General features: G+C 45.6%; 6 protein-coding genes and 1 non-coding gene across 10 annotated transcripts; 2 read left to right on the top strand and 5 right to left on the bottom strand.

Moving 5' to 3' along the window:
• Positions 1 to 18488: 18488 nt before the first annotated feature.
• Positions 18489 to 42244, bottom strand: Snap29 (synaptosome associated protein 29). Its single transcript, XM_021185446.3, has 5 exons — positions 41870 to 42244; positions 26634 to 26830; positions 24432 to 24517; positions 19964 to 20068; positions 18489 to 18754 (listed from the first exon to the last, which is right to left on the bottom strand). The coding sequence occupies exons 1-5, from the start codon at positions 42104 to 42106 to the stop codon at positions 18597 to 18599; spliced, it is 783 nt and encodes a 260-aa protein (XP_021041105.1). The 5' UTR covers positions 42107 to 42244; the 3' UTR covers positions 18489 to 18596.
• Positions 42245 to 42354: 110 nt separating this feature from the next.
• Positions 42355 to 168470, top strand: Pi4ka (phosphatidylinositol 4-kinase alpha). The gene is made up of 55 exons (XM_085832403.1): positions 42355 to 42577; positions 59444 to 59560; positions 62343 to 62436; positions 66804 to 66892; positions 70298 to 70370; positions 71604 to 71863; positions 75422 to 75488; positions 80733 to 80881; positions 84389 to 84454; positions 87693 to 87789; positions 89182 to 89373; positions 89887 to 89987; positions 90603 to 90732; positions 92503 to 92635; positions 93708 to 93803; positions 94403 to 94586; positions 95796 to 95899; positions 97747 to 97915; positions 100301 to 100351; positions 125059 to 125167; positions 125586 to 125722; positions 125872 to 126005; positions 126886 to 126968; positions 131644 to 131714; positions 131793 to 131917; positions 132954 to 133035; positions 133277 to 133360; positions 134700 to 134789; positions 137404 to 137523; positions 139834 to 139926; positions 141175 to 141331; positions 141581 to 141708; positions 145880 to 146038; positions 146181 to 146332; positions 148227 to 148334; positions 149760 to 149887; positions 151634 to 151753; positions 152015 to 152094; positions 152209 to 152402; positions 153852 to 153942; positions 155271 to 155438; positions 156507 to 156560; positions 158223 to 158343; positions 161830 to 161959; positions 163347 to 163417; positions 163966 to 164038; positions 164117 to 164187; positions 165221 to 165330; positions 165705 to 165809; positions 165890 to 166015; positions 166226 to 166346; positions 166641 to 166800; positions 167728 to 167817; positions 168055 to 168138; positions 168221 to 168470. Exons 1-55 carry the CDS (start codon positions 42425 to 42427, stop codon positions 168270 to 168272), a joined length of 6306 nt encoding a protein of 2101 aa, XP_085688529.1. The 5' UTR covers positions 42355 to 42424; the 3' UTR covers positions 168273 to 168470.
• Positions 105954 to 119328, bottom strand: Serpind1 (serpin family D member 1). The gene is made up of 5 exons (XM_021184694.3): positions 119192 to 119328; positions 113448 to 114292; positions 109559 to 109832; positions 107055 to 107199; positions 105954 to 106669 (listed from the first exon to the last, which is right to left on the bottom strand). Exons 2-5 carry the CDS (start codon positions 114271 to 114273, stop codon positions 106478 to 106480), a joined length of 1437 nt encoding a protein of 478 aa, XP_021040353.1. The 5' UTR covers positions 114274 to 114292; positions 119192 to 119328; the 3' UTR covers positions 105954 to 106477.
• On the top strand, positions 107569 to 107675 carry LOC115029682 (U6 spliceosomal RNA). Its single transcript, XR_003835231.1, has one exon. It is a non-coding gene; the product is annotated as a U6 spliceosomal RNA (small nuclear RNA).
• Positions 166780 to 173086, bottom strand: Tmem191c (transmembrane protein 191C). Of its 4 annotated transcripts, XM_021185387.3 has the most exons (10): positions 172394 to 173086; positions 172100 to 172223; positions 171970 to 172020; positions 171818 to 171895; positions 171595 to 171651; positions 171451 to 171510; positions 171260 to 171324; positions 171111 to 171183; positions 170952 to 170992; positions 170633 to 170871 (listed from the first exon to the last, which is right to left on the bottom strand). In XM_021185387.3, the coding sequence occupies exons 1-10, from the start codon at positions 172546 to 172548 to the stop codon at positions 170667 to 170669; spliced, it is 909 nt and encodes a 302-aa protein (XP_021041046.1). In that variant the 5' UTR covers positions 172549 to 173086; the 3' UTR covers positions 170633 to 170666. The 4 variants fall into 4 exon arrangements, 3 of the variants coding, with proteins under 3 accessions (XP_021041046.1, XP_085688530.1, XP_085688531.1); XM_085832404.1 differs by having other exon boundaries at positions 171970 to 172223; XM_085832405.1 differs by having other exon boundaries at positions 171129 to 171183; positions 171970 to 172223.
• A 14246-nt stretch (positions 173087 to 187332) lies between these two features.
• Positions 187333 to 214738, bottom strand: Hic2 (HIC ZBTB transcriptional repressor 2). Its single transcript, XM_021185508.3, has 3 exons — positions 214606 to 214738; positions 193404 to 193501; positions 187333 to 191114 (listed from the first exon to the last, which is right to left on the bottom strand). The coding sequence occupies exons 2-3, from the start codon at positions 193427 to 193429 to the stop codon at positions 189281 to 189283; spliced, it is 1860 nt and encodes a 619-aa protein (XP_021041167.1). The 5' UTR covers positions 193430 to 193501; positions 214606 to 214738; the 3' UTR covers positions 187333 to 189280.
• Positions 214739 to 233609: 18871 nt separating this feature from the next.
• On the bottom strand, positions 233610 to 239563 carry LOC110311280 (RIMS-binding protein 3). Its single transcript, XM_021184545.2, has one exon. It carries the CDS (start codon positions 238847 to 238849, stop codon positions 234029 to 234031), a length of 4821 nt encoding a protein of 1606 aa, XP_021040204.1. The 5' UTR covers positions 238850 to 239563; the 3' UTR covers positions 233610 to 234028.
• Positions 239564 to 244481: the final 4918 nt, after the last annotated feature.

Genomic DNA, 244481 nt, shown 5'->3' with positions numbered 1-244481 from the left:
TGAAAACCTGTTTCTGTGAACAAAGCGTAGAGTGGTGGCTGAGTGTCCGGCCAAGAAGGCGTGGCCGTCAGATGATTGCGAGCCAGAAGGCCCTGGTAAATCAGTTGGCTCAGGAAGGGCATGACCTAGGGAGTGAGGTGACCATCAAATAGGTTACTGAATAACCTATCAAATAACGCCTGCCCTAGGTGATCCTCCTTGGTACACGTGGAATGTTGGTGAAGATCAGTTTGACTAATGCTTTACGAGGAGGACAGTGTGTTGGTGAGGATGACCTGGACACTACAGGCTCTAAAGTGTAACAAGTGAAATGCAACACCTGTGTCTGGCCTGAAGCCTGTTGCTCTGCAACAGTTCTTTCCTGCCATTCCACGTTGCTCAGTTTCAGCTCTGCCTCCCCTGACATATTTCTCCCTCCAACCCGACTAGTACCTATTTATTTAATTGTTTTTTTCGAGACAGGGTTTCTCTGTGTAGCCCTGGCTGTCCTGGAACTCACTTTGTAGACCAGGCTGGCCTCGAACTCAGAAATCCGCCTGCCTCTGCCTCCCAGGTGCTGGGATTAAAGGCATGCGCCACCACTGCCCGGCCTATTTATTTATTTATCTATCTAGCTATCAAGATAGGAATTCTCTGTGTAGCCCTGGCTGTCCTGGAACTAACTCTGTAAACCAGGCTTACTTCAAATTCACATCTACCTGGCTCTGCCTTCCCCGTGCTTGAATTAAAGGCATGAGCCACCGTGCTTGAATTAAAGGCATGAGCCACCACCAACAGGCTAGGATGAAATTTTAATACAACAGAATACTATCTTATTTACCTATATTTTGCCTGCCTTAAATCTAGTCTTGAATGATCAGAAATGTGTTAAATGAATGACTGTTGTGAAAAATCACCACAAAAACAGATGCTGGATTATTGGTTATAGCATTCCCAATTAGATAAACAGGAAGGCATGTCCCAAGCCAGTGGTGGTGACACATACCAGTAATCCCAACACTGGGAGATGGAGGCAGGAGGATCATGAGTTCAAGGCAGCTGAGCTCTATGAAACCCAACTAAAATGGGGAGGAAGTTAGGGGAGGGAGAGATCTCAAAAGTGAGGGGTACAGGAGAAATCCTACTTAGATCTCTATCACTAAAGTCTTGTTCTGGCCGTTTGCATTTCCCATGTTTAGCAATTCTTAGATTGTAGGGTAATAGTCGGTGATTCCATCCCAGTGGTAAGTAAGCAAAGGGGAAAATGTCAAGGTCTAGTGCCTTTTTGTAACCTGGCATAACCAGAGATGCTTCATGGGGGCTAGGAAGATGTCTCAGGAAGTAAGCTCTTGCCAGCCAAGCCTAAACACCTGAATTGGATCCCTGGGCCTGAAGATGGAAGGACAATCAACTTAAGGTGTCCTCTGAAATTCTGTGTAGGGTGGTAATATACATGCCTGCACTCACACATCACACACACACACAAATAAAAACATGCTTTCATGTTGCTCTAGTCGCAAGTGAAATTTGTATAGCTCAGATATTTAATTTGACTGAGTTCAACTCATGGTTGAAGTTCAAATCAGTGACTAGATGGGCTATTCAGTCATTCTGTGCCTCACCATAAGACCTCCAGAACTTATCTTCTAGCCAGCTGTGGTGGTGCATGTATAATCCCAGCTCTCTTGTGGCAGAGGCAGGATTCAATTAGTCCCAAGTTTGAGGCCATCCTGGTTTATATATTAACACACAGGCCAGTGGTGGTACATAAAAATACCCTGCCACAAAAAGAAGAAAAAATAACACAGGCTTATGATCTTAGCTCTCTCAGAGGTTGAGCAGGAGGATGAAGAGTTCGAAGCCAGCATAGGCAACATCATGTTTTTGAGATAGGCTTCTCTTTGGTCTAGGGCCCACCAGGTAGATTAGGCTGGCTAAGCAGTGAATGGCAGAGTTGTAACTGCCTCTGCATTCTAACATTGAGATCACAAACACACCAACACACCTGGCTTTTTTCCTGAGAATTCTGAAGATGGGCTTGATCCTGTGCAGAAAACCAGCTGTGAGTTCATGAGGGCCACTACCACGTCATGGCTAGAACAGGATATTTCATGTCACTCTCTCCCTATTTATTTTTTTAAAGATTTATTTATTTATTATATGTAAGCACACTGTAGCTGTCTTCAGATACCCCAGAAGAGGCATCAGATCTCATTACAGATGGTTGTGAGCCACCATGTGGTTGCTGGGATTTGAACTTGCGACCTTCAGAAGAGCAGTCGGCACTCTTAACTGCTGAGCCATCTCTCCAGCCCCTCTATTTATTTTTTAAAAATTTATATTTTAAGCCGGGCAGTGGTGGCGCATGCCTTTAATCCCAGCACTCAGGAGGCAGAGGCAGGTGGATTTCTGAGTTTGAGGCCAGCCTGGTCTACAAAGTGAGTTCCAGGACAACCAGTGCTACAACAGAGAAACCCTGTCTCAAAAAACAAAAACCAAAAACAAACAAACAAAAAAAGATTTATATTTTAGGAAAAAAATAACATTGGAATCTTGAAACAAAGATTTGTATTTTGGCTTGGCACAATGCTGCCTATCTTTAATCCCAGAGCTCAGGAGGTAGAGGTAGTGGGATCATTTTGAGTCTGAGGCCAGCCTAGGCTACATGGAGTGTTATAGGCTAGACAGGGCTGTATAGTAAGACCTTGTCTAAAATAACAACAGCAAATGTGTATTTTAAAGTGTGTGTGTGCATGAGAGAGAGAGAGAGAGAGAGAGAGAAAGAGAGAGAGAGAGAGAGAGAGGAACCCAGGTTCTCTGCAAGAGCAGCAAGCACTCTCATTGAGCCATCTCTCCAGCCCCTAGCTCTTCTGTTCTTTCTGCTCCCTCCATGTTTCCTGAGGTGTATGGGTTGGATGGTCATAGTCTCTCTCCCTCTCTCTCTCTCTCCCTCTCCCTCTCTCTCTCGGTTTTTTGAGATCATAGTCTCTTATTATCTGACTCTGCCCAGTTATGAATCTGTACATCAACAGTTGTCCACTACAAAAAAAAAAAAAAAAAAAAGCTTTTCTGACCAAGCTTAATAGCCACATAAATCTGTGGGTAGTAATTATATAAATATGTACATGTGTCTATAAGTGTATACCACATGTGTGTGGGTGCCAAGGCAGACGAAAACATTGGCCCCTCCCCTGGAGCTGGAGTTCCATGCGGTCGTGAGCTGCCCAATAAGGAGAATGGTGACGAGTGCACTCTTTTTTTTTTTTTTTTAAAGATTTATTTATTGATTATATGTAAGTACACTGTAGCTGTCTTCAGACACTCCAGAAGAGGGCGCCAGATCTCGCTACGGATGGTTGTGAGCCACCATGTGGTTGCTGGGATTTGAACTCCGGACCTTAGGAAGAGCAGTCGGGTGCCCTTACCCACTGAGCCATCTCACCAGCCCACGAGTGCACTCTTAATGAGTTTTTCTTTAGCTCCTTCATAACTTTAGAATGTTATTGCTATCTTACTCTTCCTCCCCCTCCTCCTGCCTCTTCTCCTCCTCCCCTTTTCTCCCATCCTTCTACTAGGACAAAGATGAAATTATAAAAAAGTACCAGTGGGGATTTCGAGGTATGCATGACAGACACATTAAAAGACCAAATCTGTAGACAGTGTGTGGACTTGGTAGAATTGTCTCTGGTCTCTTGTAGCACATTATTTGAGGTGGACAGACATTAGTTCACATCTGCACAGGAAAAGTCACAAAACATAATTACGATTAACTCCCTGAGCCATCCAGGTCCTCCCACTCAGTTTCTAGCATCATGCCTCCCTGAGAAACGGTGATGACTGAGGTCAGCTCTAACCCTTACCACAGTCAGACCAGTCTGTACCTGATGGCAGCGACTCAGGGTCTCTGAAGGATTCCTCCTCAGGGACTCAAGATCCAGCACGATCAGCAGCCATGGGGAAGCCAGTGCACTTGTGGCTGAAGCTATAAACACCCTTTCCAAAGCAGTAAGAGGGTTTGTCACTTCCCAGGACATGCTGTCAGGGAAAAGCCTGCTCGGCAGATGGAATAGCTGCTCTCTGGAGCCGGTTCTGTGTGATTTCCCCTGTTCTAACTTCATTTTGACTTTATTCAGAGTAACGGAGAAGAGAGAAAGAGGGTTCCACCATCCCAATCCTCACTCCCAGTCAGGACAATGCCTTATTTAATTATTTAGTTATTTAGGTAGCAATGTTATGGATCAAACTCATTATTATTTGTGCTTGGCCCATGCTCCAGCACTGAGCTACATCCCCAGTGCTGCAGGTTTGTTTGTTTGTTTGTTTGTTTGTTTGTTTGTTTTGGAACCAGGGTTTCCTATGAAGCCCTAGCCTTCAACATTGTGATTCTTCTACCTTAGCCTCGGAGTGCTGGGATTCTCAGGAGTACAGTACCACACCTAATCCTACGCACCCCGCTTCCTCCCTTTTAATGTATTATTGGGGCTAAAGAATTGCTTTGATAAAGGACACACATAGTGGCTATAGAGTAACTAGAGCTTCATGGGATTCTGTCATTCCTGATCTCCCAGGGTATGGCGCATACACATGGTGTAAACACACATGCAGAGGCAAAGCACTCCTACACATAAAATAAGTAAATCTTTTTAAAATGTGCTATTACTAGGGTGTGGAGACCACACTCAACATGGTGCATGTGTGGAGGTCAGGGATCTGCTTTGTAAAATCAGTTCTGGCCTCCTACTTTCATGTGGGTTCAGGGATTGAGCTCAGGTCTTCAGGCTTCACAGCAGGTGCCTTTACCAAGCCACCTGGATGGTCACAGTCCCTTTTTAAGAGCAAAAGGAGTATTTTCTTCAAAAACCTTTCTGGGAGATCTTTCCTCACGTGCTCCATGGAGACCAGATGAAATTGTGTTTTGTCATCAAGAAAGAAAAATTACTGTGTTAGACTATCAAGCCAGTGTGGACTAAGATTTCCCTCAGTCAGCTTCAGGAAAAGCAACCTTTTCTATGATCCTGAAAATCACGTATATGCATAAACTCTCATAACTGTACGGAGCATTTTAGGGAGTTAGGTGCAAAGGCGGCCAAGCTCTGCCTGCCTCCTAGTGTCAGTCTGGGAAAGGGAGAAGCACCGAGGAGCCTTCTGGGGTGGCTGCTATGACCAACGACTTGTTTTAATGCTAGGAATTTAATCTAGCACCGTGTACATGCTGCACGTGACTTAGCACTGAGATACAGCCCCACCTCAACCTGCTTAGTTGTTGTTCTTCAGATGTGGTCTCACTACGTAGCTGTGCTGACTAGTTTTATATCAACTTGACACAGTTGGAGTCATTTGAAGGGAAGGTACCTCAAGAGACAGAATGCCTTCATAAGATCAGGCTGTAGGTAAACCTATAGGGCATTTTCTTAATTACTGATAGATGGGGAAGGGCCCAGCCCTTGTGGGTAGAGCCTTTCCTAGATGGGTGGTCCTGGGGTCTATAAGAAAGCAGGCTGGGGAAGCCATGAAGAACAAGTCAGTAAGCAGCACACCTCCATGGCTTCTTCATGAGCCCCTGCCTCCAGGTTCCTGCCCTGCTTGTGTTCCTGTCCTGACTTCCTTCAGTGATGGGCTAATAAAGTGGAAGTGGAAGCCAAATAAACACTTTCTTCCACAACTTACTTTGGTCATGGTTCTTTATCCTAGCAATTGAAACCCCGAGACTGTAGCCCAAGGTGGCCTCAAACTTGCAATCCTGCCTCAACTTCCTCATTGCTGGGATGTTAAGCTTATGCCACTACAGCTAGCCTCATTTTCTGATTTTGTTTTTTGTTTGTTTGTTTGTTTGTTTGTTTGTTTTGTTGTTTTGTTTTTTGAGAAAGGGTTTCCCTGTTGTAGCCCTGGCTATCCTGGAACTCACTCTGTAGACCAGGCTGGCCTTGAACTCAGAAATCCACCTGCCTCTGCCTCCCAAGTGCTGAGATTAAAGGTGTGTGCCACCATTGCCTGGCTAATTTTCTGATTTTAACTTGGCTCCCCAAACCAGAAAATAAGCTTTAACACTATTATGAGAATTTTATTTCTTGCTGTCTTGTACTTCTTCTCTCTCTCTCTCTTTTTCTTTTCCTTCAATGAAAGTTCCTGGATACTTTGTGCCAGGCATGGTGTTCTGAAATCCTGTCTTCAGAGGTTTGACATTGTCTGACAATTGCAGTGGAGTAATCATGGCCATCTCCATGTAAACTCCCTCGTGATGTTGGTTAGCGTTCATTGGGAACTAACTCCTCCTAGGCTTATGGAGCTGATTGTTCAATGTTGTCCAGAGACATTGTGTCATGTGATGCTGAGGTTGGTTGGCATTCTTTTTTTTTTTTTAAGATTTATTTATTTATTTATTTATTTATTTATTTATTTATTTATTTATTTAATGTGAGTACACTGTCACTCCCTTCAGATACACCAGAAGAGGGCATCAAATCCCATTACAGATGGCTGTGAGCCACCATGTGGTTGCTGGGATTTGAACTCAGAACCTCTGGAAGAGCAGTCAGTGCTCTTAACCACTGAGCCATCTCTCCATCACAGTATGCTTTTATTTTATTTTAGAAATATTTATATTCTTTTACATGCATGGATGCTCTGGCTGCCTGTTTGTCAGAGAAGGGTATCAGGGCATCGGATACCCAGGAGGTGGAGTTACAGGTATTTATGGACTGCTGTGTGGGTGCTGGAAATTGAAGCTGGGTCTTTGGAAGAATATCCAGGGCTATTAACCATTGATCTGTTTTACCAGCTTGTTAAATTATTTTATCAGTGGTAGTAAGAACCCCAAAATGGGAACCCCAAGATCCTGGTAGCATTTCTTTCCTGCCTTTAATTCTTTAATTGACAGGGGATGACAACTACCTGGTCCAGCACCCCTGAAGGTATCATCTTGCTGTGTCAGCAGTAACACGCCCCTACAATGGGTGCTGAGATATGTGTAACCACAGATGAGTGCTCTAACTAGAGGGAAGATCTGGGTGGGGAGCAATGGGACAAATCCCAGTCAAACTGTTGTCTTCTCTGTAGAATGGGATGGTATGCCTGCTCAATGAGTGAGGTCTGGTGCCTGAGTATAGAAATGTCCTAAAAAAAAAAGTTAAAGGTTGAAAATAAAACTTTCAGTCTGAGAGAGTAACACATGGTCACATGGTCAGAGTGTGAGCAGGTTACCATGGAGGTTGCATGGACACTACTAGGTATAGTTTTATGCTGAGGTGGTTTCTTAGAAGATGGCTTGTGTGAGGATGCCAGGATAAATGGGAAAGACAGTGCAAATTAGATCTATGCTAGAGAGCCATTCCTGGGATAAAAACCAGTCTAACCAATCCAGCCAACCAACGGAATCAACCAACCACCAACCACCAACCAACCAACCAACCCAACAAACCAACAAACCAACCACCAACCAACCAAACAACCCAACAAACCAACAAATCAACCAACCCAACCAACCCCCACCAACAACAAAGCTTGTAACTTATGGAATAAGTTGGATAGTAAACAGGGAAAAATGAGATAAAAGTGATTTAAGGGCGGGGTGTGTGTGTTCCTAAGGTGATGGAGAGAGATGGTTTAATGGCTAAGATCACTGGCTGCTCTTCCAGAGGATCTGGGTTTGATTCTTAGCACCCACAGGACAACCCATACCCATCTGTAACTCCAGCTCCAGGAGTTCTGACACCCCCTTCTGGCCTCCATAGTCATCAGGCTTGCAAGTGGCAGGCAGACATTCATGCAAGCAAAACCCATACATTTAAAATAAAAAACAAAATAATAACAGAATAAAATAATTTGATTTTAAGGGTAATCAAACAACAATAAGAAAAGAAAACAGTTGAGGTTTTTGTCTTTTACTGTCTATTGCAATGCAGCCCCCAAGACTTGGGGTCTGCTCCTAGGCCATGGGACCCTGCCCCCAAGTTAATTCTGATTGGCGAATAAAGATGCTAACAATCAATAGCTGGGCAGCAGAGACATAGGTGGTTGAGGTTTCACAGGGTTTGGAGGGAGAGCACCGTGAGAAAGGGAAGAGAGGGAAGAAGCCACCATGGAAGAGAAGAACGTGCAGGAGAGGAGAAAGGAGAGCCACCATGAACCATAAAAATGTGGCCATGTGGCCTGGCCAATTGGAGCTAGGAACAGCCCCAGATGAAACATAGTCACAACTCTGGGTTATTGATAAGAAAGTAGATTCTAATAGGATGGAGGGTAGACAGTTGCCCTGTTATTTGGCTGCCTAAGATATTTAAAGATATAAGAGCTGTGTGTGTCATTCATCTGAAAACATAAATGGTCTAAGGTGGGGAAGAAGCCCTAGGCTTGGATTTTTAAATATTTATTACTATAGAAAACCCTAAAAAAATAAGAAAAGATAAAAACATTCCAGTTATGTTTCCAGGCCAGATGTGACTCTTCATCTAAGAGGTTTAAAAAAAGATGCCAATTTATCACGACCCTTAGGACTGTGATGCAGCGTTTGTGGCTTTGAGTCCCATGATAAAACATTGGTGTTTGTGACATAAGAGGCATCTGCAGACCTGAAAGACAAAGACCTGCATGTAGATGTACAAACAGGTAAAACAAAAACACATTCGAAAAAGACAAACGGAGGGCCTCTCTGTGTCACTAGAAGGCAAATGTAAGTAGATTTGCATCAGCCAGAGTTCCCAGGGGGAAAAGTAGACTGGTAAATTTGATTCTGGTGAATCTCTGAAAGGCCCTTAAGGCATGCCTGGCAGTTCACCACGGGTGTAAGAAAACCCAAAGCAGAGAGGGTTAGGGGTTCTGCTCTCAGAGGAAACCAACCTGCTGGCATTAGCCTGCAGAACTGTGATGGGCATTCCTGGACATTCCTGTACTGTAAGCCACCTTATCTGCAGGGCTGTAATGAAGGCCAGCTTCAGGTGCAGTACATATGCCCACTGTACCTCCTCATTCCTTTCTGAGGAAGAGGTGCTGGGGATTGAACCCAGGGCCTTGAGTTTACTGGGCAACCCTAACACTAAGCTATAGAATTTTTTTCTTCCCCCAGACAGGGTTTCTCTATGTAGTCCTGGCTGGCCTGGGACTGGCTATGTTAAGACCAGGCTGCCTTAAACTTACAGAGATCTGCCTGCCTCTGCCTCCCCAGTGCTGGGATTAAAGGTGAGCAATACCACATCTAGCTATCTTTTCTTCTTCTTTGAGACAGGGTTTCATGTAGCCCAACCTGGCCTCAAACTCATGCCCAAGTTCTGGTATTCCAAGCCTGCTCTGCCACCAGGCCTGGCTCCTTTGTGGTTTTATTTTAAGACAGGGTTTCACACCAAGTAAAATAGTCTGGCCTCAAACTCATTCTAGCCCAAGCCGGACTTAAGATTGTGGAATTGTGGTCCTCCAGAGTAGCTGCAACATAAAGACTCTCTCTCTCTCTCTCTCTCTCTCTCTCTCTCTCTCTCTCTCTCTCTCTCTCTCTCTCTCTCTCTCTTTCCCTCTCTCTCGGTCTTGTGCCAGTGGTGGTGATGCTCACCTTTAATTCTGGCACTTGGGAGGCAGAGGCCAGCCTGGTCTGCAGAGTGAGTTCCAAGCCAGCCAGGTCTACACAAAGAAACCCTGTCTCAAAAAACAAAAACAAAAAGCTATAGTCTTGCTATCTAGTTTGAGATCCTCCTGCTTGGTATCCTGACTGCTAAGATTCTGAAATAGCAGGTAGGTGGTCCCAAGCTCAGTGGATGTCTCTATCTATGTGACTTTCCTTTCTCCACAGGCTCTACCTCCTGTCAGGTTGAGGAGTCTGATCAATTAGTTTCTTGCTTCGTCTTTACTCTGCATCCCTTAGGATTGGTAAGCACGCCTGTGCTTCTGGCCTTGGTGCCATTTCCTGCTGTAAGGATGTTTAGCCCCATTCCCTGGAGCTCTTGCCTCTTCTTTGTTTTGTTTTGTCTGGGGTTTTACTTGCTGTATTTGCCAGGTTGTTGGCATTCCTCACACTTCATCTGTTGAACTGGGTTTTCATGGACATTGTTTATTTATTTATAGACAATGTCTTGTTAGATGGAACTGAGTCTGGCTTTCAGTCATGACCATCCCCCTGCTCCAGTTTCCTAAGTGTTGACATTATAGGCATGCACCATCACACTTGGCTTCTTAGGTTTGGTTTTCTCTAGCCTCTAGTGTTCATGTTTAAGCCTTTACAATTTTTTTTTTTCTGAGGCCGAGTTTCACATAGCCCAGGCTAGCTTCTGGTCCCTCTATTTCTACTTCCAGAGCACAAATGACTCCATATTTTACCATACTTGGTTTATGCAGTATTGGGGACTGAACACCTGACTTTCAGCATGCAAGGTATGTCCTTAGTCCCCCAGTCCCCTCCAGACAGACAGGCTCTAAATTCACAATGTTCCTGCCTCAACCATATATGGCTTTAAATTGGTTTTCCTCTCCCCAGCAGTATCTTTCACCTATGATTTTTTAATTTTATTTTATTTAGGGGGCAGGGGTTTTGAGATGAGGAGTCCTGGTTTGTGTGTCAATTTGACACAATCTAGAGTTATCAGTTGAGGAAATGCCTCCAGAGATCCAGCTGTAAGGTATTCTCTCACTTAGTGATCAATGCGGGAGGGCCCAGCCCATTGTGAACATTGCCATCCGTGCCCTGCGTTCTATAAGAAAGCAAGCTGAGCAAGCCATGCGAAAGGAGTCGATAAGCAGCAGCTCCCCTGCCCAGCCTCTGCACCAGCTCCTGCCTTACGGAGCCCGCCCTGCTTGAGTTCTTGTCCTGACTTCCTTCAATAATGAACAGCAGTGTGGTATAAACCAAAGAAATCCTTTTCTCCCCAACTAGCTTTTTGGTCATGGGGTTTCTCTGTGTGGCCCTGGCTATCCTGGAACTCACTCTGTAGACCAGGCTTACCTACGAGATTTTAATGAATCAATGAATGAAAGACAAGGCTTCTCTTGTCTTTAGCCCAGGATAGCCTGGAACTCAATATGTAATTCAAGCTGGCCGCCAACTTTTGGCAATCCCTCTGCCTCACCCAAGTGCTGGGTTTATGGATGTGAGCCACCATGCCCGACTTATCACCCCCATCGCTCATCACCTTGTACTTGGTGTCAGATTCTGACAACCCTGAGCTCGCCACATTTCTCTACCTCAGACCTGCATAGTTAGTTCACTTACTAGTCTTCTTACTGGTCCCTTGGTGGCCTTTTCTCTGAGGACCAGGTCTCAGGAGGTAGGGATGGGGTCTGTTTTGTGCACAGCATTGGTTAACAATTAGCAGTCCACCTGAATGGGTCAAATGTTTTAAGCTCAGCATCCCAGGATCTAGTTCCTTCCTCCAGCACCAAGATGGACCACACTTCTATACCCTTTAAAGAAGCAGTGTATCCACTACAAATGCTCTTGTCTAGAAACCCAAAACATCTTCAGTCCTTGCCTCTCTGTCAGCCAAATCACTGACAAGTAGATTCCAGTAAAGGAAGGTCTGGAACCTTCCTATGCTTCTCTTTGTTCCATCACCTGTCTAGTTTGGGGATCCCCTTCAGTTCTTCACTTTTATTATTTTCACTCATTTGACAGTTTTGTACATGTATAATAAGCTTTGGTATATCTGGCCATTATTACTTCTCCTTCCCCTGCCTACTACCCCTGAAATCCCTTAAATCCTTTCCTCCCCCAAAGCCTTCTCTTCCTGTCTTTGTTTGCATGTGACCACTGACTTAAACTAGGGTTGTTTGCATGAACATGGATGGGAGGCTGTGTACTGGAGCAAAAGCAACTGTCCTAGTTTGGTGTCCATTGCGGTAATAAAATACTGACCAAAGCCACTTTAGGGGCTCAAAGAATTTATTTGGCTTACATTTCCATGTCACAGGCCATCATCAAGGGAAGCTAAGGCAGGAACCTGGAGGCAGGAACCAAAATCATAGAGGAATGCAGCTGATTGGATTGCTTTTCGTAGCTTGTTCAGCTCACTTTCTTATCTCACCAAGGACTACCTTCCTAGGAAGGGCACTGCCCACAGTGGGCTGGGCTCTCCACCATTAATGTGGCTTTTGAGACCGGGTCTCATTATTTAGATCTGGCTGTACTGGAATGTTCTCTGTGGATTAGTCTGGTCTCATACAGAGATCTGCCATCCTCGGCCTCCCTAAGATTGGGATTAAAGGCATGCCCCACTATGACTGGCCAACAATTGTTTTCTTGATTTTATTTTTAGATTGTTTATGGTGAATAATGATATAACCAAATTTTATGTGTTGAATTTGTATCCTGAAGCTTTTCAAAGTATAGTAATTTGTTGTAGTACTTGTGTGTATATGTAGCACTTCTTAGGATTTTTTTTCATATATTATATATCATTTGTGAACATGAGCTAATTTTAGTCTTTTGTTCCATTTGGATGCCTTCTTTCATTTCTTAACTTACCTAAGTAATCCATCCGAAACTTCAGGTATTACATCCAATAAAACTTGTGAAAGCAGGTATCCTGGCTTATTTCAAGAAAATGCCCTACAGACATGTCCAGAGGTCAGCCAACCTGTGCAGGCAATACTTTTGGGCTTTCTTCTTCCCGGCTGCCTCTAGCTTGTGTCAAGTTGACAACCCAGGTCATCGACTTTTCAGTAGCTTCAGCACTGGAGAGAGCAACATCCCTTCCCTAGACATCAGCGGTCCTCAGGGAGGGATGAAGTCTCATGAGCTAGCTCTGTGGTGTTGGCAGACTTATTGTGTGCAGGTCTTGTGAGGATGACCACAGCTGCAGCAAGTGCAAGGCGTGCCACATCCAGAAGACAGCTTTCTGCAACACACTTCCCCATCCTCTTCTGGCTCTTCCACTCCTTCTAATTCCTCTTCCTCAGTGTTCTCTGAGCCTTGAAAAGGATACTCTAGATGACATCCTCCCCTGCCCCGCCCCAAACTTTGGGACAGGGTGTGATGGCTCTTCTTGGTTGTCAACCTGAATACATCTGGGATTAACTGAAACCCAAATGAGTGGACATACCTGTGAGGAGATCTTTATGTATTTCCTTTCCTTTCCCTCCCTCCTTTCCTTTTCTCCCTTCTCTTCTCCTCCTCTTCTTAATTTCTTCTTTCTTTTTTTCTTCCTCCCCTTTTCTATAAGAGACAGTATTTCTCTGTGTAGCCCTGGCTGTCCTGGAACTCCCTCTACAGGCCAGGTTAGCCTTGAACTCACTTTGCATTTGTTCTTACGTTGTGATCTGTCTTTATGGTCCCTTCAAAACACAAATATGATGATGCCATTTTCTTACTTAGACTCCATCAGCACGCCATCATCTTTGAAGGTCAGTGTTGTAACTCCCCACTATGGCTCTTAAAGCCTGTTTTACTTCAGACTGGCCCAAGGAGAGCAGTGTGGCTCTAGGACATGGACAAGCTAGTCTTCTGGCAAACAGATAGGTATCCTGGCCTGGCCTGAGGGTGCCAGGTAATTCCTATACCAGTCAAGCAAAGATGGAGACAGAACAGTGGAAGTGATGTCTGTCCCATCCTCTTCCTTGGCAGGAGCCCCAAAAGGGAACTGCGTGCAGACCACACTGGCCTTTCCCTCTCCACGGGCCTACCTCTTAAGTCTAAACAGGAATGACCCACTGGCACCATTTTCTATCTCCCATGAAATGAAAGATTCTGATTTTTTTTTAAGTGGATGGAAAATAAACAATAGTTTGTAAAATAACATTCAGTTTTATGTTTATAAATTCTGTCTGACTGGAACACAGGCACTCTCATTTGTGTATTGGGGATGGTTTTGTGCTACTATGAGAAACGGACAGTGCTACAGAGACTGGAGCACTATGGGCGTGGCACACTTTTTTTTTTTTTTTAAGATTTATTTATTATGTGTACAGTATTTTGCCTGCATGTATGCCTGCATACCAGAAGAGGGCACCAAATCTCAAGCCACCATGTGATTGCTGGGAATTGAATTCAGGATCTCTGGAAGAGCAGCAAGATGATCTTAATTGCTGCTCAGGCAGCTTGGAAGCCCAGCTTGGAACACTTTAGATTTTGTCATTTCAAGAAGTTTTCTGCCGGGCGTGGTGGCGCACGCCTTTAATCCCAGCACTCGGGAGGCAGAGGCAGGCGGATTTCTGAGTTCGAGGCCAGCCTGGTCTACAAAGTGAGTGCCAGGACAGCCAGGACTACACAGAGAAACCCTGTCTCGAAAAACCAAAAAAAAAAAAAAAAAAAAGAAGTTTTCTATCCCAAAGTCATAAGGCTCAGGCTGGTGAGAGGGCTCACTGTGTAAGGGCACCTGCCTCCAAGCCTAACCTCTGGGACCCAAATGATGGAGAAACCAACTCCTGAACATTGTCCCGACACCTCCACATGTATTATGATTATGCCTGGGCACAAGAACAACATACACACACACACACACACAGAGACACACCTTTTTAAAGAGAGGACCTGATGATGGTGTGGCCTTTTAAACTTAGGCTTCAGCCTTCAGAACTATGAGCCATGAGCTCTCTGTTACCTCCTCTGCATGTTTAGTGTAGTGAAACTTGTAACGCTAGACATTTCATCTTGAGCCACTGCACTAGAGGAGAGGTGGTAGCATTTACTGAGATGGATAGCTAGGAAATGAAAAGCAAATTCAGGTTAAAAAAAATCTATGTGTATGTTTTGCCTGGATGTATATCTGTCTACCCTGTGTATGTCTGGATGGTGCCTGTGGAGGCAAGAAGAGAGCTAGATCTCCTCAAACTGGAATGACAGATGGTTGTAAACTACCACATGGATGCTGGGAATTGAACCTGGGTCCTCTGGAAGAGCAGCCAGTTCTCTTAATGACTATACCAACCTCCAAATTCAGAAACACACACACACACTGAAGATAAGGCTCATTCGAGCAAAGCAGAAAACTGCAGAGGGGTGAGACAATGGCTACAAGTTGGACAAGCTTTCTGATGACTGGGTTTCTGACTCACTTTTATCTTTTCAGTAGTAGTGGTGTCGGGGATTGAACCCATGGCCCTCTATGTGCCAAACACATGCCTTACCACCTGGCTATCTTCAACTTAGAGGGCTCCTAAATGTGGCCTCAAGGACCAAACATATTAACTAAGGAGGGTTCCCTCCACTCATGATTTGATAGTGACATGTAGATAGGTTCTGATTAAAAATTAACCTCCTGACCTATGAATGATACTCATCTTCTGAACTGAGGGCTGGGGGATGGAAGCTAAGCTGACAGCACAAAGACTCTTTCACCTCCTGCCAAATGAGTGCCTTTAATGATGGCTTTACTTTTCTCTCTGCCTTTTTTTTTTTTTTTACCATGGTCTCATGAAGCCCAGTTTGGCTTTCAATTTGCTGGTAGTAGCTGATGGTGATCTTGAACTTTTGATCTTCCTGGCTCTACTCCCCATGTGCTCCAATTACAGGGATGTGCTATCATGCTCACTGGTAGCTTACCACTTTGTATATAAAGGCTCATTCACTGGACTTGAAGATGCTTAACATCAGTAAACTTCAAAACTTCTACAGAACAACCAGCAAAACGGCCCAGCAGGTAAAAGCCTTTGCCTCTAAGCCTGATGATCCAAGTTTGATCCTGGAACTTAAAGGGTGGAAGAAAAGTTGTCCTCGACTCCATGTCCCCTGGAGCTCATACACAGACATACACATAAATGTAAAACAAAACAAAAAGTAAAACTCTTTAAAAATGTCCTGCATTGGGCTGGGGAAGCTAGATAGCTCATTTGACTTGCCAAATGACAAGCATGGGGACCTGAACTCAATCCCCAGATCTTATGACCCGTGTAAGAAAACTTACCAAAAGCACACATACCCTCAATGTGTGCTTGAAATCCCAACACAAGGGAGGGAGAAAGGCTGGCTTGGGGTTTGCTGGTGAGTTCCTGGCCAGTGAGAAAAAGTGGGCAGGGCCTTAGGAACAACATCTGAGGTTCACCTTCTCCCTCCCTCCCTCCTGCCCCCCTTCCCTCTCATCCCCTCTTCTATCACACACACACACACACACACACACACACACACACACCCCTCTGAAGAAAAGGGCTTAGTCAAGCAAAGTAGAATTTTTTTTTTTACTGAAGTGATACATTATACACTTAAAATTGCACATTTATAAGAAGAGAAAGGGAAATTAAGACTCTCTGCTCTCGTTTTACTTGTTACATGAATGAACGTCAGGCCTCTCCTACAGAATGAGGAAAACCAACTGAAGAGGTCACTCTAATGCTGCTAAGTTACCCGTCAGGAACGGTTAGTCTTCTCCAGAGGACAATGCACTTGTTTTGGTAGCACACATACGCGTAGCTGACCTAAAGCTACAAATGCCACCTTTCTGAAGGTAGGGTGCTTCAGTCTGTCTTGCAGACCTCACATGACAAGGATATGTTCACTGGCCTGTGAGACAGAAAGTCCATTCCACTTCTGCCCGCCACCTCCCCAACACTAACTCTTCCTAGGCCACAGTGCAGGAGTGAGTCTTTCTTCCCTCCCTCCCTGCCCACCTTTCCCCCCCGACACACACACACAACCACTGATTTTCTCGAGACAAGATCTCACCCTGAACCTGGAACTCATGGCTACCCTTCTGCCTTGGCCTAAGTGCTGTGATTACTGTGTCAGCCAGCAGATCTGGCTCTGGAGTTTCCCTAAGTCCTTTGTGTCTGTGTCTTCCAAACAACCCTGCTTTGTAAGGCAGCACCTGCTTCAGCCAGTCTCCAGCAGGCCAAGGGATACCTTCAGTGGACCACAGAGTCTGAAGAACAGACTGGATGAGTACCTCTAATGGTTACAGGAAGACTGTTTCATGCTCATGGAGTAAAAAAAGATTAGGCTTCATTAATTTAGCAAAACAAAGAAAGGTACATAAAATGTCCCTTTGCCTCAAGTTAGCTGATTCACACTAGGATGCCCATGGAAGGCATTCTCATGTGTAAATTTCTTGGGATTGAGGTATATTGATCAATTTCTAAAAGGCTATGCCTGATAGTGATAAAGAGAAACAGTTATTATAACACTTGGAAGGTTTTATAGAAAAAACAAAACAAAACCAATTAGTGGAAATACATATGGATCGGTCTCTCTACATTGTTTGAGACAGATCTTAGTATATCGTCCTGGCTGGCCTGGAACTCACAGAGGTCCACTTCAGTCAGATTTCAGATTTGGGCCCTTTCTCCCCGTGGCTGCTGTATTTTCAGAAAGGCTGGATAATTTTTGACAAGAGTGTGTACACATTGCTACATGAACAGTAATAATCCTGTTACCCCATTTTCTGATCCTCTCCCCAATGGTGGAGACCAACCCCAGGCTCCAAGAGAGAAGAGTAGATAATTGACCACTGAGATGAACCCACACTCCACTGCTTGCTTTGCTTTAAGGTGCTACAGACTCCAGATGCTAAAGGAAGGATCCCCAAATGGCACAAGAGCCAAGTTTTAAGGCAAGAAGGCACCAGCATTATAGATTTTGACATATCTACTAGTGAGTCTCTTTTACCTTCTTCAAAATATGTGAGTTTGATTTTAAGATAGTCAGGTGTTCTGTGGCTTCAGTGACTTTATTGGCAGTACAAGGAAAAATTCTTGCAGGAATCAATTTTAATTAATGCTTCTAAATATTTTCTTTTGGAAACTGAAGGGAGTGGACACTAGCTAGCTAAGATAGTCTCTGGGCCTTTTGGTCGAATTATCTGACAGACAGAAGGTTAGCATCATTTGTGGAGTCTAAGTCCTCAAACTAGGTGGAACACTTGGTAGCTATGGAGAATGTTTGGGAATCTGGGATGGATGAGGAGACTCTAGGCACCGAATAAACAAGGCCTTTGGTTCTATTCCCAGAGGCAGAGGGCTCAGTAATACTCCATGCACACAAACCAACCTACCAGTTGGCTTTGAGCCAGTGGAGAAAGTCCCCATCAGAGATGGAAAGAATGAGGTGAGAACAGGTGAGAAGAGGGGTGCGTCCATTCTCACACGCTCCCAGGTGTCATGCCTAACAGTTCTGCTCTGAGTCCTTCTGCTAAAGTGCAGGACAAGAACAGAAGATGGGGATGGGGACAATGAAGGCAACACATTTCCGTTCTGTATGAACATGGATCCTTTTCAGGGGAGAGAGCTGCCATGTGCTCAGTGTGTGTGCAGGCATATCCACAAGACTTGTCATATAAAGATGTGGAAGGACCTGTTCTTCTGTCACAAACCCTGGGTCCTTTCACATCTGAATTCACAGTAAGGCCTCGGAGTGAGAAACATAAGAAATGGGTAAATGAAAGGCAGTAGTTCTGACACTCTGCCCGTGGCTTTGCAGACACACATGAAATCAGAAATGCAGTACTTTTTCTCCTTCCAGCATAGTGATCAAAGGCTCTAGGTGTTCACAATTACTCTGCTTAGACTAAAACTCAACAGAACAGCTCAAGAATTTTAGAACTACTGGTCTTACCAAATGTGGAACACACATTTTTCCCCCATTGAAACTAATATTTCAAAGACCCACATTTGAAAACACGTTATATTATACACTGTGTAATAAGTGACATCCATGAGTTTAAGAGAGCCTTTCGAATCTTCTCATCAGGATGGAGCAGAGTTCCTCCTCCGCGTCTCTAGAGTTGCCGCACTTTTTTTTCTGTGCTTTTTATATTGACATCCAACTTGTCCACTTTGGTTGTTAGTCGGTCAAGGATGTCGTCCTGTTCCTCAATTTCTGTCTGCATTCCCAAGGCTATGTCCTTCAGGCGGCCTAATCCCATGGACAGCTCATCTGTGAGAAGGAAATGACAGGCTGTCACAGTGCCTCTCAACTACAGAGTCCTGCCTAAGAAGCTGTGTGCCATAGCTTGTAGCATATGTTTCTTAGAGTACACAGAAGTGAAAAGATAGATATTTACTACACAGTGATATGTGGTTAATTTGGTAGAGACCACTGTGTATCTCCTCCCTCTAGACAGCCACTGTTAAAGGTTTGCTTTTTTTTTTTTTTTTTTTTTTTTAAAGATTTATTTATTATATGTAAGTACACTGTAGCTGTCTTCAGACACTCCAGAAGAGGGCGCCAGATCTCATTACGGATGGTTGTGAGCCACCATGTGGTTGCTGGGATTAGAACTCTGGACCTTCAGAAGAGCAGTCGGGTGCTCTTACCCACTGAGCCATCTCACCAGCCCAAGGGTTTGCTTTTTAAGTATAGTCTTGATCTATAGCTCTGGCTGTAGCTAAGCAGTCCAGGCTGGCCTGGAAGCCACAGAGCCCTCCCTGCTTCTTCTGCTTGAGAAGATTACCGGGGTCACTGTTACATTGGCATTTCCCCCCTGCATGCTGGAGAATCAAGCACAGAGCCTTGTACATGCTAGGGAAGCACACTGACACGTAGTCAGGTCCTTAGTCTCTCTACACTTTTCATTTCAAGACAGGAGCTCACAGATTTTCTAGGCTGGCCTTGAACTTGCAATCTTGTCTTAGCCATCCAGGTAGCTGGGACTAAGCTTGGCACACTATGTTTCTTGACGTCGTTCAAACCTGCGACCTTGTGTTTTCTGGAAAGTAAAATAAAGAGTCACCCATGCCTCATGAAACTTCTTGGGCTTGAGGACAATAAGGACAGGAAAAGAAGGCTGAGATAAAGTAGCTGGTTAGTTCTGGGACATGCCTCAGTGGGTCTGAGCACTTGCCGAGCAAGCACGAGGACCTGAGTTCAGGTCCTTAGCACCCATGCAAAAGCTGTGTGGTTTATCCTGGATGCACTTAAGCCCCAGAGACGCCTCGGTCTGGTCTGAATTCACATGAGCAGTGGATATGGCTTGGCTGGACTGATGTAGGAATGGAGAAGTGGACAGATTCCTGAGGTGTGAGGCAGTGAGAGGGACATGGCTGTGGGGTGTGACTTGCATCTACACAATGAAGTGTCAGTGCTGGGTGTTCTTGCTGTGCTCAGCACAAACTGCCTGGAGGCTGTAGCAGCTCCCATACTTACCTAGGTTGCTGTCAATCTTCTGGTGATAAGTTCGAAGGGTCGAGTTCTTTGGGTAAACCTCAGTATTCACAGTAGAAGAAGGTTCTTTGGGGACCGAGTCTAGTTCTGAAAAAATACCAGAGGGACAGTTGTTGCTGGTCCATGAAATTGGTACATTCTTTCTTTTTGGAAGTCCTAGGGATGTGTCCCCAGGAACACCAGGAAAGGATTAACAGGGTGGGAGGAAGGAGGTGAAAGGCTCTGAGGCCGTGCAGAGGAACAGAGTGGGAACGGGACAGGTTTACAGGCTGGAGATGACAGGTCTGAGCTGGTCCCTCAACATTAACAGATCAAAGACCCTCAATTTACAAGTCACTTGGTTAGATATGTAAAAAGATATATATATATATAATATATATACATATACATATAAAACAGAGGAACTGTCAACGGAAAACTGCAGGCTCACATGCAGGCTCTAGGGACAGGCTGTTTTGTTATTGTAGGTTTTTTTTTTTGATCCTGAGGATTGAAACCAGGTCTTGTGCATGCGAGGCAAGCACTCTTTTGTCGAGGTATCCCACAAATTCTTACCTTGTGTGTGTGTGTGTGTGGTGTGTGTGTGTGTGTGTGTATGTGAGAGAGGGGGAGGCCTTTTTATGCTGTACCAGCTGACCTCAAACTCTCTGTTCAAGCTATTTCTGAAATAACTGGGACTATATGGGCATGCTACTACACCTGGCCGAGCTAGCAGAGATAGATTGAAAAATTACCAGGTGTGGTGGTGCATGCCTGTAATCCTAGCACATGGAGCAAGATGAATTAGAGACCAGTCTGGGGTAAATGAGACTCAATCTCAAATGAAACAAAATAAAATAAAACCATATAAAACCATACAAAACACACAAAAAAGCAAAGATCAAAATTGTTGTCTGGTGTGGTGATTTGTAGCTGAAATCCCAGCACTTGGAAGGCTAAGGCAGCAGGATCATGAATTCAAAGCCAGCCAGGGCTATATAGTAAGACTGTCTCAAAGAAACCAGAGGAAATGGAGTTATATTACAAAATTAAGGATTGTTTTTGTTCTGTTTAAAATTTATTTTTATGTTGTCATTTTACTTTAACAAGCAGAAAGAAAATGCTAGGCAATGTATGTTTGCCTAAGAAATGTTCCTTGAAATTTCATTTCTAAACATATCCTAAAATATTCTCCCTCTTCTTTAGAGACAGGATCATATGTAGCTCAGGCTGGTCTTGAACTTGGTAAGTAGCTGAGGGTGGCCATGAACTACTGACCATCTGTCTCTATCTCCCAAGTTGTGTGCTACCATCTCTCTCTCTCCCCTCCCTCCCTCCCCCTCTTCCTCTCCCCCTCCCCCAGACAGTTTCCCATGGTGTTCCAATCTGGACTTGAACTCATGGCCATTCCCTTGTTTCAGTCTCCTACGTGATAGGATTAAGTGTATTCCTATTCACTAGTTTCTCTCTTTGGGGGAAATATCTCTTAGTAGGTTTAACATGCAGTTGTCCCCGACTATCTGTGTGCGATTTGTACCAAGATCCTCCTGAGATACCGAAAGCTGGGGATGCCCAAATTCCTTGTGTAATAATACAGTCTCAATGTATCTCTCATATATGAAATCATTTCTGTATCACACAATATTTAAGCAAAGTAAGTGCTTTGTAAATGACTGCTTTATTGTTAAGGAACTAATGAGAAGAATCAAAATCTTGCACAGTTCAGTGTGGCATTTGCCCTCCTGCCTTGTCTACAGTGCTTGTATGCCACCATACTGGGCTATGATTTTTGTTTGTTTGTTTTCTGAATATCTTACACCATCAGTTTGTTGAATTAAAAGATATGGGACTTGTGATACAGAGGATCTGACTGCATTTCCTCTAGCACTAACTACTGAAGCCAATCTCTCTATAGAACGTCTGTTTCCTTTTACCCTTTTAGCATGTGCCACACAATGAATAGCCACTTTTAATGCCCTCAAGTTGTGTCTTTGGATGGAGGATCTTTTTGTATTTCTTCAAGGCATGACAATGAAATGGCTTTCCTTAGGCCTTGTACATTTCAGTTTTCTCTTTCTTCCTTGGTTTGAGCCTTTCCAGAATAAACTGTGTTTACGTCAATCTGTCTTGACTTCTGACTCTTCCTTCATCAGGTCTCTCTGTCTCTCTCTCTCTGAGACAAGGTCTCCCCATGTTTTCCCAGCTAAGCCTGGGACTCACTGTGCAGCCCAGGTTGGACTCGAAGTTTCACCAGTCCTCCTATTTCTGTCTCCTGAGGGCCAGGATTGTAGGTGTGTCTACCATGCATAGCCATCGGGTCTCTCTTATTTGTTCATGTGTGGTGTCTATGCATGTATGTGTGCAAGTGAACATGCACAGTCATACAGAATTCAGAGAACACTGAAAGTTGCCTCCATAGGTTCAAGTTTGAACACTTGGTTCCCAGTTGCTTCTATGCTCATGTATACCAACGTGCCTGGTAGTATGGCTCGTTTTAATGGCAACTTGCCACAAATTAGAACCACCTGAGTCCCCAAAGAACTATCCAAATTGCCTTGACTGATGTGGGAAGATTCCTCCATGCAGCACCTTCTGGTATCCCAGAAAAAATGGATTTGCCCTGTTACCAGGCTGCTGATTCCCTCACTGACAGCAGAACCAGCATTTCCAAGCTTTCGTTTTCAACTAGGGAGCAGGCTTTGCAGAACCTCCAGGCTTCTGTCAGTAGACTGGGATGACTGAAGCCCAGCCTGTAGACTCAGTGAGCACTGGGGGTTGACTCCTGGTAAGAGATGTCTGTTGCAGGACTCCTCTCACTGCTGAGGCCTTCAGTCTCAAGGCCTGAGTAAGTACAGGGTCCTCAGCTCTCAGGTGGGATTCTGCTGCTGTTACCATTGTAAGCTGTTTCGTTAAATTCTGATACACTTCCTCTAGAGAACTCTGAGTTCCCTAGCATTTGTTTGTTTGTTGATTTGGTTTTCCAACTGTGAAAGATCTACATATTGAAAATGGACCCAACCTGGTACCTCAGAATAAGTTATATACACAAGCATATTCTTTTGCCTTTAACTTATTCATGAGCCCTGGGTACAGGTAAACACCTCTAAGGGACTTAAAACAAGTACTTAAAACAAGCACTGTTCCTATAATTGTTTTTTTTGGGGGGGGGGCTCTTCTTGTTTTGTTTGTTGAGGCAGAGTCTCATATATCCCAGGCCGCCTGCAAGCTCAACATGCAACCGAGGCTAGCCTTAAACAATGATTGTCCTGTGGGTTAAAATGGGTGGCCTGAGTCTGGCCCAGGGCTCGGGCTGCCTGGTGAGGCAGGATGCAGGAGACTGTGTGCACCCCACACCCCCACAGGGCTGTGAGAAGCCGCAGGACCCTGTTCCAGGGATGGGGAAGCACAGTCTGAGGTTCCCTTTCCAACTGCTGGGGTTTGGCTCGTGGGTCCCCGGGCCACACAGAAGCCAGGGACAGCAGGTTCTAGCATTTGGATACCACAGACACGGCTCAATGTTGGAAGAGCTGAGAATGGAGTAGGGGCCATGGGGCTGGCTCTGACCCAGAGCCAAAAGGGAAAGGGGGCAGGAGGAGAGCTCCGGCTGGTTGCTGCGGGGAGGAAAGTGTCCTAGGTTTGCTTGGGCAGGCTGCTTGGCTTGGTGGAGAACACAGAGCTGCCTCCTGCAGGAGATTAGACACAGCTCTTTAGAGGAAGACCTGTTCCACTTTTCCCTGGCGGATGGGTTCTGTCTGTTGCCATGGTGGAGAGTTGTGATGAGGGAAAGCACACCCCACCTTCCCAGGGCGGGCCTGAGGTTAAATACCTTTGCAGGAAGGAGTGTCTGGGAAGGGGAGCTTAATTGGCTAAGCCCTTCAGACCTTTAGGTGCCTCATTAAAATGGAGATCTGTCTGTAGTCGTGTCCTCTACCTGTGGGAGGGCTTGGGGAGTTGCCCTGCGTGACCGATGACCACAGAATTAAGGAGAGCTGAGGCCTTGTGTCAGGAGCCTAGTGTCTGTCCCTTGCAGGAACACCTGCTGGGTCTCCGGGGTTTAAACCTAGCTCAACCAGAAAATGCCTTTCATGGTCCCATATTGTCCTGCTTCTATTTCCCTAGTGCTGGGATTATAGTTGTAGTCTACCATGCCCAGCTTTGGGTTTTTTTTTATTACTAGAATTTCTCAGAGCTACAGCAGTAGAGGGTTCATGTTCAATGCGATACAGGTTCCCACTTCCTCATTCAGATTCCATGGGGTACTGAGGTAGAAGGAACCCCACTGAAACACATGCCTATGGTTCCCCAAGAACACCCGGTCCCTGATGTCATTGCTCAGCATGTGGGTTGTGAGATATCGCAGCCTCTGCCCATCATTGTAGAGAGGTGACTGTCCCCATACTGGTACTTCAGGTTAAACCCAGAGACCCATCCCCACAAGGATCCAGTCATGATTTTATACATCCTCACTTACCTGCATCCTGTAGCCTTCTGAGGTTTGGGTGGCTGGCTTGGTACTTGTTTTCCTGGTCTTTACTTGTATTTATGGCTTCTTTCAATCTGAAAATTAAAAAAAAAAAAAAATTGGAGGAGACACCCCAAAGACAGTGTTATCTCTGTGCCAGTGTGTGCACAGCAGTGTTACCCATCTTTCCACGATCCCTTTGTGTTGCATAGCCAATGCTTTCTTTCCTTTGCTGCCCTCTCTGGAACATCCTGGGAATAGTGTAGGCCACACAGTGGGCTGAGGAAGACCTTACAAAGGACAAGGAATCCTTAGAGCCAGGTGGATAGAAAGTGTAATGAAATGACCAAGTGGGTACCTTTGAGGAAGGGTCAGTAAATTACTCAAAACTGACCTACTATCTATTCCCCCCCCCCACCCTGCCCCACTTTTTTTTAAAGTGGTCCAATCTGGCCTCAGCCTCAACATGTAGCTGCTTAATATGACCTTAAATTCCTGATCTTTCTGCCTCTACCTCCCAAGTGCTGGGGTTACAGGTTTGTATCTCATCTGGCTCTACATTTTAACCAGGTAATAGCAGCGACCTGGGACACACAGAGAAGCCCTATCTCTCCCTCAGGTGCTATATCAAGAACAGCTTTGGGAAGGAAGAAACAAGCTTGCCAAAGACCTAGAGCTGGCTTCCTAAATGACCTGAGGCTGCTCATATTAAAACAGCTGTATGTGGAGGTCCAAGACCATATCCCAGAATTTGGATCAGAAGTTCAAGATTACCTTCAGCTAAATGGTGAGTTTAAGACCAGTCTTGGTTACTTCTAACTGTTTCTCAAAAATTAAACAAAACAAGAGCCCAGGAGAGAAGGCTTGGCAGGTAAATACTTGCCACTAAATGGAACAACCTGAGCTCCAACTCTATCCTCACATGGAGAAAGAAGAGAATGAATTCTTGTAAGTGTCCTGCACATGGCTGTGGCTTGCATTTACCTCCCCCCCATAAAAACCAAACAATCTAACACAAAAATGCCTGAGGTATGAATAGTGCTCTTGTGTTTTAACAAATATCCAATTATACCTTTTTTTTAAATTATGTTATGCTTGGCTACACATATGTATGTGTACCATGTGTGTGCTTGGTGCTCAGAGGTCAGAAGAAGAGACTGAGTGCCCTGGTCTTCTGTAAGAGCAACAGTGCCCTGAGCTGCTGGGCCATCTCCCCAGTCCTGCCTTATAATTGAACACGGGGTGCTGAAGCCTGCCAGGTTCCTTTGTATGATTTTATTGTATTTCTGCTCAAAAATTTTGAGGTAAACAATCTATAATTTTAAAGTACAAATTAATGGACAGATTAGGTTAGATATAGAGAAGATGTAAATGAGATTTTTACATACTCATATATGTATGTGTGTAACATGTATGTATGATTAATTTTTGTATGCTGGTGGGAATAGAATCTAGGTCTTCACATTTAGGCAAGCCTTCTACTAATATACCACACTCCTAGCCTACATGTGTATATGTTTGTATGTATGTAAGATACACTGGATTACATTTAATTTGTGTGTGTAAATATGTGTGGCGATCAGAGGAAAAGGTGTCGGGAGTTTATTCTGGGTTTCCAACCAGGTCACCAGGCTTGGTGGCAGGCACATTTACCTGGGGAGCCATATCACCAGTGCAGCCATATAGATTTCTTTGTTTTGTTGAGTTTTGTGAGATGGGTCTCACGGCTGGTGTTAAGATCTAGGTCTTCTTGCCTTAGCTTCCTAAGTTGCTCTGATCACAAGTATGTACTGTCACATCTGGCTTATTTATCAGTATGCTTTTTTTCCTAAAATGAGGCTTTGCTTAATTGCCTGACTTTGGCTTGAACTTGCTATCTACCTGCCTTAGTCTCTTCAAGCTGAGATTACACACAGGCCCCACTATGTCTGGCTTTTGGAATGACTTGATAAAGAAACAGTCTGTAAAAAGAACCACATTTTTAGTGATTAAACTTTCTAAGAGTGGAGTATTTTTCATGAATTAGATGAACAGTTGGATATAAGGGGAGTGATTTCTCTTTAGCAAGTTGAGGGTGAGTAGGTCCCTTCCCATGAGTAACCCACAAGGTTCCAGGATACCTTAACAGCACTGACAAGGTCTGAAAGCCTTGGCTCCTTCACAGAGCCTATCTCTACTGTTCTATGTATCCAATGCAGATGCTGCACTCACCTGCTGTTGGGCTGGGAGACGATGCTGCCATTCTGCTCAGGTGCAGGCTCTACTGGTTTGGATTTGAAGTAGTTGATAAATCCTCCAAACACACTCTTAATGCTGTTGATATGTTTCTGGCTCATCTTCAAATCCTGATCCATCTTGTCTACCATCTTCTCTGTGTGTTCTAGGACTCCTCGCTGCCGGACCAGCTCCTGCAGAAGGCAAGAGGCAGTAGCATCACGCCATGTCCACTATTTCCAAAAATCATAGTATATTTAAGTCTGGAGCTGGGAAGGTAGCTCCATTGGTAGAGTGCTTATCTGGTTTGCACAAAGTCCTGGTTGGATCCTTAGCACTCCATCAACCAGGCCTGGGCACACAAACCTGTAACCCCACAACTCGAGAGGCAGAGGCAAGAGGATTAATTTAATGTCATATAGTGACTTTGAGGCAGGCCTGGACCAGGTGAGACTCAGTCTCAAAAAATTGTCTAGATGGGAATGGTAGCCCATGCTTTGAGTCCCAGCACTTGGGGACTTTGGGGGAAGAGTCAGGTGGGTTGGTGTAACTTCTAGGCCAGGCTAGTGCTTTATCTGGTTTCCCACAGGGCTGCTGCTGCTTCCATCCTTTTCTAGAATATTAGATTATTACAAAGTAATGGGCTTCCTTGTAACATTTCCTCCCAACAGCTCCCCTAAACTTCTACGCCGTCAGGACTACACAGAGAGACCTTGCCTCAAAAACAAAAAAAAGTTTAAAATCATGTATTTATTATTCTGGTTGAGGGCTGGTGGTTACATGTGGAGACCAGAGGACGACTTAAGGGAGGTGACGTCACTTCTTTTACCATGTAGGTGCTGAGGATCAAACATAAGTTTTTAGGGTTGACAGTACAAATTGATCCAGCCCGCTGGCCCCTTTATGCCAGTTCACATGGACGTTTGGTTTGCTTCCCTGCTCTCCTCTGTCCCTGCTTTATCATTGCAGACCCTGGCCCTGTATTCCTCCTTCCACTTATGTATCACATGGTCCTGGATCCTCCGCACCTATCTTAAAGTACCCCTCCCATCTTAGGGGCCTTTTTCAAGCTTCACAGACTCTACCCATGTTTAACAGTTAGAAAGTAGGATTCAAGTCTAGCATGGTGGTGCTCACCTTCAGCCCCAGCACTCAGGAGGCAGAGGCAAGCAGATCTTTATGAGTTTGAGGCCAGCCTGAGTCTGGTATACATAATGAGTTCTAGGACATCTTGGTCTACTTATAAAACCCTGTCTCAAAAGCAAAAACAAACAAAAAACAAAACAAAAATTCTACTAAAATTACTGAGCAAGAGCACAAGAGAGCGTGAGAGGAAACCATGATTTGCTTGAGAGAACATGTGAGATGCTTTCTGAGCCTAGAATACAGTACTTAATGTAATATTTTCTAGTTTCATATATTTTCCTACAAATTTCATAATTTCTATATGTTTAATAAAATGCCACTATGTATATGTACCACATTTTCATGATTCATTTATCCATTAACATTTTTTAAAGATTTATTTTATGTATATGAGTGTTCTGCCTTCGTGGATATATGTGTGCTGCTTATGTGCCTGCTGCCTATGGAGATCGAAGAAGGGCACTGGATCCCCTGGAACTGGAGTTATGATGGCTATGAACCACCATGTAGGCTGGGAACTGAACCTGGGTCCTTCACAAGAGCAAGAAGTGTTCTTAACTACTAAGCCATCTCTCCAGCTTCTACTCACCTATCTATAGACATCTAGGTCAATTCCATGCCTTTGGTATTGTGGAAAGAACAGGAACAAACATGGAATCCTTTGAGTATACACCCAGGAACACATAGCTAGATCACTATTTCTAGATTTTGTGAGGATTTCCACAGTGTTCTCATAATGGCTACACCAGTTATATTCTCACTGCAGTGAATAGTGTTTCTTTCTCTTACCATCTTTGCCAGCCTTTATTGTATTTTGTCTTCTTTTCCTCCCTCTTTCCTTTCTCTCTCCCTCCCTTCCTTCCTTCCCTCCCTCCTTCCCTCCCTTCTTCCTTTCTTTTTCTCTCTTTTTGTTTTTTGAGACAGGGTTTCTCTGTGTAGGCCAGGCTGGCCTTGAATTTAAACTCAAGAGATCTACCTGCCTTTGCCACCCAAGTGCTGGGATTAAAGGCATTAAATGTGCGGTGGTTTGAATAGCAATGTGTCACACAGACTCGTGTATTTGAATGCTTGGTCCATAAAGGGAGTAGCACTATTAGGAGGTATGACCTTGTTGGAATAGGTATGGCTTTGTTAGAATAAGTATCTCACTGTGGGGGTGAACTTTGAGGTCTCCTATGCTCAAGCTACACCCAGTGTGGCACACAGTCTCCTGCAGCCTGCAGATCAAGATGTAGGACTCTCAGTTCCTTACAATGGTGTCTGGTCACAAGAATAAAACCCTGACTAAGATAGCATGTGTCATCATAGTCCAGTTTTGTTTTTTGTGAGTTTTTTTGTTTTGTTTTATTCTTTCGAGACAAGATCTCACTGTGTAGCCTTGGCTATCCTAGAAACAGGCTATGTAGACCAGACTGGTCTCAGATTCAGAGATCCACCTGCTTCTGCCTCTTGGTGTAGGGATTAAAGGTACCATGCCTAAGATGTTAGAACTTTAAAAAATATTTATTATCCACCTGCATTTCTTCCTTTGAGAACCATCTGGGCAGTTTCTTAACCCTCTTATTGATTAGCAGTGTGGTGGTTTGAATATGCTTGGCCCAGGGAGTGGTAGTCACTTCCCCAGCTGAGCCATCTCCCTAGCCTCCTGCTTGTGAGGTAGTCACTTACCACTAAGCTTTTTTCATGCCCAGCCTTACATTTCCTACTAAGAAAAGTCTCTTGCTCCTAGATGTATTCAGGAATGTTTTCCTCAAGCAGTTCCAGCATATTAATATGAAATCAAGGTCTCTGACCCAGTTTGGATCATGGGCAGAGTGAGAGATGGGAATCTAATTTCAGTCTTGGGCAGATGTTTATTCAGCGTGGCCAGCATCACTTATTGTATAAGCTATTATCTAATGTATGCTTTTAATACCTTTGTTTAAAAATACCAAAAAAAACAAAAAACAAAACAGATATCTAGTCCTCTTTCCCTGACTGCACAATGCCTGGGGGGTTTGTCAGAGCTCTGGCAGCCTTCCTCACAAAGCCCAGGAAGCTGAAAGTCCTGAATGGGCCAGGACAGTCAAACTGGTCAAACATAACAAGCTTGCCCCCTGTGATGGTTTGTATATGCTTGGTCCAAGGAGTGGCACTATTAGCAGGTAGCCCTGTTGGAGTAGGTGTGTTATCCTTTTAAGACTTCTATCCTAGCCGCCTAGAAGCCGTCTTCTCCTAGCTGCCTTTGGAACAGGAGGTGGAACTATCAGCTTCTTCAGTCCAAGTCTGCCTGGACAATGCCATGATCCCACCTTGATAATAATGGACTGAACATCTGAACCTGTAAGCTAGCCCCAATTAAATGTCCTTTATAAGAGTTGCCTTGGTTGTAGTGTCTGTTCACAGCAGGAAAACACTAAGACACCCACTATGATAGGAACTGGTTCTACACATGAGCTGCTTCCACAGCATGGCTCCTGTATCTCCATGGTGGTGCCAGGGTGTGGCCAGTGCATTTCCCTGCGGAGTTATCTCCCCAGCCCACTTTCTTTTTCAACGAATAGAAGAAAGTTTATTTGGGTTTATGGTTCCAGAGTAATAAGAGTCCATCATGATGGGGAGACATAGCAGTAAGAGACAAGATATGATGGCAGGAACAGGGAGCTGAGGGTTCATATTGTGGACCACAAGCAGGAAATAGAAAGCTGACACCTAAATTTTATTTATTTATTTATTTATTTATTTATTTATTTGTTTGTTTGTTTGTTTTTTCCAGACAGGGTTTCTCTGTATAGCCCTGGCTGTCCTGGAACTCACTTTGTAGACCAGGCTGGCCTCGAACTCAGAAATCTGCCTGCCTCTGACTCCCGAGTGCTGGGATTAAAGGCATGTGCCACCATGCCTGGTGTAAGTTTTATTTTTTTGTTTTTGTTTCTTTGAGTTCCTCTGGGTAGCCCTGGCCATCATGAAATTCTCAGATTGATCACAAACTCACAATGATACAGTTCTAAGAAGAGGGGAAAATTGGTTTCTCAGCAAGAGGAGTGAGTCATGTGGTAGCTCTAGTGTGGTAACCTTAAACAAAGAAACTCAAGGGAGCCTCAGCTCATGGATACTAGATTCCCCGATTGTCAAAAGGGAGGAAGGCAGAGAAAGGCTGCTGCCTCCAACAAGCAATGGGCTCCACGGGAATTCTGGGTTCAATATTCCTGACATGACAGATTAGAAGCAGAGGATAGGGTGTCTAGCCTATCTCAGACAGTAGGAATTTATATGCCTTGAGAATTATATAAAGAGAGAGCCTGGAAATAGGCTCATACATTTGTTTAGTTTGCTTTTTTTGCCTTGAATTGTTTTAATTATCAAAATGGGTGTGATTTTGCTTTTTGTGGTTATATTATTATTCCTCTGGGAGAGAGGTCAAGCTAAAGGTTTTTCCAGTTACTGGCTCAAGGGCATACTATTCTGGGAGGAAGGCTCTGCATTTGTGTTGACAGGGAAGGAGACTAGGCTCTAGATCCTTTCCAGAGTGATATGGGTCAGATATGACAGAGGGAGACCCCTGCAGAACTAGACAAATTCACGAGAATCAAACAGGACAGGTGAAGATTCATTGTGCCATCCTTCACATGGCATGAAGACTTACTATAATTGGTTATTAATAAAATTAACTCATAAAAAAGACAGCTTTCTTTCACACGCTCAAACAAGGAGCAGAATTTCATCCTTATCTAGTCTGTGCATCCTACACAATCCATGCAGATAGCTTGATGGTCCTTAAATCTATTTTGAGATTTGTTATTACAGAGCATACAGCTTTGGTGAGATTCATCCTCAGAGGTGCTAAGCTGACCTGCTTTTGGACTCCCTGTGTCATGGATTCCAGGTCATTTTGACTCATTCGACCTTTCGGATGGGTCCAGTCAGAATTTCAGTCAAGCCCTGAGCCTTCTAGGCATACAGAGACTATCCAGTCCATACAGAGACTAACAGTTGCTGGGGTTGGCTTTCTTAATGCCTAACCAAATCTAACTTTCCTATCCTTCCCTCCACTTTAAAGAACTTTTGTCATCCCTGTTCAGCCAGAAGTTATGGTAGTTATGGTGAGTCATCAGCCCAATTCCGTGGTTTTGGGGGTCTGGTAATGGTTATTTTACAAATTATAGAAAAGTTGTCATTTAAGGGATAATTTGGGAATGGCTATAATTTTGAATAGGGAGAAAATAGGTAAAATTGATTGTGTAGATATATTTTAATTGGTAGATATATATATATATGTGTGTGTGTGTATATACACATACATACACACACACACATATATATGTATGTATGTGTATGTATACATATATATACATATTTATATATATATATTTATATATATAAATGTATGTGAACACATTGACTTTCTCTTCAGACAGACCAGAAGAGGTCATCGGATCCCATTAGGGATGGTTGTGAGCCACCATGTGGTTGCTGGGAACTGAACTCAGGACCTCTGGAAAAGCAATCAGTGATCTTAACTGCTGAGCCATCTCTCCAGCAAGGTAGACATCTTTATAATTGATACAAAGTTAAAGTTATAATTTCTTACCTTGGTACAAAATTTATTTTGATTCAGATTTAAGGTTTTCATTGGTATGAACTTCTTATATTAATACAAAATTTGGGATTAATATTGTTACTCTTAGACTTGTGTTTATAAAACTCATTTAAGAATACAAAGCTTAGGGGCTGGAGGGATGGGTCAGTGGTTAGGAGCACTGACTGCTCTTCCAGAGGTCCTGAGTTCAATTCCCAGCAACCACATGGTGGTTCACAACCATCTGTAATGACATCCAATGCCCTCTCCTGGTGTCTCTGAAGAGAGTAACAGTGTACTCACACAAAATAAATAAATCTAAAAAAAAAAAAGAAAAAAAGAATACAAAGCTTAGACCCAATTCTTCTATAACTGCTATTACACACTGTTTTTAGATGATTGAATAATTCAAGTTAAAGACCAGATAACAAACTCATGGTTAAGTTAGATTCTGATTTAATTAAAAGGGTGTTTTCCAGATATTTCAATGAGAAATGGGTGAGAGTAGTTAAGGTTTAACAGTTTAGATTACTTTATATATTATAAAGAGTCTTCAAAAACATCAGAAAGCCACAGAATATGACACTTAATGTTATTTAATCATTTGACAGTGAAACACGTCTGCTCCTGACAGCACCCCCTCCTTGGTTCAGAGAAGATATTGAACATCTTTACCTCCAGGTGAGGTTGCTTATAGTGGCAAGGTAGTCAACTGGGCCAAAATTGCCCATTTCATCTGCAGACAAAACTGTCCAAGAAAAGAACACTTTTTACAAAATAGTTGACCACTGGCTTTGCCAAGACAGAGTCAGCAGTCCTTCAAATAATTCTGCTTTGTAAGTCTGTCAGATGATCCTTAGCCAGAAGGCCAAAGACAGATGCTCCTAGATTTTGAGGCATGAGGGGCTGTCCAGGTAGTCAGCTGTCTCTATAGTTGTTTGAGAAGCTGTGTTTGCTGTTTCCTATATACCCAGGTAATGTTTTAGTCGTTCTCAGATTTCTGATGGGGCTAAAGACTAGTTTTAGTCTCATAATCAAACTCAAGTTGTTTAACACTGAGAGAGAGAGAGAGAGTTGACATTGAGAGAGAGTTTAACATTGAGAAAGTAGATGACGTGGTTTTCAGGTGACAGGCTTTATAAAATCTAAACATAGTCTAGGGATAAAAATCATAACTCTTTTTTTTTTGTTTTGTTTTTTTTTTTTGAGACAGGGTTTCTCTGTATAGTCCTGGCTGTCCTGGAACTCACTTTGTAGACCAGGCTGGCCTCGAACTCAGAAATCCGCCTGCCTCTGCTTCCCGAGTGCTGGGATTAAAGGCGTGCGCCACCATGCCCGGCAAAATCATAACTCTTTTAGTTAGGAATGAAGATAGAATACTTTACCTAATTGACAAACATGATGGACTGGATGTCATTTATATCATACTATGTAATTTACATACATGATTGTCATGGGAGAAAAAGAGGCAGCTCTCTGTGCTTGTGCACTTGGCTGGTCAGCACACAGGGCCCTTAGTTTAATCCCTGGTACTGGAGAGAGGTAGGGAGGAAGGTAGGTTTGAGTAGGATGTGCGTGTGATGTTAGGAGGACTGAAAACTTTGTCCTGTCTGTGCCTTAAAAACAATAAATGAAGAAATAGAAGTATATCAGAGATGTTCATGAGATGGAAATATGCCATTTTATTTAAAGGACATGAGCATTCAGGGTGTTTGTAGGAGTCCTGGAACCAACTTAGAGTAACTACAGAAAACTACTGAAGTTCAAGTTAAATGTAGAGGTACCAAGTTAATGTAAGGAGGAGCTTTCTTTAGTCTGTTTAGAGGCTGTGGGACATGCAAACAAAATGTGCTGCTTTTTCTATCAAAGGGTTAAATAAGACAAATTTCCATTTGAAACATTGTAACCACTAGTCAGCTCTTCTTGAAGTCAATATGTACATGCTCAAGGTTGCAACCTGTTCTCAGAAGTCCTACTTTGTTTATTAGGTATGCTATTTTGAGTTAGCCAGCTGCCTAAGAGTGTGAGACAAAACTGAGCACTCAGACTGGGGCACAGAATCCCTTTGCTTTAGGAATCAAAGACTTGCAGGACCACTCTGAGGTGGACCTGCCTGCTTGACTTGGCATGGCTACGCACCCTTCTGTAGAAGTAAATCCTCTTGCCTTGATGAAATACCTTGGATTGTGCAGTCATTTTCTTGGGACCCCAGACACATTTTTAACACGGGGTTAACATTTCTAACCCAATGTGTTACCTGGGTTTCAGTTTAGTGAGTGAAATTCAGAAATACAGTACATAGAGATATAACACATAGGCAAAATACTGATTTGAATTTATCTTTAAACTCTATTTACTATATTTCCAGCCCCAGGCATTTTTTTTTTTTTTTTTGAGATAGTTCTCACTACATAGCTCTGGCTGGTTTAGAACTTGCTATTTAGCCTATACTTGCTTCGAACTCATAGAGATCCACCTGCCTCTGCTGAGACTGAAGGTATGAACCACCATTCCTGGCTTAGAAATTTTTAAGTTTAAAAAAATTTTTTTTGGACTGTGTGATGGTTTGTATATTCTTGGACTAGGGAGTGGCACCATCTGGAGGTGTGGCCTGGTTGGAATAGGTGTGACCTTGTTGGAATAGGTGTGTCAATGTGGGTGTGGGCTTAAGACTCTCACCCCAGTTGCCTGGAAGTCAGTCTTCCACTAGCAGCCTTTGGATGAAGATGTAGAACTCTCAGCTCTGCCTGCGCCATGACAGCCTGGATGCTGCCATGCTCCCACCTTGATGATAATGAACTGAACCTCTGAACCTGAAAGCCAGCCCCAATTAGATGTTGTTTTTTATAAGACTTGCCTTGGTCATGGTGTCTGTTCACAAGAGTAAAACCCTAACTAAGACAGAAGTTGGTACCAGGGACTGGGATATTGCTGTGAAAGGCCTGACCATGCTTTTATTTGAAAGAATGTGGATTTTGGGACTTTGGATTTGGAAAGCAGTGGAATGCTTTAAATGGGGCTTAATGGGTCATCCTAGTAGGAATATGGAAGACTTTGTTGCTGGGAGTAATTTGAACTGTGTTGACCTGGCCCAAGAGATTTCAAAGGAGAAGAATTTCAGAATGTGGCATAAAGCCTGTTTTTGTGGTATTTTGGTGAAGAATGTGGCTACCTTTTGCCCTTGCCTGAAAAGTCTGCCTGAGGCTAAGATGAAGAGACTCAGATTAATTGCACTGACAAAGGAAATTTTAAAAAAGCTCAACAAAGACTTTGTTCTCTGGTTAAGTCTTATGAAGAGAAGTTTGAACAAGCATAGCAAGCTTAGAAAGGAAAAATATAAAATATATGGTTCGAGTATTAAAGGGATACCAGGAAGTGAAATGGAGCAAAATCCTGTGTTCTAAGAGATAACAGATTAAGGGAGTGGGAACTTGGGGCAAGATCCTACCCAGCTAAATTTAGATCCAGGCATGGTGGTACACACTTTTAATCCCAGGAGACAGGCATGCTGATCTCTGCGTTCAAGGCCAATCTACAGAGCAAGACCCAGGATAGCAAAGCTCAGGCAGTGAAGGATTTGGAAAACAGAAAGCCAGTGACAATGTAATAGTACAAGTGAGTCATGTTCTAATTCTTGCCAGCAGCAGAACTCCTCAGCAGCTTCAGCCATGTGGCTCTGGCTCTAGAGTTAAGAATGGAAGGAACTATTGGGACAATTGATGCTGGTTAGCTGGAGCTAAGAAATTAGCAGTGATTATGAAGAAACCAGCATCACTGAGGTGAAATCTTCTTGGAAGTGTTTTCTGGAAGCACAAAGAAGCTGTGTTACAGAGATAGCCAAGGTTGTACCCTCGTGCTGCAGCTGGACTTGGTAATGTGTAAGAATCACCCAGGTGGTACTGGTTTTGAAGGCATGAAGGTGTCATGAAGAACAGCTGAGGCTTGGCACTGTGAGAGGTCATGGAAGGCCAGGAGAAGGTATAGCTCCAGCTGTAGTTGATGGCTCAGGACTGAAGAGGTCATGCAAAGGATTTGAGGCTTGGAACCATGAAGAGAGCCTATAAGAGGCTATTGGTGAAGCCTAGTTGGAGTGGAACACCCCAGTGTATTGGAGATGTCAGTACCATGGGATGATCACCAAGAACAGCAGCAGCAGTGGAGTGGATCAACCTGAGCTTAGAGTGCTACAGAGGGCAGAGCTGGAGAAGTGATGCCAGCCCTTAGGAGTAGCCCAAAAGATCAAGAGGAATCCCAGACACTGATACAAGAAGCTGTAACATTGAAATTGCCTTGGAGACTCAAAGATGTTAAAGATGCCAGAGCCATGGGATACATGCTGAGAAAAGCTGCTAACAGGAGAAAGCAGTTTGTTGCAGTCAACAAAGATGAAAAAGGAGTGGAGATCTGAAGACCACTTTGACATCAGCCATGGAGATGCAGAGTTTGGAATTTGCCCAGCTGGTTTCCTGCCTGCCTTGCTTTGGGGATTACAGTTAATTAGTTGGATGAATCTCAGAAGAGACCTTGAACTTTGGACTTTTAACATTGTTGAGACTGCTATAGACTATGAGGACTTTGAAAGTTGGACTAAATACATTTGCATTATGCTATGTTTAAGTATGGCCCCCACAGACTCATGTTTTTTAACAAGTCTATGAGGGCCAGGGAGTGGAATATGATGGTTTGTATATTCTTGGACAGGGAGTGGCACCATCTGGAGGTGTGGCCTGGTTGGAATAGGTGTTTCAATGTGGGTGTGGGCTTAAGACTCTCACCCTAGTTGCCTGGAAGTCAGTCTTCTACTAGCAACCTTTGGATGAAGAAGTAGAACTCTCAGCTCTGCCTGCGTCATGACAGCCTGGATGCTGCCATGCTCCTACATTGATGATAATGGACTGAACCTCTGAACCTGAAAGCCAGCCCCAATTAGATGTTTTTTTATAAGACTTGCCTTGGTCATGGTGTCTGTTCACAGCAGTAAAACCCTAACTAAGACTGACTGTGTCAAACAAATTTGCAAGAGCTAGTTTTCAGAAGAAAAAGGATAAAGAAAAATTTATCTTCAGAGTCTCCAAGCATATCATCTTCACAGGCTGCTGTGGAACAAGCCAGAGTGATCCTTTTTGGATAAATGATTTCTATAGCATACATGTACTGTTTCTATCTTTCTCCCTGCTCCTTTTTTTTCTTTTTCTTTATTATCAGTGTTACTTTGCAATACTGCAGCTCAAACTCAGGGCTTATGTATGACAGCAGAGTGCTCTACAGCCGAGCTACATCCACAGCTCTGGATGCTTGCACAGGACAACAGATGAGCCTGGGGGTTAAAGTGGAATTCTGGAAGTTTCTATAAGCTAGAATCTGTTCATGGAGAACATGAGACCAGCAAAGCAAAGAGCTTCTTTGGCTAAAATCCTCCCCTAAAAAGGACAGGAAATGACTGTGCTTCTGACCTCGGGACAGCCAAGGAGGAAAGGGGGTGTGGCAGGGCACATGACAGAGGAGAACTGATAGTGCTTCTCTGTGAAGACAGACTGGCCAAGACTCTGTACCCCAGCCATTTTGAAGGCAGACCTCAAATGCTCCGGGCTTGGAGGTGTGCTCCCATAGCTCAGAAATGGGCTGTGTTGACCTTTTCATCTGCATTTGTGAGAATGAGGCCCAGGGTGTGTGTGAGTGGTGTGAACTCCTGGATGAGGAATGTGGCTCGGCTGGTAAGGGTGCTTGCCTGATGTTGGCTTACATGTTGGGATTTCAATCCTAGCTCTCTGTAAATGGGGGTGGGGGCAGTGGGACGTGCCTGTAACCTCTTGGAAGGAGAAGGCAGTTCAGGGTCATCTTCAGGTACAGAGAGTTGGAGGTCATTCTGAGCTACATGAGACCCTGTCTCAAATACAAAGGACAAGAAAACACAAAATGCCCTCCATATGAAGACTGGATGGACCAAGTGACTATTTATGAGATGATTACAGGTGATCTCCCCAACTTGTTAAGCCCCAAGTGTTTTCTAAATCTAAACAGGAAAAAGGAGAGAGAGGACATGCTTAGGAACCACAGAGAAAGTTCCTCAACTCCTCTTTTCTGGGAAATACTCAGAGCAAGGGGAAGAGGAAGTCAGGGAAACAATGGCCATGCAAGGGCTCAGACTGCCTGAAGTGAGGTGACACTCACATAGACAGGTTATGTTCTGGGGACACTGTGAGGATTCAGGGAATTAAAAGGGTTCTTGCTGCCTGAGCCTGGAACAGTTGCTGGGACTTTCTCCAAGACACTCAGGAGAACTTCCTCTCTGCCAAGCATTCTTCTAGTGCTAGGGGACTAACCAAGCCCAAACTCCTCCCTGAGGGCTCATACAGTCCAGGCAGGGTAAGAGCAAGTCTAATCCGCTTTTCTAATTTGCTAACAACACTGTGGTGCTGAGTTAGGCAGACCCGTTCTTGCTTTGTTGAGCTTAGTTTCATGGTAAAAACAATAAAAAGGTTACACACAGTGAACCCCCAACAAGGGTTTTTGGCCTGGTTTAAGGAGTATATATATAACAGGGAGTCCCAAGGGTGGGTGGGGTAAATGCCTCAGTTGAAGAAAGCAGCTAGTCTAGGCAGCTGGAGTAACTGAAGGGAAGTGGAACTGTGTGTCAAGCACAGAAGGGTGTGGGTAGGACCCATGAGACCCAGCAGGAAACACCCAGCAAATGATATGGAGCCCCACAGATCACAATACAATCTACAACTAAGGCATCCTGGAACATCAGGTAGGCCTCATAATGAGTTTGAAATTAAACTTAGCTATGAACTGGTAAGTACATGGATGTCAATCTGGGGTCAGCACACTAAATTCAGAACTCGGAAATTAATTATCCTAGACTGGGGATTAAGCAGGTGGGGTAGCACAGACATGTAATCCAGTACTCCAGAGCTGAACTCAGGAGGATCAGCAAGATGGAGGTGAGCCTGGGCAAATACTATTGCACAAAGGAAAAGAGAGGAAAAAATAAGAAAGGAAGAAAGAAAGAAAGAGAGAAACAGAGAGAGAAAGAAACTTCTCATTATTTCTCTCAAGGTAATACACATTCACACTAACAGATTCTAGCTTGGATAGCCAAGTAAACATGGAGCTTGCTGGGTTCTGTGTGAGCCAGAGATTGCCCTGATGTGGAGTGGATTCAGAAACAGAAATTGGATGCATTAGAGTCACCATGAACAACTCTGGAGGAGCAGGCCTGGTTGGGAAGCCCTCACTGGGAATGCTGCTCCCACCAGCTTTCTAGAAAACAAGAGTACATCTACGGCAATGGATTTAGTTACTCGAACTGGGGAAAACCTGAGGAGTTTGCCTTGCCACTCCTCCAGGTTATGAGGGATGCCGTCTGTCTCTCTGACCTCTCTGAACTGAATGCTCAGTGTGGCTTCAGTGGCAGACACTGGAAAGATGTAAGGATGAGTAGGCCTCTGAGGAGCGTGTGCTAGCCAAGGCAGCTGAGCACGTTATGTGTCAGTATTACCAAGCATCAGTTCCTTTCCATTGTGTTGGTGCAAAGTCAATTGAAACCCTAGTCTACTGTGCGTTGCTGGGCTCTGCTGAACTGAGAAACCAGGCTCCAGAGAAGATCACTGTAGTATGTTAGACTGCTCCAGGAGCGGCAGAGTATCCTAGGAAGGGGAGTGGCTTTGGCCAGGTGGTGATGTTCATGTAGGAAGCAAATATTCTGATATTCATTATTAGGAGGCTGGCTGCATAAACAGAAGTCATCTATCTAATGGAATATAATATGACCATTAGCCTATTCCCTGCCCCCGCCCCCAAACCACCCCTCATTGTATTTAACAATGAAAGAACCTTCAATACTACTAAATAATATACAGGCCAATATGTAAAGAACACCTCACTTGAAAGTTAAAAAGAATAAAAGTGCTTGGTGTGGTGGCTTGAACCTTGGCACTCCCAGGCTGAGTTTAAGGTTAGCCTAGTCTACATAAAGTTGGAGGACAGTCAGGATTACATATTGATACGATTGAGAAAAAAAAAAAAAAAGGTTCTCTTTTGGGGCTAGAGAGATGGCTCAGCAGGTCAGAGTGCTTTCTGTTCTTCAAGAGGACCTACCTGCTCACAGCCTGGCATTGGCATCTGGTGAATGTCTATGATCTCAGCCCTCTGGAGGCTGAAGAAAGAGGATCTTGAGTTCAAGGCCAATCTGGATTACTCTGGGCTACATTGTGATAACTTATCACTTATCTCAATACAAAGTGACCTGTTTACCAAGACCTGTAGGACTCCAATTGATCTGGAGTGGAACATTAAGAATCCAGTACACAGAAGCACAACTTTCTAGGGGCAGAACATACATTAGCCGTCAGGGAGACCACAGCAGGAAAGGGTAGGAGAAGGTAAAGCAGCAAACAGCGGCAACAGAAACAACAGAGATCTGTCCAAGTCCCAGAGGAGAACACTTGCCAAAGATCAGGGATGAAGACTGGTAGAGGAAGACAATATTTTGTTTCAACTATTACATTTCAAAACTGTAAAATACTTAAGATTATTCTTGGCTGATATATCAGTAATTTCTTCTTCTGCCAAAACAACTATTTTACTAGTAGACTTCGGGGCAACCTGGTGTCTTGGAATAATCTTTATTTTATGCTGGAGAAGATGGTACATGCCTGTAATCCCAGGATCAGAAAGATTGAGACCAAGAATTCTAAGTTCCAGACCAGCCTGGGCTTCATTGGTAGGCTGTCCACCAAGCCAAACTCCTCAAAAAGAAAAGGTCTTAAAGAAGTTTCGGAAGACCATTTCTGTTCCCAGCACCCATCTGTCAACTCCAGCTCCAAGGGATTCCCTGGTGCCCTCTTCCGGCTTCAGGGGACACCCTCAAACTGTGCATACACAAATACAGGTAAATTAAAGGCAAAGTTCCTAGTTGCTGAAATTTTCTATGGATGGAAAGAGCTGTCGCAATAACACATGGTCTACAAAGGTAAGAGTCTAGACTCAATTCAGGATCTGGTTTCCTGAGCAGGAGTCCAGGCAAGGGGACTTAAATATTCCCATTAGAAAGGTGAAAAGTGGTCAAGGATGTGAGAAGAAGAACACAGGCTCCCTTTGCTTCAGTACTTCAGGCACCACCTGGCACTTGAAGCATACACAGTTCACACTTTAACTGGGCCACTAGAGAGGAACAGCTTGAGGCTTCTGCCCAACAAGTTATATATAAATGAAACAGACACTACTTCCCAAATACAGGCCGCACTTTGGCATTTTCACTCTCACACAGAACATTATTTGGAGTTTACTTTTTAACTAGACATGAGGGCAGGGCAGCGAGAGAGGAATTAACCACGCAGAATAATAGATAAGGAAGCTTCCGGAGGTAAACATCAGGTGATCCTGATACATAATTCTTTACACTATGTCCATGAACTTACAGTAGGCAATTAGAAAAATACCAAAAGATCGTAAACAAAATATTTCTTCATCCCGTTTTTATAACGCATTGATTGGCCGGTTTAGCTCAGTTCTGCCCCAGGCTCACCTCGGAAGAGGCGACTCCGATCTTCTCCGATTCATACATGAGAGACAAGGACCTGCTGGTACTGGCAGCGGTAGCCTCGGCCCTGCGCAACACCTCCTGTCTCAGGTACTGCTGCCTGTCAATGGGCGCGTCAGGGCCGTCAGGCAGGTCGCGGACGTCCTTCCACGGCGCGGGCCGGGTGTCTTCGTCTTCCACGTCATCGTCGAAAGGATTATAGCTTTTAGGATAGCCAGACATGGTGCGGGCGACAGCCTGAACCTAGGAAGCAGGAGGGGCCGCTGAGCGAGGAGTCGGTAGCCCAGCGCCGGCGGGCGGATTCACTGTGGACGCCGCGAGCACTACTTCCGCCAGCACTGCGCTAGAGCCCCGCCTCCAGAGCTAACCCCGCGGCGGAGCGGCAGAGGGGGACCAGGCCCCACCCAGTGCGGGGGAGGGGGAGGAGTCAGGCGATCACGTGGCCGGGAAGTCGGCCGCCTCTGCGCCTGCGCCGTAAGGCCGGGTGGTGGTGAGCCCAGAGCTGTGAACCCAGCCGCCTGCGCCCGGGCGTGCGCTGTGATGGCGGCTGCTGGGGCCCGGGGAGGCGGCGGCGGTGGCGGCGGCGGCTCGGGGTCCAGCTCTGGCTCCAGCACCTCTCGAGGTTTTTATTTCAACACAGTACTTTCACTGGCCCGCTCCCTGGCTGTGCAGAGACCTGCATCCTTGGAGAAGGTAACCCTGCGTACTGACAGGAGGAGGGGCCTGAGGTGGCTAAGCGGCGGGACGCTGCTAGGGTCTGAGAAGGCTACTTGCGACTAGAGAGGGGCTCATGAATAGAGGTGGCAGCGACGTAGGGAGGTCGGTGGGAGAGGGTTCTGGTGAAGAGAGGAGTCGGGAAGTCGACAGGACGCTGGGAGGTCTGGTACCGGTGGAAGTGGGAGGGCAGTGAGCTGTGGGCGGGCGGACTACCGCTGTGACATCTCAGGCGCGGGGGTTGTGGCAGCATCGTGACTGCCTGTGAGGCGTGGTAGGATGAGCCAAGGACCAAGAGTCCAATCCGGGCTTTTGGTCCCGATTTTTTTGTTTTCATTCAATGACCTTGGAGAGGTGTCTTTCTCGTGAAATGGGACGCCCTCCTCCCCTACACACTTTTTGCCCTTCTCACTGGATTATGGAGAAGGACAGCTATGCAAATCGTATTATTATTATTTAAGAGATGGTACCGTTAGACTGGATCAAAAGATGATGAGTTTCGAGAAGATGCAGTGGCAGGAATGTGCAGTGGACTGTTAGTAGACAGAGAACTAAATTCAGGATTGCTTCAGGAGAGAAAGACACGCCAGTCCTTATTTTGGAAGATAAAAGATGCTTGGAGCTGCGATAGGAGGTGAACTGGGTGGGTGGTGAAGGGTAGAACCCCAGGATTAAGGAGGCTAACCGCTTTCTTTTAGGAAAAAAAAAACCCAAAACCAAACAACAACAAAAGGATGTTGTGATAGGAAGAAGACAGATTTTAGTCAGAGCTGAGTTTGGTCCTTTGCAATTTTTGTGTGCAGTCTTGAGGAAGAAATTTCCATGCTCACAACCTATTTGCTTATCTATAAAACCTGTGAAGCTTTGATGATTTTACATATTAAGGCCAGGCACAACGTGGATGAACAATAATAGTCAGCTGCCTTTCGCCCAGGAATGTTTAAATAGACTCAGCACAGTATGTTAGCACTGAAGGGAGGGGGCTGTCTGTCCATTCAACTTTCTGAAAGATGGAAAGAACCTGGGTGACGTGTGCACCTGCTCGCGCTGATGGGTAAAAGTGGAAAGGCAGAGTGACCTGGTCTTTGACCTTGTAAGTTTTCAAACTTGATTGTATCGCCTACCTGCAAGGTGAACAGGTTCTGGAAGATCTAATGCCAACCTGACTTCTGGCTAAAGAATGAATACAGACTGGACATGGTAGCATGCACCTGTAGTCCATGCTACCCAGGAACAGCCCAGTATCCACAGAGGTGCTGAGGAGTTGCTGCTCTCTCAGGGAATTCGTATCTCAGTACTCATGTCTGGCAGCTTAGGACTGCTTGAATGTTTGAAGTTAACTCCAGTTTTAGGGCATCAGAAAGTCCTCTTCTGGTGTCCATGGGCACTTGCATGCATGAGCACATACAAGAACAAATAAATAATAACAACATTTTAAAAAGATTTATTTATTTATTATATAATTATGCTGTAGCTGTTTGCAGACACACCAGAAAAGGGCATCAGATCTCATTATGGATGGTTGTGAGCCACCTTGTGGTTGCTGGGATTTGAACTCAGCACCTTTGGAAGAGCAGTCAGTATTCTTAAGCGCTGAGTCATCTCTCCATCCCCCAACATTTTAAAATAAAAAATAAAAGATGGTTTAGGAATTGTGGTACAACTTAGGCAACATATCAAGATCCTGGCTCAAGCAGGGGAAAGGCAGCAGTGTGTGTATGTGTGTAAGAATATGAGTTTGAATGGTAAGACCATCTAAATTTACATTCCCTTATTACTTGTATTTTTAAACTTCTTTTTTGTTTTATGTGTATGAGTGTTTTGCCTGCATATGTGTTCTGTACACCATATGTGTCAGTGCTTGCAGAGGTCAGAAGAAGACATTGGATCCCTTGGAATTGGAATCATGTGAACTACCACATCGATGCAGGGAATCAAATCTGAGTCCTCTGGAAGAGCTGCCAGTGCTCCTAACAGCTGAGCTATCTGTCCAACCCCTCATCTTTGTTTGTTTGTTTGTTATACCCTATAATGGGCATGTGGAGGTCACAGGACAAACTTGCAGGTAACAGTTCTCTCCTCCCACCATGTGGGTCCCAGAGATTGGACTCAGGTTGTCAGGCTTGACTGCATGTGCCTTTATGAACTGAGCAAACACCCTTTCTTCCCCCCATCCTTTTGGTGGAGACAGGATCTCACAATATAGCTTTTCTAGAATTCCTGAGTAGACTAAGCTAGCCTTTAACTCACAGAGCTCCACCTGCTTGCTTCCCAAGTGCTGGGGTTGAAGATGAGTGCCATTACACAAGTACAACTAGATAGGTCAGTTCCACGTGTTGATTCTCTCTTGCAAAAAACAAAAACCAAACCACAGAACAGGTCTTGGTGGGGGTGTTGGGAAGATCAATAAAAAGATCTGAATAAAAACCATCCTAGGATGAGCTTGAGAAATATTTCAGCAGTTAAGAGCTTTTGCTGCTCTCCTAGAGGATCCAGGTTCAAGTCTCAGTACCCACATGGTAGCTCACAACTGTCTGTGACCCCAGTTCCAGGGATCTGATGCCCTCTTCTGTTCTTCATGGGTACTGCATGCACATGATATACAGATCCACACATAAGCAAAACACTAATGCACATAAAATAAAAATAATACACCTTAAAACAACAACAACAATTTATTACATTTATTTAGAGAAGTGGGAATTAGCGGGGCAGAACTCATGGAAACTGTTTTGCCACCCACCATGTGGGTTCTGAACTCAGGTCTTCAGGCTTGGTGACAAGTGTCTCGGTACAATGGCCACTGGTTATCTTGTCAATCTGAACTGGATGATTCTTCAAGTTATTTTATATTATATGTATGAGTGTTTGGGCTGCATATATGCTCGTGCACCACTTGCATGGTGTGCCCATGAAGGCCAGAAGAAGGCATTAGAATCTCTGGGGCTAGTGTTATAGGTGTTTATGAGTCACCGTGTGTGGGGAATCAAACCATGTCTTCTGGAAGACCAGCCTATGCCTCTAACATCTAAGCCATCCCTCCAGCTCCTGAAGTGGACAATTCTTAAGATTGTCCTGCATCTCTAGCAGTAATAGCTTTCTTTTTCATTCAGCAACTGAGAACTGCACTTTGAACTCAACTTGTTTCTTTTTGTTCCTTAGTCATAAAAACATGGCAAGGTGAGTAAGACGATAGACACAGATGTACACGCTAGATAAATGTAAAGAAAACAATTAAAAGAACATTATAGGAACCCTGGATGTAGGTCAGTAGTAGAGTGCTTGGAGGAGCACTTGCTTATCATTAACAAGGCACTCGATTTTATTCCCACTAACCAAATCAATGCAACACAAAACCTTGCTATTCTTTAATTGTAACTGTGTTAGTTTTGTTGTTTGTCATAATTGCTTGGGTTGTCAAGATCACAGTATCATGAAAAGTTAATTGATACTTCCCTGCATTCCCTAAAAACACTTGTTTTGGAAAGTACTTAGAAATCACTTTGTGCAAAAGAGTTAAGAGAACAGATCCAAGGCCACTGTCTTTGCAGGGGTTGCTTGTGAGTTTGGCCCATGGCTGGTATCTGAGAATTTTGGCATTTGAACTGTTACTTCTATTAACTGTTTGATAAGCACGATTTGTGCCTAGAGTCTCCTGTGTATGGTGTGTGATTTATGTAAAACACCTTCTTTTCTTCTGGAGATCTGTTTGATGGTTGCTAGGTACACGATGACTGTGTGACTAACCAAAAAATCAGCACTACACAGAGATACCTTGTCTGCAAAAACCAAAACCAATAAATAAACAAATAAATAAAAACAAAAAAACCCCACAAAACCATTACATGTGTGGGAATTTTGCCTGCCTGCATGTCTGTGCACCACATTTATGCCTGGTGCATATGGAGGCCACAAGAGGCTTCAGATCCTCTGGAGCTGGAGGTGCAGATGGTTGTAAGCTGCAATGTATTGGCTGGGACTTGAACCCATATCCTCTGGAAGAGCAGCCAGTACTTTTAGCCACTGATTCATGTCTCCAGCTTCAGTGAAGCATGGGTTTCTTTTCATGGTCTCTTGTTAAATTTAGAAAGTTGGATTGCCAGTTTCCTGGGCAGCCTCTTTAGCTGGGTGGGCTTGCAGTACAGCTACAGCTTGCCTTAGAACAGAGAGACTATAGAGACTGCAGCCTGTGAAATAGTTCAGTTACTTAATCTTCATGTTGATTTTTTATCAGCAAGAGCAGGATGCGTAGGTTAAATAAGAGGAAATACTAGTTTACCCAGCATTTGCTTTTGCTCCTTTGGTGGGACAGATATTAGCATGGAAACAGTGTTAGATTTCTGACCTTATTGTGAACAGCTGACTGTTGTATTGTCACTTGTGACAGTGTGGTAAGGTGTTGCTGAGGACTACAGACTTCTGAATGGTATGGACAGTGGAAATAGCCTCCACTGCGGCAGCAGCTGTAGGATACAGACCCATTGCCTGTGTTGGTGTTAGTAACACACTATGTTGGTATGACTCAGGAGGAAGCGCCTCAAAAGTACTCAGTGATGGTCTAGGTGTATCTGGGCAGACAGCACCCATTGTATTTTAGAGTGTACTGAGCTGTACAGTGAGGACTTGGTCTTAGTTGAGCTATTGGGCTAGAGGGGTAGTATGCCACACAATTCTAAGTCTGTGGCATAGAGGCCATGAAATAACCTGAAGGAGGTATTAGGCAGTATAGGTTAATTACAGTATCAGGCATAGCTTGATTACTTGCCATTCTCTACATAATGAAATGAGCCTGGCTCCTTGCACGGAACTTAAATTGAACTTAAGCTAACGAGGGTCGCCTCTGGGCATACCAGCTACTGTAAATTTTTTTTTTTTTTTTTTAGTAACAAGGAACAAATGTGTTTAACCTCACAGGATGGAGAAAAACAAGGGAAGTCTGTGCATTTTCCTACTAGGACCTGTGTCTTTTCTCCTTGCTTCCAATTTTTCAGTATAACAAATAAATTTAGCTGTGAATACAACAGTATGTTTGTGGAACCCCTGAGACAACTTTGTAAAGTAGGCTTCTGTAGGTGGCTGTTTGACATTTATTGTGACTTCCTGGAATCATCTTGGATCATTTGCTTTGCTTTTTGTGTGTGTGTTGTTTTGTTTTTCTCACTATATAATCCTGGCAGGCATGTAGATGAGACATGTAGTCCTTGCTATGTAGATTAGGCTTGAACTTGGGCAGTTTGCCCTCCTGCTTCTGCTGTGCCTGGCCCTTGTCTGAAGTCTTGAGGTTGTATTAGGATAGGAATTGCTGTGTTTAGTTCTAGCAGATTCACCTGCTTACTTCATCCATCTTCTTTAAAATAGTTGATAAGAAGCCCTTAGCCATTCCAGGAGGGCAAATCTTAGAGGATCTTGGAGGGCTTTTTTAGGACAGCAAAAATGGAGACATGTGAAGATCAGTGCTGAGAAACTGACCTTCTCCCTCTCCTCCTCCCCCCTCCCCCTCCCCCTCTCCCTCCTCCTCTCCCTTCTTTCTTTAACTTCTACACTTATGGGTGTTTTGCCTGTGTGTATGTGTACTATGTGCATGCCAGGTGCCCTCAGAAGAGAGCATCGGTTCTCCTTGGAACTGGAGTTGCAGATGATTGTGAGCTGGCCAGCACCTAGAAGTTCTCTGCAAGAGCAACCAGTACTCATTACCAAGCAGCTATCTCTCCAGCCCCTGCTTTTCTACTTCTCTCTCTTTTCTTTCAGAGAGGTGTTTGGGGACTTAGTACAGGTCATGTTAACCTGCAAAGGCTCAGCGCTTGAGACTAGACCTGCCACCTGAGCTTAGCTCTTGTTAATGCAGGCAACTCTGACATGACTGGCACCTGAGACACCTTAATAACACACTTTCCCCACATCTGTCCCTCTGTATGCCACAGCTATGTTAATTTCCTCTACCCTAATCCCAAGCTATGAGACCACCCTGAGACTGCTCATTATATTTTTTCTCTAATTACTCATTCAGAAAGCATTTATTGATCTACTACTGTCTACTGGTATGTGGAAGCCCAAGAAAATAAGAAACAGTTCTAATTTGGTGATTTGTCTAACTAGCAGCAAGTCAAACTTACTGTTAGTCCCTATCTACTGAGGAATCCTGAGCCTGTCATTCAGACTACTACCATATTTGGGAACTAACCGTAAGACTCTTAGACATATGTGCTAGGATATGTCCCAAGTGATAGGATAGCAGGCATGTATACAGACAGGCCTGGCTTATACACTTATACACTGATGGAACCCAGGGCTTCATTTTTCCTAGGCAAGCAAGCACTCTACCAACTGAGCTACAGCCTCAGCTCAGAACTCTAAAATATTTTAAGAATATTTTGATTCCTGTGTGAGCTTTGACTTCTTCCTTATAAGACTTGGGTCTCAAAAATCTTTACCCCCTGGAATTGGAAACCATCATTAAGAATACTTTCTGGGGCTGGTGAGATGGCTCAGTGGGTAAGAGCACCCGACTGCTCTTCCGAAGGTCCAGAGTTCAAATCCCAGCAACCACATGGTGGCTCACAACCATCCGTAACGAGATCTGGCTCCCTCTTCTGGAGTGTCTGAAGACAGCTACAGTGTACTTACATATAATAAATAAATCTTTAAAAAAAAAAAAAAAAAGAATACTTTCTGTGAAGTTCTGTGGGACTAAGTTCTCCTCAGGCCTCTTGCTCTCTAGGAGAAAGATGAGAGGAGGGATAGATAGGAAACAGGCTTTTCTGGTTGGAGATGTGGCTCAGTGGTTAAGAGCACCGACTACTCTTCCAAAGGTCTTGAGTTCAAATCCTCACAACCACATGGTGGCTCACAACCATCTGTATGTAATGGGATCTGATGCCCTCTTCTAGTGTGTCTGATGACAACTACAGTGTAATCATAGACATAAAACAAATAAATCTTTAAAAAAAAGAAAGACAGACTTTTCAGTGCTGGAATCCTCATGGAGGTTAGTTCCTGGCTCTTGTACTTTTATGTCAGTCAGCCCAGGAACTTGCTCTAGTTTCCTGGTCTCACCTCTCTTTAGAACGTGGCTGAGTTGCCCCTACCAAATCTCTTCCTGGCTCAGCCTGGCAGTGCTGCCACTGCTTCCAGGAAGTACAGTGGCCTACTGGTCCATGTCATACCAGTGGGACCTTCTCATTCTGTGTCACTGACAGCCCTGGACAAGCTGTGAAGTTGGCAGCTTTCCTTGCCAGAGTCCTTTTCCTAGGACCTAAAATGACTTCTGTTTCTTCAGTTAGAATGCCAGTCTTTAGGATCTTAGCTATTGATCTGCTACTTAGTGACACTGATATATTAGGGACAGATAGAACTTTCCCTGGTCCGTAACTGGAGGAATTTATTTATATCTTTATTTTTGTGGTGCTCACACAGCTAGGCAAGGGCCTCTAAAGGGCTAAGTGCACTCCTGTGCTCCCACACCCAGGTTTGAAGCTGATTTTCAAACTTTGTTAGTGAAGCTCTAAAATAGCTTTTACTCTACTACTATAGTCTCTACCTAATGTTTGGAGAACTTCGTACCCTGGGTAACAGGCTCAGTTCTTGTGAACGCTGAGAACTGTTCAGCTCACAGTTCCTTATTCTTTGTCTAACTTCATCTATTTTGCACTCACAAAGACTACAGCAGATTTCTGGGGCTTTATTTCTATTGTGCTCTGTTTTCAGGATTCCTAGCAGTGATAGCCTTCCTGACTGTTTGTTTCTGTCTTTGCATTCAGTGAGACTCCCAGTATCTGCTTGAGATGCCCTTCCTAGTTTGTAGTCAAGGGTGTACCGGCATAGATCTAGGGCAGTGATAGGGCTCGTATTGTTTTCTCCTGTTAGATATTGCAGTCTTGTGCTACTTGCCTAATATATGAAACAGTGGTTTCCTATATTGATCCGTTTTCTTAGGACGAGAGATCCAGGTCTCGTATCTCTTCATAGCTACAGGTAAAAGCTCAAGGATCAGAAGAAATTTGATTTTATATAGTTAAGGTATGAGTAAGAATCTGTGAGTATCTGTCTGTAGGCGTACTTATCCATTTGTCTGCCTTTTACAGAAGAAAGCAATGAAGAAGGGTGCTGTAGGTTTAACATTTATTAAGTTATTACATTTCACGTTTACTGCGGAAGTCAGCTTGCCTGGAGTTGATTCTGTCTCTGTGGGTCCCAGGGATTGAACTCAGGTTGTCAGGCTTGGCAGCAACTGTTCTTTACATAGTGAACAACCTTACTTGCCCATCAGGCCACTTAGGTGAGGGAAGGAGCTGAAGTAAAACTGAGTATTTCCTGTTGTGCAGCTCCCTGATTAGCAGTATTGTCTGTGGGAATGGGTGTGCTGGGAATCATATGTACACGTCTGTGCCAGCCCTCCTATCAGATACTTGAATGGGACTCAAGAAATTGGGGGGTTCTAGTTAGGGTTTTTATTGCTGTGATGAAACATTGTGACCAAAAAGTAAGTTGGGGAGGAGCTTATTTGTCTTACACTTCCATGGCACAGTTCACCATCAAAGGAGTTCAGGACAGGAACTCAAAACAGGGCAGGAACCTAGAGGCAGGAGCTGAGGCAGAGGTTATGGAGGGTTGCTGCTTCCTGGCTTGCTTCCTCTGGCTTGCTCAGCCTGTTTCTTGTAGACCCCAGAATCACTACCACAGGGATGGCACCACCACAATGGACTGAGCCCTTCCCATCAATACTAAGAAAATGCTTTATAGCAGATCATATGGAGGCATCTTCTCAATTGAGGTTCCCTCTTTTCAAATAACCCGAGTTTGTATGTCAAGTTGATTGAGATCAGCCAGCACAGGGAAGGAAAGCACTTAAATTATGATTTCTAGCTTTTGACTATTATTAAAGTACATATAATACTGCCTGTGTGAAATGTAGAAAAGGCATGTTAAATTGCAGAAGAAAATTCATCTACCTGTAGATGACCATAAGAACATTAACAATTTTATTACATCCATTTATTTATATATCGTGTATATTTGTGGCCCTACGTGTATGTTTTCATGGCATATATGTAGAGGACAAAGGACAATGCTCTAGGGTCAGTTCTTTCCTTCTACCATGCGTGTCCTGAGGACTTGGATGCACATTGCCAGATTTAGCAGCAAGTGCCTTTACCCACTGAGCCATCTTATCAGCCTCAAGAGAATATTTTTAATGAAATTTCTGTCCTGGACTATGAATATCATGTCACAGTTACTTTGCCTGTCATGATGGTTTAAGACACTTAGAAAATGTTAGTTCTCGGTACACCTGAGAAAGACAGTTAAAAAACAAACAGGTTTAGCCAGGGTAGTGGTGCAAACCTCTAATCCCAGTCGGCAGATCTCTGTGAGTTAAAGGCCAGCCTGGTCTACATAGTAAGTTACAGGACAGCTACGAATGCACAGAGCAGTGGTTCTCAACCTTCCTAAGGCTTTAATACAGTTCCTCATGCTGTGGTGACCTCCAACCATAAAACTTTGTTGCTACTTCATAACTATAATTTTGCTACTGTTATGAATTATAATGCAAATATTCATATTTTTTGATGGCCTTAGGTTACCTGTGGTGAAAGGGTTATTGGACACCACTCTGGGGTTTGAACCTATAGGTTAGAACCACTGGCATAGAGAGGCCCTGTCTTTAAAAAAAAAAAAAAAAAAAGGTTTAGCAACGAAACTCATACCAGTGCTTCTTTAAGCTTAGCTTTTAGTTCCCAGAGAATTGTATCTGTGCAAGGACTCTCCCAGAGGTTTCAAGTAACAAAGTTGTGCTGGAGGCAGTGCTGCTATTGTAGCTTTCTTTTGACCTCCATAGTTTACCAAGGCTTGTTAGGGTTGATTTTCTGTTCAGTGTCCTGTGGAGGGCTGCTGACTTTCTCCTTGCTTAGGTGTTTCTGTAAAGGATCAGGTCAAAGCATTGCCACAAGTGCTTATTTAGTTTTGATTATGTGTAGGGGAGGGATCTGGATATGCATATGAATACAGTGTAAAGGTGCCTCAGGGTGTCAGATACCCTGGAATTGGGTATATATATATATATGTGCTGGGAATTAAAGCTGGGCTATCTGGAAAGCAGCATGTGTCCTTAACTGCTAAGCTATCTAATAGTTTGGGGCTATCACTAGCCTTTATTTTTATCTCTTCCTTTATTTTTAGAAACATTTTACTTAAAGATTTAATTATTTTATGTATATGAGTGTTTTGCCTACATGTACACAGTTGTGCTATGTGTGTAGTTACAGATTGTTATGGGTGATAAATGTGTGGACTTAGATATGGTTATGGGTGGTGTGTGGACTCACAGATGGTTATGGTGATGTGTTGTGTGGACTCACAGATGGTTATGGGTGGTGTGTGGACTCACAGATGGTTATGGTGATGTGTGGACTCACAGATGGTTATGGTTATGGTGATGTGTGGACTCACAGATGGTTATGGTGATGTGTTGTGTGGACTCACAGATGGTTATGGGTGGTGTGTGGACTCACAGATGGTTGTGGTGATGTGTTGTGGGGACTCACAGATGGTTATGGTTATGGTGATGTGTGGACTCACAGATGGTTATGGTGATGTGTGGACTCACAGATGGTTGTGGTGATGTGGTGTGTGGACTCACAGATGGTTATGGTGATGTGGTGTGTGGAATCACAGATGGTTATGGTGGTGTGGTGTGTGGACTCACAGATGGTTATGGTGATGTGATGTGTGGACTCACAGATGGTTATGGTGGTGTGGTGTGTGGACTCACAGATGGTTATGGTGGTGTGTTGTGTGGACTCACAGATGGTTATGGTGATGTGTGGACTCACAGATGGTTATGGTGGTGTGTTGTGTGGACTCACAGATGGTTATGGTGATGTGATGTGTGGACTCACAGATGGTTATGGTGGTGTGGTGTGTGGAATCACAGATGGTTATGGTGATGTGTGGACTCACAGATGGTTATGGTGATGTGATGTGTGGACTCACAGATGGTTGTGGTGATGTGTTGTGTGGACTCACGGATGGTTATGGTTATGGTGATGTGTGGACTCACAGATGGTTATGGTGATGGTGGTGTGTGGACTCACAGATGGTTATGGTGATGTGTTGTGTGGACTCACAGATGGTTATGGTGGTGTGTTGTGTGGACTCACGGATGGTTGTGGTGATGTGTTGTGTGGACTCACAGATGGTTATGGGTGATGTGTTGTGTGGACTCACGGATGGTTATGGTGATGTGGTGTGTGGACTCACAGATGGTTATGGTGGTGTGGTGTGTGGACTCACAGATGGTTATGGTGGTGTGGTGTGTGGACTCACAGATGGTTATGGTGATGTGTGGACTCACAGATGGTTGTGGTGATGTGTGGACTCACAGATGGTTGTGGTGATGTGTTGTGTGGACTCACAGATGGTTGTGGTGATGTGTGGACTCACAGATGGTTGTGGTGATGTGTTGTGTGGACTCACAGATGGTTGTGGTGATGTGTTGTGTGGACTCACAGATGGTTATGGTGTTGTGTGGACTCACAGATGGTTATGGTGATGTGTGGACTCACAGATGGTTATGGTGATGTGTGGACTCACAGATGGTTATGGTGATGTGTTGTGTGGACTCACGGATGGTTGTGGTGGTGTGTTGTGTGGACTCACAGATGGTTATGGTTACCAGGAACTGAACGCAGGTCCTCTGCAAGAGCAACAAGTGCTGTTAACTACTGAGCCATCCCTCTAGTCTCTCTCTCTTTATTTTAAAGACAGGGTCTTAGGTAATACAGACTAGCCTTAGACTTTCCATCCCCTAAGCCTCAGCCTCCTTCCTGCTGCGATTATAGTTAGGTGCTTGGATTGCAACCTCTCCCTACTTTGTTATTGTTTTTTCCAACAGGTTCTGCAAACAATTAAAAGTTTGTTCTTTGACATTTTCATACATGAATATAATACAGCTTGCCTGTTTTTGCATTCAGTAATTTCAGAAACTTGTCATCATACCAAGAGATGGCTCAGCAAGTGAAGTCACTTGTTGCCTTATGCCCTGAGTTTTATCCCTGGAGCCCACATAAAGTTGGAAGAAGGAGAACTCATCTCCACAGAGTTGTCCTCTGGGCATTGTCCACATGTATACTGCACATGTATCTTTGTAGTCACAGCATAAACACACTAATAATAAATACAAAAGCAAGTGGTGAAATTGGGAGAGAGGTTAGTGGGTGAATACATGCTGAGTGTGTGCACTTGTGTACTTGTGTGTGCGTGCATGTGTGCCTGTGCGCCTCTCTTCCCCCTCCTTCTGCAGTGTCCCTGAGATATAAGTGGATACTGTAAATGTCTTATTAGGTCCTAGCTCTCTGAGGTTTTTTTTTTTTCCTCAGCATCTTGCGCAGTCATGAATCTTTGTATTTACCTCTGACTGAGGAAAAGGTCTCCTTGAGGCCGAGTGTAGCTTTTGTCTGTGGGAATAACCTAGATATTTAGGGGAGCTTGATGCTCTGTCAGGTCGGCTATCCTATTAGCTCTCCCTGCTCCCAATGTATGGGAGTCATGGTTACCACAAACTCAAAACAGCTCTGTGTAATGGTTCTTGGTCTACAGAAGTCAGTTACGGAGTGACTGGGCTCATGAAGCCCTGCATATTGGGTACTACTGATTTATTGACAACCAGCACACTCTGGGAGAAGGTGAAACACACTATCTAGTCGTATACCCACTGGTGAGCCCACCTGGCTCTGATGATTAGTTTCAAACTTTTCGACTCTAGACACTACACAAAACCAAAGGCTAGTAAAAAAGGAGAAAGAGATGGAGGGGAAGGGGAGAGTAGAGGGACCACAATGTATGGTGTATATGTATGCAAGTGTAAAAGAATAAAATTTACTAGTAAAAAAATTACTTTATTTAAAAAAGGAGAAAATTAAAGACAACAATGAGATGGTTCAGCAGGGAAAGGTGCTTGCACCAAGCCTCATGACCTGAATTGGATCCTGGCCATCGTCCTAGGGAGGGCACATATAGCAAAGGAGAGAACTGACTCTTATGTACTGTCCTCTGACTTTCACATATACAACTTGGCACAAGAGTACCTGTATGCACACATACACTAAATGTAACAAAAAAGTTTAGTTATTTTATGTGTATGGATGTCTTGCCTGTGTGTATACCAGTGCACCACATACATACTTGGTGCTCACAGAAGCCAGGAAAGGACCCCCTTGGAATAGAGTTGCAGAGAACTAACTGTAAGCTGCCACAGGCAGCCGAGACTGGAACCCAGGTCTCCTGGAAGAACAGCAAGTGCTCTTAACGTCTGAGCCATCTCTCTAGCCCCACGTGATTTTGATTTTTTTTAGAGAGAGGGAAAAGGTTAGGGAGAGGGAGAAAGAGAGAGGGGCAAGGCTGGGGAGTCTCCTTGTGGGTTACATGTGGGCTATACTCAGTGGTTTACAATTGCTGTGTAAGCACAAGGAACCCAAGTGAATGCTTAGAACTCACGTAAAGCCGTTCTTGTGATCCCAGCGCTTCCCGGGTCAGATGGGAAGTGGGGACAAGAATCAGGTTCACATGCTTGCCTATCAAGCATGCTACTGAGTGAGTTATCTCTCTAGCACCCCTGCCCCTTATTATTAGAGACCAGGTCTCACAGTGTCGCCTCTGCTTACCTTGAATTTAGAGGAGTCCTATCTTGGTCTTTTAAGTTGGGATCACAAGCTTGGCCACATGCCCAGATTTCTGTCGGTTTCATGTTACTTCCTTGTTTTTACGTTATCTAGATTCTATTTATTGAAATATTATAAAGTATTTTCTGCTTTCTTAGCTTTCTCTACCTTTTTTAAGGAGCAGGTCCCATTCTGAGTTTCAGTTTCCAGATGGAGGGTAACACCAAGGAAACAAAGGAACAAGCAAATAAAATTCTTTTGAGGAGAAAAAGTTATTATCCTTGCTAAGAAGTATAGCCTTTTGGGTGTTTGTTCCATACTTTACAACCAATTTCATGTGTTGCTGTTGTTCTTACAGTTTACCGTAATCCTAATGTGGAATAACATTTACATTGTTTACTATCATGTAGATTGATACTCAACACGTCTCACTGGAGACAACAAAGGTGTGTACTTTTCTGGAGACTTCTGAGTTCAAGGCCAGCCTGGTCTACAGAGTGAGTTCCAGGACAGCCAGGGCTACACAGAGAAACCCTGTCTCAAAAAACCAACCAACCAATCAACCAAACAAACAAACAAAAAAACCCAAAACGAAAACAAAACTCATTTCCAGGTCTTTATGGCTTCTGGCAGGGGCCATCTAAAACTTAATTCTTTGGTTCATGGTCCGTTCATCTGCAAAAGCAGCCATAGTGGGCAGGTTTTCACATCACACCTCACTCTGACCTTTCTGCCTCTCCTTTTTAAGGTCCTCGGTGATTATCATGGGTCTGCTCACCGTAATCCAGAAGAATTCCTTCTCCATTTCAGTCTGCAGTTTCTCTTGTGCCATGTAAAGTGAACACTCACAGGTTCAGGGATTCAATATAGAATCACTGAGCCATTTTTACAGATCTCTGAGTTGCTTATTTATTCCTTTTGGTGTCTTCCCCTTACATTCTAAAATTGTAGGCCCAACGTTCAGTGCCATTTCTGAATACTCACACCTTTGAGGGGAAATATAATTAAAAGTAGGGTCAGCCGGGTGTGGTGGCGCACGCCTTTAATCCCAGCCCTTGGGAGGTAGAGGCAGGTGGATTTCTGAGTTCGAGGCCAGCCTGGTCTACAAAGTAAGTTCCAGGACAGCCTGGGCTATACAGAGAAACCCTGTCTCAAAAAAACAAAAAAAACAAAAAAAAAAAAAAACCAAAAAAAAAAAAAAAAGAGTAGGGTCTTTCAAATCAAGAATACCTGTAAAGGTAGTGGAGACAGAAAATTCCCTTTCCCCCTCATGACAGGGATTGAACCTAAGACGATGCATGCTAGGCAAGTGCTTAACCACTGAACTACAACCACAGCCCTTTCCTCCTTTTTAATTGAATATGCATTAGACCAGAATGTGAGCTGTATCACAGGTACTGTGCTAAGAGATTGCAAAGACAAAGAAATCTCACACTTTATGTGCTCATGTAGGTGTAACCTGTGGTATGTATATGTTCCTTAAGTAAGAGGACTTGCCTGGTAATGTGTGTGTGTGTGTGTGTGTGTGTGTGTGTGTGTGTAACTGTCCTTGTTACCTAGTTGGCTTTTTCTGGAGCAATCAACAGAATCTTCCTATCTTTATGATACAGAAACTGTAATGCTGAGAGATGGCTCCCTGAGAAAGACGGTCCTAGATCGAAGACCTGTCCAGTCCTCTAAACATTTGTGTACATTTCAAAGAGAAGAGGAATTACATAGAGCTACACATTTAATTCATTCACTCATTAATTTGGAGGCAGGGTCTCTCTATGTAGCTCTGACTGTCCTGAAGCTCACTTTGTAGACCAGGCTGGCCTCTAACCCATAGAGTTCCTCCAGCCTCTGCCTCTGGAGTGCTGGGATTAAGGGTTGGCCACACACAACAAGTTGCAGATTTTCTAAAGTAAATGCTAAAGATGGAGAGAAGCACCTTTGCTTTTTTCTCTTCCCCTTCCCTTGCCCCTTCCCCCTTCTTTGCCCTCCCCCTTCCCCCTTCTTCCCCCTTCCGCCTTCCCCCTTCTTCCCCCTTCCTTCCTTTCCTTTTTCTTGTAGTAGTCTCCTTTGTTGCCAGGCTGGCCTCAGAAGTCCTGCCTTCACTTCCCATGTGCTGAAAGTACTGGTACGCACTCATCAGTGCCCAGCTTACTCCCTTATTTTCAACAGGAAGAATTAAATCTCTTCTGTTTTGTACATTATTTAACTGAGATCTCTGATAATGTCTCATTTCTCTAGGATAAGAGCTAAGTCTCTTTTTAACCATGTGTATGGGTGTGTATACATGAATGCCAGAGCCCACACAGACCAGAGGTGTGGGTCCCCTGGATCTGGAGTTACAGGCAGTTGTGGATCACCTCATATAGGTGCTGGGGAAAGCACATAGGTCTTGCAAGACCAGTATGTGCTCTTAACTGATGAGCCATTTTCCCCATCTCTCAGGGATCTAGCATTTATATACCCTCTGAAAAGTCCCCAGAGTTCCAAATGTCACACAACTGCAAAAACTATCTGCAGCTGGCAAAATCACACCTCTGCTAGAGCATGAGGCAAGTCATAGTCAGCTGTTGCAGTCAGTCTGCAGCAGCCCCATATCCCCACACCTGAGATCAAAACAAAAACCCATGATATTTCTTTGTTTTTCAAAGAAACTAAAACTCCAAAATTGTCACCATATTATTCTGTGTTCTTTTAAGAGAAATGATTTGCTGGTTCCATGGACTTCTGCAGGGTGTGTTTCTTCTGAATGTGGCTTTCTGTTTTGGGAAGCCATGTTTGACTGTTTGTTAGTCTAATTGTATGTGCCTGGGTGTATGTATGTGTACCATGAGCATGCAGGAATCTGAGGAGGTCAGAAGAGGCATCAAATCCACTGGAACTTCATGGAGTTACTGTTAGTTCTGAGCCACCATGGCATGCTGGGAAACCTAACTCAGGTCCTCTGCGAGAGCAGTGAGTGCTCTTTACCATTGAGCTGTTTCTCCAACCCTTTGTTTTGTTTTGTGAAAGACTTATTTTTATTATTTTTAAGTGTCTATATGTTTGAGTATGTGCAGGTGCCTGCAAAAGCCAAAGGAGTTGGATTCCCCTGGCATCCGAGTTAGAGGCAATCTCAGGTTCTCTTGAAGAGCAGCATGTGCTCCTAAGTGCTGCTCCATCTCTTCAGTCTCTTGTGTTTGTCTTAAATCTTATTTTCTAGGTTCAAAAGCTGCTTTGCATGTGCCCAGTAGATTTTCATGGAATCTTCCAACTAGATGAAAGACGGAGAGATGCAGTGATTGCATTGGGCATTTTTCTCATTGAATCTGATCTTCAGGTAAGCCTTTACTAAGTTTATAATTCCTATAGTATAAAAGGGGGAGTAACGAGAATCCACATTTGTATTGCATATATTTACCTAGTACTTAACAGTACTAGAAGTGTGCGTCCCAACCTAACCAAAGTGCTGAGGGGATGTGCAAGATGGGGTAAATGGAACAGTGGCATTGATCTGAGGAAACCGGATTGTTTGTTTAGAGGAAGGATCTCTTATACAGCCTGGTGGTCCAGGTATTAACTGTGTAGCCCAGGCTGCCTTAAACTCATAGGGATCTGCCTGCTTCTGCCTCTCAGGTCCTGAGGTTAAAGGTTCATGTCACTGTGCCCAGCCAACTTACTGATTCTTTAAAATAAGTAGTAAAGTTTTTTAACTATCTTAAAATTTAGGGGTAATAATAAGATAAATTATTTTGTGACCTAATTAGTATTTTATAAAGTAACTTGCTTTTTATAGCAGGTAAAATGTTCATTAGGTGTAGTTCATCAGTCATATAAGACCATCTTTATCAAAACTTAATAGAAATAAAATTTGAGTGCATATTAATAGTATTTTAATAGGAATTAAACCCCAGCCTTGTTACTACAATGGAAAATGATGCACTGTTTCTTCTTCTTCTTCTTCTTCTTTATAATTGTCAACACTAGTTGAAGTAAATTCTTTTTTCTTTTAATTTTTAAAAAATTATTTATTTTATGTATGTTAGTACATTGTAGCTGTCTTCAGACACACCAGAAGAGGGCATCAGATCCCATTACAGATGGTTGTGATCATGTGGTTGCTGGGAATTGAACTCAGGACTTCTGGAAGTCAGTTAGTGCTCTTAACCACTGAGCCATCTCTCCAGCACCTTTAAGCAAATTCTTGATCATTGGATATCAGTCCTAATTCATTTATATGTTGTTTATCATTTGTAGTAGTAATTTTGAATTCTAAGTTTAATTGTTCGATTAGGAAAAGAATGTTATATATTTGAATATTCATCTAAAACCATTAGTCTGCATATCCTAGAAATTATACTCCAATAAGCATTTTTTTTTGTTTTTGTTTGTTTGTTTATTTTTGTTTTTTCTTTCTTTCTTTCTTTCTTTTTTTTTTTTTTTCGAGACAGGGTTTCTCTGTATAGCTCTGGCTGTCCTGGAACTCACTTTGTAGACCAGGCTGGCCTCGAACTCAGAAATCTGCCTGCCTCTGCCTCCCAAGTGCTGGGATTAAAGGCTTGAACCACCACGCCCGGCTCCAATAAGCATTTTTATTATTTTGTTGTATGAAATAGTCTTATTGTATATTTCTGGCTTTGTTTGTTAGTAAAGACTGCCCAAAACTAGTTGTGTAGACCAGGCTGAACTCAGTAAGGTTCTCCTGCCACTGTTTCTCCACTGCTGGGATTTCAGGCATGTCCACACACCCAGTTTTACATTTTGACCTTTTATATGTAACCTTTTCCACAGTGTTTGTCCCTGCACTCTGGGCCTTGCACATGCCAGACAGGCCTGTACCACTCAGTTGTATGCTCAGCCATTCTAGTTTTGATTTGCCCATAAATATCTTTGATACATGCATTGCTTGACAGAGTTACTTGTAAATCCCAAACATGTACTTGACTTTTTAAAGATAGCAAGGAAGAAAAAAAGTACAAACTATGTTTCTTACAATTTGGGTTCTACGTAAGGAGAGACCAGGGGTCTGGGGTTAAACGGCACATGACAGTTTAGCTGTGCTGCCTACCCCACCTGTGCAGTCATGAGTACAGATGGACCCAGAGAAGGCAGAGGACCATGTGTCTTATCTTGTTCACTCTAGTTTGCATTGCTTGACTCTGTCCAGGATACACAGGCCACCTTTGTGTCTCTTCTGAGCTAACATAGCAACAGTTGTGCCCCAAGCAGTAGAGGTGTTTACTCCCTGTGTGCTACTAAAGCCACTGCATTATGTAGGCAAGAGCTGTGGTTCCTCTGCAGGGGCAGTGCAGTGCAGCCCTTTGGAATTGTGTGCCTGTGATCCTAGATAGATGTTCTAACCACTACCTTTTATCATTTTCAGATTTTTTTCCTTTTTGCTTGTAAATCTGCATTTAGACCAAGTTTAGAATAATCACTGTCTCTAGTTTATTGGGCACCAAAAGGAGATGCTTGAAAACTGGGTGGTAGTTCACACCTGTAATCCTGCTCTTGGGCGGCAGAGTAAATCTCATTCTCTTAGTTGAAGCTCAGCCTGGTCTATCTATACGGCATTCCGCATAGTGACACCCTGTCTCAGAAAATATAAATGAATGAATGAATGAATGAATGAAAAGATTTAGGAGGAAAGCCGTTTCTTTCATTGGGTGCTATTAACCATTAAAGTCTGATGCTCAGCTTTCAAGGACTAAGAGGAAACACAAAGCACACAATTTAACAGCAGTAGAGGAAGAGGACATGGGGTGAGAAGAGAGGAAATGTCAAGTCCAGAAGCTTGTGGCTGTAAGTGACCCTTTGGTCCCAAGAATCTGTCTTAGGATCCACAGGTGTTTTGGGGAGATCTGTACTCCTGTCATTGACAGCAGACTTAAGTACTTGTTGCAAGTACCTTCTAGAGAGGCCCTCACTTGGGCCTGTCCCTCAGAGAAGCCCACTAGGCTGCACATTCCACACCACAGGGAGGAGACTGTGTGATGCATGTGAATGGCTGGGTGCTTTACATTATTCCTGGAGAGTCTGAGATTATTAGATATGGCTCGCTTAATCTATGTGAGACAACTGCTTAGTCACTTATAAATATAATTTTTTTGTTTGTTTTTTAGCACAAAGATTGTGTTGTTCCTTATCTTCTTCGACTTCTCAGGGGTCTTCCAAAAGTGTATTGGGTAGAAGAAAGCACAGCTCGGAAAGGCAGAGGTAATTTTGTGTGATATTTATCTTGAATGAAGAAAAAAAAATGGAAAAGAAGCTGACTAACTTGGAAATTAGACAGCTGGTCTCAGAAAATGTGGAACAACTTAATTGCCAACAGCAACATGGCTGACCTTACTCACTGCTGTCTAGAACCCATGGGCAAAGGGAAAAGGGCAAATGGACAGCCTGCAGCTTTCCATTGAGTCTCCTGGGAATGAGCAAATTCTTTTCAGACCTTCAGAAACTTTAATTCTTCTGTGTCTCTGGATGCATTGGACCATCTGCATCTGTCTATCCCCAAACCAACCATTTTGCCCCAGAGCTAATAGATTCACTTCTAGAGAAAGGTCAGTTCTCCATGTTCCAATCTTGCTGTTCCAAAGGGTGAGATAGACTTGGGGACACAGCCGTAACTGTTCACTAGAAATAGTTTTATCATTTTTGTTGCTGTTAACCTTCAGCTAAACTCCTACTTTAAAAGATTATGTGTGGCCCGGCATGGCTCACACCTTTAATCCCAGCACTTGGGAGAGGCACAGGCAGGTGGGGCTTTGTGAGGTTAGGTCAGCCTCATCTATAAAGCAGTTCCAAGACAGCCGGCGCTACACAGAGAAACCATCTTCAAAAGCAAAAACAAAAAACAAAACATTATATGAATTGATTTTGTGTGCCACAGTGTACATGTGGAGATCAGAGGTCTACTTTAAGGAATCGATTCTTTCCTTCTACCATGGGTACCAGGGGTTAACTCAGGTTGTTTGGTGGAAACTGCTTTACCTACTGACTATCACCCTGGCCTCCAGTTAAACTTTGGCACATTTTGAGACAGAATGAATTCAAGCTGGGTGTCCAGGACAGTCAGGGTTACACAGAGAAACTCTGGTCTCACAAGAAAAAACCTAAACAAGCAAACCTAAACAAACCAAAAAACACAAACAAAAGAGGAAAAGAAAAGAAATGGAATAAATTCATATGCATTTTTAAAACATTTTTATTCATCCATTCATCCACCCACCTGGGATTTTTTTGAGACAGGGTTTCTCTGTGTGGTCCTGGCTGTCTTGGAACTAGTTCTGTAGACCAGTCTGGCCTCAAACTCGGAGTTCTGCCTGCCTCTGCCTCCCATGTGCTGGAATTAAAGGCATGTACCAACACAGTGCATGGGCACATTTTTTTAACCTGGTATTTTATTTTGGATTTTTGGGGCTAGAAGTGTCAAAGAGAAAGTCACAGCCTTGTCCCACATTCTCTCTGCTGCCCTCCTTCACAGACTCTTCCTTCTTCCTTGTCCTCCCTCCCTCTTCCTTCCTCCTCCCTTCTTTTCTTCCTTCCTTCTGATTGTCTTTTACCTACAACACTGATGTTTGTGTCCTGATACCTTGAAGCTCCCAATAAGCTTGGATCACCTCTAGCATTTTAGGATTCCCATAAAACTGAAGTTCTTTGGAATTTAGTTCTGTGGTGCTTTATATAAAACCTTTGGGTGTATCCTGACAGGTTGGTAATGACATTATTTTTTTTTTTTCTGCAGTAGGGATGCTGCCATAACTTGTTAAAGGGCTCACTCAGCTAAAGACATTTTACTGTCATCATAAACATATCCCTGATTGTACCCGTACACCTCTTGACCTGCATATTTTTAGCCCTTTAAGTCACCCACCATGCCTAAAACTGAATCCTCAAATTATGTGTGTTTCTACAGTTCAAAGGACCATATTAAATAGAAGTTTTTATCTATAACTGTTACCTAGTTTGAGAAGTGCAGTCTCAGAATCTATTGATATTCCCTCCCTTTTTCATTTTAATTTTTAATTTTGTATGGTGGGATATGTCTGTGTGGTATGTGCATGAGAGTGCAGTGCCCTCAGAGTTCCAAGAGCTCCTGGAGCTGGAAATATGATGTTATGAGCATGGTCATTGCTTGGACTCAAACTTGGGTCCTCTGCAAAAGCAGGATGCAGTCTTAATTGCTGAGTCATCTCTCTAGGCCCAGTTTCTTTTGAGGCCTAACAACCATCATATATATGTACTTTAGGAACAATAAATAAAACTTTCAAAGATCACTTTTATATATACAGATTTACATTAAACTGAAAAATTCAATGTTTGAAATATTGTTAGAAATATGTAAATTTATAGGCTTTGTGTGTGAACTGAACCCTGAGCCTCATACATGCTAATTATATGCTTCACCACTGGGTGTGTGTGCATGTATGGGAGTTTGGGGAGGGTAATGTGGAGTGGGGAAGATATTGGGGGGGGGTATAGGGAGTGGGAGGGTGTCTGTGTATGTCCATGTGTGTCTGTGTATTGATAAGATGGCTCTACCATCTTGGAACTGAACAAGAAGACTTGGCTAGCTATCTGGCTAGCAAACCGCAGGGATCCTTCTGTTTGTTGTCTCTGCTTCAATGGCACTGGAATCATGTGTGCTGCCATGCTTTCTTTTCATGTAGTTACTAAGGATCAAGCTCAGGTCATTATGCTTGGTAAAGTCTTACTGACCCGTGTTCCAAGCTGCTACCTTCCTCTTTTATTTTTTTGGTACTATATCTCATGCTGCTAAAATCTAGAGCAGTTCCCAAAGTGTATAATCTAAATTGTAGTAAACCCTTAAATGATTCTGATGCACACAGGTTTCATAGATACCTGGGAGGCATTTTAAAATTCTAGTAGAATTCTAATAATCTTCCATATACTGTATACTGCCATAATCTGAGAATATACCCATGAAAAAGTGGGTATTTGTATGTCTTTGACTCAGTTTAAGACTGATCATATTATTCATGATAGCACATGATAACCGTGATTGAAACCATGGTGGGAGTTCTAACATTTGAAGGTATACCTGAAAGGCTGCATGTACATAGTGTTTGGTGTTTTAGCTAAGGTACTCCTTCCAGCCTGTTTGCCTTGAAGAATTTCCCTGCTGTTAGGCTTAGTTTGAGAAGGACTTAAAATTTTATGGGCATGCTGAGGGTATGTGGTTCCGTAGTCAAGTGTGTAGTTCCAGCTCTGAGACTTTGGGTCAATCTCTAACACAATATGAATGTGTGCTCGTGTATGCTTTATTCTGCTAAAGGTGATATGAGTATGTATTTGATGGTTAATATTCATGAGCCATTGTTTACACTCTATTTAGATTTATCTCTTGGGTTGCAGATATAGCTCATTTGTTAGAATGTTTGCCATCAACATTCTTGAGGTCCTGGATTTAAATCCAGCACCACATGAACTAGGCATCAAACCAATAATCTATTACCAAATAATCTATTACCAATAATCTCATTATCAAATTTGTAATCCCAGCAAATACTTAGGAGGTAGAGGCAGGAAGACTACAAGTTCAAGGTTGGGTTAGGGAGGTGGCCACACAAGCCTGATGCCCAGAGTTCAGACCATAGAACCAATGTAAAAGCTGGATTTGGTCAGTCAGGCCACAGAAATCTTAGCATTCCTACAGCAAGGTAGGAGGTGGGAACAGGAGAATCCTGTGAAAGCTTACAGGCCAGGTCAGCTGGAAAATGCAGCTCAACACAAAAGAAAAAGACTTTAAAACAAGGTGGAAAAGAACCACACCTGAGAGTATCTGCTAACCTCCAAAGCAATGCTCTGGCACATTCTTCCTCATACACATTCCACAGAACTCAAGAGTTCAAGGTCATATTCAGTTACTATGAGTTCAGTCCCTGGGACTCGCATGAAAGAAGGAAAGACCTGACCGTTTTGATCGAAGAGAAGTTGTTCTCTGACTTCTACACACATGCCGTGTCACTCATTTATGTGTTATATGGTGTGTACACACACACACACACACACACGAAGTGCAGTTTAAAAAGCTGAAAATTAATGCAAGAGTCCATGATAAATGGATAGAACTGAATCTCAGCAAACTAAGCCCTTGCCCTCTTTTAAATTTTTTTTTTTTTTTTTTAAGATTTATTTATTTATGTAAGTACACTGTAGCTGTCTTCAGACACCCCAGAAGAGGGCGCCAGATCTCGTTACGGATGGTTGTTAGCCACCATGTGGTTGCTGGGATTTGAACTCTGGACCTTTGGAAGAGCAGTCGGGTGCTCTTACCCACTGAGCTATCTCACCAGCCCCTTAACTTTTTTTTGGGGGGGAGGGTGTTTTCTTTTTTGGTGGGTGGGGTCCAGCCAGCCCTCAAATTCCCTATGTGGTGAGAATAACTCTGAACTCCTGACTTGCCTGTCTGTGCTGCCTAAGTGTTGGGATTACAAGCTTGAGCTACCACATGTGCTTTCTTAGCTCGTGTAAGCTGATCCTTAGACAGACTGTGTTAGAAAAGGAGCGTGCAGAATCAGACGGCAGTGTATCTCATCTCATCCATACCTCATGTCTTCCAGGTAACCTCCCAGTTGCAGAGAGCTTCAGCTTCTGCCTGGTGACCTTGCTGTCTGATGTGGCTTGCAGGGACCCCTCACTTAGGGATGAGGTAAGCATCTGGTACTGGTGCGTGGATGTTAATTGGAAGAACCCCAGAATGATGAAAAGGCTGTGAAGTGTGATTGGAGTGTGTTGGTTTTATATAGTATATGTGCATGTATATGTGTTGTTACACACAATGTATACAAATGCAGAAGCCAGAAGAGGACATTGGGTGTTTTCCTCTTGAGTTTTCACTCTTGAGCATAAAAGTCCCGTATGTATGTAAGTATGTATGTATGTATGTACATATTTGTGTATTCATGTATTTATTAATTCTGGGGACTTTTTTTTTTTTTTTTGGTTTTTCGAGACAGGGTTTCTCTGTGTAGCCCTGGCTGTCCTGGCACTCACTTTGTAGACCAGGCTGGCCTCGAACTCAGAAATCCGCCTGCCTCTGCCTCCCGAGTGCTGGGATTAAAGGCGTGCGCCACCACGCCCGGCTTTAATTCTGGGGACTTAACTCAAGGCCTGTACTTCTTTAGCAAGCACTTTACCACCCAGCCAAATCTCCACACCTTTCCACTTTTTTGAAGCAGGGTTTCTCACTGAACCTGAAACTCACTATTTGAGCTAGTCTAGCAGCCATCAAGTGCCAGTGATCACCTGTCTGCACATCCTAAGCTGCTATTACAGGCAGTGCACACACAGCATCCCCAGCATTTATGTGGGTGCCAGCTCTCAGCTCCTATCTTACTGCTTTCACAGAATGCACTTTTACCCACTCTGCCATCTCCCCAACCCCTTTGCTTGATGCTATTAATAGCAGTATTTCTCACCTGGGATACTTTTAGGCATTTTTCAGGATCTGAGAGCCTTACCTCATTCAACATGCCATGTGTGAGACCAGCCTGGTCTACAGAGCTCATTCCAGCACAGCCAAGGCCACACAAAAATGCACTATCTTAAAAAACAAAAAAGGGGGGTTGGGAACAATGGTGGCTGATTCCCAGTGTCAGCCTCAGGTCTCCTCATGGACGTGCGCACACGTGTCACGAGTGTGCCCAGGCACGGGTGTTCACTTTCCTCCTCTAGGTTCCTCATGGAAGCTGCTCATACAAGATACTGTTGTCATTTCTTCTTGTGTGTATGGATATGATGTGCATTCACGTGTGGGCATTCTTGTCGCTGAGGAGGCAGGGATAGCAGGCTCCCTGGAGATTACCTGTGATTTGAATTGGAATGGCCCCATAGTCTCATATTTGAATGCTTAGTCATCAAAAGTTGCACTATTTAAGGATTAAGAAATGTAGCCTTGTTAGAAGAAGTGTGTCACTAGAAGTGAGATTTAAGGTTTCAAAAAGTCTGGCTTAGTCCTTCTCTCTCTGCCTGTGAATGTAGCTCTCAACTACTTCTCTAGAACCATGTCTGCCATGCCTGCTGCCTTGATATTCATGAACTGAGTCTCTGAAACTGTAAGCCAGCCCCAATTTAATGTTTTCTCTTATAAGAGTTGCTGTGACCATGGTGTCTCTTCCCAGCAATAGTGAAGAGACATTATATGCCTGTTATATTAAGTACGATCATCTTGTCTTTAGTAATTCATTGCCCTCTCACCATTTTGAATCTTACAAAATGTAAGTGGAGGCATGTCTTCTGGGATTTTCCATTGTGGAGGATTAGGATTTACATAGTGAACCTACTGTAGCATTGCAATTTCCCTGGGCTTTCAATTCCCTTCATCAACACTAAGCCAAGGGATATCAGGCACCTCCAACTCCTTTTCAGTAGGCCATCTTGATAAATGCTTCAGCTAACCATTCAAACAAACTTTTGACTATGTTTTTTTAAAGCTGTGATCCTTCCGTATTAAACCTAGACTCTCCACTCAGAGAGCCCATATTAATAAACTCAGTCTGATCCAGTTTTATGTTCCTTCCTCCATTATCCCATACTCTGAAAATGCATTGTCATACATATTCCTTATTAGAGAAGGGAGAGATAGAGAATAGAGCATGGCAAGAGAGAATTAGAGAGTGAGAGAGTACTGTGTTCATCCAGGGCTGTCTGTGAGAGAGTAGAGAAAGCATCATGAGAATAGCAGGTTCTCAGAGAATGAGTACCTGGGGCAGGTGGTGTGCTGTGTGGCGGGGCAGGGGGCGGGACCCTTGAGCTGTAGGGAACTTAGGCCAGAAGAGGAGGTGCATGGACTTTGAAATGAACAACAGGTACTTGTGATATTGAGGGAGCCTGGAGGCTAGCGTGGGCTTTGATTTGCTGATAGGTAACCATAGGTCCCTCTGCCACAGGTAAGGTGAAATGACTCCTTTTGGCAGATGGAAACCAGTTTCATAAGTTTCTATAGAATGCTGACTTTTACTTTTATATAACCTCCAGAGACCCTCCTATGGTTCAATTATGCTCATTTCTGGATATTTGGACTGCCTGCTGGACTACCTGAGATTTACCATCTCCTAGACTTCTGCTTGAATGAATCAGCAGCTGCATTGAGCTCTGTAGTAGTGTTTATAGCCCATGTATCTTCTCATCAACCACATTTTCTCTCTCCCTTCTAGGAGCCTGCTAAGCCTTTAGTCTAGTTATAGATCTAGAGGTGGGCCCTGAGGGACATCAGCATTGTCTTGTCTGGTATCTCCTTCACTGATGGTTTAGCAGATAATGAAGGATTAATTTCCTCAGTTAAAGTCAGAAAAGGCAATAGTTCAGGGGATGAAGTGGGGGAACATCTTCTGCTGAGGGAGGAGAGACTACCTCCTCAGGTGAGAGAGACCTTTGAGAATCTGAGAGGTCAAAGCTCTCATTGAGAATCTGAAGTGTTGCTGGGCTGTGGTGGCGCACACCTTTAATCCCAGCACTTGGGAGGCAGAGGCAGGCAGATTTTTGAGTTCTAGGCCAGCCTGGTCTACAGAGTGAGTTCCAGGACAGCCAGGGCTACACAGAGAAACAAAACAAAACAAAACAAAACAAAACAAAACAAAACAAAAAAACCCAAAAAACCTGAAGTGTTTATAAAAATAAATAATGGCCCATACAAAGAAGTCTAGACTCTGATGAATGTTGGGTTATTCTGCATGAGTTCTGCATTCCTGGAATATTCTTATGTGTGTTCTGAGCCCCACACTTCCAAGTAAGATGTAGAAAATTATTCTGTTGTACAGTGGTAAGTAGACAACATAGATTTATTAAGATTATGATCCTACCGAGTAAAACTGAAAAGAGCTAAGTCCTTTCGTGAGGACCTCTCACCTGTTAGAGAAAGTGAAGGAAGAGCTGCCAAGCTAGCAGATACGAGCCCAGGAAGGCAGCACGGTCATAATCAGAAGGCCTTTGTTCCTGATGTCAGCAATAGAACAGCTATTGTGGGGGGAATGTCTAAAGCTCCTTCAAATTTTGACTGAACTTTGTAGTACCCAGTTTTGGTAACAGGTTTGTTTTGTGTCCTTGATTGTTACAGATTTTAGAGGCAATTTTGCAGGTTTTACATGCCCTTTTGGGAATGTGCCAGGCCTTGGAGATTCAAGAAAAAGGTATGATTATAAATCTTCAAGACTATGTTATTTTCAATTTTTAAGGTTTTATTTTTTTAATTATTATTTGTGTCTGTATATACCATGTGAGTGTGTGTATGTGTGTTGTGCATGTGTGCACACATATGCACATGGGTGTAAGAATAGCTAACTTTCAGGAGTCAATTCTCTCCTACCATGGGATCCAGGAATCCAACTCAGTTCATTGGATTGAATCATCTGGTTGGCCTTCAAGTCTTGTTTGTTTGTTTGTTTCTCCTTTTACTTTTCTGTATCTATTGTTTTGTTTTGTACTTTCTATATACCTGATGGGTAGAAACTTTTCTGTTGGGTTATGTTTGTTGTGTGCTGGTATACTGAGAGGCCACATGGGGTTAGTTTAAGCACAGTTCTGCTTAAAATGTCAGGTATCTTTGACCAGTGAGTCTCAGTTTTGTCACGTACGAGGGTAGCTTAGCTGACTTTTGTAGGTCAATTTCCTATTGTGTAAATAGGGCAATGAATATAATCTGTGGTGGTCACAGTACTGAAACAGATCCCAACTATTTTACCGGTTGGGATGTTCCATGCTTCCAGACCTCTCAAGGAAAGCAAGTGTGATAGAGACACAATATGACATTATAGGTTGTGGTGGTTTGAATATACTTGGCCTAGGGAGGGACACTATTAGGAAGTGTGGCCTTGTTAGAGTAGCTGTGACCTTGTTACAGTAGGTATGTCACTGTGGGGGTGGGCTGTAAGACCCTCATCCTAGCTACCTAAGGCAGTCTTCTGTTTGCCTTCGGTACAAGATGTAGAACCCTCAGCTCCTCCTACTCCATGCCTGCTTGGATGCTGTCATGTTCCCTGCCTTGATGATACTGGACTGAACCTCTGAACCTGTAGGCCAGTCCCAATTAAATGTTCTGTATAAGAGTTGCCTTGGTCATGGTGTCTGCTCACAGCAGTAAAACCCTAAGACACTAGTATTATTATCAAGGGATATTATCAAGGGATAACTAATGACATTTTAATATGGCATTACTAGTGACTTAGGGTTTTACTGCTGTGACACCAGTAATGCCATATTAAAGATGTCATTAGTTATCTCTTGAGTTAACTCTATAACTGGGGCTTCTTCTTAGCCTTCATAGTCATCACAAGTAGGTTATAAAATGTTAGCCACTGGTACAAGTTGGTACAATATAGCTGTCATTAGTGACTCCCACCTTGTATCTCTTCTTGGTCTTCTAGAGTACCTTTGCAAGTATGCAATCCCGTGCCTGATTGGGATCTCGAGATCCTTTGGACGGTACAGCAATTCAGAAGAGTCTCTGCTCTCACAGCTCTTCCCCAAAGTCTCTCCTCACTCCCTGAGAGTCCCAGAAGAGCTAGACGGTGTCCGAAGGCGCTCCTTTAATGACTTTCGCTCCATCCTGCCCAGCAACCTGCTGACTGTCTGTCAGGAGGGCACACTGAAGAGGAAGACCAGCAGTGTGTCCAGCATCTCTCAGGTGAGGTGCCTTCCCAGGGGTGAACTCAGGGAGGAGAACTTCAGTAAGCACCCATGCAAGAAAGTAACAAGTATGTATAATTTGAGCTTCTCATTAGGATTTTCTTATTATAATGAAAAGATTTGTCCTTTTTTTCTGTATTTGAGAAAGGGTCTCATCTGTAGCCCAGACTAGAACTCACTGTGTGACCTAGATGGCCTAGGCCTTGTGGTCCCCTTTCCTCACCCTCTGAGTGCTAGGATTGCAGATGTGAGCCACCACACTTGCTTAAGATTGATCCCATTTAAGTAAGCCTTTTTTGTTTTTTAAAAAAGATTTATTTATTTATTATATGTAAGTACACTGTAGCTGTCTTCAGACACCCCAGAGGAGGGCATCAGATCTCATTATGAATGGTTGTGAGCCGCCATGTGGTTGCTGGGATTTGAACTCAGGACCTTTGGAAGAGCAGTCAGTGCTCTTAACCACGGAGCCATCTCTCCAGCCCTTATTAATTTTTTAAATTGGGATAGAGGCTCCCTCTACAGTCTAGGATAGCCTCAACTGGCACAGACCCTCCTGCCTCACCCTCCTCCGAGCTTGGATTCCATGTGTGTATTAGCACACCTGGCTTTTTAATTTTTTTTTTTTAAGATTTATTTATTATTATATGTAAGTACACTGTAGCTGTCTTCAGACATTCCAGAAGAGGGCGTCAGATCTCATTACAGATGGTTGTGAGCCACCATGTCGTTGTTGGGATTTGAACTCAGGACCTTTGGAAGAGCAGTCAGTGCTCTTACTGACTGAGTCATCTCACCAGTCCCCCTGGCTTTTTAAAATTATTTATCATAGTACCAGAGATCAAGTCCCTAGGGTTGTGTGAAATACATGTGTGAAACAAGTTGATTTTCTAGAGGATCTTGGTGCATGCATGCTGGCCTCAAATGCACATTCTGCCTCTGCCTCCTAAGTTCTGAGAACATGGGAGAATGCTGCCATGCGAGGCTTCTAAGATTTGTTAATGATTTCATAGTTGTAGAATGTTTTGTTGCCCAACTTTGTTCCTGATGGTTTGTTTTTAATTTCCATTGGGGGCAAGTGTGGGGGTTGTTTGTTTGTTTGTTTGTTTGTTTTTGAGACATGTAGCCCAGGCTGGCCTCAGAGTTGCTGTGACAATGAACTTGATCCTCCTGCTTCTGTCACTCTAGTGCTAGGATTCCTTCCACATGTGCCACTTTATGCAACACTAGGGATATGCATCAGTTGGGGCTCTCCAGAGGAACAGAACTGACAGAATGGTTCTGTGTACATATTATAGAAAGGGGATTTATTGGAGTGGCTTTTGAGCTGTGGTTTTTCCAGCTAGTCCAACAGTGGCTGTTTATAAACAGAAAGTCCAAGAATCTAGTAGTTTTTCAGTGTTGCAGTTTGGCTTTCATGTATCTGTGTCTTCAGAATCCTGAAGAAGTCGGCTCTAATGCCAGTGAAGGAATGGACTCACCAGCAAGAGTGAAAGCAAGAAAGCAATGCAAAGAGCAGGTTTCTTCTATGCCCATTATATAGGTTACCAGAAGGTGTAGCCCAGATAAAAGGTGGATCCTCCCACCTTAAAGATGGGTCTTCCCATTTCAAATGATTTAATTAAGGGGGGAAAAATCCCTCATGGGTGTACCCAGCACCTTGGATTGTACTTGATTCTAGATAGTCCAGTTGACAACTTAGACCAGCCACCAGAGGACTGAGCCCAGGGCTTCCTATATAGGAAACTGGCACTTTACCAACTCAGCTGCATCCCCCAGACTTCATTCTGAGATAGCTGGTGCCAGTAAGCATGTGATTCAAGGCTCCCAGCACCCACACTACAGCTCACAACCATCCTTAACTTCGTTCCAGAGGTTTCAACCTCTTCTGGGCTCCTGAGACACTAGTCATATGTGTAGTACACTGACAGACATACATGCAGATAAAAGTAGCCATAAATATAAAGAAATTAAATGAAAATGTAGTATGTAATTGGGATCTGGGATGATAGCTGATCTGTGAGTTCTTGTTTTATAAGCATGAGGATATGAGTTCAGTCCCCAGAACTCAAGAAAAATACTGAGTGTTTGTGGTGTACACATGTAATTCTAGCACAGGGGAATCCTGTGCTGGCTGGGTAACCAGTCTAGCTTAATTGATAAGCTCCAGGCCCATGAAAGTCCTTGTCTCAAAGGAAGTGGATGGCCTTGCAGCAGATAATACCTGAGGTTGAGCCAGGTGTGGTGGTGCACGCCTTTAATCCTAGCACTCAGGAGGCAGAGGCAGGCGGATTTCTGAGTTCCAGGACAGCCTGGTCTACAGAGTTCCAGGACAGCCAGGGCTACACAGAGAAACCCTGTCTTGAAAAAACAAACAAACAAAAACAAAAACAAAAAACCCTGAGGTTGTCCTCTAGCCTCCACATATACCCATACACACAAATGTACTTGTATGAAGCATCCACATACATATATGTACATACATACCAGCAAAATATATAATCAAAGGTTAAGTGTGTTTATATTTCTTGCATATGACCTGGGTTCAGCTGCTAGTACCTACGTCAGATGACTCACTCCAATCCCAAGGAATACAATTGTCTCTTATGGCTTCCAAGAGCTCCTCTCTACACATAGTGCAACTAAACTCAGGCAGGTACACATCTACACATAGAAACAATGAGTAAATTTTTTAAAAAATTGTTTCTTTGGAAAATAAAGCACTGTATCACTGACTGAACTGGGCTTGGTAACATCTGCCTGCATTCCCAATACTCATCAAGCTACAACAGGAGAGACAGGCTTAAAGCTAGATGATGGCAAGATGCTATTTCATTTTTGAAGAAAGTATATATTGGGGCTGGGCTGAAGAGATAGCTCAGCAGTTAAGAGCACTGGCTGCCCTTGAAGAGGACCTGGGTTCAACTCGCGCTCCACGTGGCAGCTCACAGCTGTTTATCACTCCAGTTTCAGGGAGTTTGACACCCTCACACAGATACATGTTCAAGCAAAGCACCAGCACACATGAAACATAAATAAGTAAAGAAAGTGATATATACTTTGAGGAGTGAGGTGTATATATGTAAGACTCTGGGGCTCTGTAGCTAGTACTAATCTCCTCAGAGACCTCACATGCACACATGTGTGCATGTATACATGTGTGTATGACTCATGGAAAGAGGATAATACAAAGTATTAAAAAAATTAGCTCTAGCTGCGTGTGGGGCTTCACACCTGTAATCCCAACACTCCGGAAACAGAGGACAGCCTGGCTTGTATAGCAGATTCCAATCTGGCCATTGCTAGGTCGTAAGGCTTTGTCCCTCCAAAAAGGTGGGAGGAAGATTCATCTTAGCAAACAAATACAAAATACATAGTTAGACTGGTGATAGAATATATAGCAAAAAAAAAAAAATGCTGTAACAGACTTCAGCAAGGAAAGGAGGCTTGACATTGGATTTCAAGTATGCACATTAGGTTGGCAGAGAATCCTATACTGAAATGAGTGATTGAGTTCCCAGTAGCCCTTTTTGATCTGTACCTTGTGATTTTTCAGGTTAGCCCAGAACGTGGCATACCCCCTCCCAGCTCCCCTGGAGGATCTGCATTTCACTATTTTGAAGGTAGGTTTTACCTCTGTACCAGTATTGATCTGTTATCAGATAACAGGTTCACAGTGATTTCTTGTGATGTTGAGGATGCTGGGACTGACCCTCTGTTATCATGCATTTAGAGTGGTGAGCTTTTACTCCAGTTTCCATTTAATTTCTGCCCATTCACCCCTATGTGTGTGTGTGTGTGTGTGTGTGTGAGTGTGTGTGTGTGAGAGAGAAAGAAGAGAGAGAGAGAGAGAAGAGAGAGAGCATGCACACTTGTGTGTATACATATGGAGAAGAAAGGTCAGAGTTGGGGAGTTGGTTCTCTTTTTGGATCATGGAATCCAGTGATCACACTTCATTGTCAGGCTTGGATCTTTACCCACTAAGCCCTCTTGCCAAAAGTGATGTAAACTTCTGAAAGAGCATATTTCAAGGCTATTCTAAGGGAAAGAAATTTTGAAAAGGAAGAGAATAGTTATCTACTATTATGGACACTTTATGTACAGTATCTCTTGGATGTGAGAGTATTATATAACCAGTTTATGTGCGTTTAAGAACTAACGACTATAAATGAAGAAAATACCTAATAAAAAAAAAAAGAACTAATGATTAGATTTATCCAGCTCAAAGTCTCACTTAACCCAAAAAAAAAACCCCTGTATTTTCTAAACCCTAAGTCTGTTTCTCACATGCCTAGCTGTAAACATCCCTGATCTGGCAAGAGGGGCTCCTCTTGGTGACTGCTGTCCTTTAAACATATCTATTAGGTAGTTGAATGGGAAGACAAATAATGCTGTCTCTACAAGCCTGTGTTTCTCTCAGCAGATCTGCCACTTTCTCTGTGCTAACAAACTCAGGAGCAGAGGGCTGGTGTGCATAGTACCAGAAGCGTGCCTCCCTGTAAGGAGTGCAATCGCATACACTGCTTCCTGAATGTTTGCTCACATACCCCATTTCACTCTGAAGTTTTGTAAAGTCTCTCCCATTTCTGGCATCCTTCCTACAGCACCAGATACATTTTAAATTTATTTTGTGGTCCTGGGTTTGAGCCAGTGCCTGTGAGTGCTAAGCAAGTGCTCTATCACTGAGCTATATCCCCACATTTTAATTAATCTGCTTGGCATGGTGGCATGTATCTATAATGCCAGCCCTCGGGAAGCAGAGGCAGAACAGCTCTAACTCAAGTCTAGCCTGCACTGCAAAGAATGCCTTCTCTCAAAGAAGCAACAGATAATTATTCTTTAAAAGCACGGCTTGCAGTGCTATCCCTCAATGTTAATTCCAATTATTTTTTTAACCTAAGACAGGATCTTGTAGGTAGAGCAGAGTGGTCTTGAACTTGTAGTTATGTTCCTGTTTTTACCTCCCAAGTTCTGGGATTACCAGCATGTATCACCATACCCAGCTCTGTAAATCTATAAGTTCCAATTCTTAGGTTCCCTGGTTCTCTCTGTTCTGGATTTTGCCTCCTCCTGTGACCATTGTACACCAGCTCATTCATAGAGCTCTTTTCTTTCATGTCATGGTGTCTGCCTGAAAAGTGTCTGCTGCCAGGTCACAGCCTCTTTACCTACTCTCTTCGCTCCTTTAAACCTCTGTTCTCCCGTTGTTTCCTCCTCTTGTTAGTGCTCTAGCACCACAATTCCAGGTTCCATTTCAACTGCCCCACCCCCCTTCTGTTGCTGGCTGGTATTCCCTCCTTAGACCCACAGTGTGCTGCCAGTGTTATAGCACTAGATTTTGTCTGACCTGCACCCTGCTTCTGTGTTCTCTACCGAAAAGTCAAACAGGTTCCTAGGTTCTTGATAGACGGATACTGTCTTCCAGGATTTATTTTATTCACTTATTTTTGTGGTATTGGGGATTGAACCTGCATGTTCCAATAGCTTTGTTTGTTATGAAATGTAGTCTTACAGTGTAGCCCATGCTGGCTGGGAACTTGCACTCTTTCTGGCTCACCCTTTCAATTAGCTGGAATGATAGATATAAGTCACAACATTGGGCTATCTGTCATTGTTTAATATGACAATATTAGACCTGCTTATTTTCTAATCATAGTTTTCAGATAAAATGTCTTAATAATAACGTTTTAGGGGCAGGAACAATGGTTCAGTGGTTAAGAGCACACACTGCTCTTTCCAAGGACCTGAGTTTGATTTCTAGCATGCACATTAGATTATCAGAAATGCCTATAACTCCAGTTCCAGTGGGATCTGATACCTGGGACCACTATGGGCACTTGCATTCATGCACATATTTGAAATAATAAAAAATTTTAAAAATGACTTTTTGATCCATCATTTGCTTTGGGGTCTTGTGTGAATTTTTCAGAGAGGTGTAAAGTTAGCATCTGCCTTAGTCACTGTTCCTTTGCTGTGAAGAGAGACTATGACCAGGCAGTTTGTAAAAGAGAGGTAGGAGCTGGGGAGGGAGCTCAGTGATCAGAGCACTTGTTGCTCTTGCAGAGATCCTGGGTTCAATTTCCAGAACCCACATAGTAGCTCACAGCCATTTGTAATCTCGGTTTCAGGGGATCCAGAAGGCACACCTGTGGTGCACATATGTGCATGCTTGCAAAACATCCATACACATGAAACACACATCCAAACACATGAATATATACATCTATATACATAAAAAAAAACTTAAAGGAAGGAAAGGAAAGGAAGGAAGGAAAAAAGAAAAAGAAAGCACTTAATTGAGGGCTCACTTACAGTTTCGGAGATTGAGTTCATGACCATTAGGAAGATGGCAGTAAGCAGGCGGGCATTATGGTAGAACAGTAGCTGAAAGCTTACATCCTGATCTGAAAAGGTAGAAGAAGGCACAGAGAGACACAGAGAGACAGAGAGTCTGGGCCTGGTGTGGCCTTTTGAAATCTCAAAGCCAACTCACAGTGATGCATGCTTCCTAGTCATTCCCAAATAGTTCTACCAACTGGGAACCAAGCAATCAAATCTGTGAGCCTATGGGGCCATTATCATTCAAGCCAGCACAGGCCCCAAGCTGGAGCAGGACTGAAAGCCCAAAGAAGGACTCATTCAATGTTATCTTGATAAGTAGAATAAGTTTGTTATAGGTTACTTCTGAACAGTGGCAATTAAAGACAGCTGCATTTTCCTCTCCTCCTAAGTTCCTATCTTTAAATATCTGTAACTTCACAGCCAAACTGATGCAAGCCTGAGTTTAGAACACTACCTAGTGTTGAAATAATAGAAACGATTCAAAATAAGACATGAATTAGAGCCAGATCCGAGAAAAGTTATGTTTTTAGGTTACCCCATCCTTACTATATCAGTGATTCTGCTGGTCCTGGCAAATGCTTGTTACTATGGGAGGGATGCTTTGTTTTGCTGTTGTCTGGCACATAGAACAACTAAATAGTTCCTAAGGCTAGGACCTAGGGGATTATCTTGCTATGTTTATTAATACACTGGTAATAGGTGCTCACTTTATTTTGAAAATTTCCTCTTTTATTTTTCTTTGTTGACTTCTTTTTAAATTTTTCTTTATTTTAGGGTTTCATTCTGTAACTCAGGGTGGTGTAGACAGGCATCCCTCCTACCTCTGCCTTCAAGTGTTGTGAATATACATATATACACATGTGTGTGTGTTTGTGTGTGTGTTTGTGTGTGGTATGTGTGTGTGTGTGTGTGTATACATAATATATAATTTTATTTTTTAGATAAGGTCTTGCTGTGTTGCCCAGGCTGTCCTGGAGACTGCTGTGTGGTACAGGCTGACCTCAAACTCTGAATCCTTCTGCCTTAGCCTCTCCAGTTTTGGGATTTAAAGGTGTGTTCCACCACTCAACTTGTGGCTTCCATCTTCAGCACGTTGTAAGTGACAGCTGAGTGGTGTTATGTATGTTCTTAATGCTGTGCACCCATCCACATCAGGACTTTTATAAAACTGAAAGGCTCCATTTCCTCCTACCTAGTTCTTGGCGACCCATTTTTCTGTCTTTGATACGAGCTCTCTAAGAGTTCTGTAGAAGTCAGCTCATGCAGGACTTGCCTTTTTGCGGATGGTTTGCATGATTATTCCAATTTTGCAACTTACAATTACATTTTTATACTAATTTTGTTAGCAAAACATCTTTGGGAACCCTGTGGACCTTAAACTTTCTTATTTCTCAGCTTTGAAAAGGTATAATTCTACCCTCTTTTATCCCATCCAGATTAAGTTTTATTGTCTGGATTTTAAAAAAATAGTATCATATCTGAGTTTTTGATTTGAGGCACCTTGCCCCTCCAGGATTGGTGGTCTGGCCTTTATTTCTCAATTCCAAAACAGGGCAAGAAGATGGTAGGATGGTTCAGTGGATAAGAGCACACGCTGTTCTGTAGAGGTCATGAATTCAGTTCTCATCATCCTACTGGTGGTGACTTACAGCCACCTGTAACTAGCTCTAAGGGATCAAATGCTCTCTTCTGCCTCCTTAGGCACCTATGCCCATGCCCAATGCATGGGGACATGTACATGCAGATCTATAAAAATACAAGTACGAGGAAAGCTCTTGACATCCCGTTTCATCCTGATGTGACCCAGCAGCCTCCAGTGCCCTACTTTCACCACTCTGAAGGACTACACCCTCCTGTAGTCCTGTACACCCTACAGGAGCCGCCTGTCTTAGTCAGGGTTTCTATTCCTGCACAAACATCATGACCAAGAAGCAAGTTGGGGAGGAAAGGGTTTATTCGGCTTACACTTCCATACTGCTGTTCATCACCAAAGGAAGTCAGGACTGAAACTCAAGCAGGTCAGGAAGCAGGAGCTGATGCAGAGGCCATGGAGGGATGTTCTTTACTGGCTTGCTTCCCCTGGCTTGCTCAGCCTGCTCTCTTACAGAACCAAGACTACCAGCCCAGAGATGGTCCCACCCACAAGGGGCCTTTCCCCCTTGATCACTAATTGAGAAAATACCTTACAGTTGGATCTCATGGAGGCATTTCCTCAACTGAAGCTCCTTTCTCTGTGATAGCTCCGGCTGTGTCAAGTTGACACAAAACTAGCCAGTACACCGCCGTAAGCCCTTCCTCCCTCACAACCAAAGAGTGCTATGGGAGCACTCCTGTAATCACACTCCTGTAATCTCCCAATGCTTGAATGGACGAAGCAAGAGAATTGCTGTGAGTTCAGAGAATCCTAGGATAAAAAGGAATATTAGTATCAACAAAAACAAAATATATACACCTATGCTGGTTCTCAGTAATTACTTGAGTCAGCCATGTCTTTCAATGTCTTATTTTGTTTTTCTCCTGACAGCTTCTTGCCTACCTGATGGGACTGCCTTGGAGCCTGAGTACTACTTCTCTACCATCAGCTCCAGTTTTTCTGTCTCTCCCCTGTTCAATGGCATTACCTACAAGGAGTTCTGTATTCCACTGGAAATGCTCCGGGAACTCTTAAACTTGGTGAGCAACCTCTGTTGGTTAAATAAATCAAAGGAAAACCAATCAACGGAAGACTTTTGCTTCTGTTGTTGCTTGTTTGTTTTTTGTGAGCTGTGTAGCCCTGGCTGACCTTGAATTTACAATCCTCCTGTGTGTGTACCTCCCAAGGGCTAAGGTGGCCATGTATCACTATGCCTGGTTGACATTATTGCATGGGAATTGAATCTAGAACCTAACATTGAGCTATATTTTTAACCTTAAAAAACAAAACATAACAAAAACTAGGCAGCCCGTGGATGGGTGGCAGTGTCGGCCCAGTCTTCCATGCAGATGTGGTCACTTGGCAGAGGTTGAGTGAGGAGGAGTCCCTTGGTCAAAATTTGCACAGCCTCAGGACTGGTGCTCTGTTAAGTCTCTTTAAAAACACACAGGACCTTAGAATGAGAAAAATGATGGTTAAAGTGCAGTCATAGAATCAATCAATTCTAAATTGAAATTTCACATTAGTCACCACTTAACCTACTATTAGTCTTTCCATTGGTCTTAGAAAAATTTAAGTTTAGTGTACAAAACATATTATTACATTAATAGACAACTTGCAAACAGTTTTGATGACAGATACAAGAAAAATATGTGTACTTTTCCAACAGTCCCAAGCTTATTAATAAAGATCTGTTCACAACCATCTCATCCGAATAATAAAAGAATTCTTTTTTTTTTTTAAGATTTATTTATTTATTATATGTAAGTACACTGTAGCTGTCTTCAGACACTCCAGAAGAGGGCGCCAGATCTCATTACGGATGGTTGTGAGCCACCATGTGGTTGCTGGGATTTGAACTTTGGACCTTCGGAAGAGCAGTCGGGTGCTCTTACCCACTGAGCCATCTCACCAGCCCCCAAGAATTCTTTTTTTGTTTGTTTGTTTTTGTTTTTTTGAGACAGGTTTTTTTCTGTGTAGCCCTGGCTGTCCTGGAACTCACTTTGTAGACCAGGCTGGCCTCGAACTCAGAAATCCACCTGCCTCTGCCTCCCAAGTGCTGGGATTAAAGTCGTGCACTACCACCACCCGGCTAATTGGCCCGGCTCTGTTGCCCAGGCCAAACTCAAATTTCTGAGCTGAAGAGATCCTTACATCTTATTTTTCTGTACCCTTTTTATGCCTAGAAATATCAAAATTGTATATTACTATAACAAAAAAAATAAAATGATGATGTATTCATTTAACCTAAAAACAAAAACCAAACCAAACAAACAAAAACATACTTTTACTATTGAAGCAGAGTCATAGACATTTTACCCAGGCAGGCTTTGAACTTCAGATCTTCCTGTTTCAGCCTCCCAAGTAACTAGGATTACAGATTTGTGCCCCCAGGCCCAGCAGAAGCGTCTAATTCTTTTCTTTCCTTTTTTAACAAGAAAGGCTTGGAATATATGTTGAATATCTCTTATCCAGAATACTTGGTATGAGAAATATTTAGGATTTGGGGTCATTTGCAGATTTTTAAATTTTGCATATGCATGATTTCATCTTAGAATGAAACCTAAGTTTCATGAAATTCTTTTGTTCTTCATATCCGTGCTCCTTCTACACATAGAAGGTTATTTTAGAGTTTTCTTTTCTTTTCTTTGAAATAGACTTGCTCTGTTGCCCAGGCCAAACTCAAATTTCTGAGCTCAAGAGATCCTTACATCATGGCTTTTGGAATATCTGGGACCACATGCCTTGCTTATGCAATGCCTTGAATGATTTTGTCAGATGTGGAATTTACCACTCGGGGCAACATATTGATATAAAAATAGTTTGGATTTAGGAACATTTAGGATTTCAGATTTTTGGCATGGGTTACTCAGTCTGTACCATTATTTACAGGTAAGTAGATTTAATGAACTGGCAAGTTACTGAAGGAAGCAGAGTAAAATTCCTTCCCTAAGGGAACTGTCAAGCAGTGTCTGCCCCTCCTCCCCAGGTCCTAAGGACACACTGAAGCAGAATTTTGACAAAGTCCACGCTAGGAACCAATGACTTTACTGGGTGTCCCTACAGAGCCTAGGTGAGGGGTTAGGGGATACAAACAGGGTTGTGAACATCCCGCCTCCCAACCCACCACATCTGGAAGGCCTTAGCCAAGACCAGTGAGGGCTCCCCGCTCCCAGGCTTTCCCAGTCTCTATATTCTCTAGCCCTTTGCCTAGACCATGTACAGCATTGCTATGTGGGAAGAGCAGCAAGGACTCTAGAGAATCAGTGCCCTACTCCAAGCCTATGGGAGTAGTTGGGAACCATTGGCAGATTCATCTCGGATGGGCTTTTGTGGGGAAGGCACAGCTGTACTTCATTCAGCACGATGTCTTGGAACGTGTTTACTCAACACATTCTGTAGTGTTTTTCATTTAATCCTTAACTGAGTATATAGGAGAGGTGTCCTACATTTCCATTAAGAAGAGACACAAGTTGAGTACATCAAGAATATGCAGATCCAGAGCAGGGTCAGGCTCAGTCCAAGCACTTAGACATCATTAAACAGTGCTTTTCCTTGCTGTGTTAATATAAAACCCAAGCTTTTCTAACTTGAGTTTCTTTGGGTAGCCTCTGAGGTGACACTTTCAGTGCCATTGTTTGCATGGGTCTTTAGCAGGAAGATTGCAGTGAGGTTGAGGCCAACTGGGGATACAGAGTGAGACCCTGTCTCAAAAGCAAAAAGTAAAATGAGGTTGGATGTGATGGTGCATACCATTGATCTCAGCAGGTAGAGGCAGGAGAATTTCTGTAAGTTTGAGACTAGTCAGAGATACATAGTAAGACCCTGTTTCAGAAAGAGAGAAGCACACAAACACAGAGAGAGAGACAGACAGAAACAAACAGCCAAGGCTACACAAAGAAACCCTGTCTTCAAAAATCAAAAAAAGGGAAAAAAATAAAAGAATCTAACATTGGCAACTTTGAGGGGGTTGGTCAGTCACTTCCTTTATTTTTATTGTCATTCATTAAGAAAAGTCCCAAATGGTGTATGATATCTTGTGCAGATGTGTGGCCATTGTTCAATTGGTATGTCATTGAGATGCTTCCTGTCATTTATCACTACATATTTATTGGGTTCTTTCTCTTTATTTTTGTTTTAAATTTATATTTATTGTGTGTGTGTGAATAGTTTAGCTACATATATGTATGTGCTCCTTGTGTGTGACTGGTACCCATGAAAGTCAGAAGATGACATTAGCTCCCTCAAACTAGAGTTATAGACAGTTGGGAGTCAGCATGTGGTGCTGTGAACAAAACCTGGATCCTCCTCTGCAGACAAGAGCTACAACTGCTCTGAACCTGAACCACTAAACCGTCTTTCCAGCCCCTGGCTTTTTTCTTGGCACCCAGCATCTTGGGCATGCTAAGCATGTTCCTTACTGTTGAGCCACAGCTCAGCTTTATTATGGGTTTGATCTGTCAGCATCTTTGTCCCTGGGCAGAAGAAGCTAGCATTTTAGTCGTCTTTGTGCAAGTTGCTTCATGAGGTTTTTGTTTCTCTAACAGGTGAAGAAGATTGTTGAGGAGCCTGTTCTCAAATCCTTAGATGCCATTGTAGCCAGCGTGATGGAGGTACACACCTTCTGAGGACATTACCCTGGAAGTAGCCCGACTGACATCTGCAAAGAGAAAGCACGAGTTGGTCACGTGAGGGTTAGAGTGGAGGGTAGTTTGTAGTGAGTGCTTAGTTTATTTTAACCTTAGTTCCAGCACACCCGCTACTTGACTCCCTATGCCTGACTCTTTGAATTACATCACCACACAGTGCCTCTGACTGCTGGTCCGTGTTTCCACTCCACAACTGAGAAACATGAAACATGAAACATGAAACATGAAAGCTGACTGACGTGCAGGGTCACACCGCCAGGAAGCTTGGAGTCAGGCTGGGGCTGGGTTTTATCACTTACAGGGACGTGCAAACCCTGACTTTTTAAGTGCATGAGGTACATATCTGAGGGACTTTTAAAAAATGTTCTTGGAGCTAAGGCCTACAGATGTAATTATAAAACCACCTCTGAGTTCTGGGAAGTTTCAAAGTCTCAGTGGACATGAGTCAGAGTGGAATGATGGTGCTCAGTCTGTCTCTGACGCTGTGTGTGTGTGCGCACATATGCTCGAGCACTTTTGCTCTAGTCCCAGGTTCCTCACTTAACCGGGCATGTCCCTTCTCTTGTGATTGTGACATAACAGACTGGGAACCCCACTTCAGGCTAAGCATGAAGTAGAAGGCGAGCCCCATGGTCTTCAGTAACTTTGAACTGTTCCTCTTCTCTGCACTTGCCATCAGCAGACTTTGATGTTAGTGTTTGTGAGGGACACAGTTGTGTCCCTGATGTTGTGTTCCTGAGGGACACAGTTCCCATAATTCCAAGTTACAGTCTGGTGCTTTTCTACTGATCTTCAGACTTCAGTGTGAGCTGCCATGTGGATTCTGGGAATTAAGCCTGGTCCTCTAGAGTAGCAATCAGTATCAACCACCGAGTCATCTCTCCAACCCCAGTTCTTTTATCAGTATACAGTCAGACATGGCTGAGGGCATGCCAGGAAGCTGAGGCGTGAAAACCAGGCAGGCTAACGACTAGCACAGTGATTCTCAACCTTCCTGATGCTGCCACCCTTTGAAACAGTTCCTCAGGTTGTGGTGACCCCCAAACATAAATTATTTTCATTGCTACCTCATAACTGTAATTTTGCTACTGTTACGAATCGTAAAGTAAATATCTGCTCTGAAGGATACCTGACTTGTGACCTTCAAAGGGATCATGACCCACAAATTGAGAACCACTGATCTAGAGACTTATTTGGTTTACATACGAACTGTATGGGTCCTAATGAAGAACTGTGGCTTTCTGGAGATCGCCTTTAGGGCTTATCTTTTTTCAATGTGTGAATGTTTTAACTGCATGTATGTTCGAGTACCGCATTTACATGCCTGGTGCCCATGGAAGCCAGGAGAAGGCATTGGATCCCCTGGAACTGGAATTACAGACAGTTGTGATTTGCCATGAAGGTGCTAGGAATTGAACCCAGATCTTGTAAAAAAGCAATAAGCAATGTTAACTGTAGACCATCTCTTTAGCCCAATAGGGCTTGCTCTAATAGAGGAACATTGGTACTATGGCATCCTAGCACCCTGTCTCCCCGTAAGTGACATGTAGTACCAGTCTGTTCTCAGGGCAGGCTTATAAAGTAAAACACACACACACAACAAGCTCATATACAGGTCCAAGAAGTGTTGCCCAGTGGTCAGGTCTAACTTAAGCCATTTTAGACATAACAGTTCATATTATCCTACACAAAGCTTTGTAGAATTTCTTTCTTTTTTTTTTTTTTTAAAGATTTATTTTATTATATATAAGTACACTGTAGCTGTGTCTTCAGACACTCCAGAAGAGGGTGCCAGATCTCGTTGTGGATGGTTGTGAGCCACCATATGGTTGCTGGGATTTGAACTCTGGACCTTCGGAAGAGCAGTCGGGTGCTCTTACCCACTGAGCCATCTCACCAGCCCCTAGAATTTCTTAAGATTAACAAACCTCATGTAGAGCATACAGAACATAACACGTTATGTGATCTGTATGACAGTACTCTGAGATGAGTTATTTTTCTGTGTCAATGACTGGCAAGCATATTACAGCAACAGTATGGAATAGCTGGCAGGCATGGAACTAAATGGCTCCAGCTATGCTGGGTTGGGGGCGGGGAGGGGCAGAACTCAACATTGAGGACTGTATCGTAACTCATTAGGCTTTGTCTTGAGGGCTCTTCCTTTACCAGTACTACAATTAGATTGGTAAAGAATGATTCAAAATTAATTTTTTTTTAAAGATTTATTTATTTATTATATGTAAGTACACTGTAGCTGTCTTCAGACACTCCAGAAGAGGGCGCCAGATCTCGTTACAGATGGTTGTGAGCCACCATGTGGTTGCTGGGATTTGAACTCCTGACCTTCGGAAGAGCAGTCGGGTGCTCTTACCCACTGAGCCATCTCACCAGCCCCCTCAAAATTAATTTTAATTATAAAATGTAGGCTAAATCTGGGAGTACCCTGGCTGTAGTATCTTTCTACATAGATTGTGGGTAGTGGTAGGTTCCCTCTGGTCTGGTGACTCCATGCTTTTCTGTCTGTCTGTCTGTCTGTCTGTCTGTCTCTCTCTCTCTCTCTCTCTGATTTATTTATTTATTTTATGTCTGTGAGTACACTAGCTATACAGATGTTTGTGAGCCTTCATGTGGTTGTTGGGAATTGAATTTAGGACCTCTGCTCGCTCCGGTCAACTCCGCTCACTCAGTCCCTGCTTGCTCCAGCCCAAAGATTTATTTATTATTATACATAAGTGCACTGTAGCTGACTTCAGACCAGAAGAGGGTGTTGGATCTCATTTCGGGTGGTTGTGAGCCACCATGTGGTTGCTGGGATTTGAACTTAGAACCTTTGAAAGAACAGTCAGTGCTCTTACCCGTTGAGCCATCTCTTCAGACTGCTCATGCTTGTCTTTCATTTCCTTCATTTCCCATGTCAGGCCAAAGACAGTGAATAGTTAGTTGGTGGGTTTTTGTTGATGTTTTTATGGTTCTGTGTAGCTCCTGCCTACAGACACCAGGGTAGTGCATGGGCCTGTATACTTCTGCCTTTTACTGAAGGGGATGAAGAGAGTAATTAAAATGTATGTGTATGAGTCATAGTAAGTAGGTGCTCAGTTCAGATCGAAAAGATTCAATACAGCTGCTATTGGCCTCTATGTGCAGGACCAAGGGCAGATCAAAGAGTTTCTGGTCTGTGGCCATGTGCCTCTTTCCCCTGCAGGCCAATCCCAGTGCTGATCTGTACTATACAACCTTCAGTGATCCCCTCTACCTGACCATGTTCAAGATGCTTCGAGATACTCTGTACTACATGAAAGGTAAGGGTTGGTGGATATGGGTGTGAGCAGAGGATGGGTCCCTGGCCATTCTTACAGGCTGGTACTTGATGTGTGTTGATGCCAATTTAAAAATCATGTGTGAAAGCCAGCTGTGGCTGACGTGGCTTATGAACCTAGCTCCCTGGAATGATGGGCTGAGCCCAGGAGTTTGAGGCCAGCCTGGGCTACATAGCAAGAGCCCTTCATCTCAAAAAATAAAAGACCACATGTGAGCAACACGATCACATGACTGAATTTAGAAGGGATAAGGAAATTGTTTTAAAAGTCTGTCCCTGATGTTAATACTGGCAGTGTTGGCTGAGAGTCGGTTTATTTCCTAATGTCTTACTACACACCTTGTACCATTGTCCTGTACATGTAGTTTCATATAATTGAATTTAGATATTCTAGGAAAAAAAGTATTTGCTTTGTGGCTTTAACTCAGAGTCAATATATCTTAATAATTTTTCATGTACACTCAAAAATTATCATTTCCCCCCAATTTCTCATATGATTTTCCCGTGCTGTTTCTTTGTAGAATTAAATGTTCCTCTTAAATATGTTTTGATGACTACATAGTATTCCAAGATATAGATACACTATAATTTAGTTAACTAGTTCTAATCTAAAGAAGTAAGAGTGCCGCTGAGAAACAGTCTTTAGGGACCTCATCAGCAGAGGTTTGGCTTTACTGAGGAGTCACTCAGCGATAGCCGGCCCAGCTGATGTCCTACGTCCTCAACATCGGCTAGTCGTTAGTAGTCTGAATGATGCTTATCACAGGGGCTCAAAAGTGTTCAAGCCTAAGGATGGACATTTGGAAAGTCTCTAATCTTTGAATACTCCAAAGACCCTTGGAAATAGCTTCTATTTGCAACTAGCCAACTGTTCTTCTGTTGTCTTATAACTGGTCACTATTAGACAAATATATCATTAAGCATTTCCTGTTGTCAACTGAGTGATCCCATTTGATGATACCTACCCTTCCAAGTATTTCATATGTTTGCAGTTCAGTTTTCAACTGCTTAAAAGACAGTGCTGTAGGCCTAGGGTATAGCTCAGTGGTAGAGCACTGGCTATAAGTGTGGGCACCTGGATTGCTCTCTAGCACCACCAAAACCAAAGCATAACAACCCAAAAGCCTCGGTCTGACTTACCAGAAGAACGCTTTTCCTCTGACCAACGAAGTGTGTGCTTTTGGGGAACTATGACATAGCCTGTTCATGCTTGGCCCCCCAGGCATTCTTAGACCCACAGCTTCAGAGCCAGCTTCAGAGGTCTTTGTTTTTGTTGAGAGGGAACATCCTTCGCATGGACACCTGCTGCCTGTGTTGTACAGCTATTTCCATCTGTGACTGTCCCCCACTCCATCCCAAACTTTCTTTCCCACAGATCTGCCCACTTCCTTTGTGAAAGAGATCCATGATTTTGTGTTGGAGCAGTTCAACATGAGCCAAGGGGAGCTCCAAAAGATTCTGCATGACGCAGATAGGATCCACAGTGAGATGAGCCCACTCAAACTGCGCTGCCAAGCGAACGCTGCCTGCGTGGACCTCATGGTGTGGGCTGTGAAGGATGAGCAGGGTGAGTCCAAACTACCTCCCTGCATCCTGTGTCCTAGGCCTACCCAAGGATCTTTCTATGTCTTCCCAAAGTAACTTCTAGAACTCTTGGCCCAGGCATTTGCTGTTCTTTCCTGCAATGTGAGACAGTGGACCTTCCTTCCAAAGGGAAAGCCCAAGGGCGTGGAGCCTGTGCATTCTTTCTGCTATCTTTTGATGGTGCTTTAGAATTTGCTCTGGAGAGGTGGAAGTTCATAACTGTAGGGTGAGAGACTGGTCCGGTGGGTGAGAGAGTCTGGGAAACATTTTTGCAGAGCTGAACACTGAGACAAAATGAGTCCCAGGCAGCAGAGAAGATACAGTAGGAACACATTATAGAGGTGCCTGCTTCGGAACTCCCGGTGCTGCCTGTCACTGTTAAAACCTGAAACAGGCATTTCTGTGGTACTCAACTAAGTCCTTTGATTAGTCAATAAAAGCATATTTTCTGAAAGTTGGGCTTTGGTGATCATTTGTATCTGCTTCTGATCTTAAGGTGCAGAAAACCTTTGCATCAAGCTGTCTGAAAAGCTGCAGTCCAAGACGTCCAGCAAGGTCATCATTGCCCATTTGCCCTTGCTGATCTGCTGCCTACAGGTCAGTCTCGATGATACTTGAGACACTCACTTCCCAATCACAGGGTGCCCTTTACCTGACTGTTTCTCAGGCTGTAATTGATTCTCCAGTATCAAACAAGAGACAAGTTCTCCTTTAAAAAGTCTGAGTAGAGCTTACTGTGAACTAAGCATAAGCTACTCCATATAGGGCAAGTGGTATCCAAGAGCTATGTGCCTTAAAGAGGACCTAGGGTCCTCCTTGATATGAGACAGCCTTGCATCCAATCAAGGCCAGCAGGTGAGTTGTTGACACACACCACAGGGCCTCACAGAAAGATGCCCTTGTTATAGTGCTTAGTTCTGTGTGGCTAAGGCTCACTCCCTGTCATAGATCCATTGACTCCACACATGCCATTGCTTAACAGCCTACTTTGTGTGTATATGTCTATGTGTGGTAATATATACACACACATATACATACACACATACATATGTATGTATGTATGTATGTATTGCCTTGATTGGTGAAGAATCAGCACCATGATTTCTTGGGACATTTTAGTGAGACTTGGACATCAGAAGGGTTAAGCATCCCAGGGCCTTGTAGGCAGTCCTTTCCAGACAGTATGATGACTTGATGTTGTGTTTCACACAGGGTCTGGGCCGCCTGTGTGAAAGGTTCCCGGTGGTGGTCCACTCAGTGACGCCATCTTTGAGAGACTTTCTGGTAATTCCATCCCCAGTGCTGGTGAAGCTCTATAAGTACCACAGTCAGTACCACACAGGTAACAGCTCTCATCTTCTGCATTCAGGGCGTCTGTGTCCTTGAGAAAGGGTTGGTAACTGTTTGAGTTCTATGCCTGCACTGGTCTGCGCCCATTCCTCCTCGTCTACGTCTTTTCCTTCTGTCTTTATCTACAGATCCCCCACTCCTGAGGTTTCAGGCCTTCCTCTGCCTCCCACTGAAGGCCCCTTGTAATCTTGTGTTTTGTTTTTGTTTTGTTGGTTTGGTTTGGTTTTGGAATTTTCTCTTGAGAAAGTAACTGGCAGCTTACATGCCTCAGACTGAGCTAGGAGTTTCAGATGCACTGCCACATAAGAGGACACAGGCTGCCCGCAGAGCTTCTCATATAATAGTAATTAGCTTCCTGGGCATGAGGCACTAATGTAGTTAATGTTGTGCATAGGTACATTGACATCTTTCCCCTTCAGATGAGGAAATACAAATTCAGCTATCAGAAAACTTCCCCTGGTCCTTACAGTAAAGACATACAGACTCAGAAAACAAAAACCCTCTTGATTTATAATTGTGATATTTCCTAGCTTAGAGAACCATTTTTTGAATCAGTCATTATAACTTAGTTAATGAATAGTGTAGATATTTAAGGTTGGACTTCATATCTCCCAGGCTTCTGTCAAATGTACCACTACCTAAAACCACACACACTTTTGCCTGATCTGTGCACACTGCATAGTGTAGCTCCCACAAAAGGGCTGTGCCTTGCTGCGTGTCAGAGCTGCATTCATGTGCACATTTGTCAGATATTATTGTTGTTGTTGTTTGACACAGGGTCTCTCTACATAACTCTGGCTGTCCTGGGACTTGGTATGTAGACCAAGCTGGCCTCAAATTTACAGAGATCTACTTGCCTCTGCCTCTCGAGTCCTGGGATTAAAGATGAGCCCTGGATTTGTTCTGTTTTAAAATGGTTCATTAAGAAATTGCTGAGTTACCAGTTAATACTTTATAACCCAAATGTCCCTAAATAAACCTGTTCCTTCACCCTTCCTGTTGGTCTGGGGCTCTTGATTCTAAAATGGTCAGTTAGCCTGAAATGGTGGTGCATGTCTTTAAGGAGGCAAGCCTGGTCCTACATAGTAAGCTCCAAGTAGACAAGGGAGGGAGGGAGGGAGGGAAAGGAAGGGAAGGGAAGGGAAGGGAAGGGAAGGGAAGGGAAGGGAAGGGAAGGGAAGGGAAGGGAAGGGAAGGGAAGGGAAGGGAAGGGAGGAAGGAGAGAAAGAAAGAAAAGAAAAAGTGTGGGTAAGATATATGGTCAGATAGTTTTGAGTCCTTGCTTCTGCAAGCTGAAGCTGACTAGCTTGTTATCTTAGTTGTACACAAAGAAGGCAAAGAAAGTGAATGCTGGGGGGCTGGAGAGATGGCTCAGCGGTTAAGAGCACACCACTGCTCTTCCGAAGGTCCGAAGTTCAAATCCCAGCAACCACATGGTGGCTCACAACCATCCATAATGAGATCTGATTCCCTATTCTGGGGTGTCTGAAGACAGCTACAGTGTACTTACATATAATAAAAATAAATAAATCTTTAAAAAAAAAAAGAAGGCCGGGCGTGGTGGCGCACGCCTTTAATCCCAGCACTCGGGAGGCAGAGGCAGGCGGATTTCTGAGTTCGAGGCCAGCCTGGTCTACAAAGTGAGCTCCAGGACAGCCAGAGCTATAAAGAGAAACCCTGTCTCGAAAAACCAAAAAAAAAAAAAAAAAAAAAAAAGAAAGTGAATGCTGAATCAGACACAAGTTTGAACTTTTACTTTTAGTTGCTGGCAGTGATATAAAAATTAGTGTCACCAATGAGCATTCCGAGTCAACTCTGAATGTCTTGCCGGGCAAGAAGAACCAGCCATCCATGTATGAGCAGCTCCGAGACATCGCCATTGACAACATCTGCAGGTGGGCTTAGTTGAAGAAAGCCTCTGGGGGCGTCTGGGGGTGGGGCGGGGGCACGGGCTTGATATAAAAGGAGTGGATTTATCCTCTATTTAAAGCTTGTTTCTATTTATTGTATATTTATAAAAAGAGGAGTTTTTTTTTTTAAATAAAGCTTTCTTTTTCTTGGCTAGAAAAAAAATTAGTAATATATTAAAAAGGATAGCTGGGCATGGTGGCGCACACCTTTAATCCCAGCACTTGGGAGGCAGAGGCAGGTGAATTTCTGAGTTTGAGGCCAGCCTGGTCTACAGAGTAAGTTCCAGGGCAGCCAGGGCTACACAGAGAAACCCTGTCTCAAAAAAAAAAAAAAAAAAGATTGATCCATAACCCACCTTCCAAAGTAACTTGTAATTATATTTTTTCTGTATAATATTTGATGTAAGTTAGAGGGTTTTGCTGTTGTTTTAAATAAAATTAAGTTTCTGTGCTGTGGAGGCTTGCTTCATGCTCTTGTTCTGATTTGTATCAAATTCTGGCTTCTCATTCTCAAAAAAGCAAATTGAGACAATAGCTCAACATGCCTTAAGAGCCAAATAAATGTGGCATGCAAGACACACCTGAGAAAGATTTTGTGGTTTTTAGGGGCTTTTACATTTCCCAATTCTCTCTATAACCCAAGCATTTCTCCTTGGTAGGGAGTAGGGTGTGCTTTGCATTTGTAAGGCCCTGGAGTTAATGGGAAAGACGTGGTATATAGTGTCCCTCAGCTGCTGGGACTCTTCTGTCCTTGCAGTCATTTGCTAGAGGAAGTGTGAAATTGGAACTAGCTAGGATACATATTATCCTGGAAGAAGCTGTTCCTTCCAAACAGGCAAAGTGATTTAAGTTACTGTTTCCAGAAGAAATATTATCAAGTGGGCAAATCTGCTGTAAACTTCCAAATGCATTCTTTGGAATGCCTTCATGCAGATTTGTGGAGTAAGAACTTCAGAACTGCTATTTAAAATGTAGAGCTCAGCAGGGAGCAAAGCAAGCCGAAGTCAAAGGGTAACCATCTTCACACTTGGTGTCCTGTGGGTCCTCTGCTGCACAGGTGCCTGAAGGCCGGCCTCACCGTGGACCCTGTCATCGTGGAGGCCTTCCTGGCCAGCCTCTCCAACCGGCTCTACATTTCCCAGGAGAGTGACAAGTAGGTGTCTGTATTTGGGAATTAGACTCTTGTGCATTGCTTGCCACTGTGTGTGTGTACGCCTCTTCCCTGTTCACAGTGTAGCCATGCATTGGGTCTGCTGAGGGTTTGGGGTCAGTCTTGGATGGCAGTGCTGAAGTCTTGGTCTCTGTCTCTGAATGTGGCTCCATCAGAGGAGTGCTTCTTCCTGGAAGAAGAGTGAGAGATCCACTCTTTGCATTTTGTTTTACCACTGCTGGCCTCAGAGCTTTTATTTTATTTTATTTTATTTTATTTTATTTCATTTCATTTTCACTTTTGGGGTTTTTTGGTTTTGTTTGATTTTTTTTGCTTATTGTTTATGCTGAGACAGGGTTTCTCTGAGTAGCACAAGCTGTCCTGGAACAAACTCTATAGACCAGGCTGGCCTTGAACTCAGATCCACCTGCCTCTGCCTCCTGCCTCTGTGTCCTGAGTGCTGGAATTAAAGGCCTGTGCTATCACCTTGGACTCTCTCAGCTTTTTTTATATTTTTGGTTGTGAGCCTAGCCTTTAATGGCTGAGCCATCTCTTTGGCCCTCAGAGATTTTCTTAAACATCTCTTTTCTTCCCTCCTATAGGGATGCTCACTTGATTCCTGACCATACCATCCGTGCCTTGGGACACATTGCAGTAGCTCTGAGGGACACCCCAAAGGTCATGGAGCCAATTCTGCAGATCCTGCAGCAGAAATTTTGCCAGCCCCCCTCACCCCTTGATGTGCTCATCATCGACCAGCTGGGCTGCCTGGTTATCACTGGAAATGTAAGGAAGAGCCCCGCAGTAAAGCCGGAGCTGGAAACCTTTGATTATAAGGAGTATAAAATTGCACTATTCACATACCTTGAAAATGACCTAAATTCTCATAATGATTTCAACCCTGTATGGTGAGAATAATGTAATCAGTGGTTTTATGGGTCTTAGGAAAAGAAATGCCCACTAATTTCTTATCAGTATAGCTACCATAAAATAAGGGCTAAATGAGAACTACTTCTTTTTTACTTTTGATTTGGGGTTTTCTTAGAGCTATAGGCATGGATCCTTAGCCAAAGTGTGACACATGCCTGTTGTCCCAGCATCTGAGAAGTAGAGGCCAAAGGATTAGAAGTTCAAACCCATTCTTTGCTATATATAAGACTCTATCTAAAAAAACAAACCCATAGGGCTGCAAATGTTGCTTAGAGGTTAGAAGCACATACTGCCCTTGTATAAGGCCCAAGGTCAGTTCTAAGCTCCCACATCAGGTGAGCCAGGACCTCCTATGGCTTCAGCTCTGGGAGGTCTGATGCTGTCTTTCTCGCTTCTGAGGGAACGTGTACTCACATGTACATACTCCCGTGCAGACACCCACATAACCATGTAATTCAGAATAGAATCTTAAAGCCAGACTTGGTGGTGTGCACCTTTAATCCCAGCACTTGGTAGGCAGAGGCAGGCAGATCTCTGAGTTTGAGGCCAGCCAGGGCTACACAGAGAAACTCTGTCTCAAAAAAAAAAAAAAAAAAAAAAAGTCTTAAAACAATAAAATAAAGAGGCCAGGCATGATGTGCACACCTTTAATCCAGCACTTGGGAACCAGAAGCAGAAGGATGTCTGTGAGTCCAAAGCCAGTCTGCTCTATATGGTGAGTTCTAGGTCAGCCAGGGCTTCATCACAAGACCCTGTATATAAATTAGTCAATCAATAAAGTAAACATGGCTGACAAAGATAGTTTAATAGGTAAAGAGACTTGCTGACAAGCCTGATGACTTGAGTTGGGCCCCCAAACCTGAGTGATGGAAAGCAGTTCCCACAAGTGTTCCTCTGACTGCCAGGACACTTAAACACACACACCTGCGTGTGTGTCCTGCATGTGTGCCCTTCACAGTTTCTTTGGTAATCAGATTCCAGAGCTTTCTCTCTGGGTGATGACAAGAAAGCCCTTTTTTGTCTAGGAGTGGCCTCTTGGTGACAGTATCTCTTTTTCTCTTCCAGCAATACATTTATCAGGAAGTGTGGAATCTCTTCCAGCAAATCAGTGTAAAGGCCAGCTCAGTTGTGTATTCGGCCACCAAAGACTATAAAGACCATGGCTACCGGTAATTCTTCTGTGCCTCATTGCTTTAGATCTTGACAGCATGTAACGCTGAGGGAATTTTGTCTGTGTTTCTCTTCTTACAGAAGCACCATATGCTATAAATCAATGTACATATAAGGTGACATGGGAAAATTCACACGTGGCAGCAGTTCATTCCTAAACTCTGCTCTCCTCCCCTCCATGCCATACAGACCCATAATGCACATTTAGGTGACCTGCTTCTTATACTTAAGCAACATGCCAACTACACCTGAAATATGTCCCTTTATGTTGTTTTAAACAGCTATGTGGTACCACATTGCATAGCTGTGTCAAGACTGTCACCAGTCCCTAGTTTGGTTATTTGGTAGTTTTCTAGTTTCCATACTATAAGGTGTTGCCTTGAGAAACCAGAGTAATAGCTGTTTAAAAACAATATAAGTCTGCTTTTCTTATGTTAGATTTTCAGAAGCAGGATTTATTTGGTGGTTGGGGATTCAGTGCAAAGCAATTGTAACAAGTACAGGGCCCTAGGTTTAGTTCTTAGCACTTAAAAAAAAAGCATGGGTGTGAACAGAGTTGGGGAAGGCAGTCAACGTTTGGGGGGCCTGAGAGAATAGACATATCTTTGAGCATTCTGTATTTATATAAAGCCTGACCAGTTGTCCTTGACAGACTGAGAGATACATCCTGACTTTACCTGGAATGCCTTGAGGAAGAGCCATGTCTCTTCATGTTTGAGGGATCTCACATGTTAGGTCAGCAGAAGAGGGAGAAAGAGGGAAGAAATGAGATTGGTGGAGAAAGAAATGGCCCTTTATTGGCACTGCTGTTCTTGGTCATCAGGCTCCTCTGTTTTTGATTATTAAATACCAGTTTCCTCTAAGATCATCCACATGTTAGTTCAGTGGGAAGCAGTGCAGCTGCCTGGCCTCTGTAAATGCTGAGCCTACCTGTGCCTCAGAGCACATCTGCCAAAGAGCACATCTCCAGTTGTATGAGGGAATAGGAAGGCACACTGGATCTGTGGCAGCCTGATCACCTTGAATGTGCCTAACTCAGTTGGTCTCCATTAAGCTAAGCAGGCATGGGCCTGCTTACTGCTTTGGTAGGGGAATGTATATATGAAATTTCTTGACCAGTGTGAGCTCCTGGCATTGTTGTACAGGTGCCTCTTAAATCTGAAGTTTCCACATCTGTAGATTTAACCACTGATGGGTCGTAAATGCTGAAACAAAAACATGCATCTATAGTGTTCATGGACAGACCTCAACATTCTCAAAACAATAAAATATTTTTTCAAGGCTGAGAGAGGTGATACATACTATGATATCAGCACTTAGGAAGTTGAGACAAGAGAATTGTGAGAGTTAGAGGCCAGCCTGAGCCCCATAGTAGGTTCCAAACTACCCTGTGCTACACAGTGAAAACCTACCTTTAAAAAACAAACAAACAAACAAACAAACAAAAAATAAGCCATGTGGCGATGGCAAGGTGGACCTCTGAATTCCAGGACAGCCAGGACTACACAGAGAAACCTGTCTTGAAGAGACATCAGTCCAGGGTTGCAGGGAGCACTCGGGAGAAGCTGATCACCAGGTGAAATAGTGCTTGAGTTCCATGTGATTTGAGGGAGAAAAACAGCTCAAGCAGAACATTCTGGAACAGTAATTCCACATTCAGATATTCAGTAGGCTTTTAGCATTCAGAGGACAGTCCTTCGTCAAGAGGCCATAGTCATGTGTTCGCTGTCAGTGTCTGTGGAAGTTCCTCGTGCATGGTGAGGCAGGCCAGTGTTTCTCCCTGCAGCTCTTTCCCGGGCATTGCTGAGGGTCGGGCAGTGAGTGTGACTTTGTTTCTTTTCTTTAGGCACTGCTCCCTAGCAGTGATCAATGCCCTGGCCAACATTGCAGCCAACATTCAGGAGGAGCATCTTGTGGACGAGCTGTTGATGAACCTGCTGGAACTGTTTGTGCAGCTGGGGCTGGAGGGGAAAAGAGCCAGTGAGAGGGCCAGTGAAAAGGGGCCTGCCCTGAAGGTAGGAAGGGAGGTGCATTTCGAGGAACTACCTTGGTTGAAATATGGTGCTTTCTTTGTTAAATTATTTAAGTTTTAAATGTATTCTGTTTTTGGTTCTTGGACTCAAACCAAGATTTCACATATGTAGCACACTGACTCACAACCTCCACCTTTAATCCCAGCACTTGGTAGGCAGAGACAGGCAGATGGTATAAGAAAAAGGGAAGGGGTTTCACCAAGGATGCTGGTTAGGGAAGAAGATGGCTTCCTCACAACATTGAATCTGGCTTGTATCAGCCTAGGCGACATCAAAACAGCGGGCATAGGTTTCTCCATGGACAGCTCTCCCTGGGTTGCTCATCAGGAAGCAGGTGTTAGATGCCCGTCATTGGAACATAAGGGATGCCAGCTTTTTTTTTTTTTCTTTTTTTTTTTTTAATTAATTTATTTATTTATTACATGTAAGTACACTGTAGCTGTCTTCAGACATACCAGAAGAGGGAGTCAGATCTTGTTACGGATGGTTGTGAGCCACCATGTGGTTGCTGGGATTTGAACTAAGGACCTTTGGAAGAGCAGTCGGGTGCTCTTACCTGCTGAGCCATCTCACCAGCCCGGGATGCCAGCTTTTATCTGAAATCACACGGTCATACAAAGGCAGATCCACAGGTACAAACAGAATGCTACCTTTTAAATGCTCAAGTTGATTATTTGGGGTTGTTTTAAAGACAGGGGATCCCCCTTACCACATCATTTCTCCATTAATACTGAGCCCTCTCCCACATTTCCAGTTTTATGCTTACATTATTTTCCCTCTTGCCTTTTCCAGTTGCTCTCCACCACTGTGCTCAGTTATGTCACAGGTCAGACTCAGCCCACTTAACATAAGGAACCAGGCTTTGCAGGCTCCAGACCGTTGCTGTTACAACAGCTCAGTTCTTCTGTAGTAGCTGACAGCAGCTGTAGCCAGTGTGCAAAAGACAGTTAATGGTTAGGATTTGGCCCATGGGCTTAAGTGTCCCTCCTGGCTGTTGTTCCAGGTGAGGAATTAAGCAAATAAGAGAACATCTCTCTTTATGAGAGGCATTGTGGGAGTATAGAACAGGGCAGCTCGGGGCTGGTGAGATGGCTCAGTGGGTAAGAGCACCCGACTGCTCTTCCGAAGGTCCAGAGTTCAAATCCCAGCAACCACATGGTGGCTCACAACCATCCGTAACGAGATCTGGCGCCCTCTTCTGGAGTGTCTGAAGACAGCAACAGTGAACTTACATATAATAAATAAATAAATCTTTAAAAAAAAAAAAAGAACAGGGCAGCTTAGCAAGGAGCACTTTGAAATCAGGCTAGTCAGGAATGCCTTACAGAGGAATGTCTGAGTTGACATCTCCATGGAGTCCTTCCTGTGAAGGTCTTGAACAAGGAGTAGCTGATGTAAAAACCAGAAAAAACAAAAAACCTGCTTAAGACTTTGTCCATAATTCCTCCTTGTTCTTCTGGACCCTACCAATGGTTATCTGCTGATCAGTTTATCAAGCCTCCCAGGATAGTGACTTTCTCAGTTCTCAGGAGAGACTGTCCCCTACAGTCAGCAGAGGCTTAAGTGTCATGGTGATGGGGGTAAAGTGCTGGTGGTAAAGGGGGTTCTAAACACCTGAGGCCGTGGTGTCAGTGTATCCGGAACCTTCTCTCTCACGAGAGGTAGGCACCAGTACCCAGTTGAGCTACTGGGACCTGTGGCCACTCCTATCTGCTTCCTCTTGCCACACATTTTTATAGAATTGCAAGATTCCTGGAATTTAATGTTTATTCAGAGGCAAGAAGAGCACTACCAGGATTCCCTTCTCTCTTAAATACAAAGGTGGGATCCTGTTCTTTGTAATTACTGTTGATCAGCCAAGTATTCACTGAGGGAGGGACTTCTGGAGTGAGGGGAAGCATAGAAGATGCTAACTCATAACCACTCATGAGTCCAAAATGTGATGGCACATTTCTTTAATCCTAGCTCTCAGGAGATAGAGTGGATTTCTATGAGTGCAAAGCTAGCCTGCTCTATATAGCAAGTTCTAGGACAGCTAGGGCCACACAGTAAGACCCTGTTTCCAAAAAAAAAAAAAAGTTAAACTAAGGCTAAACCAAGGTAGAGAGAGGTTTCCTTGACATAGCTATGCGGAGTCAACAGTACACATGCCGTCGGGATTTCCTCAGCTCCCACGGGTGTTTGTTGAAGTTTAGCTGCATTTGGGGGCCCCACTAGAAAACATAACAAGTTATTAAAATTAAATAAGATGAGCGTCTTTATTCTCCTGTGTATAAGTCTCGTTATTTTTCTGTATAATTCTGTTGCAGTTTTTATTTGTTAATAAGAGAAATGTTTTGCCAGTGATATATTTGGTTTTTCCCCTAGGCTTCCAGCAGTGCAGGAAATTTGGGTGTGCTCATTCCTGTAATAGCTGTGGTGAGTATTTATCTGTCAGAGAACTTAAGTCTCAGCTACTCATGTTTGCACAGAATCCTTATAAAAATGCTTTTCTAAAATCCCAGTAATTCAGCCAGCCAAAATGATGCTCACCTTTAATCCAGTACTCAAGAGGCAGAGGCAGGTTGATCTGTGAGTTTGAGGCCAGCCTGGTCTACAAAGTGAGTTCCAGGACAGCTAGATCTGTGTAGTGAGATCCTGTCTCAAACAAACAAACAAACAAACAACAAAAATAAATAAGAGAATGGGATCCCAGGACTGTATAGATACAGTTGTTTCAGTTACAGTGACTTTCAGAGACAGCCATAGTGATACTGTTTCTTCATGCCTTGCCCAGCCTTCCTCAGTAGTTCCTCAGCAGACTTCAGTTCCCTTCTTGCATGGTGCCTAGGCCTGGCCCAGCTCTCATCCTCTGTTGTCATCCCCAGTATTAGAGTCTTTGACGGGTACCTTGCCTGGCCTCGTTTGGTGGCTTTCTCCTGCAGACAGTGGGGCTGCAGCCCTGTCTGTGGTCCAGTGGATGCAAGGTCTGCTTCCTGATGCAGCCCACTATGCTAGAGAGCCCATGTTCCTGATGCAGCCCACTATGCTAGAGAGCCCATGTTCCTGATGCAGCACACCATGCTAGAGAGCCCATGTTCCAGATGCAGCACACTATGCTAGAGAGCCCATGTTCTTGATGCAGCCCACTATGCTAGAGAGCCCATGTTCCTGATGCAGCACACTATGCTGGAGAGCCCATGTTCCTGATGCAGCACACTGTGCTAGAGAGCCCATGTTCCGGATGCAGCACACTATGCTAGAGAGCCCATGTTCCTGATGCAGCACACCATGCTAGAGAGCCCATGTTCCTGATGCAGCACACTATGCTAGAGAGCCCATGTTCCGGATGCAGCACACCATGCTAGAGAGCCCATGTTCCTGATGCAGCACACTATGCTAGAGAGCCCATGTTCCGGATGCAGCACACCATGCTAGAGAGCCCATGTTCCTGATGCAGCACACTATGCTAGAGAGCCCATGTTCCGGATGCAGCACACCATGCTAGAGAGCCCATGTTCCGGATGCAGCACACCATGCTAGAGAGCCCATGTTCCTGATGCAGCACACTATGCTAGAGAGCCCATGTTCCGGATGCAGCACACTATGCTAGAGAGCCCATGTTCGTCCTGTCCTGTTTTATGCTGTGTCTACTGCTCTGTAAAACATTTTTTTAAAATAATAGACATAGGTCTCACTGTGTAGCTTTGGTTTCCCTAAACTCAATATATAGACCAGGCTGGTCTCTAACTCACAGAGATTCACCTGCCCATGTCTCTTGAGTGCAGGGATTAAAGGTGTGTGTCACTACACTTAGTCTTTTAAAATAACTTCTGTGAAGCTTTCCCCCCATTCTTAGTCATTCCCAGCATCAGTCCTGAGGACCCTGTGTTCTCATATTTCTATCCCTCCCATTCTCTGCTCACCCCTTGCCTAACAGTTCAGGCCTTGAAAGTGTTCTCAGCAGAGTTGACCTGCCTGCGGGGCTGGGTGTCGTAAGGACAGAAGGTTAGACAGACAAGTGGAGGGTGTGTGTGTGTGTGTGTGTGTGTGTGTGTGTGTGAGAGAGAGAGAGAGAGAGAGAGAGAGAGAGACAGAGATGACAGAAAGAGGGGCAGGAAGGAGACTGACTGACCAGCTCAGTTTTGTTGTATAGCCAGGGTTAGTAGTCTAGAACAGTCTCTGTCTCTCTCTCTGTCTCTTTCTCTTTTAACTGCCAAGCTATCTCTTTCTCCATTTAGTTGTTTGTTTTTTTTTTCCCCACTTCGAGACAGGGTTACCATTTAGTTTTTTTTTTTTTTAATTAACTTTTTAAGGTATGGTAGTACACACCTTTAATCCCAGTATTTAGGAAGAAGAGACAGGCATATTTCTGTTAGTTCAAAGCCAGTTTGGTTGACATAGAGAGTTCCAGGCCATCCAGAGCTACAGAGTAAGATTCTGTCTCAAAATAAAATATAAAATAATAAAATTAATTTTAATTAATTAGTTAATTAATTTACATCCTGACCACAGTTTCCCCTCCCTTCCTTCCCAGGCCCTCCCCCCCCCCCACTCCTCCTCCCTTTCTCTTCAGAAAATGGAAGGCCTCCGTCGGATATCAGCCAGCAGTGGCTTGTTATGGTGCAATAATTGAGGCTAGTTGAGGCAGCTCAGTAGTGGGAAAAGTCCCAAAGGCAGGCAACAGAGTCAGCCCTACCCTGCTGTCAGAAGTCTCACATGAAAACCAAGCTACACAACAGTCACATATGTGCAGAGCGCCTAAGTCAGTCCCCTGCATGCTCTGGTTGGCAGCTTAGTCTCTGTGAGTCCTATGGACCCAGGTTAGTTGATTCTGTAGGTTTTCTTATGGTTTCCTACAATCCTTCCTCCCCCTCTTCCACAGGATTCCCCAAGTCTAGCCTAATGTTTGGCTGTGGGCCTCTGCATCAGTTTCTATCAGTTGCTAGGTGAAGCCTCTCTAATGATTGTTATCCTAGGCTCATGTCAGCAAATACAGCAGAATATCGTTAACAGTCAGGGGGGCGGGCTCCCTCTTGTTTGGTCTCAAGTTGGCTGGTCATTAGTTGGCCACTTCCTCAAGTCCTGCTCCATCTTTACCCCTACTCATCGTGTAGGCAGGACAATTGTAGGCTGAAGGTTTTGTGACTAGATTAGTATCCCAATTACTCCATTGGAAGTCTTGCCTAGTACAGGACATGACTGGTTTAGGCTTCACATAAAATTAATTTTTTAGATTAGCATACAAAGCAATGATTTTGGGAGCCGGGTGTGGTGGTGCATGCCTTTAATCTCAGCACTCGGGAGGCAGAGGCAAACTGATTTCTGAGTTCGAGGCCAGCCTGGTCTACAAAGTGAGTTCCAGGACAGCCAGGGCTAGACAGAGAAACCCTGTCTCGAAAAACCAACAAAACAAAACAACAACAAAGTAATGATTTTGATGGTGGCACCTTCATATGTATGTGTCATGCTCTGTTCTCATATGTCCCCTCAATGGCCTCCCTGCCTGTGAACTTTCAGGTGTGTCTGTTTGTGCTCACTTAGAGTGTATAAGTTCATTCAAGAAATATGCCAGAGATGTTTTGCTCTGTGAGACTGGCAGTGATAGTGAAGTTGCTTGGGAACACTCAGGCTTTAGGGTTCTAAAGGCCAAGGGTGAACTTGTAGCTATTTGTCCCTGTACAGGGTCACTATAGGCAATACTGTGATGAATGACATCTCAGAACAAACACTCCCCAAAATCAAAATCTTTGTTCTTTGTATGAATAGAGTGAATATTATTATTAGTTAAGAAAAAGATTTTAATGTAGATTTAAGCGTAGTACTGGGAGAAGAGGGACACACATAGCCAGGAAGCCAGGCACACACTTAATGGCAAAGGAACAGTTCTGCACACTCAGGGGTGGGTGGGGGATTCCCAGGATTATTGTATTTTTTAACAAAAGTTAATGATTATATTACAGGGGAGGAAACAAATATTTGACCTAGTTGCTCAACAGAGAGCCAAAGGATCATGGGCCTCTGCATTTGCTTTTTAGTGACCTCTTGTACCTTCTGAGAAAAACTGATTTCCAAAGGTGTGGGGGAGGAGGGTTGTTTTGGTTTGTTTTTAATATTTAGAATTTTGTACTTTTTATTGTTGTTTGTTTTGCTTCATTTTTCAAAGACAAAGATATTCTCTGTTTTGGACTGTTAATGATTCAAAAGGGCGGGTAGATTTGGGGCAGAAAGCTTGGTTCTTGTTCTTAATGCATCTCAGTAACCTGAAGCTAAAATGAGCTGCTGTGAAGCTGGGCCATGCACTCTGTGAGACTTCTTCCTGCTCAGGTAGCTGATCCTTATCTTCTAACTTTGTAGCTTATTTCTTCCTTGCTTTTGTTGCTAGATAGCCTAAGCATATTAAAGGTGTCTGACACTTAGACCTCGTCCACTCAGTTGTTAGGCTCATCCATAGCAGCTTATTGACCTGGGCCACTTCCCAGAAGTATTCTTATGTCCCACTCAGCACAGGTTTATCTCTGTCCCTGGTGGGTTTGTGGCCTTAGACAGGTTATAACCTTTTCTAGGTCATAGACATTTCTGTAAGCTTTAAACTTCTTTTCCATAGAAATACATCTGTGTTCACAATGTGTTCCATGAAAAACTATCCAGGACTTCTAAGTTAGGAACACATTGGTAGATATTTCTTAGATTAAAATAAATAAATACCTATCTCTTGCTGAACTGAGCCCCTGATCTAGAGCTTTTTCGGGCATTAAATCATCATAGCAACTCTGCAAGACTGCTATTGCTTTATCTCCATCATACAAATGAGGACAGCAAGATACAGAACCTACTCAACACGTCATGGCTACAAGGCATCCGGCTTGAGCCTAGGCAGCTCAGCTCAGAGCCTGTACTGTGAACTAATCCTCTACTGCTTTGAGAAATGGTAGGATAATGTCTTTAAGAGGGCATCGCAGGTATGCCAAGTAGATGTGAGTGAGTAGAAAGCATGGGGACCAGAGAGTCCTGTCCTGTGCAGGAGCCTAGAGAACCTGATCTGGCTGCAGCCTAGGCTAGCTGCAGCTGAGGTACAGAGTAGAAAAAGGGACACACAGCAAAGGGCTGAATATCTGGAATGATTTCACTATATAGTCCAGGCTCAACCAGTCCTCCTAACCTCAACCTCCAGAATAACTGAGATCACAGGGATATAACACATGCCCGTACAACTTTTTAGGGCACAGTTTTGAAATAACTACATTTAGGAATGTAAGAAACAAGAGAAATTACCAACACGATAAAATATATAGAGCAAACACCAGAAAAGAACACTGTTAAAACAATTTGAAGGGAGGAAAAAAATGGGGAAAAAGGTGATAGGTCGTCATCAGTATCAGGCTTCACCAGGAAGCTGGAAAGATGTAACAGGGAAGTCCTGCCTTGGTCCTGTACTGTCTTTTCCTAGCAGAGTGCTGGTGTAAGCAAAGTCAGCCAAGAGCACAGGCCCTGGAGCAGGACTGCCTGCCATTGGATCCAGGTCTTGCCCAATTACTGACTTTCTGACGATAGTGTGGTGACGATAGTGTGTACTTCCAAAACCAGTGGCAGCATACATACAGTGCTGTCTATATCTGCATTGCACTGGCAAGTAGCACACTCCTTTCAGATGTTCCCATTGCTAGTATTGCTTCATGTGGTCAGAGTCCTCTGTAACTAAGACTCCCTACAAGACCCTCAAGTATGAGGGCCAGCCAGTCTACCTAGCTTGGTAGGTTCAAGGCCAGCTTGATTTACCTAGCAAGTTCCAAAGCTACATAGTGAAACCCTTTCTTTAAAAGTGGGGTGGGGCTGGAGATATGGCTCAGGGGTTAAGAGCTCTTCCAGGGGGTCTGAGTTCAATTCCCAGCGCCCACATCAGGCAGCTTGCAATGGCCTGTAATTCAGCTCCAAGGGGATCTGACACTCTTGGCCTATAGAAGCACCTATACACACACATAAGTTAAAAATAATAAAAATATGTATATAAAAAATAAAAAAGAGAGAATTATAACAGATACATGGTAAATATGGTTGTTTATTTATCTCTAGGATAGAATATGTAGTCCTATGTACACACAGCAGAAGAGGAGATATTTACATGAATTTAAAAGTCTGAACATCTCAGACATGTTGGGATTGCTTTCCCACTGGGCAGGAACGGTGCTACTTGGACATCCTCCCTGGAAGGGGTGCAAGTTCCTCAGTACCTTTTGTCTGGAGGGGCCTGGCTGAGCAGAGGCCGTTGACGAATAAAGGCTGAGGAGGCTACCTGAGGAAAAAGTGTCAGCTCCACTCTGCCCATTCTCTTAGGGACAGAGGTGTGGGGGCTGAGGCAGTCTGTGTGTCTAGGACCTCTAGGGAATAGCTTGTACAACCATTAGTTGCATTAACATCTGTGCACTTAATGGCACTGTTTGCTGTTCAGATTATTATCATAAACCACAGAGATTATCATAGCAAAATAGCTCTGTCCTCTTTGTTAGAATGAAAACAGGAATACAGAGTGTCCCCAAACTACATCAGGTGCCCAGACCACTGCCATTAAGACTTGGCAGGGTTGGTCACTTTTCCCATGAAGAGCAGACAGCTGGTTCGGTGCTCATACACTAGGAACAGGAAGGGACGGTCAACAGTGAATCGGACTTGGGTAGACAGCGGCATGAACCCCACTGTAGTTACAGCTGCAGCTTGGGTACCCTCTTCATTCACTGTGATGGTACTTTGGTGCTTGAACTGTTTAAAATTAGAAAGGAAAAGCGTCAGGTTGGATAGGTTGTCACAGAGAGGAGGGGGTGGAGTGAGATTGAGTATCTGATAAAGACTCATTATCAGAGAACAGCTCCAGAGACCTTCCATGAGACAAATCATGCCTAGTCAAACGATCTGTAACTGATCTCTGAGCTTAGAGTGTGTTACATACACATTCTTACCTTTGCACATTAGAACTACATTAACCTTTGGCCATGGCCATAGTCTGAGAGGCCATGGGAGCTAAAATAGCCACCCAGCCCCCTGTATCCTTAAAGTCTGGATCACAGGCCCCAGCAGAAGGTTGGGGAAAGAGATAGCACCAGTGCAAGGCAAAGTGTTGGGGCTAGCACAGGAGAGAGAGACATACCAGGTCAATGGCGATCCTCTGGTCTGAGATGCCTGACATATTGCCATTCTTGTTGAAGAGCTTTGTGATTCCCATGGACTTAAGAACCTCCACCAGGTTGTAATTCTTCTCAAGCTTAAACTTTGGCAGAAGTACCTCTCGAGTTCTAGTTGGAGAAGAAGGGAGCCAATTTTATGGATACAAATGACAAAATAATTACAGTTTTCCTACTAATTTTGCATTTACTATAAAATTGACATGCATTTTTTTTGTGTTTAAGACTTATATACTGAAAAAAAAAAAGACTTATATACTGGTACTGTCCATTGAGGGTTTTGTAAAGAAAACACCCACTGTGAGTCCAGTTACAGTTAGCCCTTAGATCAGTGAGTTTCATCAGCCATGGTTCTCAGCACCAGGGAAAACTGCATCTGACTGAGCATGTGCAGAGTTCTCACTCTCCTCACTCTGTAAACAGGAAATGGAACAACTGTTGATCAGGTGTTCATATAGTATTATTATAAGAAGTGAGGCAGTGCTCACTTTGGGAGCACATATACTAAAATTGGAACGATACAGAGAAGATTAGCATGGCCCCTGTGCATGGATGACACACAAATTTGTGAAGTGTTCCATATTTAAAAAAAAAAGTGAGGCAGAGATGATTTACAGTCTTTGAGGAAAATATGCATGGGGGTGTATGTAAATGTTAGGCGATCTTATATGTAAGGAGTATGACGGTCTTGGATCTGACTGGAGGGAAAGAAGGGGCCAAGGGAGAGAAAGAGGAAAGATGCTAGACAGAACCAACCAGAAAGGGTAAACTATGGACCTGCCTAGAAGCAGGTCAGGCTCCTATTGCTGGGAGTCCACAGAGATGAAGAGGGTGAGGGAAATGGAAAGAATATGCTGGACTAGGAATAGAAGTCAGAGTTGGCGTGGCCTTACTGACTCCAGAGAGGACGTCACTGGTGAGAAGATAAGACCAGTTTATGAGTTCAGAAGGTAGGGAGTGACAGGAAGCTTTGAGTCATATTAGGAATAGCCTCAGTCTGCTATACTATACTTTGTGGCTCTGAGCCCCAGTTCAATCAACCCCAGGGTGAGGTCAATCGCAGTACCTATCAGGACTCAGGGTGAGAAATAAACAGAGCAGGCAAGCAAGGAGACGGGCAGTCCAGGGGGACGTTTGAGACAGGAATCTACAGGGTGGAATAGCATAATATGTAGAGAAATTTACCTTCCTCCAAGAGTCTGCTTTTAAGGTTTTATATGTTAGGGGGGTTATTTTATCTTAATTTTTATTATACTTATTCATTTATTTACATATTTTATGCATGTATATTGCCCAAGGTATATGGTGTGTGCATAGAGGATAGCTTTCAGGTGTCTGTTCTTTCCTTCCATCCTGTGGGTCTTGGGGATTGAACTCAGGTAGTCAGCTTGGCAGTAAGCACCTTTACCTGCTGATCCATCTCGTTGGCCTGTGTTTTGTTTTTGTGAAACAGGGTCTTACTCTTCCTAGGTTGACCCTGCCCTCATGACCTCCCACCCCAGCTTCTCCAGTGCTGGGGTCACAGGTGTGTACTGCTGTACCCAGCAGTATGTTCAGTTTTGTTGTACTTTTTTTTTATTTCTTGTCAATAGATTTCACTTCTCATTTTGAGTCTAACCAGTAAGTATCTAGTAAAACAGAAATGTATCCCTTTTCTCTATTCTTTCTGCAGTGGTCCAATAATAACTCCGGCAGATATTTAGTATCAACAGGTTCAACACTAAGTAATAAATAATAATCAAGGGAAATCATGAGTGACAAGTCTTGTTGGGATTTCCAGGCAGGGAAGGAGACAACTAATCTTTTCTGGAAGCCTCTTAGATTCCAGGCACTGAGAGTAAGGGCCTGACAGTGGAGGCAGTCAACACACCTGCTCTGTTTATTTCTCACCCTGAGTCCTGATAGGTAATGTGATGGACCTCACCCTGGAGTTGACTAAACTGGGGCTCAGAGCCACAAAGTATAGTATAGCAGACTGAGGCTATTCCTAAGATGACCCAAAGCTACCTGACCCTACCTCCTGAAACAGCTCTGTGGAGATGTCTTTCTCATCAGTGCACTCATTGAACAAGAAATTTAGACTGAAATAAACAGGCATAGCTTATGTTGCATTTCTTGGTTTTTTGTTTGTTTTTTGCTTCCCCTTTTTTTAAAAAACGAGCAAACAACAAATTGGTAGGGTGGCCCACACATGTTACCCTGGCCCTTGGAAGGCTGATGAGGGAGGAGGATCACGGCAGGTTTGAGGCCATCTGACTACATAATGAGCTCTAGGCCATCTGGGCTACAGAGTGAGATCCTGACTCAAAGGAAAGGAAAGGAAGGGCGGGGAAGGGAGAGGAGAGGACAGAGGAGAGGGGAGGGAGAAGAAAGGAGAGGAAAAGAAAAGAAAGGCAGAGATTGGTCATGGCTTTAGAACTCCTAGGTACCCCAGCCCTTAGAAAGCAAAGGAACAGATGACCTGAAGTACCTGTTTGTCATGCTTTTTTGCCATCTCTCCACTACCTGGGGTGTAAGCTGTGCTTCAAGAGTCTTCATCCCCGATAGCTTCCGTGGAACTACAATAAGCATGCTGATGCCCCCTACATACTCCAGCTGGAGAATGTCACAGTCTAGCTCCTGGTCATTTGCCGCAAGGAAATTCCCTTTAGTTTGCATCATGGAGACTTTGACTACTTCTCTCTCATTCAGCCGGAAGTTGTGGTTGTGCGTCATTTCTACTGGGAATTTATTCACCCAAGTTCCTGTAAAGTCAGAAGGAGCAGACAGGTGGAAGAATGTCCTTTTAGAATATAGTCTTAGCTCTCGAACATTTGCCATAGAGGGCTCTCTAGGACCAACCCCAAAATCTTAACAAGAGAAATTCAAAAGACTACAAGGTCTTTTTTTGTTTTTGTTTTTGTTTTGTTTTTGTTTTTGTTTTTTTTGTTTGTTTGTTTTTCGAGACAGGGTTTCTCTGTGTAGCCCTGGCTGTCCTGGCACTCACTTTGTAGACCAGGCTGGCCTCGAACTCAGACATCCGCCTGCCTCTGCCTCCCGAGTGCTGGGATTAAAGGCCGGTAGACTACAAGGTCTTATGGATTAGATTCTGACACTATCATTTGTCCCTGTCTAGTTATTTGTAAAGCGAGTAGCCCTTTAGGGTCTCACACTGTGATTTTCTAGCATTTGGCAGGACGCTTATCTGACATAGTAGTATCCTCAGGATCTTCCATGTTGGCTGGGTATAGAGATATCATTTAGGAATAAATCTTAGCTCTAAAATACTCATCATTAATAAAGTTGGTAACCAACAGGCCATGTGTCAGGCACCTTTCTTGTGTCATCTCATTTTTCAGCTCCTAGAAACTATAAAATAGATAATTTTAATTTTTATCCATAGGTGGCAAAGACACAGGAAAGTTAAAGTTAACTTGTTCAAAGTTTTGTCTGATATGTAGAGCAGCTGAGATGGAAAAAATGGAGATCTTTAGAGGAAGTCAGACACCAGACAGCTCTGGCCTGCTCATTGCTATAGTATGAGAACTATCTGTGCTTATAGGGACTTTAACAGCATTCCTAGGCCCTCCCAGCTATATGCCAGCTCAAGTTGCAATAGTCGCAGGTGCCAGCAGATGTGTACCTCAGAACCACTGGAAATCATTGCTCTTCCAGCAGTGATATGAAGCTGCTCTAACAAAGAAATTACAACACAGAGTTAAATTAGGAACAGAGATTTGGGAATTAGAAACCAAAATCGTACTTACAGAATTTTCTAACTTTTAAAATGCATCCTTCTCAGCTAGGTTTGGTGGTGCACACCTTTAATCCCAGCACTCTGGGGGCAGAGGCAAGCAGATCTCTGAGAGTTTGAGGCCAGCCTGGTCTAACGAGTGAGTTCTAGGACAGCCAGGGCTACACAGTCAGACCTTGTCACAAACAAACAAACAAAAAGATGTACCCTTCTGATTCCCAACACTGAGTCAAGTGAGTTATCTAACACAGTGAGGAAAGGTACTCTTTTACCTCAGTGTATCGTGATTATCACAAGATGATAGGATCATGTCTGCTTTGTTCTATATTACACCTACTCCAGTGCTGACAGAAAGAGTCTCTGTTTACAATTTCAAGTGTGACTAATTAATGTAGAGGCTGTGGCAGTTAGCAAACTGTTAGACTGAAGGCTATGGTGGTGCCCCCACCAGCCTGTTCTGAAGCCATTCCCAAGCATAGGATAATTACTTATGAAAGTAAAAGCTACTAGCAATAGCATACATAGTTCCTATCATACTATACTATATTATATTCACTCTGTCAAGGTCATTGTGCTCCTATTGCTTGCAACAATATGGCCAAATGCGGATCACCACCGTCTCTCAGTTCTCTCTACACCCCCATTGGAGTAGGTCTTATGCTTTCTATAAGAGTTGTCAAATAAGTTTCCCAGCATCACACAAGAAGAGGGAAGCCAGATCTTCAACTCTTGTTTGCTCAGTTCCAAAAACTGGTACTTAGAACCAGTAATGTTTTTTTGAGACAGGGTTTCTCTCTGTAACTCTGGCTGTTCTGGAATTCACTCTGTAGACCAGGTTGGACCACAGAGTCAGAGATCCGCCCACTTCTGAGTGCTGGGATTAAAGCCATGTACCAGAAAATTATATTTTCATCATAAATATCAAATATGTTTATCTATGGTCACAGGCTTGTGAGAGATTTAGCTGTTAGCCTCATTGAAACTTTAGTGCTGTGTCCAGCTCTGGAAGGACGTCTGGAGGTCAGATCTCAGCACTCAAGCCCAGTGAAGTCTTGGTCTCTCTAGTACTACTTAGCAGCCCAGCTTGATGGGATGCCAGTTTTGCAGAGCTGGGAGTTATATGTAGTACATTGACAAATCAGGAGAGGTTCTAACCTCACCTCTGCAAGAAGCAGCCATGAGGAAGTCCTTATTCTTCTCATCACTTCACAACACTGAGGCAGACAACAAGCTGTATTGGCTTCCCAGCAGCCCTTCCCTGGCTGGTTTCCTGAACTCAGTCAGTGATGACAAATGTGCCGTCGAGTCTGCTGTTAGCTCTGATGCTGAGCCATTCCAGTGCTGCCCTATGGCTTAAATAAGATGGAAGTCTACTTTGATCAGATTCCAATCAGAGGTCTAGACTTTGCCTGGATAGTCCCAGCATTGTAGGAGGCTATATCAAGAGCATCTTGAGTTGTGGGTCAGCCTGGGTTACATAGCAAGACCTTTTTTAAAAAATAAGTTTTGAGGGTTGGAGAGATGGCTCAGTGGTTAAGAGCATTGGCTGCTCCTCCAAAGGTCCTGAGTTCAATTCCCAGCAACCACATGGTGGCTCACAGCCATCTGTAATGGGATCCAGTGCTTTCTTGTGTGTCTGAAGACAGTGACAGTGTACTCACATACATGAAATAAATATTTAAAAAGAAAAAAATAAGTTTTGAATTGGGTCTCAGTGGATAGATAGGTATACACATGCACGTACTCATATATATTGGGTGGGAGATAATAATTTCTTTAAAAGTGCTCTTATACCTGGCCTGTAAGAGTTAATGAAGAAGTAATTATTTAGGAGCAGAGAGATGACTTAGCAGGTAAAGATGCCTGCTGCCATTTCTGCCAGTTTGGGTTCCGTCACAGAGAGACCTACATTATAGAAAGAGAGAACTGACTGCCTCAATGGAAAAGATAGTAATAAAAGGAACAGAATTAACGGTATATTTCCTACCTCCCATGAATGTGTAAGTACCCTGAGAAAGCTGGCTGTGGTGGCTCATGCCTTTCCTATGAGCAAGCCAGCCTGGTCTACATAGCAGGCTTTAGGCTAAACAAGGCTACACACACACACACACACACATACACACACACACAAACACACACGCCCTGGGAAGAAGTTGTATTTCTAACACTTACTGTCCCTGAACAGTTTCAGACCTATTTCTTTAGCTTTTGACCCATATTCTTACTCACCAATAATTGGGTAGGGAAATGAAGAAACCCTAACCCATACTAGCCAAATCTAAAAGGGGAGCTTGTATTATCTCTTCTAATTAATAAATCACTAAGGATAGCTTACTGAGAGCCAGCCTGAGCAGTCTTTACCCTTGGGGCATGTTACCTCTATGCTTTTGTGAATTCATCTGTAAAACACGGATTCTGATAACTCTAATACATGATGCCCACCAGATGGAGATCAAGTGAGTGTAAAATAATAGGGCTTAGTAGCTACCACCTCATCATGTTTTTCCCTGTCCCTGAATTAACCTAGTGTCTTATTTTCCTTCATAAATTACCACCTCAGTACAGTTCTAAGTGTTGTCTTCTTGTACTGTGAGTTTCCTTTGAGAATCATAAAGCTGCTTCCTACCTTTGAAGTAGATGCAGTTCAGAATCAGCATCTGAGTAGCAGGATCTATATTCTCCAGAGCTTCTTTTATAAGGCCCTTGGTGAGTTTCAGAATGTGGTTGTTTGCCTTTGATATGAAGGCAGGATCTGGGAAGTTAGCCTCCTGGGCCTCAGCAAAGTAAAACTCTCTCATAGCAGCTTTGAAGTCCTCCCGTATGGGAAACTGCTTCTGAATATAAAGGCCATTAACTGACCGAAGTGTGTACCCAAAATTCCTCCTGAATAGACGATGGGTCAGCTTTCGAAAGAGATTGTGAATGGTGGTAACCTCGTACTTGCTGCTAGCATTGACAAAGTCTCTGAAGTGTAGAACTGAGTGTACTTCTTCATGGGTCTCTCCCCTCAGACCTAAGGAGATCATCCCCATGGCAGTAGAAATGCCAACAGGTGCTATGAAGAGGTTATCAGAAGTGGTAGCCTGGTCCTTCAGGACTCGGTAAAGGTTGAAGGCAAACTTTGCATTGAGGATATTAAGACGCTGGATCCGGCTCTTGCCTTGGAAAAGCTGCAGGATGTTGCCAGCACTTGATTCTGAGTCTGTCGGGGAAACGGCATCAATGATATAAATGTAGTCGTCATCTTCACCAAGCAGCTTCTCCAGGTCCAGGTAGTCCTCATACTCTTCCCCCTCTGGAATCCAGTCATTGGTGACTGTGTTTTCTTTGTGGAAGTTAGCAGGGAGGAAGGACGTGGTCAGGTTTTCATTAGTTAGCTGCTCAGCAAGGCCTTTGCTCCCAATACACATAAATGTGATGAGAGAAAGAAGAGTGCAGAGCGGATGTTTCATTTCTGCAGAGCTAAAGCTGCTGTAAAAAACAGACAACAGGGAATGGCAGGGAGCCTGGCTGACACCACCCCACTGGAATGTGCAGACAGCAGATTCTCTTAACACAGCAAGAAGCCTTCACAGCACCAATGCTCACACCAGCTATCTGATAAAAAATAAATAGACAACTAGTGTTTTGTAAGTTTCATACATCTCCTGGAATCTATGAGCCCCTGGAGCAGTGGTTCTCAACCTTCCTAATGCTGCAACCCCTTAATACAGTTCCTCATGCTGTGGTGACCCAACCATAAGATTAGTTCATTGCAGCCAGGCAGGGGTTGTGCTCCTTTAATCCCAGCATTCGGGAGGCAGAGGCAGGTGGATCTCTGTGAATTCAAGGCCAGCCTAGCCTACAAAGCGAGTTCTAGGGCAGCCAGGGCTACACAAAGAAACCCTGGGCGAGAGGGGGACACAATTCCAACCCCCCCCCATATATATATATTTTGTTGCTACCTTATAACTATAAATTTGCTGTTATAAATTGTAAATATCTGATATTCAGGTTATCTGGGTGACCCACAGGTTGAGAACCACTGCCCTAGATGAAAATTTATTCTTTTAAAAAAAGTTTTAGATTTTTTGTATTTATTTATTTATGGAGGTGGACAGACTTGCCATGCTGTGTGTGTGGAAGTCACAGGACAACTGGTAGAACTCACTGTCCTACCATGTGAGTCCCAGGCACCTGTACCTGCTGAGCCATCTCAGCAGCGCAATTTTTTTATTATTTATTTACGTCTCTGTGTGTGTGTGTGTGTGTGTGTGTGTGTGTAGTGTGTGCACACACATGTAAACATGCATGCCACAGTCAGATGGTTGGGTGAAGTTGCTTATTCCACCTTTATATGAATTGTGGAGATGAAACTCAGGTTTGCACAAGAAGCACCTTCCCTGGTGAGCCAGTTCACTGATCTGACACTGCCTCCGTTACTGATGTAAAGGAGGGGCCTAGGCGATTCCTAGAGCCTCTTTTTCATTCATTCACCAACATCATCACCTGTCTCTAGAAAGCAGGCCTAGTACTGGAGGCACTGAGGTTTGCCTGCTGAAGTACACAGACTCATGGGACAGGCAGGGAGAACTTTCCAGGATCAAGAGCTTTCTAAACAGTGCTGCCATGATTTGGGGGCAGGGAAAGGGAGAGGTGTCCAGAGAGTTACAGAGGTTTCCTAAGAGCTGGGCTAGAGTGAATGCCTGAGGCAGGAGGAGTTTCCAGTAGATGGACTGAGCCTTACCAAACTCCTGCTCACCTGTGAGAGGAGGTGTTATGAACGAACATGAGCCAGCCTTCTAGAAACATATTGTAAAGACTGCTGTACTCTGTGCAGTCGTTTGGATTAATTTGTTTAGGATTTGGAACTTGATAAGACTTCCTTAGGACTCACAGAGAAAGGAGTATGGCTGGGGTCCTGTGTCTCTCCTGCAGTCCCAGGGGCTATTAGGGACTGTAGAGAGAACTTTGCTGTCAGGAGAAAGAAAACCTTTTCTACTTCCTGTTTTCAATCTCACTGTGCAATCAGGGTCTGCAGGAGAGTGATGTCAGAGGCTGTAGACGAGCAAGGTATTTTATGTAGACCCTGTTCTTGTCTTTATCTGCTCATCCCTTGCCTTGTTTCTGAGGAGACCTTGATAACTTATTAAATCCAGATTTTCTGCCCAGTGGCTTTGATTTGCTCTTCCAGTCTCTCAATTTCTAAAGAGGTAGATGACCTCTCTTGTTGCTTCCCTGTCTCAGCAGCTAGGTATATCTTCTAGGAAAAAAAAGAAGTCTATTTTGTGCCTGTGACCATTTCTTGATTTAGAATATCTGTTGCCAGTCTATATTCAGTAAGGGTTGCTGGCTCCTGATAAAGTATTCAGACGTGCTAGGCCTGTAGACAGTTTAGGGACTAGCTTTGCAGATGCTCTATTTGAAAATCTACTGCCATTTTAATCTATCATGAGATGTGGCCTTCCTTTGCAACTACTAAGAGATGGCAGTGGTTTGATCCAGGAATATAGATAAATATTAACTAGACTCACCCAGATGTCGGGATTGAGGGACGGTAGATGATGAGTAGTAGGTTGGTTAAGTCCCCAGATCCCTAGTCTCATGCTGCTTGCCTTAGAGTGCCAGGACACTCAAACTGCTCACACTTGGGGAACAGCTTTACCAGCCTTTGTCCTTAGGAACTGTCCCTATAATGTGGTTAAAATTAGCATTCCCAGCTTTGTTTTTTGTTTGTTTATTTTTTGTTTGTTTTGTTTTTTTTAAAAGATTTTATTTTTTTTATTTAATGTATGTGAGTACACCATAGCTGTACAGATGGTTGTGAGCCTTCATGTGGTTGTTGGGAATTGAATTTTTACGATCTCTGCTAGCTCTGGTCAACTCCGCTCGCTCAGACCCAAAGATTTATTTATTATTATACACTGTAGCTGTCTTCAGATGCACCAGAAGAGGGCATCAGATCTCATTACGGGTGGTTGTGATCCACCATGTGGTTGCTGTGATTTGAACTTGGGACCTTCAGAAGAGCAGTCAGTGCTCTTACCCGTTGAGCCATCTCGCCAGCCCTTGTTCTGATTTTTTTGAGACAAGGTTTCTGAACAGCCAAGGGTGTCCTGGAACTGGCTCTTTAGACCAGGCTGGTCTCAAACTTGTAGAGATCAGCCTTCCTCTACCTCCCAAGTGCTGGGATTAAAGGTGTGTACCACCACCTCCTGGCCACAGCATTGTTTTAATCATAACTGAGGGACTTTTTAAAAAGACACTGTGCATCTCAGGCTAGCTGAAAATCTTGTGTACCAAGGCTGACCTTAAGTTTCTGACCCTTTTGCTTATACCTCCTTATTTGTAGACCGATATCACCATACCTATACTGTACAGTGCTGCAATGAGACAGGGCTGTCAGTGCTAGGAGGACGCTCTCCCAGCTGAGGTACATCTACAGCTGGCTGGGGGACTGCTGAAGTGCTTATTTTAGAAAAAGAGTCACATGCTTTCTGACTGTGAATCAGCCCGATCCTCCTCAGCACTTTGCTGAGACTCGTGGCTACATAATCTACACATGTGGAACAATTTCTGGAAACAGTATCTAATGTAAATAGAACTAGTTTCAAGATAAAATCAGGCATGGATATCATTGACATTAAGTGGGCTAGAGAGGGGGCTCAGCAGTTAGTACTTCCTGATTTTCAGAGGAACGAGAGTTCAGGTCCTAGCCCTCCAGGTGGGTGGCTCAGCCATCTGTAACTCCAGCTCCAAGGAGTTTTGTACCCTTCTGGCAGTCTGTACAGTGTGGTGCATACTTGAACAGACAAGTGCATATGCACAAATAAAAAGAAAATACATCTTTATGAAAAGAAAAAGGAAGAACAGAAGCAACTTAATGGAAGCCTTTTTATGATTACAGTTAAAAGTATCCTTAGCTAAAACAGTAGTTACAATAATGTTAAAGAACAAAAGAAAAGCCAGCTTGAATTAATGTAGGCTCAAAGAGACTAGTCTGAGCCCAAATAGTAAAGATGTTCTTCATCTAATCCTGGAACTCCAAACACAGTCTGGTTTGGTTGGGTTGGGTTGGGTTGGATTGGGTTGGGTTGGTTCGGTTCTGAAGGGTAAGCATCATATACCCTGTTCCTGAAGGTATGTCCAAAAGGCATAAGCCATAGTTTTCATTATTCTCTTCTTAGAGAAAGGAAAAATGTAGTTATTTTATGCATTGAAAATTAGAGATCTGACAGATAAATCTTTCTATTTTGCTCATCAGTTTCATTAAAAAAAAATTAAGGCATTTAAAAATACCTGTAAGTTGTATATGCGTTCAAGTTGCTGTCTTTGAATTGAAATGCTATAATTTTAAGATATTCATCCAAATGTTGTTTTCATGGGAGCATCATATAGTGTATTCTTGAGAGTTGCATGGATTGGAGTTGGCCTTTTTGTATATGTGTCATAAAGAACACCATTTCCTGCTGTGATCTCTCCAGATCCCAACAGAACAAGCAGGAAGGGAAACCTTTTTATGTTAAAATAACTTCAAACTTACAAAAGAATTGAAAGTATAGAGTAGCAGAGCAGCCACTGTGTTCCCTTTAGTGTTGTGTGCGTGTGTGGTGTGGTGTGGTATGTGTGCGTGTGTGGTGTGGTGTGATGTGTGTGTGTGTGTGTGGTATGGTATGTGGTGTGGTATGATGTGATGTGTGTGTGTGTGTGGTATGTGGTGTGTGTGTATGTGATGTGGTATGGTGTGGTATATGTGTGGTGTGTGTGTGTGTGGTATGATGTGGTGTGTGTGTGTGTGTGTGGTATGGTATGTGGTGTGTGTGTATGTGATGTGGTATGATGTGGTATGGTGTGGTGTGGGTGCATGTATTGTGTGTGTGTGTGTGTGTGTATGATGTGATGTGGTGCATGTGGGGGGGTACATGTATATGTATCAACATGTACACATTTTCTGGGCATTTTGAGGTTAGATCTCTTACATTCCTCTAACCTTTAAATAGTAATGCTTAGGTGGAAACTTCCTCTAGAACAAGAATATTCTCATTCTTAATCACTAGACAATTATCTAATTTGAAAAGAAATTGATTTTGTGCCCTGGGGTGATAGATACCCAGGGGCTGCAAGTGCTGGAATTTCAACCTTGTGCTGCCATCCCAGTTTCCAGTATAAAGTATCAAAGGTATAATAATCTTGTCTCTTAAAATTCAATTCCATTTTTGTCAGTTGTACCAATATTAATATTAAACTAAATATTAAACTAAATTTTAAAGAATATTAAACTAAATTTTTTAAATAATATATTCTTTTCTCAATAAAGGAACCAATTGTTTAGCTCTAAGCATTAAAAATAAAAATTTATAATTGGCAAAAAATGTTAGAAACCAAACTTACCTCTGTACCTCTGAGCAGTGGTGTGGCAGAGATGAAGCCAGAGAAGGTCAGCAGCAGGTTCCAATGTGAACTTTGGTGCTGGGCCGTTGTGTGTTTTCCAAAGCAAATATGTCCTAACTCAAACACCACGCAAGTAGCTTTGTCAGCAGAGCCCTTTCAGCTCACTTTGATCACTTCTTAGGACAAGCTACTTCCAAACCACAGTTCTGTGTGGCTGAGGTGTTGAGTGTTCCTATCTGTATCAGCATGTCTGCACCATCTTGTTCAGGACATCTTGCTGAAGTTATGCATACCTGAGGCACTGTTCAGTGTCCTGGGAGCCATGTCTTCCCCTGCTGGGTCTCCGTCTGTGTGAAGGCTGACTGCTACACTATAGGTGGAGTTACCTTAAGTTCACGGAAAGCTTTTTCCTCATTGAAAGGGGAAGGGGAAAGTTAAGGTTGGTGATTTAGGAAATGCATAAATTGGTGTAAACCTTTTGAGTTGTTTGTTTGTTTGTTCGTTTTCAAGACGGGTTTCTCAGTGTAGCCCTGGCTGTCACTATGTAGACCAGACTGGCTTTGAACTCACAAGAGATCTGCCTGTCTCTGCCTCCTGAGGGTTGAAATTGAAGGCATGTACCACTATGTCTTGCCCTCAAAAACTTTTAAAATGTTGTTTTTACTGTCATTCCTCAGCATATAGTTACCAAATTAATATATCTTTGGATTATATTGTACTAAATGGTGTCTGTGTGAGAGTGTATATATGTGTCTTTGTGCGTGTGTGTGTCTGAAAGAGAATGTGTGTGTGAGAGAGAGTGTGAGAGTGTGTGAGAGAGTGTGTGTGTGTTTGTATGAGAGAGTATGTGTGCATATATGTGTGTATAAGTGAGAGAGAGGGAGGAAGAGAATGTGTGTGTGTGTGTGTGTGTGTGTGTGTGTGTGTGTGTGTGTGTGTGTGTGTGTTAACTCCACATACATTTCTACCAGGAGCAGCATCGAGTTGCTCAGAGAGACTCTCCAGTCTATTAGGGACTGCTTTGCAGCTTCAGCACTAGCAGGCTCTGAGCCCTTGGTACTTAAATGCTGTTTCTCTTTGGTGCATCTTCCTTGCAGAGCAGTATGTGGGTGTCACTTGGATGTCACATTTCTGTCTTAGGAAACCATATTGAGCACCTTGACTGAAACTATAGTTAGCATTCTCTCCTGTAAAGAAAAAGTGCTGGATGTAGTATGTTAGGTACTTTTGCTGTGGTATGTTACAGGAGAAAGGGTTAATAGGACTTAAGTTTGCAAAGGGTTAGAGTCTGTGATGGTAGAGTGAAGGCATGACCACAGGAACTTCAAGAGCTCACATGAACTACAAGCTGGAGGCAAGGGCACACTAGGAGTGAGCCAAGTCTTTTGAAATGTCAAACCCTACCCAAAATACACACCTCCTAATCCTTCCCAAACAGTTCCACAGCTAGGGACCAAGTTTTCACACATATGAGCCTCTATGAGCCTCTTATTCAGACACCACAGATGACTCAAACTACTGCTCTGGCAGAGTACTCAGGCTCAATTCCCAGTACCATATCAAGTGACTCATGACTGCTTGAAATTCCAACTTGAGGGGCTCTGCTGCCTCTGGCCTTCAAGAGCACCTGCACTCAAATGCAGAAATGCTCACAGATGCACATAATTTTGAAAATAGAATTTAAAAAATAATTTTTAAAATATGCTTGTTATGTAAGGGAGCTGTAAAACTGAACTCAGAGTAGTGACCAACACACAGTAAATGCCCAGAAATGTTACCCATTCGCAGTTACTGAACCTGTGTGTACATGTTCACAGAGAAAACCAGGCAGGAGGCACAGCTCCATTCTGTGCTACTTTCTATTGCTGTGATAAACACCATGGCCAAAACAATAGAAAGAAGAATTTATCTGAATTTACAGTACAGGAGGGATAAGATCTACTCATGGCAGGAAGCAACAGCTGTGGCTGGAGTTATTGAGAGTTCACATCTTGAACTACAAACAGAAAACAGACCAAACTCAAAATGGCAGTTTTTTAAACTCTCAAAGCCTGCCTCCAGTATCATCACTCCTCCAGCAAGACCACTCCACCTCACCAAACACTGCCATCACCGAGGGTAGGGAGGCACAGAAAAGGACACCCGTCCCACTCAAAAGTATGTAACTGACTTCTTGGCTAGAATTGGGTTGAATTGAAATTTGTTTTTGTTTTTGTTTTTTATTGGGTATTTTCTTTATTTACATTTCAAATGTTATCCCCTTTCCTGGTTCCCCCCGCTACCCACCCCTCCCCCGAAACCCCCTATTCCATCACGTTATTTTTGTTTTTGTTTTGTTTTCAATATTTTTGTTATTGTTTTCCTCTTTGTTTTATAAATGCTTGGCAAGAATCCTGACTGGCGCTCTCTCTCTCTCTCTCTCTCTCTCTCTCTCTCTCTCTCTCTCTCACACACACACACACACACACACACACACACACACACACACACACACACAGGATCTCATGTGACACAGTGTAGCCAAGATCCTTCTGCTTCCACTAAACTCTAGGGTTACAGGCATGGGACACTACTCCCCAGTACAGTATCAGGGATTGACCCCTAATCCCAGGGCCTCACAGGTGATACACAAGTACCAGCCCAGCTGAGCTACAGTTCCAGCCTTATTCATTTAAACCAGAAATCAGAGGTATTGCCTACAGCTCTAGTTTCTGGCCCTATAACCGATTATTGAAAAGAAAGGGGGAAAAAACATTAAAAACCAAAACTTAGGTTTCAACACTTCTCGCACCTTGACATTTAAATCTGTTTACCACATAAAGGTGGGTTATGTATGTTCTAAACCCCAGCATAAACCGAATGGCGTCTCAGATAAACTCTGGTTCTGACGCCCTCTTCTAGCTCGTCTGAAGACAGCTACAGTGTACTTATGTATAGTAATAAATCTCTGGGTGGACCAGTGCGAGCAGAGTGCTTCAATTCAATTCCCAACAACCACATGAAGGTTCACATGCTCTTCTCCGCTCTTATCGGGGTTGTTGTTGCTGTATCAATGTATGTATCACAGCTTACTTTGAGGTTACGGAGTACTTGCAGAGTTGAACTAAGAACTATTCATTGCAAATCACTTAACACAGAAGTTACTGTTTCCCTGTGTCTGTTTAATTAAATATATATGCCTAGATGAGAAGACATGGCAATAACCAACCCTGTGCACTGGACTTGCATTCCTATTGTGGCATCTGTGCTCAAGCTCTGGGAGACCACAGTCTGTACAGCAAACATCTGATCAGTCAGATTTCTCTGTATTCTTCAAAAATGGCCTTTAGAGCCAGATGTAGTGCTTAATAATCCCAGCACTCAAGAGGCAATGCCCACAGTTCTCAAGGCTGCCTGTTCTATTTAGTGAGACCCTGTGTGGGTGTTTGCCGCCTGTGTGTTGTGTGTGTGTGTATGTGTATACACCTATGCATGCAATACTCATGGAGGCCAGAAGAGGACCTCAGATTCCTCCCAAAACTAGAGTTAATAAATGCTAGCTGCCATATGGTGCTGGAAATCAAACCCAGCTCCTTTGGAAGGAAGAGAGCAGTAACTGCTCTTAAGTTCAGAGCTACTTCTCCTGCCCCTAAGCTTTTGTTTAGAAAGTGGGAAGGGAGTATCTTAGTGAGTAGTCACTATCTCCTCAAGCCTGAGGATCCAAGTTCAGCCTCTGGAATTGAATCACACAGCTGTAATCCCAGCCAGCCCTCCTGTAGAGACTGATATGAGAAACACAGATAGTAGAAGCACCTGGAAGGGATCCATCCAGCCTTTGCATTTTTCTGTCATGACTCCAGATTCCTTGCTCAGTCACTTCCACTTAGCCTAGGACTCTGATTTCTTTTTTCTTTTTTTTTTAAGATTTATTTATTTTATATATATTAGTATACTGTAGCTGTACAGATGGTTGTGAACCTTCATGTGGTTGTTGGGAATTGAATTTAAGCCCTCTGCTCGCTCTGGTCCACCCAAAGATTTATTATTATACATAAGTACACTGTAGCTGTCTTCAGATGCGCCAGAAGAAGGCATCAGATCTCATTGCCGGTGGTTGTGAACCACCATGTGATTACTGGGATTTGAACTCAGGACCTTCAGAAGAGCAGTCAGTGCTCTTACCAGCTGAGCCATCTCACCAGCCCCCTCTGATTTCTTTTTAAGCATAAGCAGGACTGCTGTCCTACTGTCCATAAGTAGCTCTTGCCTGTCCTTAGGAGCCCTTCCAGCTCCTTCCATCCCATGAGACTGTTACCCTGCACTAAGCTGCCACAGCTGCCTTGTCTTAGAATGTATCAGAGAACTGCTTGCTTCTTCCTTTCCTGAAGCCACCCCCATTTACCCTTTCTAGGCACTAGAGTAGTTTTAGCTGCGGTAATAACTGATGGACAGGAGGAGTAAGAGAATAGGCGTAGCCTATGACTTACTCTCCACCCCAGTCCTTAGGAGGGAGCCAGGAGGTCCCAGGGTGAAGAGAAGGATCCCAAACCACAGAAAGTTTAGTAACTATCTCTCACCTGTCAAAACAGTGTTGGGGTTCTCTGCCACTTGAAGATTTGATTTGTTTCGTTTTGTCTATTTGTTTATTTGTTTGGAGACAAGGTCTCACTATGTCCTGGCTGGTTCAGAACTCACTGTATAGACCAGGCTGGCCTTGAACTCACAGAGAGAGAGATTTACCTACCACCAGACCCTCTTAGCAACATTCACCTTGATGTCTCCTATCTGGAACCCTATTTGGGCCTCTACCTGCCTCTTAGAACCTCATCTTAGGTTCACCTATCACCATCCTCAGTCACACAGCTACTCAAGCTTGTCACCCTTGGCCACTCTCCAAACTGCAAGCACTTTGTCATTTGTCCTTGGTGGCTAGTGTCCTATGGAACACTGAGCTTTCTGCCCTGTCACTCCATCTACTATTGCACTCCCCAACTCCTTAGAACATCCGAAGTCCATCCTAAGCCAACCCTCTCAGTACCCTGGCAGCTCTAAAGGAGAGGCCAGAGCTTCTGTCTTGGGCCACTTAGCTCCAGACCAGTACCTGTGGGAGCTATGTCCTCAGGAGTTCTATGAAGACCAATGTGCTCAGTGGAGTGGTTTGTACAAGTATAACCATTTATGTAACTGCCATGCAATGGTGTGCTTTTCAAGCAGGCAGACTGTTCTCTCAAGCAAGGATTTAGGGATTTTGACTTCTCATTCCTGCACTCAAACTAGTTTGCTTTTACTACATGTTGAGATTCTGCCCAAGATTACTGTTTTAAAAAGTCATGTACTGAAAAAGATTTGAAAGGTGCTTCTTCACTCTGTCCATAATATTGCTCAGTCTGCCAGGTGGTGGTGGTGGCACACACCTTTAATCCCAGCACTCAGGAAGCAGACACAGTCAAATCTCTGTGAGTTTGAGGCCAGCTGGTCTATGGTACTGTCTCTGAAGGCCCTCCCAGTCCCAGCCTTGTGACTTGAGGTTTCTTATAGCAATTAGTGCTGTCCTCTGTCCTCTGCCTGGCTAGGCTTCTGGAGACGCATAACAGCATTTCCAGGACTCTGCCCCCATTGTAAATGTTTTCCTCCCAGTTAGACAGAAGGTCCTTTGAAGTCCAACCATGGTGCCTGGTCCACATTACTCAATCTGTATAGCCAGTAAGAGAATGAGGCTGATGGTGGGCAGAATGATGGAGAAGTGCCAGCCAATGCTCCCTGTGCCTATTTGCACCCATTCTGACTGGCCAGGTCTGGGATGGGGCTCTTGGAGAATGTGTGCTTGATTTTACACTTAGTATAGTGGAGTTTTACTAGCAAATAACCTTTCTCCCTTCCCACATCAGCTCACCCGACGATTGCCACCCATCAAAGAAGCTAAACCTAGGCTACAGAAGCTTTTCCGGGATTTCTGGCTCTACTCTGTGCTAATGGGATTTGCTGTGGAAGGCTCAGGTAAGGAGTGGTGTCTCCCCGAGGAATGCTGAGTGTACAAGAAACAGCTAAGGTCAGACTCAACAACGCCAGAGTCTGGGTACATTTGTTCTGAGCCCAAATGTAGCTACAGGAACTTATAAACATTACATTCCCAATGGGGATGCTACATCTTATACAAAAATTAGACAGCAGATTTGTTTCTGCGTCTCATTATGGGGGACACTTGTCTTAGGAAACCCAGGACTCTAGAAATTGCCAGTCAATACGTAAGATTTCTTGAACTAGGTACTCTATGTTCTCATATAGTCATCCTCTCTCCTCTCTCCTCTCTCTCTCATCCCATCTACCCTGTGCTGAGTAAATGGCCTCACTCATTGGTCAGGTGGCCTACTGACCTGTATACTCAGCTCTTATCTTTCACCCCTCTCTCTTACAGGACTCTGGCCGGAAGAGTGGTATGAGGGAGTCTGTGAAATAGCTACCAAGTCACCTCTGCTTACCTTTCCCAGCAAAGAGCCTCTGCGATCAGTCCTCCAGTACAATTCAGCTATGAAAAATGATACGGTCACCCCTGTACGGGTTCTCTTCTCACTCTTGTTAATCTGTCCAGAAAAAAAATTAGAACAGATCCTTTTCATGGCCTTATATGTTGCTAACCATTAGGCTTCCTTGCTACTGGAAAGGCACCATCATGAACCTCTTGAGTATTTCTTTCCCTCCAGGCTGAACTGAGTGAGCTCCGAAGTACCATCATCAACTTGCTAGATCCTCCTCCTGAGGTGTCTGCCCTCATCAACAAGCTGGACTTTGCCATGTCTACCTATCTCTTGTCTGTGTATCGGCTGGAGTACATGAGGTACACGAGCCTTCACCTCCACACACATTGAAGCGAATGTTGATAGATGTGGGACTTTTTCAACTCCTCCCAAGAACTACAAGCATTTAGAAAGCAAACAACTGTTGGTGGCAGGGGGAGGGGAAGGGGTCCTTTAATCCCAGCAGTTGGTAGGCAGAGGCAGGTGGACAGCCAGAACTACGTACCCATGTACATACGTGTGTGTGTGTGTGATGTGTCACACTGGAGAAGCCAAGACAGAAGGATTGGTATAAGTTTGAGACCAGCCTAAGCTACATGAAACCATGACTCACAAAAATGAAGAAGGAGCTGGACAGATGGCACAGTGATTCTGAGGACTTGCCATGATTTCCAGCACCCGCATAAGGCAGTTTACAGTCCCCTCTAACTCTGGCCTCAGCAGGCACCCACTCACACAGCATACAGACATATACACATGCAATCAAAACCCCAAGAATGGCCCAGAATATGCCAAAGGTAAAGAAATCCCGAATGCAGGTCTCAAGGTGGGCATGGTAGCATATGACTTTAATCCCAGAACTCAGGAGGCAGAGGCAAGTGGACCTCTGTGAGTTCTAGGCCAGCCTGGTCTACACAGTGAGTTCCAGAGCTATACAGAGAAAGGCTGTCTCAGAAAACCAAAGAAAGAAAAAAGAAAAAGCCTTGGTTCATTTAACCTCTCTGTGGGTTGAAGGAGATAGGACTTTATTACTAAATGGTAATACATCAGCCTGTAGAAACTCCAAATGAGTGTGTGCTCCTATAAACAGCAGAGATGGTATCCTGTAAGCCAAACCAGTTCAGAACAGTGGCGGGTCTCTGATGGGAAAGGGAGAGTTACATGTTTGTAAAGTGTGTTCAATGCTGCTCTCTTTGTTAGGGTACTGCGTTCTACAGATCCCGATCGCTTCCAGGTAATGTTCTGCTACTTTGAGGATAAAGCTATTCAAAAAGACAAATCTGGTAAGCTCATTATTACAGTACTTTCATGATAAATTGAGCTTGAGTAGGAAAAAGAAAAGAATATTTCCTATTTTCTGTCACATAGAGAAAATAGTTTTATGATGTTACATACTCCATTGAAAGTATCTTCATAAAATATATAACCTTAAAAATAAGGCAAGGTAGTACATCAAGATGGCTCAGCAGAGAAAAGTACTTGTGCCTGTCAGCCTAAGTTTGATCCCTGGGACCTCTGTGGTAGAAGGAGAGAACTGACTCTATAAATTGTCTTCTGACACTTGCCGGGCGTGGTGGCGCACGCCTTTAATCCCAGCCCTCGGGAGGCAAAGGCAGGCAGATTTCTGAGTTCAAGGCCAGCCTGGTCTACAAAGTGAGTTCCAGAGAAACCCTGTCTCGAAACACCCCCCCCCCAAAATTGTCTTCTGACACTTAAAATCCACCTGCACTGTGAAATACAAGTGCACATGTGCACGCAGAATAAATAATAAATGTAAAATACTTTTTTCCTTTTAAAAATGATTTATTTTTATTTTATAACCTATTTTGCCTGCATGTCTGTCTGTTTGAGGGTGTTGGATCCCCTGGAACTGAAGTTACAGACAGTTGTGAGCTGCCATATGGGTGCTGGGAGTGGAACCTAGGTCCTCTAGAAGAGCAGGCAGCGCTGTTAAGTGCTATTAACCACTGAGCCATCGCTCCAGCCCTCTAAAGACCTTTGTTTTGTTGTTGTTTTGTTTTCTTTTGTTTTTTGAGACAAGGTTTCCCTGTGTAGCCCTGGCTGTCCTGGAACTCACTCTGGAGACCAGGCTGGCCTTGAACTCAGAAATCTGCTCTGCCTTCCCAAGTACTGGGATTAAAGGCATGCGCTACGATTGCCCGGCTCCTTTTTTTAATTTTTTTTTTAAATAATCCAGGGTAGCCTGGGTTATTGTTGAGTGGGTAGGGTGCTTCCCTGTGGGCCTAAGACCCTGTGTTCAGTTCCTGGTGTACTAGTATTCGCTGTTACCCAAGCCCTTGGTTGTGGAGGCAGGAGGATCAGAAGTTCAGGGTCATCTCAACTACATACGGTGTTCAAAGACAGAGCAGGATACTCGAGATGATGTCAAATGGCTGGGTAGGTATCCAGGCTCCTTGGGAGGCTGAAGCAGGATAATTGCAAATTCAGGGCAAACCTGATTAACTTAGAGATTCAAAAAAGCAGAAAGAGGGCTGGAAAGATTTCTCAGTAGGTAAGGGTGTTTGCTGTGAAGACCCAGCAAGAATTCCCAACACTCTTGTAAAAGCTGAAAATGGCTGTGTGCCAGCTGGATCCAAGCTTTCCCTGGCCAGCCGTCCTAACAAAAACGGCAACGTCCTAACCCAAACATCCTAACCAAACAGCAACATCCTAACAAAGAGGCAAGCTTTGGCTTTAGCAGAGAACCTTCTGAAAACTTAGATAAATAGTGATAGGAAAAAATACCCAGTGTCCTTCTCTGGTGTCTCCATGTGCATCCCACACAGGTATACAGACAAGCATACAGAACTCATACACAAAGGGAGGTTATGGGGATGTAATTCAATGATAGAGGGCATGTATGGGACCCTAGATGCAATTCTCAGAACCAGAAAAAGAAATTTAATTTAATTTTAAAAACACATTCTTCTGATTTTGTCAGTCTGCAAAGACCCAAAACAGTTCACTTTCTGTGTACAAGCAGCAGGCTAGTATCCAGACACTGGTCTCTCCTGCTAAAAAGAACCAAGGCTCCTTAGATAGTCACTTATGGATCTGAAGCATCTTTCTGTTGCTTGTTGAATGTAAATAGTGTTTTTTTGTAACTTTGCTTAATTGAAATGAGTTGACATTATAAATGGTATGAATCATAATGATGTTCTAAAAAGAGTCAAGTTTAGTATAAAATGTAGAACAAAAATAGGGAGACTTAGCCGGGCATGGATGCACACGCCTTTAATCCCAGCACTTGGGAGGCAGAGGCAGGCGGATTTCTGAGTTCGAGGCCAGCCTGGTCTACAAAGTGAGTTCCAGGACAGCCAGGGCTATACAGAGAAACCCTGTCTTGAAAAACCAAAAAAAAAAAAAAAATAGGGAGACTTCATTTCAAGTTGTCCCTTTTATAAAATGGCATAGAGTTTGCATAGAAGCTACACACATCTGCAGGTATGTTGTAAGTCATTTTGTATTACTTATATTACCCAGTACAATGTAAATATTATGTAAATAGCTCATATGATTTTCCATTTATTTTTACTTTGTGTGTTGTATGACTGTATGCATGTATATATGTGCATTGTATACACTTACTTAGTTTAGGTTTTCTTTTCCTTTTCCCCCACCTTTGGTCTTTCTTTTCTTTTCTTTCTTTCTTTTCTTTCTAAGATTTATTTATGGTATATATGTGAGTACACTCTGTAGCTGTCTTCAGACACACTAGAAGAGAACATTGGATCCCATTACAGATGGTTGTAAGCAACCATGTGGTTGCTGGGAATTGAACTTGGGACCTCTGGAAGAGCAGACCGTGCTCTTAACCACTGAGCCATCTCTCCAGCCCCCTTCCCCCTTTGGTTTTTCAAGACAGGGTTTCTCATGCCTGACAAATACAGAGGTGGATGCTCACAGCCATCCATTGGACTGAGTGCAGGGTCCTCAATGTAGGAGCCAGAGAAAGTACCCAAGGAGCTGAAGGGGTTTGCAGCCCCATAGGAGGGACAACAATATGAACTAACCAGTATCTCCAGAGCTCCCTGGGACTAAACCACCAACCAAAGAAAACACATGGTGGGACTCATGGCTCTAGCTGCATATGTAGCAGAGGATGCCTAGTTGGTCATCAATGGAAGGAGAGGCCCTAGGTCCTGTGAAGGTTCTATGCCCCAGTATAGGGGACTGCCAGGGCCAGGAATAGGGAGCCAGGTGGGTTGGTGAGCAGGGGGAGGGGAAATGGGGTGGGGGGGGCATTGGAGAGGAAACTAGGAAAGGGGATAATATTTGAAATGTAAATAAAGAAAATATCTACCCAGATATAGCTGTCTCTTATGAGACAATGCCGGGGCCTAGCAAACACAGAAGTGGATGCTCACAGTCAGCTATTGGATGGATCACAGGGCCCCCAATGGAGGAGCTAGAGAAAGTACCCAAGGAGCTAAAGGGAACTGCAACCCCATAGGTGGATCATTATTATGAACTAACCAGTACCCCAGAGCTCTTGTCTCTAGCTGCATTTGTATCAAAAGATGGCCTAGTAGGCCATCACTGGAAAGAGAGGCCCATTGGACTTGCCAACTTTATATGCCCCAGTACAGGGGAATGCCAGGGCCAAGGGGTGGGGGTGGGTGGGTGGGGGACTGGGGGGGGGGGAGTGTATTGGGGACTTTTTGGATAGCATTGGAAATGTAATTGAGGAAATTACGTAATTAAAAAAAAATAAACACACACACACAAAAAGAAAATATCTAATAATAAAAAAAATAAAGACAGGGTTTCTCTGTGTAGTCCTGGCTCTCCTGGAACTCACTCTGTAGATTAGATTGGCCTCAAACTCAGAGATTGCCCTGCCTTTGCCTTCCGAGTGCTGGAATTAAAAGCATGCACCATGAGTCTGGCTGGGTTTTTTGTTTTTTTTTTGGGGGGGTTTTTTCCTTTAAACAGGGTCATACAGCTCAGATTAGACTTGAATTTGTGGTCTGGCCTTCACCACCCAAGTAGTGATATTACAGTTGGGCTTTTGCCAGGACAGGCTCTGATATCGGAAAGGTTTTGAACGTCATGTCAACCCTTAAATGACTTTCAATTTGGGGACTAGAGAGATGGCTCAGCAATTAAGAGAACTGCTGATATTGAGTCCCAGCACCCATATCAGGCAAATTCCTGTAACACAGCTAGCTCCAAGGAGTCCAATGCCCCTTCTGGCCTTTATGAACGCTAGTACATACACATGCACATAAACACACAGAGACATACACACATAATTATTTTTTCAAAATAACTTATGGTAGATGCCATAGCCCCCAGATACAATGAGACAAGAGAAACAGGTATGCTAGCACACACCCATAAGTCTCAGGTCAGAGTACTACCACGAGTGCAAGTCTAGCCTGGTCTACACATGAGAAGCAAACCAGTCAAACCATGTCTTAAGAAACCCCATGGCGGGGAGGCAGGGGAGAGGGGAGAGAGAGAGAGAGAGAGAGAGAGAGAGAATATGAATGAATGAATGAATGAATGAATGAATGAATATGAATCGTATCACTTCCAGCATTCCAAGTCCCCTGAATCCTACACTAATGAATAGGTCTCAGATAGCTAAATTGAAATCCTTCTATCAATTAGCTGTTTCCTTAAAGTATCAAGTTTATGAGGTCCAAGAACAGACTGAGGGATCAACACAGTTATAAGAGACAAAGAGATATGAGGAAATTCTGTGCGGTGTCCAGGATTCGCTCCAGGAACAGAAAAGGGACATGAGTGGGAGAATCGGGTGATAGTGTGGCACCAGGTTTCCTCCTTCTGACAGCTGCAGACTGGTTATGGCAGGTGTACTCTGCAGCTCTGTGCATCTGAGCTTGTTGGTAACTTTTGTGACTGTGCCTGAGCCCTGGAACTGCCCTCTCTGAGTCTGAGCTTGTTGGTAACTTTGACTATCCTAATCCTTGGAACTCCCTCTCATTGCAGGGATGATGCAGTGTGTCATTGCTGTTGCTGACAAAGTGTTTGATGCTTTCCTGAACATGATGGCAGAAAAAGTAAGCCTGCCTGAGTGCCAGCGGGTGCCTGCTGGAGACACACAGGAGAGCCCTATGGTACCTGTCTTCTTGTTCTAGGCTAAGACCAAGGAGAATGAAGAGGAGCTGGAGCGGCATGCCCAGTTTCTGCTGGTGAACTTCAACCACATTCATAAGAGGATAAGGAGAGTAGCTGACAAATACCTATCTGGTCTGGTGGATAAGTAAGTTTGATTTCTCTCTAGTGCTTTATATGTATATAAATGTTGATAGCTTGGAACACGGAAAAACCACCATTACAACAACAGCCCAGAATATAACAAAGTCAGAACAAATATTCAGGGGTGATACAGCTCCCTGAAGAATGTCAGTGAGTTCGTTAAAGCCTATATTTTAGCCTAGAAACATACTCATTCTCAGCCATTGGTATTAACTAAAATAACCTCACTATCTCCTAACCCAGGATTTAGCTAGAAGTCCCCCCAGGAGAATAAGGATCCTTTGAGTTTCTCAGAATAAAAGCTTACCCTTGTATTTTCCCACTGATTGTGCTAAGAGACTAAGTAGGCTTAGACATAACCCCTTTCAGAAGGTAAGCTGGGTAGCCTCTGAAGTATAAAGGCCAAATTAGCACACAGCCTGCCTTCAGCTTCCTGAGGCAGCTGCAGAATCTGAGGATAGGTCAGGAGCCAGCCAGGATATCCACAAGGACCAAGCCATGCAAGTAAGGTGTACATCCAAGCCAGGCTACATATAAGATGATTGCTGCACAAGGCAGTGCCCTTCCAGCCCATGACCTGTTACTTCACCCCACTGCTTTACCTCAGTATTCTTGTTTTCTGTTGGTGTCCTAATGTGAGTAATACTGGGGAGCCACCATAAAACACTAGGACTGCTTTGGAAAGGAGGGCTGTGGCCTGTATTTGCCCTCAGAGGTAGGATGGGCAGGACCTGGGAACATTTCTTTTTTTTTTTTTTTTTTGAAAAAAATGTATCATTTTATTTGCACACTTAGAAAAGTTGTACACAGAAACTTATCGTTTGTAAAACAGAACTGTTAGAGTGGCATTTTTATTTTTAAATCATTAAGACTGGTCAAGAACATTTCTGACCAGCTCCATACACCTCACGGTGGAGAGAGCGGTGGATAGGTGCTGTGTCTCAATGGGCTCCTGCCTGTGCAGGGGAAGCCCTAGAGGTGGACAGTGTAGGTTCCTGAAGAGTTCATCTCCTCAGCCCTGAGAACCCTTCTTGCTGTAGGTTTCCACACTTGCTCTGGAGCGGGACTGTGCTGAAGACCATGTTGGACATCCTGCAGACCCTGTCACTATCACTAAGTGCTGTGAGTGTTCCAGTGTGTACCTAACACATTAGCCTCCCACTATGTGTTGTGCTAACTCCAATAATACCCCTGAGCCTCACTTATGTACAGGTGGTAAATGGAGTGGGTACCCAAATTATCCCCTGATGTCTCTCGCTAGGCTGTAGCAAGTTTGGGAGTCCATGAGGGGCATGTGACATGTTGACTATGTCACATGCTTGGCAGAAGCAGCCTTGAAGGCTAAGGGGTCTGTTGTTTCTAGGATATTCACAAGGACCAACCTTACTATGACATTCCTGATGCCCCCTATCGGATCACGGTTCCTGACACATACGAAGCCCGGGAGGTAAGTCCCACCTGGTCCCCTAGAATGAGGTCTTCCCTGGGGCAGTCAAGACAGGTGTTCAAAATACCTTAGGTCCCTGAGTCCCCAGGTTCTTGGCCGTGCCCACTTCAGGGGGAGCTCCTGAATTCCTGATCCTGTCTGTGTTCCAGGCCTGTGGCTTCCCGGAACTCAGTGTCCCTGACTCTGCAGCATGACTGCTTTAGCTGCCAAAGGCATTTCTAGCTATGAGTCAGCTATCAGCATGCATTGAGCAAGCATGAATTTTAGAGTTCAGTCCTAAAAGAAGCATGCCAACTTGTTCACTGTAGAATAGAATGACGGACTCTGGTTTTGCCATACCCTTCGAAAATGGTAACGTAGCCCCAGATAAGGAAGATGTCTTGATAGCTCCTCTCCCTTTTGAGTCTGAGAAGGAGCCCCTGCTACAGAGTACTGAACTGGCCCAGCATTCTTCCAGCCTGGGCAGGGCCCTGCCTTAACCTAGGCCTCTCCACCTGGACATAATGGTGTGGCACCTGTGCGGACTTTTTTCCCATCTAGAACATGCCTTCTCTTTCTCTTTCTCTTATTTATTTATTTATTTATTTATTTATTTATTTTAGTTTAGTTTATGTATGTGAGTACACTGTCCTGATGCTGTCTTCAGACACACCAGAAGAGGGCATCAGATTCCATTACAGATGTGAGCCACCATGTGGTTGCTGGGAATTGAACTCAGGACCTTTGGAAGACAGTGCTCTTTAACCACTGAGGCATATCTCTAGCCCTAGAACATGCCTTTTCATTTATTGACTGACTCAGGACATGTTGGACGGTAGTCTTAAGATAGACTGTTTATGTTGTTAGATCTACCACACAGCCTCTGCAAGAACCACAGACCATAGTGTACTCAGAATCCCTGTGCCCTGGAGTTTTGGTGTTAGTACATAGTCACTGATAAAGCTTCCATATCCATTACCTTAGACTAGGGGGCTTAAGGAAAGAAATTTCCTCACAATGATGGGCATAAAACGTCTGAGAACCAGGTGTTAGCAGGGGAGTCTTCTGAGATCACTCCTTGGAAAGCAGAATCCTTCTGTGTTCTCATGTGGTCTTCCCTCTGAGGGGTGTCCCTGATGTCTCCACATTTCTTCCTTGCATAAATATACCAGCTGTATTAGGCTCAGCTTTCCCTCAGTGGCCTTTAATTTAATCACCTCTTTCAAAGCCCTATCCAAGTACAGTCTCATCCTGAGTTTCTGAGGATCAGGGCTTCAACATAAGACTTTGAAGAAGACAGTTTAGCCTGTAACAGTCACTATAACCTAGATAGGCTGATTTCAGGTTGTCTAACTTCCAGAGCATCGTGAAAGACTTTGCTGCACGCTGTGGAATGATCCTACAGGAAGCTATGAAGTGGGCACCCACGGTCACTAAGTCCCACCTACAGGTACTTTCTGCAAACATCAAAAAGTAGTCAGAATATAACTTCACAGGTTATCTGTTGGACATACCATTTGGGGTGAGTGTGCTTCTCAGGTTAGTGGGCCTGGCTCTGACCACTATAAGGTGTTAAGGCTGTGGGAGGATTGTGGCTGCTTGCAAGGTGAGTTGGGACAACATGGGGGTCAGGGACAGTGGCACAGGCCACCCAGGCTTGGTGCATTATGTGCACCTTAGTGCAGGGCCTTGATGAAGGCCAGTGAGCAGACAATCAAAGACTTGAGTCTCAGTGAAGCTCTGTCTAGGCTACATACATACATACATACATACATCTGCATTTCTTCAGACTAAAGTTCTGACTTGCAAAGAGAACAAAAATGTCACAGAATATAGAAGGGAAAAGTTGTCTTTAAAGGAATTAGATTTAAAAAAAAAAGGTACCACTAGAAAGAACCTGATGTACCAGGGAGCAGAGCTGCTGAGTGAAGCCTGTGGGACCTCAGGAGAACATTTAAGGGCAAGCTAGTTTTGTTCATTTATTTTTGTTTTTGTATTTCAGGGTTTCTCTATCTACCCCAGTTATCCTGGAACTCACCATGTAGACCACCAGATTGGTCTTGAGTCATAGAGATCCACCTGCCTCTGCCTCCTGGGTGCTGGGTTTAAAGGCTAAGCAGCTGGCTCTGAGAGACTGAGAGTCAGTTTGAAATGCACTGAGCAAGAATCCCTGGCTTGTGCCTAGGATTTCCCTCTGCAAAGGGGTTGATCAGCAAGGACTGAGGAATGCTGAAAGAGGGATCACCTGGACCCAGATTCATACACAGAAGAGGACAAGCCACACCTGATGATAAAGGCCACACTTTGACACTGTGTAATTTTAATATTTATCCACTGAAAGTCTTCAGAATTTTTTTGCCAAATCATTAATATTTGAGAAATATCGGGTTTCATGTCACGTAGAGGAAAGGAGCCGTATATACTAATGAAAACAGGAGTCCTTTCATACCTAAAGGTTTCAGGAAACAAAAAGGAATCAGTAGATAGAGGTCATCCACTCCAGCAATTTTTTTAGACAAACAACCTTAAAAAGAAAATAGAAACTGAGTGGTGGTGCACGCCTTTGATCCAGAACTCAGGAGGCAGAGGCAGGTGGATCTCCGTGAGTTCAAGGCCAGCCTGATCTACAGAGCTAGTTCCAATCCAGGGTTACACAGAGAAACCCTGTCTTGAGAAGAAAAAAGGAAAGAAAAGGGAATATAAGGAGGCTTGAAAGGGTCATAATGTTTCTTCCATGTGTGCTTTCTCCTGTACTGCTCCTGTGGTGATGAGAATATGTCATTCCAAGAGTAAAAACATTCTTTTTCCTCTTGTTCTGCTCTGGTGTGTAAAAATAACTTTTATGTGCCTGATTTAAATGTCTCTGATGCTCATTGCCTCTGTCTGCTAACCTAGGCCTAGACTTGGAAGCTTCTAGCCTCTATATAATCTAGTCTAGGCCTACAATGTTTCAGCCTCTGAGACTTCCTCCAGAATAAGCACAACCCTTTCTAGTTCTTTCTGATCTCTATTTGGCGGCTTCAACTTAGTTGTTCTGGCTCAAACTCCTCTCCAAGCTGACTGATTCAATCTGGCTTCTCTCAGTTTCTCCTGAATTGCTCTGCTTGGCCTCATACTATGGCAATATGTTCTAATCTGGCTCCTTTTATCTTCACCTGTGTCTAGCTTGTTGTCTCTCTATAACTGTCCTCATAAAATTTTTAAGATTTATTTATTTATTTATTTATTTATTTATTTATTTATTTAATGTATGTGAATACACTGTAGCTGTCTTCAGACACACCAGAAGAGGGCATCAGAACCCCATTACAGATGGTTTTGAGACACCGTGTGGTTGCTGGGAATTGAACTCAGGACCTCTGGAAGAGCAGACAGTGCTCTTAACCACTGAGCCGTCTCTCCAGGCCTATTCTGTCAAATCTTTCTCTGATTCATTACTTTGTCTACCACTCAGACATCACTTTCAAACACGGGTGCTTCCTTCTAAAAGCTAGCTTTACTTTCATGATTTGGGATTAAAGGTGTATACTAAGGGCATGTCTGTATTCCAGCCAGAGGTGTGTGCTAAGGGCTGAGCCACACCACAACTAGAAGCAGGCTTTTTTAAGTTAATAACACAATCTTGGGATTCACAGTGTGATCAAGTATCCTGCATCACTGGTGCCTTCCTGCTAGCCAACAGATGTGCTCAGATACTTGTTCTGGTTCCCAGTGTCCATTTCACAGGTCCCTCAGTAGCAAAGTGCTGCCCTAGCAAAACAGAAATCTACATGTTCACAGCAGGCCTGAAGCGATACAGTTTGTTTTCCAGCATTTGGCAGAGAGAACACTTGCCATATTGCATATTTGCAGTCAGAATGGTCCTCGTATAGATCATGTCAACAGCCACTCAGAGATCAGGGCTCCTCCTTCTCATTTATAAATGAAAAGATCTTCTCCTTGATGGTCCCACAGTTGGCAAGTCAGAGGAGATCTTGCGCTATAGCCTGGTATCTGATCTGCTGCTTTATGCTTCTAGCGTTTTCCTTTATGTCAATGAAGTAGCTTGCTTGCTTTAATTTCAGGAATATCTGAACAAGCATCAGAACTGGGTGTCAGGACTGTCTCAGCACACAGGATTGGCCATGGCCACTGAGAGCATCCTTCATTTTGCCGGCTACAACAAGCAGAACACAACTCTTGGGGTATGTGTAAATATCCTAAGGAACAGTGAGCCCCTAGCCTGTGATAGGGGGAAGGACTCAGTCCATATGGAGATTTTCATGAACGGCCCCTCAGCTCCCATATCCCACACGTTTGTGAGGTACATAGGCGTTCTGTTGACAGATGGGGGTTGATGAGGGTCCAGAAGAAGTGCCCATACAAACAGGCATTTCTCTGTTGAGATTAAGTTTTGAAATGTGTAGATTTTTGAAGGTAAAATTTGATACATAGATGAAATATGACTTTCTAGTATCTATAGAGTAAAGAAACTGGTTTCTCAGACATACACAGCATTATATCATAGTCAAGTCTGTCTGGAATCAACCTTCCTAAAGCTGGGACCCTTTAATGCAGTTATAATGTTTTGGTGACTCCCAACCATAAAGTTATTTTGTTGCTGCTTCATAACTGTAACTTTGCTATTGTTATGGTTGTAATATAAATATCTGATATGCAAGATATCTGATATGGGGCTCCCAAAGAGGTCACAACCTACAGGTTAAGAACTGCTGGTCTAGAATACTCACTGGACTTCATGATTCTATTTCCTGCAGGTGCTCAAATACACACATGCCCCTCCCCAACTTTATCTGTTTTGTTTTGGGTATTTTGGAGTTTGGTTTTTGTTTGTTTGTTTGTTTTGGGGGTTTTGTTTTTTGTTTTGTTTTGTTTTGTTTTTTGTTTTTTTTCGAGACAGGGTTTCTCTGTAGTCCTGGCTCTCCTGGAACTCACTCTGTAGACCTGCTGGCCTTGAACTCAGAAATTCACCTGCCTCTGCCTCCCAAGTGCTGGGATTAAAGGCGTGCGCCACCATGCCCCGCCGCCTTTCTACTCTTAACAGTGCACAGTACATTGTCAGCACTTAGAGGACAGAGACACAGCTCTACACTGTCACCGTCCTCAGGCTGAAGAAGTCCCCTAGAATTTTAGAGTCCTCAGCTCAGACCTAGCCAGGATTTGAAGCTTTGCTGCTGAAAGGGATGTCTGGATTAACAGAACTGAAGCAGCTTTAGAAATTGTATCAAAGTTGGTTTGGTTTGGTTTGAGAGAGTGTCTTACTATGTGGCCCTTAGGTATTAATAGATGTGTTTAGGTACATGGGTTAAGAGAGGCTCTGGGAAGAAAGGAAGGCATGTCCACATGGAGGTACAGCTTGCACTAGGCATCAGCACTTGCATCCCCGAGGATTGCTGAGACTCTGACCCTTCCCTCTCACCGGATAAGGGAGGAGAGGGAGACAGCTGCAGAGACACCTTGGGCTTCCTCTTACCATATGATAACATGAAATGGAAGCTGCTGCATCTGCTAGTCTCTGCTGAGACCACTGCAGGAAACTGCAGGTTCGTGGCTGGGAAGGGAGAAGGGCCTCAGACTGTTAGCACACTGTGCTGTAATCTTCAAATGCTTCAAACAGATCTCAGAGTGCGGGGCTTCTTTGTTTCCCTTCTCTTGTTTCCAAGATTTTCTCTACCTTAGTGTCCTGTTTCAGGATCGGATCCCCAGCCTTGAGCTCTCCACCACTTGGAGACCATATGAGCAGAGCTTAAAGCCAAGTGCTCTTTTTTAGGTACTAGCCAGCTAGCTCGCAAGGGTCTGTTTTGCTGGAAGGATTTTCATCTTTGTCCTAGAAAGTTATAGGTTATAAGTAAGGAGAAGACACTTGGGTTGTTGTTGCTGTTTGTTTTAGTTTGGTTTTGGTTTTTGGTTTGTTTTAGAATATCCCATTATGAAGCCCTGGCTTGTCAGGCTGGCCTTAAACTCAAAGAGATCCATCTGTGTCTCAATCCCAAGTGCTAGGATTAAAGGTGTGGGCCACTACATCTAACTGACTAGATTCTTGGTAAATAGGAAAGGATGCTTTTTGTTCTATGTTTGATTGTTGGTTGTGCTTGAGATCCTGGCTAAGGTGCCTCTGTTCTATAGTCCCCAACTCCACATTCTTAAAAGAGATAGCTCTCCTACACAAATGTGGAGACCAGAGTTATTTATGTGTGGTGGCGCACACCTTTAATCTCAGCACTTGGGAGGCAGAGGCATCAGATCTCTGAGTTTGAGGCTAGCCTGGTCTACAGAACAAGTTCCAGGACTGCCAGGGCTATACAGAGAAACTCTGTCTCGGGGAAAAAAATAAAACTTTTCCGTGAGGCATGCTGATGTCTAGTGGTCATGTTAGCTCGGCGCCCTGAAGGTTGAATGGTCTGTATCAGAGCTTGATGTCTTACCAGGGCTTGGGTTAAACATAAGAAAAATATGTTTCAGCATCTAAAACAGCTCTCTGCACCTGTCTATAGGCAACTCAGCTAACTGAGCGCCCGGCCTGTGTGAAGAAAGATTACTCCAACTTCATGGCATCCTTGAATTTGCGCAACCGCTATGCCGGCGAGGTACTTCTCTTGCCTTTATGCAGAACTGTTCTGAGCATCTTGACTTCGTGCTATTTAGCTCTTTCATAGTGGAATGCGAAAGAGGGGTCTGGGTGATGTGGAGTTTACTCACTCAGTTGCCTTGAGGAGCCTGGGTGCTGGTGCTCAGTATCACACTCCAGGGCATTTGTGGCAGCTACTTAGCACCTCTGCAAGAAAGTGATATCATTGGGCACACTCAGGCATGCCACGGCATTTTGTTATGTGGTAGCAAACATGTGGAGTGTCACGCATTCTCCTGGACACTTGCAGGTAAAGAAACCCAGCTCCTGAGGCTAAACAACTTGTCTGAAGTAGGTCCAGGAACCGTGTCTGCTGGCTCCACACAGGGTTTTCACTCAGAGTTTATTCCAGGCCAACCAAATCACTCACCTGTCGTATTTCAGTTTTCTCTTCCACAAATTCAAATCTAGTTGACACTGAAGGTGGAGACTGAAATCTCATGAAATTTATCAGAGTGGTCTTCTGAGGGTAGGCTCGCCTCCCCTGAACACTGCTTCTTGCTCAGTCCAATGGCTGCTTTTCTGTGAGTCTTGTACTCAGCATAGGCTAACCTCATGCTGAGAACTGCAGAGAGAGCTTATTCTATGTCATTTTGAATGATGCTGTGGAAGGAGAAAGTCTGCCTTTGAGCCCTGGATTTATTTTTTGGAAAGAGTCATATCTCCTGTATAGCCAAGTATATGAATAAGAAAGTAACGCTTTCTGCAAAAAAATTATATATGAAAAGATTGTGAAGCAGTTTTGTTGTTTGAGTGATTAATTGACTCTGAAGGAAGTTTATTTATCTAGCTTATATTCATAAACCTTGTCCTGGCTTAACACTATGTACACTGATGAGACTATGTCTCCATCCTCAAGAATCATTGTTGGGCCAGGCATGGTGGCTCACGCCTTTAATCCCAGCACTCGGGAGGCAGAGGCAGGCGGATTTCTGAGTTCTAGGCCAGCCTGGTCTACAAAAGTGAGTTCCAGGACAGCCAGGGCTATACAGAGAAACCCTGTCTCGAAAAACCAAAAAAAAAAAAAAAAGAATCATTGTTGGTGAAAATGCCACTATATAGTTCCCGGAGCTATGCTCAATGACCGCACCACTAAGATGAGCTCTACTCTAGCCAGTCCTATTGTGAGCTGAGTGAGCTGGTAGCCAGGGTCTCACTCGGGGGCCGGACTCAGTGCACAGCTGCTAATAAGTGTACTTCTTCACAGGTACATGGAATGATTCGGTTCTCAGGTGCCACAGGCCAGATGTCTGACCTGAACAAAATGATGGTCCAAGATCTGATCACAGCTTTGGACCACAGTCATCCTCAGCACTATACACAAGCCATGTTCAAATTGACGGCAATGCTCATTAGCAGCAAAGGTAACAGGCACAAGGCCCATGGAATTCTGGGTTCATTTCTAAGTGAATATTTGCTTAGAAATCCTTGATAACCTGGAATTCTGTCAAAGAAGGAACAGGCGGTCTGCTAGTAGAAATCTCTGATGAGCTAGCTGTAAATAAAAGGCATTATTGGCCCTAGATAGGACTGGCTTTCATCACAGCCTAGAGAACCCATGTTCAGGCCCAGCCAGAGTCAGGAGCCCTTGACTAATTTGTGTTTGGTTCTAGATTGTGATCCACAGCTCCTTCATCATCTGTGTTGGGGTCCCCTCCGAATGTTCAATGAGCATGGCATGGAGACTGCACTAGCCTGCTGGGAGTGGCTGCTGGCTGGCAAGAATGGAGTGGAAGTGCCGGTAGGACATTGACCTCGCTTAGCTCTGTGTGTGGGTGGGATTGCACGTGGAAGAGAAGCTGCCTTGGCTGAGCTACCAGTGAGTACTGTGACCCTGGACACTGCCACTCTCGTAAACTCTGGTCTCCAGAAAGAACACTGTATGTAGCAAAAGGTATGATGATGTTGGAGTGGCTGGTACAGACTATATATGGAAGGCTCGGAATAAAGAGCAGTGTCTTGTGAGGCTGGAGGGATGTCTGTTATACACCTGCTGATGTCAGAGCTGACTGGGAGTAATTGCTTTCTAGACTTGCTAATTATGGAATCAGCCATTTTGTCCTGGGTCTGTGTTTCTAGAGTTACTTTTTCCTGGAGCCTCCAGGCAAGATTATACTTGTTGAGTATCACTTATCTGACACGATAAGCACAGAAGCTAATTCAGGTTTGGGATTTTTTCTTAGATTATGGAATATTTGCATGTAGAGACTGAAATACATTTTATGGGAAACAAATCTTATATGTAAGACACATATTCATATATGTATCATGTACATCTTATATACCATAGTCTAAAGGAAATTTTTATACAGTATTTTTATATGTTTATTTTTGTTGATTTATTTAATGTAGGTAGTTATTTTGTCTGCACATATGTCTGTGTACTTCATGTATGTCTTGTATGTAAGGAGGTCAGAAGAGGGCATCAAATCCCCAGGAATTGAAGTTAGAGATGGCTGGGAGCTAACATATGGGTGTGTGGAACAGAACCCAGGACCCCTCAAATAGCAACCATTGATACAAACCTGTGAACATCTCTCCAGCCCCACCCCCATGTATTATTTGTAATGTGCCTACTTGGTTTTGAGGTAAGGTCTCTTCCCTGCAGTGTCAAGCTTGCCCGGTAGAGCCACAGCCCTCACACAGAGCCTAACCACTGAGAATTAGAACTGATTCAACTTCATAGGGTAGAGCAGTGGTCATGACCACTGTTGTCAACCCTCATGTTGCATCTTGGATTCCAGGTACCCTTGAATATCTGAACTTATAGTCTATCTTCAGGATAGGTGATTCGAAGCACTAAGGAGGCTTAGCGGCAAGGACGGTGGAGCTGCCCCAGGCTGTGGGTCCTAAAAGTACCTATGGTGGGAGTGTAACCGTTCTCTTATGGACTCTTCTTCCCAGGAAAGCGTCATGGCTGAGCATAGTGGTACATACTCTCAATCCCAGCACTTGAAAGGCGACTGAGTTCAAGGCCAGCCTGGACTACAGAACAAGTTCCAGGCCAGCCAGAGTTACACAGTAAATCCTTGTCCTAAAAAAAAGCAGGTAGGGTGGGCTCAGTCAGGACCTCTCAGCAGGTGTGCCCTAACATTCCTTTTGCCTGCCAGGACAGCATCACCTACAGAATTGCTAGCACCTCCATTCCTGGCACTGCCATCTCCTGCCACCAAGCACCATGTGCTTAGCTAGTGAGCATCCCAGCTGGTAGGGTCAAACTCAGTGGCTAGATTTTCAAAAAGTTAAATCAAGAAGATCAAAAATTCAATCCCACCTGAACAATTTACTGAGACTATCTCAAAAAGGTGGAAAGAATTCTGGAGAGATGGCTTAGCAGCTAAGAGTATTTGCTGTTCTTACCTGGATTTAGTTCACAGTACTAACATGCATATGGTACCCATACACACATATAGGCAAAGCACTCATACACATAAAATACATTTTTTTTAGTTTGGTTGAAAAAAATCCACTCTAAGTATATAGCTCAGTGGAAGAAACACCTGTTAGCATATGAGGTCCTGGGTTCAGTTCCCAGCACCACAGAAAAGCCTAGGCTGTAGAGATCCAGTTGCCCCCTGTTTTGGACACCACATTATTGACAATGCTGTACCTGTCTTATCTCTGTGTAGACCAGGCTGCTATTGATATCTTACACTTCCTATAAATGGCCCAGAACATGCCCTCTTAGCTTTATCTTTTTACCTTTAAATAGACCCAAAATTTGGTCACATCCCAGCATTCCAGCTACATTTGTGGCCCTAGCCTCCTTTGTCTTTCCCCTGACCTTAGGGCAGCCCCACTGAGTCAGTTACTTTCTCCTGCTATGATAAGACACCATGGCTAAACTTGTGGAATAAGTCTTTATTTTAGCTGATGATTCCAGAGGGCAGGTCTGTAAGTGGCAGAGGCATGACAGCAGGTGCCAGAGCGGGTAGCTGAGAACACTAGAATGGAGCAAGGCTGTATACTCGCAACACCCAGGATGGTTTTATAATATCCCTAAGCAGTGCTACCAACTGGAGACCTGTTCAAATACAAGCCTCAAAAATCTACTCCCCAGCCAGGCGTGGTGGTGCACGCCTTTAATCCCAGCACTCGGGAGGCAGAGGCAGGCGGATTTCTGAGTTCGAGGCCAGCCTGGTCTACAAAGTGAGTTCCAGGACAGCCAGGGCTATACAGAGAAACCCTGTCTCAAAAAACCAAAAAAAAAAAAAAAAAAAAAAATCTACTCCCCTAATTACATGCCTCCTACTCCTTCTCAGACAGCCACTAACCTGGGACAAAGTATTCAAATGCCCAAGACTTACAGGAATATGTCATTCCCTGCTTCCATACTGTCCTGTATACATGCAATAGGAGCATGCAGTAAAAACTATACTGGATTGAATCTCTCTGATTCCCAGGCCTCTTGCTGCTCTTCCCACCTCACTTAGACTGACTGACTTGTTCTGGCCCTGAAGCTCACCTGCACCTACCTCTGTCCCTTCTGTCTTCTCATTTGCCCTGCTGTAGCTCTGCTAGATCCTGTTGCTCCTGCTCTCCCAGGCTATTTCTGCCTAGCTGCATCCCATTTCCTTTGCTTAGATGAATGTCACTGCTGGCCATCTCCAGGACTTGTGTCCAATGTTCCCTTCCATCCCATCAGCATTCTCTGGCCACCCTATCTAAAACACCTTCCCTCTTTGTACCATACTGCTGCTTTCTCAGATTTAGTATGCTGCCTGTTGCTTATATCTTGGACCATCCACATTTGTTTGTTCCCAGAGTCTGGGAGACCCTATTATAGAAGTGGATCTTACACAAATGAGTGGGAGCGTAGCCTCTGCTTGGCTACTTTGTCCCATCAGTTCTGGGGTTTCCTATACTTCCAACCAATTTGGTACCCCGACTTCTACCATAAAAAATACATCTAACAGTAGGCAGAAGCCAGACTCCAAAAGAAGCCACAGCAGGGTATATAGTTCCTTGGTATTCTTCATTTCCCACCTATAACAATGCTACCTTAGCATGAATGGCCTTTGTCTTCACCCTCATGGCCTCCCAATGGCATCTGTGCCTTCAGGAATCATGAGGAATAGCAGAAGAGAGGTGTCATTTTATAAAGCCTGCCTGGGCTTCTCCTGAGCCTTGCCTAGTTGGCTCCCATCTTGCTCTTTAGTGCTCATGATCCCCAGCATCTTGAGCCAGGTCTTGCAAGAGGGTAGGTAATGGTGCTAGAAAGGGAACCAAAGCCTGCATAGCCCATGCATTGCTGGTGCTTCTGTAGGGTAAAATAGTAACCATTCCTCCTCCAGAACACAGTACTGTGCTTTACCTGGGCAACCCTCCAAGCACAACGCAGAAAGGGCCCTGGGTCAGTGTGACTAGGTCAAGGGGATGACTCTGATCTTGACACTTAGAGCCTGCCCTCCCTTGAACTTCCTGGGCTACTCTCAAATCTGATAAGCTAATGAAGGCCTACCTTTGTGGCTTGGAAATCCTGCATCTTTCCCAGCTTCACCAGGATAGAGCTTGCACTGCATTAGGGACATGCTAACCAAGATGTGCTGCACCTTGATGCTGGGCCCATAAGTTGTGCTGACAGTCAGTTGGGGGTGGGGGGAAGCTGGAGGAAGCATACAAAGACTTGAGTAGCTCCCCTGAGATATGGGTTCCAGGGCGCTGCTCCTTACTTTGTTTGCCTTCTATTTTCATCCAGTACAGTTTTACTTTGTGTTTGTTTTAAGAAAGCATCTCATTCTGTATGTAGCCCCGGCTGAACTTGAACTCATTCCTGTCCTCCTGCCTCAGCCTGCTGAGTACTGGGGTCACAGGCATAAGTTACACGTTGAACTTTATTCAGGAATTCAAAAACAAAGCGGCCACCCACCCTCTACTCTCTGGAGGCACTGACCTTTCTTTCCAATTTGCAGTTTATGCGGGAGATGGCAGGAGCCTGGCACATGACAGTAGAGCAGAAGTTCGGCCTCTTTTCTGTGGAAACAAAGGAAGCAGACCCCCTGGCAGCATCAGAAGCAAGTCAGCCAAGACCATGTCCCCCCGAAGTGACACCTCACTACATCTGGATCGACGTATGTGCCTACCCTCAAGCTCTGCTGAGCTTTGTAGGGACAGCCTTGGGGACACTTGGGTCAGCCGAGCGCACCAGCTGGTCTAGGGACCCTGACCTGAGAGAATGTGTGACAACTTACACAGCTTGTTTACTTTCCACAGTTCCTGGTCCAGCGGTTTGAGATTGCCAAGTACTGTAGCTCTGACCAGGTGGAGATCTTCTCAAGCCTGCTGCAGCGCTCCATGTCCCTCAATATTGGTGGAGCCAGGGGGAGCATGAACAGGCATGTGGCAGCCATTGGACCACGTTTCAAGTGAGGACCCTATTTCTCTGGGTTACCTGAGTGTGCTGATACTGGCATGTAGGGCACATGTGTAGTGTGTAGATCATGGTAGGAGTGGGTGGGTATGTCCTGCGATGCTGCTGTGCAGTGTAGAGTAAATCCTATGGCACTGTCCTGAGACGATCAAGAAGACTTGTAGAGGGCATGAGACCATGATCCGCTGGCTAGCTAAGAGGCTCCCCAACCCCTGTCCCCTAGTACAGTCCTGCTCGCTAGAACATGGCCTCTGCTGTTGTCTGTGAGGGGCTGACCAGCACCAATGCATGGTAGAAGCTCTTGCTTCTACCAGGTATTGTCTTTCTCTCCCCTGAACTCCAGACCATGGCCTCATAGCGCATTAGAACACTTCTCCAACCACTTACAGAGAGGGGCCAGTCCTCTTGTTAATACCTAGTCTGTCACTGACTGATACTTTTCTAAAGGCAGTGGGAACAAGTTATAGAAAATGATTCCTGTTGCTGCTTTTCAGTAGCATGTAGCCATCACAGAAATGCCTCTGTCTGTACCACCACAAAAGCTCAGCCCTCACTCGGGGTTAGCTGGCTAATCCCAGATGCACTCAGAAACATCATCAGTTTGCCCTCCTCCTTTCTTTGCTGTCTCTGTTCCCTTGCAATGGTGGGTCAGACCTCTTTTTTCCCTCATATCCAAGCTCCCTTGTGATCTACTCCCCACCACAGGCCATCGCCTAGGACTCAGTAGCATAGAAGCTAGCATCTATACTTCTGCTGGTATAGACAGCCTCTGGAAAGTGGTTGTGCTATATTCTACTCATCTTGCACCATGCCTTAGGCCTAGCCTGACTGTCCACAATGCCCCTGCACCTGTACTTGAGCCTCTAGAGCTACTTGCCCCTAGAGCATCTGGGTCACCCTGTTTGCTACATGTAGACATGCTTGTTCCACAGGGTCCATGTCACTGTCAGGCTGTAGCTGGGATCTGGCCCTTGAGAAAAACCCCATTGACACTGGATAGTGTGGGATATCCTAGCTTTTCCCTGGGCAGAGCACTTGTGTCTTACCCACCAACTTGGTTCCTGACCTCCATCACTGTCTTACCCCAGCACCGTAGGCAGGAGCAGAACAGTACCTTCCTACTTATGTCTTGTACCCTGCTCGGGGCTTGGTTTAGCAGAAACCATACACTAGGAAGACAACCCCCTCCCCCACCCCTTAGGATTGAAATCATAGCAGTGTCCCATGGGGACAAAACTGCAGATTGTTTGTGAGCCTAGGAGTCTTGGCCCAGTCAGAACACCATAGAGTTCATTTGCTTTTCTCTCAACAAAAATGAAGCGTGGTTTGCTTTATTTTGTTTAAAAATGTTTTTTCATACCCATTTTTTTGCAGTTACGGTAGGGATGGAACTCGGGGCATCAGACATGCTAGGCAAGCACTCTACAAACCACATCCCCAAGCACACATGCAGAGTGGGTTTGCCAACCATCTGCACGTCCATGGAAGAGCTGAGCTAATGAGCTAGCTGCATCTTAGAACAGGAAAAACTTGTATTTTAGTTACCTAAATTTTAACTTTAGAGCTTTCTTGTACAACACCTTTACCCATGCATAGATTTTCTTTTTTATTTAAACACACTATAATCTTGACACCTAAAAGACATAGGCAAGGGGATCAGAAATTCAGGATTACTCTTAACACTCCAAAAGGGAACTGAAGGCCAGCTTGGAATACATGAGACTTTGTCTGAGAGAGGAGAGACAGTGGGGAGAGAACAGCTGAATGGTGATATGCTGGTAATGTTTATAGGGTTTATATTCAGGGATTCTGGGGTTTGCTTAGGAGAACATATATACCCCTTAAGGCTCAGCCCTTGCCCAGGGCTCCAACCTTGTAATCTCTCTCAGACTGCTGACCTTGGGGCTGTCCCTCCTGCATGCTGATGTGGTTCCAAATGCAACCATTCGAAACGTGCTTCGAGAGAAGATATACTCAACAGCCTTTGACTATTTCAGGTACTACCTCCAGCTGTATTGTGCACATACCCAGAAACAGCTGCAACCCAACTTATATCACCAAGTTACTTACATAAGGACATAGTTTACCTGGTTCTTGCTCACCAACCTCATTCAGTAGTCCTTGTATGACTACATTGTAATATCCTCAGGAATGTACTCAGCCAGGAGCCAAATGGAATATGTGCAGATTGTTCCTTGAGTTGAGTTAATTTAAGAGATTAGGGGCAGGGGCTCACCAACCCTGATTCTGAGGCTCTTTGGGTAGTTAATAGTTCCTGGAAGACACAGATATTTTCTTTAGTGGCTCTGTAAGTAATTCATTGCCCATGTTGGTGCAATAACCCTTTACCCCTGCTTCTCTCAGCAGCCATAACTAACCCGTGTCAAACAAAGGTTGAAAGTAAGAGAGGAGGACAGGGAGCAAGCCTGCAGAGATGGCTCAGCAGTTAAGAGCACCTGCTGCTCTTCCAGAGGTCCTGAGTTCAGTTCCCAGCACCCATTTCAGGTGACAGAACAGCCTCTAACTGGAGGTTCTGGTCTTTTTATTTGTCTAAATTAAGAGCAGACAGGCACAGTGGCATATACCTGCAGTCCCGGCTGTATGTGAGGCTTTAATCCCAACACTGGGGAAGCAGAGGCAGACAGACCTCTGAGTTGAAGGCCAGCCTGGTCTACAGAGTGAGTTCCAGGACAGCCAGGGCTACACAGAGAAAACCTGTCTTAAAAATATATATATATATTTAAAAATATTCCCAACAAATTAAAAAAAAATTCCCAGCATGGTGATGTATGCCTTTCATCCCAGGAGGTAGAGGCAGAGGCAGATCTTTGAGCTGGAAGTCTACAGGGCAAGTTCCAAGACAGCCAGGGCAGAGAAACCCTATCTTGAGAAAAGATAGATAAAGTATATACCTTTTATTTTTCCTGGTCATATAAATGATTTCTATTTAAAAAAAAAAAAAAACCTGCAAATATCAGCTGCATGAGTCTTTGCAGATGTAAGGTGTATGGTTGTATGTAAACAGCTAAGTTATTGTCTGTCACAGCATACTAACTCACCAGAAGCTATAAATGTCAGCCATCTATGGTGGCATGCCTACAGTCTGATCCATCTAGAGGCTGTGTAGCAAGAGTGTCTTGATCAAGGCCATCCTGCAGTATATAGGAATATATATGGAGTTACAGGCAGTCTGACCTGTGTAGATAAAGCTAAGCAGAGAGCATAGGGTAGTGATGTGATAGACAGGCCTGAGCTACTAGGATAGCCTCACTTCCCATGGGACATCAGCCTTGCTGTTGGTGAGCTTTGGGCTAACCTCAAAAAAAAAAGTGAATTTTTATATCAGCTCTCATTGCCTTGTGAATATTTTCTAGTCTCTGACTCCAGACACTCAGCTCTTTCCCTCTTGTGATTATTTGAAGTTGTCCACCAAAGTTTCCTACTCAAGGAGAAAAGAGGCTTCGTGAAGATATAAGCATAATGATTAAGTTTTGGACTGCCATGTTCTCAGATAAGAAGTACCTGACTGCCAGCCAGCTCGTTCCCCCAGGTAAGCATTGCCCTGAGCAGCACAGCAGCTGCTGGATGTGGAGTGAAACCAGGACATAGAAGCAGGAGGGTTGCTTGTGGGTGGTTTAGAAAAGCCTGACAAGAAAGCAGTTAAGGCCCAAGTGAGCCCTGATCTTGGCCATACCTTGTATTGTTGAAAACTCAGTACTTGCTTGCCTGTTAGTTTTCCTCCAACCTACACTGATGCATACAGCAAGTATGACACTCTTATAAGTTCTTCCTGGACCAGCTCACTTCCCAGGTGCCCACTGAGTAGGCCAATATACCAAGATGAATTTAGCATATTCCATTGTCATCTGATAGGTGGAGTCAAATTAAGATAACTTCAATAGAGGAGATTCAAGGACAGGCCCTTGGCCCAACCAGAGTAGACTGGGCATTGAAGACAGTTTTCTGGGGACAGTGACTTCTGAGCTGAGTCTAAAAGGAAACTGTATATATGTACCTGTGTGTATGCATGCTTACACATAACACACACATTCATGCAAACATACATACAACACATAAATTCAGCTAGCCAGCCAAAGTGCTTTCCAGGGCAAAGAACAGAACACTCTGGAAGAAACACTAACATGTTTGCAGCAGCAAACCAAAAAGAAATCATCTTCTCATTCCTCTAAACACAAAGCTGGTGACAAGCCACACAGAGAGGTGAGGAATGGGTTCTTCTAGGCAGACCTGCAGCAACAGTCTCTCGCAAGAAAAGGAAAGAAGTGTTAAAGCATTAAACACTAGCTTGCTTTCTTAAGAGTTCCATATAGACTAGAGCCAACAAACTGTGTAGTTTGTCCCCTAGGTGCTCAGATTCCTGCCTTATCAGATAGTACAGTGCCAGTGGACAAGCAACTAACATTGTTTATCAAAAACAAAACAAAAAAGCCTGTGACAGGCTGGAGAGACGGCTCGGTGACTGAGAGCACTGTTCCTCCAGGGGCCTGAGCTCAGTTTCCAGCTCACTGCTATCTATAACAGGGATACAACACTGTTTTCTGTCCTCCATAAACACCTGTACATACATGCCTGCAAAATAGTCATACACATAACACTTTTTTGAAACTGATAGTATTTGTTTTATTCTATTTTAAAGATCTAGGTCTATGGCAAATTTTAGGAAATTTTCCATATAGAATGGTTAAAATAAGAGAATTCATGAGTGTTTGAAAAATTCAGTCTGAAAGGGCTTATCCACAGGGCCATCCATCCACACCAGCACTGTGCAAAGAAAGATCCAATCTGAACCAGTCGCCTTCTCATGGCTGAGAACCTATGTTTCTTTATGATGTCTTTTTGTTGTTGTTGTTGTTGTTATTGTTGTTGTTGTTGTTTTCAAACATAGGACATTTCCAGTGTAGCTCAGGCTGTCTTAGAATGCACTCTATAGACTGACCGGGCTGGCCTTGAACCCAAAGATCTCCCTGCCTCTGCCTTCCGAGTGCTGGGATTAAAGGCATGTGCCCTGCTCTATACTTCTTTTTTCTGGACAAGGTCCTTCACTGGCCTGGAACTTGCCAAGTAGGCTGGGTTGGCTGACCAATGAGCCACCTCTGTCTCCATCTCTCCAGCATCAGGAGTACAAGGGTGCACCACCACACCCAAATTATTTAATGTAGGTTGTAGGGAAGTCAACCTTAGGGACCTGTGCTTACAAAGCAAGACTTGCCAAGCTCTCTTCCTTGTGATGTCTTGAGCCATCTCAACCCAGAGCCTTCAATGTGTTTGCCCACAGATAACCAGGACACCCGAAGCAACTTGGATATAACTGTGGGCTCTCGACAACAGGCTACCCAGGGCTGGATCAACACTTACCCCCTCTCCAGTGGCATGTCAACCATCTCCAAAAAGTCAGGTTGGTCAGGGTATGGGGTGGCTCCTGCATCTTTAAGCCAATCTTAAGTTCCCTTCCCGGTGGAGTGATGGACACTCACTCAGATAGCAGAACAGAGCATTAAATGTCAGTGTCTTCTAGATTCTAAATCAGCAGAGTCTGAGAATAGTAGAATACATGACCAAGATTTTTGTTTCAGTTGCCAACACACCACCAAAAGAAATGACAGAGCAGAGAAGTGGCCTCAAGGGACAATGACCATGTTTCATCTCTGCTTCCTAGGTATGTCTAAGAAAACCAACCGGGGCTCCCAGCTGCACAAGTACTACATGAAACGCAGGACACTGCTGCTGTCACTATTGGTAAGACCTGTGCCACACCACTCCCGCCATGTGACAGCAGAACACCCGGGGAGGAGGGGGTGCAGCACATGACCCCTGCAGAGAGTACAGTGGATATTGTGACTGCTTTTCCAGGCCACTGAGATCGAACGCCTCATCACTTGGTACAACCCACTGTCAGCCCCAGAGCTAGAGCTGGACCAGGCAGGAGAGAACAGTGTTGCCAACTGGAGGTCCAAGTACATCAGCTTGAGTGAGAAGCAGTGGAAGGACAACGTGAACCTTGCCTGGAGCATCTCTCCATACCTCGCTGTGCAGCTGCCAGCCAGGTAGGCCTCTTAGAGGTCGGGAGAGGTCGGGAGAGGTCGGGAGAGCTTCACCACAAGTCCAGGGCAGGAACCTGCCAGCTATGTCATGAGAGCAATGAAATATCACATGACTTCTGTTGAGGACACTCAGCATACTCATATAGTCTGTGCAGAGGCTACACAGTGACCATTATGTTCTTGTCAGCTCCTGCCTAGATGCCACAACATCCAGAGCCCAGGAAGGGTTCAGACCCACCATGGATGGTGGGGATGTGGTTCTATGGTAGAGCTCATTCAATCCCTGCAACTATTTTTTAAAAAAATGGCAGAGTCACGGTATATTTTGTAAAGGTTTCCTTCCTGGGAGGTAGTCCACAGTGACAATTTGGGAGAGATTTTGGCTATATTTGAATAATGCCATCTTCCAGCTCAAGCGAAGAGCAGACACACTTGCTGTGGCTGTGGCTGTGGCTGTGGCTAGCTGCCTAGTGTACCATAAGTGGCTACATACATGCATACATACATGCATATATACATTCAGCCAGCCAAAATATACTGGAAAAAATAGCTTTCCAGAGCAAAGAACAGAACACTCTGGAAGAAATGCTGATGCGTTCTTCTTCAGCAGCAAACCAAAAGGAAGGCATCTTTTCATTCCTCTGAAAACAAAGCTGGTGACAAGCTATAAGGGGATTCTCTCAGACAGAAATAAACCTTTAGCCTGACAGTAGGTGAGATGGGTTGCAGAGGCCCCCATGACATAATCCCACATGGCCCTCAGCCTTCTTCCCTACCTCCAGAGATAGGTACCCCATGTCTGCCTCTATCTCTGCAAGCCAAGGTTTACCACTTTCCTATTGCTTCTACCTGGTCTTCAGGCCCAGAACACCACACTGGTTCTTTTAAGCCCTTTCAAAGCCAAATGTTTATGGAGACTTTCCTTGCATTAGCCTGGGTCAGTACCACATGCAGGCTTACATCTGCCCCCTCACCACTAAGTAAGGAGCCTTATGGATTTAGACTAAAGTAAGATGTTGAACCAGAGATAGGCTGCTGCAGAGGACCAGGGGAAAGAGCTGTGGTGGCTTTTGAAGAATGGTTTACCCTTTCCTTTTATTTGTTGGTTTGTTATTTTGTTGTTGTTGTTGTTGTTGTTGTTGTTTTTGCTTTGGAGAAGAGTGGGTGTGAGAGTGAAGGTTGGCAGCAAGGACATTTGTTCACTAAACCATCTTGAGATGAGGCTTCTATGTCCCTCAGAGTGGCTTCCAATTGTGGCGTTCTCCTATCTCCTTGTAAATGTTGTAATAACTTTTTAGATGTTGTAATGTATTACTTGCCTACATTTAGATGTCTGTCTATAGTGTTAATCTAAGTCCCTCCCACTGAGTGTTTCCCTCTGGCTCATCTGTGGCAGTGAAGGAATGTACCTGCTCGTATGGCTACCCAACATAAGCCCTCTGTGCACTGTAGGTTCAAGAATACAGAAGCCATTGGAAATGAAGTGACCCGTCTCGTTCGCTTGGACCCTGGAGCTGTTAGTGATGTCCCTGAAGCCATCAAGGTAGCACAGCCCACGTACACCAGCTCAAGTTCAAACTAGATCTAGAATGTTTTCTAGAGAGGCCTGGCTCCTCCTCATGACTATGACCACATATCTGACACAAACAACTTGGGGGAGGAAAGCTTTATTTGACTCCATTTCAGAGGGCTCAGCCTCATATGGCTGAGCAGAACATCCTGGCCACAGGACCACGTGCAGGAAGAACCTGTTCACATCCTGCCAGATGAACAGAAGAGCAAGAGGGGGCATCCAGACAAAGTATAGCCTCCAAGTACATACCTGCAGTGACCCACTTCCTCCACCAGCTTAAAGTAGTACCACCATATTATGGCTCCTCAAAAGGTTAACCTGTCCATCAGGCCAGAGCCTTCAGAACCCAGTTCTCTTTGGGTCCCATGGATGTACTCAAAGGTGTGCTTTATTAATCTACACATATCTCAATTAACCGTCATTGCTGAACCTGGTCACCAGTACAGGTCTACAATCCCAACCATCAGGAGACTGATACAGGAGGATCACAAGTTAAAGGCCTGTCTAAGTTACAAAGTGAAGTTTGGACCAGTCTAGACAGCCTAGTGAGACCTTGTCTCAGTAAAGAGAACAGGGCACAGTGGTGCATGCCCTTAATCCCAGCAGTCATGAGGCAGAGGCACGCAGACCTCTTGAGTTCAAGGACAGCTAGGACTACAGAGTAAGAGCCCGTCTCTAAAACAAAATTATTTAATCTATCACATTAGAAAGACTGGGTAATCTCAGTGGTAGGATTTTTTTTTAACTCCCTGCATTTTCTATTTCTAGTATGTAGTAATTATTATGTTTATGATAGGAAATATTTAGTCTGCTTTAACTGTGTTTATAGATGGGGTTTCATATATCTCAGGCTAACCTCAAATTCAGATTTGCTAAAGATGTCCTTGAATTTCTGATTCTCCATTCTCCATCTGCCATGCGGTAATATGTATACAACCACAACTGGTTTTATGCAATACTGGGGATCAGTGCTACTGCCTGGAACACACTACCTACTGAGCTTCCTCCCAGCCCCTCGACTTGAATTTATTGCAATTATGCTACTTTGTGTAGCATGTCAGAAGCACTTTCCATTTTTATCATAAATGGCTTTTATTATCACAGTTTATTTTATTTTATTGGCCTAGAGTTCACCTTGTAGACTCAGGTTCACAGAGGTCTGCCTGACTGTGCCCACTGTGTGCTGTAATTAAAGGCGTGCATAGCATGCCCACCCTATGACCCTTTGCTGCGGCCATTCTGGAGCAGGCCATAACTGAAAGGACTCCTGCAACCCTATCTCCCAACTTTCTCCCCAGTTCCTCGTCACCTGGCACACCATCGATGCTGATGCTCCAGAGCTCAGCCATGTTTTATGCTGGGCACCCACGGACCCACCTACAGGCCTCTCCTACTTCTCCAGCATGTACCCACCACACCCTCTCACTGCACAGTATGGGGTGAAAGTCCTGCGGTCCTTCCCTCCGGTGAGTCTAAAGCCCTGTGAGCTAGCCTAGGGTATAGCTATCCCAGTGTGGTTAAGTGGATAGATTAAGTGGACAGCCTGGAGCTGGAGAGAGAACTCAGGAGCACTGACTGCTCTTCTAGAGGTCCTGAGTTCAATTCCCAGCAACCACATGGTGGCTCACAACCATGCATAATAGGATCTGATGCCCTCTTCTGGTGTGTCTGAAGATAGCAATAGGGTACTCACATACAATTAAATAAATAAATAAATCTATTTTTTAAAAAAAGACAGCTCAGGGCTGGTGAGATAGCTCAGTGGGTAAGAGCACCCGACTGCTCTTCCGAAGGTCCAGAGTTCAACTCCCAGCAACCACATGGTGGCTCACAACCATCGTAACAAGATCTGGCGCCCTCTTCTGGACTGTCTGAAGACAGCTACAGTGTACTTACATATAATAAATAAATAAATCTTTAAAAAAAAAAAAAAGACAGCTCAACCAGGCATGCATCCAACTATATAGGTCCATCTAGAGTATGCCTTTATTCCTGACTTCAGTAGTGGAAGGGGATGAATTTGGGCTATGGTGGTACACGCTTTTAGTACCAACACTAGGGAGGTGATGAATTTAGTTGTAATTCATGTGTTTTCTAGTTGTATGTGTTTGTTTGTTTGTTTTGGGTTTTTTAACTTTAATTGGATCTTTTGGTTTTAAAAACAGTTTGAGTTTAGCCCCTGCTCTGAGAGGTAAGCAGTGTGCCCATGCCTCTTACTCCAACAACAAACTTTCAGGGATCCTGAAGATTTTATGTAGTAGCCATGGTGGAGAGTCTGTAGCAGGGAGTTTCTGTAGAATGTTCTAGAGCCCTGATTGCTACAGTTTCAGCACCAGCAAGTCTGTAGTAACTTTCAGCCCCTTTACCTGGGGTAAGCTGCGCTCTTCTGCATTTTTGATTTCAGCCTTGGATACTTTGTTATCCTCTGCACTTCCCCAGTTCTCCAGCAGGGGGCAGCGTCCACTGGGCAGGTCCAGGGTTCATGGCTGTTTGAAGTGTTGTAACCTCTGAAATCAGTCTTTCCTCCTCGACAGGATGCCATTCTGTTCTACATCCCCCAGATTGTGCAAGCCCTCAGATATGACAAGGTAAGTGTCCTCCAAGAGCTGTACACATTGCTGTCTATGGGCCCTGAATTCCACCTCAGACAAGCTCTGCATTCCCTCAGGAACAGGACTGTCCAGCCAGAACTGAGCCCTTTGTCCTCCCTGCCCCATCCTGAGGCCCCGATCTGCAGAGTGGGTGGGCTCTGGTACATTTTCTAGCTGTTTCCTTCAGGTGGGCAGCTTGTTCTTCTAGAATCCCCTTTGTTGGGTCAGGTATCAACAAATGGCCTGACCTCCCTCGGACTGGCTGTTCTCATGAGGTGTGGGTAAGCTGATAAAGGATGTGTTCCACTCAGGCTGCCTCAGGTGTACATCCTGCTGAGGTTACAGGGACGAGCGGCTCCCCATGTCTCAGCTCACTGTCTTCAGGCCCCTCTGCAGTTCAGAGACCTTGTATTCTGTGGACCTGGAGTTCTGAGCAGTCTGCTGTGGTGCTGGGAACTGAACTCCAGTCTTCTCCCAGAATGTACCTGTTCTTATCTGGTGAGCCATCTCACCAAGCCTAAGACATGGCCATTAAAACTTGGAGTTACTGGGAATGTGAGGTGGCTCAGTAAAATAGCAGCCTTGTGTGTGTAAGGAGCATGTGTGTGTAAGGACCTGAAGTCAGTCCCTGGCATCCTCGTAGATCACCTGTAAACCCAGATCTGGGGAGCCAGAAGTAAGGTAAGTGTCCTCCAAGAGCTGTACACATTGTGTACCTTGTGCCTTGAGGCTATCCAGCCAGCCAGTTTAACCAAATCAGCAAGCTCCAGGTTTGGTGAGAGACCATATCTTTTTTTCTGTTTTTTCTTTTTTTTGTTTTTTTTTTTGTTTTTTTAATAGGTATTTTCTTCATTTACATTTCCAATGCTATCCCAAAAGTCCCCCATGCCCTCCCCCCCCCTTTTTTAAAGATTTATTTATTTATTATATGTGTGTACACTGTAGCTGTCTTCAGACATTCCAGAAGAGGGCATCAGATTTTTGTTACGGATGGTTGTGAGCCACCATGTGGTTGCTGGGATTTGAACTCAGGAAGAGCAGTTGGCGCTCTTAACCGCTGAGCCATCTCACCAGCCCGACAGACCATATCTTAAACACTAAGGTGGAGAGTGACTGGGGGAGACACCAGTGTCAACCTTTCACATCCTCACACAGCCATGCACAAACACATGTGCATGCACATACCAGAGAGAAAGAGAACAAGAGAGAACAAGAGAGAAAAAACTGGAGCTACCAGATAATGGCAGGAAACAAATGAGATGGATAGATTTAAGATGGCAACTCTCAGTGTGTGAGCTACATCCAACTCTGTAGAACTTTCTGGACCCTGTCCCTCCGGATGGTGCCTTGTACAGCCTTATAAGTGAGTTTTGGGCACCTAGCCTACTTGTTTCTTGTATTTGACAGCAGTAGAAATTGAGAGCCATGATTCTTAAATACCAAGGGAACTAACACAGGAAGCCCACGCCTATAGTGTAGACCCATGGTACCCAGCCCCTGGCTACTCACCTGGCTACTGGCTAGACTGAGCACTGACTCTATAGGGTACATCCACATAGTGGGAATCATACAGTCAGGCAGTGGGAGTTGCTTCTTACACTAGGTTAGGGAGAGTTTCTTCCAGGAGTGAAGATTGACTGTGGCCTTGACCTCCTACAGATGGGCTATGTGCGTGAGTACATTCTCTGGGCTGCAGCCAAATCCCAGCTTCTGGCACACCAGTTTATTTGGAACATGAAAACTAACATCTACCTTGATGAAGAAGGGCACCAGAAAGACCGTGAGTATTTTGGCCTGTCAGGCCTCTCCCCATCACCATCACCCTTAGAGGCCACACAGGGCTTCTGCTTTCCCAGAGGCCTCTGTGGTCTGTGATACCCCAACCTGGAACACACATGATGGAAAGAGAAAACAGACTTCTGCAAGCTGTCCTCTGGCCTTAACATGTGTGCCATAGTGTGTGTATGTACACACACACACACACACACAAATAACTAACTAAAAAGTAAATTAAGGAGCCAAGCGTGCATGGTGGCACGTGTGAGGCAAGGGCAGGTGAATCTTAGTGAGTGTGAGGCCAGCCTCATCTAAAAAGCAAATTCAGGCCAGCTAAAGCTACACATTGAGACCTGGTCTCAGCCAACCAAACCAAACTAAAACCTTCCATATCCACCACTTACACCACCAGATTCATGAGTTCCACCTGACCATAGTCACCTGCCAGCACTACCCCTTTCATGGGAACATAATTTTGTTGCTGTGGTCCACTGTAATCACCAAAATCATTATAGTTACTATCACCACCACAGATACCTCCACCTAATGTCCTACAACTCCAGGTCCACAGAATCCAAGGTCTCTGAACTGCAGAGGGGCCTGAAGACAGTGAGCTGAGTCACGGGAGCCGCTCGTCTCTGTAACCTCAGCAGGAGGTTACCTGAGGCAGCCTGAGTGGAACACATCCTTTATTGATTGTAGCCATCATAACCTCCTCATGTACCATTAGGTTTCTGTATTCTGGTCACTACCACCATAGCCTCCTCTGCTAATAAAACCAGGACACCACCACTGCTTCCTCTTCCACCAAAGTTTCCACCTCAACCACAGTTCCCTCCATGACACATGGCCTGGTCTACTCAACAGCTCCTCTGTGGTCCAGCAGGTTGCAACTCTTGTTTAAAAGGGGCCTTTCCTTTGCCACTGCACAACTGTGGCCATTAATAGTATAGTCCACTTACAACTGCATTGTGATCATCAAAAGTTAGAAAAGCAAATCCTCTTTTCCACTCTGCCTGCCTGCATCCCCCAAACCCTCTCTCTCTGGTCTTAGGTTTGTTGGTTGTTTTTGAGACAGAGTTTCTTAGTATATGTAGCCTTGGCTGTCCTGGAACTCACTCTATAGACCAAGCTAGCCTTGAACTTACAGTGATTCACCTGCCTCTGCCTCTAAGTGCTGAGATCAAAGGTTTGCACTACAATGACAGCCTTCAAGACCCTGTCTCAAAAAAAGAAAAAGAAGGAAAGAAGGAAAGCAGACAGCTAACTAGCTAGCTAGCTGGGTATAGTGGTGCATGCCATTAATTCCAACATTCAGAAGTCAGAGGCAGACTGATCCCAGTGAGTTCCAGGCCAGCTAAGACTATATAGGAAGTCCCTGTCTCAGACTAACAACAACAACAACAGCAACAACAACAAAGCCAGGGTTTGGAAGGTGGAAGCAGGAAGAGCAGTTCGTGCCAGCCTCGACCACATACAGCCCAATCTTTTAAAAGGGGGCTTGTGTAGCTGGGGCTATATCTCAGTTGGTAAGATGCTTGCCTAACATGCACACCACCTAAAACAGATGTGGTGGTGTACATCTGTAGCCCTGGCACTTAAGAAGTAGAGACTAAAGGATCAGAGCTTCAAGATCAGTGTGGGACCTGAGATCCCTGTTTTCAAGAAGCCAGGTGTGATGCAGCATTGGGAATGGAAGAGCAGAAGTTCTGAGGCTGACTGAGGCTGTGTAGCATGCTGGAGGCTACTCAGAGCTGGGGTTGTTTGTTTTTTCCCTAAAAGAAAAGGAAAGAAAAAAAGTAAATTTGAAAAGTGATATAAAAAGTCATCAAGCCAGACATGGCATGTAATCCCAGCACTCTCAGGAGACAGAAGCAGGAAGATTACAAACACCCTCAGTTTCAACCTGGGAGAAGGAGACCCTGCCTCACACACGCACATACATACATACATACACACACACACATATACACATACACACACATACATACATACACACACACACACGCATACACACACATACATACACACACATACATATGTACATACATACACACACATGCATACATATACACATTCATACATACATACACACACACATTCATATACATACATACATACACACACACATACATACATACATACATACATACATGCATACAAACCTACACACACACATAGATAGATAGATAGATAGATAGATAGATAGATAGATAGATAGATAGATAGATATTCCGCCCGTCAAGATAACTCACTGGAGAAGCCAGTAAACCTGACCTAAATTTGATTCCCAGGTTCCCACAGGGTGGAAGGAGAAAAGCAGCTCCTTCAGACTGGCCTGACCTCACAAGTGCCATGCTCATGTGCACCCCACAGGAAAGCAAACAAGGAGCGGCAGGCACAGAGACTTGTATTCCTTGAGCTGAGAATGCTGAGGTACACAGATCCTCAGGGCTGGCTAGTCCACCAACCTAGATTCATCAAACCACAGCCAGTGAGAGACTCTCAGAAAACAAGGACAGTGCCCGAAGAACAAGGCTAAGGCTGACCTCTGGCCTACCATGCACACATGCACACCCCACCTACAAAGGAAAGTCTCAGACAGCCAGGTGCTTCTCAGAACAGTGGGATCTTCAAGTATGGCAGTGGCCCTGCATATACATTCTGTTTGCTCACACAGAGAAATGCTGCAAAGGCATAGTCTCAATGTAGAGTATAATAAAACCAGTATCTGGAACCAGATGCTGTGCTTGTAATCCCAGCACCCGGACGCTAGGGCAGGAGGATTGTAGCTAGACCCTGTCGGGAAACAAAACAGAGCGGAAACAAGTCCTAGTTGATGGAATGTTTGCCCAGTTGCATAATGCCCAGAGTTAAACCCCAGCATCAGCATAACTAACCTGGGAGTGATGGCACACATCCATAAACATAGCACTTGAGAAGTGGAGGAACAGGGGTCACAAGTTCAAGGCTAACCTGGGTCAACCCTATCTCAAAACCAACCATTGGTGTTGTGTCACCTAGGATTCTGTCAGGTGACTGGTGCACACAGCCCCTGCCTTGAGTTTAGCTTCAGGGGCTAGCAGTTTTATCTAACAGCACAGCCAGTATCTACCATAAAGGGGGAAATGATGGTATGTTACTGCCTCAATCAGGTCTATATCAGGTCTACAGAGTCTTTTCCACGTGTGGGCAGGCAGCTGGGACATCCTGCATCATGGCTGTTTAACAAACTTTTTTCTTTTTTCTTTCTTTCTTTTTTTTTTTTTTTTTTTTTTTTTTTTGGTTTTTCGAGACAGGATTTCTCTGTGTAGCCCTGGCTGTCCTAGAACTCACTCTGTAGACCAGGCTGACCTCAAACTCAGAAATCCACCTGCCTCTGCCTCCCAAGTGCTGGGATTAAAGGCGTGCGCCACCACCACCTGGCCTAAAAAACATCTTTAAGGGTCTCTGTTTCAACCATAACATGAACTCATCTTTGCCTCCTCAGCTGACATCGGTGACCTCCTGGAGCAGTTAGTAGAAGAGATCACAGGGTCTCTATCAGGCCCAGCCAAAGATTTCTATCAACGGGAATTTGATTTCTTTAACAAGATCACAAACGTGTCAGCCATCATCAAGTAAGTGGCTACTCTTGAAAGACTGTCTTCTGAGATGTCTTGTTTTCATCCCAGCTAGTCACTGGTGATAGGAGCCTGAGCTCTCCACCCATGTGGCTTTCAGGAGCACTGCCCATTTTCCTGGGACAAGGCAGAGCATCATTGACATTTGCTACTTGCCCAAGGAAACTCAGGGGAGAAGAGCACTGGGCACAGCTTCTTCCCTCAGTGTGTGTGCAGGCTGCTCCTGTTGCATTCATTGTGAGCCCTTACCATGCTGCAGGGGCTGTGACCACAGACACAAAAAGGTTAGGAAGTATGTCACACCTGAGATAATCACCATAAGAGGAACAGTGTAACTGGGCACACTGGCATATGCACACCTTTAATCCCAGCACTTGGGAGGCAAGAGGCAAATGGAGCGCAGAGCTGCCTGGCCTACATGGTGATCTCCCAGACAGTCAGGGCAACATAGACTATGTCTCAAAAAACAAAGCACACAGGGATCAGGGTGGCATGGGACAATATGAATATCTTACGGTGTGCTTGGCATAGACTGTAGCAGAGAAAGAGAATGGTGTCCCATAACCCCCTGCGAGGCTATAGTTCCAGTGACCTAAAACTCCTCATTGGAGAACTTTTTTTTATGGGGAAGGGGTTGAAACAGTATTTCTCTAAATAGTTCTGATAGTCCTGGAACTTGCCATGTAAACCAGGCTGACCTCACAGAGATCTGCCTGCCTCTGCCTTCTGAGTGCAGGACTAAAGGCTTACACACTATGCCCAGCTTCACTGGAGAGTTAAAGATGAGGACCTATCCTAAACATACTGGCCTTTGGGGAAAATTCCCAGATTCAAGTCATAGCAGATAGGTACATTGCCAGGGCATCATGATACAATAACCTAAAAGTTCCAGTCACCCTCAGCCTTACCTTTAGCTAGCCTACATGTCCGGGGCTTACTAGGAGGGTCATACAGTAAGTTATACAAACAGCATTTCAGTCTAGAACTGTGTTGGGCCCCCAGTCACCCGTTCTCTCCATACCTCGACAGCAGCACACATACCATAAAATGTAAGGATAGAGGTGTCAACAAACAGATCCACTTCAGCCCCTACCACTTTCTAGGCCATCTGGCTTCTTTGAGGAATGCAGGGCAAACATTGCTATGAATGGTTTCCTGACAACTTAAGCCTGGTAGAGCCAGGTGTGGTTGGGTTATCAGTGAAGAAGACAATGTCCTGAGCAAAAACTGGAAACCAGTTTCTGCAGGAGACAGAGCAGAACCTTTTGTTTATTTAGATGATTGATGTAACCCAAACTGGCCTCAAACTCACTGTAAACTCACTTAAATCAGGCCTCCAGATCTGAGTTGAGGTACAGTCACCACATTCTGTCTTATTCCTCAGGCCCTACCCTAAAGGCGATGAAAGGAAGAAGGCTTGTCTATCAGCTCTGTCTGAAGTGAAGGTGCAGCCTGGTAAGCTGGCATCCTTAGGCTAGTGAGGCAAAGGGAGCTACTGTCCTACATGGGATGAGGCCAGTGTGATAGGCCAGCCAGCTACATTGCACACTTAGGCCCTTCAGCATACAATACCAAGGGAGGAATGAACTTCCTGTTGTTTGCTTACTGTCGTTATTTACTAGAAACAGGAGTACCTGGATGCACAGAACAGAAGATGGAGGAGTGTTGATAGCATGCTAGGCCAGTGCAGCAAGGGTGGGGGTCTCTACAGAGCGGCACTAACCTGATGCTGACCCAGGGCAGAGCAGGCTGATCATGAAGCTAAGGTCCAGAGCACTCTGGAGAAGCGTGTCCTGGGACGCTGGGTCCCTTTGCTGGCTATCTGGAGGGAGGGAGGACAGACTCACAGTGATCATTGAATAAGCAGGCTGCTGCAAGCAAGGGCAAGCACTCCCTGCAAGGCAGGGCCCCCGATACGGCTGCTGTGTGTGTGAAGCCTATGTTGGGGACCGGGTGTGTCTCCCCGGGGGTTATATGCACCTGTACCCTTCTGTGCCTCCCAGGCTGCTACCTGCCCAGCAACCCTGAAGCAATCGTGCTAGACATTGACTACAAGTCAGGGACACCAATGCAGAGGTGAGTGCCAGCTTGCACTTTGCTGCCTCACTCGAGAGTCTCTACTGGCTGTCTCATGTGCTGCATTCTTTTTCTCAGTGCTGCAAAAGCGCCGTATCTGGCCAAGTTTAAGGTGAAGAGATGCGGAGTGAGTGAACTTGAAAAAGAAGGTCAGTAAGGAGCTTGAGGCAGTATGGGTGTCTCTCCTCAGCCATGCAGGCCTGTTTTGAACTTCGTAGACAAGATGTCTGCAGCCATCTGCCTGCAGGCTCACCCTTCCTCTGAAAATGGCAGGGTGCTCTGCAGTAACACTTGCTTACCCTAGGATCTGTCACCCAAGTCACAGGAGCCCCAGAACCCCATCTCGAGTCCCAGTCCTGAGCCTCCGTGGGCACACGAGTTGCTTTAGGCTCTTACAGAAGAGAGTAAACTGGGTGACACATGGAATATGTGACCCCACAGATCTGGAGGCCAGCATCAGTGTGGAGGTGGGCGTGCTCCAGCAAGGGAACGTCAGGCTCTGGCCAGGCAGAGTGTCAAGTTCTGAGCTGGGTGCTCTGTCTAAGGCTTTCCACCCCTGTGGTTGTAGGGGATGCTGTTCAGCACCACTCCCTCTCTGCTTGTCTCTCTGGACTACAAATTCTTTTCAAAGAACACTTTTTGGACAGTTATCCTCTTGTATGGTTTGGTTGTTTTTTGTTTTGGTTTGGTTTTGGGTTTTTGGAGGCAGGGTTTCTCTGTATAGTGATGACTATACTGGAACTTGCTTTATACACACACCAGGCTGGCCTTGAACTCAGAGATTCTGCCTCCTGAATGGTGGGATTTAAAGTGTATGCCAGCACCATCTAGCTTAGTATGACTTTTAAAAATGATTGCATCTTCAAATATCCTAATCCCAAATACGATCACATTTGTGGTTTGGGGTGTGAGCTCTGTGGAACACAGGCCAATGCAGAAAGGTATCTTAAGTAGCCTGGCTATGTTCTGGCCCTTTGTCCTGTGCTTGAACACTAGGGGCTTTCTTCAGTTCCTTATAAACCTGTCTATTCTATGTTCCTAGGGGAACCTGTAGCCCAGTGATTCCATGTGACCTCTTAGTGCTTCGCAGAACTCCCTCTTAAGATGCCAGGTCTTTCTAGGGCCCTGGAACCCACCTCACAGCAGTCAGGCTCACAGATGGCATCTCTGCCCTGCCTACAGGTCTGCAGTGCCGCTCAGACGCAGAGGATGAATGCTTTAGCCAAGAGGCTGATGGCAAGAAGATCTGCTGGCAAGCAGCCATCTTCAAAGTGGGGGATGACTGCCGACAGGTGACAGAGCTGCCCTTACTTATACTGGCAGGGCAAGGCACCACCCCTAGTGATCCCAAAGAAGAGACCCTTATGTTATGAAACATGATCCTTTATTTGATTCAGATGCTGTGGCGACTTTAGAGGCGACACAGAAGCCTCTCCCTCCTTCCAGCCCCCCCCCCTTCACCATTGTTGAAGGACATCCTCTCTGGCAACCCCATGACAGCCCAGCCTGGCTGGGCAGTGAGGCCAGACCCCTAGACACTTATTTAGCCACAGTCTGCCCCCTTCCCTTGCGGGCAACCTGTGTGAGCCCCCAGGGCCACTAGCTTCTGAGTAGTCCAGCAGCTGAGGGGAGACACTGACTGTACGCTGTGCCTTCTGCATTCCAGGACATGTTAGCCCTGCAGATCATCGACCTCTTCAAGAACATCTTCCAGCTGGTTGGCCTGGACCTCTTCGTTTTTCCTTATCGGGTAGTGGCTACTGCCCCTGGGGTGAGTTCCTGGAACATGATGGGCAAAGAGACCATCACTTCACTGCTCTACCTAACTGTCCCTTCCCCTTCCTTCCCTAGTGCGGAGTGATTGAGTGCATCCCAGACTGTACCTCCCGGGACCAGCTGGGCCGCCAGACTGACTTTGGCATGTATGACTACTTTACACGCCAGTATGGGGATGAGTCTACCTTGGCCTTCCAGCAGGTAGCTACCCACTATCTACCTTCTGTCTTCCTCTACTAGGAGCTAAGTCCATCACCCATAGCTTTCTCTCAGTGAAAGACAGAAGCCTAGAACCCCAGGGCACAGAAATTGCTGCTGTCTCCACATTCCACACAGCTGCACTCACTGACCTAGCTCTGCCTCTAATGTGGGCCACAGAGCCAGGGTGAGACCACGGACCTCTCCACACAGGCACGCTACAACTTTATCCGAAGCATGGCCGCCTACAGCCTCCTGCTGTTCCTGCTGCAGATCAAGGACAGGCACAATGGCAACATCATGCTGGACAAGAAGGGGCACATCATCCACATCGGTCAGCAGGCTGTGCCAGTGTCCCCTCCCCTTGCCCATGGCAGAGAGGCCTCGATGTTGCACTACTGTAGACGTGGCTGGCCAGACCTGGGAATCTGGGAAATAGAATGGCAGCCACGCTCTTGGTAGAAGTGAGAGCTAGTGAAATCCCTCTGCTCTAACTTGACACTCCCCTGCTTCCTCCCTGCCTACTCCCCTGCTTCTGTCCCATGTGTGGCTGAGCCCTTCTCCACCAGAAATAAGCCACCCTGACCTAACCCTGCCCCAGTTCAGGAAGCTTTTTGGGATTTTGCAGACTTTGGCTTCATGTTTGAAAGCTCACCGGGTGGCAACCTTGGCTGGGAACCAGACATCAAGCTGACAGACGAGATGGTGATGATTATGGGGGGCAAAATGGAAGCCACACCCTTCAAGTGGTTCATGGAGATGTGTGTCCGAGGTTATCTGGCTGTGCGGTGAGCCCATGGGCAATGTGGAAGGGATGTCAAGGTGGGAGAGAGTTCTCATGCCCTGGAGGGAGCCAGGCTTAGTGGCACTGAAAAGGAGTTCAGCACTCAGATCATGTGGCCAACACACCTGGAACTCCAGCTCTGCGAGCTCCGCTTGAGCCACCTGCACATGTGTAGGCACACACTCAAACATGCACACACATAAAGATAGTTTTTGTTTCAAGACATAGTCTCACTATATAGCTCTGGCTATCCTGAAACCACTATGTAGGCCAGGCTATAAAGATAGCTTAGCCATTAAAAGCTAGGCTCACAACCAAAGACAAGATAAATCTTTTTTTTTTTTTTTTTTTTTTTTTTTGGTTTTTCGAGACAGGGTTTCTCTGTGTAGCCTTGGCTGTCCTGGAACTCACTTTGTAGACCAGGCTGGCCTCGAACTCAGAAATCTGCCTGCCTCTGCCTCCCGAGTGCTGGGATTAAAGGCGTGCGCCACCACGCCCGGCTTCTTTTTTTTTTTTTAAGTGAGCCTTGCACTCTGGTCACCCGTCTCACCTGTGTGATCAACTTCATGCTCTGAACCTCCAGCCACACCCCTATCCCCCACAGCTGACCCTGTCATGCCCCAACACCCTTCTCTTCCTCTGGACTTCCTGGCTAGCCTTTCACCATAGCCCCAGCACCACCAAGGCTACGTAGGAGACTGGCATCAACCAAATGTCACACAGAGTATCACTTTGGCACATCCCAAATGCTATTGTGGCTGCACCAAACAGAGCATCTTTGAAACCCCTGCTGGAAGCCTGGCATAGTGGGGAGGATCACTCAGCCATATAGTGCTATATTATATGTGGTCCTGCTAGCAGATTGTGTGGACCACAGGTTCTGTGAGCAGGGTACCTCACACTGGTTGTCCCCCACCCTCTGTCTCCACAGCCCCTATATGGATGCAGTCGTCTCCCTGGTTACACTCATGTTGGACACAGGCCTGCCCTGTTTTCGTGGCCAGACAATCAAACTTTTGAAGTAGGTACCATTTGGGGAACAGTTGTCCATCTGCTGGGGCTCTATCTAGAAACGTATGTATCCTTGGATCCCCAGAGCAGACAGGGTTTCTAGAATATCCACGTGACCATGCGTTCCCCATGTGGCCTAGTAATTGCTGGCGAGGATCAGGGAGCCCACTAGACCACAGCAGAATGTCCCTGGGTGGGGGGACGGGCAGACAGATTCCCACAAATGCCTCCTTCCGTCTCTGCCTAGACACAGGTTCAGCCCGAACATGACAGAGCGGGAGGCTGCGAATTTTATCATGAAGGTCATCCAGAACTGTTTCCTCAGCAACAGGCAAGTCCCTCCCTGTCCCTGCTCCCCACACAGCTGGGGAGGGCGCCAGCGAGGTCTTCACTTTCCTTGCTTGACCTTGCAGGAGCCGGACCTACGACATGATCCAGTACTACCAGAATGATATCCCCTACTAAGAAGCCTTGAGTGTCACAGAGCAACTTGTCCTGCCACCGTAGGCCTGGCTGTGGGGGCAACAGGCACATGGACCGTTGGTGCACAGGTGTGAGTCTCTTTCACACTGGACACATTCCGTTTGTTCACCCGTCATACTACATTGGTACATGAAGTATTTTCTTGTATAAACATGAAAAAAATAAAAATCCCAAAATGTGCTGCTTCTGTTTTGTTATGTAACCAAAATGTGCCTGTAGTTAAAGGTGCTCTTTGACTTCCTGGTCCTTCCGAGGCACCCCTAGCTTGAGTAGTCTTGTTTTGGTTCTGGTACCGAGGATCAGACCCAGGGCCTATACATGCTGGGCAGGCCCCACATCCCCTGGCTATAGCCCCAGCCTCTGACTCTTCGGATTAATGCCTCTTCCGAACAGGAGTCCTCTGCAGCGGGAAGGCTTTCCTAAGCCGGACTCTGCCTCCATGTCTGAAGGCCCTCTACAGATGCGGCTGTTTCTGTGTCAGGTACCAAACAGGTGCGAGCCAGTGTGGTCTCAGAAAGTAAGGTTTTAAATTGGAGCAGAGCCTGCAGTTCAGTGAGTGGTTAAGGCACTTGCCTGCTGTGCACAAGGCCCAGCCCCCAGAGCCCCCCAAATATCAGTCAGATGGGACTGGCAGCAGGGTGGGGGTGGGGTGAGAGGCTAGAGCAGTCACCCCAGGACCCTGGCACCACTCTCAGTCTAGTTTTGTTTGCTTTTTGATTTTTCTAGACAAGGTTTCTCTGTGTAGCCCTGGCTGTCCTGGAACTCCCTCTGTAGACCAGGCTGGCCTCAAATTCACAGAAATCTGCCTGCCTCTACCTCTGCCTCTGCCTGATGAGTGCTGGGATTAAAGGTTCGAGCCACCACTGACCAGCTGGCTTTGGCTTTTTGTAAGATTATATGAGTGTCTGCATGTAGTTTGTGCACTATGACTTTGGTGGTCTGGCACCCATAGACACATTTGTTTGAATGCTTGGCCATAGGGAGTGGCTCTATTAGAAGGTGTGGCCTTGTGGGAGTAGGCGTGGCCTTGTCACAAGTGTGTCACTCTAGGGGCGGGCTCTGAAGTCTCAAATGCTCAACCTGCACACTATGGCACACAGTCTCCTGCTGCCTGTGAATCAAGATGTAGGATTCTCCGTTCCTTCTCCAGCACCATGTCTGTCTGGACACTGCCATGCCTCCCACCATGATGATAATGGACTAAACCTTTGAAACTGTAAGCCAGCCCCAATTAAATGTTTTCCTTTATAAGCGTCGTCATGGTCATGGTGTCTCTTCACAGCAATGAAACCCTAAGTAAGACAATGACTATACCTGGTGCTCAGTTAGGGAACAAGAGGGCAGTAAGAATCCCTGAACAGGAATTACGGGATGTTGTCAAACACTTTGTGTGAATATTGGAAATTGGCCACCTAGTTTCCTGAGACAGTTCCCATTAGCTGGAGCTCACTAATTCACACCTGTCTCTACCTCCCCAACAAGGAGTCACTGACATTACCACCACATCCAGCCTTTTTACATAGGTTCTTAGGGTCAGACATAGGTCCTTATGTTTGCAAGGCAGTGAGAGATACCAGTGCATATAACTGATAGGTCGCTGCAAGCTACAGAACCTAAACCACATGAGGTGCTTTCTCCAAGTTGAAAAGACCATTCCAAGGTACTTTACAGACCACTCTGTTAGGCCATTAAGGGAGTCTCCAATGAACTTAACAGAAAAAGCTGTAATTGTTTAGAAGCTGTGGTTATAGCTTAGCATTCACAAGTGCTGAGCTGAGTTCAATCCCCAGAACAGAATAAACCATCCCTGGTGGCTCATGCCTATAATCCACTCAGGAGCAGGGAGGTAGGTTAAGGTCACTCAGCTGGGATGAAACCCCACACACCTGTAAATAAGTAGTCTAGAGTTTATTGGAAATTCAACCCAGATTAATTTCCACTCAGCAGGGCAATCCTCATATACAGCATGTTCCCCACAAAGCCCACAGTGGCAAGCATACACTACCCGGTGTGTTCAGATGCTGTGAGGGAGGTATGGAGAACTCGAACCTGCCCAAGAGGGAACCCTAACGTTGAAGTAGATCTGGAGTAACTGTGCATCTGCATCCAGGGAAAATAATTCACCCGCTACAGAGGGCACCCAACAGGCCAACACCCGCACCCATCCTGCCCAAAGCTCAGGCTCAAAAGAGCCCCCTAGAGGGGTCAGGCTGCGGCCTGGATACAAGCCTGGACACAAGCAGCCCCGCCACAGACAGGCACCCCTGCACTCAGGTGACATCGGAACATATGAACTTCCCCCTTTTCATACAAGCAGGCACCCAGAAAACACAAAGGAGACAGAGGTGCAAGCGGCCAAAGCCGACATGATACACTCTAGGCAGGCAGCAGTCCGCGCGCACGCAGCTCAAGTAAAGGCGACAGCGTGTAGCGGAGCCGGCGGAAGACGGCGTCAGAGCCGAGACTCTGAAGCCCCGGGCCGACGGCGTCAGGCTTCGCCAACACCACGTAAATCAGCGGCAGCACCAGGAAACCCAGCGGGAGCAGCAGCAACGTCTGCAGTGCGCTCAGCGCCCACAGCCTGCAGAACCACCAAGGGACAGGTGGGTGGGGGCTCTGGGACCCGGAATCCGGACCGCCCAGCCCCCACTAGCCACTCACCTGAGGCTTCCCGCGCCCGTACCACCGAACAGTCGCTTTTCCTGCAGAGAAAGGGCTGCATCCAGTTTTTTGCCTGGGCAGCCGCTAGGCTCTAACCAAATCAGGCAGGTCCCAGCTTCAGGTCCCAGCTTCAGCCCGCGCTTCCCAGCCCACGCTCACGCAGTCAGCCCTGGCCACCTCCTCCATGAGTGAGCCCGCGCAGTCCTGCACCGGACGAGGCTCGGAGTTCCACCTGCAGGACAGGCGCGGAGATGGGCCACCAGGCTGGGCCTGGCACCTTCCGACGCCCTCCAAGTCCCAATTCTTACGATTCCGAGCCACCGCGCGTAGCCTCCAGCGCAGCAGCTGCCTCCATCACTTTCCCCTGCAGTTCCTGAAGGATAGCAATAGGGATTCAGGGCAGAGGATGAGCTACATCACGAGTCAGAGAGTAAGGAAGAAAGGGTCGAGGCCACAGGGTATTCGAAAGAGAACCGCTGTCAGAACCGAGGGGTCGCACCTGCAGGACTCCACTCTGCTCCTGGAAGCTGGCCCAGGCCTCTTCTGTCCTCTGCACACCCTAGAAGCCAGAGGCTTGGTATGAGCATCGCATTGACAGGCCCTCCCCACACGCCTTCCCCTGAGAGTCCAGCGCCATTCGCACCTGCCGCAGGTCCTCTGCCTGCATGCTGAATTTGGCCTCCGCCAGCTCCAGATGTTTCTTCGGGAGGATTCAAGTGATGTCAAGAACCTGAAGGCCTCGCACACCGCTGGGCCTCGAGGCTCGGCCCCGCGGCCTTCAAGGCCGATACTCTGCCCACAAATGCACACAGCCCTGCCTACAGCCATACTCCGCCCACAGCCCCGCCCTGGTCCCGCCCAAGTACCTGCAGCGCTGCAAGCTGGGTCCCTAGTTGCTGCTCCGCTCGCTGTTGACTCAGCTGCTCTCCTCCATAGTAGAAAAGCTGGGGACCGAACTCGTGAGTGCCTGGCTCAAGGGTCTTGGGGACTAGGGCATGATCTGTGACACTGCACGTACCTGGCTGGACAGTTCCTCCCACTGTTCCTGCAGCTTCCGATTGTGTTGCTCCTGCGAACAGGGTCCAGGCTGTCTAGGCCTCTCCTCCAGCCTAGCCACCCCGGGCGCCGCCTCTTGCTCTTGCCCGCACCAGGTCCTGCCGGTGCTGCTCCGCCGCCTCCAGCAGCCCACGAGCCCGCTCCGCACGCTCCCGTGCCGCCTCGCATGCCTCGCCTCGAATAGCTCGAGATGCTTGACTTCGTCTCCGTTGCAGGCTACATGGGGGGAGGGGGCGGGGGGGGGTGCGGAGAATTGGTCTGGGATGAAACCACGGCGCAAGATCTTTTGGGAAGGAGCCGCCACCAGCCTGAGAGTTCCAGACTAGGGTCCCGCTGCCTGGAGCGAGACTGCCAACAAGCCTGCGGGAGCCTCGGTGCCCTCGCACCTGCGCTCGCGCTCCCGCAGCTCCTCCAGGCGCCCGGTGAGGCTCTCGCTCTCGGCTTCCAGCCCACGCACCAGCTCTTCCAGCTCCTGCTTCCGCAGGCGGCCATCTCGGTTGTCCTTCTGCAGCTGCAGCAGCTGCTCCTGCGGCTCAGTCATGGCTCCAGAGCTCCGCCCCGACCTCCACCACCTGGGTAACTTGGTGGCCCGCGTCACAATAGGCAGCAGAGGGCGCCGGAGCCCAACTGAGATGGGTCACGCCCGACCAATTCAGGTATACAAAGCAGGGCTTGGTTGCCCACATCGGTAATTCTATCTCTTGGGGGTGTGAGGGTACGAAGATCAGTTCAAGGTCATCCTTTGCTACATACGGAGTTTGAAGCTAGCCAAGGCTACATGCGGACCTGTCTCAAAAAAACACAACAAAAATATCACAGTCCAGATCTGATTGGTAAAAAGTTACTAAAGTTCTAAGGAAGGACCAGACTTCATGGTCCATGCCTAGTAATCCCAGAATACTAGAGGCTGAGGCAAGATCACCTAGAGTTCAAGGTCAGCCTAGCTGTCTAACAAGACCCTGACAAAGAAAATGAGAAAATGAGGTCCGGGCGTGGTGGTACACGCCTTTAATCCCAGCACTCCGGAGGCAGAGGCAGGTGGATTTCTGAGTTCGAGGCCAACCTGGTCCACAGCCTGATTTCCAGGACAGCCAGGGCTACACAGAGAAACCCTGTCTCGAAAAAACAAAAAACAAAAAACAAAAAAAAAAAAAGAAAGAAAGAAAGAAAGAAAGAAAGAAAGAAAGAAAGAAAGAAAGAAAGAAAGGAAGGAAGAAAGAAAGTGAGAGGGTTGGAGAGATGGCTCAATGGTTAAGAGCACTGACTGATCTTCCAGAGGTCCTGAGTTCAATTCCCAGCAACCACATGGTGATCCACAACCATCTATAATGGGATCTGATGCCCTCTCAAGACAGTGACAGTGTACTCATATAAATAAAAATAAATAAGTCTTTAAAAATAAATAAGTTAGCCTGGCGGTGGTGGCACACACCTTTAATCCCAGCACTTGGGAGGCAGAGGCAGGCTCATTTCTGAGTTCGAGGCCAGCCTGGTCTACAGAGTGAGTTCCAGGACAGCCAGGGCTATGCAGAGAAACCCTGTCTCGAAAAACCAAAAACCAAAAAAGTTAATAAGTCTTAAGAGCCACAGTAGCTGTAACTACTGTAGCTACAGGCTAAACCAGCTGTGCCTCACCTTAGATTCTGAGTGACCAAGCAGGGAGTGCTAAACTTTTGAGAAAAACATTTAAAATTAAAAATTTTAATGTTTTCCTCCCCCATGTGCTATGATAACTTTGGCGTGGTCTCAGTGACTGGGTTTTCCCTAGCACAGTGCTGTGCTGAGTGGTGCTGAAGGACCGACCTGGGTGCTAGGATGTCCTGATAGTCTCTTTTCTCCATGGTTTCAGCTCCAGAGAACCTTTGATTGGGCTTGTGTGGCATGAGTAGGAAAAGGAGTGATGTAGTTTTGTGATCTAGGGGTTCTGTTAGCGCAAGGGGTCTCATTCTGCAGCCAGCCTGGTCTTGACTCAACCCTTTACCTCCCTAGGAACCTGCCTAATCAACCCTTTACCTCCCTAGGAACCTGCTTAATCATTTTCTTCAATTTGTTTCTGTGTGTGTGTGTGTGTGCACCACATCTGTGCAAATGCCTCAGCAGTACATCAGCTCCTTGAAGCTGGAATTCCAGCAGTTGTGAGCCACCTATGTGGGTGATGGGAACTAAAGTCAGTGCTCTGGAAGAGCAGCACGTGCTCTTAACTGCACACTGGGACTTTTCACACTCCGTGGTGATATAATCTCTCTAAAGATTTTAAGAAGCTAATTTATTCCATAATTTAGAGGACATACTTTCTGGATGCTGTAATAAACCATCACAGCTTCATTAGATAGACTGGGGCAGGAATCCTGCTGCAAATTCATAGCCAGCCTTTGCTACATGGTGAGGCTTTGTCTCAAACAGCCCCTCCAAAAAACCAAAAACCAAAGAGTGCTGGAATGGGCTGGAATATTGGTCAGTAGAATCCCTGCACACACAAGGTTCAATTCCAGTTATCACACACAAAGACATCAATTATTTATTTACAGGAAGGGCTGTGGGTTTTGATAGCTCTGGCTAAGCTGGGATTCCCCAGTGCTGTCAGCACAACTCGGATTCCCAGACTCCAGTGCTGCCTCATCTCGTCCACACAAAAAGTTCAAAACTCCAGGTCTCTGAAACCCTTCTGGCCCCAGTAATTTGGGAGAAGGTGTGAACACTTGATTTTTGTATTTTCTGGGCTGGAGGCGAGCCTCGCAGACAAGTGTCTCCCTCTGAGCCGTGCACCCCTAGACTTCCCTCTCTGTGCCTTTTCTGTTCACAGGCTCTTCCCAAAGCAACTTTCCCTCAGCCAGCGTCCCTTCCTCCCCTTCGGCCATTGACCGCTCATTTCATAAGCCACCCAGCACACCTGCAGCTTACTTACTGAGTTTTGCTAGTCTAGGATTCTTTTTTCTTTTGTTTGATTTTGTTTTCTTTTATTACCTTGGAGACAGGGTCTCATGTTACTCATACTGGCCTGAAACTCCACTGTGTACCAAGGATGACTTAGGATTCCTTACTCCCCCACCCCCACTGCCCAGTGCTGACACCACAGGCTGCACCTTTTTTTTTTTTTTTTATGGTCAAATGTGTTGCTTTTAAAATAAAACAAAAATAAGGTTCTTGCTAAGTAACCTTGGCTAGCCTATAGGCCAGGTTAGCCTCCAAACTGTGGCAATTTTATCTTTGTGTCCAAAGCTTTATACCACCATCCCCAGATAAAAATTGGCAGAAGAAAACACTGTTTTACATAAAAAGGTAGCCAATGGGGCAAGGTAGAGAAACCAACTTAGGATATGGGAAAGGATAGGAACCCTCCTATCCTGAAATCTCTCACCTGCTGTCAATACTTGCTGTGGAGGATCTAGACACAAATAAATAAGCCCTTCATTTATAGATACTGATTGCTAACATAGTAATGAACTGGGTTTGTGTGTGACCTTGAGTGGGCATACACACACTCAAAAATGTATGCACGTGCAAGAACACACACACACACACACACACACACACATGAGCATCTCCATTAACTTTGCTTCTTGTCTCATCAGCAATAGCCTTGTCAGGTGCCCCTCTGAAAACACCCTGTGATCTCGGATCTCAGGCTCTTTGGGCCAGCCTTTGACGATAATAGCTTCAATTCCTACCTGTGACCACTGTAAAGAATGACATTTGAGCCGGGCGTGGTGGCGCACGCCAGCTATACAGAGAAACCCTGTCTCGAAAAACCAAAAAAAAAAAAAAAAAAAAAAAAAAAGACATTTGACTCTACTTTAAGAGCCATTGTTGAAACAGTTCCCTCAGAGAAGTTCCTCAAGACTCAAAGTTCTAAAATGAAGCTGTTAAGACTCAGGAAGTCAGCCGGGCGTGGTGGCGCACGCCTTTAATCCCAGCACTCGGGAGGCAGAGGCAGGCGGATTTCTGAGTTCGAGGCCAGCCTGGTCTACAGAGTGAGTTCCAGGACAGCCAGGGACTCAGGAAGTCAAGGGATGTAGGGAGGTGGCGAACACCTTTTATCCCAGAGCTCGGGAGACAGAGGCAGGTGGATCTCTAAGGAAGGTCTACAGAGTAAGTTCCAAGATAGCCAGGGCTACACAGAGAAAACCAAACCAAACCTAATCAACAAAAGACTCAGGAAGTGCCTGAAGCTGACCAGATTCATGAGACCCTTCCTTCCTCAAGGTTCCATAGGTAAATCCTGCTGAGACAGACCAGCCAAGCTACCCGGAAGAGGTTCAGACTAACTCGGTTTCCTAGAAGAGACTCTACATCTGTTGAGCTGCCTGCAGGCTGTGTGGTACACTGCAGTTCCCAGCTTTCAGGAGCTGTCACCCATGCCAGGGTGGGTTTTCTGAGGTGCAGCTGTCTTTAAGTCATTTCTGTTCCTTTTAGGCGACTCAAACTTCTTTGGTTCGCTGCCTGCTTCAACCCGTGGGGCTTTGACGGCAGCATGCACACTTTGGGTTAGAGTCATCAGTTCCCTGAGGCCAGAAGACATTTTGCAGCTCTGTCTTTTTCTTTGAGGAGCCCACACCTATGCTCTGGGCTAAGTCGTTCCTTCTGAGCACCCAGGCTTTATCTTACCCGCATGCTTAAAGTCTGTATTTATTACTGTAATTAGGCCAGTGATGTGCTCAGGAAGTCCCTCACTGTATAATCTACAGACCCACAGTGAAAGGGAGAGCTCACATGTGCCCCCCAACATCAAAGACATACAAAACAGTACGTTTAGTTTAATTTAATTTAGGTTTTTGTTTTGTTTTTGTTTTTTGTTTTTCGAGACAGGGTTTCTCTGTATAGCCCTGGCTGTCCTGGAACTCACTTTGTAGACCAGGCTGGCCTCGAACTCAGAAATCCGCCTGCCTCTGCCTCCTGAGTGCTGGGATTAAAGGCGTGCACCATCACCACCTGGTTTAATTTAGTTTTTATGTGTGTGTTTTATCAGCATGTCCATGCACCATGTACATGCAGTGCCCATGAAGGCCAGAAGAGGTCATCAGATGCCCTAAAATGAATTACAGATGGCTTTGAGCTGTGGGTGCTGGGAATCCAACCACATCCTCTTGGAAAATGCTCTTAACTGCTGAGCCATCTCTCCAGCCCCTAAAAGTTTAGTAAAACTTCAGCTCTCCCTCACACTGGCCAGTGCTCTTCTGTGTCAAAGCCTTAAGTGTATGGCCTGAGCTGAGGTCCCTAAAAGATTAATGGAACCTCCACAGGCTGCTGCATGTGACAGAAACAAGCTGTGGCCCTGGTAACAGCTACACAAGATAACAGCAACTGAGGGCTCAGGTGGTTTGCCCTGTCTGCAACGTAGGCAGGCCTTGTCCTTGCTGCAAACTCAGGCCACACACACCTTATACACAATCACACAGACAGGTTGTGAAGCACTGCACACTGCTGGCCAGATCTGGACTCAGGCTCGCCTGGGAAGGATGGCCCCGGTCCAAGGCTTTCTCCCTGCTACCCAGGAGCCATCCCCTGCCTTGAAGGAATCAATACACCAATCAGGGAGACAGTCAACGTTCTCACTCCCTAACATGACATGTTATTTGCTCTCTGTCCATACTGGCATCTCCTTAGAGTTCACTCAGCCTTCTCCATCTCTCACCCAAGGTCCTAAATTCCCTATAACAAACACCTGTCCACCTTGATGGTCACCTGCATTAGGATACCCCTGCAGCAGCTTCTGCTGGCCCTGCCCAGCCCCCAGGACTCCCTTTGCTGGTCCTTCTCTGATTCTTTCAGCCTCATACCCCTAGCCTGCCCCCAATTCCTATTGTAAACCACTGACCTCTCTCTCCCACAGACTTCTCACAAGTGGGAACCCCCTGCCTCTGCCTACTGTGCCTTGATTACTGTTTGCCCAACACTGAGGTTTGAGGAGGCTGCCCTGTGGCGCCCACTTCTTACACCTTCATCAACACCTTTTCAGATGGGATAATCAAACTCCCCAAGGTCTGCTTGCCTCTTGTCCCTACTAAACCTTCCTAAACCCTTCCTTGACTGTGACTTCACAAAACACAAGTTCAAGCCAGTCCTCACTGAGGACCGGGGCACAAACACCTGCCACCTGTTGCTCTCCAGACATGCACCTGCCAGAGGGAGTCCCTGCTCCCCCATTTCCAGCATCCCAGCACCTCAAATATAATCCATCCTTCCCAATGCTGTCACTTTGTCCTTGGTACTCAGCACTGGGCAGCCACAGAAACCCAGCTAGGATGGTGCCCAGAACATAAGATAATGTATGTACAAACAGATGGCTGCTTCTGATACAGGAACCTGGCAAGTTGACAGAGGACACAGACTCTTGCTGGGAGAAGCTAGTATTCAAAAGCCAGGTAGATGTGGCACAGGCTCCCCGTGTCCTCTCACTGCCTACCTCCCCCACCCCCACAGTGACACAGCTGGGCAGCTGTAAGCTCACTGGGCCACTGGAGAGCCAAGCAAGCAGCCATTATTCTTTCCAAGTCTCAGTAGTGTTCCCTGTTCCTACCAGGGGTGCTAGAGGCTGGTCACTGATACCTTGGACTATTTTAATGATATGGTTTGACCCCACACTGTGAGAAGGTCAGAGGTGAGACGGATTATTGGTGGCACACTGAGGAACCCCAATGTCTGCTATCTGTTCCTGTGCACTGGGCCCCAAGCTACATCTGTCCACACTAAACCCCAGACCTGCCCTACAGTGGCCACTTCATCAAAGAGAGTGTGGTCTGTGGGCAGGGTCTTTGGGGACACTATAATGGCAGAAAGGTACACTTGAAACTTCATTACTGAAGTCAAGCTGGGCTGAGACTTGCCTTGTACACTGTTGATGTGAGTGAGTGTGGATACGCATACTAAACTACACTGCACACATGCAGGTAAAGAGCAACTTGCTGCAATCTGTTCTCTCCTTCCATTATGTGAGGCCCAAGGAGCACACCCAGCTTGTAGCAAGCTTCTCCATCCACCAAGTCAGCCTGCCAGCCTGTGCTTTAGACTTAGGTCCCCTCATGCCCTATACACCACCCAAAATTCCAACAAGTGCCAGATAACCACCCCCATTCTTGTACATGATGCTCATTCTCCAGGACACCAACCCAATTGTTTCTACATCTAAGAAGCAATGTTGAGTCCTCTTCCAATACTCAAGTGACACTAGAGACCCCATTGTGTTACAGGCCTTCAGGGTCAGGGCTGGTTGTCTGCAGGTCCTCAGCATCTTATTCAGAACTTAAGGAAAATTATACAAACAGTATTCACAGCAAAGCTCAGTGAGGATGGGAGGGGAGTGAGGTTCACAGCCAGCTCGATGCAAGAAGAAACACAAAGGATGTGTATGGATGGGGTCCATACAGAGGAAATAGTTGCTAAGGGGCAGTGGTGCTCTATTTTGATTGATAGGCTAAATTATATATCTCTCTTTGCACATGTACCTTCCCATAATGCATCTGATTTTAGTCATATCCGTACAACTATACATAGGTCCAAGATGGTAAATAGGAGATGCTACTCTAAACTTTAAGAATACCTTACTGCACATGAACTCAAACTAGTTCAGACCAGTTGACCTTCCTATTCTCATGCCTGGACATAAATAGGATACAGGCCAGGAGTGCCTTTAATCCCAACAGGCAGGCAGGACTACACAGTGAGTTCTAGGCCAGACTTTTTAAACAATAAAACATCTCAAGTATCACTGCCTAGAATCTATTTGATGGTCATATAAGGAGAAACCCCATTGGTAGAGGGTCCTAGGTTGCTAACAGGTTGATAGATGTGTGTACATTATCCATGCAGGGAAACCTGCCAACTGTGTTGTCAGAAGAGGGTTTTGAACATGTGGCCTCAGACTGCATGCTGACTCACTAGCACTGGCTAAGACTGGGAAGAGTGTACATGTGAGCCCTGGTACAGGAGGCTGGGTGGCAGCTGCCCTTGCAGAGACTAGGGAAGCATGCTGGGCTCCTGAGATAGCTGGCATATGCCACATTCTGACAGACGCCAGCAACGATGGTTCTTTAGTACTAGGGATGCCCTGGGGTGATCAGTTTTGTCACCTGTGGTCAGAAAGAAAACTGATACTAGTAAGTTGACCTCAAAATTATATGAGGCTGACATTTTTATAAATTTGCTGGCCAGCAGTTGTGCCAAGAAATGTATGAGCTTTGGCTAGGGGACTATTGCCCCAAGCCATATTCATCTTGTGCACACTCGTGTGTGTGTGTGTGTGTGTGTGTGTGTGTGTGTGTGTGTGTAGGTGTAGAAACTGCAAGTCAGTATCAGATGTCTTCCTCTGACACACACACAGAGCAGTGCCTTCTGTAGTGTCCAGAAATACCAGGCCTACCACTCTGCAGGCCAGCATTTATCCAGTGCCCTGAGAGCATCCAAGTATGCAATTGATGCACCTGCCTTCCCTCAGCCCAACCATACCCCCTCCCTCCCTCAGTGACTTTGGTGAGCTTCCTGGTCTAGGGGACCATCTTACTGACCCCCAGCTGGCTATAGCTGAGAACAGGCTGGCCTGAGGGGGGCAGGAAGACAGCATGGATCATGGGCACAGCTACAGGCTCACAAACCCACAGGGGCCCAGGCTAGGTGATTGCACATGTGTCCAGATGTTCCTACTCAAAATCTGGGACTTGAGACAGACCACCACACCTGATCTCCCAGCCTGTGAAGGTGGCAGCACACCCACCACTACTGACAATGGTAATATTCTGCAGATGGTACCAGTACCACCACCACCACCACCACCACCACCACCACCACCACCACCTGCTTTACACTGGATACTGGGAATGTGACATTCAAAAGTTCCCTTTACAGGTTAGTGAAATAAGAAATGAAGTTGTAAGGACTCAGAACCCAGAACCCAAATAAAGCCAGATGCTGTAGTATTTGTCTGAAGTTCCAGGACGTCTGTAGGAAATTGGGAAAAATCCCTAGAAGCCAGTCTCGTGTGCAGAGCAGCCAAAGATGTTTTTCTAAAAAAGTCTCAGGCTGGAGAGATAACTTAGTGGTTAAGAGCACTGCTCTTCCAGAGGTCCTGAGTTCAGTTCCCAGCAACCACACGGTGGCTCACAACCATCTGCAATGGGATCTGATGCCCTCTTCTGATGCGTCTGAAGACAGCTACAGTGCACTCACATACATAAAATAAATAAATCTTTAAAAAAAAAGTCTTCTGTGGAAGGTGAGGACTAACACTCAAGGTTGCCCCTGACCTCCATGCACACACTGACACACACAGTCACCCACACCCAGGGCAGCACATGCGTGTACCTTGGCACTCCCACAGATGAAAAAGCAGGTTTCGGGGACTGCAGAGATGGCTCAGTGGTTCTGAACACTTGCTGCTCCTGCAGAGGACCCAGGCTTTTGTTGTTTCCCCCACCCCTCCTTTTCTGTGGGTAGAACAAAGTTCCAGGGTAGGAGGATCTGTGATTCTCTAAGCCAGCTGGGGTCCACACAGCTACCCTCCCGCACGCCTCAGCATTTGGGAGGTGGAGATAGGAGGGTCAGAATCATTCTATCCTCAACTATGAAGTTGAAGATGAGCCTGGATGACATGAGATCCTAAGATGAGAGTGTCTTGCCAAGCATGACGGCACAAACCTTTAATCCAGCCCTCAGGAGGTAGAGGCAATCAGATCTCCGAGGCCAGTCTGGATTACACAGTGAGGGGTACAATGAGATTCTCAAAAAAAAAAAAAAAAAAAAAAAGGAAAACAAAACTGTGACTCTTAATCACAAGCATAGTCTGGCCCACCAAGCACTTTAACTGCGTTCTACCTTGCTCCTCTTCTGTGATCACATGACATTGTGGTCCTTTACTGCAGTTTATGTCCAGGTCCTGTGGGATTTACACTGTAAGAGGAAGCTATGCTGTCCTGAAGACTGAGCTTTCCTCAGCACTGAGCAGGGCCCTTCGAGGTGAAGTGCAGTAGCTAGAGTTGTCCAAAGCCTCTTCAAATAAACCTGGGAACGAACAAACCGGTGCCAACTCACAAAGCGCGGAGACTGCTCAGTGAGCACTGTGTGGTTGACACTAACAAAGCCAAGCCGCATGTACATTCACAACTGCAGAAGGAAACTGTGAAGGAAACCTAGAAAGGAGCCAGCTAAGATCACGGTTTGGGGGTGATGGGGGGCGGGGGGAATGTCTTTAAGCTATGTAAGATAGTTGAGCTGGTCATCAAAAAATTTTTAAATTTTGGGGCTAGAGAGATGGCTCAGTGGCTAAGAGCTCTTCAGGAGGTCCTGCAACCACACGGCTCACAGCCACCTATAATGTGCTGAGGGATCATTCTGTGCACTGTATATTCTGATGCTGGTTACTATGCTCGGAGACCTGGTTGTCATCTGGATGTTGGCATTGTCATATCTGGAGCATCTCCTGTCTCAATGATGTGTAAAAAAATTTTTTTCCATTACCTTTGATTGGTTAATAGTTGATTCAGTGTAATTGAGGAAAATATGTAATAAAAATATTAAAAATTAAAAAAAAAATAGTTGATTCAGCCTATAGCTGGGCAGAATAGAAAGAGAGGAACATCCAATCTCAGTCAGAGGTCCAAGCAAAGAGGGAAGATGGAGGAGGAGAGCAGAAGGACCAGTCTTCACAGTTAGGGGAGTAGTCACGAGGACACACATGGACCAGAGCAAGCCAGGGTAAGACTCAGATGCAGGTAAAGAGCCACGTGGCTGGGAAGTCGGCAGCCATGGAGGGTTAGAACAGATGAGGATCTGCACAGCACAGTGCTGCAGCTTGTTAATAAATCTTTTAGGTCTCTGTGCTATTTACCAGGGAGTTAAAACTGGCAAGAGTGCAGTCATTGAAATGCAGGCACTACTTGGGCACAAAAGAGGACTTAGAAAAGCCCCAGGAATTACATCTATAATAATAGGATTCGATCCCCTCTTCTGGCATGCAGTATATGACAGAGCACTTACATACATAGATAAATCTTTAATTAAAAAAAAAGCCGGGCGTGGTGGTGCACGCCTTTAATCCCAGCACTCGGGAGGCAGAGGCAGGTGGATTTCTGAGTTCGAGGCCAGCCTGGTCTACAAAGTGAGTGCCAGGACAGCCAGGGCTACACAGAGAAACCCTGTCTCGAAAAACCAAAAAAAAAAAAAAAAAAAAAAAAACCTAGCCGAGTGTGGTGGTACACGCCTTTAATCCCAGCACTCGGGAGGCGGAGGCAGGCGGATTTCTGAGTTTGAGGCCAGCCTGGTCTACAAAGTGAGCTCCAGGACAGCCAGAGCTATACAGAGAAACCCTGTCTCAAAAAACCAAAAAAAAAAAAAAAAAAAAAAAAAAAAACCTGGGCTGGCAAGATGGCTCAGTGGTTAAGAGCACTGACTGCTCTTCCATAGGTCCTAAGTTCAAATCCCAACAACTGCATGGTGGCTCACAACCATCCGTAATGAGATCTGATGCCCTCTTCTGGAGTGTCTGAAGATACCTACAATGTATTTACATATAACAATAAATAAATCTTTTTTTTTTTTTAATTTTTTTAAAGGCCATCCTAGTCTATGCAGCAAGTTTCAAGGCAGAGAAGGCTGCATGGTGAGACACTATCTCAAGAACTGAAGGGAGTCAGGGGAAGGAGGAGAGACTATTTTGTCCATGGGAATTTAAAATAAGCAGCTAGGTCTTGGCACCAGCACTTGGGAGTGAGGGATCACAATTAGGAGTTAGGAGAGAATTCATCTAGCAAAGCACATCCAAAAAGCTTGGACCACCATACACTCACCGTGGCACTCAAAGTAGCCCTGGCTGCCCTGGAAGTCTCTGTAGACCAAGCTGGCAGAGTGCTGGAATTAAAGGCAGGGGCCACCAAGGCCCAGCAGAAACTAGACACATAAAAAGGTAGGAGCCAAGAACACCCTAGGGAGAGGTCTTGTCTGGCTGGATTCAACCATGCTCAGGACCACGGTATTTTAAAACCTTTAGAAATTTAAGTCAGAGAGATGGCTCATTTGTTGCTCTTGCACAAGACCCAGGGTTTGATGTGCAGCACCCACATGGCAGCTTGCATTCACTAACTGCAGTCGCTGGGTTGGGTATCTGAGGATACCAATCACACACATGGCATACTAACTTACACATAGAAATAAACCTAGCTGGATGTGGGGGTACATGCCCTTAATCTGCTTTCAGAGTTGGGTTTTTTGTAGCCTTGCCTGTCCTGTAGCTTACTCTGTAGACCAGACTAAACTCAGAGATCCACCTGCCCGACAGTGGTAGCATACGCCTTTAATCCCAGCACTTGGGAGGCAGAGGCAGGCGGATTTCTGAGTTCAAGGCCCGCCTGGTCTACAGAGTGAGTTCCAAGACAGCCATGGCTACACAAGAGAAACCCTGTCTCAAAAAAAAAACAAACCAAAACAAAATAAAGGCATACACAACCACTGCCAGGCTGTGGGCTCCTGGTGTCCACGAATCTATCTCGTGCTATCCCACCTTGCAAGCACACACCTGCAAGTTTGAACCTAGTGTCCTGGCACATGCTAGGACAACTACTCTTGTCACAAGCCAAGCCCTTTGGAACTGCTTTGATAAAATCAAACTTACTAAAATTTAGGGCAGCAAAACTAGTTCTGGAGATTAGGTCCACTATGATAGCTCCCATCAGTTGGGTGGCACCGGAGCATGTCTTAAGCCCAGTGAGGGCAGAGGATCTTCTTTCTGATCTATAGAACAAATTCCAGGACAGCTAAGACTATGGGGGGGGGGGGGATGTTTGGCCCAGCACTTTTTTGGTTTCAACTGTGGTCCTGGTACTGGCTACACCTCCTCATCTCACCCACCTTAACTGTCCCCGTATCTGCTTTCTGGACAGTCTTATCAGAACTAACTTGAGCCAGTCTTGCTATGACCATGCCCACGTCTAAAGGGGAGTTCCCCCTGGCAAGAGCTTGTCCAAGGTCCTGCTCTCCTAAGACTTGGAGGCACCTTGTCAATCTGTCAGAGGGTATAGTCACAGACTCCACACCAGTTTTCAATCAAGCTTTTAATGAAAAGATCATAAAATAACAGTTTCTCATCACTGTACATTAAGACTGCACGCTTTTGAATGGAGAGATTAGTCATGGCTAAATCACTCTGACATCGGAGGGCTGCAGAGGTGCAGCTCTGACCTGAATGCATCCATCCAAACTCTTTAGGGAAGTAAACTCAAATCAATGTGATGAGTGGTAATAGGGGTGACCAGTACAGGAGTGCGATCCCAGCATCCCTCCCCTGCTCGGGGAAGGGCATAAAGGACGTCATGATCCCTCTTCCAGTTCCAATTAAATGAAACAGATATACCCCATCCCTCCTGAGGTATTTGCAAATGGGATGGATAGAGCCCAACCTGGGGCTCCTGGAGGAAAACGAGTGATGGGTGGGTACAGGGGGTTCCTCTCAGCACCTGGGGCCCCACCAAGTGGAGGGGAGGACCCTGGGAACTCTCCCTGACCCAAGTGAGGTCTGTTATGCAGCATTTTTGAGGTCAATAAATTACAGCAATAAATAGCAAGGTGAGGTAGGGGAGGGGTCCCTGGTAGAAAGTTAAAGTAAGGTGACTGAAGCTGCAGGTTTCCTAGGAAGGGGTCCTGGGCAGCACGGATCCACAGCTCCCACCCTTTCCTGGACTGGAATGTCAGACTGAGGTCGGGTCCCTCTCTATCCCTCATTCCTGGCATCCATTTCATAGGTTCAGTAACATTGGCCCCATCGTGACTGGGGAAAGGAAGACCTTGGTCCCTTTCATTGAGCACAGCAGGGCTTCGAGAGCCTGTCCAGTCTTTACAGGCCTTGCCCTTGGCTTCTGCCTTCACTCATAGCACTTGCTCCCTGAGGCCTGCCCTCCCGGCTGCCCAGGGTTTCCCCTACTCAGGAAGGCAGCAGTCTGCCTGCTGACAGACAGCCCGGCAGATCGCACTCCTGCACAAGGACCTGAGGTCCAGTGAATACTGATAGTGTGGACAGCAGGTGGGGACCTGGCTCCCCTCAGTGTTGATGGACGGAAAACACACTTCCTGGGCCACATGAGGTCAGGAGTCACAGTTGAGGTGTATGGCTATGCTGCAAGTCTGAGATTCTTACATGTTCATAAGTTCATCTTTTCCTTTTTGCAACCTTGGAAGAGCCCTTGCAGTAGCTCGGTCCGGTGGGAATGGGCACTGGCAGAGCCGGGCCAGCTCCACCGGATTGCCCTAAGTCTGAGAAATAAATACATTCATCACTGCACAAACATTGATACAAAAACAACACTGTTGAGAGTGTTTGCACCATCTGTTAGTAAGGACCAGACTCGTCAGACCCTTCTGCTGCCCGGGGTAGGGTACGTGCATGACGGAGTCCACTGAGCTTCATATAGCTACCTGCTTTTTTGGCTTGAGTGACTCTCAAAATAACACAAGGCTCACGGGCAGGGCCAAATCTACCCCTTGGGTTCAGCTAAGAAGCCTGGGGGCTGGTCAGCTTGGTGCATGCTCTTTGGTGGCAGCTGAGCTTGAAGAGGCCCCAAAAAAATGGGGATGAGGGCTCAGGTGAAGCTAGGGGGACTTCTAGTCCTTACCCAGCACCCAGGGCTGCCTCTGCCCTTGAGCTGCTCAAGGGTCGCCTCAGAAGGACCCAGGTGGGAGGGGAGAGCTTCCCTGGGACTGTGTTGTAGCTGCTGAGGTCTGAAACTGTATAAGTTTATGTAAACAATGAGATAAATATATTAGTATTTTTTTCTGAGCCCACTGAGGTTCCACACTCATTCAAAATGTGCTTTGGTTTAAAAAATAGGTTTTGTGAATTTGGGTATGAGCTTTTTTTTTTCTTTTGTTTTTTTTTTTTTTTAACTTTTTTTTCCCTCTACATGACATCTGCTATTTTCTGTTTCCTGTTTCCCCAAAACATTCAGGAATTAAATGACTAAAACAGAGAACTGTTCGCTGCCTTGGCCTCCTATGGCCTGGTTTCCATGAGGCTCTTGTATCTCCACACACACAGACACACACAGAGACACACTCATAGGCATGCACCAGTGAAAACAAAGGAAAGAGAATCCAAGTGTGGATTCCACCCATCCCAACAACCCTTAAATCTTAAATAGGAAACTAGTGTTTTGCTTTCTCATTAAAATACAGAAAAGGCTTGGTACAACAATAAGGTGGGTACAATACTCTGTCGCACAGACATGCTCAGTGAAGGGCTCTGCTCCTAGTCCCTGATTTTCTGCAGATGAGGGTACCCACAGCCTGGGAGGCCACACAGGGTTCCCATGCCACACAGACCTTGTGTCCTAGGCCTTAAGTGCTGGTAGGCGGGTGGGTGGGTGGGGAGCAGGGGCCAGCATGCCCTGCTATTTCACTGGGTAGAATAGAATAGTGCCCTGGGCTGCACTCAGGTGCTCAGTCAGAGAACTAAGATTCCTGGTGAGGGCTGATGGAGAGAGCTGGCTCAGTACACAGGCACCATGTGGAGGTTTGGCCAGGTGCCCTCACTCCCACACCCAACACTCTCTGGGTACTGAATGTAGGCTCCAGGGTCTCTGAGGGGTGGAGGCAAGCAGGGGATGACTCTGGAATTTTTTGGTCTAAAGTAAAAATCAAAAGGAAAATGAAAAGCCATGAAGCAACATGATGATAAGGTCTATAGGCCCATCTGGGACAGAGCACAGACACCCTTGGTCTTGCCTTGCCCCTTGCAGAAGCCCATGCAAACATCTGAGGCTGGCTGACACACCCATGGAAGGGTTAGCTTGACCCTGTACTGAGTCAGTATAGGTAGGGGTCAACCATTACCTGAGCTCTGGAGGGGACAGGATGGGGTGGGCTCACTTCCACCTGACCCTGGCTCATAAAAGGGAGCTGCTCCTTCCTAATGGCTTCTGCCTGTTACTCAGATACCCAGCACCTGCCCCCCCACACAGCATGCCCTGAGCAGCAGACATCTCTTCAGAGAACACTGGGTCCCACAAGGGGCTTGGGCCAGCCCAAGCCCAGGTTACTCCCACTACAGAAAAACAAAAGCAAGTGGCTCAGCCTCAACTGTACTGGGTATTGAATTCAAGAGGTAGCAAAGGTCAGAAGGCTCCCCACCATGTTCAGTGAGCAAGGAAGTGAAGCATCTGTGCATAAGCAACACACACACACACACACACACACACACACACACGCACACACACGCACACACGCACGCACGCACGCACGCGCGCGCGCACACACAGATGCGTGTGCGCATGAGAGCAAGAGTACCGATGGCTCTGGCACCGAATCTAGCCTCCCCTCCACCCTCTGAAACTTCAGACCTTCCAGTTCCACATCTCAAAAAGATATATGGGGGGAGGGTGTGGTTCTCAATAAAAGTAAGTACCTCTAACAAGGGACATTCCTTGGAAATTATGGAAAAGCATATTCTCCTGAGGAAGCCCAGGCAGGCAGGGCTCAGGATCAGGGAAGCCTTTGGGCAAGAAGGGCTTCTGGGGCCTTGGAGAGGCAGGTTCAACCATGCCCAAGCACCAGGACTAGGGAAAATGATAGGGAGGGGCAGCTGCCCCGGTTACATTCAGTCTGCAGACCCAGGCTCAACCCCAAAGAGGCAGGAGGAAAATATTGTTCATTTTGGTTTTAAAAAAGAATTTTTAAAAACTGTAAAAAAGAAATAGGAACAGCTCAGTAGGAATAACAGCAATATAGGCCCAGAGGGCTCTTTAGTTGCAGAGAGGTAGGCAATGGGTCACCCTGACTGTTCCAGTGCCAGCTAGCAGTTGCCACCCCAGCTCACAGAGAAAGGAACTGCCACCCAGCACCAGCATCCCAACACCAGAGTCACACTGCACTGCAAAGACACAAGCACACATGCACACACACAGCCGAGGTCCCTGCCAGCTAGGCCTGCTCCAGGCACCACTTTTGGCCACAGGAAGCCCTGTGGCCCAGCCCAACCTGCAGGAAAGGAGCCAACCAGGCCCCACTGGCACCCACATGATGGACTCCCACCGGCTCTTCAGCAGCTCCTTCAGGGGGCTGGAAAGCCCAGTGGGCCCGGGGAGGTAGAATAGTCACCAGCACCACATGCACAGGGCTAGACTGGTCAGCTTCTCTCTTGGCTTCCCTTGGTATACTGTTGATTAAAGCTCTGGGCGTGAGGAGGCTGGGCCAGAGGGGCTGCCAGGAGCCTCATGTCAGACTTTGGGGCTCAACCCTCCCACCATGCTTCCGTGGGTTCCCAAGTGGCAAGTCTGTAGAGGGCTCCCACGGGTCTTTGGCTTCTAGGAAGGGGAAGTGTGCATGCGCAGGTGGCTGATGAGGTTGCGCTGCTGGGTGAACTTGCCTCCACAGAGCTGGCACTCATAGGGCTTCTCACCTGAGTGCACACGCATGTGCTCTGTGAGGCGGTACTGGCGAGTGAAGCGCATACCACACTCATCACAGGCAAAGGGCTTCAGGCCCAGGTGGCTCCGCATGTGGCGTGTCATAGTGCCTCGCTGTGTGAACATCTTTCCACAAATGTTGCAGGGGAACGGCCGGGTCAACCAGTGTGTCTTCTCGTGTTGCCGAAGTGTGGCTGGGTCCTTGTAGGTCTTCTCACAAACTGAGCACTTGAAAGGACGAGAGTCAGCTGCGTAGGCTGCACTGGGTGTTGACAGGTCCTCGGCCTCCTCCTCTGCACCCGCACTGCCGGTCTCATAAGCCCCTTCTTCCTTGATGAATAACTCCTCCTCCGTGTGTGTCTCCACGTGAGCATTGAGCTGCTCAGAGCTGGGGAAGCCCTTGGCACAGGGGATGCACACATAAACATTGTCCCCATATGACACTGTCTCATAGCCTTCCTGCCGGTATACATAGTGGGCGCCAGTGTGGCCGCTTCCCCCCTCACTCCCACTCTGCCCACTGTCCTCACTCCCATCTTTGCCGTTCTCTTCCTCCTCCTTGCAGGGCAATGACTGCTCCCCGTAAGATGCACTGGAGCCACCTCCACCAGTACTGCTAGCCAGAACGCCATTGGGAACCCTGTCCCCAGACCCCTCACCTTCTTCCCCTGGGCAGGAACCCTTAGATCCCGTTTCTCTCCGATCAAAGGGGGACCCAGCCACAGGTTCCTTTTTGTTCCAATCTTTTTTGCGGGCTGAATGCCGGAGGCTCTTGCGAGGCTGCCCACCCTGTCCTTCCAGCAGACTCAGGTGGTTTTCCTCAGCCCCTTCCACATCCATGGGCTCCTCAGGAGTGGCCCCCAGCTCAACAAATGAGGCACTATTGCTGACAGGCAGGGTGGAGGTTGATGTAGGTGCGGGTGACTCTCGCTGGCTGTCACTCAGCTGGGCTGGGTCCTCGGGTGTGAGGTGGGGGCCAGGGGTTGTAGAAGGTAAGGGTGGGCTCTTCTTGGACAGGTCCAAGCCCAGCTCCTGCTCACAGCCCCCACTGCTCCCATTGGTGCTGGTGCTGCAGCCCCCCAAGCCAAGCTCCCCACCAGCTGGACCCCCCAAGCCCAGGCCGTGTGTGCTCTCCTGAGTGGAGGTGCCCAGAAAAAGCTCATCATCTGAGCCTTTGGCCTGAGGGAGTTCCTGGGGAGCAGGGTGTCCTTTACGCACATCTACAAGCCCTGGAAACCGAGCCTGGATGACAGAGGCTGTGGACAGCCGCTGACTGCGGGTTGGTCGCCCTATGCCAGCAGTACCCACTCGTCCAGGGCCAAAGGGCTTGCCAGCTCGCTTCAGTTTGCGGCGACAGAGGGCTGCCAACTCAGGCAGCTGGAGGTAGCTGGCAGCAGTGAGTAGAGTGCTGAAGTTTGGCTCAGATGGCTGGTCACTGGGCAGGAGCTTGCCCGTGTAGATGAAGTCCAGGATCTGCTGGAACACAGTGGAGCTGACCATGTCTGTGTCTAAGTTGATGAGGTTATCATGCAGGACCAGGGATTTGAAGTAGATGCTGCTAGCAGCCAGGACGTTCTTGTGGGCCCGGAAGATAGAGTTCTCCACCATGATGATGACGTCACACAGGAAGCCCTTGGCCCTCTGCTGGTTCAGCTGTAGCAGGAGCTGTTTTGAATGGCTGGGAAGCTCCATGTCTGGCCCCATGTCCCTGTGCCCTGCCCACGGGCACCACCTGTGGGCAAGAACAGGCAGGATAGTTAACCTGCAACCTGCATGAAGGCCTGGCACAGGGTATGTACTGAGCCCACCAGATTCCACCCTCCTCAGGCACAGCGTACAGGACAGATTTCATTATGTAAAACTCAGGCACAGCGTACAGGACAGATTTCATTATGTATAAGACTGTGTCCTCTCATTTCCTGCCAACTACTCACATGGAAAAAGAGGTCATGACAAATACAGGTGCCAAGCAAAACCCAAGGTCTATAGGCTAGGTAGAGGGCTTATTGGCTAAGAGCACTTGCTGTTCTTCAAAACCATCTGAATTTTCTGATTCCCAGGATCTGATGCCCTCTTATTACCTCTGCAAGGAGCAGGCACTCAAGCAGTTATATACATGCAGGCAAAGCAGTCATAGACATAAAAATAAATCTAGAAATGTTAATGGGGTTTGAATTTTCCTTTGTTACTCTTTCAGGTATGATAGAAGACATTCACAGGTCAGAGGTCACAAAGAGAACCTACAAAAATGACTGGCAGGTGGCTATGGATGTCGGAGAGCAAACGCCCCTCTAACACAGTAGGGCCATAGTATAAACTGGCCAGTCCAGGCTTGTAAGCCCACGGGACTGGTCTTCCCACATTTCCATACACACACACACACAAACACACGTAATTTCCTTAAACTAAAAGGTTAAAATTTAAAAGATAAAAAGGCAAAAAAAAAAAAAAAAACAAAAAACCCCACACAAAAAAACAAAAAAAACCAGCCAGACAAACAAACAAATAAACAAAAGACAACTGAAACTCAAAAAAAACTATGAACCAAACCAAATTTTTTTGCTAGCCTCTGGCCCACAACCTTTGTTCTATCCTGGGATACCTTTCAAATACTCCGCCAGGCAGCCAAGGCATCCTCATTTGCTAACTCCTAGTCCTGACCCAAATACTGATCCTCCCTCCCATAACTGCTGGGTCCTTACAAGCTCACCACCATTCAGGAGTATAGAGACACTGGGCACTGTCCAAGCCTGTGAGCCCTGTGCCCTTTCTAGGAGTACTGTTTAAGCATCTGGAGCCTGGGAAAGGCAGCAAGCTGGTCCTTCCAGACAGGCTACATAGACTCCAGTTGCAGTGACTAAGTAATAAACACAGGGATGCCTCTGGTCTTCAAAGGAATCTATCAGCAAAGCAATGGTGTGTCCAAGTGGGATCCCACCTGTAAAGAGCTCTCCAGAACAAGGGCGGCAAGTGTACCGAAGGTCCCAGGAGGTCGGAAGTAGACCTCAGCGGCACTCTTAACTCACATGACCTGCCTTAACTTCCATCCAATAGAATGGGCCACACCAGTGCCCAAGGAGACCCAAAGTTTCCTGAGGTCACAACCCATGGGGACTCAGCTGCCAGCCCTGTAACATCAGTGCCCACAGCAAAAGTCTGAGGGCTCTGGTAGCTTACACAGAGAACTATGAGCCTCCAACTCAGGGTCTAATTTCTTTCTTTGAGATAGGATCTCCCTTTGGAACCCTACCTGGTCTGGAATTTGATGTATAGACCAAGCTGTCCTCGACTCAGAAGAAATCACTCTTCCTCTGCCTCCCAAGCACCAGTATTAAAGGACTGTGCTCTGCAGACCATGCCTGGCTTCCATGTAGCTAAACTGGTCTGAAGCTCACTACCACCCCAAATGTCCTGCCCTGTCCTCAAAACGTTCCCAGTCCTGTCTTCTTCTAGGGTAGGCCTGCTTCTCTTCAACCCAACACACTGTGAAACTAACAATCTGCCCTGTTCAGAGAAGGAAGCTAACAACCCAGCACACTGTGAGTCAACAGAAACGTTACAGGAATGCTAACACTCGGTCCTACCAGCACCTGCCAGAGGGCTCTGCCTGCCTGCCCCTTGCCCACAACAGCTGAAGCACATCAGTGGGATACTGAGAGGCTGGAGATGAGGAAAACCAAGGCTCCTCCACATGCTAAGTAGAAACAAAGAGCCTAAGGTATGATTTCCACACCAGGCCCTATATATCAGCCCCAAGGCAATGGCAGTGCCAGCTCTGCCAGAAATAATAGCTGGTACCTCAGGCCTAGCAAGAGAAATAAAAGAAAAGCTATATGTGGCCAAGGCCTGGGCCACAAGTCCTAGACATCCCACATGCTGCCTGCCTGCACTGTGCACATAGTACATATAGCAACCTGAATTCTGAGGGCCAGGACAGAATGTATACTGCAGAGCTGTATGAGAGACCCAGGAAGCCCCAAGGACTGGAAACCAGTAGTGACTCTTCCTCTCCCAGGCCTACCGGAGTGCCAGGGGCCCAGAAACCATGTGAGCAGCAGCCGGCGGGGGTGGCCTCCTCGAGTGCACAGACTTCCTGAGGGTGCATCAAAGCCTGGTTACCTGGAGAGAAAAAAGCAGGCATCAGTGAGGGACAGAGGAGAGGAGAGGAACAAGGAGGGGTCTCTACTCCCATCGAGGTTCACAAACACCTGAGGCAACAAAGCAAGAGGAAAAAAATAAGACACACATACACACACACACCAAAAAGAGACCTTGTTTTAGATATGAGCAGCTAGGTGGCATTGTGTAGCCTTTAAAGCACATTGTAAATGTCCCTTGCCTTTAATCCCAGCACTCCCAGAGGCAGGTGGGTATCTGTAAGTTCGAGGCCAGCCGCTCTATGTAAGAGGGTTCCTGTCAGGAAAGGAAAGGAAAGGAAAGGAAAGGAAAGGAAAGGAAAGGAAAGGAAAGGAAAGGAAAGGAAAGGAAAGGAAAGGAAAGGAAAGGAAAGGAAAGGAAAGGAAAGGAAAAGAAAGGAAACAGAGAGGGGGCATCTTAGGAGGCTAAAGGCAAGACACAGCTGGCTGTCAGGAGGCTAGGGCAAGGTTGGCCATATTTACATAACAAAAGGTCAAAACCAGGAGCCACTTGTGGAAGGGCTATTTATAAGAGCGAATCTGCCTCTACTGCCTCTTTCCCCTTCTTTCCTTGGCAACAGGGCTCTTCTGTCTACAGGCTCAACTCAGCACAACAACCAACAGCAGCCCCGGGTGAGGGGTGCTCCCAGCCACCACCACTCTGGGTTCTACAGGAGGAGGAATCTTGAGGTTCTGGATCCCTGTACTCCATACAACAGCAGCCTGGTCTCCCCTGGAACAAGCAGGGGTAGGAAGAGCCTGCAGCAGGCAAGAACCCATCTCTGACAGCCCTTCCCCCACACCATCCCTAGGGCCAGAGGACAGGTCCTTCAGGAATGTGACCAGACCTGGGGTATAGACCTTAGACTGAGGCCTCAGTCCTTGGCTTCAGGCTCAGCTGTCTCTCCAGCCCTAGAAGCCATTTCAGAGTGGGCTCAAAATCCCAGAGGTCACAGAACAAAGAACCAGCTCTGGAGCTCCAAGTTTCATGAGCTGGTCACCCAAGAGGGCAGTGGACAGAAGAAAAGCCAATGAAATTGGCAAGATAAATCAGACACCCATGAAATCCATCTTAGCCAGCCAGACACCTCAGTCTAAACCAGCCTTATGCCATAGCGCTTGCCAAATCCTGATTTCTGTGAGTTCAAGGGGGAAGAATTCTTTTACATCAAGTTCTACAAAAGGCAAAACTGACACAAATCAGTGCAGGCTTGCATGGGCAGAACAACCACACAGCAACACAGACTCTTGTTGCTCCTGGCTTCTCTCTGACTGGGGCAACACTATTAGTGTTTGTCCAGAGCCAGTCAAAGCACAGTTCTTCAGGGCCTCCCTCCCTTCCCCCACACACCCACAATCTCAATATTCACTCACCCCACTTCCCTGCCTAAACACATAGCATTCAAGTGGCTGATGAAAATGACAGATGACAGTCTGGGCTTCCACTATCTCCGTGCCGCCTCCTGACCCTCAAAGTGGAGCTTCCTTGGGGGAATGACCCACCCATAATCCTGCTGAGAAGGCTAGTGTCCAGGAAGCCTCAAGGACTAGTGAAGAAGGCTTCTCTGTTCCCTACAATGGGACAGGACACCACTATCATGGCCCAGCCTTAAGAATTGAGAAAGGTTTTAAGATAAAAGTGACTTAAATAGGAAACCGAAAAAGTCTCCACTCTACCTCTTCCAAAAAATACTGCCCCAAACCAGCCTAGACACCCACCTTTCCTAGTTCCACGGTCTCCAGAGGCTCACGCTTAGTACTGGTCTGCCTATGGAGCCTCCTGTGACTCCCTCTGCACACGAGGCTGCTAGCCCAGCTTCTAAGACAAGAGGACTCCAGGCCCACACAGTGAGGCCCAGACTCAGGGTGTGGTTTCAAGCCACATGATACTCCTCACCCTTCTTCTCAATGCCTGATCCCCTCGGGCAGGAATGAACCCTCCTGGAGGCATCCAAGGGCACCTGGGCTGGAATTTCTCTGCTTCACACCCATCCAGGAGGCCTGGTGAAAAGGAAAAAGGCCAGGAAAGGGGGCCATCCCACCCAGGCCTCTTAAGAACCTTCTCATCCTGCCTGGCAAACACTGACTCTGCCAGAGTATGCATCTGTAAAAGGCCTGGTGGGCTGAGAAAGCGCCTGCCTGGCTCACCCCAAGGAGTTTCTTCCACCTCAGCCATCATCCTGAGTCCCACTACCAGGTAAGAGGGCTTGGCTGAGACAGGAACACTGATGAACAAGTCATAACTGCTAGCTAGGCACCTTCCACATCCCAGAGATTTAATAAGCACATCTGACTAATGTCAGAGAAGACCCAGACATTTTCCTACCGTCCAGAGACCTGAATGTGAGGACAGTCGGTCCACTTCCCATATGGTAATCTCATATCCCACATGGCTCCCCGAAGCCTGTGCTGTCTGAAAGAGACTGAGCAACTGGAGATCTAGAAGATTCCCAACGCCCAGGCCAGGGCCTAACTATGGGCAGACACAGCCACAAAGTGAAGATTCCATTTAACTCTGTGCTCCTGTCCTGGACTCCTCCATGAAACTCTATCCATCCTAGCCTTCCACCACAGTCCATACAAGTCTCATCTGCCCAAGTAAGATAGGTCTCCTAGGGGTGGGGGGCTGTGCAGTGACTGAACAGGTCTGAGCAGGTCTGGTCTCACTGAAGCCTGCCACAGGCTTATAAGGACCATTATCTCTGCCTCCAGCTGCAGATAAGGTTCCTGGGGGTTAAGCAACTTGCGCACAGAAGAGAGAGTGCATAGGTAACAGATAGAGTGAGGATCTGAAGCCTGACTTGGGGGGGTTATGGTTAACTTTCCTCTCTCATAAAGGCCCTCTAATCACAGAGCTACTTGGGAGAACTCCGGCTCCTTCCCCTCCCACCCCTGGAGACCTCAAAGCCTAGACCAATGGTAGGGGGCTTGTGTAAGGCCCTGGGTTCAAATCCAGCATTACACTTTTCCACCACCCCCAACCCCGCTCTAATGTTCTAACCTAGTCACTGTGAGGGCACAGGTCTATCGCCTCCAACAGGAAGAAAAAGTGAGCTGCCATCTAGGCAGCATTAGGGGCTAGGCAGGGCTTGCTGCTTTTCTAAGAAAATCCCTAGCCAGGTGTGGTGACCCACTGCCCTTTAGGTTTGGGCTTAGTAGCAGGTGGAGCTCATTGCTCTGGGCAAGCCCAGCCAAATTATTAACCCAAACCTGGATGCTAGCCAGCCACTCCTGGCTCTCTCCCAACACCATCCTGGAAAGCAATAGGCACTTCAAATGCCAAGAGCCCTGCCCTCCTCTTGCCACAGTTTCTATGAAATGAAATTCTCAGGTTCTACTAGAAACATAGGTGATGTGATCAGAGGCCAGGAACGGCTGCCTCCTCCGTTTCCAATCCTAAGAGCAGCTCTATAGCACATAGAGGAGAATGAATGCACTCTAAGTTTTTTTCTAGTCTATCCTGAAAAGTTTGAGGGCCCTATTCGAGACTTCTTGCTGCCTACCTGAAGCTGAGACCTGCCTGGATCCAGACCACCTGCCCAAGCCTACTAATCCCTAGGCAGATAACCATTACTATAAAAGTAATCATCACCATAAGAAAGCACAGAGGGGCCAGGGCGGTGGTGGCGCACACCTTTAATCCCAGCACTTGAGAGGCAGAGGCAGGCAGCAGATTTCTGAGTTTGAGGCCAACCTGGTCTACAAAAGTGAGTTCCAGGACAGACAGACAGGGCTATACAGAGAGACCCTGTCTCGAAAAACCAAAAGAAAGAAAGAAAGAAAGAAAGAAAGAGAGAGAGAGAGAAAGAGAGAAAGAAAGAAAGAAAGAAAGAAAGAAAGAAAGAAAGAAAGAAAGAAAGAACAGAGGGGGGCTGGAGAGATGGCTCAAAGGTTAAGAGCACTAATTGCTCTTCCAGAGGTCCTGAGTTCCATACTCAGCAACCACATGGTGGCTCATAACCATCTGTAATGGAATCCAATACCCTCTTCTGGTGTGTCTGAAGACAGTGACAGTGTACTCATATAAATAAAATAAATAAATCTTTAAAAGGAAAAAGAAAGCACAGAGGGTGTGTGATGCTACAAGGAAGGTCTGGAGACATACACTATGTAGCACCATATCACAGCAGGTTCTGTGCCCTCCAAGCACAGTTCATCCCCTCTCATGCCTAACCTTAGCATCAACAAGAGCTAGACAAGGATATTCCCTGCTACATCTGCCCTGGTGAGCCCCAGCTCTAGGGCACTCTACTTGAGGACAGCAGATGAGTCCCCTTGACAATGAAATAATAATCTGAGATTATAATGAGTTATTATTTTAAAAAAAGACAGATTACCTGTAACACAACAGGAGCTAATAAACAAAGCAAAAAAATCAATGGACAGAAAAAAATCCCCCTAGGCAATGTAAAAGTGGGAATTCTGGAGGCCAGGTGTGGAGGTGCATGCCTTTAATCCCAGCACAAGGAAAAGCAAAGGCACAAAGATGTCTTGTAAGGTCCAGGACAATCAGGGCTATACAGTGAGACCTTGTCTCAAAAACAAAACAAACAAAACCCAGAACTGTGTATGGGTGAGAATTCTGGAGACAAGGCAGGACAAATTGAGAACCATGCCCCCCATGCCTCTCCCTGCTCTCCTCGCTAGTGAGTATGGTGAAGAGCAGAAGCGCTGTAAGTCTTTAGAACGCAGGTACTTAGGCCCCACTATACACATGCCACTAAGAATCTACATCATTTTCCTTAGATTCATTCCTTCATTTCATAGGGAGGGAGGCACATGAGCAGGCCACAGCATATATACATGGATGTAAAAAAAAAAAAAAAAAAGACAATTTGTGGAAGCTGGTTCTCTCCTTCAAACATTTGGTTCCCTGGGATCAAACTCAAGACCTTTATCCACTCACCCAAGAGCCTGCATCTCAGTCCCTGGAGATGCACATGCTTAGGTATGAGATGCACTGTCTAGAGCATAGGCTTCCCACTCCATACTAAGTACTCAGCAGTAATGTCAGTAGAAAGACAAAGCCTCCAAAGGAAGACACACTTCCCAAGTCAACAAGTCCAACAGCCAGTGACTACAAACAGTATAGCTGAGGCCCAGCACTGATACCACGGGCACCTTCAACTATGACTGTAACCAAAGACACGGGGCATTTCTGGGCAACATACACTGGTTAGAGAAGAGGTATGAGTGAGACTGGAGAAGCTGAGGCTGGGGAGATGGTTCAGCACATGTGGCCATGCTTGACCAACTGAGCTTAATGGGTGGGTCCCAGGTGGCAGCACAATGACTGCTACAGAAACTGTCCTCTCATTTACAGAGGTACTGTGTGTGTGCACTTCTGTACAGGTACAGGAAACACACACCATTTAACCAGGCTGACCTCAAACTCCCTGAGATCCTTCCGACTGCTTCTGATTCCCAAGTGCTGGGATTAAAGTTGGATTAAAGTCACCACCATTGGTTAAACACATATTTTTAAAAGGAGAAAGAGAAGGGGCTCTGCAGGCTAGGGAGTGCAGTTCACTGGTACAGGACGCGCCTAGCATGCATGAAAGAAGCTATGGGTTCATCTCCAACACTATAAAACAAAAGTAAAGTAACTGCAAGGGAGGACAAGCAGAGACAGCACGGTGCAAGTAGGTAGAAATTCCACAGGCAAGGAGTTGAAAGGGCACCAGGAAGCCTGGGCCACCCAGCTGGACGGACTATCACAACCATCTCGCCTGCCCGAGGACATCCTTCAACTGAGATAACTGAACCCCAGAGGGAGGCGTATGTCACAGCTGAGTCACTAGGCGTCGTCATGTAGCCCATGGCTCTGGGAGACAAGATTCCAACTTCCCTAAAACCAACCCTAGTAGCCAACAAAGTATTAAATCAAGTAGGAGCTCAAGAAGTAAAATAAAATACTTCTGACATCATCCACTTTATAAAACACACCTTTCTATGTAGGTGTCTTCCCAAGACAGAACTGCTTCATTCACTGGTAAAAGCTGAGATGAGACCAGGCATGGCAGCACATGCCTACAGATCTAGCACTGAGAGTCTGAAGCTTCAGCACAAATCTGAGGTAAGCCTGTATTACAAAGGAAAAGCATGTCTCAAAGACACCAAAGAAGCAGACACCCCTATCCTGCCCATGACTGTGATCTTTGACTGGGACAAACTTGAGATGGTACACTGCATGAGAATCAGCAAAATCAGGGTCTGAAAATTTCCATCAGGAAGGAATGGTGCTTTTTTTTTAACCTGGGAGTGGTGACACATGCACCTTTAATCCCAACAGAGGGAAGTGGATCTCTATGGTTTCAAGGTCAGTCTGGTCAAAACGGAGTTCCAGGACAGCCAGGACTACATAAGAGACCTTGTCTGGGATGGATGGATGGATGGACATAAAATTTTTGGTTTGGTTTGGTGTTATTTTTGTTTTGTTTTGTTTTGTTTTGTTTTTCCGGTTACAATGTTTCTTTTCAGTGTAACCCTGGCTGTCCTGGAACTCTTTGTAGACCAGACTGGCCTTGAACTCAAGAGATTTGCCTGCCTCTACCTCCTGAATGCTGGAAAGACACATGCCACCAATGGCAAACATTATCTTACATGAATGGGAACGTTGCTACACATATGTCTGTGCAGTACAAGAATGCCTGATGCCCACAGAGGCCAGATGAAAATGTTAGCTTTCCCTGGAGCTATAGTTACAGATATGAGCTGCCTTGTGGGTCCTGGGAATGGAACCCAGGTTCTCTGGAACTTCTGACCCACAATGGTGGAATTTAATTAACCCAACAAGGACTAAGGACTGAGGACTATTTCCCAGAATCAAAAGAAAATGGTGATTTTAAATGTGCTTGTGTCATATGTGAGCATGAATGCTGTGTGTGTTTCTTTAATATGGTCTGCGTGTGTCTAATATGTGCATGTATGCACAACCCTTACTCACTGAGCCATCTCGTTCCTTTAAAGAGGATACTTTAAAGTAGGTACAGGACTAGTCCAGAAGCTCAGTAGACAGGTAAGAAATACAGCTTAGTGAGAAAAGTTGTCTAATATGTACAAAGCCCTAGGTGTGAGTGCCAGCAGTTCACCTGGCTCAGTGCCACATGCATAATCCCAGCACTTGAGGCTAAAGAGGGAGGAGGACCTTGCGTTCCAGGCCAACCTCTGTAGCATTACCATGCTCAAGGTAACAAGTGCAGTTCAAGGCCAGACTGCACTACATGAAACAATGCCTCGAAAACTAAAAGAACCCAGGAACTGTCCCAGCACTCAGGAGGGCACAGGCAGGCTGAGACTGAGCTTGAGACTAGCTACACAAACAAGATCATGCCTCAAAATTAACTAACTTTTCGAGAGGGAGCCTGGTGCACAGACACTCAGGAAACTGAGACAAGAGGATCACAAGTTTAAGGCCTGCCTAAGAACTCAGTGAAAGACTTTGTCTCAAAGCACAAAATAAGAGCTGGAGAGATTCCTCAGCACTAAGTGACTGGTGTTCTTCCAGAAGAAGAAGGTTCTATTCCCAACCCCCACTTCAGACAGCTCACAAATACTCCAGGGTAATCCAACACCTCTGTTCTCTGAAGGTACCTGTGCCCGTGTGGGCACACCCATACACAAACATATAATAAAAAGCAAAATAAATCTAGGGGCTGGAGAGATGGCTCAGAGGGGTTAAGAGGACTTGTTCTTTTAAAGGACCCAGTGACTTACAGCCATTTCCAGTTCCAGGCAATCTAATGCTCTCTTTCTGACCTATGTAGGCACCAAGTACAACATGGTGCATACACATACTTGAAAGCAAAACACCCACTATAAATAAATCTTTTTTCCCTGCTTGGAAAAACCAAAAACCGGGGGAAAAAAAAAAAAAAAAAAGCTGTGGAGATGGCTCAGTAGTTAAGCGCACTGACTGTTCTTCCAAAGGTCCTAAGTTCAATTCCCAGCAACCACATAGCGGCTCACAACCATCTGTAATGGAATCTGATGCCCTCTTCTGGTGTGTCTGAAGACATTGACAGGACAGTGTGGTCACATACATAAAATAAATAAATAAATCTTTAAAAAAAAATCTGGCTTTGGTGATACAAATCTTAGAAGTAAGCAAAGACCTGGAAGTTTAAATCTGTGATACACTCTAGGTCACAATTCCCATTCCCAGCAAAATAACAAAAAGCACAATTTTGGAAAGGTTTAGCTTTGAACGAGGGGATTTCGGGACAGGAGGTAAAATGAACAGGGCTTTCTCTTCCTGGAGCAACACAGCTCAACTCTGAAAGATGGGCTTCTAGAAAGGCAAGACTTGTGAAGCAGCACTGCCCCAGAACTCCAGCTCCACACGCTTCAGTCTCTGGAGTGTGCCATCACTGCCACTGCTGTGTGAACAAGAGACAAACCAACTCCAACAAGCCACTTTGTGATTCAAGGTCAGACAGATACAGGGAAAGGTTAGCCCATGACATCAATGAGTGGCAACTTGAAAGAGCCACAAAGGAATGGACATGTCCAGAGCTGCGGTGAAGGGTTGCTTCTTAAGTGACACAGGAAGAGCTTCAACTGCAGTAGGCTTTCCGCTATTAACTCTACCGTAATACACAACTCACATCATCTGACTACACTATTGTAATAATATTCTAACTTCCTAGAAAGCTGAGACTGCTCTATATAAAAATCCCAAAACAGCTCCACAGTGAGGACTCAGTACAGGGGTCCCAACATTACTCAACTCTATTAACAATGAGAGGAGGGGGTTAGAAGATTCTGGTCCCACAAGAGACCATTACAGAAAGCACCACCCTGCTCTAAGGACAAGCCAGACTGTCATCTATGTCGAGAGTAGGTATGCCTAACTTTACAGGTATCCTCTTCCTAAGATCCAGTCTAAGTAGAGTGTCTGCCTACACAAGATCCAAGGTTCCATCCCAAGCCTGGCAAACAGGCAGCAAAATGACGTCAGCAGCTAAAGGTACTTTCTGACTTCAATGGAACACACATGGGAGAAAGAACCACCTTCACAAGCTGGCCTCTCACCTCCATGCCAGGGTACACACAGCCACACATACAATAAATGTACTCTTCATTTTAAAAAGGAAAAAAAAAATTAGTCCGTGTCTAAAAACACCATCCCCTGAGGCCCCGTCACAAAAGCACACATAGAGCATTGAATCTCTCCCCCCTCTGATTTTGAATACAGTTCATCCTGTTATCTTTCCCAAATATATATATCAAGTCACTCCCCCATTGCCACTTTCCTTACAGTCCAAGCTCAGTCTACACTCAACTCTTCCCTGAGGGGGCTGCGCCAACCTCATCCTTCCAAAATATCATGAAGAGCCCACAGGCCAAGCCCTCCAATCAACGACCCTTTCCCCTTGTTTCCTTCATCTTCCTTCCAATCCTCACCTAACACCAGCATTTGCTGAGGCACATCTGTATGGGTGCCTCCCCTCCTGCCCACCCTAGTCCTACTGATCAGCACTCGTTTAAGAACAATGTCAAAATATTCTTTGGGATGTTTTTGTTTTGTTTTGTTTTTATTTTTTTGAGACATGGTCTCATATAGCCCAGGCTGGCAGCAAATTCTTTATTCTCCTGTCTACTCCTCCTAGGTGCTGGGATTACAGGAATGTACCACACCTAGCTCTTGCCTGTTGTTTTTTAAATGCAGGATCACCACAACATAGCTCAGGCTGAACCAGAACTGAAGATCCTACTTTAGCATCCCAATCCCAAATAGATGAAATTACAGACGTACACCACAGGGGTTTGCTGAAGCCAGTTAGCTCTTCCAGATATTACACCACCAAGAAATCCCATGAGTTAATAAGGATAGTGCATGCCTGTAATCCTTGCACCTGGGAGACACGGGAAGATCAAAAGTTCAAGGACCTATACTAAACTAGCCTGAGTTACTTGAGTCCCTGCCCCATCCTATCCCAAAATCCCTAAGGCAAAACTCAATAATGTCTAAGTCTTTTTTTTTTTTTTAAAGATCTATTTATTATATGTAAGTACACTGTAGCTGTCTTCAGATGCACCAGAAGAGGGTGTCAGATCTCATTACATTACGGATGGTTGTGAGCCACCATGTGGTTGCTGGGATTTGAACTCAGGACCTTCGGAAGAGCAGTCAGTGCTCTTAACCACTGAGCCATCTCTCCAGCCCCGTAATGTCTAAGTCTTAAAAAGGGGGCCAAAATCTACAAACAATCCTGTGAGAATGGTGACATACAGTATTTGAGTACTGAGTATTTTTTCTTGCCTTTTGTTTGTTGGTTTTGGTTTTTGGTGATGTTCCCTGGGTAGCCCTGGCTGTCCTGTGTCCTGGAACTCACTCAGGAGACCAGGATGGCCTCAAACTCAGAGATTAACCTGCCTCTGCTCCCTTGTGCTGGGATTAAAGGAGCACCACGCTATGCCCAGCTCAAATATTTCTAACAACACATTCCATCGGCAAGAAAAATGAAGTTTGTCAAAGAGGTTAAGGAATACCAGAGTTTGACTTTATGTACAAAAATGCCAAAATCCTGGGCAAAGGGGCTTCCCTAGCAAACTTTAGAGTAACAATTTTTTTAAAAAAATTTTTAAAAAAATGTTTGAGATAGGGTTTCACTATGTAACTAACCTCAGATAGCCTAGAACACAGAGCCTCACCTGTCTATGTCTCTCAAGTGCTAGAACAAGGTTAGAAACAGTCGGTCTCTCAGCTCCTTTGAGAGTTCCATATCAGATGTCCTACATATCAGATATTTACATTATGATTCATTATAGTAGCAAAATTACAGTTATGAGGTAGCAACAAATAATTTTATGGTTGGAATCACTACAACATGATGAATTGTATTATAATGTCACAGCATTAACAAGGTTCTCTACTAAACTAGAATAACAATTTTTGGTTTTTCCAAGACAGGGTTTCTCTGTGTAGCCCCAGCTGTCTTGGAACTCACTGTGTAGAACAGGCTAGCCTCAAACTCAGAGATCTGCCTGCTTCTGTCTCCCAAGTGCTGGGATTAAAGGTGTGTGCCACCACAACCCAGCTTAGAGTGAATAAATGAATGAAAGGACTGTTTGAAATGGCATCCATGAATCTCAGGTCTGGGCTGTGGAAGGAAGAGACCTGTGGGGGAAGGGTGCTACCAGGAAGCAGGATGTGGATGAGCCTGCTGCCTGCTGGGGGCATGAAGTCAAAGTCCCCTTCAACCCAAAGCAAGCAAGCAAGCAGTGCTGCTCTTATCAGCTTCCATACATGCATGGAATGTGGGACTTTGGAAACAATCCTCTCCCCTCAGCCAGGATGGGGGCTGCCTCAGGCTCACACCTGGCCTTCTGGAGTTTAGGATGACTTATCACATCCAAAGAGCAACCCAAGCCCAGTGCCTGATTACCTGGAGGCACTTTCAGAAGGCTGTGGCTTTGTTTCTCCCATCCTTTCTCCAGCCCCTGTGCTCATCTACTGAAAGGCCCACCCTGCTCCCAGCACCACCAGTAGCAGTGACTGAGCACCTCTCATTGCCCAGACTGAAAAATTTCCAGAAGGGAAGGCTGTAAGCTCTGAAGTACATACAGTATTGGCTGCCCCTAAAGCCCTCTCCCAGCTTTCCTGAGTTAGTTGTTCAGCAAAGCCACCATGAAACAGAGACCAGAAATCCCAGAAGGGAGCTGTTTGTTATTAAAGTTAAATGGTCCAGGGAGCCCTTCACTGTCTTCTAGTCCCTGGGGTGAGGGAACCCTTCAGCTTTGAGCATCATCTCCAATTACACTTGAACTGAAACCTTCAGCAACAGCCATTCTTGTAAAAGTGCTTGCTGCCAAGCCTCCATACCTGAGTTAGATCCTGAAACCCATAGTGAAGAGAACCAACTTCAAGTTGTTCTCTGACCTCCACATGTGCAGCAAGCACCCTTCCCCCTAAAAAAAAAAAAAAAAAAAAAAATGCAATTTTTGTTTGTTTCTTTGGTTTTTCAAGACAGGGTTTCTCTATATAGCCCTGGCTGTCCTGGAACTCACTTTGTAGATCAGGCTGGCCTTGAACTCAGAAAGCCGCCTGCCTCGGTCTCCCGAGTGCTGGGATTAAAGCCGTGCACCACCACTGCCCGGCTCAAATGCAATTTTAAAAAGAAAACCTCATCTCTAAGTCAGCAAGATGACTTATCAGGTAAAGGAGTATGCTACCACACCCAAATTTGATTCCCAAAACCATAAGGTAGAAGGAGAAAGCCGACTCTCATAGGTGGTCCTGACCCACAGACTCGTCATACATTAACATACGTAAAGTAATTTAAGAGGGGAAAAAAAGGCAGAAGAACTCAGCTTAACAACCTGAGTCCAATCCTAGGGACCCACACAGAAGACTTGGCTCCTGTAAGTGCCCTTCTGAGTCCCACTTGCATGCTATAGAAATAAACTTGCATGCCCATGTCCTTCTACAGGCTCCCCACAAACACACAAAATTAAAAAAGGAAAAATGTCAAAGAAAACCTCAGGGGGTGGGGCTGGAGAAATGGCTCAGTGATTAAGAACACTGCTCATTCAGAGGTCCTGAATTCAATTCCCAGCAACCACATGGTGGCTCACAACCATCTGTAATGGGATCTGATGCCCTCTTTCTGGTGTGTCTGAGGTCTGTGACGTTGTACTCATATACATAAATAAAATCTTTTTAAAAAAGAAAAAACTTCAGGGCCATGTGTGGTAGCCCAGTACTACAGAAGGCAGAGGCAGATGGATGATGGATCTCTGTGAGTTCCAGGTCAGCAAAGACTATATATTGAGATCCTGTCTCAAAAAAAGGGGAGGAGGTGGTGTATGCCTTTAATCAAAGCACTGGAGAGGCAGAGGAAGGCAGATCCCTAAATCAAGGCCAGCCTGATCTACTGAATGAGTTCCAGGATAGCCTGGGCTACACTGAGAAGCCCTGTTTTGGAAAAGGGGCAGGGGTGCATGGAGGGGGCATCCACAACTGGTCAAAACGCAGAGGTAGAGACCCAGTGAATATATTAATCTATAAGAAACTCCTGCACCTAAGGCTCAGGGAATACGATGCAGAACTGTAGGAGCCAGAGAACCAGGAATTCTGCTATTGAAAGATATTGTTTCCTAGATGCTTCAAGAATATGACTGCCTAGCCGGGCGTGGTGGCGCACGCCTTTAATCCCAGCACTCGGGAGGCAGAGGCAGGTGGATTTCTGAGTTCGAGGCCAGCCTGGTCTACAAAGTGAGTTCCAGGACAGCCAGGGCTATACAGAGAAACCCTGTCTCGAAAAAAAAAAAAATAAAAAGAATATGACTGCCTAAATAGGAACTGAATAACACCAACAGACATACTACTGTGGGAGGGGAAAAAAAAAAAATCTCAGGAAGATCCACTGGTAGACAGAACTATGGGCAACTCAGGGCTGGGAAAAAGGGAGAATTTGTCCCCAGGGATAAGTCACTCACCCCAATTGATTATCTAATTCCAAGTGGTGAGCCCTGAAATCATATACATAAGAGCATATATATTTACATACATACATAATATATGCAACAAAGTAACAAAGAGACCATAGATTTAAAAGAGAAAGGGGGGATGCATGGATGCATGAAAGGTATTAGACGGAAGGGGGAAATTCTGTAATATTTTAATTTTAAAAATTAAAAAACGGCAGCGGCCGGGCGTGGTGGCGCACGCCTTTAATCCCAGCACTCGGGAGGCAGAGGCAGGCGGATTTCTGAGTTCGAGGCCAGCCTGGGCTACAGAGTGAGTTCCAGGACAGCCACGACTACACAGAGAAACCCTGTCTCGAAAAGCCAAAAAAAAAAAAAAAAACAAAAATTAAAAAACGGCAGATTTCTAAGTTTGAGGCCAGCCTGGTCTATGGAGTGAGTTCCAGAACAACCAGGGCTACACAGAGAAACCCTGGAGGCGGGGCGGGGGGGGGGGGTGGAGAAGAAAAGAAAAAAACAAGTCAAGGGAGGCCTGAGTTACATGGTAAACTGGTCAGCCTGAGCTACATAGTGAGATTCTGCCTCCAAAACAAAACAAACAACTAAACAAAGAACACCTAAATATTTACAAAGAAAGTGCTGTGCCTGGCATGATGGTGAACACCTTTGATCCCAGCTCTGCAGTTCTGGTCTACATAAGGCAACATAGTGAGATCCTATCTTGAAAAAGAGGTATTCCAGCCCAAGTACCACTCAGAATAAAGTGCCCTCAGACTGTATGTATAGCTCCCACACATGGCTCACTGCTGGAACTTCCCTGAGCACTTCCTATCTGTGTGATGGTACAATCTCTGAATCATGTGTACAACAGGGGCTGATGAAATGATTAGGACTACACAGTACATTCTGAGCATTAAATGCAGGCCTGCCTAATATGCTACCAAAAGGCCGAGCAAGGGTAAGGGCTCAAAAGAACTGGCCACCCCTCCTCCACCAGCACCTTTCTAGCATTCTGCCAAGAGCTCTGAAAAGCTCTCAGAGCACCAGCTTCCTACTAAAGGAAAAGGTAGGGTTGGGCTGTAGCTCAGTCAGTAAAGTATCTAGCAAGCATGGGAGTCCTGATTCCTAGCCCAGAAAAAAATTAGGCATGGTGTTACACACATGTATAGGCAAGGGATGTGTGTGCCTTGGGTGTGAAAGCTCCCCAACAACAAGCATGCGATGCGTGCACGCTAACTAGAAGATTATACTCATAAAACAATTTGTTTAGGCCTGTCTACCAACATGCACACTACAAAAAAGTCCTCTACCTGTGTCCCTAGCATCCCTTCACTGTCTGTACCTAGGCTCTCCCTCCTCTGAAAGACCACACTTCCTACCCAGGACACCAAGATGACAGTACACCAAGGGGTTTTAACACTCCTGTCACACAATCATTGCCCTAACCCCAACAGACACAAACTGAACCCCAGGACGTTCCACTGTTCTGTTCCTGCAGAGAAAGAGCCAACCTGAAGCCCTGCCTCTCACACCCTGCATAGCACCACCTTCCCAATCCCTTATTACACATCTTGCCTATACAATGCAGCCCAAAAATAACCTCCAGGACCAGGGTCTCTCCCAGGGACAACAGGGCAAAGAGACTAAAAGAAGAGGCAGCTATCCCAATGATGCCTATGTCACATCTCAGCTAGGGCTAAAGTAAAGTAGGCTGGTAAGAGAGTCATTACAAACAAAGGTTTGCCAGGTTACAAAGGCCAATGGGAACCCAAGAATGCAACCAAGCCAAGACCACACAACAGGCTATAGGGTGGGTGAGACTGAGTCTTAAGAGTATAGGGAAGGAGGTTGCTTCACAGAACACTCTACTAGAGACCCCTCAGTGCATGCTCAGGCCCTGGTGTTCATCCTTGTTCAGTGTTCCTCTGCTGCCTGAGAATCTGCCATTCATCCAGTGGGTAACTGCTAAGCCCCTGGGCCTTCCCGAATCAGTTAACAGCATATCTTGCTCAACCTTACTGCTCAATTCTTTGCTTGATTCTGTTATAAACAGATACATCTCTTGCTGGGGCAGTGGTTCTTAAACTTGGCCACATACCAGCTTCACTGCAGGAAGCACAGGACCTAGCTAGGGATAAACCAAGCTCCCCAGAGGTCTGATATCAAGTCCAAGGTTTAAGTCAAGCACAAGAAACAGTGCTAGGCTCATAGGCAGCCCAAGTTCATCAGCTCACATAGCACGGACATTGTGTCCATATAAGGAAAGCCCCCTGAGGTCTCAGGCCCCATCCTTCCTTTTCATTTACTTTATGCAGCTTCTAAGCAGCAGGGTGATGGAGCTGCATAGACCAAGAACAGTCATGGGGTCCTTCACCTGGAAGAATCCTCAGCTGGGTTGATGAAAACTCCAATGGGGCTCAAACCCACACTACTATGAGAATGGGAGTGGCCCCCCAGCCCCATCATCCAAAGCATCTGTCCACCCACAGGTATGAATAAGTAATAAATAAGGCCTGCTGTCCCAGCCACACAGAACTGCCTAGCAGCTGTACTCATGCAGAGCAAACAGCCCTCCCTCCCTCCCATCCTGACCTGGACCTTTCATCCTTGACACTCCAGGAATTCCCATAGGACAAACAGGGCAACCTGGGAAACAGCCCCTTTCCATATCCCATACCTCCCACTTCACCCACAAGAAATTTATGGTGAAGTGGTCACCCTCAATCAGGAAACAAGGACCCACAGCTATTTTCATCTCACAAGACACAGGAGGGACTTCTGGCCCAGATGCAAGTGGCTGGCTCATGCTTTCTCACCTTGGAGGGTATATGATCCTCAGTCCCCCGACATCAGTCCCAAAACATGCTTCTTTTCCCCTCTACCAAGAATGCTTTCATCAGTTATGGTAGACTTTCTGAAGGTCCTTAGGAGTGTTATGGGGTCATTCCCCCCACTCAATCCAGCATGCCCTTCCCAGGCCTGCCTTTCCCTCTCCTCCTGGACTGTAGTAGTGTCTAGCCTTCAGAGGATCAAGCTTTCTAGGGTTCCCCAACCCCAACTCCCAATAGGCTCAAGAGAACAGTTATTCCTTAGGGTCCTTCCCCAGTTCAGTTCCCTAACCCTTAGGCAAGCTTACTCCTTTCCCCACTTCCTCCCCCAGCCACATGCACACACAATCTGGACAGGCTTGTTTCATAGTTTCCAACAGAAATCCAGTGTGTCTTGGAGAAAAGGCTCACTCCCTGGTCTGAGCTCAAGTATCTACAGACATCATGTAATAAAGGCTCTCATAGGCTCTCAAGTCAAAAGCATTTATCCTTCAATCCCAGCAAGGTCTGAAAACTGCAAGATATTCATGGTCTCCTAGTCCTTCCTCCATGGCCTTTAGGGGGAGAAGAAAAAAAAAAATCCTCGCCAGGTGGTAGTGGTGCACACCTTTAATGCCAGAGTTTGAGGCAAGCATGGTCTACAAAGCAAGTTCCAGGACAGCCAGGGATACATAGAGAAACCTTGGGTGGGGGGTGGGGGTTGGGGGGTGGGAGGTGGGAGGTGGGGGATAGTATGAGACAAGAGGAGATGAGACAAAAAATAGTCTTCCCAGCTGCCCGAGAAGATACACACTATCCCAGCAGTCCGGAGGCTGAGGTAAGAGCACAAGTCTGAGGCCAATCTGGGTACACAGTAAGACCTTATCTCAAAGAACAAAAACCGGGTTGGCAAGATAGCTCAGTGAGTAAAGCTGCTTGCTGCCAAGCCTGACAATCTAAGTCCAGTCTCTGGAACCCACATGGTAGAAGGAGAGCATCAACAGCTTCTTTAATCATCAAACAGGCACATACCAAATAAGTAAGTGTAATAAAAATAACCATCACTCAGCTCTGCCAACATGAACCTAGCATGGTGTCCAGAGCACTCCTCCAACCGAAATCCCCCCCCCCTCCACCGTGCCTGCCACACCACACGGCCTATGCCCACCCTCTTCTAATAATTTGCTGTCTGTCTTCTCTAGACTGACAGGTGGAAGACAACACAGGTGTACACTCAAGCTGTCTCTACCTTAGACATGGGTGGTAAAGTGGGCATCATCACTGCCCATGGCTGCATGCATAGTGAACCACAGAACTAGGCACACTGCAGGCTTCCAACCAAGTCCACTGCCCCAAACTGACTTGCAGGGGGGCACTCTGTTTAGCCAGGTTCTACAGAACTGATTACTTCCAAAAAGGACCATTTCCTCTTAGTCCAGGCCCTGCTAGAGATCAGGTTCAGGAGGCAAAGGCCTTCAGTCCCAGCCTATGAGCAGAGATGGGGTGAAGCTGACCCCTCGGGTCAACAGACCAACCAGAAGAGCAGAGACAGGAGTTCCCTCGGTAAACTGAACTTTATTCCTTCTCGAACTTCTACATCTCCAAGACTGGTCCCTTTTCAGAAGCTACTGATAAGAAGGTATCTCTTTGGCTCTCCTGTGAGAACCACATTCACAAGCATCTTATTTTATTCCTGAATGCCTTTCCCTTAATTAATCCCAGAGCTCAAAATCTATATTAAAATATCTCAGGAGCCTGGTACAGTGTGGCACCTCTTTAATCCCAGCACTCAGAACACAGAAGCAGGTAGATCTGAGTTCCTTGTCTATCTAGTGAGTTCTTAGATTAGACAGGCAGGGCTAGAGAAACCCTGTCTCAAAAACAAAACAGCAAAGGATTTATGGGAGGGAGGTGGATGTCGGTGCCTTCTGGGCCAGTCAAAGCTAAAGAAACCTTGTTTCCTTGTTTTCATTGTTGTTTTAACTTTACACACAAGGGACCCCCAGGAGTGCCTAGTGCCTTGGGAAGGGAGAAGGCATCAGGTTCCCTGAAACTGGGGTTATAGATGGTTGTGAGTCACCTGGGTCCTCTGAATGCACAGCCAGTACTCTTAACCTCTGGGCCATCTCTCCAACCCTTTGTTTCTTATTTAAAAATAAAATAAAACCCTGAAAACTGGTGGCACACACCTTTAACCTCAACATTTGCTAGGCAAAGGCAGGCCATTCTCTGAGTTCCAAGACAGTCAGAGCTACACACTGAGGCCCTGTCTCATCTCGAAAGACAAACAAAAAAAGCTGGTCATAGTGGAAATAGTGAGGTCTAAGCCAACCAAGGATACATAGGGAAACCCCCTTTCTTGGGCCAGAGAAATGGCACAGTGGGCAAAAGTGCTTGCCAATTAGCTTTATGACAACTTTGACCCCCAGGATCCACCTGGTGGAAGAAGAGAACCAACTCCTACAAGCTGTCCCACGCTCGTCTCTAGCAGAGAGTCTGCCCATCGACATGCATACATACAAATAAAGAAATGTAGTATCTCTTAACAAACTCCAGATCAGCTTAAAAGGGAGAAGAGTAATTTATGCCCCTAACCTCACCCCTTCAAGCCTGACCTTGACAAGCAATAAGGACTCATAGGAAGACTGCACAGCATTCCCTACAGCTCAATAATGCAAAACCCTGTTGCTCTCAGTCCACAACAGCTGACTCCAAGAGGATCAGAGACTGCGCTTATTAACAAAATGAGAAATCTGATCTGTGGAAAGAAAACACTATGTGAGGATTAATCTAGAATTGCAGCTTGTGGAAAAGGCTAGGCTGCTGGCCAAGACCAGGAAGTGAGGAAGGAAGGAATCCTGTCTACCTGTCCTCAGAGCAGGTACTATGTAGCAGAACAGGAGGCACCGCCCCTGCCCTGTTTGCACCTCTTCTCCTTCTAGCAATTACAGCAAATCATTTTGGTTCTGCTTTAAAGACAGGGCTCCCTCGAGCTGCTTCTTCCTACATGCAAAGCCAACAATCAGAGGGAAATTTTTTTCTTTTCAGGAATTGCTCATAAAAGATCAGTGACTAATGTACATGTCCCAACAACTGGCAGGAAAACACTGCAGGAAGAAATTCTGGGCACACAGCCGAACTCAAACAGCCAGGCAAGCTGGCCAACAAGCACTCTCAACATTACAACTAACCTGCAGAAAGCCAGGAGCCAAATTAGTAAGCTGAATGAACAGCACTGCTCCCACTCGCAGCAAGCAGGCAGGCAATGCAAAGACTGGACAGCTTTTCCCAAGTCTACCCTGTAGGTTTCAGAGGTTTTCATTTAAAAAAAAAAAAAAAAAACCTATAACTGCACAGGACAGAAAGATCACCTGCAGGCACATGACTTCTTGCAAAAACCTTAGTCGGAAGGTTGGGCCACACATTTGTCTCTAGAGGCCAGCCTGAGGCTGGACCATCTGCTTTCTTTCAGACTACTCCAGAAGCTCTGCTCCACCCAGCATACTTTTTCGAGAGACAGAGCTACAGAGTGGTTACACAGACTACGATCCTAAAAATGTCTGCTTGAAAGCCAGGGATTCCAGATATGGGCAGATAACAGAAGAGGGGCAAGGCCAGGAGGAATCAGAAGCAATAATGTGGCATCCCTCTAGGGTTTGCCTCCATCCTACCAACCTTTGTCCTAGATTGGAAATCCCAAGTTCAGCCTAGAAGATGAGCCCCTCCACGACCTGCCGAATGTCCTGGTCCTAGGTGCAAAAGCCACAGCTAGCAAACCCCAGTAACAGTCCAGTCACAGGATTCCTATAGGCAAGGATCCGCCCCTCCCCCACCGCCACATATGTCAGTGGGGGTGGCCTCTGAGTGTTACACCCCTCCTGCTGATTGAAAGTGAGGAACCTGGAACACAGCTTTCCAAATGCGCCTGACAATTATAACTAGAAAAGTGAAGAGGGGGATAGAACACATAAGTAAATAACTTCTGAACCTCTCCGGCCAGCCAAGATCAGCCCTGGACTCTCGTCGCAAGGTAGTCCAAAACTGTTCTGGGTGCGGCTGCTGCGAGTATTATCTGGCCTCAATCACTCCAAGTACCTAAGTCACTGCCCCCCGGGGAGAGGTATTTTCCCCCAGCATTCACACCCAGGCTTGTGTGCATATGAACCATTCTGGAAGATAAACAGAGAATGACAAGCTAGGGCCCCTCAGCTCGCTCCCCGAGCCAGCCAGTCCCTTCCTCTTGCCACCCGACCCCCTCCCCCCAAGCCCATCTCTCTTCCTGCCAGGCGGCTGCCTCCAGCAAAGGTCTGGGGGCAGGGCAGAAAGCCCACCCAGCCACGGAGCCGGGCCCTCTAAGCCCTACCCTGTCCCTGACACGGCCAGTCCCCCAGCCAGGAAGGGTACTCGAGGAAAAGGACTGCAGACCATACACACACAAGCGCAGTTCTGGAACCGTAAAGCGTTTCAGAGAGGGGCAGCCGCAGGCATACAGCCGTTTGCATAATGGGAGAACGCCCGCCTGTCAGGCAGCATAGCTCGCCCGACGCCGTTCGGATTAGATTGCTAATGAAAAGGCACAAAGAGCCGGCGCCCGCTACCCCGCCGACCCCCGCTCCACAGACTCGCGTCCCCGGACTGGCGCGGCCCTGGGGGCTTTGTGCCCGGAGTCCCCGTGCCGGCCGCAACCCGCCGGGCACCTGAACCACAAAGCCCCCGCCCGTCCAGGGTCCCGCGTGCGCCTCGGTTCAAGACTAGGGGCCGTGCGCGCGCTCCGTCCCACGCGCGCCCACGCCCCCCTCTCCGGGGGCGCGCCCGGCCCGCGTCGCCCTCCCTCGAGGACACCGCTTACCTCAGGTGCCTGCCAGAGGCCCCTCGTCTTGGGCGCCCGACCAGAGCTGCACGCGCCCGCCCTGTCCGCCCTCCGCCGGCCCCCGCTCGGCTCTCCGCCCAGCGCGCCCAGAGCGCCGCTCACAGCCGCCCGCTCCGCGCCATCTTGGAAGCTTGTGACGTCAGCTCCACCCGCTCACCCCTGACCCACATCTGAATGGGCGAGCGACAGGGCGGACCTGGAGGCGGACCCTTGTGGGGGCGGAACCCTGAGGCTGGGCGGGGCCGCCGAGGGGTCTGAGTCCAGGGATGGGCCAGTGGCTGCGGCAGAGTGTAATGGGGGAGGGGCGCACGGGAGGTCGCCTACAGGGTCCCGATGCAGGCGCCAGAACGGGATGGCAACCTCACCTCAAAATACTTGACGGGCAACACCCAGCGGAACAAGAATCCTGCTCTTTACCACGGGTCTATGCCCAGCCCTCAAACAGAAGACTGACCCGTTTTGAGCCTGACCCGGACCCTTCAGAACCCCCAACACTATCACCACCAACCTGGTTCAGGTGACCTGCGCCTCTCCTCTTCCGCCCGTTTGAGCCCCTTGATCTACGCAGAGTATCTCAGTCTATAAAGTTTAGCCCCCAAAGGCTGCTTGCTCCGCTGTCTGGGCTGCAGGAAGGCCTGCGTGGTTCTGATTTTAAAGGAGAAAAGAGGCCTGGGAGTCTTAACCCTAAACTTCTCCTAGGATCCTTACATCCACTCTCGCGAAGGTCGACCCGGATTGCGCAGAGGGCAGAGAGGTCCATGTACACTCTGCTTACTTATCCAGAGTCTTCTGGTGACCGCCGCAGGTCACAGGAGTTTAGGCAGCCCAATAAAGATCCAAGACTTGTGACCATCCAAATGTATTGAGGTTCACACGGAGTTATTCTCTAGAGAGTTATTAGATGACCATCTCTCTACTTTGAACACTAAACACTAAAGCCCACCACTGTTAAGGTCAGAAAAGTCCTAGCCAGCACCTATAGCTGTTCTATAGGGAGATTGTGACCCAGAGTCAACATTGAAACCCAATTCAATAACCCTTCACAGAGGCAAGCATGCTTTCCAAATGTACAAGCTTAAAATAACAGATAAAAAAATTAAAATTCTTAGTTTACCCAAATACATAGCTAATACATAGTTGTTTTTACAACTATCATCTTTGAAACACCAAACAACAGAAATAGGAGTACTTTTGTCCTAACAGATATTAAAGCAAATTATAAAGCTACTGCTGTCAGTTATACTAGCCAAGAAATAGAATACTATACCTAAACATCCTAGAAATGACAAAAACTCAATAGATTGAAAATGGGTGGCATGGGGCATGTCTTTAGTCCCAGAACTCTGAAGGCTGAAAGAGGCAGATCTCTGTGAATTAGAGCCAGTCTGACTACATAGTGACTTCCAGTTGAGCCAGGGCTACACAGTGAGCCTGCCTCAGAAAGGAAAAACAAAAAAGAACTATCAAGCACGTGTTAAAGGAAATGTCAATCATGAAGAACAGCTTAGAAGTGGGCTGTTTTGAAGACTTACCGAGCCAAGTGTGGTGGTCCTGCCACTCCCTAGGTGAAGGTTACAGGAAGGAACTTTCTTCAGTGGTTATAGTCACTGGTAAACTGACTCCTATAAATAATAATCATCCACTTACTCCCTTGTAAGCAGCTCTAATTAAATTCACTAAATCACATAAAAAAGAAAGAATAGAACTGAGACAAGCTGGGGAAAAGAATGGGGTCAGAGGCAATGGAAAAGAAACAAAAGAGGGGAACGGGCTGATTGCGGTCCAAATTTGCTATGTGACAATGTCATGAGACCCATTATTACATGTAATTAATATAGGCTAATAAAAAATACAGAGTGAGCCAGGCATGGTGGCGCATGCCTTTAATCCCAGCACTCAGGAGGCAGAGGCAGGTGGATTTCTGAGTTCGAGGCCAGCGTGGTCTACAAAGTGAGTTCCAGGACAGCCAGGGCTATACAGAGAAACCCTGTCTCGAAAAAACAAAAAACAACAAAAAAAAAAAACACAGTGAAAGGCAGAGGTACTATTGTAGGATTCAGCTGTGCCACCCCTGGGGTAGTTAGGTTAGCTGGTACCTGAGGTACCACTAAGTCAGTACAACCATGTTTATCTTATACTTTTTTACCTTTTTATAACTTTTTTTCATACAATATATGATCATTCTTTCCCCTTCCCCCAGCTCCTACCTACTCAAATCTATACCATTCCCCCACACACACACTTTAAAAAAAAAAAAGTCTCACACTGCAACTTTGACTGTCCAGGAACTCTATATATAGACCAAACTAACTTCAAACTCAGAGATCATGCCGGGCATGGTGGTGCACACCTTTAATCCCAGTACTCGGGAGGCAGAGGCAGGTGGATTTCTGAGTTCAAGGCCAGCCTGGTCTACAAAGTGAGTTCCAGGACAGCAGGGGCTACACAGAGAAAACCTGTCTTGAAACAAACAAACAAACAAACTCCGAGATCTTCCTGCTTCTGCCTCCTGAATTCTGGGATTAAAGGTGTGCACCAACAACATCTCCTGGGCCCTCTTCTCTCTCTTTAAAAAAATAAATAAAACCAAAAACCTAACACCACATCCACACAAAAATTTCACAAAATCAGAAACCAAAATATACAAGCAAAAGATTAAGCCAGCATAGTGGCACATGCCATTAGTTCCAGCTCTTGGAAAGCAGAAGCAGGTGGATTGCTGTGAGCTTGAGGCCAGCCTGGTCTACATAAAGAGTTCCAGGACAGCAAGAGCTACATAGTAAAACACTGTCTCAAAAAAAAAAAAAAAGTGCTTAGACAAAGCAATCTGAAGAAAAAACATCATGCTAAAACACCATTCCGTTTATTTTGTGGTGGTCATCGACTCCTGGGCATGTGGACTGCCCTGAAGTATGACAAATATAACCAGTGAGACTCCGTTAGAGAAGACTGATTTTTCCCAATTGCAGATAGCATCTTGATTAGGGGTGCGTGCAAGTTTTTGTGTCCACACCCCACCTCTCTGCAGTGGGACCCCATCTGGCTTAAGCTTGCACAAGCACTGTGCATGATGCCACAGTCTGGGCGTTCATATGTGCATCAGTGCTGTTGTATCCGGAGGACACGGATTCCTGGGAACCATCCGTCCATCACTTCTGGAACTTACAGTTTTCCAGCCTTCATTATGAATAGGTTCCAAAGTCCTTAGAGGAGAGTTAGATGAAGACATGCTATTTAGGACTATGTGCTCCAAAATTTCTCACTCTCTATACATTTTCCAGTTGTGGGTCTCTGTGTTAGTTCCCAGGAAGCTTCTCTGATGATAGCTTCACTGATCTGTTACAGCAGAATGTCATTAGGAGTCATTTATTGCTATATCCCCTCGGTCATGACATGGAACTTAAGACCAAACAGAGAATGGTTGGTTACTCCCACATCTATGCCACTATTGCACCAGCAAATCTCTTGCATGGATCATTGTTGTAAGTTGTACAGCTTGTAGCTGGCTCAGTGTTCACCTTTCTTCACTCTCTACTACCATGAACATTCATCAGTAGGGATAAAGCTGCTAGGTAGGCAGCAGCTTGACTTCTCCATGTTTAGTAACATTCATAAGCATTATACTCAGCAACAGAGCTTTACCGGCTTTTGTGGAGTCAGCCTTTGGCAGTAGGCTGAGATGTTTGGGGGTTTTCATGGGCAAACCTATGGCCAGTGACTTAACCAGATGTAACCCATTTCTGACACTGGATGTTCCACTTGGTGATGAAAGGTGTTTAGCTGAGGCATTGTCTCCCCCCCCCCCAATATTTGAGGACTCCATTTAGAGTCCTTTCATATTTGTAGCATATATTTTAGAAAGCTTCTACAGTAGTTGGCTTCTATGTGACCTGTCAAAGGGCTTTTAGTGTTGGTTGTCTAGCAGTATCCCAGCAGCGTCTGGATACAAAGGAGACTGGAAACCACAACCGTCCTAGACCTTGCTGAAAACACGGACTGTGTTCTGCCTCCCCTGAGCGGCATGCCCGCTGCAAGGCAGACTCACAGCCGGACAGTTGTTGTTCCCCATATCTTCTCCCCTATCCTCTCTCTTCTTCACCTCCTCTCACCTTACTCCTTTCACTCTCCATTCTTGTCTCTCCCCTATCATAACGTTTTTTATTTCTCCTTTCTTGAGAAACCTTCTCCCCACCCGACTCCCTATGTCCCTTACTAGGTACGTAGCTCTGTGGTTATATGGATTGTAGCACATATATCAAAGGCTTAAAAGCTAACACCGAAGCCAGGTGGTGTGGCACATGCCTTTAATTCCAGCACTCAGGAGGCAGAGGCAGGTGGGTCTCTGTGAATTTAAGGCCAGCCTGGTCTACATAGATAGTTCCAGGACAGCCAAGCCAAGGTTACACAAATAAACTCTATTTGAAAAGGACAAAAAAAGCCAACACCTACATATAAAAGAAAGCATACCGTATTTGTCTTTTGGGATCTGGGTTACCTCACTCACAATATTTCTTCTAGTTCCATCTATTTACTTGTGAATTACAAAAAAAATAGCAGTGGAATAATTTTCCACTGTGTAAGTGTACCATGGGTTCATTATCCATCTTTCAGTGGGTGGACATCCAGGCTGTTTTCAGGCTTTGGTGTTGTGAGGAGAGCAGCAGTGAACATTAACTATGGTGATATCCCCTTTGGGTATGTGCCCAAAAGAGGCTGGCTGGATCTTTTTGTGTGTTTGCTTGCTTGTTTTTCTTTTTCTGAGACAGGGGTCCTCTGTGTAGCCTTGACTGTTCTGGAACCCATTCTGTAGAATATATGATATGTAATAGTTTGCCTAGACCTTAAACAGCTCCATTTGTTGAAAATGCTATCATTTCTCCAGTGTGCGTTTTTGGCTTCTTTGTCCAAATCAGGTGTCTGTAGATGTCTGGGCTTTTGTCTGGGTCTTAGATTTGATTCCATTGATCAACATGTCTGTTTTTATGCTAATACCATGCTGTTTTTGTTACTATAACTCTGCAATACAACTTGAAAACTGAAACACTGAGACCTTCAGAGGTTCTCTTATTATTCAGGATTGTCTTAGCTATACTGAGGTTTTCCATGTAAAACTGAAAGTTGTTTGTTCAATTTGCATGAAGAATTGTGTTGGAATTTAGAGGTGGTTGAGTTGAATCTGAAGATTGTTTCCCACAGGATGGCCATTTTCACAATATTAATCTCACTGATCTATGAGCATGAGAGATCCTTCCATTTCCTGGTGTGTTCTTCAATTTCTTTTTTCATTGTCTTAAAGTTTTCATTATACCAAATTTTCATGTGCTTGGTTAGAGTTATCCTCAGATTTTTAAAAAGACTGTTGTGAAAGGTGCTTACTCCCTGATTCCTTTCCCCATCTGTTTGTTGTTTCTACATTTGAAGGCTACTAACTGCTGTGTTAATTTCATATCCTGCCACTTTGCTGAAAGCATTATCAGCTTTGGACATTTCCAGGTGGAGTCTTAGAGTCTTGCTTCTATAAAATCCTATCATCTACAAATGAAGATGTTCATACTTCTTTTTTTTTTTTTAAAGATTTATTTATTATATGTAAGTACACTGTAACTGTCTTCAGACACTCCAGAAGAGGGAGTCAGATCTCGTTACGGATGGTTGTGAGCCACCATGTGGTTGCTGGGATTCGAACTAAGGACCTTTGGAAGAGCAGTCGGGTGCTCTTACCCGCTGAGCCATCTCACCAGCCCCAATGTTCATACTTCTTTCTCTCCACCCATGTCCCCTCAATGTCCTTTAGCTCTCTCATTGCACTGGCCAAAACATCAAATACTAGACTGAATAGGTACGAAGAGCATGGCAGCCTTGCCTTGTTCCTGATTTTAATGGAAATGCTTTTGAGTTTCTCTCCACTTAGATTACTGGTGTTGACTCTGGGCTTGCTGTAAACTGCCTTTATTTATTTATTTATTTATTTATTTATTTATTTATTTATTGCAGTATATCCCTTATATCCATATTCTCTCCAAGACTTTTATCATGAAGTGGGCTGAGGCTTTACCAAGGTCACTTCTATTTCAAAGACAATCATGCTTTTTTTTCTTTCAGTCTGTTTATGTAGTGGAGTACTTTTATTGGTTTACATATGTCTAACCACCTTGTGTCTCTGGAAGGAAGTCAATTGGATCAAAGTGAATTATCTTTTTGATATGTTCTTGGATTCAGTTTGCAAGTATTTTATTGAGAATTTTTGCATCTATGTTCATAAAGAAAATTGGTCTGTAATGTTCTTTCTTTGTATGGTTTAGGTAACAGGGTAATAGTGCCTTTGTAAAAAGCTATAGAAAATGTCCCTCCCTTCAGTTTCTAATTTAAAGGATTATTTAAAGACTATTCACATCCATTCTTCTCTGAGGGTCTAGTAGGATTCTGCATTGAATCCTTATGGCCCTGGGCATTTTTGGTTGGTAGACTTTGGATTACTGCTTGGGTTTGTGTGTGTGTGTGTGTGTGTGTGTGTGTGCTTGCCAATAATTACAATATTCAAGAACCAGTTAGGTATCCATCAGCAGCTAAATGGATAAAGAAAATGTGGCGGTGTGAAGGAGATAGCTCAGTTAGTCAAAGGCTGACTCTAGTAAGCTTGTAGACCTGGGTTTGAATCCCCAGCACCCAGTACCAAGGTAGACAGAGTAGTACACCCTGTCTCCTCTCCCCAAATACTAGGATTATAGACACGAGCTGCCACACTTCGTTTTTATGTTGGGATTGAACCCAAGCCTTTATGTATGCTAGGCAACCAGGGAACAAACAAGTGGGTTCCCCTTGAAGCACAGTGGCCAGGTGTTCTAGCTGAATCAATGAGCTCCAAGTTCAGTAACAGACCCTGTCTCAAAGAAAAATAAATAAAAGAGAGAGTGATAAAGGGAGAGACTTCTGGCCTCCACACCCATGTGAATGCACAAATACCCATGTGTACATATAAACACACACACACACACACACATACACACATACAAAAGAATATGTGGTAACAGAGAGATGGAGAAAAAGGAAGGAAATGGGTACAAACACATTAGATTATTTAATCATAAAGAAACATGAGTCATAATTTGAGTAGGGTATGCTAGCATAGACCTTTAATCCCAGCACTCACAAGACAGACAAGCAGATGTCTGAGCTCAACACCAGTCTTCTCTACAAAACAAGTTCCAAGACAGCCAGAGCTTCACAGAGAAACCCTGCATCTACATCTTTCTACGTCTCCTGTCTCCTCTCCCCAAATACTAGGATTATAGACACGAGCTGCCACACTTCGTTTTTATGTTGGGATTGAACCCAAGCCTTTATGTATGCTAGGCAAGCACGCTAAGAACAAGCTGCATCTCCAGCTCTTGCGAGTGTGTGCAGCGTGTGTGTTCATATGGAGGTCAGAAGACAACACCTGGGATTTGGTTCTCTCCTCCCAGGGATCTCATCCTGTTTATCCACATGAGCACCACTGTGGCGAGTACCATTTCTTACCTAGTGAAGCTTTTCTGAAATCAAAAATTACTTTGTTGGGTAGGCAGGGAGGATAAGCAGGGGAGACCTGGGAAACAGACATTTGAGTAGGAATTGAGGAACTGTCATACTGAGGGCAGCATGCTTAAGGTCCTGAAGGAATACAGGCTCCCAGAAGATACTTGCCAGAGCTGGGAACATGGGCTACCATGATGGGGAGCCCTGCCTAGTACCTGAAGTAGTTCTCCTAGGGTCTATTGAAAGTCACTGAAAGGTTTAAAGCCAGTAAGGTATGAGGAAATGTCTTGCTGTCTATTTGTACTCTGTGGAGGAGGGGCGGGGCGCAGGGTAGAGGAATGCATGTGTGGACTGGCAATTGCAGGCCAGAGGACAATTTCAGGGCCATCCCAGGAATACTGTTCACCTCCTTTGAAACAAGGTCTCTCACTGGCCTAGAGCTCACCAATTAAGCAAGTCAGAATAACCAGTAAATTCCTGTTCCCAAGTGCTGGGTTAGAACCACAAGATACCATACCCAACATTTTACATAGGTTCTAGGGGACAAATTCATCCTCTCAGGAGGAAATGCCATTAGAACAGTAGAAAGCAGCAACATTTACTGATAAGCAAGGTATTAGAGAAAGTAGCCCAGCAGACTAGGCAGAAGGCAGTGCCACCATCACCAGACAGATAGGCCAAAAGGGTGAGTGAGTTCTTCATCCTAACATAAGAGAGTAAGGTACAGCCTCCTGTAGTAGTCCTAACTACTAAAGACACAAATGGGATGATTGGCTGTACTTGAAGATCTGAAGCCAGCTTCTTAAAAAAAAATTTTTTTTTTTTTGGTTTTTTCGAGACAGGGTTTCTCTGTGTAGCCCTGGCTGTCCTGGAACTCACTTTGTAGACCAGGCTGAACTCAGAAATCTGCCTGCCTCTGCCTCCCGAGTGCTGGGATGAAGCCAGCTTCTTAAAAAAATTTAAAGAAAGAAAATCAAGCTGGGCATGGTGGAGCATGATTTTAATCCCAGCACTCAGTAGGCAAGGAGGGCAGATCTCTAGAAGTTGGAGGCCAGCCTGGTCTATATAGAGAGTTCCAGGCTAGCTGAGGGTGAATAGTGAGACCCTGTCTTAAAACAAAACAAAAAAAACAGAGGGAAAGAGAGAGAGAGAGAGAGAGAGAGAGAGAATAAAATTATACGAACCAGGTAGTGGTGGCTCTTGGGAGGTAAGGCAGGTGGATTTCTGAGTTCGAGGCCAGCCTGGTCTACAGAGTGAGTTCCAGGACAGCCAGGACTACACAGAGAAACTGTGTCTCAACCCCCCCCCAAATATATATATATATATATATATATATATATATATATATAGAGAGAGAGAGAGAGAGAGAGAGAGAGAGAGGTAATTATACAGGTGTTTCCCTTTGTAAGTATACTTAGAGTTTTCTTAACAAGCTGGGCAGTGGTGGCACTCAAGATGGGGAGGGAAGGTAGAGGCAGATCTCTGAGTTATGAGTTCAAGGCTAGCCTGGTCTACCAAGCAAGTTCCCCGACAGCCAGGATTACAGAGAGAAACAAACAAACAAACAAAACAAAACAAGTCTGGGGGAGCAGGTGCCCTGTGGGAAGAAAAGACAAAGATTAGGGTGGAAGAGTGGGATTCAAAGTGATCCAGCAATACATACTTAATTTGCTGCGCTTTATTTTATGTTATTTTATTTGTTTTTTTTTCTAACTGCATAAATAGCCTAACCCTAACCCTAACCCTAACAAACAGGATTTCTCTGTGTAGCCCTGGCTGGCTGTCCTGGAATTTTGTAGACCAGGAACTCACAGAGCTCCTCCTACCTCTGTCTCCTGAGTGATGGGATTAAAGACATGAGCCACCACAGCCACCGCCACCAACACCACCACCACCACAGCCACCCACCGCCACCTCACCTCACCTTACCTCTTTCTTTTTGTTTCTCCATTTCAGGGTTTCTCTGTGTGGCTCTGGTGCCACCATACTGAATGGTCTCTCAGTGTTGGGGAGTCCCCTGGCTGACTAACAAGTCACAGTGCTGATGTGCCACGGTGCCTGGTTTTTGTTATTTTAACTTACAAAGTTAAATTAGCATACACAGCATTATATTTCACTTTTACAAAAATATTTATTTATTTAATGTGAGTATACTATTGCTGTCTTCACACACACCAGAAGAGGGCATCCCATCCCACTACAGATGGTTGTGATCCATCATGTGGTTGCTGGGAATTGAACTCAAGACCTCTGAAAGAGCAGTCAGTGCTTTTTTTGTTTGTTTGTTTTGTGTTTTGTTTTGTGTTTTGTTTCTGTAGAGGTCACAGGTAGTTTTATTTGTTTGTTTTTTGAGACATGGTCCCTTTATGTAGTCCTGGTTAGAGTGGAAGTTGCTATGTAGAGCAGGCTAGTCTTGAACTCATAATCCTCCTGCATTTGTTTCATCAGTGCTGGGATTAAAGGAGAGTGCCACATGGCAGTTGCAGTCCTTGTTTCTTGTATTTTTTAATCCTTCATGCTGATAATAGTGGTAGTAGTTCATCCCTCATCAGTAACAGATGAGTCTCTCTTGCCTCTTATCCTATCCAGCACTCTCGTACTTACTGATTCATCATGCATATGGGTGTTCTGCTGCATGTGTCTGTGCATGGCTGTGAAGTGCCCTGGAAGGCTAGAAGAGAGAGTGAGCTCTGAGTCCAAGGGTTGTGACATGCCACGTGTGTGTTGGGAATAGAATCTGGGTCCTCCCCTAGAATAGGCAGTGTTGCTGTTAGCTGCTGAGCCATCTCCCCAGGGCCCCCTAGCCTTATTCACCTGATCCTTTAACATGTATAGGTGGTGCAATACTTTAATTCTGGCCATAAGGAAGCAGAGGCCAGCTGATCTCTGGGAGTTCACACCTAGTTTGGAGAACATAGTGAGCCCTAGGCCAGATGGGGCTACCCAATGAGACCCTGTTTCTAAATAAGAATTTTTGTTTGTTTGCTTGTTTGTTTTCCGAGACAGGGTTTCTCTGTATAGCCCTGGCTGTCCTGGAACTCACTTTGTAGACCAGGCTAGCCTCAAACTCAGAAATCTGCCTGCCTCTACCTCCCGAGTGCTGGGATTAAAGGCGTGCGCCCCCATGCCCAGCTCCTAAATAAGAATTTTTAAAAGTGTTTTTAAAAATATTTTACTTTTCTGTCTATTTATTCGGTGGATGCCTGTGTACCACTGCATGTGTGTGGGGGTGAGGGCACCTGTGGAAGTTGGTTCTTTACCCCACTGTGCAGACCCTAGGAACAAGCTTAGGGGTGGGGGGTGGGGGGGTGGGGAGGGGCTGTAAGAGTATTTGCAGCCTGGCATGGTGGCGCATGCCTTTAATCCCAGCACTCAGGTGGTAGAGGCAGGCAGATTTCTGAGTTTGAGGCTAGCCTGGTCTACAGAGTGAGTTCCAGGACAGCCAGGGCTATACAGAGAAACCCTGTCTCGAAAAACAAAAAACAACAAAAAAAGAATATTTGTCTGCAGTCACCTTACTGTTCTGAAGACCAGTGAAGTCTAATTTTTATTTTCCACTGTATTTTCACCTTTTTTTTTTTCTTAAATAGATATTATTATTTAGATATCTGGGGCTGGAGAAATGGCTCAGTGGTTAAGAGCACTGACTGCTCTTCCAGAGGACCTAGGTTCAATTCCCAGAAACCACATGGCAGCTGTTTGTAACTCCAGCTCCAAGGAATTCAGACACCTTCACACAGAGACCCATGCAGGCAAAATACCAATGAACATAAAATAAATATTATTATTAATAACAATAAAATAATAAATCCTTAGCTGGGCAGTGGTGGCACATGTCTTAGATTCTAGCACTTAGGAGACAGAGGCAGGCAGATTTCTGTGCATTTCAGGCTAGTCTGGTCTACAGAGCTAGTTCCAGGACAGCCAGGGATACACAGAAAAATCTTTGTCTGGAAGAGAGAGAGAGAGAGGGAGAGAGAGAGAGAGAGAGAGAGAGAGAGAGAGAGAGAGATTAAAAACAATAAAAAAAAACAAAAGAACAACAACAAAAAAACCAATCAAACAAACCCCCTACCCCCCAAAAAAACCCAAGAAACAAAAACAGGAACAAGAAAACGTATTTATTTATTTATTTATTTATCAACTGAATCTCCCTATATGGTCTCAGTGCCCCAGGTCTGTGCACAGGCAGGGTCTATCTTCAGGATGCTATGTTCCAGGGGCAAGAATGAGTAATGTAGAGGGCAGTTTCTTCCAGAGGTAAGAATGAGAGCCAGAGCCGGACATGGTGGAGCATGCCTTTAATCCCAGCACTTGGGAGGCAGAGGCAGGCTGATTTCTGAGTTCGAGGCCAGCCTGGTCTTCAGAGTGAGTTCCAGGACAGCCAGGGCTACACAGAGAAATCCTGTCTCTAAAAACAAAAAAAAAAAAAAAAAAAAAAAAGAATGAAAGCCAGAAGGTTTTGTTTCTGTGGGCACCCCATGGGTTCAAATTTTAGCCATATTGTTGACCAACCAGTTGCCTCAGAACTGACATCTGTGGTTTCCCCCGTGGTTTTCTTACCTCTAAGACAGGAATAAATAGCTGTTTACTTCTTAGGCTAGGGTGAATGTGAGAAAATCAGGCAGGCAGACATACGCTTGACAGTCTCCACACACAGCTGTGTAAAGAGGTGAACATAGAGGGTATTCCAGGATAGAGGGTACAAGGTTAGGCCAGAAGCCAGCTCCCTACCAGAGGTCCCTTCTCAGCAGCTGAGAGGACAGAAATAGTAAACAGCTTTCAGTCTGCACTGGATTGAGGGTCCTAGAGCACCAAGAAACTCCTGGGGGCTGGGAGCTGAGCAAGAGCAGTTGGGAGAAGCCATGAAACGTCCAATCTCAACCTTGCCCCATCACCAGGGTCTGATGGGTCTCATGTGGCAGTGGGGGAAGGGGCTATCTCCTCGCCTGGCCAGGATACCAGGAAGCCCCAGGGGCTGGGACTAGAGCCTTGGTCATAATCACAAGAGAGACTGGGCCTATTGCAGCTCTTATCTGGCCTGACCTTGTGGAGGCTGACCACTCCCAGCTTCTGGAAAATGTGGCCCTCTGCCCTCTCTGAGGCCTCTTTCTCCTGGGGTGGGCCCTTAGCACCTGGTTCTACCCCTTGACCCACCATCTTGAAGTGCTTTTTCCAGCCAGCCAGCCCTCAGCCTGACTCCAACCCCCATCTGTCTCTCAGAAATCTGTCTCCACCTGGAGTCCCTCAGGCACCTCTGACTCAGCAGGCAGGATTTGCTCTAGGCCCCCTCCTAGGTCTGTTGCTAAGCCCAGGACCTTGTTGCCCAAGTCTTAGCTACCGCCACTCCCTGTCCCCTCCCCCCACCAGCCCTACCAATTTGAATTCCTCACCCTCCCTCGCCCCTGTTCTTTCCCCTGGGTGGGGGGGAAGGAATCTTCCAGATAACGAGAGGGCAAAGGGACACACCTGGTTTCAGACCCGGGCCCTACCACCAACTTGCTGAGCGACCTTGGCAGATGACCTCTGCTCTCTGAACCTCAGAGTTTTTCAAATCTGTAAAAGTTGAGCTGCACAGAACTCTGAATAAGGCTGTTCAGAGCAGGAAAATGTGAGCTAAACCACAAGGTTAGGGTTCAGGGCAAGGCAGTCCCAAAGGGCACCTAGAAGCCAGTGCTTTCTTGTGGTCTCAGGCACGAGTAGGTTGATCTTTTCCTAAGGTACCATACCTGTTCTGTGCCACAGCCATATGTTGACGGTAAGGGTTAAGGCAGTTGGTTGGGGGAGATACTAGAGTAATCCAGTGGCTGGGTTTTACACCTGGGACTGTTCTAGCCTGAAGGCAGATAGTTAACTGCAGGGAGGACTGAGAGAGACAGTTTCCCAACGAGATAGTAAAGAACAAAGTTTTGTTTCTTTTGGGTTTTTTTTTTTTCTTTCTTTCTTGTTCTTCTTGTACTTTTCTTTTCTTTCTTTCTTTCTTTCTTTCTTTTTTTTTTTTTTTTTTTTGAGACAAGGTTCACTGTGTAGCCTTGTCTATCCTAGAACTCACTAGGTAGACCAGGCTGGCTTGAACTCACAGATATCTGCCTGTCTCTACCTTCTGAGTGCTGGGATCAAAGATGTATGCTGCTATGCCAGGCCTTAGGACAAAGTTTTTTGAGACATGGTCTTTTTTTTTTTTTAATTTTTTTCTTAAGATTTATTTATTTTTTATTATATGTAAGTACATTGTAGCTGTCTTCAGACACTCCAGAAGAGGGAGTCAGATCTCATTACGGATGGTTGTGAGCCACCATGTGGTTGCTGGGATTTGAACTTCGGACCTTCCGAAGAGCTGTCGGGTGCTCTTACCCACTGAGCCATCTCACCAGCCCTTGAGACATGGTCTTATATAGACCAGGCTATCTTCAAAACCAGATTTGTAGCTTAGGTTACCCATCAACTTTTGATCCTTGCACTTCCCAAGTGTTGACATTATAAGGAAACTTTTGAAGAAGTTGAAGTGAACTAGCTGAGGCCTCGTGGCAGACAGGAGGCCATGATTTTTTTGTTTGTTGGTTTGTTTGTTTGAGACAGGATTTCTCTGTGTAGCCCTGGCTGTCCTGGAACTCACTTTGTAGACCAGGCTGACCTCAAACTCAGAAATCCACCTGCCTCTGCCTCCCAAGTTCTGGGTTAAAGGCATGCGCTACCACCACCCAGCTGGAGGCTGTGTTTTAAAGCATTACATTTATGTGTGTACACACATGCACACATTCTACAATTTGCATGTGAACACAGGAGCAAGAATCAGCTATTCCTTTCTACAAGGTCTGGAGATTTAACTCATCATCAGCCTTGGTAGCAATCACCTTCATCCACTGGGCCATCTCATTGGTCCTCTTAGAAGGCCATATTAGAGCAGTAACTCAAGTTGAGAGTCAAACAAGAAACTCCTGGGGGTGGTGAGAAACTCAGTAGTCAAGAGAGAGGACATTTCTTTCAGAGGGCCTGAGTTTGATTCTTTGAAGCCTTCCGGGAGCTCCAGCCTCAGGGGCTCTGATGTCTTTAACATCTGTAGGGTCCTCCATTCATGCTCACATAGCCACACACATATATATGCCCAACTACACTTAAAAAAATTTGCCAGGCGTGGTGGTGCATGCCTTTAATCACAGCACTCGGGAGGCAGAGGCAGGAGGATTTCTGAGTTCGAGGTCATCTGGGTCTATAAAGTGAGTTCCAGGACAGCCAGGGCTATACAGAGGAAAAAAAAAAAAATCAAAATTCTGTGTATGGGTGTTTGTTCTTTTTTTTTTTTTTTTTTTTTTGTACATGTATGTATGCACCACATTTGTGCCTGGAAGGTCAGAAAAGGTTACTGGACCCTTGGAACTGGGGTTATAGATGGTGTTATGATCTCCCATGTGGGTGCTGGGAGTTGAACCCTGGTCATCTGGAAGTGCAGCCAGTGCTATTAACTATCTCTGTAGCCTCCACAATTGATTTTTACTTATTGTATTTATTTAGTTATTTTTGTTTCTTGAGACAGGGTTTCTCTGTGCAGCCCTGGGACTCATTCTGTAGACCAAACTGTCCTCAAACTGAGGATCCACCTGCCTCTGCCTCCTGTGTGTCAACATTGATGATCCACTGAAGAGAGTGATCATACCCTTTTATTTCTTCTGCCTTTACCTCCTGAATACTGGGGTTGCTTGGTTGGGCCCCAAATAATGTCTGCCTATCCCGGCATCCCACCTGTGTATTCATCAGCTTTCTCTGTCTTTCCATTGCCCTGTTTCTTTCAGTCTATTTTGTTTGTTTGTTTGTTTGTGTGTTTCAAGACAGGGTTTCTTTGTGTAGCCCTAGCTGTCCTGAAACTCATTCTGTAGACCAGGCTAGCCTCAAACTCAGAAATCCACCTGCCTCTGCCTCACAAGTGCTGGGATTAAAGGCATGGGCCACCACTACCCGGCTAGTCTATTTTTAAAAATTACTCACTACCATTTCCTATGAGCACTGGGATTTAGGATTTCTGGGTGTGAGAAGAGTCTAGCTTGGTGTTTGGCTGGGCAGGCCCCACACTTGCTTCTAGTTCTTTTGTGAAAATGACTCCATGGGTTTGTGAGGCACATTCTAGGTTCCTCCAGTGGGGGAGGGGGTGCCGGCTCAGTAGGTGCTGCCAAACCTCATGACCTCAGTCACAAGTCACGATTCTGGGGCCCACATGAAAGGATCATCCACTCCACAGATCTTCCTCTGACCTGTGCGTGCTTTTGTCCTTCCCCAGTAAATAAACATTTTGGGGAGAGGGGACAAAGAAGGCTGGGTTCCAGGCCTTTAGGGTTTAAAAAAAAATGCTATTTTCTTGGCACAAGGTCTTACAAGGCAAACATGACCCCAAAAGATCTGCCCAGATGACATGTTGAGAAATAGGCAAGAAAAATGGGGGGGCCCAGGCCAGTGGGGGGTGAAAGCTGCAGGAAACTCGTGCTAGTGGGGGTGAGAGGGCGCGGCAAGACCCGAAAGCACCCTGAGGCAGTGTTTTAAAGGAAGTTGGAAAGAGTTGAGTGGGTGATGGGCTTTATAGTCTTGTAGATTTCATTGCACTTTATAAAATGAAAAATGGGAGTGGAAGTGGTGAGATTCTAGAGATCTGTAGAAACTGTATGTTAAAAGTGTTTAAAAAGCTGGGCAGTGGTGGTGCACACCTTTAATCCCAGCAGTTGGGAGGCAGAGGCAGGCAGATTTCTGAGTTTGAGGCCAGCCTGGTCTACAAAGTGAGTTCCAGGACAGCCAGGGCTACACAGAGAAACCCTGTCTCGAAAAACCAAACAACAACAACAAAAAAGATTAAGTGTTTAAAAATGGCCCCGTGGTGGTGGTGGTGGTAGAGGGGCACCCCTTTAATCCCTGCACATGGGAGGCAGAGGCAGGCAGATCTCTGTGGGTTTGAGGTTAGCCTGGTATATAGAGTGAGGTCTAGGACAGCCAGGCTACATAGAGAATCCTTGTCTGGAAACAAACAAACAGAGAAACAACAACAAAATCCAAGATGGTTAATATGGTGGCTGTTAAAGGAAGTGGGCGGGGCAGAGAGAACCTTCAGCTTGACGAGTTTATTGTGCACATCTCTAACCCCAGGGCCGAGAACCAGAAGTTCAAGGCCAGCTTCTGCCTCACAGAGTTTGAGTTTAACCTGGTACACATTAATAAAAATTTTAAATTAGCCATAGAGGTGGTGGCACACACCTTCAATTCCTGTATTCAGGAGGCAAACATAGGTGGATTTCTGAGTTTGAGGACAGCCTGGTCTATAGGGACAGCTAAAGTTACACAGAAACAAACCCTGTCTTAAAAAACAAACAAAATAACAAAACAAAATTAGGGTACTTTTTAACATGCTAGGTATCAAACACAGGCCTTGCACATTCTAGGCAAATGGTTCACTTCTAAGCTATATCCCTAATTCCTGAGATAGTGAATTTTATACTTTGGTTGGTTTCTACATCTTAATTTTATTTTTATAGGATTTATGTGTATTTGAGTGTTTTACTTACATGTATGTAGTAGCACCATGTGTGCCAGGTGCCACAGAGGGCAGAAGAAAGCATTTGATGCCCTGGATCTGGAGTTCTAGGCAGCTGTGAGCATCTATGTAGGATTGAAACCTGGGTTCTTCTGGAAGAGCAGTCAGTGCTTCCAGCCAATGGGTTCTTTCTCTAGCACCTTTGAATCGGGGCATGAGGGTATGTGGCAGGGGTCTTTCTCTATGGCCCTGGCTGTCCTTTAGTCTTTAGATGAGGGGTCCTCAAACTGAGATCCGCCTGCTCCTTGCCTCCTGAGAAGTCAGATTAAAGGCATTTGCCACTATGCCCAGTGTTTTGCTTTGTTTTTCTTTTAACCCTTATTTTGTGTGTGTTTGTATATGGGCCTAAGAGTTCCATGGTACCTGTGTGGAGGTCAAAGGACAACTTGAGTTGGTCCTCTCCATCAACAATGTGGGTTTTGGAGATTGAACTCAAATCTTCAGGGTTGGCTGCAAGCACCATTACATACTGAACTATCTTATCAGCCCCAGTTTATACAGTAAAACAAAACAAAACCATTTGTAGGGCCTGTAAAATGGCTTAGCAGGTAAAAAGCACTTGCCAATAAGCCTGAAGTCCTGAGTTTGATCTTTGGGATCCACATAGTGGAAGGGGAGAATTGACTGCCACAAGTTGTCCTCTGACACCACACATACACGATGATATGTGTGCAGGGACATAAGTACAAATACAAATGCCCTATTAAGTAAAAACAATTGTGAAAGGTGTTGTTCTCAATTGCTATGGATTAAGAGAAAAGGCTCGCCCGGTGTGTTGGCGCACGCCTTTAATCCCAGAACTTGGAAGGCAGAGTCAGGTGGATTTCTGGGTTCGAGGCCAGCCTGGTCTACAAAGTGAGTTCCAGGACAGCCAGGGCTATACAGAGAAACCCTGTCTCGAAAAAACAAAACAAACAAACAAACAAACAAACAAAAGAGAGAGAGAGAGAGAAAGAGAGAGAGAGAGAAAAGGTTCTACCTGCCCTCCGGAGTTGGACATGAAGTCCAGCAAGGTGAGCTGGTCTCTGTGCCCTCCTCTGATTAGCTGCAGAGCCAGTCTGAGCTTGTTCCTCAAGGGTCATGGAGACTTGTAGAAAAGGACAAGGACCCCCAGTTTACCAGGAGCTGGGTGGATTTCCTCTCCACTCTACAACCTCCACTCTCCAGCATTGAATGAGTGGAGTTTCAGGTGACTCCACTCTGGCTTTCCATGTCGTTTGTAAACCTTTTGAGGGGCTCCCCGCAGTTCCTTTCTCCTTCCCACTTTCAGATAGTAGCCTTCAAGTCCAAGTTAACCTCCTTGCTGGAACAGCTGGTGGACAGCTCAATATTTTGGCCCCAGGGGGCTTCCAGTTGTCTTTGACTACACTATAGAAGGCAGAGTTCTCTGTTGTATCTGAGGGGAGACGGGGGAAGGCCCAACCTCCCTGTTCACTAGCCCGGAGAGCCCTGAAAGACCATGGGAGGTGGTGGCTCTTGGTTGTCACACAACCTTGGACATGACCAGTCTCCTTCAAATTGTCATAGGCTCTTCTGTAAAGCATACACGAAATACTTTCCCAAGGGGATCCCTTACAAAGCATCATGGGAACACCAGCAGTTCCTGGAGTAGGCCCCGTAGCCTAGAGGCACTGACTCCGCCTAACAGTACAGAGCTTCAGCTCTGCCTCTAAAGAGGCTAAAGCTCTCCTACCTCATTCTCCTTAGCTGGAACAGCCTGCCCTGAGCAAGACTCACCCTACAGTGAGAATATACCTCCTGTCCTTTCAGGAAAATGCTCCTGCCACCGTTCCACATCCACTGGACAGAGGGGAGCAGAGAGGAGGCAGGCTCCTAGTTCCCTTGGCCATGCTTTAACTCCCGAAGTATTCTTTTTCTATGAACATTTTAATGAGGGTTGAACATAAAATAGAAAAATAGCATTTTCTGATTGCTTTTTCTTTTTAAATTTTCTTGAGACTTTTATACAAGGCAATGGATGGATAATGTTAACCTGCTAACGAAAACATACTGACCACAGAAAAAGGCATCTCTAATACCCATCATGGTTATCCATGTCTTTGAAATAGCCTATCAAACTCTCAGGGGTTGGCTGGTTTACTTTTCTTTGGGGAACAACTCAGATTTAAGTCCTGCTGCTGTTGGTTACTAGGACAACATCTGAGGACTGTTGCCAGTTTCAGGTGATGTTGCCTGGAGCCAGTGTTGCTTAAGGTGGCTAGGGAGGAAGGATACTGTGTGAAGATTCATGTGCTTGCTTCTGTTTCCAAGGGGTGTTGGGGCGCTGGATGCCACTACCCTCCGAGGGAGTCCTGCTTACTCTCCATGGACAGGCAAGTCATCCAGCAGGTGGGCTGGGACGAGGCCCCTGTGTCCACCATACTCACCATAGTAGAATCCCTTATCATCCACAGGCCCATAAACTGTGACTACATCTCCAGCTCTCAATACCAGCTTGCCCTTTGCCTGGACCCCTGCTCTCCCATCCCTGGGGTCGTAGTCCAGAGTTGCCACCATTGTCTTTGGGGTCCACAGTGTGGGTGTTCTGGAGTTCCCTTGAGGCATGTAAGATCCCTGGGAATTGGTTAGACCCTCCAAGTCTTCGTGTTGAGTCTCAGAAAGCAGATGGCCTTGTGCTGGCAGATGCCACCTCCCATCAGTCTGTTGTGCGCCCACCTCTACCTCAACTACCAGGTGCCCGGGTATTTTGCCCAGGTGTCCATTGCACTCTCCGTGGTAGAAGCCATGGAGATCCAGTGAACCCCGCACTCTCAGCAGCTGCCCCTTCTGGAAGGCCAGCTCTTCTTCTGCAGCTTCTGAGTTGACAGATATTACCAGGGGGCTATGGTCAAAGAGGGCCAGGAAGACCCTGACTGCACTGTTTGCGTCAGTCTCCAGCTGGTCTGGGCTACCACTTGTCATCTTAATGACTTTGTTGGTTGGTGCTGGGCATAGCACTGAGCACTCTCTTTTGCTTCCGGGAGTCCCTTGTCTCGGTCCATTTTGGGACTTGTTCTTTCTTTGCTCTGGCTTCTCTGTGCCCCGAGAATCCAAACACAGGGCCTCCTTCTCCTCAAAAACATGATGGAAGTCAGCTGGTTGGCACTGGCTGGAGCCTTGCTGGTGAGGTGGGACCATCGGGGCATATTGATTTTGAAGAAGGGCTTTCTCAAGGCCAGGCTTCTCCCAACAACGTATTTTTCCAGGTCCAATTTCTGAGGAGAGATGGACAAATCCTGGAGCAGGACTCCCACTGATGCATATGTGTGGGGCATGTCCTTCCTCTACCCCAGACTGGCCAAAGAGAAGAGGTGGCTTGTGGTTCTGGGGACTCTTCTGAAAGGACAGGTCCTTCTCATAGCCCTTCCAGGCTTCTGAGGGCCCCTGGGCTTGGCTGTTTGTTCCGTCTGAGCTCAGGCTGGACAGTGACAAATGTTTCCTTGGATGTTCTTCAGGGAATGCTTCTAGAAACTTCGCTTGGGTCTCCCCACAGCTTCCAGGGCCACGAGGACTGGACTTGGCACCCAGAGAAGCTTGTATCAGCTTCTGGTGACAGACAGGGAAAGGGTTACCATCTGTGTAGTTAAAGGGAGGAGCTCCTAGGAATGGGCAGCAGGAGAAGAAGTCCTCAGGGATTTGAGCCGGCACTGAATCCAGAGACTCGCCATACAGTGACATGGTTCTCACTGAAACCTTCTGGCAGGATAGGGGAACCTGAAGTTGAGAAAATTCCAACAGGGTGTTTCCAGCAGTGGCGTCGGCAACTTCGGTCACCTTGAAGCCATCTACATACACAGCATAGCCGGTGACCTGCACTCCATTGGAGGACCCAGCTGAGTCTATGGTCACAGGGAGCCAACTGACCACTAGAACACCCGGAGAGGCATGGTGCTCCACCAGCACATCCAGAGGGGGGTCAGGGGGACCTGCTAAAGGTGTATCAAAAGTTAGAGTGGAGGACATTGTTTCCCAGAGCACCTGTAGTAGGTCCCTAGGTAGCTGTACCCCCACCCTCACCCGGTAACATGTGCCAGGATGTAGACCTTGGAAGGTGTAGTGGTTCACACCTGAGGGAGTCAGGATATGCTCTTCATCATCTAGGTACACCACATGGGGGTATCTATTGCTGCCAGAGGCCCAGGTAATAGTGGCGGAGGTAGCCGTGACATTCTGCAGCTGTAGTTCCATGGGGGCCAGACAGAATGCACCTTTGGCCTCCAGGAGGGGTCTGGAGAAGCTCTGCTCCTCCAAGCTTGATTTCAAGCCCAGCCAACAGGCTTCTGTCTTGGTTTTCAAACTCTCTGCTGCCATATCTGCCTTAGAGTCCACCCTTCCTACCTGACACAGACCTCTCTCCTGTGCTTCCCCAGGTAATAAACTGCCTTTCTTCAAGACTTTGCTGTGCCCAGCTGGTAGTGCAGTGGGACCAACGTCAGGGGACTTGAGGAATAGGTGGCTCAGAATAGGGCTTCCTGAAATCGGTTCCACTAAGTTGGAGGGGACTAGCCCTCGCTGCCCATTCACAAGCTCCCCTTCATAGAAGCCATCCTCATCCATGTCCCCAAAGACATAGACATAGTCCCCAGCTGTGAGGGGCAGCTTGCCTTGACAATGCTCACTAGGCCCTTCAAATGGATTATAGCTAGATCTAGCCAAGAAGAGCTTGAGCTTGGGAATGATGGGAGCCTCGAGGCTCCTCATTTCCAGGGGAGTGGACATACTGTCTGGTTCTAAATCATCCACTTCACTTGCTGTGTCCATGTCCAAAGAAAGGCAAGATGGCACCGTAGCCCACATGGACTCTACCTCTGAGGAGGAATTTGACTGTGAACTGGTTTTCTTGGCTTGGGGTTTGGAGTCCAGAGACTGACTGGTTGGATTTCTGTCTGACACTTGGGGGGCAGCAGCTGGTTCCTCAAGGATAACTGGATTCTCCTGCTGGGAGAGGCAAGCAGGAGGCTGTATGTCCCTGGTAGGCAAAGGTAATACACGTTCTTCAGATTTTGTTTTGAACGTGGGTCTCCTGCTATCCCTGGCTTGGGACTCTGAAGCTTGGGTGGTCTCTGATGTCTCTGAGGGGTGGCCAGGCTGAAATTGCAACCCCTGCATCTCTTTCCCGGAAGTCCTAAGGTCACTTAGGGCTTTATTCTTGTAGCGCTGCAGCTGCTGCCGCCTGTCTTGCGCATATCCCTCTTGTTGCAGCAGCTGCTCAGCCAGCAGGCTAGTGGCTTCGAGTTCCTGCCTCTGCCTCGTGTGACTTTGCTGCCGGGAAACATTGCTGTTCTCATCTGCCATCTTCTTCATCCAGTTGGCCAGGGCCTGCAGCCGTGCATTCTCCTCTGACAGCCTGGCGCCTTTGTGCAGCGCGGCCTGCAGTTGTGCCTCTGTCTCCTCGTAGCGCCGCTCAGCTGCGGCTGCCTGAACGCTCAGTTCCTCGCATTCCCGCCGCTGTAAACCCAACTCGCGTTCCAGCGCCTGCACCTGGTGCCGAGTTATCTCCGAGGGTGTGCTGGGTCTGCCCGCGTCCGCCCAGGCGCTAGCTTTACTCTGATGTAGAGTCAACTGTCTTTGCAGGCGCAGCACTTCCCGCTGAGACTCACGCTGCAGCCGGTCCAAGTCACTGATGTTGCACCATTGCGCGCACGTGGCGCCCTCTTCAGGATGCGAGGAGCTGCCAAGGTCCGCGGCGATGCGCGCCTGCAGCAGGTGGCACTCCCGCCTCAATGCTTCGATCTGTAGATCCTTGGCTTGCAGCGCGCCAGCCTGTTCTGACAGGTCCTGAGCACGCTGGCAGGTAAACACTTGGCTCAGGTTCAGACCTTCGAGGCTCTCACCTGGCACTGGAGCACTCATGGCCCGCAGATTGGTCTCCTGAAGCTTGCGGGCCCGGTCTTCAAGGCGCTGAGCGAGATCGGTCAGCTCTGCGTGCTTCACCTTGAGCCATTTCACTTTCTCTCCTGCCTCCTCGGAGAAGCCTGTACGCCGCAGATGCAAGTTTTCTTCGCGCAGGTCACAACAGCGGCGAACCAGCACCTGCAATGCCTCGGCAAGCTCCGAGTTCTGCCTCACCAGTTCGTGGTAGTCCAGACCCGGAGGCGAGGAGGTCGAGGCTTCGCAGGGCTTGTTCTCGGAGCTTTCTTTCTGCAGGTCATTAGGTTTCCTATGTATTGATGGTAGCTGAGGCGGCGGCTGGGGACTGGAGGTGTCTGGAATAGACGAGCTGGTCGCAGGGGCCCTTACCTCGGATTCAGAAGCCTGGGAGCAATTCAGTGTGTTGTCCAGTGAGCAGGAATGTGCTGTTGCCAAGGATTCGAGGGAGCCGGCACGCGTGGGCAGCAGGTCGTTTGGAGAATGAACCCGGACGCCAGTGTTCAGGCTTTCGAGGGATCCGAGTCGACGAGCAGGCTTTGGGGTGCCACCAGTGTTACTCTGGGCTTCTAGGGGCGGCTCTTCCAAGGAATGCGTGGCTTGGGGGTCCGCGGGTCCCGGTAAAGCCGGCTGCCAGCGGAAGTGCTCTAGGATGTATTTAAGGAATAGCTGGCGCTCTACGTCTAGCGCCGCCTGCAGGTGGCGGATGCGCGCGGCTTGTTCGCCGTCGGTCTCCCAGCGCAGCAGCGCCAGCACTTCCTGCAGGCGACAGCGGCATTGTGCCGCGGAGGTTTCGGATGCCCCTGAGCGGCTGCAGTAACCACGGTTCACTAGCTCCTGGGCCAGCTGACGCTGAAGCTCCCTTGCCTGGCGCAATACAACATCGCGCTCCTGGTGTAGCAACTGCTGCAGCTGCCGCATCTCTGCCTCCTTCCAGCGCAGCAGCTGCCGGATCTCGGCCTCACGCTCGCGCTGCACCTCCTCCTGCAGCTGCCGCAGCTCCCGGAGGCGTCGTGCCTCCCACTTGGAGCGCAGATGGTCAGCCAGCTGCTGCCGCTCCTGCTCGGCGGACTCCCGCAGCTGGCGCGTCTGGGTAGCGAAACGCCTCCGTTCCGACCGGCCGCGCGCGCGCTCGCCCTCCAGCTCTGCCCGTAGTTTTTCTAGCTCTCGTCTCTGCTCCTCCAGCACTGCGGTCGCTGGGCCGGGGCTGCTTGGCTTCTTGGGCGACGCGCGGCCACCACCCAAGGGGGTGGGTGAATCCTTTGTCATTGTGGCCGCAGCCCGGCAAGAAGCCAGAGAGATAGTTTGTTATTGGTAGGCCAGTTAGCCAACGGCCTCCGCCCCCGGCCGCTGCCAACCGCCCCACGCGCCCCTTCCGGCGCCCCTAGGTGCCCTCCGCGCGCCTCTTCCGCCTTGAGGGCGCTCTCCCTTATAACCTGCCGCCTCCCCACAGATTGAGTGCCTTTCGTCTCTTCCTAAACTCCTGAGACCCCTTTCAAACTAGCTTCTGAACTTCCCCGGATACCCCGGGCATATTTCGGAGCCCACACATAACTGCTTTAGGGCTTTTGTGACCCGTTCCACTCTCGCCCTGGCAGTGTGCAATCCTTTCCAGAATTAGATCCCCAGTAGAGTTCCTAGATGATCGCTGATCCTGGGCCTGAGTCAAAATGGATTCTGGTCAGATCTCACCTGGCTCTACTAGGGTTTCTGGTCGAGTTTTGAAATTAGGTAAACTTATTACAAGATCTGCTTAAATTTGTGGTTGAGCTCTGAGCCCTAAGTGGCTATAACTCCTCTGTTCCTACTCAGGACCCAACATGCTAAGCCTTTTCTTTTTTCTTTTTCTTTCCTTTTTTCTTTTTGTTTTGTTTTGTTTTGTTTTTTTGAGACAGGGTTCCTCTGTGTAGCCCTAGCTGTCCTGGAACTCACTCGGTAGACCAGGCTGGCCTCAAACTCAGATATCTGCCTGACTCTGCCTCCCATGTGCTGGGATTAAAGGCCATCACTGCCCGGTGCCTTTTCTTATATCAACTGAAACTTTGTGTTGTTTGTTTGAGACAGATGTGTGTGTGTGTGTGTGTGTTGTGTGTGTGGAGAGCTGGCTGTTCAGGAATTCACTCTATAGAGCAGGCTGTCTCTGCTTCCCCAGTGCTTGGATTGCAGGAGTTGACCAACATGTCTTGCATCTGAGCCTTTTTGAATCAGCAAGGTGGCAGTGACTGAGGATTGATTGCACCCACCTCAAACATGCTAGGCAAATTTTATACCACCGAGATTCATATCCTGTCTCTGTTTCTGTCTGTCTGTCTGTCTGTCTGTCTGTCTGTCTGTCTGTCTGTCTCTGTGTGGAGAAGTAGTAGTACTAGTGGTAGAGACTGAGCCCAGGGTCTCATGTAGTAAGTGATAGGCAAGCACTTTACTATTCATTATATCTTCAGTCTTCAGCCCTTTAAAAAATGTAAGCTGTTGGGGCTGGAGAGATGGCTCAGTAGTTAAGAGCACCAACTGCTCTTCCAAAGGTCCTGAGTTCAAATCCCAGCAACCATATAGTGGCTCACAACCATATGTAACAAGATCTGATGCCCTCTTCTGGAGTGTCTGAAGACAGCAACAGTGTACTTACATGTAATAAATAAATAAATAAATCTTTTTTTTAAAAAAAAGTAAGATGTTAAGATGAGCAGTGGTGGTATATCCTTTTAATCCCACCATTCAGGAGGAAGAGGTAGGCAAAACTTTGTGAGTTCTAGGGCAGCCTGGTCTACACAGAAAAGCCCTGTCTCCGAAAACCAACAACAACAAAAACAAAACAACAAAAAAATTAAGATGTTTTGTTATTTTGTTCATTTATGCCTATGTGCCTGCCTGAGTTTCTGTGCACCACATGTATGTCTGGTGTTCTTTGAGGTCAGAAGAGAGTATCATATGCCCTGGAGTTGGAGCCACAGGCGGTTTTTAGGTACCATGTGGGTGCTAAGGAACCAAAGCCATGTTTTCTGCAAGATCAGCAAGCGCCCATAACCCTTGAGCCATCTCTCCAGCTCCCCAAAACATTAAAAAAAAAAAATGGTCTCACTCTGTAGCTCTGAATGGCCTAGAACTGATGTCTACTAGGCTATCCTAGAATTGAGAGACCTTGCCTGGAATAAAGGTGTGCAGCACCATGCTTGAATGTCTGTTTTAAATTTTTGGAGGTGGTGGTGGTGGTGGTGGTGGTAGTAGCAGGGGCGATGGTGGAATTTTTTGTTTTGTGTTTGTCTTTGTTTTGGAGACAGGGTCTTTCTATGTCATGGCTGACCTGGAAGTTGCTATGTAGACCAGACTGGGCTCAACCTCACAAAGATCAACTTGCCTCTGCCTCCCAAGTGGGATTAGAGGTATGTGCAAGGTACTATACCCAGTTCCTTTTTTTTTTTTTTTAAGATTTATTTATTTATTATATGTAAGTACACTGCAGCTGTCTTCAGACACTCCAGAAGAGGGCGCCAGATCTCGTTACGGATGGTTGTGAGCCACCATGTGGTTGCTGGGATTTGAACTCTGGACCTTCGGAAGAGCAGTCGGGTGCTCTTACCCACTGAGCCATCTCACCAGCCCACCCAGTTCCTTTTTAAATTCATATTTGAGTTAGGATGTTGCTAATTTGTCCAGGCTGACCTTGCTCTAGTGGTCTTCCTGCATCAGGCTACCAGACAGCTGGGATCGCAGGTGTGCACCCTACACCTGGCTCAAACCTACTCTTGTCCTCTTACCTGCTGCTCACTTTTTCCTGTCTTTTGGTATTAATTTGGTAGTTTCCTACTCCAAGGAGCCTTTCTGGACTCTCCAGGCTGGGCTTAGAGTTCCCAAGATGCTCTAGCCCATAGGGTTGCCTTGATGACTCTACATACAGCTGCTTTACCTGTAAGGAATGGGTATGACTAATAAACCTTTGTGTCTCTGCCCAGAGTGAACTCAAAGCAGGTAAAAATGGAATGTCTTTCCCATGCAGGTTGGACCAGGCAGATAGAAAGAACATACAGGGTACTGTACTTGGTCTCCAGGCCTGCCCAGTTCCAACACTCAGCAACCACCTGCCAGCAAGGCCTGGAGCTCTAGGGTGTACACCGGGCATGGGGGTATTGGGAAGAGACCTGAAGGTGGGCAAGGAAAGAAGGTTAGTCTTCAACCAGCTTGTTGGTAAGGTCCAGACCTCAAACGAGGGACAGTAGACTCTCCTCTTTTTCCTCAAGGAAAAACAAGACCAACAGTGATAATACCGCCTAATGCTGGGTGGTGGCCCATGCCTTTAATCCCAGTACTTGGGAGGCAGAGGCAGGTGGATTTCTGTGAGATTGAGGCCAGCCTGGAGTTCCAGCACAGAGAAAATCTGTCTCAGAAAAAAAAAAAAATCACATATATAGCTACTGTCTGGCTACTTTAGTGTAGATCAGGAACTTTCCTCCTATCCGGTTCCTCCCTGTTCTTCCAGGCTCTGGCATTAACTGGCTTACAAAAAACCACAGTGGTAACTAACCTTCCATAGTCATACATTCTGTCAGAAAGATCCTTTGTGGTGCCTTCTGAGCACCCAGGATGACTTACTTCCTCTTCCTCTTCTTCTCCTTCTTCCTCTTCCTCCTCCTCCTCTTCCTCCTCCTCCTCCTCCTCCTCCTCCTCCTCCTCCTCCTCCTCCTCCTCCTCCTCCTTCTTCTTCTTCTTCTTCTCTCTCTCTCTCTCTCTCTCTCTCTCTCTCTCTCTCTCTCTGGTTTTCAAGACAGGTTTTCTCTGTGTAACAACCCTGGCTGTTCTGGAACTGGATCTGGCTGGCTTCAAACTCACAGAGATATGCCTGCCTTTGGCTCCTGAATGGTATAACTAAAGGCGTTCATCACTATGCCTGACTACACCTGGGCCTTCTAACCACTGTGTGCACCCAGCTCTTGGCAAATTACTGCTATAGTTATTTCTCTAACAAGATTCCCCTAACCCTATAGAAAATACCTTTGGGGGCTGGAGAGATCACTCAGTGGTTAAGAGCCCTGGCTGCTCTTCTAGAGGTCCTGATTTCAATTCCCAGCAACCACATGGTGGCTCACAATCATCTACAAGGGGATCTAATGCCCTCTTCTGGCCAGAGGATGTATATGCAGCAGAGCACTCATAAAATTAATTTTTTTGTGTGTGTGTGTGGGGGGGGGGGAGTTTCCAGACAGGGGTTCATACATTTTTTTTTTTAAAGAAAATACCGCCAGGCAGTGGTGGTGCATGCCTTTAATCCCAGCACTTGGGAAGCAGAGGCATGTGGATTTCTGAGTTCGAGGCCAGTCTGGTCTACAGAGTGAGTTCCAGGACAGCCAGGGCTACACAGAGAAACCCTGTCTTGAAAAATTAAAAAAACAAAAAAACAAAAAACAAACCTTTGGGAAACAAAAACACGAGAATTATGGTTCACAATTCATTTCATTTTCAGAACTGAAGCAGATGAGGGTAGCAAGTGAGAAGCCAGTTATGCTTAGCCTTTAATTTATCCTGGGTTACAAGAAACCTGTCTTTATGGAGCTCTTACGAGGCACTGCTTTACAGAGACGATCCGTGGGTGTCAGTGGCTTTCCAGGGCACCTGGCAACAGAGGCTGAGGATTTAGGTTGTAATTTTATGATGATATGGGTGGTTTCATAGCTCATGTGATTTACTTGACTGGGGTTCAAGCTATGAGGTCTGGAGATCAGCCTGTTACCAGAGAGAGGATTTGGTGTAGATCTCTAGAGTCACCTCTCTCACCAGCTGGTATTGCTAGTCATGCCAGAGCCTCCTGTGGCATGTCAGATGGGTTTCAGAAAAGTGTCTTTCTTGGTCACTACCCTGTTCCTTCATGTGACCCAGGACACCAATGTGCTTGAGATATGTGAGAACGAGTCACAGACTTGGAGGCAGATTAAGCCATGTTACTGTTTTCTCTGAGTCTCACTTCCCCACTTACAAAATGAAAGAGAAAGATTAAATGGGCTGTTTTCAAACTGGATTCTGTGGGGCTTCAGAGTTCCTTGGATAGCACAGGACTGCAGGGGTGATTCGAGGAAGCAAAGGGAAGAGAATTTCTTTTTCTTTTTTTTTTTAAGATTTATTTATTTATTACATGTAAGTACACTGTAGCTGTCTTCAGACACACCAGAAGAGGGAGTCAGATCTTGTTCAGGATGGTTGTGAGCCACCATGTGGTTGCTGGGATTTGAACTAAGGACCTTTGGAAGAGCAGTCGGGTGCTCTTACCTGCTGAGCCATCTCACCAGCCCGGGAAGAGAATTTCTACCTGCCCCAGTGTACAGATCTCATAAGTGTCATGTATACATTCTAAGAAAGACACTGGCTTAAGAAAGAAGTAGTAGGCCTGGAGAGATTGCTCAGTGCTCTTCCAGTATGATGGCTCACAACTGTCTGTCAGTATAGTTCCAGGGATCCAATGCCCTCTTCTGGCTTCAACAGGCACCAGACAGGTAGATTTCTGTGAGTTTGAGGGCAGTCTGGTACAAATAGTGAGTTCTAGAATAGCCAGGAATATATACAGAAACCCTGCCTCAAAAACAAAACAATTGAAATTTTGATTATTCTTGCCTCTGCCCTCCCTTGTCTCCCTTTCACCACACCAAGACTTCTTCCTCTCTTTACTTTTTTAAGTATATTTTTATGTGTATTGGTATTTTATATGCATGTATGTCTGAGCAGCTCCAGTTGTATACAGTGTCCTCAGAGGCCAGAAGAGGGTGTCAGATCCTCTGAGACTGGAGCTATAGGTGCTGTAAGCCATCTTATGGATGCTATAAATCAAACTTGGTGCTGGGAAGTGGTGGTGCACACCTTTAATCCCAGCACTTGGGAGGCAGTGGAAGGTGGATTTCTGAGTTTGATGCCAGCCTGG

The sequence above is a fragment of the Mus caroli genome, unplaced genomic scaffold (assembly GCF_978045245.1).
Source record: "Mus caroli unplaced genomic scaffold, Mus_caroli_1 scaffold_17, whole genome shotgun sequence".
Classification (NCBI taxonomy): Eukaryota; Metazoa; Chordata; class Mammalia; order Rodentia; family Muridae; genus Mus; species Mus caroli.
This window is presented reverse-complemented; position numbering and strand designations above follow the sequence as displayed.

Coding starts and splice junctions, on each gene's coding strand:
- Snap29 (XM_021185446.3), bottom strand. CDS start 42,106: ATGTCTGGCTATCCTAAAAGCTATAATCCTTTCGACGATGACGTGGAA. Junction 26,831..41,869: donor TCGGAGTCGCCTCTTCCGAG/GTGAGCCTGGGG, acceptor TGCCTTCTGCAG/GAGCTGGTCCGGCAGCGAGG. Junction 20,069..24,431: donor CAGAAGGCTACAGGATGCAG/GTAAGTGAGGAT, acceptor GTATTTTTTCAG/AACTAGACTCGGTCCCCAAA.
- Pi4ka (XM_085832403.1), top strand. CDS start 42,425: ATGGCGGCTGCTGGGGCCCGGGGAGGCGGCGGCGGTGGCGGCGGCGGC. Junction 166,016..166,225: donor CTACCTTGGCCTTCCAGCAG/GTAGCTACCCAC, acceptor CTCTCCACACAG/GCACGCTACAACTTTATCCG. Junction 166,801..167,727: donor CGAGGTTATCTGGCTGTGCG/GTGAGCCCATGG, acceptor CTGTCTCCACAG/CCCCTATATGGATGCAGTCG.
- Serpind1 (XM_021184694.3), bottom strand. CDS start 114,273: ATGAAACATCCGCTCTGCACTCTTCTTTCTCTCATCACATTTATGTGT. Junction 109,833..113,447: donor GAACTGCATCTACTTCAAAG/GTAGGAAGCAGC, acceptor CTGACTTTACAG/GAACTTGGGTGAATAAATTC. Junction 106,670..107,054: donor AGAGGATCGCCATTGACCTG/GTATGTCTCTCT, acceptor AATTTTAAACAG/TTCAAGCACCAAAGTACCAT.
- Tmem191c (XM_085832404.1), bottom strand. CDS start 172,499: ATGGCCGCCTGCGGAAGCAGGAGCTGGAAGAGCTGGTGCGTGGGCTGG. Junction 171,652..171,817: donor CCCAGCTTGCAGCGCTGCAG/GTACTTGGGCGG, acceptor ATCCTCCCGAAG/AAACATCTGGAGCTGGCGGA. Junction 171,511..171,594: donor AGGCAGAGGACCTGCGGCAG/GTGCGAATGGCG, acceptor TCTGGCTTCTAG/GGTGTGCAGAGGACAGAAGA.
- Hic2 (XM_021185508.3), bottom strand. CDS start 193,429: ATGGTTTCTGGGCCCCTGGCACTCCG. Junction 191,115..193,403: donor TCTGGGCCCCTGGCACTCCG/GTAGGCCTGGGA, acceptor TCTTGCCCACAG/GTGGTGCCCGTGGGCAGGGC.
- LOC110311280 (XM_021184545.2), bottom strand. CDS start 238,849: ATGACAAAGGATTCACCCACCCCCTTGGGTGGTGGCCGCGCGTCGCCC.